At 40.0% G+C, this 288358-nt stretch overlaps 2 protein-coding genes, 1 non-coding gene and 2 pseudogenes across 3 annotated transcripts; 3 read left to right on the top strand and 2 right to left on the bottom strand.

Moving 5' to 3' along the window:
- The first annotated feature begins 9120 nt into the window (after positions 1 to 9120).
- On the top strand, positions 9121 to 9281 carry LOC118643052. Its single transcript, XR_004961938.1, has one exon. It is a non-coding gene; the product is annotated as a U1 spliceosomal RNA (small nuclear RNA).
- A 17596-nt stretch (positions 9282 to 26877) lies between these two features.
- Positions 26878 to 125706, top strand: HSD17B4 (hydroxysteroid 17-beta dehydrogenase 4). Its single transcript, XM_036280921.1, has 24 exons — positions 26878 to 27034; positions 33286 to 33339; positions 47376 to 47483; positions 49741 to 49800; positions 55999 to 56020; positions 56128 to 56174; positions 57832 to 57916; positions 58831 to 59018; positions 66276 to 66367; positions 68876 to 68900; positions 70483 to 70611; positions 73187 to 73293; positions 75228 to 75461; positions 79688 to 79739; positions 84965 to 85036; positions 86806 to 86909; positions 89745 to 89810; positions 104521 to 104590; positions 105278 to 105384; positions 106340 to 106426; positions 108817 to 108903; positions 111016 to 111154; positions 119102 to 119229; positions 125474 to 125706. The coding sequence occupies exons 1-24, from the start codon at positions 26977 to 26979 to the stop codon at positions 125561 to 125563; spliced, it is 2211 nt and encodes a 736-aa protein (XP_036136814.1). The 5' UTR covers positions 26878 to 26976; the 3' UTR covers positions 125564 to 125706.
- On the bottom strand, positions 38184 to 38765 carry LOC118642893 (annotated as a pseudogene).
- On the bottom strand, positions 53071 to 54314 carry LOC118642892 (annotated as a pseudogene).
- A 64113-nt stretch (positions 125707 to 189819) lies between the features above and the next one.
- Positions 189820 to 195128, top strand: FAM170A (family with sequence similarity 170 member A). Its single transcript, XM_036279704.1, has 6 exons — positions 189820 to 189889; positions 191624 to 191764; positions 192562 to 193229; positions 193448 to 193506; positions 194110 to 194177; positions 195046 to 195128. The coding sequence occupies exons 1-6, from the start codon at positions 189820 to 189822 to the stop codon at positions 195126 to 195128; spliced, it is 1089 nt and encodes a 362-aa protein (XP_036135597.1).
- Positions 195129 to 288358: the final 93230 nt, after the last annotated feature.

Raw genomic sequence — 288358 nt, forward strand, 5'->3', positions numbered from 1 at the left:
AGAAAAATCTTTAGGAGCTTATAATCACATATCCCTGGTGTGGCAAACTTGAAAATCCATTTTTCCTTTTATTGAGGTATCCTCGTGGTTAGTTATGTAGGCCCAGAGCCAGAAAAACACTTTTATTTTGGGGAATTTCCCAAAATGGAAACATTTTTCGGTAATATGGATTTATGTCTGTCTAGCCAAAGATGTGTTTTCCATCTAGCAATGAATGTCGGTCCCAAGTTATAGAGGACAAGTCACTCCAAGGCAGCCCGTCTGCTGAGCACTGGAAAAGGATATGTACAAGTCAGCCAGCGTTCACAGTTAAGAGAAAAACATCTGTGCTTTGGAAAATGTTCTTCAAGTACAGAGAATTGTGCTCTGTGTCCACCAAGTTTCCATTGGACCTTGATAAGATTAGCCAGCCAATGAAGAAGGCCCCTCATCTTCCTTCGTGGGGGGCTGAGGAAATGTCCTGCCCCCCGCGGCAGCTGCATGACTGTGCTTCTGCCTCACGCCAATAAGATGGCTGATCAGACACTTGGGGTTTGTTCTGAACACAAGGAAAGAATACTTGATTTTAAGAAGTACGTATTTTGATTTGCAGAATGATCTCTTCCGTACTTTAGTTTTTCCAGTTAAAAGCTTACAGATAGATGGATTAAATCATTCAAGGTATAAACACAGGGCATGGAAGCGGAAACTCTGAGCATACCTACCTAGATTGGCACCATTATCTGGGATGATTAATGTTTTGTAAGAAGCCAAGGTTACGCCCTGGCCGGTTTGGCTCAGCGGTTGGAGTGTTGGGCCTGTGGACTGAAGAGACGTGGGTTCGATTGCAGTCAAGGGCATGTACCTCAGTTGCAGTTCGGTCCAAAGCCCTGGTCAGGGTCGTGCAGGAGGCAACCTTAATCAATCTGTCTCTCTCACATAGATGTCTCTCTCTCTCTCTCTCTCTCTCTCCCCCCCCCCCCCCTTCTACTCTATCTGGAGATGGATGGAAGAATATGCTCGGGTGAGGATTTAAAAAAAAAAAGCCAAGGTTACATTTTCCTGGAAATTACTTTTATCAGCCCAGCTGAAGCTACTACGCACCCATCCTAAATGACTGTCAATATCTTTTGCTGCTAAGACTGCTGGTTTTCATTAGAGGATAAATACTTGCCAAGAGAATTATACATTTTTATAAGATATGAAATGTCCTGGAAGAGAACTTGCTGGTAATTAGATAAAAGTGCCAGCATTACTGCTATTCCCTTATCACAGTGATTTTCAATCATTTCTATCTCATGGCACACATACACTAATTACTAAAATTCTGCAGCACAGCAAAATATATTTTTTGCCAATCTGACATAAAAATAGGTATAATTTTGATTCATTCACAGCTATTGTGTTAGCTTCTGTCATTTTTATTTTATTTTTTTCTTTATTGACTTTAGAGAGAGAGGAAGGGAGAGGGAGAGAGATAGAAACATTGATTGGCTGCCTCCTGCAACCCTCCCCCCCCCGGGGATCGGGCCCACAACCTGGGCCTGGGCCCTGATCGGGAATCGAACAGGCGACCTCTTGGTGCATGGGTCGATGCTCAACCACTGAGCCACACCAGCCAGGCTACTGACATTTTTTATTTGACAATCTAAGGGAAAAGAGGTCAGTGCCCTGACTAATCAGTGATTGCATGTTTTAAAAATTCCAGTGGCCCAGTTTGAAAACCACTGCCCTATCATATGGACTTTGTGTTCTCACACTGAGGAGCCACATTTTTAGTTTGCTGAAATAGTCACTGGAGAATATGCAGTGAAACCCCCGAGTGGAAACTCTCCATAGTATTCTCAAACACCATTTGTCAGCAGTTCGGCATCTCTTCCTCCAGGAGGTTCACTGGAGGGTGGCCAGGGAAAGCCCCGTGGGGTACAGAGGATGTGTGCCCGGGCAGTCCCCAGTGTTCCCACCTCCTGGTCTGCCAGGGAACCTTCTCACCTTATCTCTAAAATTTGGATAAAATAAATTACCTCATATTCTTATTTTTAGGATGAATTAAACAAAACCTAGAGGGCTTTGAAACTTCCTGGAGACTATTCCTGTGTGAGGTATTGTTTACCTAAGCAATGAAAATAAGTCTGGAGCCTAAAATAAACAACAGACTTCTAAAGCCTGAGAGAATTTTATTAAATCCCAGTCTCCTTTAAAAACAAAACTGTTTTTTGCTTTCAATTTATAATGAGCACCTATTACATGTCCTCCAGCAAGCCGGGCCTTGGACTGCGCAGTAGCACCTTGTTCCTGTACTTGAGGCGTTTACTGACTGGGGGGCACTCTGCCGAGGTCACGGGTGAGTTGGTGCTGCATTGGCTTCCCCGGATGAGGAGGATCCCAAGAGAGGCTTTGTCAGCCTCAAATACACTTTCTAGTTTTAAAATGTTCTTTTTTTCCTGTGTGTTTTAAATTCACTAAAAGCAATGAGCTCAAAGTAGTGGCAGATTTCTTTTCAAAATCAATGGCAAGTAGTGTGTGTGTGTGTGTGTGTGTGTGTGTGTGTGTGTGGTGACCACAGGTAAAAGAAAAATGTTTAGAGCCCCCGCCCCTTTTTTTCATTCGAAATAAAAATGATTGTAAATGAAACCAGGGAAGAACACAGATTACAAACTGCACTGAGTGGAAAAATCTAAGTGAAAACAAAGAAGTAACATTTTAATTAACAATGAATATTTTAATTCTTGGGAATATTTGCAAAATAGGAACAGAAAATAATTTTTAAATCTTTTTTTTTCCCTCAGAAAGAAATTGTAAACAACTTGTGAAGCCAGATCAACTCTGGCTTTACGTCTTGTCCTCAGTGAGGTACATCTGTGTCCCCGAGGTTCCAGTCAGGGCACAGAGTACATGGTTGAACTGGTCCAGTGAGGTCGGCCCTTCCATGTTTCTTCTTCTTTTTTTTAATTCTCACCTGAGGATATTTTTCCATTTATCTTCAGATAGAGTGAGAGGGAGAGAGACATGTCAACTGCTTGCCTCCCGCACGACCCTGACCAGGGTCAGGGACTGAACTGCAACCGAGGTACATGCTCTTTATTGGATTCGAATCCACGACTCTTTGGTCCTCGGGCTGACGCTCCAGCCACTAAGCCAAACAGGCCAGGGCCCTTCCGTGTTTCTTGCCAGCCCAGCCACTGTCTGCTTGCTCACTTGTCACTCACCATCACTGCCTGAAGCTCCCTGAGTCTCGGAAAAGAACAGTTAAGTCCTGGCTGGGTGGCTCATTTTGTTGGAGCATTGCCCCTTGGACCAAAAGGTTTTGGGTTGGATTCCCAGTCAGGGCAAATACCTAGATTGTGGGTTCAATCCCTTGTCAGGATGCCTGTGGGAGGCAAAGAGTTGACGTTTCACTCTCCCCCGCCCCTTCCCCCTTTCTCTCTCTCTCTGAAAATCAATAAAAACATATCCTTGGATTAAAAATAAATAAAGAAAAGTTAACAAATAGCATGTCCTCTTGCTGGCAAAGGATTGGAAATCAGGTCCAGGAATGCAGCCTGAGGACGAAGCCCGACATAAGGTTTTGACCCTAAATGTGTTTCATCCCCAGTGACTGTCCCTGTGGCTCCAACCAAGATAGGGATCCTTTCCTTTTCATTGGGTTACATCTAGACAGCTGGTGTCCAAAGGTCTTTCTGGACACGTCACAACACTTCCTAATTCTTGTTAACTTGTGTCGAGAAATTTCTATTTTTCCTGATTACAAGAAAGTGGGCTTTTGAAGTTACAGCTTGAGTGTGTTTTATCTGTCTCTTGACAAACCATATCATTTCAACCAAGTATAATAACATAAACATGGCTGATTGTGTAAAAAACCTACCCTGTGCGCTGAACCAGTTTTGCTTTTATTAGCTGGCCAAGAAAGACGTCTGCTCTAGTCTGCATTCCGGTGGCCTTTGCCACACTCCTTTCTCCCAGACTTTAAAAGAGGCAAAGCCCTGATAGGACACTAGCCCCCATTCCCTTTCGCTTAAGAAGAAGGAAAGCTACCATCTCGGTAAGAGCCCCTGACTTCCTGGCTGCTGTCAGCACAACTTGAGTTTGGAATTCAACTGCCTAAGTTTGTCAGCCTTTTTCCAATGCTAATTTCATGACAGATGTCTGCCTGAAGCAGCTTACCTGTACTTCTTCTGTGTAGTTCTCATAATATTTAAGAAAATCTTTCCACACATATACAAAGAATCAGAGTCTTAAATTCTAAGCTGATGGGACAGCCATTATGCAAATCATCCAAGCCCAAGGAGCAGGGGAAATGAACCACTGAGCCTGGGAAGCCTGGTTTGGTCGCCTTTCCCTCGCCATTTGTGACATTTTCTGTAGGTGCACTTGCTCGACACTAAGACTGGGGTGACACCCCTGCCTGGGGGAAGCAGCATAGAAACATGCATGGGGCTAACTGAAACTGGAGAGGGTTGAAGATTCTTCTCGTCTTTAAAAAATAACTTTCATTTAAAAGTAAGTACAGACTTGTGCACCCTTCATCCACCTTTCTCCAGGTGTAGTTCACTATCAAAACCCGGAATTGATACTTATATGTGGGTACTAGACTACAGACCTTATTTAGTTTTCAAAAAGAGGGTTTGTTTGTTTTTTTTTAACATACATTTATTTGTGTGCATGTGTGTGTGTGCATAGTTCTATGTAATTTTACCCCATGTATAAGTTTGTGTGACCACCACCATAATCAAGATGCAGAACTGATCCATCACCACAAAAGAACTCTCTCCTGCCACCTACCTCTCTGCACTCACACCCCTCCCACTCAGTCCCTCTCCCATCCCTAGTAACCTGTCATCTACTCTCTATCTCCCTAGTTTTATTGTTTTGGGAATGTTACATAAATGGAGTCATAAAGTGTATAAACTTTTGAGATTGACTCTTTTCACAAAGTGCAATGCCCTTGAGGTCCATCCAGGGTGTTGCATGTATCAGTAATTCTTCCCTTTTTATTGCTGAATATTATTCCATTATGTGGATGCACTAGAGTGTGTTCAACCATTTATCCACTGAAGGATAGCTGGGTCATTTCCAGTATTTTTCCACTATGAGTAATGTCATTATGGATATTTGTGTACAGGTTTTTTTGTGTGAAGTAAGTTTCTGTTTCTCTGGAATAAATGCCCTCGGGTATGATTGCTGAACCATGTGGTAAATACTCCAAGAAACATGTTTCAGAGTGGCTATGCCATTTTACACCAACACCAGCAACGTATGAGAGAGGCCAGGTGTCCCCAGATCCTCACCAGCACTTGTCATCATCACCATGTATCCATGTTAGCTGTTCTAACAGGTGTGTAATTATAGCTCACTGTGATTTTATGTAATGAAACATCTTTTCAGGCTCTTATTATTTTACTTTTTTGTTTTAACTTTCCATTCATTTATTTTCGGTCTTTCTTTTGATCTTCCCCTACCCTCCTCTTCCTCCTCTCACTAAACTTATTGAAGTATAACACACGTATAGAAAATCCTAAGGTCACAGTTCTGGAAATTTCACACAAAGTGAACACACCTGTTAACCAGCACTCCGGTTAAAAAAAAAAAATGTTTCTATCACTCAGAAGCTCCTCACCTAAGTTATCCACTATTCTGACTTCTATCCAGCACTAGAGATTGGTTTTGCCTGTTTTTGAGCTTCATTTAAATGGAAGCATTTACTTTTACTCTTTTGTGTCTGGCTTCTTTGGCTCACGAGATCCCTCAGTTAGTCTTTTGAACCATCTCTACGAGGGGCTGCCAACTTTAGGCAATGAATCCCATGCGGACACTCTCCACCGTGTGTTGTGCAGTTAAATACAAGGGTACAAAACCTCTCTCGGCTCCCTGCATACTTGGGCCTAATGTCAGCAGCCAACCAACAGTAGTTCGGATGCCTGACAAATACCAATGCCCAAATAACATTGTGGGATAATGATGATCATGGTGCAGCTTAAGTGAATTCTGAAATATAAACTGCTAAGCCAAACTCTGACCCTTTCTTGATCCATCCTTTCAAAGGAGTAAGAGCTGCTTTAGGGATAGGTCTGGTAATGGGAAGCACATATTATCAAGAAGGGAGACTAATGATTTAGAGCAGGGATCACACTTCCCTGAGGTGTGATGAACCACCACCAGTCTCCTGGTATCTCACGAGGTGACATTCCTGAGATCACTAGGTAATGATAGAGCAAATTGCCTGACCTGCCCCCGCCCCCCAACTCCCTCCCGCCTCTCCTTACCTGTAGCAGAGCTGTTAGTTACAATTTTAGAACCTTTGTATACAAGTGAGAGTGGATCAAAGGAAACTTTGATGGAAGTTCTCACAGGTGATAAAATTGTTCTTTGGTCCAGGAAAGAGGAAGTGGTACATTTGAAATTATTTCAGTGAAGGTTAGTTCTTGCAGAGATAGAATTGCTGTCTCTGAATTGAATCATCTTCTGTATTCTTCTGAATCTTCCATCTCTTCTGCAGAGGTTTTATATTGATTGTCTTGGGATCTAGACTTTCCCATCCTGAACATGAAGTTGTCCATCATCATGAAACATTTACTGTGGGCTAACAGAGCTATTAGCTGCTTATATTGTACGGTCTGGCTCATGTACGTGGTGTGATTCTCTACAGAAGATAAACTGGCACTGAAAAGGTAAGACAATTTTTCTAGTGTCTCAGCTGGTAAGTGGCAGAGCCAGGACTTGGACCCAAGACCAACACTGAGAGCCCTACCCTCTGAGCAGCACCCCATGGCTCCAGAATGGGGGGGGTGACTTAGGTGAACCCTTAGCACCCTTCTCTGGTTCCAGATGTCCAATTGCAGAATGTTCTGTGGAGGACCAAGAAAAGTCGCTGTCAAAAAATTATCTGAAACGCCTGAGTCGTGTCTTTACTGTGGAGGCTTGTTCGAGCACATCCAAATTAGAAAGCTGACAATGGTTACAAGTAACAGCTGGCTTGTTACTGAAAGGGAAGAAATTGAGAACCTTACGATCACATCCGAAAATCAGATGATTGGGTTAAATACGTGGATGAGAGAGCCCCTTACTGGCGGTGACCTTGTCCAGGTTGCTCATTTTCTCTGACTATTGTTATTTTCATCTGTTAGGTGGAGATAATGGCACGTGAAGCGAGAGGAGTGCCTGGCACATAGTAAGTGCTGGGTTCCTGTGAGCTGCCGTCTTCATATTACTATCTCCAGCAGTGGCAGCACCAACCCGGAGAATATGGCCAAGGATGTGGAGGTGATGGGGGCTGGGGAGTGTAAAGTCAGGCCAGGTTTCTGGGCTGAGATACCTCTGCAATTAGCAGCTGCCTTTTCTAAGATAATGACAGTTGTAGAATTTTCCAGCTAGCCGGTCATTGGGCTGTTTTATGAAGAAGGAATCTGACGCACAGAGTGTATTTTTGCACCCCTATGTTCATTGCAACATTATTTACAATAGCCAGGATTTGGAAGCAGCCTAAGTGTCCATCAGTAGATGAGTGGATACAAAAGCTGTGGTACATGTACACAATGGAATACTACTTGGCCATAAAAAGGAAGGAAATTCGACCCTTTGCGACAGCATGGATGGACCTGGAAAGTACTCTGCTAAGTGAAATAAGCGAGACAGAGAAACAAAAGTACAATATGATTTCACTTATATGTGGAGTCTAATGAACAAAATAAACTAACAAGATAGAAACAGACTCACAGAGAACAGACTGACAGCTATCAGAAGGGAGGGGCTTTCGGGGCTGGGTAAAAAAGGTGAAGGGATTAAGCAAAAACAAAAAACAAAAACACAGAAAAAATCTCATAGATGCAGACAACAGCATGGTGATTACCAGAATAGAAGGGGGGTTGGGGGGGTTGGGAGAAGAAAGAAGAGGATATAGGAAGATAAATGATGATGGAAGGTGAATTGACTTGGGGTAGTGAACACATCACATAATATACAGATGATGTATTATATAATTATATACCTGAAACCTATATAATTTTATTAACCAATGTCACCCCAATAAATTAAATTTAATTTATTAATAAATAAATGGCAGTGTATTTAGAAGACTTGCTTAATTGTTGGGGCATTTTAAATCAGTTTATATTTGAGGAAGATTCAGAATTACAGCTAAATGTTCATCTTCATTTTGAAAATATTCACTAGCTCTCATGCTGTGCCTTCCTTGTCCTTTTGGGGCATAATAACCAAGAACACCAGAGCCCCACTAACAGTTTCATTCAACTAAAACCAAATTTTGTCTTACCAGTATTCTGACTCCCTCCAGCAGCGACCCTCGCACTCGCGGTGCCTGGTGAGATCATGTTCTCGGTGGAGTCCAGCTCTAGGAAAGGTGATTGGCCACTTCTTGGCATCACCCTTGTCTCTGGCTGTGGATTCGACATAAATGCTATGTACACAGTATGTCAAGCATATGGAGCCCTTCTCCTCTGTTAGCTCTTAAGGATAAGCTGAAATCGTCTCAGCCTGCTTGCCTCTGGCTCCTTTCATCTCTGTTGTGAGTTCTGTTTTTTGTTTTTTGTTTTGGTATATGCCCCTAGTGGGAACCGAACCCGAACTCTCTGGTCCACAGGCCAACACTCCAACCGCTGAGCCAAACCGGCCAGGGCGAGTCCTGTGTTTTAAATCCTAGAATTTCCAATGTGGTGACAAAGTGAGCGTAGATGAAGAGGGATGACTGACACTGGTTATGCTGCCCTGGGTTCACAGGTATTGACTCTGGCATAAGTTAATTGTTGAGTGAGAGGTTCTTTATATTAACGGATTAAATCTATACGTTGCTAGAACATACTGCCCATATGTTGGCGGTAGTTATCTGGCCTGGATTTTAGGAATTGTCCTGATTCCTAATCTTAGGTCTTGTTGTCATTACACGTGCCTGAAGTTTAGTTAAGCACATGTGTGGTAGTGGAGGCGAGTTCTCCCTCTTGGGAGCACATCCACTGCCCCCCCCCGCGTGTTGCCTCTGCCTTTCCCTCGCCTAAGCTCCAAGGCCCTTCTGCTTCTCTAACTGGGTTCCTGAGCCGACGCAGCCCAGCTGGCTCACTTCCACTACCTCTGTGACTTTCTAAATAAGCTTTCTCATAGTTTGAAAACAAGCAAACAAAAAGAATATCGATACTTACCTGGCAGGGAAGATATATGCTCACGAAGGTGGTTTTCCCAGGGTGAGGTGCACCCATCGCACTCCGGGTGTGCTGACCCCTGCAGTTTCCCCAAGTTCGGGAAACTCAGCTGCATAATTTGTAGTAGTGGAGGACTGCATTTGCACTCTCTCCTGGTTTTAAAAAAAAGATATGCATCATCCAGTACCTAAGCTCATAGGGAATTAGGACATAGAATTGTTTATGTTTTGGTCATTTACATTTGCAGCTAGACATCCGTTCTCTTTCTATTGTTAACGACATTCTAGTCGTTCCTTAGGAGTAGCACCTGTTCCCAATTATCTATCCAGGTGCTGACGTCACCAATGATGACAGTTGGGCACATGACCTGGGTCTGGCCAATGAGAGCATTTCATCCTCTTTGAGTCAGTGATTAATTCAGGGATGAATACGAAAAGCAGCCATGTAATCAGGTTCAACTATAGATGATCCTGTGACTTTTGCTTGAGACACAGGCAAAGAACCATTCTCTCTTCTCAATGGACTTGAAATTATGAGGCTGTGAACCTGGAGCTTCTGGAAGCTTCCACGAGGAGAGAGCCGGCCTGAGACAGAAACAAACTTGGAAAGCAGAGTCCAAAGATGGGGAGAAAGTGAGTCCTGAAGCTATCACAGGAGGCAGTACTTCAGCCACATCTGCAGTCAGCCTTCCCCTGGACCGCTTCATTTCCAGAGCCAATACATTTGGAGTTTTTGCTCGAACCATTGTGAGTCAAGTTTCTTTTCTTATAACGGAGAGAGTTCTGATTGATACAAGATGTTTGCTAGGTTGGTTTTGCATTCCCTGTAGAAAGTTCTTGCTCTTTTAGAGAAGGAAGAGGGAACTCAAGGAAACTCTAGTTCTAGGAAACTACGGAGTAGTGGGTACTTGGCCTGGTCAGTGGAGACAAACCAGCTAGAACTCAGAATTAAAGTCTGTCCTGAGGATGTATTGGTTTAAATTAAAGTTTACTATTTTTAAGCATTTGTGATCATTTATTTAAACTATTTTGGAAGGCTGCAAAGTGTCTTCAGGTTAAAAAAAAACAAGCTTTGTAGTTAAAGCTTGGGAAAGTGATTTTATTTTATTGAGCCTCAGTTTCCTCATCTGTAAAATGGGCATATTCAGAGTGCCTATCTCAAATGCTCGTTAAAGGCACATCAAACACTCAGAATAAGATATCTAGTATATCCTCAATAAATAGAAGCTATCACTGTTAGTAATGCTCTGAATTTTTCCTTTTTGGAAAGTGTGATGGGTCATATTATATCCCTGGGCCAGAATTAAGAGTCAAAATAATTTAAAAGAGAAGCACAAACTCTAAAAAAAAAAAAAAAAAAAAAATAGGTGTATTAAACATATCATAGGCTACCTAAGATTAGTTTGCTCACTCTTCCAAGTTGTAGGTAGAGAGAAATCTAAGCACTGGTATTGTCCTATTTCTAGTGAAGGACCAGGTTATGCAATGCTGTTTCCTGTCTCAGTTTAAGGGTATTTTAAGTTGTCAATGACGGTCCTTCTCCTGATGGAAGTAAGAGTTCAGACCGAGCTTTACTTCCTGACCTTAAAAATACTTTACTTAAAAATAAAACAAAATAATAAAAAACAGTATGACACATGTCAAAAGCGTAATTCAAACTAATGGTTGTTTAGAAGTACTATGGGCCTGGCACTATGCTAAACTTTCCGTGGGCCATCCTGTGTCTATCACAACTCCAGAAGGTAGGGACTCGTATCACCGACTTACAGACAGGAAAACTCGGGCTCAGAAAGGAAGGACTGCGGAGGGACCCACAGCTGCTGAGTGGTGGGATGACAGCCAGGCAGCCCGACCCCACAGCCTGCCCTGTTAGTCACCACACACTGCCCCTTTGCCTTGTCCTCCCGAGTCCAGCCAGGTGGGAGTCCTTACCCTCTAGCTCTCGAGCCCACTTCTGTTTACTGTAGGTCTGAGAGAATCAGGAGACCTGGTTCCCACGAGGCAGTACCCCCAGCATCGCCCAAAAGGCTGGTAGTGGGATTTTCCAGCGGCAGAACTGAATCACTTTGAGGAAAAGGGATGTCTCTTGGGAAAACTTGTTCTATTCTCATCATATATGCTTCTTGCTCTGAAAATTCGGATAAGATGTCTCATTGTGCAAGGATAATCACTCCTTCCTAATGAACCACTCAATAATTTATTTGGTTACATGTGATTAGCATGGGAACCAGATGAGGGTAAAAGTATCTACTCTTATTTATCTATTTTTAAGTACAATGCTCCAAGGGAGAAATTGAGAAGTTTACTTGAAAGAATGATTTATTTTATGTAAATTTTGTATGGATAGCATGCCATGTTCTGAGATGAATTTGAAAGTGCTAATGAGCACCTTCTACGGCCCTGACCATCCTTAAAGTTTTCCCTGTCACCATGATGGTTATTATCTGAGGACTTTGCTATTGCTATCAGATGTTGTCATTAGCTTGGTTTGTCTCCCTCTGGGATGTGTAATGTCTGTGACTGGGTGACAATAGGAATTAATGAAAGATATGAGCAGAGACTGAAGTATTATGGTCAAATACCACATAATAATGTTTCAGTAAAGAATGGACCACATATGCCCAGTTGGTGTGGCTCAGTGTTTGAGCGTTGACCCATGCACCAAGAGGTCACCGATTCGATTCCCAGTCAGGGCACATGCCCAGGTGGTAGGCCCGATCCCCAGTGGGGGGCATGCAGGAGGCGGCCAATTGATGTTCTCTCTCACTGATGTTTCTATCTCTCTCTCTCTCTCTCTCAAAAAAAAAGAAATGGACCACATATATGATGATGGTCTCATAAGATTATTATGGAGCTGAAAAACTGCTATCGCCCAGTGACATGGTAGCTGTCGTAATGTCGCAGAGAGGAATACTTGTGGGGAGTTCTGCGCTCAGTGCTGTGTTATCACAGAAGATAGCTCCATGCGTGTGGTCGCCTCTGGAGACCTGCCCTGGGACAAGGCATGGGGGGGACGATGGTGTTACTGACGGTCCTGACCCTGGGAAGACCTAGGCTAATGGGGGCACTTATGTCTTTGTTTTTAACAAAAAACTTTAAAAAGTAAAAAGAAAAATTTTAATAGTAAACAACTTATCGCAGAAGTATATAAAGAAAGAAAATAGTTTGTGTAACTCTACAATGTGTTTGTGTTTTAATCTAAGTTATCTTTAAATCTAAGTTATTTTTAAAAACTAAAAATTTTATGAAGTAAAAATGTTGCAGTAAGCTAAGCTTAGTTTATTATTGAAGAAAAGAAAAGAAAAGAAAAGAAAAGAAAAGAAAAGAAAAGAAAAGAAAAGAAAAGAAAAGAAAAGAAAGTTAATCCAGTGTAGTCCAAGGGTACAGTGCTCATAAAGTCTTCAGTGTCATACAGGAAAGTCCTGGGGCTTCCGTCACTCACCACTCACTCGTGACTCCCCACAGCCACTCCAGTGCGCACGCTCCGCTCATGGGAAGTGCCCTATACTAGCATACCATTTTTTATCCCTTATGCCAGATTCTACTGTGCCTTTTCTATGTGGAGATATGTTTAGATACACAAATACTTACCATTGTGTTACAATTGCCTACAGTGTTCAGTGCAGCAGCGTGCTGTGCAGGCTTGTATTCTAGGAGCAATAAGCTCTGCCATATGGACGGGGTGTGAAGTAGGTTTGTGTAAGTGCACTCTGTGGTGTCAGCCCAGTGACAACATCACTTAATGATGCATTTCCCAGATCATATTCCTGTCATTAAGAGACACATGCCTATATTAAGCAGACGAACATTAATGATCCTCATTATACAGCAATGACCAGGGTGTGGTTGCTGATAGTCAGAGCCAGCACACTGTATGACACCAAGGGCTTTATCTGCACTATATTCAGCATCCAAGTGAAAGTCAAAAGAGGTTGTGTTAGGAGACAATGGAGAGGTAGACATGTGTTGCTTCTTGGCTGCCCAGAATTCACTTAATTCTATTTCTGATAGCTTCCAGCATTCACTGAGAATCCATGCTAACACCCCCAATGCAGGTGGAACTAATTTCACCCCAGCTCTAAAGGTGGCATGTGATTCAGGTCGGCACAATCAAAGCTTCGTGTTCCCCCGACTGCAGGGGACTTCTGAGGTAGACCTTGATGTAGTGACTTCTCAGCCTGAGCAGAAGGCTGGCCTGCTTCTGAGAAGTTCCTGAGATTTTGGGGGTTTGACTGTAAAATCATATTGACTCGAGCAGACATACAGCCTGGAAGGAACACTGATACAATGGCAGCAATACAAGTTTGTGATGTACTGGAGGCATGTATTTGTCCACAATAAATGAGCATTGTATAACAGGGGCTATTGCTAACAGCAGGAGGGCATTAGGGAGAGGAGTCTGGGGAATTGTATCATGAGATGCTCTGGCTCTAAACCTGCTGGAGGATTCCAAGATTCAAGACATGATGTGTCTCCCAAGTTGCAATGAGCTTCCCCAAGCTTTCAAGATCGCTGTAGTACAGGACTTTATTTGTATGCTCATTCCTTTAGCCAGCTGAAAGTTTTCACTCCCAAAGGTGGAGCCATTGCTCTTTCCCCAGTCCTCTGACGTCATCTCCAGTCTCTGAGGCTTCTTGGTTATTGTTTGTATCATCTCCCATCTTTTCTCCCACCACCATGGCTAGACTAGGCTTTGCTTCTGACAGCATTTAAAAGATGTTTACATTCCATTTAGTACAATACTTGGAACTCTTTGGAGAAGAGTTCTAGAAATCTATTAAAAGAATAAGCTCTTTTGTCAGACATTTGGTAATTTATGACCACATTTTTTTCCTATCCTAGTTATGAAACTTGCTCTGTTGAATCCATCTGTATTACTAAGCATCAGCCAGGACTCAATCCCATTTCTGTCGTCACCATCATAAGTTATCTTCCATTGTGTTGACTCTGTCCCCTATTTTTTGCCTGACATGCTGCCTGCAGCATCTGACACACTCTGCTGAGGCAAACTGCCTTGCTCAGCTCTATTCACCATTCTCTTTTATCCAGACTGTGCCAACAAGGGGGAAAATCTGAAAACACCCTGTACGGTAATTAGGGATCAGGTGCAGTCACTGATGGGGCTTAGCATTTTAGATCTTCTCCAGGTGCAAAGGACTCAGGAATGATTATGGGTTATAACTGGGAGTTTCTATTTATGCCATTGAAGAAAGGTACGTTTTCCAGGCTCTAACTCTGACCTTTCCCTGCTTACTGAGCATTTACTCTCAGCCTCTGAAAGTCACACATTGGCTTTTGTATTACCTAGGTGCTCCAGTGCCATCATAAATAAATTCAAGAAGTACCTGAGCCCCAGCCCATTTGGCTCAGCAGTTAAGAGTGTCAGCCTGTGGACAAAGGGTTGCAGGTTTGATTCCAGGTCAGGGGCACATACCTAGTTTGCAGGTTTGATCCCTGGCCCTGGTTGGGGTTGTGTGGGAGGCAACCAATCAATGTGTCTTTTGATGTTTCTCTCTTTCCCTCCTTTCTTTCTACTCTTTCTAAAAATCAATGGAAAAATATCCTCTGGTGAGGATTAACAACAACAAAAAAGTCTTTGAATTGCTGAACACAGGAAGTATTCTCATACACGATACACAGTTGACACTTGAACAACTTGGATGTTAGCAGTGCCAACCCCTGCACAGCCGAAAATTTGTGGCTAGCTTTTGACCCCTCCCAAACTTAACTGCTAAATAGCCTATTATTGACTGGAAGCCTCACTGATAACATAAACTGCTTATTAACACATATTTTGTATATTATATGTGTTATATCCTGTATTCTTAAATTAAAGTAAGTTAGAGAAAAGAAAATGCTAAGAAAAGCAGTCCTGGCTGGGCAGCTCAGTTGGTTAGAGTGTCCTTCCAATATGCCAAGGTTGAGAGGGCAGGTTCAATTCCCTGTTGAGGGTATAGACAGAAATGAACCAATGAATGCATATAAAACAAGTGGAGCAATAGGTTTATTAAGAACAATCATAAGGAAGAGAAAATACATTTATAGTATTTATTGGAAAACTACATATAAGTGGACACCCACAGTTCAAATCTTAATTGCTCAACGGTCAGCTATATTTGGGCTGTGGTGGCAAATCAGAAACCAGAGACAGGCACTGGAGGGTGCCTTCAGCAATGAGACAGGAATCTACCTCTGTGTGGATCAGTATTGGGGTGTATCGCGTGGAGAAGTCAGCCTGGGAAAACAACAGGAGAAATAATCCGCTCCTAGATATATTTTCCTCATCGTTATAGAGATCTGCAGATATTGGACCTGCCTTTGGCTAGAAGAAAGTCTATGGATTGTTCAAAGGGGAAAGGGGGTAGAGAAGGTAGAAACAGCAATTTTTTTCCAGAATAGTAGAGCCTAGCTTTAAAAACGTTAAATGAGCCCTGGCCGGTTTGGCTCAGCGGTTAGAGCATCTGCCTGCGGCGGGTTCGGTTCCCGCTAAGGGCATGTACCTCGGTTGCAGTTTGTCCCCAGCCCTGGTTGGTCATGCGGGTGGCAGCCACTCGATGTGTCCCTTTCACATCGATGTTTCCCTCTCTCTCTCTCTTCCTCTCTCTCCCTCCACTCTATCTGTGCAAAAAATGGAAAAATGTCCTCGGGTGAGGATTAAAAATAAATAAATAAATAAATAAATAAATAAATAAATAAATAAATAAATACATGCATACATACATACATACATTAAATGAGGCACTTCTGTGGCTCTCTACTCCCTCTTGTGGTGAAGTGGGGTCATTGTTTTCTAACTAGTGGGGTCATTGTTTTCTAACTAGTGTACAACTTCAAGTTTCTGCCTGAGGCAGAAATCACCAAGTTGTTTAATATGAGAATGTATTTAGATTGAATGTAACAATCCAAGAAGACAAAGACATGCAGCCTTTGGACATATTTTTCAGAGAATCAATGAATTCACTTGTGAACTGTTGTAAATAAGCATATAGATCCACTATTCCTACAAACACTTTTCCCACCGAATCTTGGGCTAGTAAGGGGATTTTATGATCTGAGGAGGAAAGAAGTCCCTGGACTTTTCACCCTTCCGTTACAGCTGAGAGGAAATAATATACATTTTTCTACAAAAAATAAATAAATAAATAAAAAAGGTAGGATCTGAATACTATATTTTATTATATATGACATGATATATATATATATATATGACTGAAATTACTTTATTTATTGGGTATTTTATTCTCTATTATATATTCCACTCTGCAGCACAGAGAGGAGTGGAACAAATTACATGGTTTAACTGGGAGGCCCCTTTTATAAAAACCTGAATGGGATGGGCAGCTGTCCAAGAAAACATACTAGAAATATATTCTGTTTTTCTAGGAAAAAGGAGTTGGCACCAAATTTTAAAGTGCTGTGCATTGATGTAGTATTGTACTCATTAGGGTCAAGTGCACCCATTGTGCTGCTCAGTCATTTCTAGAACTTTGTAATTATACTGCATCAAAACAGGAAAGGATTCTTTTCAGGCAGACTCTGTGAAGGTCGTTCTTTAACTAGCCTGGCTGCTTGGGCATGGTCAAAGTAACTGTAAAGATTCGCTTCCCCTGGTGTGGTAGACAGCTTCTAAGATGGCCTTCTGTGAGGGTATTCCAAGGGAATACCAAGGGAGTAGTATGTCATCTCTCCCCTTTGAGTGTGAGGTAGAATTTTTGACCTGCTTCCAATGAATTGAATGCCGCAGAAGTGATGGGATGTTACTTCCAAGGTTAGGTTACAAAAAGGCTGGCTTTGCCCAAACTGGGAAGCAACCAAAATGTCCTTCAGGAAGTAAATGGGTAAATAAACTCTGGTACATCCAGACAATGGAATATTATTTAGTGCTAAAAAGAAGTGAGCTATCAAGCCATGAAAAGATATGGAGGGAACTTAAATGCGTATTATTAAGTAAAAGAAGCCAAATTGCGAAAGGTTACAAACTGGATGACTCCTACTACATGACAAGCTGGAAAAGACAAAACTATGGAGCCAGTAAAAAGATCAATGGTTGCTAGGGCTTAGCAGGAGGGAGGGATGAACTACACGGACCACAGGGTATTTTGAAGGCTGTGAAACTGCTCTGTATGATACTTCAATAGTGGATAGATGTCATTATACAGTGGTCTAAACCCATAAAATGTACAATACCAAGAGTGAATCCTAATATAAATTATGGACTTTGGGTGATATGACATGTCAATGTAGGTTCATGAATTATAATAAATGTACTTTGGGTGATATGTCCATGTAGGTTCATGAATTATAATAAATGTACCACTTGGGGTGGGGAATGTCAATGGTGTGGGAGGTTGTTCATGTGTGGGGCAAGGTGTATATGAGAACTCTATTTTCTGCTTAATTTTGTTGTAAAGCAAAAACTGCTCTTAAATATATATGTACATATGTACACACACAATTATAATGGTTTCCATCTTGGGTGCTTTTTTCTGCTCTCTCATTTGCCATGTTGTGAGTAGCTTTGTGGAGAGGCCATTGTGGCAAGAAACTGATGTCTCCAGGCAACAGCCGGCTGAGACGGGAGGCCTGCCAATGGCCGCAGGATACCCCCCAATGAACCTTGAGGTGACTGCAGCCGCATGCACACCTGATTCCAGCCTCATAAGGTACATTCTGAGAGACTCTGAGCTTAGGAACCCAGCTAAATCATGCCCAGATTTCCAACCCACAGGCACTGAGGTAATAGATGAATGTTTGTGATTTTAAACTGGCTAGGTTTTGTAGTCATTTGTTATGTAACAACAGATATGAAGATACCTGTTAAGCGACCTCTTACATACACATTTAAAAGAGATTCTTTAATAGTGAGAATTAGATGATAAGCGCTTAAGTCCATAGACCATACTAGGAATTCAATGAACAATTAAGCTTAAATATATCCAATCATCTATGAGTATAAAGTTGATGATCACTGTGTTGTTCTAGAGTAAACTGGCAATGCCTCCTCCTAAAGTGAAGACAATTAACTTACTGAACACCTACTGTTTACTAGGCACTTAGCATGACATCATTTAGGGGAGATCAGAGTAGGTAAGTAATTCATGCAAGTCGACATAGGTAGAAAGGGAATGAGATGAGATCGAAACCAAGGTGCCACTTTCAAGAAAAAGTAACTTGGCCCTGGCCAGTTTGGCTCAGTGGTTGGAGCACTGGTGCATGAACCAAAGGGTCTTAGGTTCGAGTTCTGATCAAGGGCACATACCTGGGTTGTAGGTTCAATTCCCCAGCCCCAGTCGGGGTTGTATGGGAGGCAACCAATCGATGTGTCTTTCTCACATCGATGTTTCTCTCTCTCCCTTTTTTTCTTCCACTCTATCTAAAAATTAATGGAAAAAATATCTTCAGATGAGGATTAACAACAAAAAAAGAAGAAAGAAAAAAAAACAACTTGTATTACTTTCCAGAACTTTTCCTGACATTTTCTGATTCTATATCTCCACTAATCCATGTTGACTAGTTAGGCCTATCCCCTGCAAACCCCAGTCAGAGTGGGATATTGATACATATTTATCTCAGCAGTTGATAGAACAAGCAGGCAAAATATCAGTAAGGATATAAAAGACTTGAATAATATGATCTAAAAATTTAACGTAAGGCCATATGTAAAACCCTGAGCCCTAAAATGCATATTATTTTTAAGTACATCTGGAATCTTTACTAAAACTGACCATATGGTCCATGAAGCCAATCTCAATATATTGAAAAGAACTGAAATCTACATATGGTCTCTGATAATAACAACATTAAGCTCAAAATCAACAATAAATAGATTATTATGAAATCTCCTTATGTTTGGTATTGAGAACTATACCTGCAAATAACTCCCATACCAAGAAAGAAAAGGATAATAGAAATCGGAAAAACATTTTAAACAGGAAAACCTCGGCGTTTTCTAGGAGTGTATGACAGGAAGAAAAGAGAAGCAGGGCTGTGGGCTGTCATGATGAGTCGTGGAGTCTAAGCAAGTCAGAAAGGAAGACAGAAAGAGCCTGTGGGTGTTGAGACGGCCATGGGAGTCATTGAAGGTCATGGCCACAGGGAAGAATTCTGCAATGAGAGTATTTGATCTGGAAAGGTCAAATATTTGCATAAGAGATTTCAGGAGTGGTAAGCATTTTGGTAATGACCATGTGGATGGTGTGACCGTGGAACAAAATGGCAATTTTTTTTTTTTACTGGATTTTTAAAAAAGTCACTGGAAGTGAGAGCACTAAGTACCTAGGAGGCAGGGTGTTGAGTGGATCATGCACATGGATTCTGAAGTCTCCCAGCAGAATAAAAGGATTTGAGGTGAGGAGTAACGCGGTAGGAAGTAAACTACATGATGAAGAAGGGGTTGTGAAAAGGAAGCTGGACGATTGAAAGCAAATGAGGTAAACAGTGGGTGGTCAGTCCCAAGTGGCTCCAGGTTAGCAGTATCAAAGCAGCAGGTGTACCAGGTAAGTCAGGGTTACTCCTAAAGCATATTTCATTGGGTACTTTTATAAACAAAAACAAAAAAATGGCAGTTGCTCATTAGGTACTGAAAATGGTTTTTATTGTTTATACAAATATTGGTTTCTTCCCACTGGGAGAAACCAGTCAAGTTCCTACTCCTTATTTGGGTTTTCTCAGCCTCACGGTGCAGTTTTACTTAGCACGCTTCTTCTTGGTATTCTCAACTTTCTCTAAGATAATTTTTTCAATACGCACGACTGCTTGTGGTTTCTCTAACAGAGAAACACACCCAGTAACTCAGGTTTGTGTCTAAAGCAGGCTTCAGAAGCTGCACAAACACTGTGTTTTCTTTAGCACAGTGCATCTGCTTATAATTGAGTTGGTTTTTTTTTTTTTTATCCTCACCCGAGGACATTTTTCCATTTTTTGTACAGATAGAGTGGGAGGGAGAGAGAGGAAGAGAGAGAGAGAGAGAAACATCGACATGAAGGGACACATCGAGTGGCTGCCACCCGCACGACCAACCAGGGCCGGGGACAAACTGCAACCGAAGTACGTGCCCTTAGCGGGAACCGAACCCGGGTCTCTCTGGACCGCAGGCCGACGCTCTAACCGCTGAGCCAAACTGGCCAGGGCAATTGAGTTGGTTTTAAGCTGCACAATATATGAGGTTTTGTGGAGCTTGAATTGTTTTAGATAGTTATTCACTTATCTAATTACACAAGTACATTTTCATGTAAAAAATATAAAACGAGCATCTCCTTGATCATTGCCATGGTCCCCAACTCATGTCCAGAACTAACCAGTTTTGGGGTGATGTGTTCTCCTGGGCTTTTCTCTATGCATTTACTTTCTTATAAGTACCATACACAGAGGGGAATATGTAGTTTTGCATATCAGATCACTTTACTTCCCTGCCATTCAAGGGCTTCCAATTTAAAAGTAGAGAATAAAATCCATACTTCCAACTGTGGCCTAAAACTCTATACAATCTGGTCCTTGCCTACCTCTTTGACCTCCTCTCATGCCAGGAGGTGTCTAGGCGTTCTTCCCACAGAGCCTTTGTACATGTTGTTTATTCTGCTTATAAAGCACTGTCCCAGTCCTTGCTTCACTGATTCTTCTCAACATTCAGGTCTCAGCTCAAATTCACCTCCTTATAAGCCTTTCCTAGTTGCCCTCTCTCAATAAGTACCTCCCTCTCCTGTCTCCACTTCCGGTCTCTTTTGAATCCCATCACTTTGTTTCAGGCAAAAGAGCCACACTACTGGGGTTTGAATCCTTACTTCACCACATGCTAGCTAATTTCTTAGCCTTTCTGAATTTCAGGTCTCTCCTCTGAAAAATGAGAATAATTACGGCATCTACTTTATAGATTCCTTTAAGTCATATGAGTTAATATGTGTAAAACCCAGAGCCCTTGCAATGATATGGAATACTTTATTTATTTGTATGTTTATCATCTTGCTTCTCTGGAATGTGAGATGTCTGTGTGCAGGCCCTTGTCTGTTCTGTTCTCAGCACAGTGCCTGACTCTTAGTGTCTGTAATAAATAAAGGTTGGATCTATGAATCCTTATATCTTACTCCCTCGCTTAGGGGTCTGTGTGCCCATGAGATAAGTTATAAAAACGCTTATACTTTTATACACTGGCCACTACTAGGTGTTCTCACATATCTTGTGCTGTTACACTAGAACGTCCTCACTTAAGGATAGGTTCTTCAACTGTAAGTGAAATGACATACAGTGAAACCAGTTTTACCGCAGGCTCATTGATGTAAACAAGCTAAGTTCCTGTGACATCTCAATGTTATAATAAAATGTTGAACGAATTCGGCCGGTGTGGCTCAGTGGTTGAGCATTGACCCATGCAGCACGAGGTCGCTGGTTCGATTCCCAGTCAGGACACATGCCCGGGTTGTGGGCCCGATCCCCAGTGGGGAGCATGCAGGAGGCGGCCTATTGATGTTCTCTCTCATCGATGTTTCTCTCTCTCTCTGTCTCCCTCTCACTTCTTCTCTCTCTCAAATCAATAAAGGAAAAAAATTTAAAAAAAATGTCGAACGAAACGATGTTATTCAAGGACCCGCTGTAAATCTCATACCTGCAAAGTAGGATCCCAACTGCAATTCTCTTGTGTATTACTCTTCCAAAGAGAACAGGAGGCATAAGGTCCATGTAGCAGCAGCCACAATCTCACGACATTTAGAAAAGCACTAGCAGCAGTTGTCACAAGCCAAGATGACATTCCCAAATTCCAGTGCAACCCAGACCTATACTGCAGCTGCCAGCCACTTGGTTTAGGGTTATCTGAGGCATGGAGAAAGGCTTCTTGTCTGAGCTTGTCGACCAGTCATGCTGTGCTAGTTGGCCATGGTCTGTGAATCTAACCTCAACTGGGGAAATCTTTTGTAAAGAGGTTAGCTGTGCTTTCACGCGCTCCCAGGAATCTTGATGAAACCCAAGGCTTTCTCCAGCAGTGCTGCAGCTACTGTTACCATGAAGGCCGTGATTCAGAGGCCTAGTGAGGGCGTGCTGCCAGAGACTTCCCTTCTCTAAAGGATGTACACACACACACACACACACACACACACACACACGGTTTTTTTTTTTTTTTTTTTCTGCATAAGGTCCAACTTGGGTCATCTTTCCAAGGCTTAGAAACAAGATAAAGGAGGAAAAGTTTCGTAAAAAATTAACTAGATCTCTATCTCTTAAACTGAGCTCGAGAAAAAGACAAGTCTAAAGTGCTTCATTCTAGAGGTGCTAACAATGGGTCTGAAGTCCATGTAGTTCAGCTGCCTGAACTACAAGTGCAATAGAGGGTTCCCTAGAGAGTTGTGGGTGATCCCAGGAAAGAAATTTTCTGTCTCTATCCAAGACTTGATCCTGACTTAGCATGAGGTCCTAGAAAGCCTGCGTTGATTCCCAGATGAATTTGTTGTTTTTCATTAAACTTGGGCCATGGTGGTTTACAAGTGCTAAACCAGACTGTGCAGTTGTAATCTCAAATCAGCTGCAGCTCAGCAACAGCTGACAGAATTTGCAGGAAGGGCAGGGAGTGAGGTTCAGAGCCTCTGCAGTTAGGAGCCACACCCAAATCATGCCCCAGGTGGTCTGATGAAGATTCCATTGTCCTTGCAGCTGGACTCCCACCACTGACACTACTGCCGCTGAATGTCACCCACTCCCACTAGAGCTGATGTCAGTGCTGCTGTCATTTATCACCAGAACGGTTTGGTATAGTTTGTCATTCCACCCCAATTCAGTGCCTTGGGAGAAGCATCTGATTGGTAGAACTTAGGTCATGTGCTATGCCTAGCTACAAGGGAGGCTAGAAAGGTATCTGATATTTTCAGTCTCTGAGGTAGGAAATAGATGGAGGTACTGTCTCCTCCAACAACTGAAAGCAGGTTCAGAGACTGAGAAGCACATAAGAGAAGAATATTGTTTCTCTGTAATATCCCTTCATGTTCTCTGAGCATCAGGGCTGAGCCATCAAGCTTAGTGTCTCCCTTAGAAGAGTGACTCCTTAGAAAAGAGAGGACACTCTTAGGAGGAGTTCTGACCAGCAGGAAAGATTAAATAGAATTCTTACTGGGAAGGGAATGGAAAAGATTAGGAGGGTGGATAATAAGGGCTATGATTGGCTGGGTTCTTCAGAACCCAACACCCCTTGTCCCCTTCATGGTCTGGGCCTGAAGAGATGAGCCAATAAAAAGGACAGAAGCACCAGATAGATTTTGACCCTGAGAAGACACTGCCATGCAGGTGACTTTGAATCCTCATGAGGTGACTGCCACAGAATGGCAATAGCTTTATTGATCTGTATGATGAGCAAGTTGAAGTTTTTATTTATGCCTGTCTCCTTTGGATCCTGGCTGGCATATATTTTTTGAACTATTATTTGAATAATTTTAAAATTCAAAATATGTTTAGACTTACATAGAAATTGCTAAAATTGTTCAGAGGGTAAGACATAATTCATAGCAGATTCTCAGAGTAAACTCACATATTGATGAAAATATGATTCAGAGGCTACATAGATTTGAGTTGAAGCTCAGTACAGGTGGGTTGAGGACCAATGAGACCCCTCAATTATGCTGAGAAAATAAACCACGAGTTTTATTTGCCACAGACTTTATCAGTAGGTGAGGGGAGAAGCAGAGGCCAGCTTGGCTTTAAGGACCACCCCTGCTCTTGCCAAACATTTCTTCTATGTTAAGGTGACATACAGGCTAGGAGAGGCAGGAGGGAGAAATCCTGAAAGACAGCATTCACTCCCAAACAGATGGAGTTATTTTATTTATTTATTTATTTTATCCTCACCCGAGGACATTTTTCCATTTTTTGTTCAGGTAGAGTGGGAGGGAGAGAGAGGAAGAGAGAGAGAGAGAGAGAGGGAAACATCGATGTGAAAGGGACACATCGAGTGGCTGCCACCCGCACAACCAACCAGGGCCGGGGACAAACTGCAACCGAGGTACGTGCCCTTAGCGGGAACCGAACCCGGGTCTCTCAGGACCGCAGGCCGACGCTCTAACCGCTGAGCCAAACCGGCCAGGGCACAGATGCAGTTATTTTTAACTGGCAAGTTTGAGTTTCCTTTTCTGCCTCTCCTCCCATGAGAACGAGGACTTGAGAGAAAGATGAGACCATTAGATAAAATAATCTACATTTCTACTGTACAGCAACACTTTTTGTAGTGTTTTAAATTACACACCTCACTGTACTTCCATGACTGTAATTCCTAAATCTGTATTGCCTCTCATTCATACTCAAGACATATTTGGACACCTGCTAGGCACTTGCATTTACCTATGCTTGTTGGCTCTGGTCTAGGACTAGCCAGCACCCAGTTGTGAGTCTGGTAAGTGGAGTATTGGCTCCCAGCAATAGCTGATAAAGCTTTAATTCTCGCTCCCGTTGTAGGTCTGTGGCTGAACGCACCTCACTGTAGGTGACAACTGGGTTGATTCTGCACTGTCAAAAATAGGAAAAATAGCCTTTTTTCTCTTTTTTTAATTAAAAACATTTTAAACATAAGAACAGGGTTATTGGGTTAAACAGGAAACATTAAAACACAAGATCGAGACAGACACCCTAACAAGGATATCTGGGCACCTGGGCCAGGTAGAGCTTGGAAAAAGGGCCAGTGCACAGTATACTAAGCTTTCTGGTGGGATCTAGTTTGAGGAAATTTGGCTCTGCTGCAGTGCCTAGCTACTTCAGCTTTCTCTGCAGGAATCAGGGGCGTGGAGACCAAAGTCTGCTGAGCTGTTACACCGGCTTACCCTTGAACCTTGGATTCCCACATGGCTGTGCCCAAAGATCACTTTTGCATTTGATTCAGGCCTGGATTTAAAATGCCTGCAGACTAGGCCTCTGGGCCTTCCTTGTGGCCAGTAAGCAAAGAAGGTGGTCATTGATCTGAAGCAAGGGTAGACTCACCTTTTCAGGGAGCAGCTGTGCGCTGGTGGCAGAGCCAGGGCCAGCATGGGACTGAGAGGAGGGCCCCATCTCCAGGCAACCGGCCCCGTTGGTTGGAGGTGGCACTGGGGCGCGGTGAGGTCCTGGCCCAAAGCTTTAGGAGTGACCTCTTTCATGTCACAAGGGCTTTCTTATCTTTGGGTCCAGTGCCCTCTGGGCTAGCCTTCCTGGGCTTCCGTGGGCACTGGAATTCAGGGGTCAAAGTCATAAGGCAGATGTACACAAATGGCTAAGAGAGCAAGTTGCTGCTGTAGGGGCCAGCTTTCAGGCAAAGGAGATTTAGTCTTAAGTTACAGAGAGATGTCTCTTGCTCTGCCTGAACACTGAAATCAAACTCTCAGAGCTCTAAGAACCACAGCTGTCTGCCAGGGAGCTCCAGCCATAGCTTCCATTCGCTTCTCAAACGCGGTTTGTCCCAAATCACAGTCGTGTTTGCTCTAAATGCTGCTCTTCTCCCACTATTCCTTCTTCTGATGAACGTCCCACCATAACCTAGACTCTCAAGCCGGAAATATAGGGGTTATTTCAGTTGCTCCTCTCTCACTTCCACATCCAATTAATCACAAAGACCTGACTCCGTTTCCAAAAATATCTTCAAATTTTTCCTCTTCCACATTTCCTCTGACTTACTTCTGACCCCCATAATTTTTCCAAGTAGGTTTCTCTCAGTTTTCCTTGTCCACCTCCAATCAGTCCTCAATAATAGCACAAAGCGATCTTTCCATGATATAAATGTGTTCCCTGGAGTAATCCTGCTTAAAATCATTCTCAGCACTAAATTAAAACATCAAAGCGCGGCCTGACTGACTCTGCTTACTTCTGTGGCCATACCCTCTCCCCTTCCCCTGCAACCTAGTCAGTATTTTCATTGTCTGTAAGGTCCTCCATTTGCAGAGTTCACTTCTTCAAGTACTTTGGAAGCCATCCCCTTTGAAAAGCTTTCCCCAGCAGGGATAAGGCCGGTTTATTTTGGCACCACTCACTAACTTGTACACATTTGTCACAAGTCTTATGCTGCACTGTTATTAAAGATTTACTGCCCTGGCCAGTTCGGCTCAGCGGTTGTGCATCGGCCTGCAGACCAGAGCATCCTGGGTTCGGTTCCCACTAGGGGCACGTGCCACACACACACACACACACACACACACATACACATAAAGATTTACCATTTGACTTTGAATAACTCTGGAGAACTTAACTGTTCATCTGTAAACTTGCGCTTAATACATGTTGAATGAATTACAGCATAGGACTATTATCAACATACGAAACCAAAAATCATTTAGAAGCACTTAACATTTTTTTGTCCCGAGATTCTATTTTGGGAGGTCAGCATTGGGGTCTGCGACTATGCATTTTTGACACTTTCCGGATGATTTTCATGCAGGAAGTCCAGGGATTACATCCTGAGAAATCTTTACCCTTTGGTAAGGATGGCATTTCTTCTCAGAGGCTGTTTTGAAGGCTACCTAAGGATATTTCTCTAGGCTAGCTTCTAAATCTAGGAGAGCTTGTTGAGTGAATGACAAAACAACAGGTGAATGAATAAACAAGGTGCCAACTCGGCCATTTCACCACACAGGTCCCAGCAGCCCCTATCACTACTTGGTGCAACAGAACTAGCCTTTCGAGCCAAGCCTCTCAGGCAGGCTCTCTCCGCGGCTGGAGGCACGCTGGACTACATTTCCCAGAGGGCCAGGGATCTCCGCGCAGGCGCACTAGGAAAACTACGGTGTCCGTCTCCTTCCCAGAAACTGGCAGGTCACTCCCACCCCGCCTCTGCCGCTGCCTGTCTTCTCCTGTCCCGCAGCAGTCTGAGCTCCTGAGGTTCTGTTTGTGTGTGTGCTTCGTTGCAGGCTGGACTCATGGCCTCTCCACTGAGATTCGACGGGCGGGTGGTATTGGTCACCGGCGCAGGGGGAGGTGAGCAAGCGAAGGCTGAAGGGCGATCCCCTCTTTCCGGGCCTGGGATTCGCGCGCAGCCGCAGCCTCGGTCCCAGCGTCGGGTGCTGCGGCCATCGGTGACGGGTGGGGGGAAGAAGCGGCTTGGGGAGCCAGGGACAGGACCCTGTGGGGCAGGGTGGGAGGACGTGGAGCAGCTGTTGTCGGGGCCCCGACTCCGGCCAACCTGGAGTTGTGGGAGCCTCCCTCGGCCCGTGTAGCGCGGGGAGAGAGGCTGCGCTGCGCTGCGGGTTGCAGAGCAAGGTAAAGGTCCTGGTAGGCGCCCGGCTCTGCGCACTAGCTGCGACTCGCCTGCCCGGAGGCTCTCTTCGGCCTCTCTCAAGTCTTTTAAAGGTTGTGAAAAAGCGACTGGGGGTGCAATCACCCCCAGAGGAGTAGAGCTATCAGTTCCTTGCCTTTGAAAAGTCAATCACTTAGTATTTCTTTTCCTCTGCCGGGTGCTTTTAGTTCTCGAGAGGCCTTCTTTGAGGAGGGCACCTAAGAGTCCTGGTTGAGTTTGTGTGCTTATCAAGCCAAGTACTCCACACTCGTCCCTACTTGACCCATGACTGCAGTTTCCCTTTGCCCCCCAAATGTTACCTGTTTCTGCAGTTATCCTTGGCCCCCAAAATGTCACTTGTTTACTGCAGTTACCTTTGGCCCCAAAAATGTTACATGGAAAAATTCCAGGAATAAACAATTCGTAAGTTTTAAATTGCGCACTGTTCTGCGTAGCTTGATGAAATCTTGAGTGGTCTCAGTGTGTTCAGTTCTGGGTGTGAATCATCCCTTTGTACAGTGTAGGTGCTTTAATGGTAAAGGTAGATCACTGACACATTTTTTTGAGAGAATTGTATAGCTTGGTTTTAAGTTGAGACAATTCTCTGTTTAACTTAGGACATTCTCTTTTAGAGACCTATCCCTTTCATCTAATGTTTTTCTTTCTTTCTTTTTTTAATTCTCACCCTAGGATATTTTTCTGTTTATCTTGAGAGAAAGTGGGAGGGAGGAAGAAAGAGGGGGAGAGAGCAAAACATCGATGGTGAGAGGGACACATAGACTGGTTGCTTCCCACAGACCCCTACCAGGGCAGGGTTGAACCACAACCAAAGTACATGCTCTTGACAGAAATCTCACTGGCAACTCTTTGTTCCACCAGCCAACGCTCTAACTGCTGAGTCAAATCGGCCAGGGCTCATCGAATGATTTTCTACTGTGTTACCATAATTTTTTGCATTCTGGTCATGAATATTTGGTTTTTCTAAAAACCCCATGTTTAGAACATGCGTTTTAGCCTTGATCTGATAAAAAGGCTTGAGTTATATTGACTAAGTTCTCTCTTATGCAGAGTGGATTAAATTTTAAAATAAATTATTTGGTGATATCTTTAGTTTATATTTTGGGTTCTTTTTAGAAGAGCCTGCTACTTGAGCCATCTCAATTTGTTATTTGTATGCTTATTTAACAATTTCAATATAAACTACCAATTAAATTTATCAACTATTTACATTTTAAAATATGTACATGTTAAAACAATTTTAACAGTATAAAACTAAGCCTTCCACCCTTGGTTGCTAGTCACACAGTTCGGTCCCCAGAGGTACACACTAATTGCCAGCCTCATATATTTTTCCTGAGATATTCTATGCTTGTAAGACTTATATAGATATCTGTTCATTTTTCGATGTGTACATTGAGTTGGAATTAAATATTTAATTGCTCCTTAATTAAGAATTAAATAGACTTCCAGTCAATATAGTGGCATAAGTAAATTCAGTACTCACCTCCTCCCACAACCACATCAAAATTACAACTAAACTGCAGACCAACCATCATTCAGAACCACCTGAAATCGAGCTGAATGGAAGTCCTACAGCTACAAAATTAAAGAAGTAGCCACATTGAAATTAGTAGGAGGTGTGGAGGCCTTTGTTCCTTTGGAGAGGCCTTCTTGGGGAGAGGGTAGGGAAGACAGCAGCCATATCTGGGACTCCAGCAACCTGGCTTACGCTGTTTGCCCCACCCTGGTGATTCCTTGAGGCCCTACCCCACCCAACTTTCTGGACCACCCAAGCTGTTTCCAGTGACTTTACCATAGGAGTGGCCTGTCTTAGCTCCTGCTTCACATTTTCCTAAAATCTCTCAAACAAGCAGTATCTGGTCTCAGCCAGCTCCATACCTCTTGTTAAGTGGCCCTAGGCCTAGCACTAGAAGCAGCCAGCCTTGGTTCAAAACGTGGCTTTGCCTGGGCACCTCCAAGCCTAGCACAAGATGCAGCCGTCTGCAGATCACTTTGTAGTTTATGCTGGGTGGCCCCGGATAAAACACAGGCAGAGGCCGACCTTGCCCCCCAGATCCAGCACACCCAGTGGACAGCTTCAGACCACATGGAAGCACCACCACCCAACCACCTTCACAAGTAACACACTCAATGAGTGGACTCAGCGGGTGCCAGAACCCTGCTGAAGTAAGTCTGGCTCTGTGTGGTAGGCCAATAGACAGCTGATCCTCCAAGGGAGCCAGAGGCCAGTGGTCATTGCAACAGCCAGTCCTTGCAGCTGATCAGCCTGAGTAAATCTCTCCCATTGATGTGCCAACAGCAATCAAGACTCAATTATAGCAGAAGGGTATACAGTCCACACTAGGGGTGTACCTCGAGGGTCCAGCTGGGGTGATCAGGGAGGCTGTACCACTGGATCCTACAGGACACCTACAATAATAGGCCATCCTCTATAATAAAGTCTAGGAGACATAGAAACACTACCTAATACCTAGAAACAAACAGGGAAGCAGCCAGATGAGGAGACAAACATGTCCCAAATGAAAGAAAAGAACAAACTCCAGGCAAAGAACTAAAAAAATGGAGATAAGCGATCAATGAGATGCAGAGTTCAAAACACTGGTTATAAGGATGCTCAAGGAACTTAGAACTTCAGGGAACTTAAAGAGAACACCAAGGAACTTAGTGAGAACATTAACAACATAAAAAAGGCCAGTCAGAGATGAAGGATACACTAACTGAAATAAAGAATAATTTACTGAGAATCAATGGTAGAGTAAGAAAAGCTGAGAAGCAAACCACCGATTTGGAATATAAGGAAGCAAAAAACACTGCACAAAGAAAAAAAGAATCCAAAACAATGAGGATAGTTTAAGGAGCCTTTGGGACAACTTCAAGTGTGCCAACATTTGCATCATGGGGGTGCCAGAGGGAGGAGAGAGCAAGAAATTGAAAACTTATTTGAAAAAATAATGACAGAAAAGTTCCCTAACTTGGTGGAGGAAACAGACATACAAGTTCAGGAAGCATAGAGTCCCAAACAAGATGAACCAACACAAAGAGGTCCACACCAAGACACATCATCATCAAAATGCCAAAGGGTAAAGACAAAGAATGTTAAAAGCAGCAGAGAAAAGCAGTTCATTACTTACAAAGGAGCTCCCATAAGACTGTCAGCTGGTTTCTCACAAGAAACTTTGCAGGCTAGAAAGGAGTGGCAAGAGATATTCAAGGTGATGCAAAACAACAACTTACAACTAAGATCCTGCAAAGCTATCATTTAGAATCAATGAACATATCAAGAGTATCCCAGACAAGAAAAAGTCAAAGGAGTTCGTCACCACCAAACCAGTACTATATGAAATCTTGAAGGGTCTTGTTGAAGGAGAAGAATGAAAATGTGAACAATAAAGTGGCAATTAATACGTATCTGCCAACAATCGAATCTACAAGCAAAATGAGCAAGCAAAACAGAAACAGACTCATAGATACAGAGAACTTTTTGTTGCTTGCCAGATGGGTGGGGGCTGGGAGGTGGGTGAAAAAGATGAAGGAATTAAAAGGTATGAATTGGTTTTTTCTTATTTTATTTATTTAGTTAGTTACAGATGTTTCTCCTTTTCCCCCTGTTGACACCTTCCTCCCAATCCTGTGCCCTCCCCCTGCCCCAGCATATGTCCATGGTTAAGCGTACATGCATATAAGTTCTGTGGTTTATCTTTCCGTCCCCCCCCCCACTCCCCTCTTCTGAGGTTTGTCAGTCTGTGCCCTACTTCTGTGCCTCTGGGTCTATTTTGTTCATCAGCTTGTTTTGTTCATTATATTCCACAAATAAGTGAGATCATGTGATATTTGTCTTTCTCTGATTGGCTTGATTCATGTAGGATAATACTCTCCAGGTCCCTCCATGTTGACTCAAAGGATAAGAGATCTTTTTTTTTTTTTTTTACAGCTGCATAGTATTCCTTTGTGTATATATACCACGGCTTTTTTATCCATTCATTTATTGATGGGCACTTGGGTTGTTTCCATATCTTAGCTATTGTAAATAGTGCTTCTTGAACATAGGGGTACATACATTCTTTTTGATTGGTGTTTCAGGCTTCTTAGGATATATTTCTAGAAGTGGGATCACTGGACCCACTTCTACCCACAAGGGCAGTTCCATTTTTAATTTTTTGATTACCATAGTGGCTGCACCAGTCTGCATTCCCACCAGCAGTGTACTAGAGTCCCCTTTTCTCCATACCCTCGTCAGCCCCTGTTGTTTGATGATTTGTTGATGGCGGCCATTCTGGCAGGTGTGAGGTAATACCTCATAGTTGTTTTAATTTGCATCTCTCTGATGATTAGTGACATTGAGCATTTTTCATATGTCTCTTAGCCATTTGTATGTCCTGTTTAGAGAGGTGTCTATTTAGCTCCTCTGCTCATTTTTAAATTGAATTCTTTGTTTTCTTTTTGTTCAAGTTGTATGAGACAAATTGGTTGTTTAACTGATGAACCTGAAAGGTAAGGGGGGAGGGAAGGTGGGATAAGATAAACCAAATAACTTCTATGTATATATGCATAACCAGTGGAGACAGACAATAGTGTGGGGAAGGCAGGAGGGGGGCGGGATTGGGGAGGAGGGGGTCAATGGGAAAAAAAAGGGGGACATGTGTAATACATTTAACAATAAAGATAAGTTAAAAAAAAAAAGAAATATTATCTGGGGAAAAAAGTTTCCATTCATCAAGAGACATAGAAGTCCTAAATATGTATTCACCTAGTAATACCAGTTCAAGTTACATAAAGTAAAAACTGATAGCGCTTTAGAGAAATTTGTGTTTTTTAAGTATTTACATTATAAAAATGTATTAAATTTAGTGATGTAAGCATCTTCCTTAAAAAACAAGAACAAAAAGAAATAAACCAAATAATTTATATTCATGTATACATTACCGATGGACACAGACAATAGTGTGGGGAAGGTAGGAGGAGGGTAGGAACAGGGAGGAGGGTGTCAATGGGGAAAAGAGGGGACATTTGTAATACTTTGAACAAAAGAGATAAATTTTAAAAATTAAAAAAAAAAAAAGAATTAAATATATGTTTGGTGATTGTGTTATCAAAGTCCAGTACAGAATATAGAAATCACTAGCTATTTGAAGCAGGAAGGGATTTAACTTAGCCATTTGTATTTTTAGTAGTTCCTCTTAGAATGCTTTGTAGAACAATACGGAACTGGTCCATTAGGAGCCACAACCTTCAAGGCTGCCATTTAAACTGCCACAGCCAGCCCAGCTGGTGTGGTTCAATGGTTTAGCATCGATCCATGCACCTGTTCGATTCCCAGTCAGGGTACATGCCCAGGTTGTGGGCCCAATCCCCAGTGGGGGGCATGCAGGAGGCGGCCAATCGGTGCTCTCTCTCATCGATATTTCTATCTCCCTCTCCCTTGCTCTCTCTGAAAAAAAAATAGTTCGTATAAAAAATAAACTAAACTACCATAACCAGCCCAAATAGTCATTGGATAGGCATGTAGAAAATGAAAGCTGCCATCCAGATTTAGGGAGCTAGATCAAGAAGTTGGCACTACATTCACTGTTTCTTAACACGTAGGAAGAAGCTTCAAGAAATCTGCTTCTTAACCAGCAGCAACAGCTAGAAGTCACAATGAGGTGGCTTCTGCTTCATTTCTATTTTCCAGATTTCATGCAAATGCATTTAATAGTGGAATTCATTTCACATCTGGCATCCTAGCAGCTGGTAGAATGGTAGGAAATCATAGGTAGAATAGGTAGAAAATACAGTTTTAAGCTTTCTAACTTCTGTAAGTAGAAGAGGTTGAGAGAACTAATGAAGACATTTAATTAATTGCTCACCAGTTACTTGAGTTGATTGGGTTGAGTGGACCAAAAAAATTATGCTAACATTTGCTCAACTTTCTGATTATTTTGTTTTTCATTAGGACTGGGCCGAACCTACGCTCTGGCTTTTGCAGAAAGAGGTGCATCAGTTGTTGGTAAGTTGATACTTCTTTTCGTTTTTAATCAGTAGCTGGTAGCTAAAATACTCCAGTCTTCACAAGCCAGCCGTGTTTGTCTTTACATCAAATAATTTGTCAAGGTCAAATTTCATTACTAATTTTTTCTTCTGCCAGTAAAAATCTTCCCTGCTCCTTGAGGCTGATATTATAAGTTATTTATTAAAGTAAACTTTTGCCCGGCTGGTGTGGCTTAGTGTTTGAGCATTGACCCATGCACCAAGAGGTCTCTGGTTTGATTCTTGGTCAGGGCACATGCCCAGGTTGTGGGCCTGATCCCCAGTGGGGGGCATGCAGGAAGCAGCCAATTGATGGTCTCTCTCATCGATGTTTCTATCTCTCTCTCCCTCTCCCTTCCTCTTTCTCTAAAATAAATAAATAAATAAATAAATAAATAAATAAATAAATAAATAAATAAAAATAAACAAAGAAAAAAAATTAAACTGCTTTTACCGAATTTGTAACTTACCAAAATTGATAAAGATTGGATGTCATTCATTGTACAAAAGGAAATGATTGCATTTGGTATATTGTGGTCTATAATTTTTTAAGATAGAAGGCTCATGCAAAATAAATCTCTTAAGTGTAAATATATTGCTAAGAGTAAAAAAATAAATGCATTTTGAGAACTGGAAGTTTAGAGTCAGGGAATCGAAAGTGTGTTTTTTTTTAAAAAATCTTTTTAATCAAAATTTTTCAAATGGAAGCTTTTTTACAATTTAAAAAATTTTTAATTGAAAGGGTAGTTGCTTGAGTTTTATTATTAGGGGTGAGTTGGGAGGTGCTGCATTGAAGAATCTCAAAGGTGGGAGGTTTTCCTAACCTAAATAGTTTGCATTGGGCTGATATACTTGGTCGCTGGTGTGGACACAGGAGCAGGTTGGTCTATCGCCAAGTCTTTGTGAGGAATAACTGACTGAGTGCTTGGTGCAGGGTAGGTAGGTAGGGTAGATGTTGTGGCCCAATATGTATCAGTATTTTTTCTGGGATAAAATTGTTGGCACGCAGTGACTTTCCAATCCCAGTTTTCCTACATCTTATTAGAGAATACATAGAGACAAATTTCCCCTAAATTGTTTATGGAGACATAAGAAATGAGTAAGCAAGTAATCAGATTTTCTACACAAAGAAGACCTAAGCAGGACATTAAATATATTCTTCTCCCTCAGTGGGGATGTGTAACTTACTTGTATGAAAAGGACATGGAAACTGGGTGTTTCTTGTTTAAGATCATAGCCCATGTCTGTTAATCCCATCTGCTTCTTGTAGCCAGGACACATTTTGACATTGTTGTATAAGGTCCTTTTTGCCAGATTTTCCTAAGAATATTTCATGTCATGGCCTAACTACATGTTACTGTTTTTTCTTTATTTTCTTAATATTGCAGTTTATTTATTAATATTTTTTCCTTATAACTTTTTATTTATTTTCCTCTCTCCTCTTTTCCACTCAATTCTGTAAATTCAAGGTCCAGGTTTTATCTTCTGTAAGTTCTAACGGACCTAGAATATTGCTTTGGGCAAAGAAGGTACTTTTTTTATTGGTTCTTTTATTGTTTGACAGGTATTTGTGTGTGTGTGTGTGTGTGTGTGTGTGTCATTTCTTTATGTTAAAAAAGTTTTTTTTTTAAATTAATTTTTGTTACAGATGTTTCTCCTTTTTCCCCCACTGATCCGCCCCCCCCCCGCCCTGTCCAGCTTTGTTGTCCATGTCCATTGTTCATGCATACATGCATATGAGTTCTGTGGTTTATCTCTCCCCCACCACTCCCTCTTCTGCAGATTGTCAGTCTGTACTCCACTTCCACATCTCTGGGACTACCCCATTCCTCAGACTGTTATGCTCATTATATTCCACAAATAAGTGAGATCGTATGAGACTTGTCTTTCTCTGTTTGGCTTGTTTCACTTAGGATGATACTTTCCAGGTCCCTCCATGTAGTCTCAAAGGATAAGAATCTTTCTTTCTTACAGCTGTGTAGTACTCCATTGTGTATATATACCACTGTTTTTTTATCCATTCGTCTACTGATGGACACTTGGGCTGTTTCCAGATGTTAGCTATTGTAAATAGTGCTGCTACAAACATGGGGGTACATATATTCTTTCGGATTGGTGTTTCAGGCTTCTTAGGGTATATTCCTAGAAGTGGGATCACTGGGTCAAATGGAAGTTAAATTTTTAATTTTCTCAGGTAACACCATATTGTTTTCCATAGTGGGTGCACCAGTCTGCATTCCCACCAGCAGTGTACTAGAGTCCCCTTTTCTCCACACCCTCGCCAACACTTGTTGTTTGATGATTTGTTGATGACAGCCATTCTGACAGATGTGAGGTGATACCTCATTGTTTTAATTTGCATCTCTCTGATGATTAGTGATGTTGAGCATTTCTTCATATGTCTCTTAGCCATTTGTATGTCCTGTTTGGAGAGGTGTCTATTTAGTTCCTCTGCCCATTTTTTAATTGGGTTCTTTGTCTTCCTTTCGTTGAGTTGTATGAGCACTCTATATATATTGGAAATTAACCCCTTATTTAATATATCATTGGCAGTTATGCTTTCCCATACAGTGGGTAGCCTTTTTGTTTTGATGATTGTATCTTTTGCTCTGCAGAAGCTTTTGAGTTTGATGTAGTCCCATGTGTTCATTTTCTCCTTTGTTTCTATTGCCTTAGCTGATGTATCAGTGAAAATTTTGCTGAGTCTGATGTCTGAAATTTATTGCCTACAGTTTCTTCTAGGATTTTTATGGATTCATGAGTCACATTTAAGTCTTTTATCTATTTTGAGTTTATTCTTGTGTAGGGTGTAAGTTGATGGTCTAGTTTAATTTTTCTGCATGTAGCCGTCCAATTTTCCCAACACCATTTATTAAAGAGGCTGTCCTTACTCCACTGTCTGCTCTTGCCACCTTTGTCAAATATTAATTGAGCATATTGCCTTGGGTCCATTTCTGGGTTCTCTGTTCTGTTCCACTGATCTATATGCCTGTTCTTGTGCCAGTACCAGGCTGTTTTGATTACGGTGGCTTTGTAGTATAACCTGAAATCTGGTAATGTGATCCCTCCAACTTTGTTGTTCTTTTTCAAGATTGCTGTGGCTATTTGAGGTCTTTTTTGGTTCCATATGAACTTTTGAAGTATTTGTTCTAATTCTGTGAAGTATGCCGTTGGTATTTTGATGGGGATTGCATTGAATCTATAGATTGCTTTAGGTAATATGGACATTTTAATGATGTTAATTCTTCCGATCCATGAACAGGGTATGTGCTTCCACTTTTTTATATCTTCCTCTATTTCTTTTTTCAATGTCCTGTAGTTTTCTGTGAATAGGTCCTTTATTTCTTTGGTTAAGTTTATTCTTAGGTATCTTAATTTTTTTGCTGCAATGGTAAATGGGATTGTTTTCTTAGTTTCTTTTTCTGTGAGTTCATCATTGGTGTATAAGAATGCCATCAATTTCTTGATGTTAATTTTGTATACTGCTACTTTTCCAAATTCATTTATTAAGTCTAATAAATTTTTGATGGAGTCTTTGGGGTTTTCTACGTATAGTATCATGTCATCTGCAAATAATGACAGTTTCACTTCCTCCTTTCCAATTTGGATCCCTTTTATTTTTTCTTCTTGATAGGTATTTTTGGAGGGCAGGAGCTAGTGTGTCTTTGAGATCGGTTTAATAAATTTCTGTTTTTCTTTGTTGCTGTGACTAAGCTATAGTTTTAGGTTATAAATTTGTTTTATGAAAAGTTTACAGCAGTTTGTTTTTGTGAGTACATATTTTCTTTTATTTGCGACCTTTGTTAAATTCTGATTAGGAGTTTTTGAGTCCTAAGAACAGGATAACAGGGGTAGTGTGTTTATTTATTTTGTCATTGCCTTAGAGATGGTATTGCAGCAGGTGCTGGTGCAAGTCCAAGAAGGTAGAAACTTTGACTCTTGGAAAAATATTTGCCTAACTTAGCTGATGTAGTTTAGTTTAGGGGAGAGGTCAAGCTATGTGAAACTTTTGGTTGTTGATTTCTACCGCGTTTCTCTGTGACCTACCTGTAAACTTTCTAGGCCACGAATGGGTTGTGCTCTTTCCTAACCACCACTACCCTCTACTTTATGCGATACCCTGTTTCTAGATTTCATCACATGGGCTAACATTTCTCCTGTTAATTTTAGTTCTGCTAAGCATTTTTTTTCACCTGAGTAAGCAAAATACAGTAAAGAGGAATAAACAAACCTAGGATGTTATGACATTAGAGTGTCTTGTTTGTGGAAAAGTGATTAATCAGAAAAATCTGTGACTAGCTCAGAGGCCAGTAAGAAGTAAGACCTTAAGAAATAGAGTGGTGCCGGGCCAGTGTGGCTCAGTGGATCGAGTGCTGTTCCGTGGATTGAGAGGTCCCAGCTCAGTTCCCGGTCAGAGTATGCAGGAGGCAGCCCATCAATGTTCTATTTTTTTCTTACTTCCTTTCTCTGATTCCGGTCAAGGTGACATACCTCGGTTGCAGTTCAGCCCCTCATTCTGGTAGTGGTCGTGCGGGAAGCAGCCAATCAATGTGTCCCTCATTTCGATCTCTCTCTCTGTCTCTCCCCCCCCCTCTCTCTCTCTTTCACCCTCCCTTTCTCCCACTCTATGTGAAGATGAATGAAAAAGTATCCATGAGTGAGAATTAAAAACAAAACAAAACTGAGTGTATTTAACCATACTCAACTGGTAACAGAGCAAATGATGTTAAGTGGAGCAATAACTCATGCTACTGTAGCATGTTTACTAAACTGGCAACAGAGAAAGCTGGTTGAAGGAAAGCAGAGGAACTTTGTCATTAAGTATTAGAACCGAGGGGCTCCATAATCATCTGGCATCCACTCAGTGTTGTACCTATGGTTAGAAATATACATGATGGAAACTCCAGGGATCTTCCTGATTTTTCATTTAAGGTCCCAATCAACTGTGGCTACAATGTAACACTTGTGCTGAATTACCCTCTGTACTAAGCAGCCATCTGCATAGGTTCCTTTGTTCAAATCTTGGATCCTTGGCGATCCTTAGAGCCACTCTATACTTCTGCCCCAATTTCTCAATTTCAGCCATTACACAGTCAGTTATAGTGTAATCAGCAAGGAATACACTTGGCATAGGGGCAGTCTGTCATTGATTGCACTTAATCCAGTTTGGCCTTAATGGAAAAGTTGATAAAGTTGGTAACAGCTAGGATGTGGTAAGGTGGGCCCAGCTGTGTGTTTTATTGGAAGAATAAGCAGGAGGGGTGTTGGGGGACTTCTCTTTCTTTGAGTGCACTGGGATGTTTCTTTTTAGGTTTTAGTCTATCCTTATCTTTAAGCCTCTGATCTCTGAGACTAAGCATTTGCTTCAATGGCCGCATACTTCCTTGTTTTCTTTTGTTTCCCCATGTCCACGCTGCATTAAGGTTTCTTGCCATTGATTTCAGTTCTATGTTAAATAAGAGCAGCAAAAGTGGGCATCTCTATCTTCTTCTCTTCGTAAGGGAAATGCTTTTAGTTTTTGCCATTGAGTATGATGTGAGCTGTAGGTTTTTCATATATGGCCAAATTATGTCGAGATCCCTCTATTCCCACATTCCTGAGCGTTTTTATTAGACATGGGTGCTGGATTTTGTCATATGCTTTTTTAGCATCTATTGATGTGATCATACAGTTTTTATCTTTCATTTTGTTTATGTGGTGTATCACATTTATTGATTTGCGACTATTATCCCAGCCTTGCATCCCTGGAATGAATCCCACTTGTCATGGTGATTAATTTTTTTGATGTATTGCTGGATCTGATTGGCTAATATTTTGTTAAGGATTTTGGCATCTATGTTCATCAGGGATATTGGTCTGTAATTTTCTTTCTTTGTAGTGTCTTTATCTGGTTTTGGAATTAGAATTATACTGGCCTCATAAAATGAGTTTGGAAGTCTTTCTTAGATTTTTTTGAATAGTTTGAGGAAAGTGGGTGTTAGTTCTTCTTTGAATATTTGGTAAAACTCCCCCATGAAGCCATCCGGGCCTGGGCTTTTGTTTGCTGGGAGTTTCTTGGTTACATATTCAATTTCCTTTGTTGGTATCGGTCTGTTCAAGTTTTCTATCTCTTCCCAGTTCAGTTTTGGGAGACTTTGTGTTTCTAGAAATTTGTCCATTTCACCTAGATTGTCCAGTTTTTTGGCATATAATTGTTCATGTTTTTTTTATCCTCACCCGAGGACATTCCTCCATCTTTTGTTCAGATAGAGTGGGAGGGAGAGAGAGGAAGAGAGAGTGAGAGAGAAACATCAATATGAAAGTGACACATCGAGTGGCTGCCTCCCGCATGACCCAATCAGGGCCAGGGACAAACTGCAATCGAGGTACGTGCCCTTAGTGGGAACTGAACCTGAGTCTCTCTGGACCATAGGCTGATGCTCTAACTGCTGGGCCAAACCCGCCAGGGCGTTTATGGTATTTTTTAATGATCCTTTGTATTTCTGTGGTGTCAGTTGTTACTTCTCCTCTTTTGTGTCAGATTTTGTTTATTTGGGTCCTCTCTTTTTGTTTTTTTGGTGAGTCTGGCGAAGGGTCCATCAATCTTGTTTATCTTTTCAAAGAACCAGCTCTTTGTTTTATTGATCTTTTGAATTGTTTTATAGTTTCTATGTTGTTTATTTCTGCTCTGACCTTTACCATTACTTTCCTTCTACTTGCTCTGGTTTTATTTTTAAATTAATTAATTAATTTTTGTTACAGATGTTTCTCCTTTTTCCCCCACTGATACCCCTCTCCCCTCCCTTCCCGCCCTGTTCACAGCTTTGTTGTCCATGTCCATTGTTCATGCATACATGCATATAAGTTCTGTGGTTTATCTCCCCCCCCCCCTCCCCGTCTTCTGGGGATTGTCAGTCTGTACCCCACTTCCCCGTCTCTGGGACTACCCCGTTCCTCAGACTGTTATGTTCATTATATTCCACAAATAAGTGAGATCATGTAATATTTGTCTTTCTCTGCTGGGCTTGTTTTGCTTAGGATAATACTCTCCAGGTCCCTCCATGTTGTCTCAAAGGATAAGAGATCTTTCTTTCTTACAGCAGCATAGTACTCCACTGTGTATATGTACCACAGCTTTTTTATCCATTCGTCTACTGATGGACCCTATTGCTGTTTCCAGATCTTAGCTATTGTAAATAGTGCTGCTATGAACATGGGGGTACATATATTCTTTCTGGTTGGTGTTTCAGACTTCTTAAGGTATATTCCTAGAAGTGGGATCATTGGGTCAAATGGCAGTTCAGTTTTTAATTTTTTGAGGTAACACCATTGCTCTGGGTTTTTATTTTTGTTTATTCTCTAGATCTTTAAGTTGTGAGGTTAGAAAGTCAATTAGAAATTTTTCTTGTTTCTTGAGGTAGGCCTTTAGTGCTATGAACTTCCCTTTCAGGACTGCTTTTGCTGCATCCCATAGATTTTGTGTTGTTGTATGTTCATTTTTATTGGTTTCCAGGAAGTTTTTAATTTTTTCCTTGATTGCCTACGTAACCCATTCATTGTATAATAACATGCTATTTAGCCTCCATGTGTTTGAATGTTTTTGTTGTAATTGATTTCTAGTTTCATGCCATTGTGATCTGAGAAGATTCTTGATATGATTTCAGTCTTCTTGAACTTGTAGAGACTTAGTTTGTGTCCTAACATGTGGTCTGTCTTTGAGAATGTCCCATGTGCACTTGAGAAGAATATGAATTCTGCAGTTTTGAAGTATAATTCTCTTTAGATATCTGTTAAATTCATTTGATCTAGTGCATCATTTAGAGTCTCTGTTTCCTTATTTATTATTTTTCTAGAGGATCTATCTAGTGATGTCAGTGGGTGTTGAAATCCCCTGCTGTGATAGTATTGCTGTTGATTTCTCCTTTGAAGTCCTCCAGAAGTCTTTTTTTTTTTTTTTTTTAGTATTTTTTTCTTTATTGATTTTTTTTTAGAGAGGAGAAAGGAGAGGGAGAGATAGAAACATTGATGAGAGAGAACATCGATTGGCTGCCTCCTACATGCCCCCCACTGGGGATTTGGCCCAGAATTGGTCATGTGCCCTGACTGTGAATCAAACCAGTGACCTCTTGGTGCATGGGTCAATGCTCAACCACTGATCTACACTGGCTGGGCTCTCCAAAAATTTTTAAATGTATGTTGGTGCTCCTATGTTAGGTGCACACACACACACACACACACCAATGTTATATCCTCCTGTTGGATAGATCCTTTTGATATTATGTAGTAGCCTCCTTTGTATCTAGTTATGGCCTTCATTTTGAAGTATATTTTATCAGATATGAGTACTACTACCCCAGCTTTTTTTTTCCTTTTCGTTTGCTTGGAAAGTTTTTTTCCATCCCTTCATTTTCAACCTATTTGTCTTTTGTTGTGAGGTGGGTCTCTTGTAAACAGTATATATATATGAGTCATGCTTTCTTATCCATTCATCTACTCTGTGCCTTTTGATTGGAGCAGTTAATCTATTTACATTATTATTACAGTATTATTACATTTAAGGTTATTATTGATATGTATATATTTATTGCCATTTTTGTTGATTAATGTTATGTTTTTGTTCCTATTTCTTCTGCTTATTACAACAGTCCTTTTAACATTTCTTGGAGTGCTGGTTTGGTAGTAATATAGTCTCTTTGCCTTATTTTTTTTTTTTTTTTTGTCTGGGATGCTCTTTATTTCACCTTCTATTTTGAATGATAGCCTTCATGGATAGTGTAGTCTTGGGTTCAGATCCTTGTTTTTTAATATCTTGATTACTTCATGCCATTCCCTTCTGGCCTGCAATGTTTCTGTTGAGAAGTCAACTGATAGCTTTATGGGGGTTCTTTTGTAGGTAACCTGTTGCTTATCTCTTGCTGCCTTTTTAGGATTCTCTCTCTTTGTCTTTCATTTTTGGCATTTTAATTACTATGTGTCTTGGTGTGGGCCTTTTTGGGTTCTTCTTAATTGGGACTCTCTGTGCTTCTTGGACTTGTATGTCTTTTCCTTCACCAAGACAGGGAAGTTTTCTGTCACTATTTCTTCAAATATATTCTCTAACCCTTGCTTATTTTCTTGTTCTTCTGGCATACCTGTTATGCAGATGTTGTTACATTTCATGTTGTCCCATAGTTCTCTTAGACTGTCTTCCTGTTTTTTTAATTTTTTTTCTTTTTGTTTTCTGATTGGGTGATTTTTTTCTACCCTGTCTTCTTCTTCTTTTTTTTAAATCCTTACCTGAGGATATTCTTCCATTTATCTTCAGATAGAGTAAGAGTGAGGGAGAGAGAGAGAGAAACATCGATGTGAGAGAGCCACATCGACTGGTTGCCTTCTGCATGACCCAAGCCAGAGCCAGGTATGAACCACAAGTGAGGTACGTGCTCTTGGCCACAGTCGAACCCGTGACTCATTGGTCTGTGGACTGAAGCTCTAACTGCTGAGCCAAACTTGCCAGGGCTCTACCCAGTCTTCTAATTCATTGATCTCGTCCTCCGCTTCCTGTTCTCTGCTGGTTATTCTTTCCTATGTGTTCTTTATTTCTGCTATGTCAATCGTCATTTCCAGTTGGTTGGTTTTCAATGTTTCTGTATCTTTACTCATGCTGTTGAGCTTCCTCATGATTATTACTTTGAACTGTCCTTCTTATATCTTGCAGAATTATCTTGTTTTTTCATTTGGGATTTGTTTCTTTGTTTCACCATTTTGGCTGTCTCAGTGTGTTTTGCAGCCAGCCAAATTTTTCCTGTGGGTGTTGGTGTTCTGCTGGTTGTGGCTTCCTCTACTGGGTTTGGATGAGTGTGGGAGGACCCATGTTAAATAGCACTGTCAAGTCTTACTTTCTGGGTAAATTTTCAAGCCAAGTAGAGGTTCAGTTATCCTCTAGCTTTTTGCCTGGGCACTATTAGTCTCAGTTATTTGATGAGCCTAGATTTGTATCCCACAGCTGAATAAAAAAATCCCTCCACTGTAAGAGGATTTCCTTGGGATGGGTCACTAGCTCCACTATCAGGCTTTGAATGTTAAAGAGCCTCAATCTGCATTTCTTTGGCCTGGCCTGGTGGTGTTGAATTCGTGTGGGAGGGGCCATTGCTTCTCCCCTGGGCTCTGGGAAGGGGCTCTTTGAGTAAAATGGCTCCTGTGCTGTGAGGGAGTGATTTAGTACAAGACTCATCCCATCCAGCTGTCCACTCTCTCCTGAGCCAGGAGCCCCGGACTCTCTCCACACAGTTCCAGTCCAGTCCACTCTCCCTCTGCCGGAGCCCAAGGTGATTGGCTCTATCTAGCTGATCTGGTGCTTTTAAAACCCCCACTTTCTCAGCAAGAAGTGCACACCACTAATCCAGCTGTCTACTGCTGTCTGTGGGCTCCTGCCCTCACATGCCTCTGCAGTTCCTACCAGGTTCAATTTGGCATCCTCTCTCCGTCCCTGGTTGTACTGGCTTTCTTCCAGCTGCTCTTCAGTTGGTTTCCCCCCATGTTTTGTCTTTATTCTAGTTTTCATTCCAGTTTGGTCCTGGGAGATGGTTGTAGCTTCCATTCACTCCACTGCCATCTCTGTTCTGATGAAATTATTCTTAACTTTGTTGTTCGTGATAGAAAACTTAATCATAATGCGGAAAAGTCATCAAGCATAGATAATGGAAATGTCTAGAAGGACATCCATGGAATGGCTACTAGTAGTTATCTTTGGGAGAGATTGGGTTAGGTCAGGTGTAAAAAGGGACTTTTTGAGTTTGCTTTTCTTAAAAACATAAAGGTAAATAATCCAAAAAATAAATAAATTTATAATATAATACCCATCTCATCTATTTTTTTTTTCTTTATTGATTTTAGAGAGAGAGGAAGGGAGAGGGAGAGAGAGGTAGAAACATCGATGAGAGAGAAAATCATTTGATTTCCTCCTGCATGCCCCCCACTGGGGATTGGGCCCACATCCTGGGCATGTGCTCTGACCAGGAATCGAACTGATGACCTCTTGATGCATGTGTCTACACTCAACCACAGAGCCACACTGGCCGGGCACCCATCTCATCTTTTTATACACTTCTTGGATTATCTAGTAGAAAGGATATCTTACATGTCAGTTCATATGAAAGTTATTTCAGTTTTGTAGAATTGGAAGCATCATTTTGCTTTGGAAATGAAAATAGTTTATAGATATATCATTGGCAATAGATTTACCTCATTTGGTTACAGATCCTTAAGTTGAATAAATTATGTGAACAAGAATATGTGTAAAGGTAGTTGTAAAGCCCTTTTCAAATAGAAAACATCATAACATTATTACTCTTGGTAATTTAGTAAAGCAATTGGAAACTGCTGTATGAACAGTTTCCCACATTGAGCTACTGCAAAAAGAAAGAACTACTTAGAGTAAATTGAAGCAGTAAAGTGTTAATGTAATGCTCTTGAATATAGAGACTTATCTTTAATAAATTTCCAGGATTCTGATACTGTTTCACTGCACATTATTGATCTTAAGTTATTTATTCAGGCTTCAGTGCTTACCTGTGTGGTTGCACTTTGACCGGTTTCCACTTGGGGGTGGTATTTGATTGCACAATTGAACAAGTCTTCACTTAAATACTGCATTTGCCAGCTTGCTTTTGAATATTCCCTTGCTTAGTTAAAAAGGGTCTTAAAAGACTTTTGGCTGAATGTCTTAAAATCTTGATTTTTTTGCTGGTTGTTTCCTTGTGATTTGCATGGAAATGAACAATTAGTAGGAATGTAGTCTTAAATCTTACCCTTTTCTTTTCTCTCTTGTGGAAAACGTAAGCCTCTTTCCATTATTTTGTGTGTTCACAGCATTCCTTTACATACAGAAAGACTGATAAGACTATATTGTTAGAAAAAAATATACCCCAGTCCACGTTTTGAAAAACAAGTTAAATAAAAACACACTGATTTAGCCAATTTTCAGTGTGGCTAGGCATTTGCTTTTTCACTGTATTATCTGTACTACCCAATCCCACTTGCAGCTCTCATTCCTGTCCAAAAAAAAAAAAGTCATACCTGGCCAGTGTGGCTCAGTTGGCTGAATGTCGTCCCATGCACCAGGAGGTCACTGGTTTGATTTCTGGTCAGGGCACACGCCAGGGGTACGCTGGCTCGATCCCTAGTAGGGGGTGTGCAGAAGGCAGCAGATGGATGTTTTTCTCTCACATTGGTGTTTCTCTGTCTCTCTCTTCTTTCCTCATTCTCTAAAATCATTGAAAACATACTTAAAAGAGCCATTCTTCAGAAGAAAATATATGTTGTTCTTTTTTTCAGGTGTGGTAATCATTAACTAATATTAAAAGACTTTAAAATTTAGTGTATGCCACCATACCATTTATTATTTAATATATTTTGTTATATTCCTAAAAATCTATGTAATAACCGTATAAAATGATCTTTTTAAAATGCAAATTAATGTTTTGTCCCTAGTTTGTTTGTTTTTTAAATTCTGGCATTGATCCATGTATCTTTTTATTAGTTTTTGCATGTTATTTCATAAATTTTGCCTTAAATTATTGTGTAAATTAGCTTTGTTATCTGTTCCTATTATTTAGTTATGTTGGCCTTTATTTACTTTATGCTAAAGTTTACTGTACATTACAGGATTCTATAAACTCTTTAAGATGTACCGTTTTTATTCTTGTACATCTAGGTGTTCCTCTGTCCTCTGTAAGTTTCCTTGCAAATAGTACATGCTCAATTAATGTTTATATTTATATAATTGGTTATGTGGTAAGTGTACTCAGTTAAATGTATAAAGATGGAGTCATAGTGTAAATTAGTGACTGAACATATATTAATTCTGTATGTAATATTGACCTTTTAACAGTTTTATTTATTTCATTGTAGATTATGGCATATACATTTTATAAAATTTATAAGTTGCTTCTCCAATAGTTTAAAATCATGCTTGTTCTTTATCACCATTCCTGTGGCTTCCTTGATCTAGAGAAGATATTTCACATTGTGTTTTTAACTTTTTTTTTTAAACTGTGGTAAGAACATTTAATATGAGGTCTACCCTCTTAACAAATCATTCATTCATTCATTCATTTACTTTCTTACTTACTTATTTATGTTTATCCTTACCTGAGGATATTTTTCCATTTTTTTGTGCAGATAGAATGGGAGGGAGAGAGAGGAAGAGAGAGAGAGAGAAATATCGACGTGAAAGGGACACATCGAGTGGCTGCCACCCACACGACCCAGCCAGGGCCGGGGACAAACTGCAACCAAGGCAGGTGCCCTTAGTGGGAACTGAACCCAGTCTCTCTGGACCGCAGGCCGACGCTCCAACCGCTGAGCCATACTGACCAGGGCTTAACAAATTTTTAAGTGTACATTAGTTCCTCCTTATTCATGGTTCCACTTTCCACAGTTTCAGTTACATGCAATCAACCAGTCTGAAACTATTAAATGGAAAAATTCCAGAAATAAACATACGTCATTGTGTGTTTAATCTTTGTGGTTTTTTTTTTTTTTTTGCTTATGATTACGTTTTATTTTTTTGAAAATATATATTTTTTCATTTAAAAAAGTCTTTATTGTTGTATTACAGATGTTCTCCCTTTTCCATCCATTGATCCCCTCCTCCCCACTCTCATCCCCTCCTGCTTTCTCCGCACTAGTCTGTGTTCATTGGTTGTACATATTTATGTATTTAATCTTAAAGTGATCTTTAGGTTTCTTCTTTTCTTTCTTTTTGCTAAAAATGGATCGAATCGTGTTCTGTTTCTTATTTTAAAAGCAAAATCATTGTCAAATTAAACATTTTCTGACAAACCTGTGTTTAAATATTTTTGCCGCTGCTTCCTCTATATTTAAAAACAAAGAGGTGTGTTTTGCATGTATATACCTCATGATGCGTTTAGTAAGATGGGGATGGGATAGGACGGAATTGGGCAGATGACCGAAGAAATACACTAATAGTTTTATTTTAACTCATACTTTGAAAGTCTAGAAATGAAATCATGTTTGTTTGTTTTTGCATTGCAGTGAATGATTTAGGAGGGGACTTCAAGGGAGTTGGTAAAAGCTCCTTAGCTGCTGATAAGGTTGTTGAAGAAATAAGAAGGAAAGGCGGAAAAGCAGTGGCCAACTATGGTATGGTATTTGAGAGAACTACACTATTTTAAAATTTTTCCTTCAACTAATACTATTGCACATGTTAATAATCATTGAGCAATTATTTCTGCAGTCCAGTATAATTATGAAATTAGATTTTATCTAAGTCAGACAAAGCTGTTTGGCTATATGTTTTATATAATGTAAAACTTTTGATGTAGATTATTTCACAAGTCTAACTTTCATTCTATTGCTTATTTAATTTCTTACTAATAAGCACATGATATAATCAGTAAATTATTGTAGATGCATATATGAATATGTTCTTGTTCTTAAAAGACCTGTTTTGTCTATAAAAGGTCTTATGTATTTCTACAGAATAACATTAAATTCTTCTTTTAAAATTGTTTAAAAATTTTTGAAGAGTAATATGGTATTAGAAGTAAAATGCCCCCTTTCTGTACCCAACCTCCATGTTCCATTGTGCACAAGTGATCATTGCTATGTGTAATTTCTTATCTTTATAAATACTTAAGAGTCAAAGTTAGGCATTAATATGAAGCCACAAGAAAAACAGCAAATACGACCTTTACATTTTATGTATTGATTCTAATAGTATTTGTAAGGAAACATCTTGCATAGATTTACTTTAAAAAGCTAGTGCTTGCTGATTTTTCTGCAAATTAAATTGTTTTTATGGGGCAGGGATTAAATTAGATGGCCAGTGACTTCATTTTGAAATGTTAGAGGAAAGGAAATAGGATATGATTTATTTTGAGTGTTTGAGGGAATATGAGACAGACATTTCAGTATCTTTCCACATTAAGGCTCAAAATGTTTTCAACCTTTTTTTTTTTTTTTTTAATTTGAGGGTTTTAAAAATCTATTTTATAAAGATAAAAATTCCAGACCCTCCCTGCGTCCCAGTTTTGATACACAGCCTGTGTCAATCAGGATTCTGTCAGGAAAACAGAAGCTCCTCCAGGTTTTCCAGGTGTGAGGGTTTTCGTACAGAGAACCGGAGGATCATATAACCATTGAAGGGCTGGGGAAGTGCATGTCGGAGACTGTCGATGTCCATCTTCGCCTGCAGCAGGTGGCAGTAGATGTGCTGTCATCTTATATCTTCTCTTGAGACTGCCTGCATCTGTAGGCTTTTCCTACGTTTTCATGCTTTAGGTGATTATCTAACTCAGTTCTATATATGTCCCAGAGAAGGGACTGTATTTCCTGGATCTTCCCCTGTGATTCCAGAGACTATAGAAAGAGGCAGTGGTGAATGTTGAGTTGACAGCTGACCATTTGACACACAATTCTGGGGATCTGAACCCTTCCTCTCAGCTGATTAGCAGAAAATAATGAAGCCATACTATTTTGTCAAGCCTTACTTTTTATGGTTAGTATTACAAAAACAGGTTTATTTTTCATATGTAGTTATTATATAGTGTTGAACATTCTTTTTCAAATTAAATATGCACCTTCTTCTCTCCCTCCCAAATTCTGATTTGTATCCTTCAGGGGAAATGTTTATGGGGCTATTAAAGTTAAATATACAGGGTGGGGCAAAAGTAGTTTTATAGTTGTTCATACGGAAGGTAATACAATAATTAAGAAATAAGAATACAAGAATAAACTCTGTGTTTCATGTACTCATAACTATAAACTTACTTTTGCCCAAGCCTGTATATTAAATAAATGAAATATTCAATTTGTTGCCTAGCCACTTTTTAAGTACTCAATAGCCACATGTGGTTAGTGTCTTCAGCATTAGTACAGAAATAGGACATTTTCATCTTCACCAAAAGTGATATTGGACAGTATTATTTTAGATTGTATTTGCAAAATATTTCTTACTTATCCCCTCTCCCCCCCCCCTTTTTATTGTAGGTGAAAGAATTATCTTAGGGGCTAATTTTTTATAACATTAGATCATCTATATTTTGATTTATTATATGCCTGCAATATAAATGTATTTTTCTTGGAAATGAATTCTGTTGAGTGAATAGTATTTGTCATATGCTTTGATCCACAGAATTTAGAAATTGTCCTGGCCAGGTTGCTCAGGTGCTTAGAGTGTTGTCCTGCTAGGCCAAGGTTGCAGGTTCGATCCTCAGTCAGGGGACATACAAGAATCTGCTGATGGATGCATAAATAAGTGAAACAACAAATTGGTGCCCCCCTCCTCCCCCTCCACCTTCCTCTCTCTGTCTCAAATCAATAAATAAAAATAAAAATAAAGAATTTAGAAACCATTTCAAGAGATATTACTGAAGTTTTGTACTAATTTCCTTTTCAGACTCAGTGGAAGCAGGAGAGAAGGTTGTGAAGACGGCACTGGATGCTTTTGGAAGAATAGGTGATGTTTCTTTGCACTTATGGCACTAACAGAGCAGCCACTACCTTCCTAATAAAATATTTTTTATTTTACTTTTATTTACTAAAAACTTCTTTTTCTTGATAATCAAGTATTTAGACTTATTTAAAAAATTGATTACGGTACATAACCTACCTTATTCCACAAAGGGCTTGAGGTGTGACACTTTTTATGTATATATGTGTTTTGTTTTATATTTTTCTGCACTTCAGTAGCTTTTAAAAACTTATAATCATTCTCTCAGTCCCCTTTTTACAATAATTTAATTATACCCCAAATACATTTATAAAATAAAAAAATAAAAACATATTTTAGCAATAGAGGACCCAGTGGAATCTTTTGGATAGTTATAATGGTTTAAATTAAAATGATTTAGTATTTTGCAAATTAATTAAGATGAATTATATACAGTTGACCCTTAAAACAATGTGGTAGTTTGGGGTGCTGACCCCCCATGCAGTTGAAAATTTATGCATAACTTTTGACTCCCCAAACACCTAACTACTAGTTGTCTATTGATAATATAAGCAATTAACATGTATTTTGTATATTATATGTATTATATACTGTATTTGTACAATGAAGTAAGCTAGAGAGAAGCACATGTTGTTAAAACCATAAGGGACAGAAAATACATTACAATACTATACCATATTTATTGATGTTGTAAGTTTGTGTCAACTGTTTACAAGATGAATTGTCTGTAAGTACCTATATTAATATTGTCTTATATGATACAGAACACTGTGTTATATGTATTATGAATACTAGACATTAAAATGAAAAGATAATGTGAAAGAAATTCATATTTGCAGGTATAAAGATTCATACATTGACAATGAAAAAGTAGCAATATGATTGATGGTGTAATCAATATGATTACTTCAAAGTAGCCTACCCTATACACACTAATGACTGGTTATAAGATTTTTATGGTATATAGTTAGATTCATGATACAGTATTGGAAACATTGTTACATTTTTCAGAAACCACTTACCTATGATGATAGGCTGATATTTAGTTTCTCCAATTAGAGAGGTCCATACTTTAAGGTAATATAATTTTTTGAAAGACAGTGTTATAAAATAGTAAGAAAACTAACACATTACTAATTTCATATTGGATATCACTCACCTTATGTGTGTGTAAGGATAGGCTGTCCACTTCTATACAAGTCTTGCACAGTGTTTTACGTGATGAATACTTAGGCCGTGACGATGACAAAAATGTCACATACAGTTCTTGCTGTATATTTGTACGCACGCACGCACACACACAAGTTTATTAACTGTGTCATGGTGGTTATTTACTGTTCATTTAGTGGAAGTGAACAAGCATGAAGGTCTTCATCCTCGTCTTTATGTTGAGTGGGCTGAGGAGGAGGAGGAAGTGGAGGGTTGGTCTTGCTGCCTCGGGTGACTGGGGTGGAAAAGGTGGAGGACTTGGAAGGAGGGGCAGGCACGCTAGTGTAACTTTATGGAAATACATGATCATTTCCGACTTTTACATTTTCATCTCTTTAAAAATGTTTCTATATGGTACCGTCCTTCTTCCACCATTTGCTTTAGTTTCAGTGCCCATATCATTGAAGGGTCTGTGTCGTAAAAGAAGTCTAAAGCAGTCTTGAGTAATTGGAACCCTTCTGCCAGATCTGTCTCATGTCGGTTTGTCTGGGCACTGCTTGTTTCACACCTTCTGCCTCACTGCCTGGCACTGATACTCATGAAGTTGTCTTCTGTTAATTCCTTTGGTGTGGTGTCTGTTAGCTCTTAAATTTCTACAAGATCCAGATCTTGAAATACCCCCCCCCCCCCGCCATACACACACCCCTTCTTTGCCATATCCACAATCTCTTTCATGCTTTCCTGGATTGGGTCTGTTGTGAATCCTGTGAAGTCCTGCACAACATTTGGACACAGTTTTCCCCAGCAGGATTGATTGTTTCGGGCCCGATAGCTTTCAGTGGCTTTTTCTGTAACAGCGATGGCATCTTCAGTGGTGTAATTCTTTCAGACTTTCATGAGGGTCTCTCTGTCAGGGTTTTCTTCGAGAGTGCTGACAATTCTTTCCATAGAATATTGTGTATAATGAGCCTTACATGTTAAGGCTTAATTGGAGACATTGTGTTAGGGAGCAAGTAGACTACCTTCATCAACTTTGACATTGAACTCATGGGGTTCTTGGTGGTGAGGGGCATTACCCAATATTCAAAGAACTTTAAAAGGCAGGCCCTTACTAGCAAGATACTTCCTAACTTCAGGGACAAAGTGTTGATGAAACCAGTCCAGAAAAAGGATTCTCATAGTCCAGGCCTTACTGTTGTACAACCACAAGGCTGGCAGCTGATGCTTATCTTTCCCTTCAGGGCATGGGATTTAGCAGCTTTATAGGTGGGGGCAGTCCTGATGCCTGACTGCATTTGCACAAAATAGTAGTTAGCTGTGCCTTCCTGCCTCAAATGATGATGCGCATTTCTCTTCCTTACTTTTGTGGCATTTGTTTTTTCCAGAATAGAGCACTGTCATTTGCATTAAAAACCTGTTCAAGCAGATATTCTTTCTTCTCTGTGATTTTCTTAATGGTATCTGGGAACCTGTCTGCTGCCTCTTGGTCAACAGAAGCTGCTTCTCGTGTTATCTTGATACATTTTAAGCCAAACCTCTTTCTAAAATTATCAGACCATCCTTTGCTGGCATTAAAGTCTCCAGCTTTGGATCCTTCATCATCCGTTGGCTCTAAGTTGTCATGTCATGAGTTTGGTTTTCCCCAAGTCACAGTAGTGTCTGTAGTCATGCCTTTCTCACAGCAGGCCTTCACCCTCATACAAGCTGCATTTTCAATACAAGATAACAAGGTGTTTTACAAACAGTGCAAAGTTTTCACGACTGCTGATGTAGCTGCAGTGACAGCTTCATGAATGTCCTTTTTTTTTTTTTTTTTTTTAGCAATGGTCCTTATGCTGGATTCATTCATCTTGAAATGTAGGCAGCCGCAGTTAGAGCTTTCAATTTATGGTACATATTAAGCAATTTAACTTAAAAAATGTTTAGATAGAATACTTTATTCAAACCCATCAGAGAAATGGGTAGGTTGGGTCTGTAACAATGCGTCATGTTTTAAAGCATGGGCCAGTAATCATATATGAGAGTATATACTGCTGCATACAAATTAACTCATCAGACCACAACTTTTCAGTGTTTAAAACAGAATAAGCTTCCCTATAAAAGCAGCACCTTTGTGAAATTTTAACTTTATTCCTCTCCTTCCTCACCCTCTCCTTTAACAGGATCCACACCCACCTCCCTATAATCCTTCTCAAGGGCAGCCATGTCCTCACAGGCCTCAGATGACTCTCCTTCCTCCATGCCCTCACCCACATACCAGTGGACAAAGGCATGCTGGGCACACCTCAGGTCAAACCTGAGGTCCAGGCGAGCCCAGGCCTCAGCAGTAGCTGTGGTGTCGCTCAGCATGCACACAGCTCGCTGTACTTTGGCCAGGTCTCCGCCTGATACCACAGTGGGGGGCTGGTAATTAATGCCAACTTTGAAGCCAGTGGGGCACCAGTCCACACACTGGATGGTACGCTTGGTCTTGATGGTGGCGATGGCAGAATTGACACATGTTTGGAGATCATGTCACTTCAGTACAACAGGCAGCAAGCCATGTATTTACCATGGTGAGGGTCACATTTCACCACCTGGTTGGCTGGCTCATAGCACACACTGGTGACCTCTGCTCCAGAGGCTGTTCCTGGTGGGCTCTCTCAGCAGAGATGACAGGGGCATATGTGGCCACAGGGAAGTGGATGCAGGGATAGGGCATCAGGTTGGTCTGGAATTCTGTCTGATCAACATTCAGGGCTCCATCAAACCTGGGGAAGCAGTGATGGAGGACACAATTGGACCTGTCACCCTATTCAGGTTAGTGTAGGTTGGGTGCCCAGTGTCTAGGTTTCTATGACAGATGTTGTAGATGGCCTCATTGTCAACCATGAAGGTACAATCAGAGTGCCCCAGCGTGGTAGGATGAGTTGTGGGGCTCAACTACAGCCGTGGAAACCTGTGGGGCTGGGTAAATGAACTCCAGCTTGGACATATTGTCACAATCACAGAAAGACATTCCATCAGCAGGAAGGAGAGCTCAGAGCCAGGTCTAGCACCACAGATGTGGAAACCAAGAAGCCCTCAAGACCTGTGCACTGGCCAGCCAGTTTCCAAACTCAGTCCAGGATGAGGTCAATGATCTCCTTGCCAGTTGTGTAGCACCACAGGCATAGTTGTTGACAGCATCTTTCTTGCCTGCAATCAGCTTAGGGTGGAAGAGCTGGCGATAGGAGCCAGTGTGAACGTCCGTCATCCATGACTGTGGGTTCCAGGGCTCCAGACACTGCCCTGGGCATATGCTGGCCAGCGCCTGTCTCACTGAAGAAGGTGTTGAAGAAGTCATCTCCCCCCACAGTGGTCTTTTCACTTGGCATCTGGCCATCGGGCTGGATGCCATGTTCCAGGCCGTAGTGCTTCCAGCAGGCATTGCTGATCTGGACACCAGCCTGGCCAGTGTGGGTGGAGACGTACTCACGTATGGTTGTGGCTTTGCGGCTGCCAAGCAGATGAGCAGACCAAAGAGAAAAGTTACTGCTTCTTAAGGTGTGACTCCTAGGCAGCTGATGTAAGAGAATTTGCTTACCTTTTTCTTATCTCGTGACCTTTTGCTGCTTCTTGGGAGCACTCCAGCATCAATAGTGGTGCTTCATATGGGTCCCATGGTGTTATTCAGGTTTATAGTATTGCACTAAAAAGTGAAAAATGCAGGAGAACCATGAGAGATCACTTTTTACTGCTGTTTGCTGAAGAGAGGCACTTCTCATGCAGAGCGATTAGCATCACATGGCATTTTAATTGGATACTTGCAACACTTGATCTCACTGCAACAGCAACAGGAGGTGGCTAGAAAATCGTTATAGTAGTACAGAATGTACTACAGTTAATTTTATGCAGTTATGTAATTGTGTATCTTTACGATTATTTGCTTTTCTCTTCTGTGAATGACAGCACGTATGGTCTGTGTTTGTGTGCATGTTTTGGTAAATTTTAACTTTTTTAATAGACTTGTATATATTTTTTGGTAATGATAAGTTGACTACTATTATTTATATATATTTTATATATTCATGCATGAAATATCTTACTTTTTCTTAAGTGTTCTTGATATTTCTAGGCTATGTGGTTTGTCTGCAAGTTTTTTTCACATTGTGGCAAATCTATAGAAGTTTCTCTAATATATTTATTGAAAAAAAAATCTATATGTAAGTGGACCTGCGCAGTTCAAAACCATGTTGTTTAAGGGTCAACTGTATAATGAAAATTTTTTTTTATGAAGCATTCCAATATATTGTTTAGTTCACTCTCCTCTAGATAATCTTTCTGGTTTAGTTCCACACAATTTTAATAAGAGATTGATTATTAAATTCTTGAGAGAAACATTTCTACAAATAAGCCCAACATGTTTACAATCTGAAAGACATTTTTTTATAATTTGAATGTACTCCCCCCTTTTAATTGTTTATTTATTTTTCTAGTCCTGTGTGGTTGAGCTGGTAAGAGACATGTTCACATGAGTGTGACAGAGGGATAGAGATCACAAAGGTGGGAAGTCATAAGGTGAAAATAGCTACATGATGGTGGTTCACCTTAAAAAGTATAATTTGTTGTCATAAGAAGAATACTATTGTGTGTTAAGACAAGACATCAGTTTCTAACTCTAATGGTTTTTTCTGGGCTTTTGACTTTTGAGTGGCAAGAAAAAATCTTAAGCTTTTAACTTTGAGTGAATGAAGTTAAACGAGGAATAGCTGGTGGTTACCACTGAATCCTAAGAACCTAAGAGATGTGCAATAGCTAATTCTATAAATAAGATGATAGAATTTCAGCAGAGGTGGAAAAATTTAGATATGTAAGTTTGAGAGCAAAGCATTGACATAATGTGGTATTTGCTGTGGTTTTGTGAATCAGATTTTTTTTTCTATAGGTATAAAATTTTGTTCTGATAGCACTCTTTACCAGTTATATATATACACTTTCCCTTGTGGGGGAAAACCGATTTGAAATGTAAGTTTTAAGCAAATGCAAATTAATATGCTTGCTGGTATTTGTGACCTGGATCTTTTTATGTTGCAGATGTTGTGATTAACAATGCTGGGTGAGTATTTCTTTTTTCATTTTTAGTGAAGTAATCTGCATGCAAAGTTTTTTTTTAAAATTGTATATTTTATCCTCTCTTAACTGATATAATATCGATTTTTTTAGAATTCTGAGGGACCGTTCCTTTAGTAGAATAAGTGATGAAGACTGGGGTAAGTTGTTTTTAATACATGTCTCTGTAGAATACACCTATCCATTTAGCCTTTTAATGTTTGATAAATTTATACATTAAAGGAAAAACTTGCTTTTATCTACTTTTGCTAATGTAAGTGATAGATAAGCTATATAACTGAAAATGAATGCTTGGAAATAAACTATTTTTCTAAACTTTTGAGAAACTTTTAAAAATTTAAATCAGTTGTCAGAAGTTACTCAGAAGGATTTTGTGCCTTTTTGTTTTTCCCCTTTTTGTCCTTGAGAAGTTGTCAGTATTTTCTAGCAGCATTAACTTTTTCTAGCAGCCTTTAGTATGCTTATCTGGCTGTGTAATTCTTATTTCAAGAGCAGGAGCAGGGTATGGAAGGGAGCCCGGGGCACTAAAAATGATGGAGAACCTAGTACTGCATGGGGAAAACCTAGATGTAATTTTGAAGCTTCTAATAAGTAGGAAAATTTTCCATTAAGAATGTCACATTGGAAAGATTCAGTTTAGATAATGAACAAATCACAGTTATGAAAAAAATACTTTTCTTTCTTTTTGCTCTTCTTTGCCCTTGCTTTCATTGGCCATCAGAACTAAAACAGTGGTGACTGAGACAGGGGCAGGCATGGTAACTGCGGTGAAGCCTATCGTTGTTTGTAGTGTGTGCTTCTAGGGAATACTGCCACAAGTTCTTTTGGGAGAAGCAAAGTATCTTTGTGACTTAAGCTAAGAAGGGCTTTCAGTTTCCTCTTTCCTTGTAAGAACTGGGGTAAGAAAGAAGCTGAGAAAGAAAAGATTTGTTGGCAGCGGGGCTTACGTTTGCACTTTCCTTTGAACTCTGGTTGGGCTGGGTGTTTCCTCCTCTGGTTTCATCCAGAGCTCACCACTCCTAACTGCCCTCCCTCCCCCACCCTTTTAAGTTCCTTTTTTCACTCGTACATTATTCTTTTAATATATAAATGAAAACATTTGATGAGGCCCCAATTTAAAACAGAGGTAAGTAAGTATGGTTAAACACTTAATAATTAAAATAATCAAATTAAATCTAAATAAATTGAGTTGAAAATGAAATCTAGAAGTTTTTGTCTATCAGAATCATTCTCCAGGTTGTCGATTCATTAGATTAACATCTCTAAAAACAGATAGGCTTCTCTGTCTTCCTCTTCTCTCCTTCCGGTCCTCTGTTTTCTACCCACACCCCGCTTCTCTCTTAACTCATTTATAAACCCTGGGAAAAATAGGGATGTAGGGATTTACTGAGCATTTTTAAACATTTCTTGACGATGAACTGTGTGGGTTATGATTATGCTTTAGCTAATGTTTATGTTTAGTCCCAACTATATATGTGAATTTTTTGAATGTTGTATTAGTGAATTTTTTTTTATAAAGTAGGCATAAATTAAAGATGGCATTGTATTTAGATATGTTCAGGGATTTCAATAATTTTATCATAAATTATAGGCAAAACAGGTATGAAAATTGATTGGTTTCATAATTGGTACAAAAGTAAAAATGTTTACTCAGAGAGTGGTGTGACATTTGTTTATTTTAATGCTAAGTATAAAATGAACATCTATTTATAAGTAAATCATTACTTATGTTGATTCTGAGACATGTCTATTGGAATTTTTGACAAAATATATAATGAAAATATTTTCTTGTTTTAGATATAATTCATAAAGTTCATTTGCGGGGCTCATTCCAAGTGACCCGGGCAGCATGGGATAACATGAAGAAACAGAAATTTGGAAGGTAGGGTTGCATATGGCTTTCAAGGGTAGATTAGAGATGTGTGTGGGTTCTTGTGTACAGGGAATGATAGTTGCTTTGACACTGAGGAAAACATCTTCAGATATGCGTAGGCTTTTTAAATGTAGTTTTGGCACATACCCTCTTATTAAATAGGTCATTTAGCAACAGGTGAGCTGAGCTGAACAGCTTTATATGTATTTTCACCTACTTTTCATTATTGATGATTTTTCTGCTATTCTGATATTTTAATAGTGCAAACATTGATGATTTAGCTGTACTTTATTCTCTAACCAAAATATCATTTTGTGTATCCGGTGGCCAGCTGGGAAGAGATGAGTGGCTGTTTCCTGCTGTTGGTACTTGTGAGACATGAGTTAGTCTTTATAAACTGTTTAGAAACTGTAAGACTCTCATGGTTGTGTCTCTGGGAGTGACTCAGAACGTGGTAGAGCTAGTAAGTGGGTGAGATTGGGTCAGAATATGAGATGACATTATTTTAATGAGGTGTTTAATGTTATCCGGAAAAGGAGAGGGTCAGAGTGGTGGGGACTAAAGATTTAGAACTGCTTTATCTAATATTACTTACTAGAACTTTAACTTATATATTGCCAATTTATTTTATGTTTATAAATATTTATTGTTGTTTTCAACAGATAGCAAATGTGCATTCTTACACATGAACTTATTTGGTTCTGATCAGGGATTCTTTTTAAAATAGTTAGATTTTGTAGTTGAAGTTTGAGAGATTACTTTTATTATTAATATTATTTTAGATATATGAATCATGGCTGTAAGAACCTAATGGCAGTATACAGAGTTGTTTTTGAAAGGTGTAATAGTACTGGAAAAAAAGACATAGTGTTGCAACATACCAAATCATAGAAAAGATGATATTGGATTGATTTTCCTTTTAGGATCATTATGACTTCATCGGCTTCAGGAATATATGGCAACTTTGGCCAGGCAAATTATAGTGCTGCAAAGCTGGGTCTTCTGGGCCTTGCAAATAGTCTTGCAATTGAAGGCAACAAAAACAACATTCATTGTAACACTATTGCCCCTATTGCTGCATCACGGTTGACTCAGACTGTTCTGCCTTCAGGTAAGTAGCTTAGATTTTCAGTACTGTTAGCCACAACAAACCTTTGTGAAATGAGTTTTGCAGAAGTATTTAATTTTCTGAATAGTTAAATTATTTTTCTTACAATTTCAAAAAGCATTACGTATGTTCATTACAGAAAATTTAGAAAAGTACAAGGGAAAGAATAAAAAATAAGCCATAATTCTACCACACTGAGATAAACTTTAATTCTTTTTCTCTGTATAGGTAGACCTACATAATTTTTTTTAATAGAGTGAGGTAATAGCATTTTTATTGTTTTATAATAATAATTTTTTAATTAATTAATTAATTAATATTCTCACCTGAGGACATTTTTCCATTTTTTGTTCAGATAGAGTGGGAGGGAGAGAGAGAGAAACATCAATGTGAAAGGGACACATTGAGTGGTTGCCACCCGCCCGACCCAACCAGGGCCGGGGACAAACTGCAACTGAAGTATGTGCCCTTAGTGGGAATCAAACCCAGGTCTCTCTAGACCACAGACCAATGCTCTAACTGCTGAGCCAAACCGGCCAGGGCTATTTTTTTATTTTTTATTTTTTTATCCTCTCCCGAGGACATTTTTCGATATTTTGTTCAGATAGAGTGGGAGGAAGAGAGAGAGAGAGACATCGAGGTGAAAGGGACACATCAAGTGGCTGCCACCCACACAACCTAATCAGTGCCAGGGACAAATTGCAACCGAGGTATGCGCCCTTAGTGGGAACCGAACCCGGGTCTCTCTGGACCGCAGGCTGACGCTCTAATGCTGAGCCAAACCAGCCAGGGCTATAATAATAAGTTTTAAAAATAATTAAGAGTATTGACTCATTGGTTGTTTAGTAGCATGTTGTTTAGTCTCTATGTATTTGTAGTTTTTCAAGTTTCTTCTTGAAACTGATTTCTAGTTTCATGCCGTTGTGTTCAGAAAAGATACTTGGTATGATTTCAGTATTTTTGAATTTATTAAGACTTGTTTTGTGACCAAGTGTAACCTATCCTGGAGAATGTTTCATGTACACTTGGAAAGACTGTGTATTGGGATGAAAGGTTCTGTATGTATCTATTAATTCCATTTGATACATGTCATTTAAGGCTAGTACTCTTATTGAGTTAGTGGTGATGAACTTCTTTAGTATTAGCTTCTCTGGGACACTCGCCTCCAATTCTGAATGAAACCTTGCCCCATAGAGTATTTATTCTTGGTTGTGAGTTTTTTCTTGTCAGCATTTAAAATATATCCTGCCTCTCCCTTCTGGCCTGCAAAGTTTCTACTGAAAAATCAGCTGATAGTCTTATGGGGTTTTCCTTGTGATAAGTCATTTTTCTCTTGCTGTCTTTAAAATTCTATTTTTAACTTTTGCCATCTTTATTATACATGTTTTAGAGTGGATCTCTTTAAGTTCATATTGTTTAGAACTCTCTGTGCTTCCTGAACCTAGATGTCTTTTTCCTTCCCTAGGTTAGGGAAGTTTTCAGTGATTATTTCTTCAAATAAATTTTCTGCCCATTTCTTTCTTTTGCCTCTTCTGGGACCCCTGTAATGTGAGTGTAAGTATGCTAGATGTTCTAGAGGTCCCTTTAACTATCTTTTTAAAGTTTTTATTTTATTGATCTTTTTTTTAGAGAGAGTAGAGAGTCTATCTCTGTCTCCCTCTCCCTTCCTCTCTCTCTAAAATCAGTAAAGAAAGAAACATCAGTGTGAAAGAGAAACATCTGTTGGTTGCCTTTCTTATGCACCCTGACCAGGGATTGAACCTGCAACCTAGGTATGTGCCCTGACTGGAAATTGAACCTGCCACCTTTTGGTGTACAGTATAATGCTCCAACCAACTGAACCACATTGGCTAGGGCTAAATGTCTTATTAAAATTTTTTTTTCTGCTTTGATTAGGTGATTTCCACTGTTATGTCTTTCAGATCACTGATCTTTCTTTTTTTTTTTTTTATCCTCACCCGAGGATATTTGCATTTATCTTTAGATAGAGTGGGAGGGAGAAAGAGAGAGAGAGAGAAACATCGAGTGGTTGCTAACCACACGACCCCAACCGGGGCCAGGGACAAACTGCAACCAAGGTATGTGCCCTTAGTGGGAACTGAACCCAAGACTCTCTGGCCCGTGGGCCAACGCTCTAACTGCTGAACCAAACTGGCCAGGGCCTGATCTTTCTTTTGTATCAACCAATCTGTTGTTAATCTCTCTAGTTTATTATTTTTATTTCAGTTGACTTTCTTTGTTTACTTCTATGAATTAAGTGGAACAGCTACTTACTCCATTCTTGAAGGAGTGGCCTTGCATAGGAGTGATCCCTGTATAGACTGTGTGTGCCAGATGGTTTGGCAGGCTGGCTGGAACTGGAGTGGGCTTAGTTCCGGGGAGTCCCAGGTTGTGCAGTGTCGGGGCCATCTTGGTGGGATGGCTGGAGCTGGAGTGGGAGTGGGTGGGTGGGTTGTCCCAGAGCGCTCTGTGCTGGGCATGCTTCGTGAGATGACTGGAGCTGGAGCAGGTGCGGTTTGGGGGTATCTTGGGGCACTGTCATGCTGGGGCTGCCTTGGTGGGATGGCTGGAGCTTCAGTGGGTGTGGACATGAGGGTCCTGGGGTGCACTGTGTTGTGATTACCTTGTCAGGATGGCTGGAGCTGGGGCGTGTACCACTGGGGCTGCCTTGGTGCTAGATATGGAGTAGGCACAGGCTGGAGGTAACCTGGGGCATGACTCACCAGTTCCATTCTGGCAGGATGGTTGGACAGGTGCAATTGGGGGGAAGGGGTCCTGGGACACTCTTCACTGGGGCTGTCTTTGGGGGATGGCTGGAGCTGGTATGGACCACAACTCCGGGAACAATGGAATGGCCTTGGCAGTCAGGATGGAGTGCCTGGACCATGCTCCTGTCCCTGCTGTTCAGGTGTATGGGTAACATAAAAACGATGCTCTTTGTTACCTCTGATCCTGGAGAGAGTTCCAGCATTCTCCACTCATTTGGCAGACACTCTAGGGTTTGTTAATAATACTTCCTTCACATATAGGTTGGGTGCCCTTTAACCTGCTGTTTTCTCTCTGTGCCCCAGGTGAGTCTGCATGCTGGCCCCTCAGTGGTATCCCTACTGTAGGTCACTGCTTTGGGGATGGGCTTCCCTCATCACCATGTCTCCGTATCTCCTTCCCTTCTGTTTGTCCCTCTATCATTTGCTGTGCAGAGGCTGCTCAGTCAGCCCTCAGTTCTTCTTCAGGAGGAATTTCTTTATATGTAGGTGTATATTCAGTGTGGTAGTGGGAAGATCTTTCTATGCCATCTTGGACCCTTATTTTTGTTTTTATTACTTTTTTATAGCTTAGAAAAAGCTAAAAATTAATTTGTCCCAGAGCGCTTCTTGTCTTCCTCTGAAATATCCACTTACAGGTTATCAAAGCAATTATTTGTTAAAAAACCAGATGTTATGAGTAATGTGTAGAGACATTTGTAGTTTCTTTTCTCTCGTTGAAATATATTTGATAAATTGAAAGTAATGTATATAACTTACAGGAAAATAAAACATAATCTTAGAATGAGTAGTCATGAACTAACTTTCCAAGCTATATTAGTTATTTATTGCTTTGTGATAAATTACTCTAAAATTTAGTGGATTAAAACAACAAACATGTTTATCTCACATAGTCTCTGGGGTCAGGAGTCTTTAGTAGCTTAGCAGGAAAGTTTTGGTTCTGGGTCTCTAATGAGGTTTTAATGACGTTTGCTGGGACTCCAGCCATTTGAAATCTTGTCTGGGTAGAGGATCCACTTCCAAGGTCACACATGCAAGGAGCTTTCACCAGAGCTAATAATTTGATAGAGACACAGCCATCAAGACAGAAGTTGCAGTATCTTTTAATTTCAGAAGAGTCCTTATTCTGTTGGTCACAGAGAGCAATCCTGGTACATTGTGGGAAGGGACTACAAAAATGAGTGAATAAGGAGATGGGGATCATTGGGGCCATCTTGAAGACTAGCTATCGTGCAACCCCCAAATCGGGCATTACTAATAACATATCTATCTTTGTTATTCTTTTGTCCCAACCCTCTTGCTTCCCCAAGATGTAATCACTTAAAGAAAATGATTGGTTTTCATTTTACCATTTTTTCCTTAAAAAAATACTAAAACATATTTACATAATAATTAAAATTTTTTCTTTTTAATTTTTTTTCTTCATTGATTTTAGAGAGAGGAAGGGAGAGAGAGAGAAACATCGATGAGAGAGAACATTGATTGGCTGCCTCCTGCATGCCCCCCACTGGGGATTTGGCCCACAACCTGGGCATGTGCCCTAACTGGGAATCAAACTTGTGACCTTCTGTGCATGGGTCGATGCTCAACCACTGAGCCATACTGGCCGGGCTAAATTAAAAAAAAAATTTTTTTTTGTTTATCTTCAGATAGACCGAGAGGGAGAGAGGGAGGAAGAGTGAGAGAGAGAGAAACATCGACGTGAGAGAGACACATCGACTGGCTGCCACCCACATGACCCCAACCCGGGCCAGGGACAAACTGCAACCCGAGGTACATGCTCTTAGCGGGAACTGAACCCGGGACTCTCTGGTCTGTGGGCCATTGTTCTAACCGCTGAGCGAAACCGGCAGGGCAATTAAAATGTTTTTAAAATTTTTTTAAAAATCCTCACCCAAGGATACTTTTTTCCATTTTATCTTCCGATAGAGTAGGAGAGAGAGAGGGAAACAAACAAACATTGATGTGAGAAAGACACATCGATTGGTTTCCTCCTGCATGACCTCCACCAGGGCTGGGAATGAACCGCAACCAAGATACATGTCCTTGACTGGAATTGAACCCATGACTCTTTGGTCCACGGGCTGATGCTCTACTGCTGAGCCAAACTGGCCGGGGCATTAATTAAAATGTTAAAAAAAAATACATGGCTAAAACCCCTTTATTTGTTTTGTTTGTTTTGATATTTATAAAATTGTAATATACTATGTTTTTTGGGGGGGTATTGCTCTTTGTTTTTTTAACACAATGTTATATTTCTGAGATTAATTTATATTCTGTATAGTTGTAGTTCACTGATTTTTATAATAGTTCTGTAATAGTCCATTATGTGAATTTATCTAATTCTAATTAATGGACATCTGGGTTTGTTTCCAGTTTCCATTTTTGTTAATTTGTCCTGGGTCACATGAATGAGGATATTTCTAGGTTGTGTACTTAGAAGTAAAATTGCAGAGTTACAAAATAAACAAATGCTAAACTCGATGTAATGCTAAATAATTTTAAAGTGGGTTAAGCCAATATAATATTCATCAGTTGTTACAGAGTTCTCACTGATCTCTGATTTGCCTGGGGTTTTTCAGGATCACCTCAGCCTCAATGATTCTCCAGAAGAATCCACAGAACTCAGACAAAGCTGTTATATTCATGGTTATGATTTTTTTTACACTGAAAAGATACAGATTAAAATCAGCAAAGGGGAAAGGCATATGAAGTGAAATTCATGAGAAGCCAGGATGGATGCCGTAGTGTTGCCAGCCAGGAAAGCTCACCTGAGCCTTGGTGTCCAGGCTTTTTATTGGAGGACAGTCATCTAAGCATACAGCTCCTGTGTGATTTACCTCAGCCACTAAGACCTCATCCCCACAGAGCAAAAATAGGCTTCTCCATAAGTCACAGTGTTAGCGTAAACAGTTTGATCAAACTGGTTCAGCATGGTCCCAGGACTCAGGAATACAAAAACACTCTCACTGGGCTGCATATTCCAAAGGCTCAGAGTACCCCTCAGGAGCTGGCCAAGGCCAGCTGAGTTGACCCTTTCCTGCACCCTGGTCCTTCCCAAAACTTGACATTGTTAGTATGTGCCAGTCTAGTGAGTATAAAATTGTATGTCATTGTGATATTACCTCCTTCAACCTGTTGTTTTTTTTTTTTTTGTTGTTGTTGTTCATAAAACTTGGTTTAGTAAGATGCTAGCTAATCTAGGAGTTTAGAATGTGTTTTGAGTATTGGAAAGCAAGGATATTTATTTACATTATTAGTGACAATATGAAAAAAATGCAAGTTAGAAATATTTTTTCTATGTGACATGTTACTTTCTTACCCCAGATAATAGATATTGAGTGGGATTTCATCAATGTGTTAATTGTTGCTTTCAGTACTATAAAGTTAGTCAACGCAAACATCTGAATACATATATACACACACACATATATCCTTTAACATCCCATTTTGCAATCACTATATAAAGCAAGTTACAGGGATGTTATGTTTCTTATAGGTTAAGAATTTGTTTTGTCATGTCATTTGAGATGGTTGGAGTCTCCCTTTGGTTTTCTCCTCATGCTTATAACAGAGTGGAGAACAGTGTACCTTTACATTGTTCGCATACTTGAGAGTTTTTAGGGGCTATGAAGTAAAAAGTATTTGGAGCTGCTCTTTATAGGGACTGTAAATGTCATCTTTGTTACTTTAGCATGTTGACATAAAATTATATTTTGTAATTTCACAATTAAAATTTGCAGTTTGATTCTTTAAAGAATATAAAGTATATTAGCAAATTGTATCTTGAACCTTGTAACAACTTGATGGAATAGTCAGGGAAAGCATTTTACTTAAAAGACATGTCCAGAGGAGCTGAGTGATGTGCTCACAGTCCTAAATTTCCTGCATGGCAGGGCTAGCAGTAAAATCCAGGTCTGCATACCCCTTGTATAGTACCTTTCTGCTCTGTTAAGTTGCTCACAGAAAGGATGCAGCGGGAAAATATTTCTTACACTTTATTACTCATCAGTAATGGTTGCAAGGTTCATTTCACATCATTATCTTACATGGTTGCAAGGTTCATTTCACATCATTATCTTGCTGACATTACAATTGTCAAGGCTGTTTTTTTTAGTTTTGTAGCTTCTGGTTAAATAGCTGGGAGAGCAACATAGTTTTGGGAAAGAATGGAATCTAAGTTTCTTATGTTATATAAAGCTTTGCTCACCAGTCTTTGCCTAGGCAGCTCTAACTTGACTTCTTGGAAAGGTACATATGATGTATTTAATATTAGAAGCTTGAAAGAGCTTTAGGAATGTCTCTGTTGGGATGGGAAAAGTTATTTGAAAGCCTTGACTGTTAGTGTAATTATGTACATCTAATTTGGTTCTTTGTATTTAAAATGTCTGAGTTGCCTATAATTTTATAAGTAAGACATTTTCAGAAAGTAAAATGATTGCTTAAATATATACATATTCTTGTATATAAACTTTTGTGTGGGTATATATTTCAGATGTTCTGGAAGCTTTGAAGCCGGAGTACGTGGCACCCCTGGTCCTTTGGCTTTGCCATGAGAGTTGTGAGGAAAATGGTGGCTTGTTTGAGGTATTCTGCATCCTGCTTTCTTTCAAAGCAATGTTTGTGTAATTAAATATATAAAACTGATTTAAAGTTAGTATTTTCCAGTTGCTAACATTTGTAAAACTCTGCATCAGCTGATTTAAAAAAAATATTATGGTTATGTTACAATTTATGAGAAAGTAACTGCAACTTTTTACTTTGTTCTTCATTTCTGATATTCTCACTAAATGAAAATTTGGCTGGCTTGGTGTGTTTAGTCAAATACAGAAAGTCACATTCGGTTTGAGAAGCTCAGTGGCAAAGCGGAAAGATGAGCCAGGCGAGATTTCGAATTCTTGTTCTGGCAATTGCTAGCTTCTGGAATTTTGTACAAATTAAACTCCCTGAGCTTTAGTTTTCTTTGGGTTTTGTTGTGGCAACCAGAAATCATACTTTTAAACTCTTAGCATAGAACCTAGTACATAATATATAGCAATCACCCCTCAATTTTAAATATCTTATCAGTATAGCAGGAATTTCGTTTGGGTGTGATAAATCAGTAAACGCAACTTACTATTTATCTTAACTTTAAATATAAACTCTTCTCTTTTTCCTTGTTGCAAAGCTTTTAATGTTTATTGTAAAAATACAAGCTGCATATAATTCCACCATCCATTGAGACCCACAGTTAAAGTACTTTTAGATCTCTTTATGCCACTTTATACATTTTTTTATTTCTCATTTAAATTTGATCTCTTTTTTTCTTTCTACCATGAACTGTTATATTTTACACCCCCTGCCACTCCTTTATTTGATCCTCTGTGGTAATAATGAACCTGTCGTATGAGGAATACTATTGTTATCGGAGAAATGGGTAGATTGCCCTTCTTCATTTCCATGGATTGCCCTTCTCTGTTGCTAGTGGGAGTGGGCTTTTTGGGGTGCCACTGTAATAAGCATTTCTGGAGGCCCTCATGGGAGGATGTAATGTGGTAGAAAGCTTTATTTGGGTGAAATTACATCCCTTGGTTTGAAAAATCCTATTTCCCTTAAACCAGTCCTGGAAGAGGTGCAGCTGGAGATTCAGCAGAGCTAGAAACAAAGCCAGAGTTTCCATTCCATGATGGAGTTAAGTCCAGCACAGCCTCAGGCTAGTTCCAGTCCATTAGTCCATTGTGTGGGGTCCACGTGGCTGTGGACAAATGCAGGGGAGCGTGCCTCCTGCAATAAGATCCAGGAGCCTAGCATTCAAGAGAGCAAGAGAGGGAACTCCTTTGTTCAGGAGTTTAAATATCGAATCTTCCCATGCTTGCAGTGGCCACATCTATTCTGGCCAGTGACCTGTTTCCAGGTGTGACTGACAGGCACGTAGCTTCCCGATGTCATTCAGACCTTACTGAGCCTGCATCTATTTGGCCTTCCCTTTACTCCTTTCTAGTTATTAATTAATAACTGGGTTAATTACAGTGATATCACTATGATATCCAAAAATATTTTTTGGTAGAAAAATAACCTGACTCGGTTTGAAGTGAATAGTATATTAGCCTGATTCATTCAAATAAAAAGCTGACAAATAAATAAAAAACAATGTATACATGTTTAAACAGAGGAATGTGCCTCTACTTTCTTAATGACAACCAATGAATGTGAATTGTGTAAAATTAGAGGTGGAAATAACTTTTACCACTCTAAATTTACAGAGGAGGAAAATTTGATAATATCAAGCTGAAAAATTTCCCTGTTTTTTTTAAATTTCAGGGAATTAAAAAGAAAACTTTTTATCTTTTAAAATTATTTAAATCTGGGAACAAAAATAATATATACTTTTTGTAGAAAGCTTCAAATATACAGGAAAATATATAGAGGGGAAAAAACCACCCATATCACTACTATTTAGAGATAACTACTATTAATATTCTTATGTATTTTCTTCTAGTCTTTTATTAAATGTGCATTTTATACTAATAATCCTTTTTATTATTACTTTTATTATTATATACTTTTAATTCTCATTGAGGATATTTATTTCCATTGATTTTTTTTTTTAGAGAGAGTGGAAAGGGTGGAGGGGAGAGAGAAAGAAACATCAATGTGAAGGAGACACGTAATCTGTTGCCTCCCACACGTGCCCTGACTGGGGCCAGGGATCGAACCTGCAACACAGGTATGTTTAGAAATTGAACCCTTTACCCTTTGGTGTGTGGGCTGATGCTCTAACCACTGAGACACACTGGAGAGGGCACTAATAGTCATTTAAAGTTTTTTGTTGTTAATTCTCACCCGAGGATATTTTTCCCGTTGATTTTTAGAGAGAGTAGAAGGGAAGGAGGAAGGATGAGAGAGAGACATGGTAAATTGGTTGCCTCTTGCATGTGCCCCAAACAGGGCTGAAGATCAAACCTGCAACCCAGGTTGTAGAGCTATATTATTTTTATCCATTGTTATCCAGTATTCTAATATTCTTAGTAAGATAGCTGCTTGTTTTTTTAATTTAAAAAATTCTATCAGTGGTTTCACATTAGAAGGTATAACTTTCTACCCTCTTTTTGGTAGGTTGGAGCAGGATGGATTGGAAAATGTAAGTCTCTTTTGCCATACATTATTTCCATATCTTTAAATCTGAATATCTAATTAGACCTGGATAAAGATCTTGTCAAATGCCTGATCATTGGATCTAGTGCACACATACTCAAACTCAAACATTGTCATACCAACAAGTATTCTAAAGCCTGGAAGCTGTCCTGCAGACCTGTGGGTTTTCAAGAATCTGCTCTATTTTGTGGGCAGTCCTTGTCGAGGATTTACCTCTTCTTACTCAGAACTGGCTATTCCTTCAGACAGCACGGTCTCTGTATTGATGTCCTCCCATGTCTCTGGCATCCCACGTGCTTGCTCTTCCTGTTACGGTGGTGGTTGGGGGGGGGGGGGCTCGTTTGAGAAGATGGGAGGAGCCACAGCAGGCAAGTTCTCCAGTTCTCTCATTTGATTCTGTTCTTCCTTGGAACACGAGAACAGTGAGGAGTCACACGGACAATTTTGTCGGACAGAAATGGAAACAAATCTGTGGGAATTATTCTCCTTCAGCCCAATAGTAAATTCACTTAACTCCAATCCTCTTTTACCCCAGCCCTTAAACCTTGTGAACTCCAACTTGGATAATTGCTTTAAGACATTTTTAAAAAACTGTAAGAATTCCTTTATCCCAGTTTATGTTTTCAGTTGGCTAGTGATATCAAAATTAATTGACTTATTTAGAAGGTTACCATTATTGGAGGGCATTGTTTTAACATACTGTAGACTATCAATATTTTCACCTGTTCTCTCTAGTTATTAAAATAAATTATATTACTCAAGCATTTTTAAGTGTCTTATGACATCATTTTAAAAAAAGGAAGGTTAGTTGTTACAGTAAAAGCTATGTCCGGGACTTGATCAACATGAAAGTGCTAGGAGCAGTCATTTCTGTCATTCCCCAAGACGGACCTTAATTGTGATCATCATCAGAGTCTGACCGTTACGTTTACTAAGGTTACTAGTGGTTATTTATTCCTTAGTCTTTTGAAGAAGAAAAGAATGTTAATTCTCCTCGTGGAATTTAAGCAGCTGTAATGGTTTTGGTGAATCTGCGCATTCTAGCTGACTTCCAGTGGAGAAGGAGGAGGGGGAGCAAAGGGAGGAATAGGGAGAGTTATTTGGGACTACCTGATGCAGGATTTGGTTGTCTGGAATTGTTGATCTGCTGTCACCACTAGTCCTTGGCTTGCTATCCTACAAATCTCTGTTCTGTTATATTGGAGTATATTCCGAGTGATCTATGGTCATGAAGTGAGTTTTTTAGCAAGATAACCCATAATTTAACTTTTTCTGATTTAGCATCTTATTCTGCTTTTAGTGGTGTGTCTGGTATAGTCAGAGGAGAAGTGTTTCCCTTCAGTTTCGATTTTTTTTTTTAATTGACCTAGTCTTAATGGGTTTGTTATTTTAGGAAAAATCCATTTTAAGGCATGTAGTAAAACTCTTTAAAAGTTAGAATCCTTTTGCTGAATTTCCTTTTTCTTAAAGTTAAAAAAAAAATTCAAGGGGCTCTTATGAATTTTACTTTACTTTCTGTCTCCACTTAAACTCTCTGCTCAATATCTTAGTTTTGTTTCTATAACCAGTACGCTGGGAGCGGAGCCTTGGAGCGATGGTAAGACAGAAGAATCAGCTCATGACTCCTGAGGCAGTGAAGGCTAACTGGAGAAAGATCTGTGACTTTGAAAATGCCAGCAAGCCTCAGAGATTTGGAGGTAAAGAGCCCCACACAGTCCAGTCCTGGTTGGGAAATCAGAGATAATCTCTTTTAATATGAATTGCTTTCTTTTTTAACTGTGGTGACTTAGACATTTGAATCATCTAGAGTACATTTTCTGCTCTAGTGTGTATTCGAACTCTTCAAATTTAAGATATGTCACTCTGACTGTTAGTTTTTCAGGTTTTTTTTTTAATAATCTTATTATTTGGGTGTGTGTATGGATAGGGGATCGTATGAGGTCAGTCATCCATTTGTGCTAATGCATCGACTCCTCATCTGATGGTTGGTTTCAGAGTCTTCCATTATCTAGCCATATCCTCCATACCTGACCTGCTTTTTCTTTATTTCCCAAAAACTTTAGTTAAGCCTTTTTTATTTAGGCTTAGCTCTTCTCTGTTTAGTGAATAGATTTTGTTTTAGCACTTCGTCTTTGCTACTGTTTCTCTGTTTTTCTAACATGCCTCTTCTTTCCTTTATTAGGACTTTTTTAGAAAAAGTCAAGCCCCAGATGTTCAGCAAAACCTCCCTAGATATTCTGGGCTACATTAATCTCTCTGTTAGCTGAAGAACTCTTACTCTAGAGCATCTAATCATTACTGCTTTTGTTTCATAATTATGTGGTTTCTTAAATGCATAGTTAGTTCCTTGGAGGCAGAGTCTGTATCTTGTATGTACCTGTTTTGTATTTGGTGCTAGCATAATGCAGAACTCATAGAAAGGGTTTAGTAAATGCTTGTTACCTTGAATTGAATCATCTTTGATATGCCTCAGGAGTAGATAACCAATAAAAGTAACATTATTTTTTCTAGTATAACTCTCATGTGCATAGAGTACATAAAATTTAAAGGACCTTTCTGGGAAAGCTCATGAATTAGGGTTATTTTACAGAAAACTCTTCCTCTTAGTAATGTAATTTTATATTTAATGTTTGATAGAAGAATATACCCGAAAAATGACTATTCTGTTTTTTCTTAATGGCACTTTGATGCCTGCTGATACACACACTGAAATTTTATTATGCTTTTCCTCAATCAGATGATAACATAATTGTTATGTCATTAATGGTAACATTTCTGTTTTCTGTATTTTTATATTTGAGATAAATTTAGTCTATCAGTAACAGTTGCCTGTCATTGAAAATGAATGAAAGGAAAAAGGAAGCAATATTAAAAACTTTCCTCTGATTTCAAAGTTCCACCTTGTTGCCTTGAAAGTATTAGACTAATATAAAGTAAAAGCTAACTAAATGAATTATATTATTATAAATGATAAGAAAAGACTAGTATTTGAAGTACATTTAGAAAATTTTACATTTTTAATAGAATTGAGACTTTGTAGAGCACCTGCCTATCCCAATTCTCATTTTATAGATGATGAACTAAACCCCAGAAAAACTAAATAACTGGTCCAAGCTTTCTCAGTGTTTGAGCCGAGTTAAGACAGGTTGCCTCTCCCTGAGCACAGGACTTCCAGCCTGTGTCAAGGTGACTTTCAGTTAAATAGCCTCCCCTCTAGGCAGCAGTCCGAATGGGGAGGTAAGGGCAGGATTCGTAGGAAGAAGCCTCTTCACTAGTGTCACCAGGAGTGGTGGATGTCCCTGGTCATCTCACATGCTGTAGTGTGGTTGTAGTTTTTCTCTTGAGAGTGGAAGTGGACCCATACCTCTAAGGTGTGTGTTAGAAAGTTCCCATAGCCTTCGGAATTGGATGGCATACGTGGCTGTTCCCGAGTCTCCTTTATTACCTGTTTAGACCCCAGAACAGCAATTTTCAACCCTGTCTGGAGTCACTGGTCATAGTGGTGGTTTTCTCTGGAGAATTTTTAGTACCATCTTTAGAGCTACTACTTGTACAGAGACTTAGGGGTAACCTTGGCACTGTTCCAGCCTGTAGAAGGGTGATGGTGGGTAGAGAAGGGATGTTAGTTGTCCCTCTGCCAGAGAGAAACTGCATGTCTGTAGACAAGGATCCCTTTTTACAGAGTTGTAAAATTGCTCAAAGACATTGCAAATCTCGGAGCCTCCTTAGGATCATGACCTGGGAAGAGTATGTTGAACAATGTCTTATTTTCCATTGAAAACACCCAGTTATCTGTGGTCTGTAAGTCTTCCACAGTATTTTCCCATAATAGCGGGACATATATTCAGTTCATGAGTGCCAGTCACGTCTGCAGCAGGCTTGCTGAATGTTATAGGAATAATTATCTAGCACGGCGATTTTCAACAAGTGTACTGTGGCAGGCACACTGGTGCGCGGCAGGAGTTTTTAAAACATGCAATGCCTTTCTATGTAGTCAGGGGTACTGACCTCTTTTCCCCTAGATTGTCACAAAGATGACAGTGGCCAACACAGAAATAGCTGTCCAGTGTGAATGAATCAAAATTATACCTATTTTTTTTGTCAGATTGGCAAAAAATATATTTTTTGGTGAGCTGCAGAATTTTAGTAATTAGCTTATTTGAGATGAAAAGGGTTGAAAGTTGCTGATCTAGCATATTGTAGCTTTCCTTAGTCACATCTTTAACAAACGCATTATTATTATTGTTGTTGTTGTTATTTTTTTTTTTTTAGAATCAATTAGCAGTATGATGGAAGTTCTAAGTAAAATAGATGCAGATGGAGGAGTTTCAACAAATCATACCAGCCATACAGCATCCTCAGAAGCCACGTCAGGATTTGTAAGTGGGGAAAAAGGCCTAAAGCTGTACCTTCTCTGGAGATCTTTTTCTTTTTTCTTTCATACAAAAACTTATTTCCAAGCTATTCATCAATCTGTTGTTAAATAGGAAAGATAAGTGACCACAAAACATTTCATAAAATATGTACTAAATATTTATACAATTTGAACACAGGCTAAAATATTAAATGTAACCTTTACTTTTTTTTATTTCTTTTTTTTTTGAGACTCGTTATTCCTCCTCCTTCAGTCACTATTTTTCTAACTGTTTAGAAAAGGCTAATTTATTTTAGTGCCTCTTCTGAATCGTTTCTTATAAGGCAAAGCATTGATAGAATGTATGTATTTTGGAAATAATTTCAGCATGGTTACAAGTAAAAAGCCTCCCATTGTGTCCAAAATTCTAATAGAATTGTGGTAATAGTTCATGTGAAGTTTGCTGATTTACAATCTCTTGTACTTAGCCTTAAAAAAACTCCAAAAACCAATACTTGTAGTGCACACACAGTAAGAAGTAAATCATTTGACACATTTGATTTTGGTATTTTGTGACTCAGGACAGACATAATGATAAAATTAACCATCTAACTTTAACCCTGAGAATATAATCAGTTTATAAGTGTGATTTTACTTTAGAATAGGGGTTGGCAAACTTTTGTGGTAAAGGGCCAGATAATAAATATTTTAGGCTTTCTAGACCACCTATTGTTTCTGTCACATACTTTTATTGATTTTTTTTTAAATTTATTTTTTCTTTATTGATTTTTAGAGAGAGAGGAAGGGGGAGGGAGAGAGAGAAAAAAACATCAATGAGAGGGAACATTGATTGGTCGCCTCCTGCATGCCCTCCCTGGGGATCAAGTCCACAACCTGGGCATGTGCCCTGACCGGGAATCAAACCAGTGACATCTTGGTGCATGGGTTGATGCTCAACCACGGAGCCACACTGGCCAGCCTTGATTTTTTTTTAATAACTCTTTTAAAATGAAGAAAAATTTTTTGGCTCTCATCCATTGTTTGGTGACTCCTGCTTTAGAATGAAAGTGATTGAAAATTGGGCATTATTCTTTTTTAAAAAACAATATGTTTTTATTGATTTGTTTTTTAGAGAGAGGAAGGGAGAGAGATAGAAACATCGATGTGAGAAACATTGATCGGCTGCCTCCTGCACTCCCCCTACTGGGGATTGAACCTGAAACCTGGGCATGTGCCCTGAATGGGAATCAAACCAGGACCTCTCAGCCCATATGATGATGCTCAATCCACTGAGCCATACCTGCCAGGCAACAAATTCGTTTTTAAAAGATTTTTATATATTGTGGAATATAATGAACATAACAGTCTGAGGAAGGGGGTAGTCCCAGAGATGCGGAAATGGGATACAGACTGACAATCCCCTAAATAGGGGGGTGGTGGGGAAGAGATAAACCACAGAACTTATATGTGTGTATGCATGAACAGTGGACATGGACAACAAACTGGGGAAAGGGCAGGGAGGGAGGAGGAGGGGGGAATCAGTGGGGGGGAAAAGGAGAAACATCTGTAACAAAAATTAATTAAAAAGTAAAATAAAATAAAAGATTTTTATTTTTACTTTTGAGTAGCTAACAGTTCCTGAATTAACAGGGTTTTCCAGCATCAAAGACGGGAAAGTTGAAAATGAGACACACTGTCCGTTAGTAAGAAGCAAGCAACACAAAGTAATTATCTGTAAATGAAGTCCTTTTCTACACATTATCTAATTGATATCTATTTTTAAAAAAATCAAATATAATGAAACAATTACAATACTTCATCAAATTCCCCAAATAATATTTTAGTTACATCTTTCAAAAACAAAAGTGGTATGTAAGCAGTGGATAGTACTGAAAAGTTAACATGTTAAAGATTAGACCAAAATGCATGCAAAAATAATTTTCTACAATTATCCCATAGGCTGGAGCTGTTGGCCATAAACTTTCATTTTCTTCTGCTTACACTGAACTGGACACGATTATGTATGCTCTTGGAGTGGGAGCATCAATCAAGGAACCAAAGGATTTGAAGTTTATTTATGAAGGAAATTCTGACTTCTCCTGTCTACCTACCTTTGGAGTTATTGTAGGTCAGAAATCTGTAATGAGTGGAGAATTAGCAGAGATTCCTGGACTTTCAATCAACTTAGGAAAGGTATGCATAAAAATAAACCTTTATTTTGATTTTTTTTTCTGTTTCTTTAAGTATAATTGGTGAATATCACATCCCATGTGTGTTTGTATGTGTGTATTAATAAAACAGTTTATAATGGTTGATTCAGGAATAAGGAGTTAGCATATTCTTTGATTTTTCTTTTTAAGAATAACAGAGAAGAGGGTTAGTTGAAAGGTAAACAAAAATAACATTGTACATAGAAAACCCTACAGGATTCACCAAAAAACTATTCGAGTTGATAAATGAATTTAGCAAAGTGGCAGGATACAAAATTAACATCCAGAAATTGATGGCATTTTATACACCAATAATGATCTCTGGTAGAGAAACTAAAAAACAATCCCTTTTATCACTGCAACAAAAATAATAAGATAAAAAGATACCTAGGAATAAACTTAACCAAGGAGGTAAAAGACCTGTACTCGGAAAACTACAGTATGTTAAAAAAGATAGAGGAAGATACACACAAGTGGAAGAATATACTGTGTTCATGGATCGGAAGGAATTAATGTAATTAAAGTATCCATACTACCCAAAGCAATCTATAGATTCAGTGCAATCCCTATTAAAATACCAATGGCATATTTCACAGATCTAGAACAAAATACTCCAAAAATTTGTGTGGAACCAAAAAAGATCACGAATAGCTGCAGCAGTCTTGAGAAAGAAGAACAAAGTTGGAGGAATCACAATACCAGATATCAAGTTATAATACAAAGCCACTGTATCAAAACAACCTGATACTGTCACAAGAACAGGCATATAGATAGATCAGTGGAACAGAACAGAAACCCAGAAATTGACGCAAGACATTATGCTCAATTAATATTTGACAGAGCTCTCAAGAGCATACAGCGGAGTAAAGGTAGTCTCTTTTTAAATGGTGGTGGGAAAATTGGACAGCTACATGCAAAAAAATGAAACTAGACCACCAAATTACACCACACACAGGAAAGAACTCAAAATGGATATAAGACTTAAATGAAAGCAATGAGACCATAAAAATCCAAGAAGAAAATGTAGGCAGCAAAATATCAGGCATCTCACATAGTCTGAATTTTCACCAGTACGTTGGTTGCCTAGGCCAAGAGAAACAAAGGAAAAAATAAATGGGACTACATCAAACTAAAAAGCTTCTCATAGTATAAGAAACCAGCATCAAAATAAAAGGGAACCTACTGTGTTAGAGAACATATTGCCAATGATACATCTGATAAGGGGTTAATTTCCAGAATATATAAAGTACTCATACAGCTCAACAAAAGGAAGACAATCCAGTTAAAAGATGGGCAGAAGATCTGAATAGACACTTCTCCAAACAGGATATACAAATGGCCAAGAGACATATGAAAAAATGCTCATCATCACTAATCATCAGAGAGATGCAAATTGAAATGAATGTGAGGTATCACCTCACACCTGCCAGAATGCCTGACATCAACCAATCATCAAATAACAAGTGCTGGCGATGGTGTGGGGAAAAGGGAACTCTAGTACGCTGCCGGTGGGAATGCAGACTGGTGCAGCCACTATGGAAAACAATATAGTATTTCCTCAAAAGATAAAAAGTGGAACTGCCATTTGACCCTGTGATCCCACTTTTAGGAAAATATCCTAAAAAGCCTGAAACACCAGTCAGAAATAATATATGCACCCCTATGTTCATAGCAGTGCCATTTACAATAGCTTGGATCTGGAAACAGCCCAAGTGCCCATCAGTGGATGAGTGGATAAAAAAGCTGTGGTACATTTACACAATGGAATGCTGTGCAGCTGTAGTAAAGAGAGATCTCTTATCCTTTGAGCTGACATGGAAGGACCTGGAGAATATTATGCTAAGTGAAATAAGCCAGTCAGAGAAAGACAAATATTACATGATCTCACTTATATGTGGAATGTAATGAACAAATTAAACTGATGAACAAAATAGATCCAGAGACATGGAAGTAGGGAACAGACTGACCAACCTCAGAGGGATGGGGGTGGGGGGTTGGGAAGAGATTAACCAAAGAACTTACATGCATATATATACAACCAATGTACACAGACAACAGTGCAGTGAAGACAGCAGGGGTATGGGAGTGAGGAGGAGGGTGTCAATGGGAAAAAAAGGAGGAACATCTATAATACTTCCAACAGTAAAGATAAAAACATGCTTTAAAAAAAGGAAAACAATCATGTTCAGTCTCATAACCCTGGCATAATGTTATTAATTATCTCTCTGCCATTTACTTGCTGTGTAGACCAAGGGTAAATAACTTCTCTAAGTTTTTTTCCTTATCTATAAAATAGATATGATAATCCTTATCTGATGATATTGGTGAAGGAACAGGTCAGGAAGTTAATTATCCAGTGGAAGAGTATTTGAGGCACAGAAAACAAGTGTAAGAGGTCCTGAGGCAGGTACATACTTGGCTTGTTTTTGGAACAGCGAGGGGGCCAGTATAGCTGTAGCGTGAGCAAGGAGGGGCCTTGTAGTCACTGTAAAGATTTTAGTTTATACTCTGATTAAGGAGTGGGGATATTAGTAGCACTTTGAATTGAGGAGTGATGTGAGCTGGCTGTATTCACTCACACGTTCATTGTTGCTACTGTGTGAAGAATAAATTTATATGGGAGCCAAGCAAGGAAGCATGGAAACCAGTTAGGAGCCTACAGTAGTAAATTAAGCAAAAGGTGGGATATGGAGGGGAAGAAAAAGGAGTCAAGAATATAGGTTTTTGGTCTGGGCCACCAGGATGATATGTACTATGTATATATATTATTTATAATTAACTATATACAACATTTAGTATGCATAGTAGTTACATATAACATTACTATGTATAATAAAATAGATATATACAGTTGCTTTAAGGTGGGGATGACTAGGTGTTGTTTTTGGACAGATTTGAGATGTCCGTTATACATTCAGGTAGAGATGTAAAGTGGGCAGTTGAACATGTGAATCTGGCTAGAGTTTGGGGGTAAGGTCTAATTGGAGTTTGTAGCATTTAAGTGATAGTTGAAGACATGAAATTATCTAGTGTGTGAGTGTTTAAGTACAGAAGACCTTGAGTTTAGGGGCCCTGCAGTGTTTAGTGGTTGAAAAGATGAGAAATTAGCAAGAGAGACTGTGAAGGAGGCTGATGAGGTCTGAGTTGTGAGGAATATCAGGAGAAGATGGTATTTGGGAAGCAAAGTGAATCAATTGTTTCAAGAAGGAAGGAGTGAACAACTGTGAGAAAGCTTTTGAGGTGGGGTTTATTTTCTTTATGGAGTAAGATTTAGATTATGAGCCCAATGATAACTGTTGAATCAGAGCTGTGAGACAGTTTCTGCAACTGACTGACTGGAGAACCCATTTACTGGAGGTTCCATTAGCCCACTGCTGTGCTGAACTTATGGGGACTTATTTTAATAGAGTATTTCATGGAGTTGGGAGGGAGGTGAGAAATGTGTGCCAGGTTGTTGTTTTAGTCACTCTTGTGGTAGTTGCTGCAAGTAGTTCTTCTGTTTGCCTAATGTAAGAGCAAACACAGCATAGGTTTCAGAATCGGCCCTCAGAGATGAAGGGAGTTGAATATCCTAAGTGGTGTTCAAAACCTGTGGCTGGGAATGCTAGCTGTCTTGGATGTGAATCCCAGTCTGCCCAGCCGTGAGTTTCCAGGCCGAGTGATACAGTGAGGCTGTTCTTCATCTGTCCTCCCAGCACAGCCCGTCCCTTAACCCTTTTTCCCCCTTCGGGTTCTGAGGAAGGCTGGGAACTAGTCTGTCCCATGGCCATAGAGTGTGGCCATCTGGATATGTGGGTCAGGTTTTGTTTTTGCTGTCCTACTGTTTGCATATTCTTGTTTCCATAGGTGGAGGTTAAGTGGCTATAAAGTTACACAGTATCCTTAGTATCTACTCTTGGTAGACAATTTACAAGATACTATATACTAAGGAAATGCTGGTATTGATAGTGCTTTTGTTTTGAACATAGTTTTGAAGGTTTTTTATGTTTTGGTTGAGTTGTTTGTATTTGGTATGTGTGACCTGAAATTTCTTTACTAGCAGTGGCTGAATCATGTGATTAAGGAGAAGCCAAACTGAGACAGGTAATTTGGGGGAAGTAGTGATGTGAGCATGTGGACAGTGAAATAATCACTTTTGATTAGCAACATCCATAGGCAGAACCCATGGAAAGGCAGTCTGCTAATAAAATTTTGCTTATCCTAACATAGATTCTTCATGGAGAGCAGTACTTGGAGTTATATAAACCATTTCCCAGAGCAGGTGAGTTCTTGATCTGATTCTATAACCACACCATTATTATTATTATTTTTTACTAACCTTTCAAACCGTGGTACTGTGTTAAATTGGCATAGTGTGACCTAAGTAAAGCACATCACAAGCTGTTTATGTGTTTTGTCAGCCATTAGAGTAAGTCAGAATTAACTAGTACCTGTTTTGGTTATCTTAAACTTTGTCCTTTAATAGCCTTATTTAACAAATTACTTCAAAATGCTAACAACTTATCTCCATTGACGTATGTGTTACTAAACTGAAAGGAGCATTTCTGTGCTTATGTTCTGCCCTTGGTGGTTGTGTGTAATCAATCAGTTATGATTCCTATTTATATGGTTCTTCCTTTTCTCAGGTATTTATGTTGGTGCTGATTTTCACAAAGCAAACCATGTTCAAAGATACAGAATTTTTCATATCTTTAAATAATCAATTTTATTTTTCTCAATAATATCTTACATGTTCAGTAAAACTTCTCTTTTTATTCTTTCACTGTAATTTGACATATTTGTCTTGTTTTGCTACTTTGATGTCAGAATATTGTCTAATTGTATACTGATCATATAAGATGGTAAAATACAAAAAGACAAGTATTCGTCATTTCACATTACGTAATGTAGAGGTCAACAAGGAGCTAGAATCCTACTTTAACTTTTTACTCAGTCGTCTTATTTTACTGAAGAAATGACGAGATTCTGACTGCTTGAGGCTGAGTAGCTTCATTTCGGTGTTGGTGTCCCTCCTGAAGTCTCACACAGCTCTTCATCCAAGGCAGCGCAGAGTGGTGACTGCTTCCTCAGGCATCTGCTAGGTATCTGCCACGTGTGAGGCACAGTGTTTGGTTTTGGATAATTTTGCAATCTGGCTGCATATCAAAGTCACCTGTTATTACATTATATTACCTGCTATTTGGAATAAAATAAGGATTCTAGATCCCAACCCTGGAGATTTTGTGTGCACATGTGCATCATGTGTATGTAGTGTGGTGATGGTAAGGTGGAGGCTGGGAAGCTCCCTGTATGTTTTTATGCATCCAGCCTAACATGGTTCCATTTGGGAACCAATGTTATAAGGGAAAAGGAAATGTGTAAGATAGGTTTCTGCCTTTAGGGATTTTAAATATGAAGAGAGAGATTAGACATATGTTAAAAAATGATTGCAACTGAAAAGTAGTTTCAATAAGAAGGTATGGAAAATACTTTTTAATTTCTTGTACCTCCTTAGCCTCAAGTTATGTTTCTCATGAATTAATTTTCTTCAGTAGTTTCTGTGCATTTTCTTTAAGTAGTATTAAAGTTTACTGTCCAGTAAAAATGAAAATTTAAAATTCAAGATATTTATGGTTTGGAACCTCTTTAAAAAAACTTCAGAAAATGAAGATTTGACTAATTACAGTATCTCCATAAAGCATACCAGTTGATGAGACATGGGACCTCAAGCATCGGGAGATTGATGTCAGTATTTCTGCATCTCTTAATAGCTCATTTGTTAGCTATAGCGGTACTATCATAGGCTGATTTACCACTCCTTGTGGTAAAAATATAAACATAATTAGATGGAGTGCAAGAAACTTAATAGCAGCACTTTATTTTGCATCATGAACTAGAACATGAACTAGAACATTTCTAGATTTTCTGGTTTCAAATGACTGATCTTTATTATGTTTCTACTTGATATCTTTCTTTTTTATACTTACTACTTTCTCAAAGATAATTTCTGTTATTAGGGCAAAACAATTCTTTATTTCATCTGGAAAGTGAGATTGATAATGTTACTAATCTTGATTTTCTGACAGGGAATATGTAACTATCAAATATTAGTTTTTGAAAATGTGTGTGTGAACAGTTAAGCATTATGCAAATGTAATTATCATGCCAAATTTCCAAATGGAACTTCATAGAGCTGTGGTTTTGATTGTTAGGGTAGATTTAACCTTTTTTCCAGAAGTACTCATATTTAAATAGATTTTACTAAAATGATAAAATAATGTGTTCCCATTATATAAAATTTGTAAATTATAGAAAAGTAAAGGAAGAAAACTATTGTCTGCAATTATTTATTCACTCATTGAATATTTATTAAATCTTGTTTTGTGCCAGGTATTCTGCTAAGGGTTTGTAACATAATCATGAAAAAGATATTACTTTTATAGAATGTAGAACCTGTCTAATGATGTATAGAGACAGTGGGCATGAGAAACATTGTGTGGCACATTGTAATGGGATAAGCATGTTTGGCACAGGAGAACATAGGAAAACCTGGAACTGAACTTGAGGGGTTGAGGACGGCTTCTTGGTAGAAATGAATTCTAACTGAGAAAACTAAATTAGGAGTTAACCATGTTAAGAGGAGATTTTATTTCAGGCAGTGGGAATACTCTGTGCAAAGTTGTGGAAGTGAGAAAGAGCATTGACCTTTAGGGGAACTGACAATTGTTCAAGCTTTGTTCAGAACAGGTTGGGGAAGGAAGCAAAATATGAGAATAGAGACGTGAAAATGGTCTGGAAAAGCCTTGAAAGTCAGGTGAAGAAGTTTGGGTTTTATTTATTCCTTTTTAAAAAAAATCTTTACCTGAGGATATTTTTACATTTATCTTCAGGCAGAGTGGGAGGGGGAGAGAGAGAGAGAGAAAAAAAAACAAAAAACATCGATGTGAAAGAGACACATAGATTGGTTGCCACCCGCCCGACCCCAACCGGGTTGGGGACTAACTGCAACCGAGGTACATGCCCTTGGCTCGAATCAAACCCTGGACTCTTTGGTCTGCAGACTGACTCTCCAACCCCTGAGCCAGACCAGTCAGGGCAGTTTGGGTTTTAGTTAAAGGCAGTGGATAACTATTGAAGACTATTATGTGGATTTTAGAAAGCATCAACTCTAGATTGTCTTTGTAATGCTTGGATTATAAGAGAATGAGATAGAAGGAAGATTTGTTAAAGACTGTTGTAATAATCTAGGTAGGGGACCATGGTTGATTGGCTAGGACTGTTGGCATGAGGATGGATGCAAGTGAAGGAATTGTTGAGATATGTAGATAGTAGGCCTGATGTTTGGACATGGAGTTGATCATCTGGGGATATCATCACCAATTCGTCAACTAATTAAAACAATTTTTTTTAATCCTCACCCAAGGATATTTTTCCATTGATTTTCAGATGGGGGGGGGGAGAGAAACATTGATGTGAGAGAGACACATTGATTGGTTGCCTCCCACATGACCCCAACCAGGGCTGGACCGAGGTTCATGGGCTTGACTAGAATCGAACCCGCAGCTCTTTGGTCTGTGGGCCAATGTTCTAACCGCCGAGCCAATCTGGCCAGGGCTTGTCAACTATTTTTTGATTGCTTGCTAAGCTGTAGGTATTCTGGTAGTGCTGTGAGTAGATGGAGTCTAGAAACAAATCTGTACTCTGCCTTCATGGAGCATATAGGTAACCTCATTGGTGGGGAGGGCAGCCACTAATAAGTAACCACACAAATAAATATATAATTGCAACTTCATGTGATAAACATTATAGATGAAACATACATGATCCTATTAGCACTTAAAATAGAAGCATTTGACATTATTGGGTTGGTAATGGAAGTGTTCTTTGAGGAACTGATAAGAAGAAAGATTTGAAAGAAAGATTTCAGCTAGGTGGAAAGTTAGGCAAAGAAGGAAAGAAAGAGCATTCCAGACACAGCCAAGGACCTGTGTCAAGGCTCTTGAGATGTGAGAAGTATGGATGAGGAGCAAAGGAAGACCAAAGTTGCTGGAGAGCCTGGTAGTGGTGGTAGGGAATAGTGTCACACAGATCACATGAGGGAATTTTTATTTATCACGAGAGGGAATTTTTATTTATCACGAGAGCCTTGGAAAGTGGGGAGAGGTGGTGGTGGTGGTGTCGGGAAGAGCAGTTAATGACATTGTCAGATTTGACTTTGGGAAAAAATCTCCTCAGACATGTATGGAGCATATTTTAAAGTTGGTCAGAGTGGATGTGCAGATTCCTAGTTAAAAGTCTATAGAAGTTCAAATGCAATGATGGTGGCTTGCACTAAGGTGGTGGTGGAGAGATGGAAAGAAGTGATTGGATCAGAGCGATTTAGGAGGTGAAAGTGACAAATCTGGATATCATCCTTGGCTTCTCTTTTACCATCTTTCACATCCAGACAGTTACCAAGATCTTTGATTCTCTCCCTTCTGTACATCTGAATCTTTCTGTTTCTGTCCACCTCCAGTTCCACTTTATTCACTCCACCATCATCTCTCATTTTCTAAGTGTCCTCTCTGCCTCCATTCTTATTCCCCTTAGGTGTATTCACCTCACTGCAGCCGGAATGCTATTCCCTATTAAAAACCCAATGACTATTCATAGACTTAAGGATGAAATAAAAACTTTTAGTATAATTCAGCTTCTCCCATTCTCTGCATACTCAAGTGTAGCCACTTACTTAGACTTTATTTTATGAGCCAAGGTGATGCTCAAATTTCTGACTTGGGTAGCTAGGTGGATAGTACCATTTATTCATATAGGGAACAGAAGAGAAAAGCAGATTTGAGAAAAAGGTGAGTCTACCCCACAGAAAGTGATGATCCATCAGAATCACCAGTAAATTATGAAGAGTCTGTAAAAGTACAGAGTGATTAGAGAGAAACATTGTCTCATTGAATCCAGTAGAGTAGAGATTTGAGAAGGAATGGGGTAAATGGGATTGTTTGTATACTTAACAGATGTTTGTTGAATGACTGAAATTGTTATTTCTTTAAAACTAATTTATCAGAATTATTATTTTCTTTAGGGAGAGATGGGGGAAGAGAGAAGAGAAACATCGATGTGAGAGAGACACATTGACTGGTTGCCACCCACACAACCCCAACCAGGGCCGGGGCCAGACTGCAACTGAGATGTGTGCCCTTAGCGGGAACCAAACCAGGAACTCTCTGGTCTGCAGGCTGATGCTCTAACCGCTGAGCCAAACCGGCCAGGGCTCAGAATTATTGATGTTTCAAACTTAGTGACTCAAGTATTCTGACTGCCTCTATTGTTGAATTATTGAGCATTATAGTGAAAATTATTTTGAACAATAATTTTTAGTTTTGCTGAACTTACAGTGGAAATTATTAAATACTGTCATGTCTTAATATAGTAACTTACCGTTTTTAACACAGTCTATTTACTCATGGTTTTAAAAACAGTCTATTTATTTATTTATTTTACTTTTCATTTTAGGAACATTAAAATCTGAAGCAATTGTTGCTGATATCCTAGATAAAGGATCCGGTTTAGTGATTCTTCTGGATGGTAACTCATTTCCAGTTCTTATAATAATAGTTTTAGATTGATAAGTTTTATGTGTAACATAGTACTTCACCAGAGAAATGATTAGTAAGTTTGTATTTGTCAGTTTGTGGGAAAGCAAGATAAGCACTCTAAAAATTTATAGACCATTTTAGAAAATGGGGGAGGAGGGGAAGAAGGATTGAGGTAAGGTTCGGGAGAGTGGGCCGTTTCAGGGGATTTGAGACGATATGACCAGAGCACAGAAGTGTGGCTGGTTTGGAGAACATAGAGGAGAAAGATACTGCTGGAGTGTGTTTTTGACAGGAAGGAGTACATAGACAGCCCTCAGTTGATAATTAGGCAATATTGTAGAAATTCTTTTCTATGTTAGCTCTTTGGAACTTGTAACACATTTGATCCCTTAATCATTCTTATAAATGGTAGTTAGGTTTCTAACTTTGCCCATTCAAGCCTGTTGAACTCATAAATCCACATTTTATTTGCAGTGGGAAAAGATATTATAGTAGTTTAATAAATGTTGAAATACTAGTAATTAAACATCGGTTATAGATACATTGCTTAAAATTTATTTCATTTTAAAGTTTAAGAATGGGAAATAGATATTTATTGTCAAAAATTTTAGAAATAAAGGACAGTGGAAAATTTGATATTGTCTGATATTTGGAAAATAGGCGTTATTGTTGTTCTAAATACATAGGTGGTTGTACTGTATATGCTATTTTGAAACTTGCTTTGTTTTTACTTAATAATATACTGAGAACATTTTGATGCTCTTAAATATTTTACTACATTTATTTTTAACTCCTACTGTTTCATCATATGCTGGTTACTCTCTTTTCCCTCTTCTTCTTTTCTTGTTTTGCTCCTCTTCTTTTTTAGATGGTCATATTTTCTTGCTATTCCAGATGTTGGTTAGTATTTGGCTGTAATTGTCCAAGTTTTCTTTTAGTCTTCTCACCATTCTACCAGATGTAATATACCACAACACAAAAGTTCTACAGTAACCTTAGCTTAATTTTTACTGTTTTCTCTTGACCTACTTCACTTATTTAATTATAGCTTGGTAATGTATAATAATGTATTAGAATTTGTAGATATAGATGAAATTAGATATCTAGTTTCTTATGTAATTAACACAAAAATTTTGTTTTGAATACAAATTACTATGGCCTTTTTTATTTTTTGTTATCATTGGATTTTTTCTTTAATGCAGTTCAAAATCATTTTTCTAATTTTCTAGAGCTGGAGATACAGATAATATTCAAACTTTCAGTAGGAAATTAGTCAGTGGAAAGAGGGACAACTATGTTACATTCATTATTTGCTCATCTGTTCACTAAATTGCTCACTTGTCATTTATTGATTATTGTAATAAATATTTATTAGGTGCCTTTTTTGTCTCAGGTACTATTCTAATAGCTGGGAATATGATGATGAGCAAAACAGCCATGATCCCGCCCTCCCGAAGCTTATACCTTCATCCTCACTTACTTTCTCTTTTACTTTCCTGGCTCTGCTCTGGCAGAATGTTTGAAAGTTTGAATGTGAGGGTGCCTGCGCTTTATTGTGGGACTGTTCGTAATGTTGCCTTCCAGAAGCTGGTAGATTAAAGTAAATGCTTTGTAACCCGAACTAAAGCATCTTAAAATTATAAAACCTTTTAGAAATTGGATTTTGTTTTTGAAAATTTTAAAGGAATTGCCAATCATATATTGATTAACTAGTTATATCTTTTGATAACTGAAAAAATTTTTTTATTTACTTTTCAGTGTATTCTTATTCTGGGAAGGAACTTATATGTTATAATCAGTTCTCCCTATTCCTTGTTGGCTCTGGAGGTGTTGGTGGAAAACGGACATCAGACAAAGTCAAGGTAGGCCATGGCTTTATAAGCAAAATATATGTATAGTTAGGGATCCTTATCTATATTTTGAATTTACCAATTTACCATATGTATAATTTCATGGAGTGGAGGCTCAGTAATTCACACTTTTTCAAATCAGAATATGTTCCTTGGATTTGAAATGCTGTATGTTTGTATATTGTAATATATAATATAAGTTACATGTAGCAAAGTCTGGCTGAGATATGTATAATGTTACTGAGATAATTGTGGGTATATTTTTACTTTCTTACACAAACTTTGTAGCACCCAAAAGTCTTTAGAAAAGCCTAACATATACATACAAGTGATTCTTATGGAAATTAAAATCTTCATTCATTAAATGACTTAAGCATTTCTAGTTATTCTTTAGTTCTCAGATTCTATTTAAAAACGTATTTTTTTCTAAAAATAATTTTGAGCTTGGATTTTACACTAATTTAACCAGGCCTTTACATCTAATTTATTTGAGGTAATAAGATTACATTGTAATAAATATTCTTCTGGAGTAAATAAAGTATTATTAAAGCAATATTGGGAGACTGCTTCTGGAATGATGGTGTGAGGAGTCCCTTTGACAGTTTCCCCAGTGAAATAATCATAACTGGTAAAAATTATGTAAGAAAAAGAAAGTTTAAAGTTTCTGGGAATTGTCCTAAGGGAATTAGCAAATGAAATATCTACTCAAGATCTATATCTTGGTAAGAACAGTGGGGATCTGTGGCATTTGAGCACAGGTCTGCCTCCTCTCCTGGTTCAGCATGATAGAAGCTTCGCTGCAGGCATTGCAGCCAGGAACCAGGGTCCCTCTGCCCTCAGCTCCCAGCGCAGGCCATGCCATCTTCCCAGGAGGAGTGGTCACTCGTTTTTGTCATTCCCCCACCAGCTTATGATGCAGAAGCTCCACTCCAGGTAAGAGTGGCTAAGAGTTATGGAGCTGTCTTCCTGTGACCCCCCCCTCCCACACACACCACTTTGTAGGGTGCAAACTCTGTTCCACCCAAGGCAGACTGGGAATACTGGGGCCTTGGTCTCTCTTGCCCCAGCTTGTTCCTAGAGTGGGGGTTTCCTGCTGAGAGAGGCAACCTGAAAGACCAGAAGTTACTGCCCTTGTCCAGCACCCTTCTTGTAAAGTGAGGATGTACCTTGGAGAACAGTGGGCCACTGTCTGTGCCCTCATCTCTGCTGCAGTGGCGCAGAGTTTTTGCCCAGTGGGCCAGGCGGGCTGAAATAATGAGAGCTCTGAAGCTGTTCTCCAGGAAACGGACTCATTTTGGAAGAGTTTTTGAAAGTTCAGAAGTAAGGGTGCTTCTAAAAATGAGGTTGCTTTAGTGATGAACAATCAAGAAGAGGCTGGTAGCTCCATGAAAACAGTAAGTTAAACTAGCCCAAGTTGAAGTTTACTAGCGAGAACCACAGAATTAGACACCTAAGTATGAACCTCATGTGTTCATAATACATCTCTAAGATTTGCTTCAAAGACCAACTACTAACTACCCATATAATTGGATCATACCTTGGAGCAATTTATGTCCCAAGGCATTGTTTAAAATAATAGAGCAATCATCTGGTAGTTGGTGGAGCCCATCGGCTGGGTGTGATGCCAAAGAGGCAGACAGTTTAACACCTTAGGGAGAGACTGTCACCAGAGCCCTGCTAAAACCACTGTCATTCCAGGGTGCACTGTCATCCCAGGTGCAGTGTGCCCGAGGTGCACCCCCTGAGGCTGCACACTGTGGGAGAAATGCGCTTCACTAAAATAGTTTAGCCAAGTCATTAGGTAAATTAACAAGTTAATAACAACAAGCCCTGAAGGGAAGGGTGATTAGTATCCAGAGCTACTATATTATATTATCTAAAATGTCCAGTTAGCAGCAGAAAATTATGACATGAAAGAAACAGGAGAATGTGACCCATAGATAAGAAAAACAAACAGAACTCTCAACAGAAATTGCCTATGAGAGAATTTAATAATAAACAGAGACTTCAGAGCAGCTCTTATATGTTCAAAGAACTAAAGAAAGCCTTGTTAAAAAAGTAAAGGAAAAGTATAATGACAGTGATTCACTAAGTAGGGAAAATCAATAAACAGAAAATATAAAGGAGAACCAAAGAAGTTTGGGAGCTCAGACTATAGTGACTGCAATGAAGAATGTACTAGAGGGGCTCAGCAGTAGACTTGACTTGGCAAAAGAAAGAATCAAAAGGTTGAAGATCTGTCTGTTCCATCTATTCATATTTCATCTATGAACATCTGTCTAAAGAACAGAGAAAAAGTGAAGGAAAAAAAAATGAAGAGCCTCAGAGAAACATGGAAAACCATCAAGAAATGGGAGGACCAGAGTGAGAGGAGAGAGGAAGGCAGAAAAAATAATTGAAAGAATAGTGACTTTAATGAAAAACATTATTCAATATATCTAAGAAATTCAGTCAACTCCAAATAGGCTATAAATGCAAAGATATCCATACTCAGTAAAGTGCCTTTAAAGATTAAATCAGTTTAGCTGTGAATTGTTTGTCTGATATTTATAGCTATCATCATCTTTTGCATTTGGAAAAGTCTTTACCTTTTTCTCCTTTGTGGCCTAGACAATGGATTTGGTTATGTAATTCCTTTCATTAAACAGGGAAATCATAATGTAGATGAAGCTAGCTGTTATGAAATTTTAAATGTCATTATCTCCTGAACATAAAATAGTAAAAAAACTTGTTATCCGACTTGTAGATTTTATTATATTAAAACATGGCTGCTTGTTAGATACCAGTTTGGGTAGAGAGAAGAACAGTTACTTTGTTAGTGTTTAACATAATGTTTTTTGATTTCAGGAAGCTATAGCCGTACCTAATAGAGGTCCTGATGCTGTACTTACAGACACCACCTCACTTAATCAGGTAAGACTGTATTTTTGAAAAGTGATAGATCCACCTGACTGCTGACACTTTTTAATTTATAACTCTTGACACCTTATAATTTTATGAGTCCAAGAGTAGTGCCTGTGTCCTTCAACATAATAATAATAATGATAATAATCAAAAGATAATATAAAATGGCTTTTCATTAGTCTATTCAAAAAGCATCAAGCTTTGTTGGTGATGGAGTGCTTGCCCTAGGGAGACTGTCATGTTTAGTAGTGAAGAATTTCATGAGAGCCTTAGAGAGCAGGATAGAAAGAATAAAAAGGCATTTTAGTCACTGTTTCCTCTTTTGGGAGAGAAAGCTGAGCTTCAGTGCTTGGAATCAGATTATATTATGCTAACTTTAGCAGACAGACAAAATAAAGCTTCTTATAAGGGGTAAGGTGATTTAATCTCTTTTGTTTGACATGAATAATTTGTTCTCTGATGGTGGATATAAAATGACCTATCAGTTAATAAATTCTGTGAGCATGTAAAGATTTATTTAAGAAACAAGAGGTAGCCCTGGCCGTTTGGCTCAGTTGACTGCAGTGCTGTTCCGTACATGAAAAGGTGGCGGGTTTGATTCCCAGTCAGGGCACATACCCAGGCTGCATTAGATCCCAGGTTGGAGCGCATTCAGGAGGCAACCGATCGATGCTTCTCTCTTTGCGTCGATGTTTCCCACCCCCTCTTCATCCTCCCTCTCTAAAAAAAAATCAATAAAAAGGCATATCCTCAAGTGAGGATTAAAAAAGAAGAAAAGAAACACAAGGTAGTCATAATGATGAGAAAAAAACTGTATTTGAGAAACTTAAAGATTATTCTCTAAAGTGTCTAGGAGACTAACCATGGAGACAGAATACACAAAGCTCTGAAGTTATGCTGTAAACGAGCGTGTAGTAACAACTAATTATTTATAAAGTTCACTACATGTTGATTCTGTTTTGATATGAGAATTTCTTCAGGATTCATGTTTGTTGGCAAATAGAAATAGAATTTTATGAGCCAGAAATAATTAAGGTGTGTGTGTGTGTGTGTGTGTGTAATTGGATGATGGAGAGAATAATACTTTAGTCGTCAGATTAGTTTTTGCTTTTAAATGTTTTTCCAATCCCTGTTTCTTAACAGTTTCTTAAGAATGCACCTATATTTATGTTCAAGAAAAGCTTCATAATGAAATTAATTTTTTAGAGCATTAAAGAACAGTAAAGGCTTCATGGTTTCGTGGTGCAGAAAAACAGCCAATGCTCAATTCTTGTGTGACTGAAATAATAAAATGTATTTGCTGTAGATAAGAAAAACTGAATAGTTTCCAAGGCTAGAATGTCTACACACAATAGTTGAGAAACTTTTCTTCTTTTACTTTTTCAGACAATTGTAACTTTGTTAGCTTTTAGCAGAGTTGACTACTTGGCTGCGTGGCAAATACTAAGTTAACAGATGCTTTTTTTTTTTTTTTTTTTTTATAAATAATGAACTCTTATCATTTGACAGATATTCCTGACCATTTTGTATCTTGTGGTCATTAGAGAATATGATGAAAGCTACATACTGTTTCTTCAAAAAACATTTTGCATAAAAGTTTGCATAAATTCCAGAGGATTTGTGGTTTTTTTAAACTGGAGCTGTGCTGTAGGAGATACAAATCAAGTAGAAGAAATGTGACCTATTGTCAAGGAGCTGAAAGGACACTCAAGACATAGATGTCTGAATAAGTAGGCCACCTATTCTAAGCAACGATTGAGTAAATACAAGGCCCTGAATTGTAGAGTAAGTGCTGTGGGCATTCAGAGAAGGGATGCTCATTAGGGAATGCAATACAGAGGGTTTGGTAGGAAAGATGGGGCTTAGCTGAACTAAAATGGTATATAGATATTCTCTCTTTCAGATATATAGGGCTTGCAGTGTGGCCAGGAAGGGGACAAGAAGTAATGATAGCAAACTAAGAGAACATGATGTGTACAAGAAGAATTAGAGTATTTACATTGGAGGTGACTGTGGATGGGCATATATTTAAGGAGAAGTGGAAATAAGAAGATTATGCCATTATAGAATAAACTTTGTGCTAGGTATTTAAACAAATAGTGTAACTTTGCAATCAGTAAAGAAACTGGCAGCCATTTTTTTTAGCTCTACTAATGTCACTTCTGAGATACTGTATTATGTTTAAGAGAATCTCTTCATTTTCATGCTGGTCTGTGATTACAAATGTACTCTATAGGTTTTTATAATAAATAGAAAATTCATCTCCAGTCATCTAGACAGAACAAAAAATAGATATGAAATGTTAGGACTTGCATTTGAGAAAATGTAAACAAATATCTGTAGCTTTCCCAGATACTTGTACTACTTATTCTAACAATTAAGATTTTGTTATCATCATTATTAAATAAAGTTATTATTGTTGTTATACTTTAATGTTATATCAATATTATTATGTTTATACTATACATTAAAATTAAATTCTTTTTTCTTCTTAGAGAGTGGAAGGGAGGCGGGGGAGGGAAGAGAGAGAGAGAGAGAGAGAGAAAGAGCGAGAAACATCAGTGTGAGAATGACACATTGATTGGTTGCTTCCTGCTTGTGCTCTGAATTGAACCTGCAACCCAGGTGTGTGCCCTTGACTGGGAATTGAACCCACAGCCCTTCTGTGTGCAGGCCAACGCTCTAACCACTAAACTACACTGGCCAGGGCTAAAATAAAATTCTTTATTAAATTATTGTATTTATTATAAATACTACCTTTTTTTGGTTTGTTTTGTTTTGAAACAATGATTCATTATTTTTCACAACTCTGTGGGTTGACTGGGTGGTCCTTCTGCTGCGGTGTTTGCTGTCCCCTATGTAGCTCTTTTCAGATAGTGGCAGGGCAGGGCCAGAAGGTCCATGATGGCTTTTTTCACAAGTCTGGGGTCTTGGTGCTGACTGTTGGCTGGGCGTCTCTAATCTTTTCCACATGGTGTCTCATCTTCCAGGGACTTGCTGTATGCCCACCAAGGTGACCTCTATTTAGATTTCTGGAGCTCTTTTCTGTGTAGCTTCTTCTTCTTCAGTACATACACATTCCAGCTGCACAGTCTCCAGAACTCTATAATCTTTTTTTTCTTTCTTTTTAAAACATTTTATTTATTTATTTTTATTACATTATTTCTCGTTTTTCCCCATTGACACCCTTCTCCTAGTCCCCCCCTTTATCTTTTGAACTCAGTGGGACTGTTCTGCTGTGTTGGCTTTCCTTTCCTGTCTGCAGTCATCAGGCAGAGCTGTGGTAATGGTAGAGTTCATCCCTTTTGTTTCTCTGATATCAGGAATCATAATCCTGCACTGCCTACTGTGCAGAGTCTAGGAACAGAATCTTCCTTCCCCCTTAAAACAGTTTTGTTGTTGTTTACAGTGGAAGAAGAAGTCCATTCCAGGAACTCCATCATGGCCAGAAATCGAAGTCCTATTCCTTTTTATATACCCTTCGTGCTTACTTTTCTCATTTATTACTATCTGGGTCCCCCCTCCCCCCGGTTTTATTACTTTCTACTTGTCCTTTGCTTTCTACTTGTTTTATATATAACAGTTAAAGAGCCTATTTTATTTTATATTTTGTCCCCTTTACAGTTTCCATATTTTTGGATGCATTAATTTTACTCTTTCAGAACATTTAACATGTACATATTCTTCCCTATCTTTGTTTTAGTCTTAGATTTGCAATTGAATATATTAATTCTTTTGCCAAAGGTTCCCCCATTATCTCCTGGTTGGATGAAGCTTCTCCTATGGTAGATTTTCCCCAGAAGGGCTCATATGTAGTATTCCTTTGGTTCCTGTGTATTCAGAACTGTTTTCCTGTACCTTAGATTCTTGAAGGGCAGCTTGGCTGGACATGAAATCTTCAGGTTATTTTTAATGGTGCTCCATTGTTGCCTTGTTTTATTTGTTGCTTTTGAGGAGTCTGATGTCACTCTGATGACCTTTCTCAAAGTTATGGATCTTTATCCTTGAGGCCGACCTAATAATTTTGCTAGGATAGGCCTCAGTGTTACTAATGCCAGGTCAGCTTTCCTATGTAGCTGGTGGGCCTTATGTATATTCAGATTTTCTTTTATTTTTAAGGATTATGATTTTATTTTATTAAAATTTTTAAAAAATTTTTTATTGTTTTTTTTTTTTTTTTTTTAGAGGGGGTAAGGGAGAGAGAGATAGAAAATTGGTGTGAGAGACACACATTGATCAGCTGCCTCCTGCACACCCCCCACCCGGGATTGAGGCTGCAGCCCGGGCGTATGCCCTGACCAGGAATTGAACCGGGACCTCTCAGTCCCTGGGAAGATGCTCAGTCCACTGATCGAGCCATACCGGCTAGGCAAGGATTATGATTTTAAATATTAGTTCTCATTCACTGTTTTGTTTTGTTTTTCTTCACGTGCTCCAATTATATGTAAACCGGGTCTTTTTCTGTCTTTCAACCATTGTCCATTTTAAGTTCTTGCTTGCTTTTCATTCTCTTGGTTTTTTTCCTCCCTTTTTTCTGTGCCTCTCTCTTAGTAAATTTGTATTCGAATATCTTTATCTTTGGGTACCTTATAATTTAGTCTTTATTTCTTATATGATTTTAATTTTTTCCTTACATTTCTTTTAAATTTAATCTTTTACCTTATTTTATAATGTTTGTTGTCCATTTATATGCTTAGTTTTTGAATTTCAGGTTCAACATGTTTGTTCCATATCCTAAAATTCTTGAGTGTTATATTATAGTTTTCTTCTGTTTGCTATTTGTTTTGGGGAACTTCCATTTATTTTATTATTACTATTATTTTTTTATCCTCACCGGAGGACATTTTTCCATTCTTTGTTCAGATAGAGCAGGAGGGAGAGAGAGGTAGAGAGGGAGAGAAACATCGACGTGAAAGGGACACATTGAGTGGTTGCCACCCACACGACCCAACCAGGGCCAGGGACAAACTGCAACCGAGGTATATGCCCTTAGCAGGAACCAAACCTGGGTCTCTCTGGACCGCAGGCTGACGCTCTAACCACTGAGCCAAACCGGCCAGGGCCATTTATTTTATTTTTATTTTTTTTATCCTCACCCGAGGACATTTTTTCATTTTTTGTTCAGATAGAGTAGGAGGGAGAGAGCGGAAGAGAGAGAGAGAGAAACATCGACATGAAAGGGACACATCGAGTGGCTGCCACCCACACAATCCAACCAGGGCCAGGGACAAACCACAGCTGTGGTACATGCCCATAGCGGAACTGAACCCTGGTCTCTCTGGACCACAGGCCAGTGCTCTAACCGCTGAGCCAAACTGGCCAGGGCCTGGGCCATTTATTTTAATGCTTTAGTTTATTTCCTCTTTTCATCTTATAGTAGCTTTGTATAGATAAAGATTATTTACCTATACATGTGCTTTGTGGGTAAGTTTGATAGTTTGGGATGGTTTATATGGTTTATAAGATTTCCTCTTCAAGGAATTCAAGATTGCCTTCTGTCAGTGTAACTAAGTGCATTTTCTTGAGAGTGAATTTTGGATTGGGGCATTGTGGGGAGGTGTTTAATTAATACAAAAATTTTTTTAGTTTTCATCTTTCAGGATCATAAATTTTCTTTTTTGCTTCTTTCTTCCTTCATTAGTCTTCAAAGGGGATGTCTTTGTTTTATTCTCTTCTTTCCCAGAAGTACCGCCTTTCTGGAACTGCCATTTGGAAGCTTGTGTACTTTTTATTCATTTCTCTATAGACAGTGCTGTAATCTTCCAGGACTCTTCTCAGTGCTTTTGTCCGTCGGGGGAACTTTCTAGAAATGATTTTTTCCTTTTCCTCCTCTCTCTTCCATGCACTGCTGTTGTACTCCCTCCCGGCCCCCGCCACTCTCTGCAGTAGCTGTGGGGGGCACTGAGAAGGTAGCTCTGCTGGAAATGGGTGCTTATTTTTCTGTTTACAGGAATTAGACGTTTTAGTGTTCTCTGTCTTCTAGTTATGTTGTAAGCTTGGGATCTGTGTAGTTTTATTTGTTCTTGTTGATCCATATGCATTTTTAAAAGATGTGAGGATTTGGGAAGTACTAATTTCTGAACGTTTTTATTTAGCATTTGGTTTAACCTAATAGTACCATTTTAAAAAATAAGAACTAATGTGCTCATGTATAGAAAATCCTCCCACTCAAATTTAATATACAAGTAAGACAATATGTAGCTATTTTTCTTAGGTTTCCTCTGTGTGTTTGTGTGTGAATTTTAGTGACTTTTATATCTAGACAGAAATGAAACAAAAGAAGCTTTTAGGTTTCATTCTAAAATATAGAGTTCCTTCAAAATAATCAGAAAATAAACCTTGACAGTATTCCTTATTATTTGCAGAATAGTTATTTTGCATTATTGAATTTAGTAAAACATCTAATCAGCAGACCTGATTCATTTTTCATGATGGATCTTTTTTGTCTTTAGTTACTCTGCCATCTCCAGGAAGCTATACTATCATTGAAATAATATGAAATTTCTTATATTCCTTTAATATTTCTTTAAAAGAGTTCTTTTTTTTTATTTTTATTTTTTTATCCTCACCCAAGGACATTTTCCCATTTTTTTGTTCAGGTAGAGTGGGAGGGAGAGGGAGGAACAGAGAGAGAGAGAGAAACATCGATGTGAAAGGAACACATTGAGTGGCTGCCACCCACACAACCGACCAGGGCCGGGGACAAACTGCAACTGAGGTGCGCGCCCTTAGCGGGAACCGAACCCAGGTCTCTCAGGACCGCAGGTCGACGCTCTAACCACTGAGCCAAACTGGCCAGGGCTAAAAGAGTTCTTTTTATTTATAGGAATGACATTTGTGGATTAAGAATACTGTCACTAATCTTAAAAACTTGGTTGTTTTATGCTGTTGCTAAAATTTTTAAAAATAATAGCTCACATTTATTGAGATATTGATATTGATCAAGGGGAATGCTTTGTAAGAGGTTTATTAACTTCTCAGTTTTTTCAATTAGAAAATTGAGGTTTAAGATGATAAAGAAATGTATCCATTAATGGCAGAGCTGGATCTGAATCCGCATCAGTCTGGTGTCAAAGCCCCATGATCTATCATGTATATTTTCTTTCATTTGTATGCAACATGATAATGTATATTTGCCTAGCATTTCATTGTTTGTAAAGGGCTTTTAAAAAATTATCATTTATGTGTTAGTAGAATTTTGGGTTTTATGTTCTTTGTAGTTTTTAAAATTTTTACTTCATGTAATTTGAAGCTTTCTTATTGGATGAATAAATAGTTTTGGTTGTAATATTCTGTTGATTAATTGACCTTTTCTCATTATTAAATGATCTTTTAAAAAAATAAAAATAGCTCAGCAGTGTGGCTCACTGGTTGAGTATCGGCCCATGCACCAAGAGGTTGCTGGTTCGATTCCCGGTCAAGGCACATGCCCAGTGAGGGGCATGCAGGAGGTGGCCAGCTGATGTTCTCTCTCATTGATGTTTCTAGCTCTCCCTCCTTCTCTCTCTAAAAATCAATAATAAAAAAAAATTATTATGTAATATTCCATCTTCTTATACAGAATCTTACTAGTCACCACTATTCAATAATTGTTTATTGGATTTAGTTATTTTTTGAAGACATTTAATGGGAAAAAAATATTGAGTCATTGAAAATGGGAATAATTTTCATAAATATCAAAAGGGGGTAATGAGGAAGGGAAAGAGCTTATTAAAAAATTGTAGAGCCCTGGTGGTTTGGCTCAGCAGTTTGAGTGTTGGCCTGTGGTCCAGAGAGACCCAGGTTTGATTCCTGCTAAGGGCTTGCACTTCGTTTGCAGTTTGTCCCCGGCCCTGGTTGGGTCATGCAGGTGGCTACCACTCAGTGTGTCCCTGTCACATCGATGTTTCTCTCTCTCTCTCTTCCTCTCTCTCCCTCCCACTCTATCTGAATAAAAAATGGAAAAGTGTTCTCGGGTGATGATAAAAAAAAAAAGTGTACAGCCCCAGCTGGGTGGCTCAGTTGGTTGGACCATCATCCCATACACCAAAAAGGTTGCAGGTTCAGTTCCTGGCCAGGGGACATACCTAGGTTGCGGATTTGATCCCTGATTGGGTGTACACCGATTGATATTTATGTCTTACATTGATGTTTCCCTCTTTCTCTCTCTCCTCTTTTCCTCTCTAAAATCAGTAAACATATCCTCTGGTGAGGATTTATAAAAAAAATTATAGAAAGCATATTAAAAGGAAATGACATTTTCCTAATATTATTTTCTATAAATAAAATGTGTTAAAAAATAATCAATAATCAAGGATAACAAAAAAACAAAAAAACAAAAAAAATTAAGAAAGTCAGGCCCTGGCCAGTTTGGCTCAGCGGTTAGAGCGTTGGCCCGTGAACCAGAGAGCCCCGGGTTTAGTTCCCACAAAGGGCAAGTACCTCGGTTGCAGTTTGTCCCCGGCCCCCGTTGGGCTTGTGTGCGTGGTGACCAGTTAGTGTGTCTCTCTCACATCGATGTTTCTCTCTCTCTCTCTTCCTCCCCCTCTCCCTCCTGCTTTATCTGAAGATAAATGCAAAAATGTCCTTGGGTGAGGATACAAAAAAAAAAGTCAGTCAGGTGTGCTGACATGCCCAGTCTTTACCCAATAGTTTTATAGTCCTGGAAAACCTAACATAGCAATTGATGAGAAAGGGAAGAAGTCTTGAGGCACATCTAAAGAAGTCAAGTTAATATACAGATACATTAAATGCTTAGCTGTTTTGTGAATTTCTTCCCTTTAGTAGTAAAAAGTACTCTCTAGTTTGAATAATGCCCAGTTTCAATGCTAGTAAGTATGGTGAGTTTTTTCTTATTGTATTTATATCTTTCTGCTAATCCTGCTTTGCCTAAGTAAAGAAGTGATGTGAAAATCTGGACTAAGCAGAAATTTAATCTTAATGGCAAGGTATCAGTGTTTTTTCTTGCAGGATGAGCTGTCGCTCAGGATTTAGTGTAGAGTGTACAAGGAGACGGAAAGTTTTTGTGAAGTTTTTGCTTTTATGTCTGTTTGTCTAGATTGTGTTACAAGCTTCAGTTTAAAACACTCCATTCTGGCATAAATTTTGCTTGGTTAGAAGAGGCTATAAACATTTACCTTATCTTCATTGTGGTTTTTTTTTTTTAATCCTCACCCAAGGATACTTTTCCATTCATCTTCAGATAGAGTGGAAGGAAGGGAGGGAGGGAGGGAGAGAGAAAGAGAAACAGAGAAACATTGATGTGAGAGAGCCACATTGACTGGTTGCCTCCCACATGACCCGGAGCAGGGTTGGGGAAGAACCGCAACCAAGATGTATGCCCTTGACCAGAACCAAACCTGAGACTCTTTGGTCTGAGGGCAGACCCTCTAATCGCTGAGCCAAACCAGTCAGGGCTCTTTGTTGTGTTCTAATGAGAGTAGTTTGATGATTTCTTTCTTTTTGTTGTTAATTAATTTATTTTTGTTACAGATGTTTCTCCCTTTTGCCCCCTTGACACCCTCCTCCCGATCCTGCCCCGCCCCCCTCTCCCCCAGCACTGCTATCTGTGTCCATTGGTTACTCATACATGCATATAAATTCTTTGGTTTATCTCTTCCCTCCCCTCCTCCCCTGCCCCCCTCTTCTGAGGTTTGTCAGTCTGTGCCCTACTACTGAGTTTCTTGGTCTGTTTTGTTCATTATATTCCACAAATAAGTGAGATCATGTGATATTTGTCTTTCTCTGATTGACTTATTTCATTTAGCATAATATTCTCCAGGTTCCTCAAAGGATAAGAGATCTTACCTTCTTAGAGCTGCATAGTATTCCATTGTGTATAAGTACCACAGCTTTTTTTATTTACTCTTCTATTCATGGACACTTGGGCTGTTTCTGGATCTTAGAAATTGTAAATAGTGCTGCTATGAACATAGGGGTACATATACTCTTTCTCATTGGTATTTCAGGCTTCTTAGGGTGTTTCTAGAAGTGGGATCACTGGGTCAAATGGCAGTTCCATTTTTAATTTGTTGGGTTAATTTCTGGGTTCTTTGTTCTGTTCCATTGATCTATATGCCTGTTCTTGTGCCAATACCAGGCTGTTTTGATTACCATGGCTTTGCTGATATCTGGTATTGTGATCCCTCCTAACTTTGTTCTTCTTTTTCAAGATGGCTGTGGCTATTTGGGGTCTTTTTTGTTTCATATAGACTTGTGGAGTATTTGTTCTAGTTGTAGTGAAATATGTCATTGGTATTTTAATGGGGATTGCACTGATCTAAAGATTGCTTTGGGTAGTATGGACATTTTAATGATACTAATTCTTCCAATCCATGAACAAGGTATATGCTTCTGTTTCTTTATATCTTCTCTTTCTTTTTTCAATGTCCTGTAGTTTTCTGAGAACAGGTCCTTTACTTCTTCAGTTAAGTTTATTCCTAGGTATCTTAGATTTTTTGCAGCAATGGTAAATGAGATTGCTTTTTTAGTTTCTCTTTCTCTAAGTTCATTATTGGTGTATAAGAATGCTGTTGACATCTTGTTAATTTTGTATCCTGCTACTTTTCCAAATTCATTCATTAAGTCTAGTAAATGTTGATGACGTCTTCAGGGTTTTCTATGTACAATATGTCATCTGCGAATAAAGACAGTTTTACTTCCTTCATTCCAATTTGGATCCCTTTTATTTTTCTTTCTTGTCTAATTGCTGTGGCTAAGACTTCCAGTACTATGTTAAATAAGAGTGGCGAGAGTGGGCATCCCTATCTTGTTCCTGTCCTTAAGGGAAATGCTTTTAATTTTTGCCTATTGAGTATGATGTGAGCTGTAGGTTTTTCATATATGGCCTTTATTATGTCGAGATATGAACCCTCTATTCCCAGATTGCTGAGCGTTTTTATCAGAAATGGGTGCTGGATTTTGTCAAATTCTTTTTCAGCATCTATTGATATTATCATGTTTTCTTTTCTTTCATTTTGTTTATGTGGTGTATCACATTTATTGATTTGCAAATATTGTACCAGCCTTGCATCCCTAGCATGAATTCCACTTGGTTGTGGTGAATAATTTTTTTAATGTGTTGCTGGATCTGATTTGCTAATATTTTGTTCAGGATTTTGGCATCTATGTTCATCAGGGATATTGGCCTATAGTTTTCTTTCTTTGTAGTGTCTTTATCTGGTTTTGGAATTAGAATTATGCTGGCCTCATAAAATGAGTTTGGAAATCTTCCTTCTTCTTGAATTTTTTGGAATAGTTTGAGGAGAATGGGTATTAGATCTTCTTTGAATGTTCAGTAAAGCTGTCCAGGCCTGGGCTTTTGTTTTCTGGGAGTTTCTTGATTACATCTTCAATTTCCTTAGTTGTTATTGGTCTGTTCAAGTTTTCTCTCTTCCCGGTGCAGTTATGGGAGACTGTGTTCCTAGAAATTTGTCCATTTTGCCTAGATTGTCCAATTTGTTGGTGAGTAATTGTTCATGGTATTTTTAAGTGATCCTTTGTATTTCTGTGGTGTCAGTTGTTACTTCTCCTCTTTTGGGTCAGATTTTGTTTATTTGAGTCCTCTCTTTTTGTTTCTTGGTGAATCTGGAAAACGGTCCATCAATATTTTTATCTTTTCAAAGAACCAGCTTTTGGTTCCATTGATCTTTTGAACTGTTTTTTGTTTTTAGTTTCTATGTCATTTATTTCTGACCTTTACTATTTCTTTTCTTCTTCTTTCTCTGGGTTTTTATTTTTGTTTACTTTACTATCTAGATCTTCAAGTTGTAGGCTTAGAAAGTCAATTAGAAATTTTTCTTGTTTCTTGAGGTAAGCCTGTAGTGTTATAAACTTCCCTCTCAGGACTGCTGTTGCTGCATCCCATAGATTTTGTGTTGTTGTGTGTTCATTTTCATTGGTTTTCATGACATTTTTAATTTCTTCCTTGATCTCCTAGATAACTCATTCATTGTTTAATAACATGTTATTTAGCCTCCATTTGTTTGAATGTTTTTGTGTGTTTTTATTGTAATTGATTTCTAGTTTCATGCCATTGTGATATGAAAAGATGCTTGATATGATTTCAGTTTTCTTGAACTTGTAGAGACTAAGTTTGTGTCCTAACATGTGGTCTATCTTTGAGAATGTCCTATGTGTACTTGAGAAGAATATGAATTCTGCAGTTTTGGAGTGTAATCCTCTGTAGATATCTATTAAACCCATTTGATCTAGTGAATCATTTAGAGTCTCTGTTTTCTTGTTAATTTTTTTTCTAGAGGATCTATCCAATGATGTCATTGGGGTGTTGAAGTCCCCTGCTATGATTGTATTGCTGTCGATTTCTCTTTTGAAGTCCTCCAGAAGTTTTTAAATGTATTTTGGTGCTCCCATGTTGGCTGCATATATGTTTACCAAGGTTATATTCTTCTACTGGATAGATCCTTTTAATATTCTGTATAGTGGCCTTCTTTGTCTCTAGTTATTATCTTCATTTTGAAGTCTATTTTATCAGATATGAGTGTTGCTACCCCAGCCTTTTTTTCTTTCATTTACTTGAAAAATGTTTTTCCATCCCTTCACTTTCAACCTACGTGAGTCTTTTGTTGTACGGTGGATCTCTTGTAAACAATGTATGTATGAGTCATGCTTTCTTATCCATTCAGCTACTCCGTGTTTTTTTGATGGGAGCATTTAATCCACTTACATTTAAGGTTATTATTGATACGTACTTATTTATTGCCACTGTTTTCATTATGGTTATATTTCTCTTCCTATTTCTTCTGCTCATTACAACAGTCTTTTTAACATTTCTTGCAGTGCTGGTTTGGGGCTAATATATTTCCTTAGCCTTTTTTTGTCTGGAAAGCTCTTTATTTGACCTTCTATTTTAAATGATAGCTTTGCTGGATAGTCTTGGATTTAGGTCCTTGATTACTTCACACCATTCCCTTCTGGCCTATACTGTTTCTGTTGAGAAGTTAGCTGATAGCCTTTTGGGAGTTTCTCTGTTAATAACCTGTTCTTTATCTCTTGCTGCTTTTAGGATTCTCTCTTTGTCTTTTATTTTGGCATTTTAATTATTATGTGTCTTGATGTGGGCCTCTTTGGGTTCTTTTTACTTGGGGCTCCCTGTGCTTTTTGAGCTTATATGCCTTTTTCCTTCACCAAGCTAGGGAACTTTTCTGTCATTATTTCTTCAAATATAATCTCTAATGCCAGCTCATTTTTTTCTTCTGGCACTTCTGTGATGCGGATGTTGTTAAATTTCATATTGTCCCACAGTTTTCTTAGGTTGTCTTCCTGTTTTTTAATTGTCTTTTCTCTTTGGTGTTCTCATTAGATGATTTTTTTCTACCCTGTTTTCTAATTCACTGATCTGGGCCTCAGCTTCCTCTACTCCATTGGTTATTCCTTCCATTGTGTTTTTTATTTCTGCTATGTCATCCTTCATTTCCAATCGGTTGGTTTTCAGTGTTTCTGTATCTTTACTCAAGCTGTTGAGCTCACTCGTGATTATTACTCTGAACTGTCCTTCTGATATCTTGCTTAATTTTATGTCATTTATTTCTTCTTCAGCAGAATTATCTTGTTCTTTCATTTGGGATTTGTTTCTTTGTTTCACCATTTTGGCTGTCTCAGTGGGTTTTGGAGCCTTCCAAATTTTCTCTGTGGGTGTTGGTGTTCTACTGGTTGTGGCTCCCTCTACTGGGTTTGGATGAATGTGGGAGGACCCATGTTAAACACCACAAATGTTATTTTCCTGGGTAAATTTTCAAGCCAATTAAAGATTCAGTTATCCTCTAGCTTTTTGCCTGGAGGCTATTCGTCTCAGTTACTTGATGAGCCTGTTTTTGTAGCCCTCAGATGAATGAAAAAAAACCCTCAGGCGTAAGAGGATTTCCAGTGGGAGGGGCACGTGCTTGCCATCAGACTCCATGTTAATAAGCCTCAATTTCCATTTCTCTGACCTCACCTGGTGGTTTGGAATTCTTTTGGGAGGGGCATTGCTTCTCCCCAGGGTTCTGGGAAGGGGTTCTTTGAGTAAAATGGCTACTGTCTTGTGAGGGAGTGCTTCGGCACACAACTTCCAGTGTCCTCCCATCCAGTTCTTTCCTGAGCCAGGATCCCTGGACTCTCTCCACACAGTTCCAGTCCAGTCTGCCGTCACTTTGCTGGAGCCCAACGTGAGTGGCTGTAGCTAATTTTTAAGACCTCTTCTTTTTTAGCGGGAAGTGTGTTCAGCTAATACAGCTCTCCACTGCTGTCCGTGGGTTCCCAGCCCGCCCTCACATGCCTCAGCAGTTTCTACCTGGCTTGACTTGGCATCCTATTTCTGTCCCTGGTTGTACAGGTTTTCTCCAGCTGCTTTTCAGTTGTTTTTTTTTCTGATATTTGTCTATATTTTAGTTGTAATTCCAGTTTGGTCCTGGGAGACGGTCTGTGTAGCTTCCATTTACTCTGCCGCCATTTTCCACTCCCCCGATGGATTTATTTTTGTGAATTTCTCCTTGTGCTGTGGCAACCAGTATTATCCTCAGATCTTATTTGACAGTCCTCCTCAACTGATTTCAGTGTCAAGTATTGCATAAAACATTTGATTTACATTTAATCTTTTCTTGTTAGAAAGTTATTTTTTTAATCAAAGCTTCAGTTAGGTATATTGTAATGCATTTCATAGACAATAACCAGCTGTATTTCCTGTTAATGTATTCTAAGAAAGCATTAGATGCTAGTTACATTTATAATTCTTTGTGCACAGGCTGCTTTGTACCGCCTCAGTGGAGACTGGAATCCGTTACACATTGATCCTAACTTTGCTAGCTTAGCAGGTGAGTTGCTAATAATACATACCAATAAAAATATCAGCTCGGGTATCTCAATAAGATGTGAAGACATTGCTACTAATGACTGGTAGTTTAAGTAACATTTAAAAAATAGCCTTCTCATAATACATTTATGCAAAGGATATGGAAAGGTAGGAAATAGTGTTTAGAGAATGGTGTACTTGAAATTGAGATGATGGTGGAAGGAAGCTCCTGCTAGTGCAAGGTCTAGGATAGGACCATGGAGTCAGTGTCTGAGTTATCGTAAAGGGCAAGACCATCAGAGGAGAGAGCAAGAAACTAAAAGCTTAGGGAAAGATTATTTACATACATGGATATTGAAATCACCATAGATAACTGCAGGGTTACAACCAAAGCTAAAGAAAATGATGCTTTATGTTCCCAGATCTCTAACATTCCTTCAAAAATTTTTTTTCTTCTTTTGTTTATTTTATCATTTTTACCTAGGAGGTATTGAATATTTTCCATGTTTCTTAAATAAAAGGTATAGTTCATTCTAATGTAATTTAAAGATATATTTTTGAGGAAAGAGTCAATGGGGAGAAAAGGGGACATCTGTAGTACTTTCAATAATTAAAAAAAAGATACATTTTTGAAATCCTGAATTAACTACTCTTGGTTTTTAAACATGAAATGTGCCCATATCTAGATAAATTCTCTCTCTCTTTTTAGGTTTTAAAAAGCCCATATTACATGGATTATGTACATTCGGATTTTCTGCCAGGCATGTTTTACAGCAGTTTGCAGATAATGATGTGTCAAGATTCAAGGCAATTAAGGTACATGTAGACTATTGCATAATTTGAACATTAGGTGTTTTATTTTTTTATTTTTAGAGAACAAAAGGAATTTTAGTGACTTCTTTTAAAATAGGTACTGTTCTGAACTAATAAACATTTTTATTACATTGACTTGGCAAGTAGCACGTTTTATTTTTGTAGCTAAAAATTCATCTGTTACACATTTATCATGGATATATAGAGTTGTAATTTTAACATATTAATTGGATTGTTGTATACATTAATTAGGAGCATACACATATTAGCATATATGCTTTAACAAAAACTTGAGATTCACCTTAAAATTTTTTTAAACTGTTTTGTAATTTGTCATAATTTAATTGAAAATGTCAAGTGGCTGCATTTGAACTCTTAATAAATTTACACCTACATCAATATGATGGTAGCATTTTGATTTTAGTTTTTATACTTTTAAGTGGATTCAGGTTTTCATCCATTACAAATTACAAAGAAAACTATCTCTGAACAATATCTTTGAATAAGTATAAGTCAAAAGATACACACTAAAAAAAATTTAATAGAGTCAAACAGCTCCCAAAGCTTATCAGTTTGTACTTCATGTAGCAGTGAAAATAACATTTTTCTGATGCCTTTGATAACAGTGATTTCCTCATGAATTTCGTTTTATTTTGACTGTTTTGGTGGTTACCTACACAGTGCTACTTAATATAATTATGTTTCTGTTTCTTGGTTTGCCAGGATTAAACACTATTTATTGACTCTGTACTTTGAAAGACAAAGAATTAGCTTATACTAACTATGTCCTTTCTCTACTTATTTTATCGTATTATTTTTATTGCTTTATAAAGGTAAATATATGTAAACCTTTTTTCTTCTTCATATGTTCTTTAACTTCCCTCCCAGTTTTTTCCATCACAGGTAGAAAAGTTCCATTGTAAAACATTTTCAACTCCAAAACTTTTTTTTTTTAAAGGCTCGTTTTGCAAAACCAGTATATCCAGGACAAACTCTACAAACTGAGATGTGGAAGGAAGGAAATAGAATCCATTTCCAAACCAAGGTATGAAAAATGTGTTTTACTCACTTTATTATATCCTAGAATTTTGTTCCATCTTCACATTTTTTTGTTATTACTATGGATATGAGACAAAAACTTAGAGTTTTTGTATATTCTGTGGTAAGTTTTATTTGGAAATAATACACCTATGTACCTTACTTTTCATTTTGTTTTATTTTCAGTAAATTGGTTCCTTCTGTGTAGCAATGACATAAGTGTTCTGAAAACTCAACCAACCATACACTTTTTGGCTTAAGCAGTCAGTCAAGTTGTTGTCAAAGTATAGTCTTCAAAAAATTAAAGACATGGTTCACAGAGAGATTTAAATGAAAACATGACAAAAAAAATGTATTTAATTCCTTACTGAGATAACCTAGCAAGCAAGATGATGAAATTGGTTCAAAAGAGAATTAGAACAACAGTGTTTAGTCCAATAGGAAAGGCATTCTAAAATTCTTTTACTGAGTTAGACAAAACTAGTTAATGTCCTAAAGAATAATAAAACCATATCCTTTATGGCTATGTTTTCTACTGGACAGAAATCCTGTGCATCTTAATCACACAAAACTCCACAAATTAACATTTTACGTCACATAGTCTAAGCCTAATTATAAATGACAAGACAAATAAAAGTGTATCTCCCTGTAGAGTTAAATACTTTTGGGTGAGGCTCTTAGCAGCGCTCCAGCAAAATAGTGTAGGAACACGCAACCATCCTTTCACTGGGAGTTTTTTAAAGATCATTTTTTTAACACAGTTGACCAGTTTGTTACTTTTTGGCCTGATCATGTACTACATAGATGGTTTATGTTCAGCAGTTTAAACACTGAACATATAATATAACATGCTATGCTATGCTATGATATAATTAATATATACTATACTATACTATACTATACTATACTATACTATACTATACTATAAACAGTAACAGCTCACAGTTATTGAGTACCTATAAGCTGGCTATACCATTATCTCTAACATGTATAACAACTTTACATTTAATATAAGAAAATCTAGGTTCAGGTCTTCTAAATAACTTCTCATGGTCACACAGAAAGTGGGATAGAAACCCAGGTCTGCCTGGCTCAAAGCGTAGATCCCCGGGCCATATCTTTTTACTATATTATGATTTCTTTCATAAATAAATAACTTTGCAGAAGTCTTCTTCCTGTGGTTGCCTTACTCCTAATTACTTCCTGCTGCTTGCAGTATCACCTTCCTGCTTAATTTATGCATACTATTTATTTCAGTTTTCAAATTCTTGATGTCTTTAGACTTCAGTTCAAACTCTGCCTTGCCCTTAGAGGCAGTCCCTTAGTTACTCTCCTCTTTCCTACCCATGCATACACACATACTAGCTTTATCTGAAATCTTGCAGTGAATGTTTGTGCCACATAATCTGGAGCCATCTTATTTTTCAGTTATTTGCGTAAATTTTATTTTTGGAGTAAGATTATGAACTCAAAGTAATGAGGACCATGACTGTGCTATAGATTTTTATTTTCCCACAATTGTAGCAATGAACAATACAGAAATAACTTCTATGGCTACAAACTCACAGGGCGGAAATACATTCAATCCAAATAGAATATGTTCTTGCGCTTTGATAAATCTAAGCACGTCTTCCTACCTTTTCAGTGTTTTTGCTATTTTTCCCCTCAGTGATTAGATGAACTTTTTCTATTAATTATATGTAAGAATCCCCCCTTCCTCCCTCCCTTCTTTTCTTCCTTCCTTCATATTGTATTTTAAGATACATCTTAAACTAATGTTCCAAATGATATGCTTGGCTTGGTTACAAGAAAGTAATTTATTAAAGTGTATTTTGTTTATAAATTGTCTTTTTGCATGCTTTCACTGTATAGAATTTGAAATAAAATGAACAAATTGAAAGATCTTTTTTCTGAAGTGTGATATGAAGATTGTTAATCCTCACCCAAGGATATTTTTCCCATTGATATTTAGCAAGTGGAAGGTAGGGGTGGACGGGGGTAGAGTGTGAGAGAGAAACATTGATGTGAGAGAGACACATCAATTGGCTGCCTCCCGCATGTACCCTAACCAGGGCTGGGGATTGAACCCTTGACCCTTCTATGTGCCGGCCGATGCTCTAACCACTGAACAACACTGGTCAGAGCTCATACATATTTTTAAAAGGACTCCAGTTGATTCTACAGTTAGGGTAATAACAATTGTATTAAATTAGTAAAGCTTCAGGTTTATTCATCTTGACATTTCATTTGTGAACTTTTTATTTAATTTGGATTTTTTTTAATAGGAAAAAATATAAATTTCTTTTAAGTGACTTTATACTGTTTCACATGAAGTTGTGTTTTCATTGGGATTATCAGAGTGAATTGTTTTATTTTTATTTTTGTACTCCTTATAAGACCCAAGAAACTGGAGACATTGTCATTTCAAATGCATATGTGGATCTTGTGCCAACATCTGGTGTTTCAGCCAAGATACCTTCTGAGGTAGGTGATAAAAACTAGTATCCAAGTAATTTCGTACTTTCTGAATTTCAGTTAGGATCACTTTCAGAATGTTCAGGCTACTTTAAAAAATTAAGAACTGTGAGAGATTTGAATCATTGAACTAAAAGACAGCTCAAAAACTACTTAGAATAAAAAGAATATTTTGACAACATACTTCTTAAAAAACTTTTTGGAGGGGATATGGGGAAGTCTTTCAAGAGAAAATAATTTTCTAGTTTTAAAATACCTAAATCAGTTGTTTAATGAGAAATATTAAGCAAACAATATTTTGGAGAAAGTCAAATGAAAATGTTAACTATCCTGAACCTTTTCTTGATTTAAAATTGCGTATAAAGTTCTGTATACAAATATAAATACAAGAGAATGTATTATATATTAAAATATCTTTTATGTGAGAGAGAAACATCAGTTGGTTGCCTCCTGCACACGCCTGACTGGGGTTTGAACCCAAAACCTAGGCATGTGCCCTGACCAGGAATTGAACCTGTGACTTTCGGTGTACGGAATGACACTCCAGCCAACTGAGCCACACCAACTGAGCCACACTGGCCAGGGCAAAACATTTTTTTTTTATTCTCTACAAACATGCTGAGGCTTTTAATCAATATATATATATTTTTAATATTGCTTATTTTTATTGTTATTATCTGTATCCTTAACAATACAGTAGTTTAATCAACAATTTTGAAGAACTAGGTATCATATTATAGCAATAATAAAAATACCTTTCATTTAAAAAATACTGGTCACAACCCATATCACACATCTTGGATTTATTTCTCTATTTGCTCATTTATTCACTCTTTCGACCAAGAGACTTGTATGGTATCACTGGGGATAAAAGCATAACTGAAATATGGTTCCTGGTTTCAAGGAGCTGACAGTGCAGAGAGGAGACAGATGTGTCGACAGATGCTGAGAAGACAAGTGCTGTGCTGGATTGATCCTCAAATCGTCTGGGGCTCTGGGAGAGGGCGGGCAGACTGGACTGGAACTGTGTGGGGACACTGAGAGTTTTTGTTGAGTCACGGCCGCATAGGATAGCGGCCATCAGCGGCCATCCTGCTCGGGGAGCCCCCTCTTGGAGCCCTGGGGATAATATGTTTATGTTCTCTGCCTCCAAAATATTAACTTTGTAATGTTGAGTTTTTCATACCTTTACCTTCTCTTAAGTGATATAAAATCTCACAAGAAGACTAAGATAAAAAAACATGAGTTTTCATTTATTTATTTTTTAATCCTCTCCTGAGGATATTTTTCCATTGATTTTTAGATAGAGTGGGGAAAAGGGAGGGTTAGTGGGTGAGAGAGACAGAAAGAGAGAGAGACATTGATTAGTTGCCTCTCGCATGACCCGGACAGAGGCTGAGGATCGAACCTGCAACCGAAGTATGTGCTTTTGCCTGGGAATTGAACCCATGACGACCCTTTGGTCCTCGGGCTGACGCTGTAATCAGCGAACCAAACCAGCCAGGGTGAACCTTATGAAGTTTTAGAGCTAGAAGGAAATTCAGTTTTCATATTATTTAGTCCCATTTTACAAATAAAAAAATAAGTCCACAGAAGTTGATTGATTTATCCAGTATCTTCCTATTGAAGTTAGTTAGGATATAGGTTGTCCAGTTCCTAATTTACTTTTTTTTTTCTCTTATCCTCACCCGAGGACATTTTTTGATATTGTTCAGATGGAGTGGGAGGGAGAGAGAGAGAGAGAAACATCGACGTGAAAGGGACACATCGAGTAGTTGCCAACCAGGGCCAGGGACACACTGCAACTGAGGTACATGCCCTTAGCGGGAACCGAACCCGGGTCTCTCGAGACTGCAGGCTGATGCTCTAACCGCTGAGCCAAACCGGCCAGGGCCTAATTTACTTTTAAACTGTTATTTCTGAATTTTGATAAAAGTAAAAACCTCTTATTAAGAAGGTTGAAGTTCTGGGTGACCCAAGTCTGGTGTAAAAAAAAATACTCGTTTGCTTTGTTTAGGTACAGATTTTGGAAAAGTCACCTTATTACATATATATTTTGTAATTATTTCCCCCTTGGCTCATTTTTACATAACTTAAAATTAAATTTTCTCTTTTTCCTAGGGTGGGAACCTTCAGAGTACCTTGATATTTAAGGAAATAGGTCGCCATCTTCAGGATGTCGGGCACGAGGTGGTAAAGAAAGTAAATGCTGTATTTGAGTGGCACATCACTAAAGATGGAAGTACTGCCGCTAAGTGGAGTAAGTCATATCCCTGACTTGATAATATTCTAAGGTAACGCTTAGTAACTAGAGATCAAGTGTCCTTGTTATAGTTAAAGCCTGTCTCTTTGATGGTAGGTAAATCCTACCCCCTTAGGCCAGTTATTTTTCAGGGGAATAACAGACCTCAGGGTACCCAAAGACACGTATGTTATTTTGATGTTTATTCTTTGATGTTTATAAGCCCAAATGTCTTATAGGATTATAAGAAGGAGGTATTAAGGAAGACAAAAATGTAATATGTATTTGGTCTCTAAAGTGTCCAATATTTTTCCAAATAATTTCATAGAGTAACACTATGTATGTAGGTGTCATCACTTTCTTTTCTTCTTTGTGTCCTTCCTTTCTTGTTTCTACGTATCTGTGATGGAATTCAGTTTTATCCCAATGGATGAGTATATTAGAAATTGAGTTATAAATGTAAAGCATAGGACTTTTGAAGATATTGGTGAAGAAGAGAAATGAGATCTATGAGTGAGAAAAGGTGCTGGGACTGTGTTTCTCATCGTTGCCAGAATAGAACTCTGAAGGAATTTATAAAGTGTACAAGTGATTCACCCTTGGCAGTTTCAATAAAGTTCCAATAACCAGCTAAGATTTTCTCCTTAGCTTGGTGATCCTTTCCTTGTAGACAATATTAGAAAATGTGCGTACATTTAAAAATTACCTTGAATCAACCTAGAAAAGGGGTTTTACTTATGTTTCCACTGGAAAAACAGGAACATTGGAATCCTGTTAACAAGTACTTATTATTGATGCCTTGTGGCTTATGTTTGTTTTGTGCTCTTCTTCAGGTGCTCATTTATCAGTTAACAGTGAAATTGGATCTTAAAACTTTGCATGAAAGGATTCACCAGCCCCTTTGGTTATCTGCTGCCTATTATTTGACTGGATTTTTAGCTGTGCAGCTATTTTTAGTTTTGTTTGTTGTTTTCTCTCTGCCTTTGTGTCACTGAGTTAAGTCAGAGTAGCTGGCAGCAGTGGAAACTCTCTGGTATCTTAGCAGGTGACTCCATGTGGGCATCTCTGTTTGCATCTCAGCACCTAATGATGTGAGATAGACGATTGAATGCTTTGAGTGAGGGAATACCTAAGGTGCCTTTTTTTAGTGCTCTTTTTTAAAAGCAGTTTTTTAAATGTTTTGCTAAACATTTTATTACCAAATATTTTATATGTTAAATTGCTATTAGTTGTCCCTGCCTTGTTTACATCTTGGTAGACTAGAACCTAGTTATAGAGAACAGGGCTAAGCTACTCAGTTTACCTTGGCTGGGCTTAAGTGTCACTGGAATTACATAAGTGACTGACCTTGAGCAAGTCTAGGAACCAAGGGGTTGGGCTTAGTGGCCTGGAAGGTGCATTCCAGCCCAAAGATCCTGAACCGTGTCCATCTTCCCTGTTCCCTCCCTCACCCTGCCATCCAAACACCACCACCAACAGATCTCCAGGCAGAATGCCTGTGTGTTGTGGGGAACAAAGGTGTCTCTGAAAACAAACCAGTCTGAATCTAGAGAGAATTAGTCAAGTTCTGGTATTAGTGCTGGGTTAGGGGTGGTTTTGGCTGTGGAGAAGAAGGAGTCGTAGCTGTGTCTTTTGAGGTTAGGCTTCTCTGAGACCTGTCCTGGTCAGCTAGGAGCCAGAGAGCTGCCTGGGTGAGAGCCAGGGTGGCCTCTGTGTCGCTGGGCTGAGATGACCTGAGAGACGCTAGAGAGCCCTTCCTTTTTTTCTGTAGGTCAAGAGTATGTGTATAACGGAGAGATGTAGGCCCTTGATCTGCATGAGAACCCAGAGAAGGGCCTCGGTGAGGTATTTTGGGGAAGGAAGCCATATCTTAGAATACTCACTTGAACCTTCTTAGTTCTACCTTTGGAGACAATGTTTTGATTGTGAAGTATTGTTTACAATGATTAAAAACATTGTGATCCATAGATAGTGCTTCCTTAAGTAGATGAGGTCAAGATAGAAGCCTGTTGTACATTCACTGTTAATACTTGTTATAAATATCAAGAATACAGCGATTTTGTCTGTGTCATCTTTATTACTCCAAAATGTAATTGAATGCCTGGTCATGTTTGAACACCTTTTTTTGATATCTTATACCTTTAGGTGTTTTACCCTTTTGAGTAAAGGTTGTCCTTTGGCTTTTTATCTTGCTAGAGATTCTTGGATTGGTTTGGAAAGGTGAAAATGGACATCAGATGGAGAAGCAATCTCTGCATTCTCTTTAAATGGAGCCTGGTGTTCATCATAGTTTTCTTACTGTATTATGATTTTTTCTAATTCTGTCTCCTCCCACTCGACCTTGGGTTAACACTGAGAAAGAGCTTCAGATTGATTTATTTCCAGCTTCTAGTATGGTCTGTAATACATAGTTGATTCTGTATGTGTTGAATAAGTGCTAAAAGCCACACAGAATGCACAGTTTTAGATAGAATCAGATGCCTGCCTTTATAAAAAAAGTACTGAAAGTGGTGCCTTTAAAAAAAACACACAATAAATTTATTGTATGGATAGTGATATATATTTTCTATTTAGTTTGAGTGAACAATTCAGGAACAATAGGATACAATGGAAACATTTTATTTTATTTTTATTTATTTTTTATCCTTACCCGAGGACACTTTTACATTCATCTTTAGAGCGAGAGGGAAAGAGGGAGGAAGAGAGAGAGAGAAATATCGACGTGAAAGAGACGCATCGACTGGCTGCCACCCACACGACCCCAACCGGGGCCAGGGACAAACTGCAACCGAGGTACATGCCCTTAGCGGGAACCTAGGTCTCTGGACCGCTGGCCGACGCTCTAACCGCTGAGCAAACCGGCCAGGGCAATGGAAACATTTTATAAGTAAGCAATATATTTTATGATATTTATTACTATTAATTCCTGAAACAAGCCAAAAGTTGCCCTTGTAAACCCTTTGGATCCCATTCTGTTCTAAGCAACAGTAAAAATTCAGAGGAAATGAACGATGACCGGAAGGCATAAGAAGATTAAAGAATCAGAGGCTTTATATGGCCTGTAGAATAGTCTGCTCCTGAAAATTAAAACACTTGCTTTTATCTGCACTTCCAGAAACTAAAAGTGCTAGAAATGGAAAGTTTTCTTTCATAACTCATTGGTGGCAAAACCTGACCTGAACTTACATGATGTACCTGATTGTCCTTTTCTTAGTCAAATATAGCAATTGTGTGTTTGTTTATAGAGTGTTGCAATATGGGAGGTCTTTCTTAATATATAATACATGTTCAATGAGCCATATTTTCTTCCTAAAATCTGAAAAATTCAGAATTCTTAAACACATCTGAGCTGAAGGAGTTTAAACAAGGAATTGGGACCTACTCATACACACAAATAATTCTGACAGAACAGAAGTGGTAAGAGACATGGGAAAGGGGCTGTTGGCTTTCTCAGATGGGAGGATTGGTTCATTCAACAAATATTTGAGTATTTGCTATATGCCAAGTTCTCTGCTAGGTTGTGGATTACAAATAAGAAAAGACAGGGTGTGTGTTTTTGGTCTACAGAAATCAGTATTAGAAGCAGTGTATTGGGAAGTTGAAAATTCTGGCATTAAGGAAACAAGGGTTGTTGCATTTCAGATTAAAAGGAAGGAACACCTGTATGTAGATGATGGCAATAATGGAGAGGAAAAGGCTTGTGTGGATCTATTGCTAAGCTTGAATTGACTGACTTGGTACTAATAATACCTGAAAAACAAGAGGAATGAGAAAAGACAACTAATGCTGAAGTGTTGAGCCTGTGTGACAGGATGTTGACTCCATTACTAGAAGTATGAAACCAGGAGAGGAGAGAGGATGTGGTGCCCGGACTGTAGCAGACTGAGATCTGGACTAGGTTGTAGGCACTGTGGGCCTGGAATTTAGGGATAAGTTCACAGCTGGAGACAGAGCTGGAAACCATATTCATGGAAATTGGAACTCAGGGCATTAATCTTGCTACTCTGCTTCATGGCATGTGGGAAGAAATGGAAGATCCTGCAAGATTATCTGCTGTTCATGGTTTGTAGAATAATGGCTCCAGTATTTCCATTTGTCTATAAATAAAGTGAGCATCTTATAATTTGACCATTTTAAATATGCAATTTGCTGTCATTGTTGGCCTAAATATTACCCCATGTTCCCAAATAAGAATTTGTTTATTGTTTGATTATATCTCATAGCTATAAAATAGCTCTTCAACCGAAACTTTTGACAAAGACAGATTTATATTCATGTAATAATGATACACTGTTTCTGAGTTAAAAATGTGTTTTGTTTTCTTTAGGATAGGTTTACGCTGGTCGGCATTGAACAGTTTGGTGGTTTTTCTCCTAAAGGAAGTTTGGTTTCCTTTTACATGTTTGTAAATCTTTTTCATTATAGGAACATAATTGGATTTTACATTTATTATATAGCAAGATTATAGAAATACTATGCATTATTGCTTAAATAATGTTTGTTAAGTAATAAAGTGAGTTGGCTTTTAAAAAATGTGAACCGTAACTAATTGTGTGTAGAGTTACATCTACCTATTTGGCCTAAATCCAAGACTGGATGTTAGAGGTCTTTGTTCTTTGCATGTTAGAAGTTGTCTATTTTGGATCTTGGAAATTTGCCAGAATGAGGAAGCCTGTGTACAGTTTGGGCAACTGCCATTGTTTTAAGCTCAGAATACAGTCATGCTTGAGGATACCATTTGATCGTGAGAACCCGCCAGCTCCTCCGCTGCTGCTCCTGCTCCAGGGGGCACACCAGTTTATCCTTCATGGTTGCTCAGCTTGGATGTCAACCAAATCTTAAGGGTGTTGGTTCCATATGTAGGATTGGAATCCAAATGAGTGTCTCGTGTGTTTATAGAAAAGACTTGAAAGATGGTCTTTGGAAAGAAGATGCTGTCCAGTGTGGGATGGGGACCTGCTTGTTCGAGAGGCACTTACAGCAGGTTACTCCCTATTCCCTTCACCATGGCTGCTTGTCCTCTGACCTGCACAGCCTGGACTGTTTGCTTATGTGCATTAACACACAGAATCTCTTAACATGGCTTTCCATTCTGCTGTGTGTATTATTCATTTTAATAATGTCTTCTTACAGTGTTTTATTTTGAAATAATTTCAGGCTTACAGAAAAGTTCCAGGAATAGTACAGAGAACATATATCTGTCCTTCACCCAATTTTTTCAAATTAACATTTTATTCCACTTTCTTTTTTATCATACATACTGTTTTTCTGAAGCATCTGAAAGTAACTTGTAGACGTGATGTCCCTTTATGCCTGAATAATGTAGTAGCATCTCCTAAGAATGCTTTCTCTTATCTGTGCATGGAATAATTATCAACATCAGGAAATCAACATGGATAAAGTATTATTTAATCTATAGACTTTATTAATATTTCATAAATTATTCCAATAATGTTTTTTATAGCAAAATGATAATAATAGTGATAATGATAGAAATGAAAGAAAAAGTAAGAACTGCTAAGGGTCCAATTTGGGATCATATATTACATTTAGTTTTTAGGTCTCTTTAGTCTCCTTAATCTGATGAATTCCTCAGTCTGTTTTTATTTTTAATGGCATTGACATATTTGGAGAGTAGAGGCCATTTATTTTATAGAATGTTCCTCAGTTTGTGTTTATTTGATGTTTCTTCATGATTATTGGGATTTATTAATTTTTGGCAGGAATAGCACAAAAGTATTGTGTCCTTGGTGTGATTTCAAAAAAAGTTTTTACTTTTATCCTAAGTATTTTGTTTGTTGTTGTCATTATTTTTATAGAGATGCTTCTTCCAGGAGCTTTTTAATCACTCATTTAACAAAAAATTACTAAGTACTTTCTGTTTAAGGAAGTATAGGGGATACAAAGACTAGACATTCTTGTTTCAGCAAAGAATTTATAATCTCAAGGGGAAAGGCATCCACAAAAATAACTTCTTTTTCCCATGGTATCCCGTTGTGATTTGTAAGGTATATATCCTAAGACTTTAGAGATCCCTAGGTTTCCAAATGCCATGTGCTGATTCAACACCTCTCCCTCCCCCATTAAACACTGTAAAGTATAACTGAAATTTTTATGGACCCTTTTAGAGCCTTAATGATTATATAAATACAGAGCTAAAGTCATTTGTAAAGCTTTTAAATAAATTGGACGGCTAAAAGAATATATATACACTCTGTTTGTTCATTTTAATTTAAGATTAGCCGTGACCTTGCAGATGTCTGTCAACTCAAGGTGGTGATAGTAGATGATTCTCCTACATGAGCCAAGTTGTAGACCATGACATGAGCCACTGCAGAATTGAAAGTTCTACTCCTTTGCCCCAAATTTCTGTATCTTGCTAAGAACCGGCCTTACCTTAGCACTCTTTCCTTTTATCAACATTCGTTTCTAGATTTCCACTGAAGAAAGTTCTATTGCTTCCTTCATGGCTGAGAAGGAACCATGTAAAACCAGGCAAGAGAGAAGCAGGTAGACAGCGAAGAACCTTCATTGCTGAGACTTGCTCCCACTCTTAGTAGTAAGATGAGTGTGGTGCAGTTTTGTCCCTGAGCAAGACTATTGTATACAGTGGGCCTTAGACATGCTGGTGAAGAATTAAATCATGAATGTTGTCCTTCATTGCCAGAGGTTTGCTTTCCTTTCTCCCTTCCTCACTCCCTCCTCCCTTTATGCCTTCTTCTCTCTTTTTCTCCCTTGCTTTATTTTAAACTATACAAATAATACACAAGAACACATTCATAATATGTGAGTTTCACTGAGAACAGAGCCTTTGCTTTTCATGCTTCACTTACCGTACCTTGTGTGTTGAGTGACACGTGCAGTAGAAGAGGTGGAGAGAGTGAAGTGTGCAGAGCAAAGAGGTTCCCTTCTTTTTGCCCTGTCCCCTCACCATGGTAACCATTCTTGTCAGATTATTCCTTTACTTTTTTAAAAATATTTTTTGTTTATTGATTTTAGAGAGAGAGGAAGGGAGAGGGAGATAGAAACATCGATGAGAGAGAACATCGACTGGCCTCCTCTTGCAGGCCCCTGACTGGGATTTGTCCCACAACCTGGGCATGTGCCCTACTGGGAATTGAACTGGCGACTCCTTGGTGCATGGGTTGATGCTCAACCGCTGAGCCACACTGGCCGGGCAGTCAAATTATTCTTTTGTGTAGTTGGCAGTACTCTGTTCTGCTAGAGAGTTAGAGTGACTTAATTTTATCTTTGGAGCAAGGCTTGGCTAAGCAGAATGTAGTTTAAGCACTCCGGGTTTTTCTTATCTGTGTGTAGCTCTTCCTTTACCCTAAACTGGGAGTTAGTTCCCTGTGCACTCTCAGGGAGCGTGATGTGACTTACCGCCTTCACTGCAGCCGCAGAACTCGCCTTCAGGAGGCGGAAGCTGGTGACCGGCCGCAATCATATGTGAGATCATTAAAGTTTTCTCAAGTGTAATGATGGCATAAAGCTCTATATATGTTATATAGAAAGCAATGAAGGTACATTTTTAATAGTTTTTCTAGTTACCCAGCCTGTTTCTGGGACACTGAATTCTTCTGTCAGAATGCAACTGTTTTAAAATTCAGCTTCCTCCTTTGTTGACTTAGAGTAGTTGAACCTAAAGCCTTGACCATATAACATCATATCCACCAACTTAACTTCCTTATATTATTCTGCATTGATTCACATTTAACATGTGTCTGTTGTGTGAACTTCTTCAGTGAGGAAATTGATTTGACTATGTTGAAGAACTTCTTTATAAAAAGGACATCTCAAAAAATAAAGGCTTAATATTATTTTTCTGAATCACAGGTAATATATAAGATAGAATAAGCAGCACATTAACTTGGAAACTGTAAAAATGCCTGCATTTTAGTTAACTTATTTTACTCTCATATTGTGAAGAAAATATGACACACATGGTTTTCTTATTTTTCCCAGCTATTGACCTAAAAAATGGCAATGGAAACGTGTATCAAGGCCCCGCGAAAGGCTCTGCTGATGTAACGGTCACACTCTCGGATGAAGATTTCATCAATGTGGTCCTGGGCAAGCTGGATCCTCAGAAGGTAACATTCTTAAAATGTTCATTTCTTCATGTTCATTGCTTTTTGTTTGGCAATTGCAGTTTTTAGCTGACTTCTGAATTCTGACTTATAAGACAGAGCCCTTACGGCTCTGAGGAGGACACAGCAGTGCCCCTGTCTGAGCTGACAGATCATGAATGTTTCCAGTGGAGTTTCAGTGGACGCTCTTTAAAACTGAGTTTTTGGTGGAATTCTTTAGCCTGTGAACAATATAAAACCCACATCTAGACTTTTTATTATACTATGTCATTAATTCGAAGGTTAAAAAACCCTATGATATTAGTAGGTATTTAATAAAATTATACATTCATTTCTGGTGTGTAAGATTAAGAACCTGTCTTACTCATCATGGAAAACCGTAAGCAGAAGGATGGAGGATAACAGCCACAGTCTTCCTGAAGGTGGACCTTTAGAGACAGAATTTTCAGTGGAAAATCACAATTAAGACAAGAGTGCCCTTTGTGACTATGACGGGTTAATATTGTTTTGAAACTTTTGGCCAATCTACAAACACAAAATTAAAGTAACCGATGTAGCACTTAGAATGGAATAAAAAAAAGTTGTTATTTTCAAATCATGATTATGTAGCTAGAAATCCCAAAAGAATCGATGGATTGGTTTTTAGACTAGAGTAGTTCAGGGAAGTGGTAAAATGACAATAATTATTTAAAAATGGCTTTCACATAGCAGCAAAACCAACTAGAAGATATAATTGGAAAAAAATTGTTTATAATTACAACCTAAACTAAAAAATACTAATGACCGCCCTAATAAGAAAAGTACAGTGCTTATTTGAAGAAAACTATACAACCTTACAAGGACCAGAGCAATTTGAATAAAGTGGAAAATGTTTGGTTTTCCTGGATAGAAAGACTAAAAAGAATTGTAAAGTAGTACAGTACAAAATATGTTCTTTGTCATCAGATAAATCTGAGTTTGAATCTTAGCCCTGCCACTTACTCTCTCAACCTCAATTTTCTTCTCGGTAAAATGAGTAGTGACAACAACCCCAAAGCATTGTTAGGATAACTGAGTGCAGTCATGTACGTGAGGGGCTTGGTAGGGGCTTGGTTAGTGCTTGGTGTTGCGTGTGTCCTCAGCTGATCCCCTCCCAGGCATTCACTGAGTGCTCACTCATGTTCGGGTTCTAGGGGCAGCTGAGCAAGACAGAGCCCGGCTGTGCGGAGCTTAGTTTTAGAAGTTAACGGAAAAGAAACATAATTTCTAGTATAAAGAAAAATAAGTCAGGGTAGCGGGTTAGAGTAATGGTCGGCAAACTCTCTGTCCAGGGTCACACTTTAAATGTTTCAGGTTTGGGGCCCGATGGTCTTTGTTGTGCACACTCAGTCCTGCCATTGTAGTCAAAGCAGCCATAGATAATGTGTGAACAAATGGGTGTGGCTGTATTCTGGTAACACTTCAGTTACACAAATAGGCAGCGGACCAGTGCTGGCCCACGGCGGCAGTGTGCCCACCCTGGATTGGCGGACAGGACAGCGGAACTGTCTGAGATAGGATTGTCAGTCCTGATGGAGGCCTGAGCAGAGTGACAGGCGAGCCACAGGCTCAGGAAACAGCTGCAGAGGCTTGTTCGGGGAGTAGGTCACGCACGACCAGTGCTGCAACCGTGGGGAGGCACTGACAGAATGGGCAGTGGGGAGAGTGGGAGGAGGTGAGGTGGGTGGGTAGGCAAGGCGGGATCACACAGGACCTTGCAGGACTCGGTAGGGAGTTCAGGTCTGTGTGTGATAGGAAGCCACTGAGCTGAGTGGAAAATGGACTTTAGGGGGAGAGAATGGGTACCTAAGAGTTCTTTTTTTAGCCTTGGCCGGTTTTGCTCAGCGGTTAGAGCGTCAGCCCGAGGACCAGAGAGTCCCAGGTTCGGTTCCCGCTAAGGGCATCTACCTCAGTTGCAGTTTGTCCCCGGCCCTGGTTGGGGTCGTGCGGGTCGTGGCCAGTCGATGTGTCTCTCTCACATTGATGTTTCTCTCTCTCTTCCTCCCTCTCTCCCTCTCTCTCTATCTGAAGATAAATGCAAAAATGTCCTTTGGTGAGGATTAAAAAAAAAAAGAGTGTTTTGTTTTTTTAGATATGTTATACTTGAAATGTCTGTATATAAAGATTAAATGTAGGATTAAGCTACTAGACTAATTTATGTAATTTCTAGGAATACCAGACCTGTGGGGTGAATGGAATTCAGTGAATGACACGGGGCAGTTGCTTAGGAAATGGGTTTGCTTTGTGGCATTCCATACACCTAAGTCAGCACCGTACAGAATGGAGTCAAGCGTAAAAAATAAAAGCAGAAGCAAACACTTGATGAGAACCTAGATATTTATTATTCTTAATGATCATCCTTAGAGAAATGCTAATTAATATCAGAGGTTTTCTAAACTCATTTGATTCTCTTACCTTCTCTCTAACCTCAGTGCTATTTATCATCACTATCAATGCACCGTTGGCCCTCTATACCCAGGTTTCACACCCATGGAATCGGAGTCCTGACTATATTTATTTGAAAAAATCTCACATATAAGTCCACCTGCACAGTTAAAACCCATGCCATTCAAGGGCTAGCTGTATTTTATTTAACTCAGTACATTCAAATATTTCAGCATGTAATCAATATTAAAGATAATAATGGAATATTTTATATCCTTTTTTAAAATACGAAGTCTTTACAATGCAGTGGATGTTTTATACTTGCAGTACCTCTCAGCCGGGACTGTCCATATGTCTAGTGCTCAGTAGCCACATGTGCTAGTGGCGACGTTATTGCGCAGCACAGGTTTGAACAGTCTGTCTTGACTTTGCTCTTCTGCCCCCTCTTACCTGATTTCTGCATCTGATGCTGTTCTTGTGAAGGTCACTGTTGACTACTGATTTCCTAGTTCCAAAGAATATTGCTCTATGTCATACTCAACTTTTCAGGAGTATTCATCTCAGTTAATGGCCAATTTCTTGAAATAATTTTACCCATTGGCTTTCATGATGCTCTATTCTCTCCTGTTTTGCTTTCTTCACCTTTGACTATTCCTTATCTCCTTCGGTGACTTCTATCCCAACATTAAATTTTGTTTTTTCTCAGGGCTCATTTTCACAGCTCTTTTCTTTGGTCCATGGGCCAATGCTCTAACCGTTGAGCCAAACCAGCCAGTTCACAGCTCTTTTCTGAAGAACACCTTCCTTAAGGGAGTTCATCCATCCTATGGTATTTAAAGTGGTCTTTGTGTTGACAACTCAGATTTAAATGTCTCTCAGTTTTCTTCTCTGAGTTCCATAGTGAAATAACCAGCTTTCTACTTGACCTCTGCGGTAGGAAATCTCACTGGCATCGCAAACTTACTTGTCCAGTATAGAACTCACGATTTAGTTTTCTCTGTAGTCTTTTTCTTTTCAGGAAATAGCAGCAGCATCCCTTTACCCAACCAATATGCTCAGTAATACAAGACTTGTCTTGGCTTCCTTCTATACCTCTGTATCCTTTCTGTACTTAATCCCACCTGATCTTTCTCCAAAATATTTCTTCAGTTCATTCCCTCCTCTGTATCACTGGTGATCTCACCATCATCCCAGCCTCCATCGTCTCTCATCTGGCTGCCTGACTGGTCTTGCTGCTTCCAGTCTTGAAGTATTGTTTACATTTTATTTTTTGACTCTCCTCCTATAATATTCATTCCGTGAGAACAGGGAGAGATGTCTATTTTCTAGCCAGAATATTGCCTAGTATACTGTAGTCATTTAGTTAATACTTGAGTAGATTAAAGCCATAGAAATAAGGAACATAAGCTCAACAGCAGTGTTTAGGCTATGCAGAAATGAAAAACTCTGCATGTCAGCCCTGGCCGGTTTGGCTCAGCGGTTGGAGAGTCAGCCTGCGGTACAGGGAGACCCGGGTTCGGTTCCTGCTAAGGGCACGCACCTTGGTTGCAGTTTGTCTCCGGCCCTGGTTGGTCGTGCGGGTGGCAGCCACTCGATGTGTCCCTTCACGCCGATGTTTCTCTCTCTGTCTTTTCCTCTCTCTCCCTCCCGCTCTCTCTGAACAAAAAATGGAAAAATGTCCTCGGGTGAGGAAAAAAAACCAAAAAACTCTGCATGTCAGACTCCATAAGTTATTACCATAAACCTGGGGAAAGTAAAGATGATGATGATACACAGTTTATTGGCGTCAGTAACCTCTAAAACATTCTGGAAAGCACGAAGACCTCAATAGAAAAAAACGGGCAAATAATATAAACCAGTAATTAGTGAAAAAAATAGAAATGACTAATATACATAAGAAAAACTATTGATTTTTTTCCAGGATCTAAAATGCAAATTAAAGCATGCCATTTTGATTCAGATTTTCAAAAATTAAGAAAATAGTGTTTGTCAAGGTTGGGTGTGAGAATTCACCTGTAGCTGGAAGGAACTGTAGTTTAGTACAATTGTCTTTCCTAAAAGCACTGTGGCAGAGGCTCGGTGACGTCCTTTGTTTATGGCGAATCACAGTCTCAATACTTCTTGCATCACACTCCAAAAGAAATACCAAATGATTTTGTTATTAAGTAGTTAGGTCCAAGCAAGAGCAGTTTTTCATGTTGCAGTTTTTTATATTGGACCAATTTTTTAAAAGTCCTCAGCATCCCTGTGGGCTTGCCGTGATGCCCTCGTGCTCCGTAGCGTTGGGCTGGAAACTGGCAGTGTGGACATCTGGTCAGGAACCTTATGTGTGAGAAATGTCACGATTCGTCATTCTTCTTCAAGGGATCTATTCTAAGAAAATAGTCAAACAAGAACAAAGATTTATGTACACAATTCTTCTGCTTAATAACAGCCATCAAATATTGGTGTGTTTACTTCAGGGAATTAGGTGTTATTATTTTAGGTGTGAGTCCCTCTGAGACCTCAGCACCTGGCAAGCAGGCCAGTCAGTACTGAGGCCTCTGCAGCAGCCGGAGGCCATCGTCCCTGTAAGTGCACAGTGAAAGCAGTCTGAGCTGGAAATCCCAGCGTCCAGTTTGAAAGGCTAGCACTTGATCCTCACTGAATGAGTCCCCCCTTATTATTTCTGGGATGAAAAGTTTAAGTAGTTTTTGCTTTTCCTCCAGCTGATGAGGATTGGCTTCCGAGATTAAGTTGCTACTAGTTAATAAGCAGGAGACGTTGTTGAGCAAAGAACACCTGAGTTCAGGACTTGGCCTCACTTCTTGCTGGCTCTGGCCTTGGGCAGGGGTAAGCTGTCTGAGCTTCAGTTTTCTCATCTGTTAGTGGGGGTGACGATTGCTGTTGTGCCCACTTCAAGTGATGCTCTGCTTCTCAAGTGAGATTCTATTTGTAGGTCTGCTTTGTTATGTTACATATACATGGCTATTACTATTTTATGATGTAGCTAAAAATCTAGGGACTTTTTAATTTTACATTATTTTCTCAGTAAGTTATAAAAACGGATTTATTATTTTTATTTTACTGGTAGAGAACTTGACTCCTAGGAGGAACTTAAGCAACTGGTACAAGTTCCTTTTGTCAGATCAGAGACAGAGGTGGTTCAAGAGCTCTTAGTGCTTAACATGACAGCCTTTTGTTTGGTAATAATGAGCTTTCTGTGTCTTTCCACATGTCAGACACTAAGCTATGCACTTTACACACTCTGTACTTAACTCACACCGCAGCGCTGTGTTATTTAGGTACTGTTGTCCTGCCCTTCTCGCCGCGGAGGCTGGAGCTCAGAGAGCTTATGGAATTTGCCCAAGCTCGGCTGTCAGTGGCAGAGCCTAGATTTTACCCACACATTCTAATGCTGTAGCCCAGACTCTATTCACTACTTTGTTACACTGTCTTACTTTATCATTATATGGCTTTCTATTTCACGAAGATGTAATAACTATTTTTAATCCACTTTTAAAAGTTCTGAACTTAATATTTTCATTGTTAAGAATACAATAAAGCCTTTTATTTATATGGTCTCAAATTCATGTTTAAGGACATAGACTAAAACGGAAGCATATGTTGAAGCAGAACTCCCAGATCTGTCGGTTCAGATAAATTATTTTCTGGTTTTCTAAAATGCACAGGAGTCTGTTTTCTTAGCTGTCTAAAAATATCTGTAATTATTAAACTATCATTGCTAGATAAAAGTTGTCAAGAGTAACTCAAGTGTACTACGTCTAAACAATGATCTTTTAAAAATACAAATAAACTGTGACATGATAAAGTTTGGTGCTCTTTCCCTCTCTCTCCCTCCCAGGCATTCTTTAGTGGCAGACTGAAGGCCAGAGGGAACATCATGCTGAGCCAGAAGCTTCAGATGGTTTTCAAAAACTATGCCAAGCTCTGAAGGACGAGCTGCATTGTTAATAAAAATGGAAGAATACTCTCTCCACCCAAATACGCGGAAGTGATTCAGCAAAAATGTTCAAAACCGACATCAGGAGAAATCGCTTAACTTTCAAATTTCAGCTAACTTTTCAGATTTTCATTTTCTACTAATTTTTCATGTTATTATTTTTACAAGAAACTGTAAAATAGCATGTAATTTTTCTTCTTAGATCTTATCTTCCTAATAAAAATTTTTCATTGAAATCTACTCTCCTTAAAATTGTGATAACATTTGTAAATTGAAAGGAAAATTAAATTAGTAAAGGCTACTTTGATGATGTCTTCTGCACTTTTTGTTATTTTCTGTTCTCTAATTTATTGAAACCCCAGTTTTAACAAGAATTTTCATATAGGTAGGTACTCATTTTTCAGACTTTGCTATAGTAGGTAGGATTCTGCTTTAAGGCAAGAGAAAGGTTTTTGTGTTCCCAAATAGTTTTCTTTCTTCCTCTCTCCCCCTTTTGTTAGAAATTCTTTACTTTCATCTAATGCTTGTAAGTCTACCGACTATATAGCTTTATTACATAGTTGGTAAACTTAAATCATAAGATGATCACTAGCAGGTACTGTCATATTATCGTTTTCCCCAACATTTAGCTCAGATGATGTATGCTGAGAAAATGCTCTTTCGATGGCTTGCTGCCAAGGTAATGGGAAAGTGCATGGATGCTTAGGAAGAGAGGAAGTTTCCATCATGGAGCACCTTGGAGGAGAGTATGTGTGGGTGGGTGAGTTCTCGGGGAAGCCAGCTTTGAGATGGAGATACTGGGAAGTGTTCTTGGGATCCATCAAGACCCAGAGGGCAGGGTGGGGGAAGCAGAAGAGGCAGGGCTAGGCAGAGGAGAGGTTACGCTGTGGGGCAAGTACCACCAGCCTTCTTCAGGTACTTCAAGGAGCTCAGAAGCGGGGATGGCCTTGAGGTTTGTCCTGAGGTAACTAGTCATTGATTATGGCCTGCCCTGTAAAGGGGCCATGACCTTGGACGAAATAGAGCAATTCCTGGAGTATGCTTATAGTCAGTTGATTATCTTCCCAGCAGCTAGAACGATATGTCTTCAGTCCAGAATAGGGCTTCTGGGAGGACGCAGCACAGTGTTTTGGCTCAGGGAACAAGACTGAGGAAATCAGAGTTTAGGGATCAAAAGAGAAGGTCTCCGAAATTTAGAATTTTAGTGTTTGGCACAGTGCTGGAACATACTACAGCACCTCAGGATGTTGATTTAATGAATGAGCAGGATATGCAGAAGGAATAGAAGAAAAGTTATGTATTTGACAACTAGGCCTTAATCTTAGGAACTTTGTATGGTATCTTAAAACTAACTTTAATTCAAAGTGATCCATTGTGATGCCGCATGACTTAAAAGAACAGTGGCAGTCTTTATTTTTTTAATCTCCACCTGAGGATATTTTTCTATTTATCTTCAGATAGAGTGGGAGGGAGGGAGAGAGAGGGAGAGAGGGAAACATTGATGTGAGAGAGAGAGACATTGATTGGCTGACTCCTGCACAACCCGAACCAGAGCTGGGGTCAAATTACAACCGAGGTATGTGCCCTTGACTGGAATCGAACCCACGACTCTTTGGTCCAAGGGCCGACACTCTAACCGCTGAGCCAGACCAGCCAGGGCAACAGTGGCAGTCTTTAAATGTTGATTTTTTATAGTAGCTATTATCCCTGTTGAGCTTGAAAAAGCTTATTGTCCTTCCCGATAGAAATAGCATGTTAAAATTAATCATATACCACCACACATTAATAAATGTGTTGAATATATACCTTAGAAGTTTAAAACCTGTTAAGAAAGGGATGTTTTAATTATCTTGCTGACCTATCTGTCAGTTTTAAAGGTCAGAGAGACACTGGTATCCAGATTCAGCAGCAGTTTTTTATTAGTCCTCTGCTCCTTGACCTTGCTATAATAGTTAGTTATTGAATGCACCCACCTCCTTCATCCGTCACTCCCCTTTTATCCTCTGATGATAACTGTGTTAACTTCCCAGTGAGCTTACGGGTTCATCTCTCTTATCTCTTTTGTAATTTTCTCTCTAGCTATTTTTTCTGGATTTTTTAAATCAAGATTTTAGCCTTCTCTTTTTAGGAGATGTTTTCTTCCTGGATCATTCAATCTACTTGTATCTTCAGCCATTATTGTAAGTGCTGGTAACTCCCAATCTGTGTCTTTAGCTTTGATCTTTCTGTAATTCCCAGTTCCATCCACAGTCCCAAAGCATCACGGGACTGCTGTCACATAGTCACTGCGGATACACGTGTGTCCGAAGTGAACATGTGCTCTTCCTCGCCTCCCTGACATCTGCGTCTGTTCCTGGCTTTTGTCTTAGTTAAACTAGAACATTGCTTTTTGCCTGAACTAAAAAACCAGTCATTTTGACTTTCCTCTTCCTCACACCCCATATTTAATTCTTCACCAACTTATGTCTCTTCTACTTCCTGAATATTTATGGATTTTATTCTCTGATACCACTACTTAAGTTTACTCGATAGCTCATTTTAACAGCTTTCCAGTGGTCCCTCCAGTCTGTTACCGTCCACCCTCACCACCCATCAAAGAGGCCTTCCGAACATGTGACTTCCCACCCGAGAACCTGTGATGGTCATGTTTTTGTCAGACTTGTTTCCATGGCTCAAGGCTGCATCGGTTGGGATTCTCTCAGTTGTAAGGAATAAAACCATTTCAGGTCGGCGTGACAGAACTTACCGACAGCCGAAGGGTAGGACTGGCTTTGAAACGGGGTGATCCAGCAGTTCAGTGGTACCGACGCCCCATCCCTTGCTGTCCCGCTGCCTACTGCGTCCTCCAGCTCCGTGTGGTCTCTGAAAGCTCCCGGTAAACTCATCCTTACGCCTCCCGGGTGTCACCTGTGCGAAGCTGTTCTTAACCAGCACGAGTAGGACAATCTCTGACTTCTCACAGAAATTTGTATTTTATTTTTTGTTAATCCTCACCCAAGCATATTTTCCCATTGACTTTTAGATAGAGCGGGAGGCAGGGAAAGAGAGAAAGAGAGAAACATTGATGTGAGAAACACATTGATTGGTTGCCTCCCACAGGACCCTGACCAGGGCTGCTGATCGAACCTGCAACCGGGTATGTGCCCTTGACTGGGAATTCCTGTTGTGGTTATAAGAAGGTAGACAAAAGGTACAGCTTCCCAGCCCCCCCCTCCCCCCCAAAAAAAACCAACAGAAGGGAAAGCACTGGGTTCTCTCAGAAGCCCCACTGAAGTTCTCACCTGGTCTCACCAGCTGTGATGGGTTAAAAGCCAATTCCTGAACCATCACTATAGCTAGAGATATTAAATATACTGACTGGCCTTCATCTGCCGGGGCCCTTACATGTAGCCAAGGATAAAGTGTTGGGGAGCCCAAGACTTCCCCCAGTTTTGGTGGTTTGCTGGGAGGACTCAGCAGATAGTCATACTCAAGACTATGACTTATTACAGGAAAACAACAAAGCAAAATCAGAAAAGGGAAAAGGGCACGGAGTGAATGTCCAGAGATCAGGCGGAAGCTTTTGAGAGTTCTCTCCCCATGGACTTACACAGGACATGCTTAATTCCCCAGCAGCAGACTGGCAGTAGGTACGTGTCTACCAAGACTCAGCATCCAAAGCTTTAATGATCACATAGGCTTCTGCCAGAGCCTGGATCAAAATTCTGGGCTCCTCGAAGGAAAGCAGATGTTTAATATAAACCACGTTGTTTGTACAGTTTGGGCACAGGGAGCCCCTCTTATCAGTGAGGGAACAGTGGAAACTTCCTGAAATCTAAGTTCCCAGATGCCAGCCAAGGGCCAGCCTTGCAAGCAAACCTTTCTAAGGACAGCGGTCAGGCTGCCGTGTTCACTCTTTTCCTTGCTCACAGGATCCCCTGCACCTAAATCACAGGGCCCGAGAGAGAATCAGGTGTGATATACTGGGGAGTTTAGAGTTCTGGGAGCCAAATCAGAAATATCTACTCCTGAGCTCTCTTAAACTATTTTTTTTTTTTTTTACCTCATCACCTGGTAAACTCTGCATCCATAAGCCTCCCAAGTGTGTCACCTGTGCGAAGCTGTTCTTAACCAACACGAGTAGAACAATCTCTGACTTCTCACAGAAATTTGTATTTTATTTTTTTGTTAATCCTCACCCAAGCATATTTTTCCATTGACTTTTAGATAGAGTGGGAGGCAGAGAAAGAGAGAAACATTGATGTGAGAAACACATTGATTGGTTGCCTCCCACAGGACCCTGACCAGGGCTGGGGATCGAACCTGCAACCAGGTATGTGCCCTTGACCGGGAATTGAACCCACAACCCTCGGTCCGAGGACTGACGCTGGTAACCACAGCCAAACCCACCGTGGCAGAACTTTCTATTTCAAAACAAATAATCTGAGAGAGCTGATTTTTATATTGGAGATAAATAGATATGTGTAATAATCTAATAATAATACTACCCTGACATTAACTTTGTCTTTTAGGCCAACAAATATTGTAGCAAAACTAAATGATAATCCAATTCCATTGAAAATTTGGAAGGTGAGAAGCCTCAAAAGCTGAAAGTGATGGAAAGTGATTTTCTGAAGAGCAGAAGATTTTAGGTCAGTGTGGACTAAGGTATTTAAGAGGAGAGAGAAAGAAAATAACCCATTTAAAAACCCATAAATAGGCAAAAGAGCAAAATCGCATGCTTTGGTAAAAAGTGAATCTAGGTTTAAATCACATGTATATGCAATATATTGGCAGAAGTTGCCTAGTAAGTGACATCTAGATATCAGGGTTAATTAGCGTAGCTTAAAAAGGAACAGAAACCCTGGCGGTGAAATGTCGAGGCACTGAAATTCAGAGCTCTGTATAGCCTCGTCCAGAACCCATCTTTTAAGAAGCTTGGTTGAATAACTTTTGAGTCCATAGCTGACAAGAATAAAAAAAGAGAGAGGTGGAAGGAACCGTATGTTGTTGGGGACAGTGGCTGGGGAAGTTTTTCAAGGTGGTGTGGAAGAAGACAGAAATTAAACCAGAAAACACAGACTAAAGGTATTATTTCAAGTGTGAATCATGTGAAGGAGGTTGAACATCTCCTTATTCCTCAATCTCCTTTGAAGCTCCAGAGTAAAGAACAAGGACTGGTTAAATAGGACTCAATAAACATTTTCTGTAAAGGACCCCATAGGAAATACTTGGGCTTTGCAGTCCACATGCAGTCTCTGTTGCATACTCATTTTTTAAATAGCTTTTTCAAAAATGTAAAAACCTGTACCAAAACAGGCCAGGGCTGGACTTGGCCTACAGGGTGGGACCTGGACATAGGTGTTGAGGGCACTGGTTTGGAAAACAAAATTTTGAAGTATCATTTAAAAAATATATTTTTTAATTGAGTTTTTAGAGAGAGAGGAAGGGAGAGAGAGATAGAAACATCAATGTCAGAGAGAAACATCGGGAATGGAACCAGGATCCCTCAGTCCATGGAGCTACACTGCCTGGGCTGATGTGTCCTTTTTTTTTTTTACTCCTCACCCCAAGGATATTTTTCCTGATTTTTCAGATAGAGTGGGAGGGAGGGGGAGAGAGAGAAACATCGATGTGAGAGAGACACATTCATTGGCTGCCTCCCGCACGACTCCAACCAGGGCCAGCATCCATTGCAGCCGAGGTACGTGCCCCGACTGGAATTGAACTCACGACCGTTTGGTCCGTGGGCCGACGCTTCTAACCACTGAGCAAACCGTCCAGGGCTGAAGTGTCATTTTTGTTTGCTTCAAATAATTATGAAAGTATGAATCCACATGACTTCTGGTAGCATGAAAGGCTCTCTCCCACTTCCACATCCGGGCACCCCCCAGCCCACACATGCCTCTGTGGAAACAAGTGCCCTGGGCAGACACAGCGGCCCCGACAGCGACAAGTTTGCACACCAGAACTCAGATGTCCCCTTTTCATCCCCATCAGCATTCGTGAACCACTACCCTCTACTGAAGACTGGTGCAGACACTTCACTTCTGAATTGTTTTCTGCGACTAAAGCTTTTAGGAAGTGGACTTATTGGGTGAAAGGGTTAGAGCAGCTCTATGACACCCTTGACAGCCTCGCGGTCCCGTTTATGCTCAGCACCCCGCTTTGGGAGGTGAGGCAAGGAGGGCGAGCGTCGGTATCAGGAATGGAGTTCTGTCACCAAAAAACAGAAGTGACGGCCTTATTATGTATGTCGGTGCCTGCTGACTGCAGCAGTGCTTTCGTTCTGCTGCTGGTGAATTTGTATCACCGAGCAAGAAAAGCAGTGGAAGCGACGGGCTGAGGTCCCCGATTCAGAGGAGGTGGCCGTGGGTGTCAGTCCCACGAGAAGTGTGCAGGCTTCCGTGCGTGCAGATGATGGACCAGGAGGAGCAGGCCCGGTTCTGACTGGGGATGGGCACGTCGTCAGTGCACACAGTCCTGGTCACAGGATACCACAAGAATATGGGTACTTCAGTCCAAAGTGAGCCACTGCCTTTGCCCATTTCCCAACAGACAGCACCTGGAGAGTAAGAGTATATAACCTTAGAGTCCAGATTGGGAGATTAGAGAGAGGGGTGTTTGGTACCGCGCCCTTCTGGCCCACTATCCGCTAGAAACATAGGCCTCTCTTATTTTTTCTCTGCCTGGTCAAGAACACTCAATTTTATTGACCTGTGGAGGTGACTTAGGACAAACGGGAACAAACCGTTTCCCCTACTCTTCACCTTTCAGCTTACTCTGGGAGCTGCTCTAGAAATACGGCTTTTGTTGCATGTCACCATATTGATTCCCAGATGACAATTTCCAAGATCTCCTCCAATGGACAGTTCAGTATTTACTGAACTCCTATTGTGTATGGCGTATTGAAGATTTAGATGTAAGGGAGAGAAGATAGGTCACTTTAAGCAGCTTACTACACTAAATGAGTGAATCTAGTTTTATTGTTACTTCTTAAGGATTGCTATTGTTTAAAGAACTTAGCAGGTGTTCATGGTTTCTGAAGTTTGATTTAAACTGCATTTTAAAAGAAAATATTTTTCTTTTTGTTAATTCTTACCCAAGGATATTTTTTCAGTGATTTTTTAGATAGAGTGGAGGGAGGGAGGGAGAGAGAGAAAAACATCAATTTGAGAGAGACACATCAATTGGTTGCCTCCTGCACAACCCCGACTGGGGCCAAGATAGAACGTGCATCCAGGCATGTGCCCTTGACTGGGAATCAAATCCACGACACTCCGGTCCGTGGTCTGATGCTCTAACTACTGAGACAAACCAGTCAGAGCACATTTAAATTTTTTTTAATTAAAAAAATGGAATTGCCATTAGATCCAGTGATCCCCCTTCTAGGAATATATGCTAAAAAGCCTGAAATACCAATCACAAAGAATATATGTACCCCCATGTTCATAGCAGCACGATTTACAATAGCTAAGATCTGGAAACAGCCCAAGTGTCCATCAGTAGACGAATGGATAAAAAAGCAGTGGTACATATATACTATGGAGTACTATGCAGCTGTAAGAAAGAAAGATCTCTTATCCTTTGAGACGACATGAAGGGACCTGGAGAGTATTACCCTAAGCGAAACAAGCCAAGCAGAGAAAGACAAATATCACATATTCTCACTTATTTGTGGAATATAATGAGCATAACAGTCTGAGGAACAGGGTAGACCCAGAGATGTGGAAGTAGAGTACAGACTTACAACCCTCAGAAGAGGGGTGTGTGTGGGCAGTATAAATCACAGAACTTATATGCATGTATGCATAACCAATGGACATGGACAACAAAGCTGGAGACAGGGGGTGGGGAGGAGGATGTCAATGGGGGAAAAAGGAGAAACATCTGTAACAAAAATAATAAAAATAAAAATAAATAAAAAAATTTAATTCAATTTTTTAACTTAAAATAAAATGTTTATTCAGTTTTCATACCCCCTCTCCCCCACACCATACCCTCCACCTTTGGCAGTCATCAATCAGCTCTCTGTATCTATGAGCTTGGTCTACAATATTTTTAATTAAATAGAGAAGTAACTTTTCTCATGAGTTATTTAAGAAATATGTATTTTACCACATGTGAATTGTCAGTTCTATTCTTTAGAGTTGACAATTAAAAATAAAACACCAGATGGCAATGAAACTCCAAGTGAGTTGTCCCAGGTCATGCTGGGATAGGTCTGACTCAGACCAGGGGACTAGGTCTCCAACTCCTAGTTCACATTTTTTTTTATCCTCACCCGAGGATATTTTTCCATTTTTTGTACAGATAGAGTGGGAGGGAGAGAGAGGAAGGGAGAGAGAGAAACATCGACCTGAAGGGACACATCGAGTGGCTGCCACCCGCACGACCAACCAGGGCCGGGGACAAACTGCAACCGAAGTACGTGCCCTTAGCGGGAACCGAACCCGGGTCTCTCCGGACCGCAGGCCGACGCTCTAACCGCTGAGCCAAACTGGCCAGGGCCTAGTTCACATTTAATCTACTATGCTTCTAAACAGTACTTCTAAATATATCTTTCCATCCTTACCTTTTAAGGATACTATGATTTGCCTTAACTAGACTCCTTAATTAAGGTGAATGGGGCTCTGAAAAGTGCATTTGTTTAAGGCTAGCAGTATTTCTATAACTTTGGAATTATAGAAAATGTTAAATTAAAAGTGAAATAGGAGAAGGCTGGGTATTGTGTAACTACTTGGACCAGAAAAGCTCCTTTATCTTTGATGTTTTTATTTATTTTTTAATCCTCACCTGAGGACATTTTCCCATTAATCTTTAGATAGAGTGGAAGGGAGGGAGAGAGAGGGGGAGAGAAACATAGATATGAGAGAGACACATCAATTGGTTGCTTCCCACATGACCTTGACTGGGAATTGAGCCCATGACCCTTTCATTCATGAGCTGACACTCTAACCGCTGAGCCAAACCAGCCAGGGCATCTTTAATGTTTTTAATTCTGACTGTCCTTGTAGTTAAAAATGTGCCCTTACCTGATGCCCTTATGTATTACATTTCACATTTCCTTTCGCCAAGTGCCTTGTTGACAACAGCTCAGGGACTCATCTCCAGACCTCCACCCCTCCTCCAATTTCCAGACAACACGATACTCTTTGTATTTTTTTTTTTCTAATAAAATCATAGTTGACAAAGTCAAATTCTCTCTTGAATTTAATTAGGTTTATCCTAAAATGATTATAAAAGAATAATACTTAGACACCTAAAACATGGTCTGTTAACTCCAATTTCTACACAGTAGCTCATCTTTATCTTTTTGTATATTTTGAAAGTGAAATTATTACTTATAAACATATTGAATTGCTATAGAACAATGACTTTATTATTCAGCCATTTAAAATAAGTCACAGGTTTCATTTCTCCAAATTAAGTTAATTAAAATGTTTAGCTGATTATCATTTAATAAATTCAGTGAGAATTAGTTTAATCACTTATTCATTAATTAGACTAACAAAAAGTATTTAAAGTCTCATATCTTTTGTAACAGCATTGGGTTTTCTAAACTATGCACTTTAATTCAACTCAATTGAAATTCAGTTCAAGACACAGGAAAGCAATGGAAAACTATAGACTTTCCGATAGTCAAATGGGCATGTTTTCCTACTTAATTTCACTTTTCTATGTCAGATAATTAATTTTATCATATTTTATGCTAAGGATACATAAGAAAGTTACGTGATGCAATAATACATTGACATTGTTGATTGGCATAGTTGAAATAGAGATGATTCATCGCTGAAACAGATTAACTAATGTCTCAACTCAACACGTACAGGTACAGCTCCCCACTTTTGTGAGCAACCTTACATACCCAGGCTGATTTTTGTTCCTTTTCTGAATTGAAACAGCTGCCCCTATGAAGAGGAAGAGAATGGTTGCCTTGACTGAAAACCCAAGTCCATACCCTGCTGGGAACCTCTCATGCGAACTGGACACGTCATTCTCCAGGCCGGTTTCCCAGCTGTTAACAGCTTGGACTAGGTTATCCCAGAAGGTCTTTTAGTCTCAAGATTTTAGGTGTCTATGAACATTAAAGTTCTAACCTTGCTGTGAAATCAAGTATTTTACTTTATCAAGTAAGGATTATATAGTATAGATATGTCTAATGAAAAGCCAGTGATGACAATGGAGAACATGGTATAATTAAGATGTCAGCAGTCTTCGTGGGGTAAAGGTGGTAGAAGCCCAAGTTCTCAGTGAAGCCCTGTTGGTGTGTGTGTATATATATATATATATATATATATATATATATATAATTTTTTTATTGATTTTTTTTAGAGAAGGAGAGAGAGAGAAACATTGATGTGAGAGAGAAACATTGATCAGCTGCCTCCTGCATACCCGCTACTGGGGACTGAGCCTGCAACACTGAGCCACATCGGCTGGATCTCTCATTTAATATTTAAGTCAACAGTCCCCATCTGCTTACAGTAAGAAATCCAGTGTCCTAAGCAACATGTCTATGTATCCTTGGAGGGCTTGTGATGGCTTTCTAATCACCTTTTGATATTATTTTCTGGTTCTGTTGAATGATCAGTTTCTCATCTCACCTTATTCAACTGTTCTCTTAATATGCGTTGAATCTAAATGTGGAATAGCATTCACTTTTGTTGATATGTTCCCCAAAGCATGCACTCAAGGTAATTATGTGTCCTAGACAATTACTAAATTTTAGGATTAACATAGAAGTTATACATCACAGTCTGAGCCCAGCTTTGTGGAATGTCCTAGACACTCCAGTTCTTAGAACTGCCTTGGCCATTGTCACCATTGAAAAGTTCCAAACAGGCTGACACCTGAAACCTCCCACCTAACCTCCCATGCCTCCAGAGCTCCAGACTCCTCCTCCTCTATTACACACGACTGACCGTTCCACTCTATTTCTTTATTTTTTAAATTAATTGAATTTTTTTGTTACAGATGTTTCTTCTTTTTCCACCATTGACACCCTCCTCTGCCTCCCTCCCCACCCTGTCCCCAGCTTTGTTGTCCATGTCTATTGGTCATGCATATATGCATATAACTTCTGTAGTTTATCCCCATCCACACCCCCCACTTCTAGGGATTGTCAGTCTGCAACCCACTTCCACGTCTCTGGGACTACCCTGTCCTTCAGACTGTTATGTTCATTATATTCCACAAATACGTGAGATCATATGATACTTGTCTTTCTATGTTTGGCTTGTTTCACTTAGGATAATACTTTCCAGGTCCCTCCATGTTGTCTCAAAGGATAAGAGATCTTTCTTTCTTACAGCTGCATAGTACTTCATTGTATATATGTACCACTGCTTTTTTATCCATTTGCTGATGGAACTTTGGGCTGTTTCCAGATCTTAGCTATTGTAAATAGTGCTTCTATGAACATGGGGTACATATATCCTTTTTGATTGGTGTTTCAGGCTTCTTAGGGTATATTCCTACAAGTGGGATCACTGGATCAAATGGCAATTCAACTTTTAATTTTTTGAGGTAACACTATATTGTTTTCCATAGTGGCTGCACCAGTCTGCATTCCCACCAGCAGTGTACTAGAGTCCCCTTTTCTCCACACCCTTGCCAACACTTGTTGTTTGATGATTTGTTGATGGCGGCCATTTTGACAGGTGTGAGGTGATACCTCATTGTTTTTTAAATTTTTATCTTTCTGATAATTAGTGATGTTGAGCATTTCTTCATATGTCTCTTAGCTATTTGTATGTCCTGTTTGGAGAGGTGTCTAATCACTTCCTACTTTCCCATGTGGATCCCTTTTATTTTTTCTTCCTGTCTGATTGCTGTGTCTAAGACTTCCAGGACTATGTTAAATAAGAGAGGCGAAAGTGGACATCCTTGTCTTGATCCTGTTCTTAAGGAAGATGCTTTTAGTTTTTGCCCATTGAGTATGATGTTGGCCGTATGTCTTTCATATATGGCCTTTATTATGTCAAAAGATGATCTCTCTATTCCCAGATTGCTGAGCGTTTTTATCAGAAATGGGTGCTGGATTTTGTCAAATACTTTTTTAGCGTCTATTGATGTGATCATATGATTTTTATCTTTCACTTGGTTTATGTGGTATATCACACTTATTGATTTGTGAATATTGTACCAGCCTTGCATCCCTGGAATGAATCCCACTTGGTCATGCTGAATAATGTTTTTGATATATTGCTAGATTCGATTTGCTAGTATTTTGTTCAGGATTTTGGCATCTATGTTCATCAGGGATATTGGCCTGTAGTTTTCTTTCTTTGTAGTGTCTTTTTCTGGTTTTGGAATTAGAATTATGCTGGCCTCATAAGATGAGTTTGGAAATCTTTCTCCTTGAATTTTTTGAAATAGGTTGAGGAGCATGGGTGTTAGTTCTTTGAATATTCGGTAAAATTCCCCAGGGAAGCCATTCGGGTCTGGGTCTTTGTTTGCTGGAAGAGTCTTGATTACATCTTCAATTTCTTTTTTTGTTATTGGTCTGTTCAAGTTTTCTATTTCTTCCCAGTTCAGTTTTGGGAGACTATGTGTTTTTAGAATTTTTTTCATTTTGCTTAGAATGTCAAATTTGTTGCCATATAATTGTTCATGATATTTGTTAACAATCCTTTGTATTTTTGTGGTGTCAGTTATTATTACTCCTCTTTCATATCTGATTTTGAGGTTCTCTCTCTTTGTTTCTTGGTGAGTCTAGCAAAGGGTCCATCAATCTTGTTTATCATTTTAGAGAAGCAGTTCTTTGTTTCATTGATCCTTTGAATTGTTTTTTTGGTCTGCATGTAATTTATTTCTTCTCTGATCTTTACTATTTTCTTTCTTCTACTTGCTCTGGAATTTTCTTTCTTTCTTTCTTTCTTTCTTTCTTTCTTTCTTTCTTTCTTTCTTTCTTTCTTTCTTTCTTTCTTTCTTTCTCTCTTTCTCTCTTTCTTTCTTTTTTTGCTTTCTTGTTCTTTAAGTTGTGAGGTTAGATAGTCTATCAGATTCTTGTTTTTCATGCCCTTGATTACTTCATGCAATTCCCTTCTGGCTTGTAGTGTTTCTGTTGAGAAGTCAGCTGACAGCCTTATGGGGTTTCCTTTGTAGGTAACCTGTTGCTTATCTTTTGCTGACATTAGGATTCTCTCTGTCTTTAATTTTTGGCATTTTAATTATGTGTCTTAGTGTGGACCTGTTTGGGTTCTTCTTACTTGGGGCTCTCTGTGCTTCTTGAACCTGAATGCCTTCTTCCTTCATCAAGTTAGGAAAGTTTACTGTCACTATTTCTTCAAATATATTCCCTAACCCTTCCCATTTTCTCCTTCTTTGAGGACTCCTATGATGCAAATATTATTATGTTTCCAGTTGTCCCACAGTTCTCTTAAGCTATTTTCCTGTTTTTTAATTGTTTTTTCCTTTTGGTTTTTTGATTGGTTAATTTTTTCTACCTTGTCTTCCAATTCACTGATCTGATCTTAAGCTTCCTCTACTCTGCTGGTTAGTCCTTCCAATGTGTTCTTTATTTCTGCTATGTCATTCTTCATTTCCTCTTGGTTGTTTTTCAATGTTTCTATATCTTTACTCATGGTGATGATGTCCTTACTCATGCTGTTGAGCTTCCTCAAGATCACTGCTCTGAACTCTACCTCTGATAATTTGCTTAACTGCATTTTATTTATCTCATCTTCGATAGAGTTCTCTTCTTCTTTCATTTGGGATTTGTTTCTTTGTTTCACCATTTTGGCTATCTCAGTGGGTTTTGGAGCCCGCCAAATTTTCCCTGTGGGTGTTGATGTTCTGCTGTTTGTGGCTCCCTCTACTGAGTTTGGATGAGCCTGGGTGGGCCCACATTAAACACCACTGTCAAGTCTTACTTTCCTGGGTAGATTTGAAAGCCCAGGAAGGGTTCAGTTATTCTCTAGCTTTTTGCCTGGAGGCTATTAGTCTCAGTTACTCAGGGCCTTGGACTTTAGCCCTGGTGTTCTGCACAAGAGGATTTCTAGAGGGTGGGACAGATGCTGGTTGTTAATGTGCCTCAATTTGTATTTCTTTGCCTCACCTGGAAAAGGCTGAATATCTGCGGGGGGGGGGGGGGGGGGGGATCTGCTTTTTTTCCCCTCAGTTCTGGGATGGAGCAAGCCGGCCACTGTCCTTTGTGGCTGCGACTCAGCAAGAACTCTGAGTGGCCTCCAAATCCCGAGTCTCCCCACAGAGTTCCAGACCTGTCCACCCTCCCTCTGCCAGAGCCCCAGGTGAATGGCTGTGGCTAGTTTAGTGCTCTGTCCTGCTCTGGGCTGTGGAGTGGGCTTGGGAGTTTAACCCTGAGGGTGCTGCTCACAGCTCAGACCACTGCTGTCTGTGGGCTCCCAGCCCACCACCCTCTTGTGCTCTGCAGATCCTACCGGTGTCCCTGGTTATACGGTCCTCTTCCGCTGCTTTTCTGTTGCTTTTTTCCGAAGATTTGTCTTTATTTTAGTTGTAATTCCCGTTTGGTCCTGGGAGATCATCTGTGTAGCTTCCATTCACTCCGCCGCCATTTTACCTCTCCCCGTTGCGCTCTGTTTCTCAAGCAGGCCTCTGGGGGCCTCTACTCCCAGCCAACGGGTCTCAGTGTATATGGCTAAGGAAAAAGGTGTTTCTCCCTAAGAGGAATTTGCCTCTAGCTTACATGTATTTTTTCCTTCTGGGCCAAGTAGGATGGTAAGGTAGGAAGAAGTGAGCAGGAAGACTCCGAGATAGCTTGGGAAAGGATGCCAGGTATGGGAGCCAGTGTCCCAGTGCCCACCACCTGCAGCGCCCTGTGCCAGGGGTTTAACAAGTATCAGCCCAGCTAATCATCACAACACGCCTGTGAGGTAGATAATATCATTGGCCCTGGTGTAAAGATGAGGAAACAGGTGTGGGGAGGTTAAATAACTCCCTCAAAATCATATCACTATTAAGTAGCAGATTGGGGATTTGGGTACAAGCAATCTTTGTGCTCAATCACTGTAGAATGCTTTATGCACTATGCTGGGGCCGCACGTACATTATTACATTTTATTTCTGTGAGTTATATGCATTTTTCATCATTTTTCCCAAAGAGGATTCCCAAAGTCACAGAGCTGGATGTATTGGTGCCTGGAGTCTAACCCAGCTCATTTAACTCCTAAGTCCATGCGGCATGTTGCCTTGACGGGTTTTCCTTTTAAAATATTAATGTACTTTTACTTGGGTTTATCAGCAGAATTTTTTATATAGTGGTTCCATTAAAAATGTGCAAGGTTTTATAATAAACATCACAGAATTGATGCCGAAGGACATTAATTTTATTTTACTTTTTAACTTTTTATTGAAGGACATTTATTGTAAAAGTTTACAGTGTGAGCAACAGAAAGGAAAACAGAGTGCATCAAAGAAGATGAAAGAAAACAGTTTCAGACAGTCAAAGTACCACTGGGCAAGAACACACCCTCTCGGGATGTGAGGTACTCGTATGTTCTATCTTTGGAATTCCAAACCCATGGATTCTGGTAAGATACGTCCTCCGACGTACATCAATTTTTCAAAAATAAACTAACTGGCAAGTATGAAAAAAACACCTTGTCATTTATGTTAATGTTTGCAATAAAAATACCTGACTTTTCATTGTCTTTTGAGATTACGGGGCCCACAGAAACATTTAACACATAAAAATTGCAGAAAGAGTGATAGGGATGTCTGTTTTTTGTTGTTGTTGTTTTTTGTTTTTTTTGGGGGGGGTGTCTGTTTTTAAAGAGTAGGCTAACAGAGAAATTAAGAAAATGTAGAATCAAAAGAAGCGATAGCATCTTACATATTTGTCCCACTGGATCCTTGAATTCCCACTGGACGCTCGGCAAGTGGCCGTCAGTTTTTGCTCAGCTCTCTGATGACAGAGACTTCCATCTTTCCTAAGGCAGAGAGGGACTTCCTCAGGTAAATGGGCTGCGCCATGTGTTAGACAATTTAGTGGAATGATGAAGTATGTTTCCTCGTATGATCTGTTGATTTTGGTTTTGGCTTAATGAAGCAGGAGAGATTAAATTTCTCCTGGTCTGTAATGCTGCTTCAAATCCTTTTTATTTATTTATTTTAAATCCTCACCCAAGGATATTGTATCCTTTATTTTTAGACAGAATGGGGGGTGGGGGAGAGAGAGAGAGAAATATCCATGTGAGAGAGACACATCAATTGTTGCCTCCCGCACTACCCTGACCAGGGCCGGGGATTGAACCACAACTGAGGTACATGCCCTTGACTGGAATCGAACCTGTGACTCTTTGATCTGAGGGCCGATGCTCCAACCGCTTGGCCCAACCAGCCAGGGCTCAAGTTCTTTTTAAAGGGAGGGAATATGGTCCGATGGGAACGATATTGGACTTGGAATCAGGACACTGTTCTCCACTTCCCAGAATGGCAGGTCTGAGGGCCAGTGTGTGATGCCTGGGAAGCCTTCTCCTGGATATTCTTTGGCTCATCTCAATGGGTTGAGTCAAGTGTTCAATAAAAATGAAAATGAAAGTTTTAATAACACTGCCTTATAGTTGTGTGTTCTATAATTCATTACGTTCGTGCAGGCAATATTCTAAATGTAGACAGATGATGTAGAAGTCAGTGATTCAGATACTTTGCTTAATTATACAGGAATTGTCAAGACCTGGAGTACTTTTGGGCCAGAGTTGTCTGTGTGGGGTGAGGGGTGGTTCTGGTTGTCAAAGATTTGATGCCGGCAGTGGGAACACGTGCCTCCGTCGACCTGCAGCCACGCCAGATCTTTCTCGTGCGTAGGAGATGCTCACAAATTCCCTCCCTAAAGCTGCTTGTCCTCAGCTCCCACGGAACTTCCCCAGCACACTGGCTGGTGGCTGCTGGCTGTAGGATCCCATCTGGCTCTGCTCGCCCTTCCCAGCGGGAGACTATTTCTCAGCTGATGGTGAGGGGCCTGCTCTTATGGGGCAGATTTATGAGACTCGACCACCTCTTATCACTGGTGGCTTCGTTTTCTCGACACTATGCTCTGCTTTGGGGATGGGATTCACCTAATACCAAATCATTTCCTAATAATGCCCCAGTTTTCTAAACTTCTGAGACACTATGACTATGTCTTACACTGGTGGTCCTCAAAATATTGTCTCTGGACCAGAAATATCAGCATCTCCTAGTAATTTGTTAGAGAGGCAAGTTTTTGGGCCCCACTCCAGGCCTACTGAATTCTGAATCTCTGGGGGTAGGTCCGGCAATCTGTGTTTTAACAACCACTCCCGGGGATTCTGATGCCCATTACTGTTTGGATGCCCTGATTGGACTGTTTGCTTGCCCTCTGTGCAGGCAGACTAGGCCACTTCTCCTCCTCCCGTCCTAGACCTAGACAAAAGTTCCTGTCTGTGGTCAGCTTTCAGTGCATCTACTAGGGTGTTGCTAAAATCCATCAAAAGGATCACTCTTGTTTCCACATATGAATAGTCTAGGTTAGCCTGGCTGGTGTGGTTCAGTGGTTAAACGTCGACCCAGGCACCAAGAGGTTGCCGGTTCGATTCCCGGTCAGGGCATATGCCCAGGTTGTGGGCCTGACCCCCAGTGTGGGGAAGGGGCATGCAGGAGGCGGCCAATCGATGTTCTCTTTCATCGATGTTTCTATCTCTTTCTCCCTCTCCCTTCCTCTCTTTCTAACATCAATAAAGAAAAAATAATAGTCTAGGTTAGGAAAGATGACCATAGGAGCGCAATGAGCCTCATAGTCTGTTGCTATGATTTACAGACACCCATCCTGATCTGAATGAACCAGGCGCTGTGCTGCCATGCCAAATAACACACAGTTCTTTTAAAAACAAAAGAAATACCACTGGGGTGACGGCGGCGTGGTGGAGGGGCTCAAGGGATGGGAAGCCAATTAGGATAACACCCACTCCATACTCAGGATAACTTTGCTTTGTGTTGTTCTTTTCTCCTCTTCTCTTTCCTGATAGTTCTGTTTTTCTTTCTTCCTACAGGAGCAGGTGAGTAGTTTGACAATGTTACTAGCTCATAAAAAGAAGAGAACATTGCCTTATTTATAGACTTTGGGCGTTAGTGTCCAGAGGCTTAAATGTAAGGCTGAGGGAGGTCTTCATGACTGCTACTTAATTTCCTCAGGAATAACTAAGTGGGAGCTACAATACATCTTTGTTTAGCAGCTATGGTTTTCATTAAATTTAATTAAGACTCCCAGAAGCTTTAAATTTAGGGCAACTTCAAAATGCAGGTGGCTTCTGTTAAGTGTAATTATATTCCCTTTATAGCTGCCATGGTTTTGGAAAGCTGGCCTGTCAGACTTAAAATCTTTAACAAGCTCACCAAGTGCTTTGGTTTCAAGAGAGTTTATTTCCCAACACAGCCTGCCCGCCCTCTTTTCACCCTCCTCGCCTCCTCCCCCTCCCCCCCCCCTGTTCCTTCCTCCTTCCCTCCCTTATTGCTCCCTTTTTGCAGAAGGTCAAGGCTAACATGAAGTTGACAAAAGTTGTCCAGCTATGCTTAGAACCTGACTCATGAGTTGAGGTCAACATTTCAGAGGTCAGTTTCCTCAGGATTCTAGGTCAGTCTGGTTGACCACTCGGGCAGGTTGCTGTCCTTGAGTTCAGTAGATTGTGTCCAAAGAAGCACACGGCCAGTCACGAGGCCGAGGCCGGCAGAGGAGAACAAAGGTTTGGCTGCCGAATGGGAGGACACCTGTGTGTGGAGCTCCCCTTGCCTTCTGTGTGCTTCTCTCTCCTTCGAATGAAGTACATCCTTCTTACTCCCAGACTTGGAAAGGAACTTGCACACATTTGTTGTGAAGGTTGAACAACGGTTTTGCAGAAAGCCTTTTGATGTAACCATCAGTGTTTCCCAAAAGACAAACTGAATTATAATAAGTCATTTGTTTAAGATCAGTTTTCTGAACCTTCACCTGCAAAATTGAGGTGGAAGAGGAGAAAGAGGAATTATTAAAGTAGAGTGTGCAAAGCTAATTCTTTGGGTCCTAAGATTTTTTTTTTTTAATTCTCACATGAGGATATTTTTTCAAATATCTTCAGATAGAGTGGGAAGGGAGAGAGAGAGAAAGAGAAACATCGATGTGAGAGAGACACATTGACTGGTTGCCTCCCGCATGACCCCGGCCAGGGCCAGGGACGAACTGCAACTGAGGTATGTGCCCTTAGCTGGAATTGAACCCGAAACTCTTTGGTCTGCAAGCTGACGCTCTAACCACTGAGCAAAACCGGCAAGGGCCTAAGGTTTTCTTATAGGAAGAGTTCCTTGTCAGAGAGCCCACCGCAATCACATTTTGTGTAATTGTGCTGAGGTTTGTATCAGCATTTTGTTCACTTGGCTAAGAGCATCATAGATCATTGCAAAGATAATGAAAGAAGGTTGTCAGGAGTTTGAGGAAGTCCAGGTTTTTTCCCTACTTCTGATATCAACTACACTTCCCTGGGTCTGAACACAGATTATATAGGTCAATTCATTTTCTTTGGAAGTAAACACTTTTTTTTTTTTTTACAAAGTTCAAGCAGATTCCTGTGCTACTCACGTACATTTTATTTGATTCCAGCTGTAACTCAGTGCACATTTAATGACGTGCGTAATTGTTATGATCTGTGATCATTGGGGATAAATGTCAAGAGATTGAATATACCATTTTAATTAGTGTTATTTTTAATACAGTTGAACAAATCCAATGTAAGTTTTGTTTCCTTTTCATAGTTGTTCAGTATCTGGGATGCCACTGTTCTCAGCATCACTACAATCCATTTTTCAATAGTATCAGTTTTCCTGGTATCCATATAAAATAAAAACATTTGTCTCCAATTCATGATTGAATATGGACTGGAGGTCAGGTGATATCAAGGAACTTTTTTAAGGGTAGAAATGGTGTTTTGGTTATTTAGGAAAATGTCCGAATATTCACTGAATTAGGTTGGGTTGAAGCGATATGATAGTTGATTATGCTCTTCTTTCTACTTTTGTGCATTTTTGAACATTTTCATGATAAAAGTTAGCCCCCCAGACATGGGCACCCTGTAATGCAAAGCTCCTACATCTGCCCCGCCCTTCTGTCAGGTGTCAGCCACGGCCCTCGTTAGAGATGGCTGTTAACTCCTGGTTCACCCTGTTCAGGAATCTGCTCTGTCTTGATACCCTTTTCTACAACACCCCGAATTCCTGGACACAACAGGTTGAGGTAAAAGGCCCTACTGTGGCCTCAGACCTAAGACATGTTTTTTGAGTTTTGTTTACCAGAAGCCCCTCATTAAGGGGAATCACTGGATGTTTGTGTGATCTACCACCGTCTGCCCAGTTTAAAAAGATAAGCAAGGTAGCTGGGGAGATGCTCGGGCTGTTCCCCAGCTCTTGCAGCAATCAGAAACAGGCCCACCTGTCCGAATAGGCCCAGGAGCCTCGCCTCTGGATGGATGGCACTGGGTGGGTCAGGCTGAGAGGTGGAAAGGAGAGGGGGCGCTGTCTGCATTTGGGTGGGTAAGTTGGGATACTCACGCTGGGGAAGGAGGGCTGCAGTCCCAAGGCTGCGTTTATGGGGTGCCACTGTCCTCTAGCTCGTGCCTCCCACCTGCCACATTCCCTCCATTTTCCAAAAGTGGTTCTTAAATGCTCCTTACAAATTTCTCCTCCATCTAGCTGATGGCTAAAATATTTGTAAGGGGAGAAGACATTTCAATCTAGAATCAGTGATAAAATGCATGAAAGTAAACACGGGTTGAGATGAAGCATTTTAATTTATTTGCCCTAAAGTATAATCAATCAACCAGTGTTAAGTGGCGCTAGGAGAGCTTTCCGTAGTGAGAGGCGAAGAGGTGGTGAGGAAGGTGTCTGCAAAGCAGACGAGGCTGCTCCTGACACTCGGGTCTGCGTGTGGACGACCAGAGCCTTCCCCCTCTTGTGGCCCTCAGGCCTGGGCAGGGAAGACCCCGAGGAGAACCTCGAGGTGCGCTTTTTAAGCAAGACATCCCCCTGTTATATGTGGCGGCTGGAAATCAATTTCACTGCTCTGCGGTATGAAGCTTCCCTCTCTCCAAATGTGGCAGGGGAAGAGGCCTGAGAGCTTCAGAGAAGGCAAACGTCACGGAGGGAGCCAGATCTAGAGACCGGGATGCACTTTGGACACATGTTCTTCATGCACTTAGATGCTGGCATGGCCACCACATTTGGGATATTGCAACAACTGCATTTTTTTCTCTGACTCTGTTGAATAGCTACTGGGGCTGCACAAGTGACACAGGCGAGCTATGATTCCTAATGCAAGATGTTTCCACTTGTACCTTTAAATGCTTGCTCTTTGCCACACATTAATTATAATTATTCATATGCATTGGCATTGTCTTACATCACTGTTAGTTGTGAGAAGATAAGCCAGAAAGGATGTTTGTTTTGTTTTGTTTTTAGTAACGATTACCTGTGACTGCTCCCTGAACTTTCTCATGTACAGCATTAGCCCTAAGGTAATCAGTGCATAATTTTGCTCCACGACCAGAATTGCAGTGCCTTGTGCAGACCTCCTGTGTGCCAGGGACTCTAACAGAACCTAGACTGTATTTTCAGTGCATTTGCAAATGGCTTGGAATGAGGAGGAATAAATTAACACGACTGTAAGGGATGTGAATTTCAGCCACGTTAACGCCTCTCCTGACCTTGTGCTGTCTCTCATGCAGTTATTAGCTCTCTGAATTGCTCACAAGCTATTAAAGTATTTGCAATAGTGGAAGCTAATATGAGATACTTCCCCTCCCTGTGAGATTGGAGATGTTGTGCAGGGATTTACTGGATTGCTCATGAATGTGGAATCCTTACAAGGGCTTGTTCTTTAGAGGAATCTTGACCTGGTGAGCAGTTTTCATCTGCCTTCAGAAAATGGGCTAAATGTTTTCCTCATCAGGCCCTTATAGGAGTTAGAAGATATATAACAATAATGCCACGATACTGAGACAAGGGACACCGACAGTCTAGTGGCGGAGCAGAGGGAGTCTGGAAAATTCGGAAAATCTAGGCAAGGGAGCAGGGTCCAGAATCCAGGCCAGAGATTCCGCAGGCGTGACTTTACCAAGTGATTATGCAATCCACAATCTCTAGAGCTGGTGCAGGCTGCAAACGAATACTTGAAGGTTTTAGCAGTTTTCTAATCTTTTTAATCTTTGAAATTGATATGTGTTGAAAAAACTGAATGTGTTTCCAGAGGTTAATGCACAGGGATTTATGCAGTGGTCTTCAGATTCTGGTCACTGAATCAGCAGCATCAGCACCCTCCAGGTACTTGTTAGAAATGCAGATTCTTGGGTCCAGATCGGATTGACTGAATCAGCAGTCTGTTTTAACACGTTTCCACGGGATTCGGATGCATGCTGAAATGGGAAAGCCTCTGTCTCCGTGCCTTCAGGGGACCCCAGCAATGGGAACGTGGGGTTTCCAGAACTCTTGGTGAGGTGGTGAAGATTATGGTTTGGTGTGTAACCTCTCGGTTAGTGAATAAGTGAATAGGAGGTTAAGTTTTGGTGGTTAAAGTTGGCTACAGATCCAACAACAAAATTTATTTTTTTCTATAAATCCGGGAGATATTTTCCCTCTTCGGTATAAAATATTCGTGAATTTAATTACTGACTTAAAAAGAAAAAGGAAAAAGGGTGCTTCTGGGCAACAAGAAGACACATAGCTGACTCAAGGTTAAGCTGACAATATGAAAATTACTGTGCCCAAAAGGGAACATATTTGATGACATTAAATGAAATTTTATCCAAATGAAAGCATGTAAAAATTAAATAGGGATGAATGATTACCATGAAATTGTTGAATTTCATTCAGTAAAGGCGATATTCATTTGCAGAAATTATATTTTAAACCAGCTGAGAGGCAACATCAGTAGGGGAAAAGAGTCATGGGAGTTTTAGTCATTTAGCCTTGGATCAGTTATGTAAAAGGTCCACAAAGAGAATTAAATGGTATAAAATAAAAATGTGAAGCCCCTCTTGCAAATCATTGTGTGCATGTAAAGTTGTTCTTCAGATTAAGCTTAATTCATTTGGGAATGTAGGGAATTCAAACTGGAGTATGGAATTTTATGAATATTTTCCTTATCAATGTAATTAGAATTTATTCAGTGGCTACTGTGTGGACAGAAGAGTAAGAGTGTTCTCTCTCTTTCTCCAAGTAACAGGAAGAATCAGCCACATTCACAGGAAGGTTAGTAAACTTAAAAAAAATTATTTTCTTTATTGATTTTAGAGAGAAAGGAAGGGAGAGGGAGAGAGAGATAGAAACATCGATGAGAGAGAACATGGATTGGCTGCCTCCTGCATGCTCCCCACTGGGGATCGTGCCTGTAACCTGGGCATGTGCCCTGACCGGGAATTGAACCGGTGACTCTTGGTGCATGGGTCAGTGCTTAACCACTGAGCCACACCAGCCAGGCAGGTTAGTAAACTTTTGATCACAGAGTTACACCAAAATAAAAAGAATACAAAATTAAAACCAAACAAACTTCACCTCAAGCCTTTTGAAAATGAGCCCGTTTATAGGCATGAAGGAGAAACAATATACAAAACAACAACAAATCACCTTGGGGATGTCTTAACTTTGGGATATGGGGCTCTTAATTTTCTAAAACTACCCCTTCCCCTTGTATGGGTAGTATATACTAAGCTATTCATTTCGTATTGAGTACCGTTTTGGCTGAATAACTTCCCTATTAGACTATCTTGAGATGGTAAAGACTAAAATTGTTGTTTAGAATCCTGGATATAATATTAGACATTGACTTAAAAGAAGGATTTCTCAATCCCTCAAATGTCCACGATATGACTTACTCTTCCCATTACATGTTGTAGAAGTAAATTGTGAATCAGAATTCCATGTATCATTTTACAAACAATAGTATTTTGAATCTTTTAAATAAAATATGTACTTTCTGCTACTAGATATCTAGAAAGAAATGGAATGATATATCTTTCTTGGAGCCCTAGTGAGGATTATTTTATGTTAATATTCTTTTTAATAAATGAAGCTTCAGAGTAAAAGTCCATTCAGCAACACCTGTTGGGAAACAAATTATAAGCACAAACCATAATCATAAATGTAATTAAAAAACAAGGCTACCTGTTAACTTAGAGCTGTTTTATAACTTTGTAGGATATAAACTCTTCCTAGAAGGCTGGAGATATATATATGTATACATATATAATTTAACTTGGCAGAAGTACCTCTTTCCATAGCAGGCCAACCAAAGTGTTTGTAATTTATTGCATGGAAAGAAAACATGTATTATACTTAAGCAGTGAGAATATAAGAGATTAAGATGTTGGAAGGCAGGAGGTAGAAATAAACATTAAAATGAGGGGAGGAGGCCCTGGCCGGTTTGGCTCAGCGGTTGGAGTGTCGGCCTGCGGTACAGAGAGACCCGGGTTCGGTTCCCGCTAAGGGCACGTACCTCGGTTGCAGTTTGTCCCGGCCCTGGTTGGTCGTGCGGGTGGCAGCCACTCGATGTGTCCCTTCACATCGATGTTTCTCTCTCTCTCTCTCTCTCTCTCTCTCTCTCTCCCTCCTGCTCTATCTGAACAAAAAAATGTCCTCGGGTGAGGATTAAAAAAAAATAAATAAAATGAGGGGAGGAGGATCTAATGTTTCAACTCTAAGCCAAGTGTTTCTGTACATGATATCATATAATCTTTAAGACAGTGCTTCAAGGGTAATATCCCCATTTTACAGATGAAGTACAGAGGGGTCAAGAATAGCCTCAAGATCCTGGACTAAAAGTAGGAATTTATTATAAAAATTTTAGCCAAACCCCACATTTTTGGTGTTGGGAATGGTAAGATCCAGGCAGTGCCAGAGTCTGATGGAGTAAATAGCTGATAAAATCATATGCAAGTTCACCTGCACCTTTCCCAGTTTACTGCTCCAACCTCTGCCTCCATACTGCCAGGGCTATTAGATTAAAGCCTCAGGGGAACGCCCCCTTTCAATGCCGCTTCTCCCTGATTTTACAGGTAAAATCTTGGCCAAGGGAATTGCGCAAAGGTGGTGGATAAAAGTCCAGTATCCAGAATATATAAGTAGCTCTTACAACTCAACAATAGAGAGACAAATAGACCAATTGAAAAGTGGGCAAAAAATTTAAGTAGATGTTTTTTCAAAGAAGATATGCAAATGCCAATAAGCACTTGAAAAAAATGCTCCATATCATTAGTTATTAGGGAAATGCAAATCAAAACCACAATGAGGTACCTCTTCGTACCTGCTAGGATGTGAAGAAATTGATATTCATTCATTTTGCAGATGGGAATGTAAAATGGTGGATATCACTGTGGAAAAGCTTGAAAGTTTCTCAAAAAGTTAAACACGGATTTATCACAAGACCCAACCATTTAACTCCTAGGTATATACTCAGAAGAACTAAAAACATGTCCACAAAAAAAAAAAAAAAAAAAAGTGTGCATGATTGTTCATAGCCCTAAAGCAGAAACTCAAATGTCTATCAACTAATGAATGGATGAGAAAAATATGGTATAGCCATGCAATGGGACATTATTCCATCATGGAAAGGGAAAGGCACTAATATATGCTACAATGTGTATGAGCCCTGAAAACATTATGCTTAGTGAAAGAAGCCAAACCCAAAGACCAGATATTGCATGATTCCATTTATATGAACTACCCAGGATAGGACATCCATGGAGACAGACAGCAGGCCAGTGGTTTCCAGAAGCTGGGGGGAAGGAGGGAATGGGCCATGATGACAGAGGGTAATGAAACCCTTCTGGAGTTAGTGAATCTAGATGTGACTATAATAAAAGCCACCGAATTGTACACTTTAAAAAGGCGAGTTTGATGGTATGTGAATTTTATGCCAATAAAAAACAGTATCTCACTAAAAACAGAAAGCTGAATAAAACCAAAAGCTTTTTCTGACTGGATAGAGGAAATAGACAAACTAAACAAAAGTAATGAGGAAAGCAAGACTACTCTGCTGAAAGGAAGAACATTTTACCCTTCGCGGCAGCATGGACGAACCCAGAGAGCATTGTGCTAAGTGAAATAAGCCTGTCAGGGAGAGACAAATACCATATGATTTCACTCCTATGTGGAAGTTAATGAACAAATTGAACTACCAAGCAAAAGAGAGACAGACTCACAGATAGAGAGCCGGCAGACAGCTCTGGTAGGGGTGGGGGTGGGTGGGGTGGAGGAATTGAGCCAAAAAGAAAAAGAGAGAACTCATGGACATGGACAAGAACGTGGTGATTGCAGGGGGCGAGGGGGAGTGGAGGCAGAAGAGGACATAGAGGGGACACATGGTGATGGAAAAAATAAAATAAAATATTTTAAAAAGCGATAAGGAAAAAGAGATGATAAAATTAAAAACAAATACAGGAAGAAAATGACCAGATACATACAGATAAACAGGAATGTAAAATATATTAAAGGAATACCACAGCATCCCACAATAACATGAAGTTGATTTCTTGGGATTGACAAAGTATTCTGCCCCCACTTAGAAATGGCCATGGGCTCAACTTTCTATCTTTTCTGGGAAAGCCATTGTGGGGGTGTGCAGCTGGAGTTGGGGCAACAGCAGGCAGCCTGGAAGAGGCCTCAGAGGGAGCAGGGGCCCATCTAGCTCCCACCTGCAGCACCGAGCAACCAACTCACTGAGACATTCCTGGAACTGCTGCCACTGACCTAGAGGTTTCCATTGGCCGTGGGTCCTAGAATTATCTACATTGAAGCCAAACTGTCCAGTTACCACAAGGTGGCAGTGCGTTGCAGCTAACTGGGATACATCTGAACCACGGAACTCCAGCTCTTGGCTCCAGGTTGTAGAGGTTCGTCAAGGACTTTTCATTAACCTAAACATTAAACATCGCTTCATGAAAATGGCTGATTTTTTTTTGGTTTGCATTCTGTTTATCCAATTATGTGTTTTACTCTACTACGATGAACTATATGCAAATAAACTAAAACTTAGATGAAATGGATACATTTCTTGAAAAATATAAAATGGCAAAACTAGCACCAATATAGAAAACTGGATTGGAACCATAAATATTAAATAAATTGTACTGGCATGTAACAAATTCCCCAACCTGGAACCCCAGGCTCAGATAATTTTACAGGTAAATTCTACCAAACTTTAAGAAACAGTTGATTTCTAACTCATACTAGACATTTCGAACAAGGGAAGAGATTAAAAACTGCCTGGCTCGTTTTATGGATATAAAATAGCAAGATTCAGAACGTGTACTTGGGCGCACCTCTCTGCCAAGATGTGTGGCTCCCTCAGCACCAGCCAGACCTTGGAACCTGGATGATGTTCATTGTGCCCAAATATGTGCCACAGGGTGCCAGGTCCTCCTGTTCCTTCTTTCCACTACTTACCCAGCAGACAAGCTCTATACTCTGGACTGAAGACGTTGGGTGGTGGGTGGAGAATGAATTGGTGGAAACTGAGGTACAGAGAAGGGGAGTGCACCTCTGAAGGTGAGGCTGGGAACTACCGAGTGTCAGAACAGGAAGTGACCACAGAGACCGAGAATTCAGGACATCGCAGGGTCTCCTCTCTCAGACCAGGCTGAGTGAATGTCCTCTTCCCTGAGGTGAGGCTGTAACTGCCTGGTGACCAGGCCCTCCTAGGACAGCTAGGTCAGAAAATCTTTCCTTGGGCGTAGTTGAAATCTGCTTTCCTGGGGCATTCTCTGGGACTATGATCCGCTCAGAGCTGCTAAACTACGAAGGTGAACAGCAACCTGGTGGGAAGAAACTGGGACCTGAGCTGTGGGGTGCTGGCTATCACATGCTGGGGACTTGAAGCAGAGGAAGACTGACCAAGACAGTGAAGGGTCTCGACGGGGGAGCCAGTGACAGCTGGGTCAGCACAGGACGTGAGGATGTGCTGGGAAATCCCATATTAACCAGGAACTTCTGTTATCCTGATGTCATTTCTTTATCAGTCCATATGTAGGGATTTCTGCAAGAAAGACTGTATCTAGAAACTAATTTATTCAAGAGTATATACACAGTCTGTGGAGACCAGTTTAAAATGTAAATAAAGCCCTGGCCGGTTTGGCTTAGCGGTTAGAGCGTCGGCCTGCGGTCCAGAGAGACCCGGGTTTGGTTCCCGCTAAGGGCATGTATCTTGGTTGCAGTTTGTCCCCGGTCCTGGTTGGTCTTGCAGGTGGCAGCCACTCGATGTGTCCCTTTCACGTCGATGTTTCTCTCTCTCTCTTCCTCCCACTCTATCTGAACAAAAAATAGAGAAATGTCCTCGGGTGAGTGAGAATAAAAAAAAAAATTTTTTTTTAATGTAAATAAAGGACATAAAGGATCATCTGAATAAGTAAAAAGACATTCCATGCTCCTGGGTGAGATGACTTAATATAATGAAGGTGGCGATTCTTCCTGAATGATCTATAATTTCAACCCAATCCCAATAAAAATTCCATTTGGACTTTTTTATGCACTTGATAGCTCTACTAATAGAATTTATTCAGAATAATGGAAGTCCACAATAGGAAGCCAATCTCTTTTGGAAAAAAAATTGTGGTAAACACATAAAATGCGATTACTCTTTTAAACAAAATTTTTAGTGTTCAGTACAGTATTGTTAACTATAAGCACAATGTTCTACTGCAGATCTCTAAACTTTTTCACAGTAAGCCAACCTTGAAAAAGAAGACGACATGGGATAACAGTCCCTGGCAGATATTAAAACATACTACAAAGCCTTAGTAATAAGAAGTGTCATATTGGTGCAAGAATAGACAAATAGATCAATGAAACAGAATAGAGAGCTCAAGAACAGACTCATATATTGATTAAAAATTAATATAAAATAAAGGTGGCATTACAAGTCAATGAGGAAAAAAGGGTTGTGCAGTAGATGCTATTGGAAAAACAGGTTTGTTATATGGAGAAACATAAGACTGATCTTGTCATAATACCACATTCAAAGGTGGATTTCAGAAATTAAAGATCTAAATGTGAAAGTTAAACCTACACACTTGTTAGAAGAAAATGTAGGAAAATGTATTTGTGACCTTAAGGTTGTGAAGGATTTGTTAAATATAATTTCAAATGTAAAATCCATAAGAAAAATAAAGCTGATTTTGATTATATCTGGGCCATGTTATTACAAAGATTAGAATATTAATACACTAGAAATAACATGGCTGTTGCCAACAAGGGACTAATATCTAGAAGACACAGAGAACTACGGCAAACAAACAAGAAAAAGGTACAAACCGGAATGGAAAATGGCAAAGTATAGGAAAAGAAAATGTACAGAACACATGCAAAATTTTACAAGAATATATGCAAAGAAAAGAATTAAGTGTTTTCAAATAAAGAACCGTTAGGGAAAAAGCAGATGAAAAGGAAAACGTTAAAATGGGGAGGAGGAAATCAGTTGTTGCCTATGAAGAGGGCTCTCCCTGGGGATTTGAACACCATGTATGTGGGTTAAACACAGGAGTTAATGAATAAATAAATAAGAGAGGAGTCTGTGTGGACCAATGAGCTTAGTCCCACAAACTGAGCATAATTACCTCAGTCTTTTCCACAGGAGACCCACAAAGAAAAAACAAAAAACAAAAAAACAGTTGAAGCTATCTCTCTTTCAAACGTCAAGCCCACTCTCCATCCCAGGGTTATTCCTTGAGACCAGGTGAACATCTTCCTTTCAGGTAAGTAGGTGACCTCAGAGGCTGTCTTTTTTTTTTTTCCTTTCTTTCTTTTTATTGAATTTATTAGGGTGACACTGGTTAACAAAATTACACGGGTTTTAGGTGCACAACTCCACAACCCGTCATCAGTCCACTGTATCGTGTGTCTTGATTACCTGATGTATGGACACCTGGCATAGAGTATAGCCCCAAATGCTAGTTCCCTATCCCTATTTTAATATTTTCTTTTTCATCTGCTTTCCCCCTAAGAGTCACTGATTTGAAACATTTAAAAATCCCTTACTGTTGGGTTCATTCTATTTTCTCTATTTCTTTGGCAGCGTGGCCAGGCTAGTCCTTGACCATAGGCCTGTCTGTGAGCATCCCTCTTCCTGAACTCAGGGTTGTTACCACAGCCACTGCACCCCATGACTCTTGGGGAATTACTGCCCCACCCTTCATCCCTGCTTGGGCATCTGTCTCATAGTGCCTGCTGCTGAAACCCTTTCTCCTCATCTTCTCCTTGTGGTTTCTCAGCCCCCCAGAAGAATGCAGATACCTGTTGGATTTCATTTTGTTAAATTCGGCCTCAACTTTGCTAGCAAAGGAATCCCGCCAGGCTTGTATCATTGTGTAGAGTTTCGTTGGCCCTTGTGGGCTGAGTAAGGACAGTTTGGTGGGTGTTCCAGATAGACAGGCAGAGCCTCAGTCAGCACGAGGAAAACCTTTACGAACCAGAAGGGTCATAACGTGGGACACATTTTCATGCAAGACAGTGACTCTCCTGTCACCAGAGGTGTTCGAAGTGTGGCTCCTGGATCAAGGTGAGGGTGGGGGAGCCAGGTCTCAGCCCTCCTGTCCCGTTGGAATCACCTGGGGAATTCTATTGTTATAGCCCAGTGCCATTGACCTAAACTCCCAGAGGCCTTCACGACAACCAAAGGGGTTGTCAGTTTACTCATTTACTGAACAACATTCTTCACTAACTAATCCCTAAATAATCGCTAACCCTGGGGTAATAACTAACCCTTGAGTAATCCTGGGGTTGGCACCAGGGATAATCTATTGAAAACATCTTGACCTTTGAGATGTCTGGGAAACTGAGTAACAGGTAATTAACTAACTGCTAAATTCCGCTTCTGTAACATGCTTGCTTACACGTAGCACCCCCCTTACAAAATCCTATAAAAAGGAGCCATTTTAGCTCTCCGGGGCTGCAGTTACTCCTGTGTGGGACATACTGCAGGTGCCTGCGGACTTAGCTCAATAAACTCCTTTTATTAAACCCCATCTCGGCGTCTGAGTTTGGTCGATCTCCTGGGTTACAACACTATTCACCTCCCAGTGCGCCCCCTTTCCCTCAGGTATTCTTATCTCACTGGTTTGGTGTGGGACTTGACATCACTTTGTATTTTTAAAGCTCCCCAAGTGATTGCAATGTTCCCCAAGGTTGAGGGAGGCTTTTGTAGAAACAAATGAAAGCCCAGGTTAGGAAAGTTGGGTCTTACAATGTCAAGTTCTTTTACCCCTGAAATGGTATTATTTTAACTTTCTATTTGCTACAGAGCTGGTGCTGAGGTGCTCTTTGACGCTGACCCCCTTTCCTCCCCATGTTTTCTTTAACTAGGTTCTCCCCCGTGTCCACCTGGAGCATCTCTGCAGAAGGAAGCGGCTGCGGCGCCTGTGGCTCTGCCTCCTGGCACCTGCCCCACCCCTCCCGGGGTCCACGCCTGGAGTGTGCGCTCACCCCGCACGCAGGAGCGCGCAGCACGTTCACCAAGGGGGCGATCTTCTGTGGAATTGACTACTTAAATAGCAGCACAAGATGGAAGAAAACACATTTAACAGTGGAAAGGCCATCAACAGAAGCCGTAAGTGTAAATTTCCTTTTTTTTGCGTCCATATGTTGAACTAGTTTAGAAAACCCTAGATTCTTGTTAGCTTAGACAATTGGAAAACACATTAAGGAATGTTTCCAAGAGCCTCCATCTAAGGCGAGTCTGTGTTTATGTGGATCATTTTAAATTCACATTTTGGGGGTGGGGGACATACAGATAATCCTCACACAGAACAGAGGTGCCAGGCTTCCCTGCGTGTCTTCAGCAGTGTGCTGAGGTCCAGTTCCCAGCAGACTTCCAGGAAAAAAACATGACCATGGTTGCCTGCGTGGGTGAGGAAATGCAGTTTTGGCTGAGCTCCAGTTGACACCCAAAGATTTTACTTTAGAAACCTGGTCCCCACCAGGGCTAGGGATGGATCAGTGCTTGGGCTCCAGGAAGTTCTTAGTAGTTCTGAGCTCCCTTAGGAATCATTTGCATGACTAAGAATGAGGCTTAAGAACTTCCTAACCAAGAATGGGCCTGTGGCCTGGTGGGGGTTGACGATGTTGGCCTGACCAGTGTAATCACCTTCCTTGAAGGTTCTGGGAGCCCTTCCCCAGTGGAGGGTGCAGGCGCCACCCTGGAGAAATGCAGACTATTACAACTAGGAGGAACTGTGGTGTCTTGGCCCACTGCCAGTGAGAGGTCCTCAGACCAGCGCAGCTACCTAGCCTCTGGGTCCTGGCTGCCTGGAACGTTTGGTTAAATTTGAAAAACGACCAAACAAGAGCACACACATACATTAGCTCTTATTGCATACGGCTCTCAGAAATCGTGTTAACAGATGTGATGGTCATGGGTTTTATTAATTATACACTTTTGAGCTATTTTAAATCAGTTAAAGTTGCACCAGGCCCATTTAATGAATAAAAAAGATTGTGAGTATGAATAGAGCCTTGGTATATACCTTCGCCTGTTATCGAAGCAAAATGCCAGGTTTCTATGTCAGTCACTGATCTTTTCCAGCTTTCGTTGTCATTGGTTCAAGCAGTCCTCTGATTTATGTATTTTCATGTTACCTGCTCTTGAAAACAATGTGGGTACCTTTGGACTGTGGTGGTCGTAGGGCTGCTCTGCCTCAGTCCTTGTATCTTTGGTGTGTTCTCTGTCACCTCAAGGCTGACCATGAAGACCATTATTTCCCAAACTCTGTTGTTCCCCGGCTTCTCATGAGTTTAGCCAGTGAAGGCGCTGGTGAAAGACTGGAGGGAGGGAGGTAGTGGGAAGCGAGGAGGGAGACACCAGGGTATTTCTCCTTCTCCTTCTCTGCCTTGGGCTGATTCTCTAACAGCAATTGAATTTATCCCATGACTCCAACTCCCATTTTGCAGGCCCACCGTGGTTCTAGCCTTTGTTGGCTGATGGACTCTCCTGAGCTCCAGAAATTCTGCTTCCTCTTTGTTCTGCAGCCGAGAGGTGGTATTGGCTTCCTGCTGGTCCTAATATCTGGGTTACCACATCATCCCATTGCCTCTAGTTTCTCTATTGCCTAAGTAACTCATTCTGTGCATTAAATCCCCTCTGTTATAAATACTTGCAGTGGTGCATAATCCCACCCCCTCATTTTATTTTTTTTTTAAAGGAATTTGAAGTCCAGAGAGATTAAAGTGTGCTTCCTAAGGCTAGCTGGAAGTTAGACTTCTAGCATTTCAATCACTGACAATGCAGTCAAGAATTCAGAAGTAGTTTCTTTAATGTGAGTAGTATAAAAAAATCTTTGCACTGATACTCATGTAGTAGACCCTCTAAAGCAGACCTGTCTTACATTCCATCTTGAATTAATTTTTAAAATATATTTTTATTGATTTTAGAGAGAGAGAAAAGAAGGGAGAGGAAGAGAGAGAAACATCCATTGGCTGCCTCCTATACACCCCCTACTGGGGACTGAGCCCCCAACCCGGCACATACCCTGACTGGGAATCAAACCAGTGACCTCTCAGTGCAAGAGACAATGCTCAACCAACTGAGCCACATCAGCTAAAGCTTCATTTTGAGTTAATTTTTTATATGGTGTAAGATAGTAGTCTAGGTTTATTCTTTTACATGTGACTTGTCTAGTTCTCTCAACACCATTTATTGAAGATATTGTCCTTTTCCCATTGCATATTCTTGCCTCCTTTGCCATACATTAATTGACCATATGTGTGTGGATTTATTTTAGTGCTCTGTTCTATTCCATTGATCTATGTGTTTGTTTTGATGCCAATACCATACAGTTTTGATTATGATAGCTTTGCAATATAGTTTGAAACCAGAGAGTGGGATGCCTCTGGCTTTGTTCTTTTTGAGGTTTTTTTGTGCTTTCATAAAAATTTTAGGATTGTTCTATTTATGTGAAAAATCCCATTGGAATTTTGACAGAGATTGTACTGAATCTGTATTTGCTTTGGATAATATGGACACTTTAATAATATTAATTCTTCCAATTTATGAGCACTAAATATATTTTTATTTGTGTTTTCTTCCATTTCTTTTGCAAATGTCTTATAATTCATATAGGTGTTTCACTTCCTTGGTTAAATTTATTTCTAGTTATTTTATTCTTATTGATGCCATTGTAAATGGAAGTGATTTCTTAATTTATCTTTTGGATAGTTTGTTGTTAGTGTATAATAACACAACAGATTATTTTGTGTTGATTTCTACCTGCAACTTTACTGAATTTGTTTATTAGTTCTAAAATCTTCTGATGGAGTCTTTAGGGTTTTCTATGTATAAAATCATGTTGTCTGCAAATAGAGTTTTACTTCTTTCTTTCCAGTCTGGATGCTTTTTATTTCTTTTTATTGTCTAATTGCTGTGGCTAGGCCTTCTAATACTATATTGAATAAAAGTAACAAGAGTGGGTATATTTGTCTTGTTCCTGATTTTAGAGGAAAAGCTTTCAGGTTTTCAATATTGAGTATAATGTTAGCTGTCAGCTTGTCATACACAGCCTTTATTATGTTGAAGTATGTTTTGTCCATACCCACTTTTTTGAGAGTTTATCATAATTGGATGTTGAATTTTGTCAAAGGCTTTCTTTTGCATCTATTGGAATGATCATATAATTTTTATCCTTTATTTTGTTAATGGATTTAATTCATTTCACATGGATTGATTTATGGGTGTTGAACCATCCTTGCATCCCTGGAATAAATCACTTGATCATGATGTATGATCCTTTTAATGTGTATTCAATTTGCTAATATTTGTTAAGTTTTTTTGCATCAGTTTTCATCAGGGATATTGGCTTGTAATTTTCTTTTTCTGTGGTGTCCTTATCTGGTTTTGGTGTCAGGGTAATATTGGCCCTGTAAAATGAGTTAGGAGAGTTCCCTTCTCTTCAGGTCTGGGAAAAGTTTGTTAAGAACTGGTATTAAATCTTTTTTTAATGTTTGGTAGAATTCACCAGTCAAGCTGTCTGGTCCTGGACTTTTGTTTGTTGGGAAGATTTTGATTACTAATTCAATCTCCTTACCAGTAATTGGTCTGTTCAGATTTTCTATAGCTTCATAATTCAGTTTTGGAAGATTGTTTGTGTCTAGGAATTTATTAATTTCTTCTAGGTTGTTCAATTTTTTGGCATATAATTGTTCATAATAGTCTCTTATGATCCTTAGTATTTCTGTGGTTTCAGTTGTAACTTTTATTTCATTTCTGGTTTTATTTATTTGAGCTCTTGGTGAGTCTAGCTGAAAGTCTGTCAATTTTGTTTATCTTTTTAAAGAATCAGCTCTTAATCTCATTGATTTTGTTTTTTAATTTTGAGAGAAAGACAGACAGACATTGATTTGTTGTTCCACTTATTTATACATTCATTGATTGCTTTTTTATGTGCCCTGACTGGAGATCAAATCTGCAACCTTGATGTATCAGATGACACTTTAACCAACTGAGGCATCTGGCCAGGGCTCATTGATCTTTTCTATTGTCTTTATAGTCTCAATTATTTATTTCTGCTCTAATCTTCATTAATTTCTTCCTTGTATTAACTTTGAACTTAATTTGTTCTTTTTTTCTGAGCTTCTTGAATTGTAAATTTACATTGTTTATTTGAGATTTTTCTTGTTTCTTGAGGTAGCCCTGTATCACTATGAACTTCCCTCTTAGAAGTGCTTTTGCTGCATCCCACAAACTTTGGTGTGTTGTATTTTCAATTTTATTTTTCAAGAGGTATATTTTGATTTCCCCTTTGATTTATTCATTGACCTGTTGGTTATTCAGTAACATGTTGTTTAATTTCTACATATTTGTGAGTTTTCCAGTTTCTTCTTATAATTGATTTCTAGTTTCATACTACTGTGGTTGGAAAATACACTTGTATGATTTCAGTCTTCTTAAATTTATTGAAACTTGTTTGGTGGCCTAACATATGATCTATCCTGGAGAGCATTCCATTTGCACTTGAGAAGAATGTGTATTCCACTCCTTTTGTATGGAATGTTCTTTATATAGCTATTAAATTCCTCATTTAAGGTCAATGTTTCCTACCTGATTTTCTGTCTGCCTGACCTATCTACTGATGTAAGTGGGGTATTAAAGTCCCCTACTATTATGGTATTGTTATCAATTTCTTTCTTTAGGCCTGTTAATATTTGCTTTATATATTTAGGAGTTCAAATCAGATTTTCAAGTAAGAAAATATGAAGACCCTTTTTGCTCAATTCTACTCATTCCTCATTTGCTTTTTATCTTTACCCTTCCAATAATCCTCTTGTACTCCTTACTGTGACTCAGTGTCTGCTTAGTGGATGTCTTAACTGACAGTGATTTTTTGACCCCTCCCTACAGTTTTACTTGAGATTGATGAATGGTATTCAACCTCCAGCATCTCAGCACTGTCCCTGTATTTCCAACAGAACAGAGCACTATCAGTTGATTCTATTATTCTTTTAGGAAATTTTACTGACTTCTTTTCTTAGGCCAGAAATATGTCAGTCACATAACTATAGCAGCCACAGGGGAGGTGGGAAAATATTGTTTGTCTATTTTTAGATGAATATATTACAGTCCTAAAAATTGAGTTATGCTACTGAGAAAGAAGGAAAGAATGGGCATTTTGTAGGTAAACAATAGTTTCTATCCCACTTTATTTTTATTTATGAAAAAATGTTGAGTTCCTGAATGCAGAATGCCAATTGATAGTACAGATGGTAATCAGGCATAAGGAAGAGACACCTGACCATCGGCCCTTTGGTGTAATTTGGGGAGAGATTTCTACCGTTGGAAATGGGAGGAAAGAATAAAAGATGAGGCTCTATTAGGAAATATGTCCTATAATTGGAATCTTCTGGTCTAAGCTAGAATCCTTACTTAACAGCTAAGGCAATTGAGGCCTAGAGAAATTAAGCTTTCTTACTTCAAGTATTTATTGAGTTACCTAGAAGTATATATTGAAGTACTTGGGATTCATTAATGAACCAAACAGAGTTCTCTGTCCTCAGTAGATTAAGGCCCTATGGTAGAATGGGGACTGGAATTCAGGTACTTTAAGTGCCCATTGCTATATTGCTCAGGGACAAAAGGACAGTAGCTTTAAGGTTACTTGAAATTCAAGTAAGGTAAATATTATGATTGAAAAGCATCAGAGGATTGTCTGGTTGCTTTGAGAGGTATTGGGAGATTCTGAAGCAATCACCTTGCCCTGTGAATCTGATTGATTTACAGGTCAAATGATATGTGCTGAGTAACTCCAATTTTCCAACTCCCAAAACTTGTCTATTTTAAAAATTTCCTCTTAGGTTTTTTTCCCCCTACATTATAAATGGGAGGGAGCTAGAACAGACAGTAAGTCTCATCTCTCCTTCCAAATAATGCTTGGCATCTGGTTCTTTAGGGCTTTGCTTTAAGTTGGCACGTTATTTTTGAACAAAACATGAAAAGAAGGTAAAGAGAGCCAAATGTTTATAACAAAAAGTGTTGTTTTTTTTACATTCATTTTTTGAAAAGATCTCTTTTGTAATGATGTTACCATTAATTAAAACACTTTGGAATGTCTCCTATCCTAGTGATCTCAGAATCACTTCATAAGTCACACAAGAAATTTGGTGTCATTCCTTTATAAAAATACCATTTCTTGGAAGGACCACTTACCTTATTTTCCAGATCTGGCTCTGAAGACCTTTGCCTATTCTCACCATGGAGGAGGTTTAAATGTCCATGTCACAAACTAAAGGCAATTTTTACAAAGATGCTAAAATATTTTGAGTAATGACAGTATTGTTGAAGTAAGGTCACATAATCCTATACTCCCAAGGTGTCTTCTTGGAAAAAGTATAACTGTTTTGGCAGCTTTCCTACCATCTACTCCATGAATAGTTCAAATACATGAGCAGGCATCCTTCTTTATCCAAATCTAAGCAAATATTTTGGATGTGAACTTTTTGAATAAGGACAGCCTAGATCCCATTATTTTAAGTGGAAAAAATTGTAAAGGATTTTGAGCCCACCCCAAAACACAGAACAGTTTCCTCCCAAATCACTAAGTCAATCTTACATAGCTATAAAACACAGTAAATTTTTCTGGAACCACATTTTCAAATATAGTTACATTAAAAAAAAATCATAGACGTGGCAAACTTTGCCTTTCACAAGTTTATTTCTCCTCATGCATCTCCTCACTTCTCCCCTTTTTACTAACAGATGGGCTTTTCTACCACTGTTGACCTGCGTCCTTCACAGGTCCTTCCACGGTTCTGCTGCTTCAGCAGCATTTTCTTAGTCCTGTGAGGGAGGTGACAGCAACAGTACCCAGCACTCTTGGTCAGAGTGCATAAACCCCAAACCTATCTTGAGAACAGCCAAGAGGGGACTTTTTACTAAGTACTTTGTGCCACACAAATGTTTTCTCTGGAATGTATATGCAGATTCACTGATGCGATTTTTTATTCAAATAGCGAATTTTACGTAAATACTCTTATAAGTTATTAAAGCATATGTTCTGATGGAAAGTGTTTAACAAGTGAGGAAAGCTGTGTAACATAGCTTGTGTATCTACTTATCTAATATACGATAACTGATGACCAATTTATTAGCATATCAGATATGTTTCACTTTAGAAAAATTTCAATATTTCTTTGGAATTAATATTTAAAGTTCTTGCTTTGGCATCTTGAAAGAATTGCCTAAGTGGCATTTGACACATAGTTCTATAACTTTTTTTTTTGACTGATAGTCTTGTTTTTGCCCAGAATGCTTTTTATTAGATGAAGGGAGAAATGTCCGTGGAGGTCAACTGATCTCCCAAAGCTGACTTGTGCAATTATCTTTAACTTAGTGTAATTTATTAGATAAGCTGTTTTTCAGATTTGTATTTCTTAAAACAACATCCTGGGAATTAATAGATGTGGCTAAAAATGTTTCAGTGTAAAATAACTATGGGGGACATATGTCCCTTTTTGGGAGATTGATAACCTATAAGGACATATTTATGACTCTGAGAAGTCGTGTGGATAAAACAAAGCAAAACAAAACAAAAAATTCTAATTAACTCTGTCCTATTAGTATGTTCCATTTTTAAAAATGAAACACCTATTAATATCCTGCAGAACATCAGTTTGGAAGACATTCCATTAAACCAAGTCTTTATTTCTGTCACAGATTGAAGAGCCTGTTCTAGAATTTTATGGAGCCCAGAATTGATCCATAATTGTGCATTGCATTTCACAGCTCTTAAAAATATCCCAAAGAAGTTAATTCTAATGCTAAACATCAGAATTTGGCAAGGACCAAATGATGTAGAATTTGGCAAAATGTTATGCTATAATAATTAAAAGTTTTTTTCCATGTTAAGCACAGATCACTTTCAGAAAAGGCAGAAAAGTATTTGTTTAGAATTCTAATAAAAATTAAATAACATATAATTATAGTTTACCAAAAGTGTATTTCAAATTTTGAATAATTTCTCTAGGGATATTATATGAATGTACTATTTGATCCATTACTTCAAAATAGTATTTATTGGATTCCAAAATGGCGACAGAGTGAATGGAAGCTACATAGACCATCACCCATGACCAAACTGGAATTCCAACTAAAATAAAGACAAATTGTTGGGAAAAAGCAACGGGAAAGCAGCTTGCGAGGATCATATGACCAGGGACACTGAATAGATCCTGGTAGGGTTGTAGAAGTGCGAGAGTAGGCTGGGAGCCCACAGATAGCATTGGTCTTAGCTGTGAGCAGCACTCTGAGTTAAACTCCCAAGCCTGCTCAACAGTGAGAGAGCCAGAACAGAGCACTAAAATAGCCACAGCCACTCAACTTGGGCTCCAGCAGAGGGAGGGCAGACTGGACTGGAATAGTGTGGGGACACTCGGGATTTGGAGGGTGCTCAGAGCTTTTGCTGAGTTGCGGCCATGCAAGATGGTGGTTATCTTATTCCTTCCCAGGGCTCTGGGGAGAGGCAGTGACCCCTCCTGTGGAAATTTAGCCCCACCTAAGTGGGTCATTGAAATGAAAATTGAGGCTCATTAACAACCAGCATATGCCCCACAATCGGGAAATCCCCTTACTCTGAACACTTGAGGGAGTTTTTCATTCAACTGAGAAAAGGCTCTTCAAGTAACTGAGACTAATAGCCTCCAGGCAAAAAAGCTAGAGGATAACTGAACCATTCCTGGGCTTGCAAATCTGCCCAGGAAAGTAAGACTTGACAGTGGTGGTTAACGTGGGTCCTCCCATGCTCATTCAAACCCAGTAGAGGGAGCCACAAACAGCAGAACACCAACACCCACAAAAAAAATTTGGCAGGCTCCAAAACCCACTGAGATAGCCAAAACAGTGAAACAAAGAAACAAATCCCAAATGAAAGAACAAGAGAACTCTATCGAAGATGAGATCAATGAAATGCAGCTAAGCAAGTTAACAGAGCTAGAATTCAGAGCCATGATTTTGAGGAAACTCAACAGCATGAGTAAGGACATCATCACCATGAGTAAAGACATAGAAACATTAAAAATCAACCAAATGGAAATGAAGAACCACCAAGAAGAAATGAAGAATGACATAGCAGAAATAAAGAACACATTGGAAGGACTAACCAGCAGAGTAGAGGAGGCTGAGGACCAGATCAGTGAATTAGAAGACGGGGTAGAAAAAATCAACCAATCAGAAAACCAAAAGGAAAGCACAGGAAGACAACTTAGGAGAACTGTGGGACAACTGGAAATGTAATAATATTTGCATCATAGGACTACTCGAAGAAGAAGAAAATGAGCAAGGGTTAGAGAATATATTTGAAGAAATAGTGACAGAAAACTTCCCTAATTTTGTAAAGGAAGAAGGCATTCAAGTTCATGAAGCACAGAGAGCCCCAAGTAAGAAGAACCCAAACAGACCCACACCAAGACACATAGTAATTAAAATTCCAAAAATTAAAGACAAAGAGAGAATCCCAAAAGCAGCAAGAGATGAGCAACAGATTACCTACAAAGGAACACCCCATAAGGCTCTCAGCTGACTTCTCAACAGAAACACTAGAGGCCAGAAGGGAATGGCATGAAGTAATCAAGGTCATGAAGAACAAGGATCTAAATCCAAGACTACTCTACCCAGCAAGGCTATCATTCAAAATAGAAGGGCAAATAAAGAGTTTCCCAGACAAAAAAAAAAAAAAAGGCTAAGGGAATACATTAGCACAAAATCAGCACTGCAAGAAGTGTTAAAAGGACTGCTGTAATTAGTAGAAGAAATAGAAAGAAAAATATAACCACATAACAAAAATGGCAATAAATAAGTACATATCAACAATCCCCTTAAATGTAAATGGATTGAATGCTCCGATAAAAAGATACAGAGTAGCCCTGGCCAGTTTGGCTCAGTGGTTAGAGCGCTGGCCTGTGATTCAGAGAGACCCAGGTTTGGTTCCTGCTGAGGGCATGTATCTCGGTTCTGATTTGTCCCCGGCCCTGGTTAGGTTGTGTGGGTGGCAGCTGTTCGAGGTGTCCCTTTCACATCAATGTTTCTCTCTCTGTCTCTCCCTCGCACTCTACCTGAACAAAGAATGGAGGGGTGTCCTCAGGTGAGGATAAAAAAAAAAATTAAAAATAAATAAATAAATAAGACACAGAGTAGCTGATTAGATAAGAAAACATGACTCATCTATATGTTGTTTACAAGAGACCCACCTCGCAACAAAACACGCACATAGGTTGAAAGTAAAGGGATGGAAAAAATTCTTCCAAGCAAATGGAAAGGAAAAAAAAGCTGGGGTAGTAATACTCATATCTGATAAGATGGATTTCAAATGAAGGCCGTAACTAGAGACAAAGAAGGCCACTACATAATATTGAAAGGATCTATTCAACAGGAAGATATAACCTTGGTAAACATATATGCACCCGACAAAGGAGCACCAAAATATATTAAAAATCTGGAGGACTTCAAAGGAGAAATTGACAGCAATACAATCATAGCAGGGGACTTTAACACCCCGCTGACATCACTGGATAGATCCTCTAGACAAAAAATTAACAAGGAAACAGAGACTCTAAATGAAGCACTAGACCAAATGGATTTAATAGATATCTACAGAGAATTACACCCCAAAATTACAGAATTTACATTCTTCTCAAGTGCACATGGAGCATTCTCAAAGATAGACCATATGTTAGCACACAAACTAAGTCTCTACAAGTTCAAGAAGATTGAAATCATATCAAGCATCTTCTCAGATCACAATGCCATTAAACTAGAAATCAATTGCAACAAGAACACGCAAAGACATTTGAAAACATGGAGGCTAAATAGCATGTTATTAAGCAATGAATGGCCTACTGGGGAGATAAAGAAAGACATTAAAAACTTCCTGGAAACCAATGAAAATGAACACACAACAACACAAAATCTATAGGATGCAGTGAAAGCAGTTCTGAGAGGGAAGTTCATAGCACTACAGGCCTACTTCAAGAAATAAGAAAAATTTCTAATAGAATATCTAACCTCACAAGAAAAGGCACTAGAAAGCAAACAAAAAGAAAACCCCAGAGCAAGTAGAAGGAAGGAAATAGTAAAGATCAGAGCAGAAATAAATGACATAGAGACCAAAAAACAATTCAAAGGATCAATGAAAGAGTTATTTTTTTGAAAAGGTAAAAAAGATTGATGGATCCTTAGCTAGACTCACCAAGAAACACAGAGAACCCAAATACGTAAAATCAGAAATGAAAGAGAAGTAACAACTGACACCATAGAAATACAAAAGATCATTTACAAATACTATGAACAATTATATGGCAACAAATTCGACAATCTAAGCAAAATGGACAAATTTCTAGAAACACATAGTCTCCCAAAACTGGACCAGGAAGAGATAGAAAACTTGGGCAGACCAATAACAACTCAGAAAATTAAAAAGGTAATCAAAACCCTCCCAGCAAACAAAAGCCAAGGCCCAGATGGCTTCACGAGGAAGTTTCACTGAACATTCAAAGAAGAACTAACACCCATGCTCCTCAAACTATTTCAAAAAATTCAAGAAGAAAGAAGACTCCAAACTTGTTTTACGAGGCAAGCATAATTCTATTGCCAAAACCAGAAAAAGACACCTCAAAGAAAGCAAACTATAGGTTAATATCCCTGATGAACATAGATGCCAAAATCCTGAACAAAATATTAGCAAGTCGGATCTAGCAATACATCAAAAAAAATTATTCACCTTGACGAAGTGGGAGTCATCCCAGTGATGCAAGGTTGGTACAGTTACTCACAAATCAATAAATGTGATAAACCACAGAAACAAAGTGAAAGATAAACATCACATGATCATATCAATAGATGCTGAAAAAGCATTTGACAAAATCCAGCATCCATTTCTGATAAAAATGCTCAGCAATGTGGGAATAGAGGGATCATATCTCAACATAATATGAAAGACCTACAGCCAACATCATACTCAATGAGCAAAAATTAAAAGCATTTCCCTTAAGAACAGGAACAAGACAAGGATGCCCATTTTTGCCACTCTTATCTAACATTGTACTGGAAGTCTTAGCCACAGGAATCAGACATAAAGAAAAAATAAAAGGGATCCAAATTCGAAAAGAGGAAGTGAAATCGTCAATATTTGCAGATGACATGATATTATACATAGAAAACCCTAAAGACTCCATCAAAAATCTACTAGACTTAATAAATTAATTTGGCAAAGTAGCAAGATACAAAATTAACACCAAGAAATTGATGGCATTCTTATACACCAATGATGAACTCACAGAAAGAGAAACTAAGAAAACAATCCCATATACCATCGTGACAAAAAAAACTTAAGATACCTAGAAACAAACTTAACCAAAGAAATAAAGGACCTATTTGCAGAAAACTACAGGACATTGAAAAAAGACATAGGGGAAGATATAAAAAAGTGGAAGCAAATACCTTGTTCATGGATTGGAAGAATTAACATCATTAAAATGTCCATACTACCCAAAGCAATCTATAGATTCAATGCAATCCCCATCAAAATAACAACGACTTACTTCACAGAACTAGAACAAATACTTCAAAAGTTCATATAAAACCAAAAAAGATCCCGAATAGCCAAAGCGATCCTGAAAAGAAGGACAAAATAGGTGGAATCATAATACTGGATATCAGGTTATACTACAAAGCTACTGTAATCAAAATAGCTTGGTACTGGCACAAGAACAGGCATATTGACCAGTGGAACAAAACAGAAAACTCAGAAATGGACCCAAGACACTATGCTTAATTAATATTTGATAAAGCTGGCAAGAGCATACAGTGGAGTAAAGACAGCCTCTGTAATAAATGGTGCTGGGAAAATTGGATAGCTACATGCAAAAACAATGAAATTAGACCATCAACTTACACCATACAGAAGAATAAACTCAAAATGGATAAAAGACTTAAATGTGACCCATGAATCCATAAAAATCCTAGAAGAAAATGTAGGCAACAAAATTTCAGACATATGCAGCAGAATTTTCACTGATACATCACCTAAGGCAACAGAAACAAAGGAAAAAAATAAACACATGGGACTACATCAAACTCAAAAGCTTCTGCACAGCAAAAGATACAATCATCAAAATGGAAAGGCAACCCACTGTATGGGAGAGCATAATTGCCAATGATATATCAGATAAGGGGTTAATTTCCAAAATATATAGAGTACTCATACAACTCAACAAATAGAAGACAAAGAACCCAATTAAAAAATGGGCAGTGGAGCTACATAGACACCTCTGCAAACAGGTGTTATAAGCCAAGAGACATATGAAGAAATGGTCAACATCACTTATCATCAGAGAGATACCAATTAAAACAACGAGGTATTACCTCACATCTGTCAGAATGACGGCTGTCAACAAATCATCAAACAACAAGTGTTGGCGAGGGTTTGGAGTAAAGGGGACTCTAGTACACTACTGGTGGGAATACAGACTGGTGCAGCCACTATGGAAAACACTATGGTGTTACCTCAAAAACTTAAAAACATTGAATTGCCATTTGACCCAGTGATCCCACTTTTAGGAATATAAGAAGCCTGAAACACCAATCGAAAGAATATATGTACCCCCATGTTAATAGCAGTACTATTTACAATAGCTAAGATCTGGAAACAGCCCAAGGGTCCATCAGTAGACCAATGGATAAAAAAGCTGTGGTATATATACACAATGGAGTACTATGCAGCTGTAAGGAAGAAAGATCTCTTATCCTTTGAGACGACATGGAGGGACCTGGAGAGTATTATCCTAAGTGAAACAAACCAAGCAGAGAAAGACTAATATCACATGATCTCACTTATTTGTGGAATATAATGAACATAACAGTCTGAGGAATGGGTAGACCCAGAGATGTGGAAGTAGAGTACAGGCTGACAACCCTCAGAAGGGGGGGGTGGGAAGAGATAAACCACAGAACTTATATGCATGTATGCATAACCGATGGACACGGACAACAAAGCTGGTGTCGGGTGTGGGGGGAGGGGAGGAGGGTGATAAGGGTAAAAAAGGAGAAACATCTGTAATTAAACATCTGTATTAAAAATAAATTAATAATAATAAAAAACAATTAGGTTCCAAAAAAAAAAAAATACATAGGGAAATGCAAATTCAAATCACAATGTGATGACATCACACATGTATAAAAATGGCTAAAACAAAAACAACCCTGATAATACCAAATGTTGCTGAGGATGTAGCACAATTAGACATCTTAAGCATCACTGGCAGGAATACAAAATGGTATAGCCACTATTGAAAACTGTCTCTTTCTTATTAAGTTAGTTATTATTGGGTTACAACATGACCCTATAATCTCTCTTGCAGGTGTTTACTCAGGGGAAATAGAAGCATGAAAACATGTTTACATAAAAACCTGATTTGTGGAATATAATGAACAAAAAAAGCTGATGAACAAAATAGACCTAGAGACACAGAAAGGAGTAAGGTTCAGACTGACAAACCTTAGAGGAGGGAGGTGGGGGGCATGGATGACATAAACCAAAGAACTTTTATGCATGTATGCATAACCAATGGACATCAGCAACAATGCTTGCAGGGTGGGGGGTGGGTTAGGGAGGAGGGTGTTTGGGGGTGAAAAAGGAGAAACATCTGTAACAAAAATAAATTAATTAATTAAAAACAAAAAAACAAAATAATAATATTTACTGCTGCAATGAAGAGGGAGAGATATTTGCGGCAATAATATTAGTGTTATTTTACATTAAATGTAGCTAATCTCGAATTGGTTATTGCCAGAGTCAAGTCAGTATATCAGGAACAGATGGAATGGAAATGAAGACTAAAGACAGCCGTGGGAGCTGGTCTCCCCTTCTGGACTTTCCGTACTGCATCATTCCTCCTCTGCGTCCCCGCTGTCCCCCAGCCTACCGTGCTGATCTCCCCATCTATGTGGATTGAAATATTATCCTAAGCTTAACTTTTATAGCAGATGTCACCTCCTCTCTGAAGTCTTTTCCGATCTTCTCGCCTGTTATTTCTCTCTGTCTCTAGACCCACAGCACTGGGGAGCTAACTGGTGTCTCGTGGCATTGACACTCTGCCTTGATTATGGTATCTGTAATCTTGTACGACCCTATTGTGCAACCCACACCCCAGCTCTTGTACTTAGCTAACATGTAGCGGGTATCTAATATTTATGATTGAATAGTGTAAAACAAAACAAAAACAAAAACCAAACTACTTCCTGTAGGTACTCTCATACCAAGAGCAATTGATAAAAACAAAATGGGCATCTGAGGACAGGCCCCCTAAGTGTTTAGTGTTGGTGTTCGTATTAATGGTCTCACCAGGACACCGCTTTGTACCCGAAGAAAAACTTAAAATGTAATTTCATCATTGCATCTCTAAGAGGTAACACTAATTTTTTTTTTTTAATCCTCACCAGAGGATGCTTTTCTATTTTATCTTCAGAAAGAGCGGGAGGGGAAGGGAGAGAGAGAGAGAGAAACATCAACTGATTGCCTCCTGCACGACCCTGAACAGGGCTGGGGACCAAAGTGCAACTGAGCTACGTGCCCTTGATTGGCATCGAACCCACAACTCTTTGGTCCTTGGGCCAATGCCCTAACTGCTGAACCAAACTGGCCAAGGCAAGGTAACACTAATTTAACCAATAGAATATTTTTTTAATATTTCTGTTTCCTGGACTTTTGTTATTAGTGGATTATTATTTTAGGGTGCGTAAATTTTTGGCAACCTGCTGGATTAAACAAATAAACACAATGTAAGGGTGCCATGAAATGAAAACATTTATAAAGTCTGTTAACTCTTGACTTTGAGCAATTGACTACTTACTTTAAGTTCAAAGGTAATTCATGGAATTCTATGTAATAGTAACTTACATTTGTCTAATGATTGAAGGTTTATAGGGCACTTTGATCTGTAGCATTCATTCAATCAACGAGTCAATTAACACATTAATTCTTTGAGCCTGTTATATAATAAATATTAGCGAGCATGATTTGGGGATTCCTAAAATAAATAAGGTGAAGGTCCGGCCGGTGTGGCTCAGTGGTTGAGTGTCAGCCCATGCTCCAAGAGGTCGCAGGTTCAATTCCTGGTCAGGGCACATGCCCAGATTGTAGACCCAGTCCCCAGTGGGGGTCATGCAGGAGGCGGCTGGTCGATGTTCTCTATCATCGATGTTTCTATCTCTCTCTCTCTCTCTCATTTCCTCTCTCTCTAAGATCGATAAAGGAAAAAAAAATCTATTAAAAACTAATAATAAGGCAAAAATTTTTAGTCTGGTGGGAAGTGGACTAAAATGTTGTCATTGAAGTTGTTTGTACCCTGTGGGGACGCAAGGTGGGAGTGGGCTGTTGTCACTAAGGGAGGGGAAAGTGGACAGACAGGAGAGCATTCATAGAGGAGGGGCTCCCTGAGTGAAGTTTTTTATCTGATTCTTATTAGAATCACTATTGTCCATAGTTTACAGTTGGGGACCCGACTCAGAGAGCTGAAGCATCTTCTCTGAGGTTACCCTGCTCTTAGGATTTCAAAAGTGAATTGTCCTACTCCACAGCATGTCCTCTGCGAGCCACGCGGGTCCTGGGCTGTGAATCTCATATTCTAGCAGAGCAGAGAAGGTAAGGCCAGAGAATCTGAAATGGAGGATTATGTTGATTCAAAACGAGCCTGGTTCCCAGAGTAACAAGAAAAACAACTTGATTGAAACCTTTATTCATCCACAAAAGAAGAGAGAAAGCCAAACCCAAAGGCAGGGTTTAGAGCTGGAGACAATGGCTTTGCTAAAATTTACAGGCCTGTGAGATTTCTCAGTTGCAAAGGATATTAAGGAAAGTCATTTGAAAAATATTTAAATTACTTTGACATCATTTCCCCTAGGCAATGTGGAAACTCACTTTTTGGACGTTGGGCTTCTATTAACATGAAACATCGGAGGAAATGAGATTTAAAAGGATGACCTACTTCTGCTGCTGTCACCACCCACAGCTCTAATTTAATTTCTTTCTTCTTCTGTTCACTAAAAGCCACTAGGTTTTCTCATGGGAAGGATGCTTCCTTTCAGTCATGTTTTGGTGCGTGTGGCCACTTTTCACTACGCTGGTGGCATATGGATTTGCAAAGTTCCTTGAGATCCCCATGTGCATTTAAGATGACAGGGCAAGGTCACCTCAGTACTGGCATGTACTTTCTTTGTTCTCTGAAAGAACACTTCAGGTCAGACAGTATAATGCAGCATCATGCAAAGGTTTCTTTTATCAGCTAAAACTGCCCAGAAACTGGGATGGGAGAGGATTTGGTCTTTTTCTTTGCCTCTGCATGTCATATAATCACATGAAAATTATGAGCTGGAGTGGTATATTTTATAGATTTTTTTTTTTTTTATCCTCACCTGAGGACATTCCTCCACTTTTTGTTCAGATAGAGTGGGAGAGGGAGAGAGAGAGAGAAACATTGACATGAAGGGACACATCGAGTGGCTGCCACCCGCACGACCAACCAGGGCCGGGGACAAACTGCAACCGAGGTACGCGCCCTTAGCGGGAACCGAACTCGGGTCTCTCGGGACCGCAGGCCGACGCTCCAACCGCTGAGCCAAACCGGCCAGGGCTATAGATTTTTTAAACTTGTGATATCACAATGTTAGCAAGAAAACCACGTGCCCCAAGTAGCATCCCTGGTGCTCAAGCCCATGATAACTAACCCAGACTTGATACCTGACCTTATTGCATTTTCAACCAGAAATGTAATCTTAATCTACCAGTCTGCAATTTTCTGGTCAACACCAATAAAGTCATCTGTCACATGGGCCCTCTCCAACCCCAGTCTTCATGATAAAACCCTCGCTGGCCCCTTCCCCCAAAATGATGTCCTGGCCTAAAGATAATCCTTTCTTTTCTTTTGATAATAGCTCCCCTGCCCCACCCTTCTTCCTACAAAAACCTTCCATTCTGTTGTTGTTGTTCAGATAGAGTGGGAGGGAGAGAGAGAGAAACATTGACATGAAGGGACACATCGAGTGGCTGCCACCCGCACGACCAACCAGGGCCGGGGACAAACTACAACCGAGGTACATGCCCTTAGCAGGAACCGAACCCGGGTCGCTCTGTACCGCAGGCCGACGCTCCAACCACTGAGCCAAAACGGCCAGGGCTATAGATTTTTTAAACTTGTGATATCACAATGTTAGCAAGAAAACCACGTGCCCCAAGTAGCATCCCTGGTGCTCAAGCCCATGATAACTAACCCAGACTTGATACCTGACCTTATTGCATTTTCAACCAGAAATGTAATCTTAATCTACCAGTCTGCAATTTTCTGGTCAACACCAATAAAGTCATCTGTCACATGGGCCCTCTCCAACCCCAGTCTTCATGATAAAACCCTCGCTGGCCCCTTCCCCCAAAATGATGATGTCCTGGCCTAAAGATAATCCTTTCTTTTCTTTTGATAATAGCTCCCCTGCCCCACCCTTCTTCCTACAAAAACCTTCCATTCTGTTTTTGTTGTTGTTGTTGTTCAGATAGAGTGGGAGGGAGAGAGAGAGAAACATTGATGTGAAAGGGACACATCTAGTGGTTGCCACCCGCATGACCCAACCAGGGCCGGGGACAAACTGCAACCGACGTACATGCCCTTAGTGGGAAGCGAACCCAGGTCTCTCTGGACCACAGGCCGACACTCTAACCGCTGAGCCAAACTGGCCAGGGCAAAACCTTCCATTCTGTAAAAGCCCATGGAGTGCCCTCCTGTAACAACAGTTCAGGAAGCAGGCATTTTAATTACCGGAAAACAAAGTTCCATTATGCCAATAAACTAGACAGCCCTTATTTTTTATGATCCTTGGTAAGTTAAAAAATGTTTCCAATAATCTCTTTTTGGCCTTCATGAGAACCCCGAGGAGAGGCATTGGAGATCTTATTTGCAAGTTTTTTTACACTGAGGCCCAGACAGATGCAGGCTAAACTCTAGCTACTTTTAACTTTTTTTTTTTTGTTCTCTTTGGGACTAGTGTTGCATAGTTCTGTTAAAAGATGAACTGAGGCATATTAACATTTTGAGTTTACTTGAATAAAAATCTATGTGAATTGGGAATTACCTAATGAGAAGTGGCTAGGAGTTCCATCCACAGGAACCAAGGGAAAGATTTTATAAGACATGGAAGCAAAGCAAGGGGATTACCTGATTGGCTGGAGCTTAAGTAAGCATTTGCATTATTTGGGAAAGTCGAGTTGGCTGTTTGTGATTGGTTGTCCTTAGGTTTTGGTTTCTTAACCCTAGGCATTTACAGGCTTAGGTTTTGGTTTGCTTGCGTAGAATGCTAAGGTATTAGAACCACCTCAGTCTGATGGCCTCCGTGTGTAATTGGTTTACTGGTTCTTTATATTTTATTGCTTCTTTACTGAGAAATTCTTGCATGGATACACACTGTCCCCTGACCTTGACCTGCTGTTTCTCAAATGTGTGACTGGTGCAAGGGACCCTGACAAGGAAAATGGATGATTCAGGACCAGCCCATCTCACATGTAAGAAAAGTAACACAAATGGTACATCCCGGTGGTACAATAGTCTGAATTCCTTTAATATATGAAGAGCGGCGCATAATTAAATTCTCAGAATCAAGACTCCCATTTCTTTCACTGGGGGCACCCGCGTCAGAAGACAAAGAGTCTGGATACACACAGCCCACTAGGGATCCTCATTATAACACTGTGTGCAGATTAAATTGTACAGAAGAACAGAAGGCGGTGATATTACCAATGTCAGCTCATTTTCTCAGGCCACACTGGCCTGGAGTTTTGAAAGGGGTCATACAAATGAATAACTGTAGTTTTAGATTTTTATCCTTGTGGCTGTCATGAACCCTCGTGTCCTCCCACCCACCCCAAGCGGGGTCCCTCCTGCTTGTGTTCCGGGTGCTGTCCAGCTCCATCCACCACCTGTGGGCTTCATGATGTGTTTCCTCCTCCCTGCTCCGGCTCCCCTGTGGGCAGGCTCGTTGCCTTCGGAGGGGAACAGATTATACTCTCAGTGGGCAGCCTCTTCTGGTACGTCCTTGCCTCTGCCTCTGATTCCTTTCTTGAGTTCTTGATGTGAGCCAAGCAGAAATGGGGCAATGCTGTCTTCCCCATTTGGGGATATGTGTGGATCTCAGAGCAGGGCAGGCTGGTTAGTACATGTTCTCTTTGTTTTAGGTAATGCATAGCTCTCTCTTTTTAGCCCCGAGACATGAATCCACAAGGGGACATAGGCCATGGGCAAAGCTGCAGAATACAAAACACGATATTAGGACCATTGCTTTGTCCTCCCCTGGTTTCTCATGAAAAAACTTACAAGTATTTTCTGGAAGATTAATACCAATTAGCTACCAGAGGGGCCCAGAATTCCAGCATTAAATACAACCTAGACTCAAGGTTAGGGTATCTAGAATATCAATATTTTGTGCTCAGTGTGGGACTGATATTTTTCCTTTTCATTTTTTTTTCTTTCTTGTATTCTTGACTTATTTCTTTGAGTTTTTTAAATCCTTAGCTCATGAAGTGGAAACTGCTTCGAAAGGCAAAGCGCCTCAGGTCAGCTCTCCCTCTGACTAACGGGAAGGAAATGACGAAGCCCACGGGAGTGGAGTTATGTGTTTCCAGTCAGAAGAGGAGCATCCTGCTTTGCCCTGGAGGTGAGGGACACCAAACCAGCTTGGAACGGCTCCTATTCCCAGTGCTGAGAGATAAGGAATCTGGAACTCGGGGATGCACGTACAGAACAAAACAGATCTAAACTGGCATCTAAAAGTGATGTTTACAATTAACCTAGGGAGGCCAAGTGTACTGGGTTTGGTTTGTGGGCAGCAAATACCTGGGTGCGCTGCCGGGGAGGGAGGTGACGTGACCTGCTCCGACTGGGCCTCCTGGGAATGCTCTCAGGAGTCCTCCTCTCCTCAAACCATCCTGAGCCCACGTGTTTTCTTCTCTCTCTTATCGAAACCTCGAAGAGGACCAGATGCCACCTGCCAGTTTGAACTCTGTAGGAAGGTGTTTCTCAACCAGGTAGCATTTAAAAGGCAGCATGAGGCAGGGGAACAAACAACCAATGAACCACAGTAATCTAGGGGTCAGAGAACCAGCATTCTTCTTTTCTATGACTGTGCCACTGGATCCCTCCTCCAGCTCCCTTACCGGCTCTCGTCTTCCACTTCCTTCCGTCACTTTTCTTTCTAAACCAGCTTGATCTCCATTATCCCTCTTTCTCCAAAGTTCTAAGCATAGGACTGTGGAAAAGGTTCTCCCACCCAAGTTTCTTCAGAGTCCAGTGCAGAGTTTCTAGTTGTGGGGGCAGATGTCCCCCTTAAATTTATGGAGCACCTCCTAGGTACCAGGTGCAAGTCACTGTGCAAGGCCCCTTTAGCCTTGATGATGATGATGATGATGACCACAAACACATTGTCCGTGCTCCGTGCCGGACACTGTTCTACTCAGTTTACCTATATTCACTCATTTAAATCTTCGTCCAAACGCAGTGAAGTTAGTACTATTACCATCTTCATTTTGAAGATGACTCTCTGAGCCATAAAGTATAAACATATAAACAACCAAACCCAAGGTCCAAAGGCTGATCTCAGCTATTCCTAAACCACAACAGGACAATTACCTGGCCCTGGCCGGTTTGGCTCAGCGGTTAGAGCATCGGCCTGCGGTCCGGAGAGACCCGGGTTCGGTTCCCGCTAGGCATGTACCTTGGTTGCAGTTTGTCCCCGGCCCTGGTTGGTTGTGCGGGTGGCAGCCACTCGATGTGTCGCTTTCACGTCGATGTTTCTCTCTCTCTCTCTCTCCCTCCCACTCTATCTGAACGAAATATCGAAAAATGTCCTCGGGTGAGGATAAAAAAAAAACAAAAAACAAGGAGGACAATTACCTGCCCTTGACAGATGAGAGAGTCTGCATTCTAGCAGGCGAAGGAAAACTGCCCGTAGTCACAGTCAGTCGGTAGCACCCCTGGAACTCAAACTTAGCCCGAGTTTTTCCCTCTGCGGCTTTGCCTTCTCAGAGGCATCTCTGCTTTGTCATAAACCTCAGAGCGGGGCGCTTTTAATGGAAGGAAAGTTTGCCAAATGAAAAGCGGATTAATGAGCTATTTGGGATGCTTTCCAGTAAATAATCTCTTTCAGGATTCTTTTCTCCCCCACAAAATGCTAAAGCCGCAACAGTAACAATCACCTCAGCCTGGCGTGGCAGTGTGGGTGTGAACTCTCTTAATTGTATTGCTCAGGGCAGACACCGGAGCCCGGAAATCTCTCCTTTAGGTCAGAAATGGGAGGTATCCGATGTTGCCATTCCCCATCAGCCTCCTCTTGCCCTTTCCTGTCTTAGCCATGTCTGGGAACACGATTGCTTTAGGAGAGTAACAGAGCTTAAAATGGGCTCAACATGAAACAATATCAGAAATGTCAACGTCAACCTGCTTCCCAAGTAGATGAGACTTAGAGCGTCATTTGAACGTGACTAACTGAGACCTGAGGAGAGCCCGTCATTTTTACAGTAGAGCATCCAGATACTCCCTGGGGATTTTCAAATGTCCTTTGTGAACCTGAGAGGCCAGGAGAGAAATGTGATTATCTTTACGTGATGTGTGACTGAACTTGAAGCCAGGTGGCCACAGTGACATTCAAGAAGAACATGGGCGTCTACTCATGCCAGTGGTCGAGGGTCCGAGCGACATGGAGACAAGCAGGTCTCAGCCCCTCTCTCTAAGAGTTGGCGATCTATGAAGGGGAATGAGGTCAGCTGCACTGATGTGTGCTCTGAGGCAATGCCATTCGCCACCTGTCTGCCACAGACCAGGCAGGATGGGGGTGTTATCCCCATTTCCAGGGAAGGAAAGTGAAGTTCAGAATAGGATGTCCTGCCCACAGCTCTTTATTAAATCGACTTAGGTGGTTCTAATGACAGCCCGGTAGTCTTTCCCCTACATTTTATTATTCAGTCAGCAGGATACCATTGACATTTAATGGCATAACTTATTAGGCATCCCTTCATGGGATGTAAAGGTTTATGTAATTAGCTCACCGAGTTCCACAGTGTTTTGAGAAGATGATTTTGCCTTGGGGTATTTTGAGAAGTCCTCGGCAAATCAAACCATTTTCAGCTTTTTAAAAGGAATGCGCCCAACAGAGAGCTTCACCCATTCCTTAAGCTTTTATGTTTGTGGGGTGAGGCTGATGGATGGTCTTTAGGTGAGGGGTAGAAGAGGGTGGGATATCATTTCTTGGTAGTAAGTAATGGTTTTGAATTTTGACTTGGCTACTTCAAGGTGGCTGCATTCCCTCGGCTGGAGTTAACGGTTTGATGTGGCCAACAGAAAACCAGTCTTAGGAGAAGTGCGCATGAAGGGGGAAGAACCCTACTCCACTTTGCCTTGGCTAGACCTTAGTTGGAATACTGTGTTCAGTTCTGGGGGCTGTATGCTAAGACAAATAAAAGCAGCGAGGGCACGTTCAGGAGAGAACTGGATGGTGATGGCGAGATGAAGCCCGGCCGTTTACAGGAAGAGGGCTGTGTAGCCGAAGCAAAGGCTTGAAGGGCTGAGAGAACAGTCTTCAAATATTAGGAGTTTCTTACGGAAGAGGAATGTAGATTTGTTCTTTGTGGTCCCAAGGGACAGAACTAGAAACAACAGACTCTGAGAGAATAGATTTGTCCTTACAAGGAAGAATTTCCTGTTATATTTGCCCAAATATGTAGAGTTTGGTTGTGTGTGTATCTGTTTACGAAAGTGGTGGAGTCCCAGACCCTGGAAGTATGGAAACATGGGTCTAGTAACTTCCTGGTAGAGGCTGGAGAGGAAACCCAACAGTACCACAGGGATCGGATTTCAGAAGCGTCAAAGTCTTTCCCAGCTGTGAACATCTCAGCAGCTGCTGGACTGTCCTTTCAGGCTTTACCTCCACCTTGGTCACCAGGGTCGGGGTATGCTTTTGGGGGACGGCTGGATTACAGGAGATGGAAGCATCCACAGAGACAGAGCAGTTACTCGGACCATTTCAGTTAGGTCTGCCATTTTTATGTTGCCTTTCCTTTGTACTCCCATGCTCGCCTTGGACTGTGGCACCCGGAGGCCCGCAGTTGTCACTGCATAACTCATTATCCACGACTTAGCACCCCATGGCACAGCCATTGTGTTCTCACAGATGTTACCTGACAGTGATGTTGTCACGTCTCACATCGGGTCGTCGATGGGCTGCAATAGAAAGACAGTGGAACTTGGCTCTGCATGTATGAACTCTAACTTGAGGTTTGTAAAACCTGTGGCTGCCTCCTCTCTCCAGGGGTCAATAGAACTTGAATTCTTGCCCTGGCCGGTTTGGCTCAGCGGTTAGAGCGTCAGCCTGCGGTCCACAGAGACCCGGGTTCGGTTCTCGCTAAGGGCATGTACCTTGGCTGCAGTTTGTCCCCGGCCCTGGTTGGGTCATGTGGGTGGCGGCCACTCGATGTGTCCCTTTCACATCGATGTTTCTCTCTCTTCCTCTCTCTCCTTCCCGCTCTGTCTGAGTAAAAAATGGAAAAATGTCCTCGGGTGAGGATAAAAAAAAAAGGACTTGAATTCTTTTCCACATTTCAATGAGAGGAACTTTCAGGATACCAGAGAGAGAGAGAGAGAGAGAGAGAGAGAGAGAGAGAGAGAACCATTCAAAAGGTTTCATATACAATTAAAAGTAGCCTTAAAAATGACCCATTTGCTATTGCTCCCAGCTCTTCTAGGGTAGGAATCTTCAACTGTTTTGAGCCTCTAACCTCTTTTTAAGGACTGAAAGTGATTGATAGAAGGTTTTTGCTCATGTCTTGTAGCTGAACTTGTGTAGAGCCAACCAGTAAATATTCCAGCGAAAGGGGTGGGGGTTTGCCCATTCGCTGCTTTCCTCAGGGAGGACTCTGTGGGCTCACAGTGCACCTGATCTTCAGTGACCCGGGAGCAGGTTTCTCGGTCATTCTTTAAACAGCAGGGAGGTATGATTTATAGAGAATGAAGCATTGCAAGCATGGTGTTTGAGGCCCTTCCCCTCCTCATTGTGGATATACGGCCAATCTTTTGGAAGAGACACTGAGACCTTGGTCAGAGCCTGTTAATCTCATTTACTTCTACAAATTGATGTCAGAGGTGTTGGGTTCATGGAGCTTTCCAAAGCTGTACCAAAGGGGTTTAGAGGAAAATGCAGCTCAGTTCAGACTCTTCCTAGGCACCAGGAAGCATCCGAGCCTGCTGTAATTTGTGTGTTCCTGCCTACAATTATATACAGCAGCCAAGTCCCTGATGGGAAGGTGTCCCATGCAGTTGTGGGTTTTACTCCAACCCCTGGGCTCTTTTATAATTAAAGTTTGATTGCTCTGTAGTTATTTGAGCTCCATGAGTCTCGACTCAGTTTGTCAACATTATTAATTTGCAAGGGATGTGTATGTCTTATGATCCTGATATGATGTTTCACACAGGGAAACCGTCTCAAGAATATCTGGTCTGTTTCAAATATATAAGGAAGTTAAATATTTATTTTTGTTACTTTCTTACCCCCATCCCCCAATAACCCCCTCTCTACCAAATACCATTTCTTCTTTGCTCTATCTTTACCTCTCCTGCCTTATTAAAACTTCTCAGCCCATTTTCTGCTAGTTCTTGCTAAAAAAGTGGCTGATCATGATTTAAGTTAAGGTATCAGTTCTCATGAGGTTATTTGTATTTTAATAAAAATCTATGAAGGTTAAATATTCCAGGTACTGAATCTCTAAGGTTAAATTTAAATTTTTTTTTTTCCTTTATTGATTTTAGAGAGAGAGGAAGGGAGAGGGAGAGAGAGAGAGAAACGTCGATTGGCCGCCTCCTGCATGCCCCCCACTGGGGATCAGGCCCACAGCTTGGGCTTGTGCCCTGACTGGGAATCTAACCGGTGACCTCTTGGTGCATGGGTTGATGCTCAACCACTGAGCCACACTGGCTGGACTCTGAGGTTAAATTTTAGGCAGTGGAGACATATTTTAGGTGGAGATGAAGGGAGCTGGGTGGATCACACAGGGAACAGGACAAGCAGAGCGCTCACTTGGACTAATGTCGAGATGGCATGTGTGTGCTGGCGCCAGGAACATGAACGAGGCCCAGGGAGAAAGCAAATCCAGTACTGTGGCAATTTATTTATTTAAGCTTTTTGTGGGGGAGGGGTAGAGGAGCAAGTTGGGGGTTCATACTAAGTGCAAGGAGCTGTGGAAAATCAGAGATAAGGATGCATGGCCTTTCCTTTCCAAGGGTTCATACCCTGTGTTGTGGGGACACAGGTGTTAATAGACAGGCCTCAACACAGAATATGAAAAGAAATGTGGGATTCATTCTCACTGGGGATTCTCAAAGGCTCCTTATAGACAGTGGAATTTTTTTTAGAGGAAGCGAGAGAGAGAGTGAGTGAGAGAGAGAAACACCGATATGAGAGAGAAACCTGGATCAGCTGCCTCCCACACGCATCCTGACCAGGGACGGAATCTGCAACCTTTTTGGTGCATGGATGATGCTCTAACCATGGAGCCACCTGGCCAGGGTGAAAGTGGGATTTTAGTTGAACATAAAAACCAGTTGTACTTTGAAAATTTGTACTTTTGAAAGAAATGACTCGAGTAAGGGCTTGTGCTTTGTTTGAGGGAGGGAGGTTTGTCCTGCTTGAGTAGATCCTAGAAGGTGAGTGTTGTGCTGTAGCCTGGAAAACTCCATCGAGACTTTATCCCTGCAGAGCTTTGCATGCTTAGGTGACTATTTAACACTGTATTCTGTGCATATTGGGAAGCCATTTAAAAATTGAGCAGGGAAATAATATTCTTTAAGAGAATAACTATGACTAGGATGGATTAAAGGTAGGGAGAGACATACTCATTTGTTCATAATTAGGGGAAGAGTGGAAGATTGCCTGTAATTCATTTGATGTGCATTGTTTCTGCAGGAGCAAAATAAACAAGCATATCTTAATGTAGAAATCCTCTTCCTATATATGAGTTCTTTTTTATGATGGAGCAAATACTTCACAGCCAAGTTATATTTAAAGTAACAAGAGCAAAAGCTATTTGGAATAAATGTTTCAGAACCATTTATTACTTTGCACAGACCTATGAGCAAATAGGATTGAGCTAAAGCGTTTACTGTAGTGTAGCATGTGGTTCTGCAGGGACTGCCACACTATTATATATATTTTTATCTTGGTTCAACTCTAGCTGTTGGTTGCCACTATTACTCAAAGACTGGTGTGTCAACAAGATAATCAAAATAACAAAATAGGAGTCAAGAGTTTTTCTGCCTGTTTCTTGAAGTCTTAGGAAGATTGTTTCCTTTGTATTCCCTATATTCAGAATATAAAAGCCTCCCAGACATCTAATCTTTGGTAGGTTAAACATTTCAAAAGGCAGGGAAATTATTTTGCAGTTGCTTTTCAGTTTAAGGCAAGTGTTTTATGGGCTTCCAACCCTCCCTCCTGAATCCATTTATGAAAAAAAGAAAAGAAATGCCATATAATCCCAGCTACATTGTCCTGGTGTAAAAATCCCAACGTAGCATGGCGGGAAAAGTTCTGAGTTGTGATTGAAGAGATCCAAATTCTAGCCTTAGTTTTGTGGATGCGCAGCTCGATGGTTTTGTCACGTCTTATGTTTAATAGGGAGGATTAGGATTTTTCTACATGGTCTCTGTGCTGTTTCTTAGTACTTTCCATATTATTTTCGCTTATGGAGTCTAGAAAATGGGGAGACACATAATAAGATTGTGGTCAACAATTTTGGGTGGAGGTGATGTCTGTTACTTTTGAGCCAGAACATTTGATGCCCGTGTGTGACCCTCCAGAATTCTCTCTCTCTGTGGTGATGACTGACAGTTTTTCAGGTGGGGGTGGCTTTGTCAACCTGGGTCCAAAAATGAGGACAATGAGAAAGCAGAACTCCAAGCCAGCCACAACAGGCATGTACAAGGAGCAGTTTCTGTTGTTTTAAGCCATTGAGATTTGGGGAGATAATTTTTTACAATAACATAATTAAGCTTATTCTTGATTGATATTGTCCCTAAAGGGTATAACTGTGATGAATGGGGGAAGGCCCCAGAGATATAGAAGATCTTTCTTTTCTTAAATTAAAAATTTACTGAGTTTTCTATAAATAGATGTCAGAGCTGCTTGGAGGGGAAGCAAGTTTCCTACATTGGAAATATTGAAGTATGGTTGGGCAGCCTCTGGAAGGGGAGCTGGAGAAATTAAAGGTAGTTGTGTGATACAACAGGAAATACATATTTGGTCTTCAACCCTTTTCTGATACAGAGTTTCTAAAACTCTTGGAATTTCCTAAATAATGAGAGAGATAAAGGTTTCTTTGTTACATTAATGAGGTGAGTTTTGGAAAGCAACTAAGGATGGGGTGGAGCCAACCTTGTGGGTAGAGGGCTGGGACTTTCAGCCCACCCCCCACCTCCAGAGAGGGGAGAGGGGCGGGAAGTTGAATCAGTTCCCAATGGCCAATGGCCAATCATGCCTATGTCAGGAAGCTCCCAAACAACCCCCAAAGGAGGGTTTTCAAAGAGTTTCCAGGTTGGCAAACACAGGGAGAGTGGTGTGCTCAGAGAGCATGGAGGGCTTCATCTTTTCCCAATTCCTTGCTCTGTGTAACTCTTCCATCTGTCAGTTCCTGAGTTATGACCTTATTTAAGAAACCTGTAATCAAGTAAATAAAACGTTTCTCTGAGTTCTGTGAGCCACTTTGTGTGAGCAAATTAATCACACCCAAGGTAGGAGTTGTTGGAAACTCCAGTCTATATAGCAGGTCAGTCAAAAGCTGACAACCTGGACTTGTGACTGGCATCTGAAGTGTGTGTGTGTGTGTGTGTGTGTGTGTGTGTGTGTGTGTGTGAGAGTCTTGTAGGACTGAGTGCTTAACCTATGGTATCTGATGCTATCTCTGGGTAGATAGTGTTAGAATTGAATTGAATTATAGGACATCCAGCTGGTTTCTGAGAATTATTTCATGTGGGGACCCCCTGTACCTTGCCCTCCAACCTGTCTCACACACATATTGGAATTGGTACTTGAATCTTAAATTGGATTAGAGAACATCAAGGTCCATTCTTGTTTAAAACTATTTATTTTTGCAGCTCCTGAGAGTGACTATTACACCTCATATTTGTGCATCAGGTGTGGTTTATGAAGTGTTTTCTCCAGTGTTAACTTGCTGTCGTGGAGAGCAAGAGGTATTATCTACTGTGCCTTCCATGGAGACTTGCACAGGTGCTAAGAAATCATTGTTTGGAGAAGGATGCTAATTCCTAACCTGAATTCCGTAGCTATTCTGATAGGTGTATAGTGATATCTCATTGTGGTTTTCATAAGTGTTTTCCTACTGACTAATGATATTAAACATCACTTTATGCCATGCTTATTTGCCATCTGTTATCCTCTTCGGTGAAACATCTCCATGTTTTTTTTGTTTGTTTGTTTGTTTTTTGCCATTTTCTACTGGGATTGTTTATCTATTTACTGGTGAGTTTGAGAGTTCTTTATGGACATTGGATACGTGGTTTGCAAACATTTTCTCCTGGTCTGTAGTTTGTTTTCTCATACTCTTAGTAACATAGTAAATGGTATTAATTTTGATGAAGTCTGGCTTATTTATTTTTCCTTTCATGGATCTTTTCTCTCTTGGATTATTGCAATAGGCCCACTGTTTTCTCTGCTTCTTCCCTTGCCTCCCAATAGTCTTTTCTCAACAAAGAAATGAGTGATCTTTTAAACTATAATTTTTCACTCAAACCTCTCCAAGCTTTCCACGTCACTCAGAATAAAAGCCAGAACCTTAACAACAATCTACATGGCCCCTCATGGTCTCCATGACCTCATCTCTTACCACTCTCCCTGTCTTGGCTTTGGCCACACTGGTGTCCTTTGCGATATTCAGACAGGCCAAGCAACACCTGATCCAGGACTCCAGCCTCTTCTTTTCGCCTGGAAAATAGACTCTTGACTCTAAGCTTCCTTATTGCCCTTAGGTCTTCCTGAAACAGGGCCTTCTTAGTGAAGACCCCCCATTTAACATGGAAATAGCCCTGTTTCCTATAGCCCCAAATTCAGGTTTTTGCTCTGTTTTTCTGCATGGTATTTGTCAATGTCTAACCTACTACATACATCATTTATTTTTAAAAATTGTCTGTTTTCTCCTCTAGAATGAAGCTCCTTGAGAAAAAATGTTTTTATCTATTTTGTTCATAAATTTTCAATTACAGGGTCTAGAGAGCCTGGCACATTGTAGGGATTCAATAAGTATTTGCAGAATAAAGAATGAATGAAGAAATGAAACAATGACTAAAGTATATCTCATCCCAGCTTAGACCTGCTGAGATAAACCCCACGGATCCTAGTTTGGGGAACCTGACCTGGTGCTACTGAAATCATCTTTCCTTTCTGAAGAGGGGTTCATTTCTTCTGGAAATCCGGGGTATAAGAAAAATGAATTAAGAATCATTTGCCTTGGAATGATGGAAGTAGAATTTCTAATAAAATTTCAACTCCTAATGAAGTAGTGATTGTCAGTGGTTACTAAATGCTATTTGTTGAAAGGCTGATGGGGGGCATTTTGGAGGAGGGATCAAGCTGACAGCACCTGAAATCACTGATAAATCTTAACATCATTAAAAATGGGACAACTTTATGAGCTTCTTGCTGTGATGTTATAGGAAGGTACATAGCACCCCTTATAAAATAATCTTGCAATAATAAGAAATTGAATCTCACTTTAATAAATTCTCTAGACTTAATTACATGCTTATAAGAAAATACAGGTGATAAGGGAATATCTTAAATGACATCACAGGAATACAATCAACCATTTCAAAACTGCAAAATCCTACAGGATAAACAACTTAGTTTCAACAAATAAATGGCAAAAACGGGGGGAGGTGCTTCTAAACTAAAAGATACATAAATTGATGGCAACATATGGTCCTTGTTTGAATCTTGAAATCAATGAAGGTATAAAAAAGACATTTTAACACAGTTGGAGGAAATTGAGTATGGCTTGGTTATTAAGTGCTATGAGGGAATTATGACTAAATACGTTGGGTAAGATAATAATATCGCTGTTTGGTTAAAAAAACGTGTTGTGTCTGTTGAAGATAAATACTGCATTTAAGGAGAAATGATATAAAGCCTGATATCTGCTTCAAAATCTTCATCCCCTAAGACATGTACACTAAAAGCAATAAATATAAAATGGAAAAGTATGATGTGCTTGTGTGTGTGTGTGTGTGTGTGTGTGTGTGTGTGTAGAAAAAGAATGACAGGTTGTTGACCATTGTTGAAAATGGGTGATGGGTGCATGAAGCTGCGTTCCCATTTTATAATTCTCTTTACTTTGTGTTTGAACATTTCTGTCACAAAAGGTTTTTAGAAATCTTCCTTGCCCCTTCTTTTCTAGGGATTCTCCAAGAAACGGGAAGGTAACCTGCCCAGCAGATCCTCGCGAGGCTGCCTTTGCTCTGCCTTCGCTCTCCTCTGCCCGGATGCGTGCATCCTGCGGTGCCCTAATAGATCTCGACCCTCCGTGGTCCACTGGGTGATTGTAATGTTCGCAGTGACTTCTGGGAGTTGACCTCATCCCTGCTCACCAGTCTTCCCACTGGGTCATGGCCACTGCCTCAAAATGAGGTGTCTCTAATTTTAGATTGGAATCAGGAGGATCCAGATGGTTCGCTACTTATAACTGGTATAAACTTCAGCCCACAAGCCGAGGTGTGCGAATAAAAATTTTTTTTATAACTCCACTTAAGTTTGGGTTTTAAGCCTTGATCCTGCAGGTGTCCTGTTTGGATTGCCACCCAATCCTGTTTGGAGATCACATAGGGCCCCGGTCTTGAGGGTGGGATGAGAGCGTGGTCACTGTGTACTGGAGCACACAGCTGTCATTTCGATGCCCATCAGCTTGGGCGGCCCTGTGCCATGGGTGGGACAGGTTGCCAAGATTCTCCGGCATGCACAGCACAGCCCTCTCCTCCTGGAGGTTTTGCCACCCCCACCCCTCAAGCCCCACTTGAGAAGCCATGATCCCTGCACATTTCTCTCTGACTTAATTAGCACCTCTCAACACTACGAGGGTAAGAAGGGAAGAGCTAATTTAAAAAACCCTGCTTCTGTTTCTGCTCAAGCAGCCTCCTTCTACGGAGTTTGGGATTTTAGAAACAAAGGCAAGGACCATCAGCATGCCCTCACTACTTCCAGCTGCGCCCCTCCATCAGCCGGTAAACAGTCTGCTACCCCTTGATGCGGAAGGGGAGGGGTGAAAATTAAGGGAAAAAAGAAAAACAAATGAAACAGGAACAGATGAACACCTCAGAATATCCTACCACACTAGAAAAAGGCAGGAGTTGAATTCATGGGAGAGGTTCCTTTGGGAAAAACAGAATTGTTCTTGAAAGTGGGGTCTGTGCAATGGCAGAGACTGTTGGACCTCGGCCCACAGAATGCTCCGATGTCATCACTGAGGTCAGAGAATTCTGCTGTGGGCCTGGCAACACTTGAACCCTAACAGGCCTGTGCTGTCGTGAGCTCTGGGCAGTCCTGCGGGTTCTCTGGGGGTCTGAGTTCTTCAGCCACTTAGGAGACTCAGCTATTTCTATTTGTACTCAATCATTTCGGTGGACTTCCTGAGAACCAAGAAGGGCCAACCTGTAGGGAAAAGGAGGAGCTGGACACCCTCTAAGGGACTCTTTTAGCTGGTACTATGAAACAACGACAAAAGAGGAAACATTTGGAAAATACAGAGTCCGAGGAAACTGGCGAGAGGGGAGGAGGTATGTGCTGGGCATCCTGTCTGAGGCACCAGTGGCGGCCAGCCCGAGCCTTCCTAGGAAGCTGGGACTGAGGACAGTGCGTCACCTCTGAAGTAGGAAGGGGAGAGACCTGGTATCGGCTCATGCTGCCACGTCCATCCCGAGGTCCCTTGGTGTGAGACCAGATGCCCGTGGCAGAGGAGAGTCAGCCCTGCCGGTCAGAACACACCTCTCCGGGGGCTGCTCGGGCCTGGAGCTACATGGAAGGGTAGCGGGCTGGTTTCCGCAATCACACGCTCAGAGGTGCAGTTCTTCCCAGTTCCTGTTCTCTCTGTGGTCTTACCCTGGGGCCACTGGGCGGGGTGTAAAGGCGGCTGCTAGAGATCCATGGGTTGCCCTGTGCATTTTACCAAAGAGCAAAGAGAAGCTCAATGAGTTAAATCCTGTTGGAAAAGATCTTATGAATGGAAATGCCTGTTTGAAAGGAGATCATCTGTGTAGGGATGGCATCATATTGAAAGCAGGGAGATTTTATTCCTTCAGCAGGAAGAATTTACCAGTTGACCCATGGATGTTTGTGAATCCACAGGGGTGGGCTTCCCAGAGGTCGGGGGGAGGGAAGGGCCTTCCAGAGACTCAGACCAAGTGGGTGAGAGAGAAATGTTGCCAGGGCCTCGCAGGGAGCGCTGAGACCATGCTGACTTCCCAGGCCACATGGTGACTGCGCGCGTTAAGTGTAAACCAGTAGCTGCCCTGAGAAAGGGAGGGGTAGGGGTCACATATAGGAGGTGGGGCAGAATGGAGCCTGCTCCAGAGATCCAGCTCCAGGCTTCTGCCCTAAATTGGAGCCCAGCAGCTTCCATGGGGCCCAGGGTCCTGAAGACGATAGGATGAGCCCTGGGAATGGAGGCCTGAGCAGAAGGCAGATCTTCAGATAGCAGCCAGGATAATTTTGTCATTGTGTATGTGTGGTGGGAGCTGCAGGTAGAATGGGCATAGAGTGCTCATTGGATGTGTAGTTTGTGTGGTAAGATTCCTATCATCACGCCTGGACCTGGTGTCACTCAATACGTGTGAGAGGGTATACGGAATTCCTGTGAAGTGAGTTCCACGAGACAGTCATTTATACGTGCACACAAATTTAACTGGTGTCCTGTGTTTTTGTTTGCTAAATCTGGTAACCCTAATATGCTTACTACTAGCTGACACATTATATACTTCCTGTATTTCTGTTCAGTGTCTGTCTTCCCTTACTAGAATGTTTAGCAATATTAGAGCCTAGGATAGTGGAATAGTGCCGGATACATAGCAATTGCTCATTGAATATTGTAAATGAGTGAGTGAATCAGTGAATATACACCATAAATACAAACCATACCATATGATCAGGTTACATGTCACACGCTCCTGAGTTGTGAACACAAACCACGCACGCAGACGCTCCATAAGCATACAGACATTTCTACCCTACTCACCAACCCCACACTTATCAAAGGCTTTGCTGGTACACGTCACTCTCACACTTCTGACATAGTCCTCGCCACCACTCAGGCCTACATCCTAACAAGACACTAACAAAGAAATTGTTGATTATAACTAGATACTGGAGTAACCACTGAGAAACAGAGTCTAAGCCATGTGTATTCACTGCACCTGAACATAAGACAGCCACTCAATAAACATCTGTTGGACAGATGAATGATTCACAAACATGTCCAAATGACCATATCTCTGAGGCTTTCATACTTTCCTCAGGAATCTCAAAGTCACAAGAGGATGTCCTTCAGCTTAGATCAACTGAAGTGGCCAAAGGCTATGGCCCAGGGGTAGGGGAGGCCTCCTCTGCCTCTGAATACGTCTCCTGTGTTTCTTCTCCACGCAAGCTCATCCAAGGTGGTAAGGGGTGGGGCTCCTTGGGTGCATGGCAGGAGGTGCACAGAGACAAGCTTGAGGCTCAGAGGAAACCCAGGGCAATCGGAGGTGACTGGGGCTCTTTGTAGAAGCCTGGGAGGATGGCAGAGCTGTCAGGAGAGATTGGATCTGATGAGCTCACTGTGGGAGAGTGAGGGCCATGGTGCAACCACAGTGGGGAAATTAGGGAGCAGGGCTCATAAAGGTCTTGGTTTGAGGTTTAGGACAGAGGGACCAGATTTGGCACCTTCAGAGGAGTGTGTCAGCTTTGCCTTTGCCGCTGCCTCCAGGGAGGCACAGAGCTCCCCAGCACAAGCCTTCAGCATGGGAGCGAGGCCCTCAGCTAGGCCCTCACACCTCACATGTACAACCACATTCCATGCAAGTCCATGCTTAGCACATGCAGAGAACCCAAACGCATGACCCACAGTGCCATTCTCCTACACCACAGCCCACATTCCACAAACAACACAGCAGTGATATCACAAACTCACACCCCTCTCGTAGCACACACCCAAGAAACATCCCACATCCCACAGTCCTCATCACTCTCCTCCCCACCTCCATGTACGGACACTCCTCCAATATCCCTACACATACAAGTGAGAAGCCCACAGATAACATTAGATATACTATCCCATAATATGAAAAACAGACACCAAGGTCATCACAGCTACGTCACACCATAGTCCCTCTCTGCTAGGTCCCACATATTCATATGAGTTCCCCCGCGTGCCAGCATGTCCCATGCATGTTTTCATGTTTCTGATTTCCTTTCCTAGGCATCCGGAGATTACATGGAGACAGTCCCCAGCCTAGATGCACCCTAGACCAGGTTCAGGAACAAGAGGAGACTCCTCCCCTCCCACCACATGTATCCTTAACGCCCTCTTCATCCTATAAGACCTGTGTGACCTCTCAGTATACAAACAAAGAGGAAAGGGGCATGAAAATATTCTATATGCAGGTACAAGTGAAAAAGGGTGTGGCTGTCTCCTGGGAGGAAACCTCAGAGTCACTAAAAAAGAAGCCGAGGATGGAAGAAGTGAACCTTCCCGAGTACGTGCAGGTAGGTACACCCCCCTCTGACGTGTCCACCAGAAACCTCCTGTTTGACAGTGAGCACAGCGGGGAGGTGAAAGAGCACGAGGAGAGAGCAGAGGCAGAGGGCCTGCTGAGATTGTCTGCAGTTGAGGAGAGACCCAGAGCCAGGACACCTGACTGGCTGGTGACTATGGAGACTGGCTTCAGGTGCATGGCCTGCTGCCGGGTCTTCCCCACCTTGGAGGCCCTCAAGGAGCATGTGCAGTTTGGGGTCAGGGAGGGCTTCAGCTGCCACGTCTTTCACCTCACCATGGCTCAGCTGAGAAGCGGTGTGAATTCAGAGAGCATCCCAGAGAAGAAGGAGGAGGAGGAGGAGGAGGAGAGGGAGGAGAAGGAGGAGAAGGAGGAGAAGGAGGAGAAGGAGAAGGATAAAGAGAAGCAAGAAGAAAAAGAGGAGGAGGAGCAGCCCACAGGGTAAGACCTTGCCTCTTGACCAGGCATTTAATACAGTCTTGTCTGTAAGTAGGCATTTATCCTGAGCCTTCCGGTTCCTGCAGGACGTTCTGAGAATTTCTAAGGGCTAACAGAGCACCTTTTTTCTTTCACTGTTTTGTTTCCACACAGCAACTGAGATTCCCGGGCCAGAAGATCCTTGAAGACGGTGTGGCCTCCTCCTGGGAGAGGTAAGGCCTGAGGCGGGCAGTCTTCTGAGCTACATCATGAAGGCCCAGAGGAATCTCAGGGAACGGCTGCAGGGTGCACGGGGCTACCTGGTGCCTCGGGAGCTGCATCACCTGTGGCATATCCGACGCCTCCAGGGAATTGACTTCCATTTTCTTATCGTGGAGAATTTTGACAGGAGTTCTCCCGGAGTCTCCACAATTGACCTCTAGAAGGAAATACTGCCCACAGCCCTCTAGGCAACAGAGCTCAGCACAGCCCCAAGGGCCAGGATTGGTCTGGAGAAAGGACAGGGGGCTTAGCAGCACTAGAGGCTTAAGGGCTGAGAGCCTTTGGCCTGAGCTGAGATCTCGCGATGGCCTGTGGACATAGACCCATGAGAGAAAGTGGAACGGGTAGATGGAAATACATGAAAATGAGGTCGGTCATAAGAGATCTGGAATGTTCTAGAACCTTTGATTTTGCCGCAGTTGATTTGGAAACATACTCATTGTGTATGCGTGGCCTCTGAGCTTTAAGACAAAGTGAAGGGTAACTCTGACCAGCAGAGCCCAGGTCGCTTCTTGTCTTTTCCTCTTCGGCCACTTTTGTGTTCTCACGCCCAGGGAGAAGACAGGACCATGGAGACAGCAGCAGACAGAATGCCGGTGGTATGAAGGAAGACGAAGGGCCAGTATTCAGTCTAACACAGAAACATCATGTGCAATAAAGGCTGTTTTCCAAAAATTTCCTGGACATATTCTTTAAAAAATTTACTTTTAAATTTTTATAGTTTAATATTTTATTTTTAATGACAGTTTACATTCAATATTGTTTTGTATTACTTTCAGGTGTAACAGCGTAGTGGTTAGACAATCATATACTTTACAAAATGGTTCCCCCCAATATTTCAAGTACCCACCTGGCACTCTACCTAGTGGATATATTCTTCAATTAAATTTATCTGGCTATCCCATCTATCTATCATCTATCTATCCATCCACCATCTACATCTGCCTCTCTAGTGGTTTGTGAATGAGGTTTCCCATAGGCACCAAAGATATCCACCATCCTTTTCCAGAAGCAATAGTATCCAGTCCCTTAGGCTTGATTAGGCTTCTGTGTGACGATTTCCAAGGCTGGACACCACATTCCACATGGACCGTGACAAGCTACACTAGTTCAGAGGAAGCAGGAAAGTAGCAGGTGCTGTGGAAACCATGTCTAACGGGCCCTGGTTGAAAGCCCTGAGAGGGGACACTTCAGAGGTCTGGAGGGTGGTCTGCGTGTCTCCCTTGGTCTGGCCTGGACAAGGCTCTGTTAGTTGTGGCTTCACACAGGAACTCCAGGACAGAGGAGACACCTCTCCGTCTTGCAGTTGCCCATGGAATAGGTTCCTCCCGAGAGGGTGGCACTCTGTTAACCACTCAAATGGAAGCCATCTGACCACAGTCAGGAATTGGGGGAGGAGATCACTGTGTTAGGAGTTGGAGCTGATGAGCTTCCATAGTCCTTGTTCTGACATTAATATTTTAACTTCTAAATTATTTCTCTTATTCTAGCTTCTCAAGTTCTTGACTTTGTCACCTCTGAACTTCAGCCTCTCACCACTTCTACCACCCACTGGGATGAAAGGCAGATCTAGGAGGCGCTGAAGACTCCTTTTGAGGCATGAGGCTGTCCACGGTTCCGAAGGTGAGGGGCAAGTACTGTGTCTTCCTAACCTGAAGGGGGCCAAAGCCAGGCCTTGGAAGGACTGATAGAATTAGAAGGAAATCACCTGAAGTTCAGAGATTTTTATCAATTTATCCCGTGGATTGCCCCCCCGGCCCCCCCCCCCCCAGATGTGTAGGGAGGTTTCTATGGGGCTTTATTGAGTCAACAATGGTTCCAGTGCTCTGGTGTTGTCATTATTACTCTGGGGCTTCCTAACTGGCTTCATGCTGCCCAGCCTCTCCATCAGGGATGTCATTGGTATGTGCACATCTCTTGCTCAAGATGCTTAGTGCCTCCTGTAACCGTCATTCCAAAGAGTTCAGAATCTGAGGTGTATGCCTTTCACACCCACTCTCTGACCACCTCTGCATGCTCTGTAATCTTTTTTTTTACCCTCACCTGAGGACACTTTTTCCATTTTTGTTCAGATAGAGTGGGAGGGAGAGTGAGGAAGAGAGAGAGAGAGAGAGAGAGAGAGAGAGAGAGAGAGAGAGAGGTGAAAGGTACACATCGAGTGGTTGCCACCTGCACAACCCAACCAGGGCTGGGGACAAACTGCAACCGAGATATGTATCCTTAGTGGGAACCGAACCTGGGTCTCTCTGGACTGCAGGCTGATGCTCTAACTGCTGAACCAAACTGGTCAGGGCTGCTCTGAAATCTTCATCGCTGTTCCTTTTCACCAGCTGTGGGGTCTACCAGAAATATCTCTTTCCTCCTCTTTTCTTAGGTCAACATCATTTCCTCTCCCGTCCTGGGAATGTTTTTTTACTTTCCCTGATGGCTTCAAACACCTAGGGTTTATTCCACATACATCGGTAGACTATTGGTTATAAAATGAGGGTTCTCATTTCTGTTCCTGCTGGGTAGAGACTTCCTTGTGAAGCATGGAGGGGCATACCACGAGGGCCTCTAGGGAGGCTTCAGGGTGTCACAGGAAGGTCACATTATCTCACGAGAGAACCGCATTGACCATGGAGTGGGGGAATAGAGGCCTTCGGCTGGAGTGCGTTTCTAAGGTGACCGCACACGTCTGTCACACCAGAGCCTCTCAGTGGGGCCACTGACAAACACATTTTGACTAAGACTTTGAATCTCTGCTCAGAGTAAGGTATTTCAGAGTAGTTTAAAGCCATACTGAAGCTCATCGTTAAACTGTTGGTTAGGATTCTAGTGAAGTAGATGTAACTAAATGCCCCTCCCTGAAATCAGTTCAAATGAACTAGAACAGAAAATTAAAATCTATGGGTGTTTCTCACACATAGGGACTGGCCACAACCCTTGCCACACAGACCATCAGGGAGGTGCAGCCTGGTGTTACCCTCCTGACTTACACCCACTCGCTCTCTGAATATCCCGTGTCCGAGTTTGGGAGTAGTGGCTGGAGTCCGTGGTCTGGTGCAGGCTGGACAGTGTCTAGATACTGATTCTGCTGCGGAACACAATTTCCCTTGTCCCTGGACACACTGATCTCTCCCCCTCAAAACTCCCCCGCCCTTTCTTACCTCCCAGTGCAGGAAATGCTTTTTACAATCAAGGTGAGATTATTTTTTCCACATAAATCTTTCTTGTTCTACTGTGGGCTTCTGCTTTTCACATTCCAAAGCCAAGGATTTTTCTTCTTTCTCCCTGTTCTGTGCTGGGTCTTTATCTTCCTAATGCAGTGAACTTGAGTCCCAAGCTGACAAGTTGAGGACAAAAAATCTAGAAGCAAAGAGAAATAATAATAAATATTCCAGGTAATTTTTAATACTATGCAGTTATATATTTTTAAAATTAAGGAGTAATAAAGAAATGTTCTCTTCATTAAAAACTCAAATGATATTAAAGTAAAGCAAAAGTCCCTTTTTTATAATACTCCAACCCCATTCCCAAGCCTATTTCTTCCTGCAGAGATGTTTACTATTAGCTGTTTGATTTCAAGACCTTTAGTTCATGCATTTACATACATAGGTGTTTTATATATGATATCTAACTTTATAGAGAATTTTGATTTATAAATTATATCATATCTATTCTAAAATTAACTTCTTTGGAGACCATTTAATGTCTTTACTATAGATGTTCAATACAAATCTTTAATATATAGCCATCCCATTTTTAAGGGAAGTGTAATTTATTCTAGTGACAAAATTATAATATAATTATCTATTCTTTTATTAATGGATATTTTGAGAAAGAGTGCCTCTTTCCCCTGCAGTTGTTTTGTGAACTTCCCCGTTAACCAGAATGCATTTCTTCTATATATTTACCAAGAGTCATTAATGTTCAATAACACATTTTAAATGCTCTCCAGTTTTCCTCTGGATTATTGGCATCTTAAACTCTGTACTTCAATTTTCCCTCAATATCTAGAATTTTGTCATGGTAATTTCTCCACTTCAGGTCAAGTAACTACATGGCACTGAGTTGAATTGTGGCTCATGAATTAGTGCAAAATGTTAGTCTTTGAGTCAGAACAGCCCCTTGACTAAGTGACTCAACCTGTCTGAGCTTCAGCTTCCTTCTGTGTAACCAAGAAGCATGGAGTAGCCGACCTTTAAAAGGCTGTGTTTCTTAGAGTCACTCTCATGTATTGATCTGCTATTTGAGAAGAGAGTCTTCTCTCATGAAGTAAGAGCTCCATATAGTTAACGTATTGAGCCGGTTTTGTTTCTAACCTTGAGTTGGGCACCATTTAATTGGTCATACTGTTAGGTATATTTACTTTTATTTTTTATCCTTAACAGAGGACATTTTTTCATTTTTTGTTCAGATAGAGTGGGAGGGAGAGAGAGGAAGAGAGAGAGAGAAACATCAATGTGAAAGGGACACATTGAGTGGCCGCCACCTGCACGACCCAATCAGGGCCGGGGACAAACTGCAACCGAGGTACGTGCCCTTAGCGGGAACCAAACCCCAGTCTCTCTGGACCACAGACCAGCGATCTAACTGCTGAACCAAACCGGCCAGGGCGGTATATTTACTTTTACACATGCTTAGCTCTAAATCCTTTAGATAGCTCTTGTTACTATTTTAAGTAATGCATTATTTTTTTCTTATTTTCTCTTACATTTTCTAATTTATTATTGCTAGTGTAGAGGCACTTGATTGATTTTAAAATTTGTTGATCTTGTTGTTCATTGGTTTTGATGAACTATGTTAGTAGTTCCTACTAGATTGTGTGTGAATTTTTGGGGGCTTCCTAGATAATGATGATATTAACTGTAAATAATATGTTCTGTGGATAAATTTAGTTCATTATAATACATTTCATAGATAGTTTTAAAACACATAATTACCTTTTGTATACCTTTTAAAAAATTTCTCCCCTCCCCAGAGATAACCAACATCAAAGATTTGCAAATATTCAGTTCATAATTTAGTTTCTTGCATATATTTACATATATACACCCATAAGCAATATGTAGAATTGATTAAAATATTTACATAATTGTTATAATAATCTAATATCTTGCATGTTATTTCCTTTCTTTTTTTGATAGTTTCCTTTGCTGTGCAAAAACTTTTTAGTTAGATGTAGTTCCGTTTGTTTCTTTTCTCCTATTCCCTTGCCTGAGGTGATACATCAAAAAATATATATATATTGCTATGAGAAATGTCACATCTTATCTTCTTGCAATCAATATTGTATTTTCAAGATTTATCCATGTCAATTCATGTAGATCTATGTCTTTCATTTTTAAGTCTTTGGTATTATTCCATCTTATGCATATAGCACCGTTTATTTTTCATTCAAGCATTATTGGACAGTTGGATTGTTTCCATTCCTTCTTTAGCATGAACAGCATTTCCTAGAGCACCCCTGGAGATTTCTCCCGACAGTCAAGAGGGCCAGGCTGTCCGAAGGGTTGCTACTGGCCTTGAGCCCCCTGCCAACAGGTCACCTCCAGCCAATAATTTGAAGCACAGGTGAAATACAAAGTCCCCCAAATGGGAAGATCTAAGGAGCTTCCCAGAAGGTAGGTTAGTGCTGGGCATCCTGTTGGGACCCCAGGGGAGTTTGGGCTGGCCAAGCTTCTCTGCTATAGTCCCAGCCACCTCAAGAAAAATGTGTAGGAAAGAAGAATCCAAAAACTGTGAGTAGACACAGAGAGAGATGTTGGGGGCCAAAACCGTTATTGAAGTCACCGAGTGGACTGGGGGGTACAGAGAATTTAGATAGCCAGGCGTCGCCATCTGAGAACTTCTCCCTAAATGATGTTCATAATTACGGTGATGCCAGGAACACACGGCTGTCTTGGGCCACACTGTAACAGAATGCTGCTGCTGTTTCAGTATCTCTCCTTATTCATACACTCTTTGGTGACTGCCTTTGGAGCTCCACTGATGTGAATGATCAGACACGAATGACTGGTCTTGCTAGGCAGTGTTAGTCCACAGTTTGAGGGTGGTGAAGGCGGCCAAACTAAGCTCAGAAAGGAAAGATGGCGTTAAAGAGAAGGTCTGAGTTGAGGGTGCTTCCCCAAGTCTTGATGAATGAAATCTAGCTCTAGTGCCTCAAGCATTTCCTGAAGTCCTGCTTGTTTATAAGGTTGGACAGTGGGGCTAGGTTCATCCAGTGAAGGACAGTGTACCCCAGTTATCTTATTGCTTGCTCACACATGTCCACCTCTGACATACACTCTGCAAGGGTGACTTTCTCCTGAAACAACTTTCCACCTGCTACTGCCAGGTCATGAGCATTTACCTCCACTCTCCAATATCCCCCAAATATGCTATTTCAGGGAATTAATAATTTGATGATCATGCTTCTCAACACATCCTCAGCAACTTCTGATAAATTCTTTCCACTTTATTCCATAGTCTTCACACATCAATAATCCATCTAATTTTGTAGCTTCAGAATAACCCATTAGGAATCCCCTCTCTCGGCAAATCTTTCTTATCTTTTAAGATCCTATTCTTGTCTCTCTACCATCCTGACCCCCTTTTTATTTCCCTATTTTAGTAATTTTTCAATCTCCTTCTCTATTTTTCTCACAAACATTTAAAGTTTATTCCTCACAATTTAGAAAATGTTTATCAAAAAGTAATAACCTCACAGGTGTTCTTGCAATTCTGGAAGCTTCCCTGTCTGGCAACCCAGAAAAGCAAGCCCATGGAGACTTGCAGTTGAATTTCCAACTCTTCAAAGAACAAAGCTCATACCAGAAATGCCTCCCAGCAAATCAGAGTGGACAGCTGCCTAAATGGAGCTTTGGATTCACACCCAAGTAAGGTGATTTAGGTAAAAGGCATGGGGTAAGTATGTTTTAAAAGCCACATGAAAAGGGGAAAAAAATTTGAAAGAAAATTCCACATAAAAACACTTTAGGCAATGGTTCTGTTTTTCAAACTATGAAGAATATCTGCTACACACTGTAAAGGTTCCTGGTTTTTAATCTGTACCAATGGGTGTGTGTGTGTGTGTGTGTGTGTGTGTGTGTGTGTATGTGCTGTGTGTGTGTGTGTGTGTTTAAGCTCGTGGTACATTGGAGGTGGGGACAAAGTTGAAAGAGCACTGTGAGCTCCAGATACGTATCCAGACGAGTTCAACAGTCGACCCTTGCGGTCTGCACCAGTTGCGTCAGGCCTGACAGGTCCCAGCGGTTTCTGCATGCTTTCTGGAGCAACCTGTTGAGTGCAGAAGCTTGGGTTCCATTGTAGGTTTCTTCGGCAACTTTCCACTGTAAAATGTCCTGACCTAATCACAGTGCTGCCCGGAATCTGACCTGAACACTCTGCTGTTCTGAGCCCCCAGAACTCTCCTCTTGTCATTTCTGGGGAATATTTTCCCTAGTCTCGTGGCCAAGTTCTTCCCTCTTAGAGGCACTCGACATTTTCCCTCAAGACTGTGAAGCCCCTTGGGTTTTTTTTTTTCACAGTAAATTTTGGCTTCTTAAACCTAGAGTCAGAATCATTAGCAATAGAAAAACTAATTTACCTTTTTTGAAGGGTCATGAGAATTTAGCCTTTAATTCTCTCTAAGAAGGAAGAGAAATATGATAATAAAATTGGCTAACAATTACTGAGAAAGCATCATGAGCCAAGCACTCTTCTAAGCATTTGTATGGACTATTTAATTAGTCTGTAGAATGACTCTATGAGGCAGATACCATTATCTTATCATTGGATGAACCCTGTTGGCTCTAAGTCAATGTGGGCACAACCCCTGGAACCTTCTGGGAACTTTGTTATTCTGCAGCCTTGGGTTAAGCTGGGGGCAGATGACACTAACCTGGAGAATATGAGAGTGGATGAGGAGTTTATTCATACCTGAGGTAACTGTACACTGTAGTCATATCAGGTACTAAGAAATTCCAAGATCAATAAGGTGCACCTGGCCCAAATAAACACCTCTCTAGATTGTTCTATGTGCTGAAAATCTCTGGCCCCAGGGGAGTTCTGAGCTGGTTCTGTCTGCTCCCACCAAGTGCAGGTGCAGGGACTCCCCATGATCCCCACCATTACCCTCTAGGTGTCTGAGTCATCTCACAACTCAAAGGCCTATGAATGTTCTGGCGTAGTGGACACAGGATAAGTTGGACGGGCCCCCTGGGTCCTGCTCTTGCTGGGGAGTCGTAGGGGAAGTGCTGGCTGATGGAGACTCATGTTGGCAGGGGGACCAGCAGAGCAACCTCAGGGTGCTTGCTCTGCACTTGTGTGTGTTCCCTTCCAGTAGATTCTCTTGTCCAGCCACTTCCAATCTCCCTCCAGCTGGAAGAACCCTTTCATCACCAGAGTAGGATGTTTGCCTCATTCTCCTTCATCATATCCTTCCCCAATATATGGTCACTGTGTGTTGTTCCCACCCTACAGAATTCTTTTCCCTCACTTTATCTCTGTTCTATTCTCCCTCTCCCAAATGGCCTGCTGACTCAGTGGGTATAGATCCAAAGACAGCAAGAAATACCAGCAATTCCAACATCATAACACAGACATATCAGGAAAACTCCAAAACATCACTCCTGCCATATTAAAGAAAGTTACACAAACAGTATATTAGATGTCTCAGTGTCAAAACTCAAATGATGTAGAAATGGAATAAAACAATTTTTTTCTTGACACCTTCCCCAATTTATTCCAATCCTCCATTAATGTGATTAACCACTTGATGTGTAAACTCTCAGACATTTCTCTATGCACACACACCCCTATTTTTTCACATAGGTCACCTCCAACATCCTGTGATTCTATGGTTCACTTTCCCTCACTGAATCACCCACTGATCAAGCCGTCCTCGTTATGGGGAAATATTTTCAGTAGCTAGCAGCTAATGTCTGCTGAGTGCATACTCTGTGTTACACACTCCTCTAATGGCTTTACATACAATTATCATATATAATTTCATAGCATACCCATGGAATAGGTAGAGCTATAAACCCCATGGGACAGATGAGCGCAGAGAAAGTACAGATAAATACCCAGAGGCCAAGTGACTTGCCCCAGATATTAGAGCAAGTCAAAATCCTTGCCTTTAATCCCTCTGCTTTGTTACCTCCATCTGGGAGACTTGATGACTTTGCCACTAAAACCTTTAAATATCATGGTACATTTTTACATCTCTCAAACTAGCATGGGTTGCTATATGGGCTAACTACACTACTATTTTTAAAAACCCTTATGCAGCTGGGTGAAAGTAAGCCAGGGACTACAAGATTCAAGATTTCCTACCAACTTTTAAAAATAGCTTCTTGAATTCAATTTATGTAATATCAAGTCTAGGATGTAGTCCAAATAGTAACAGAAAAATAAAAATATGTAGGAAATAAAGTTGACAACTACTGGGAGTGTAGCATTATCGGGGCCCAGGCAGATACCTACAGAAAACTTGCTCCTTCTATCCTAGGCTTTTGGAAGAGCTCCACCAACTGCCAAGGTCCCTGGAGCAGTTGTTTGGCTCCCTTCTTTGTACGGAAGCATTCCCAATGTGATAGAATCATAAAGAGGCCTTAACTTTGGTTTACAGTTCTACGTTCTTGATGCAATAATATTTTCAGAGTGTGGGAGGATATCCAGCTATGAAAATATCCTTGGAGAGACTTGCTTATTAAGTTTGGCTTTTTCAATCTTCCTAATACTTTTTCACTAAACACTAGGCGGTTCTCTTTATTTTTCAGGTTCATGTTGTTCTTCCTTTGTCTAATACACTTGCAGATAGTTTTTGATGACTGATTAAGATTGGAAAAAATGAACATCTCTTTAAATAAAAAAGAAGATAGTGACAATGACAAGTACAAAAAGCCCTAAAATTCTGGATACACTTCATCATTGCCAATTAATTGGAATGGAAAGTTCATGCTCATTATTCAGGGTGTGTAAGTAGAAGTCATGGATTCTCTGGGGCATCTCTGAGATTCTTATGAGTCTCCATCATTCTGATGTGTCAGATTGACCAATACATTATGGAAGGTTTAGTTAAATTTGAATGTCATAAAAATAACGAATACATATTTAATATAAGTATATCCCAAATATTGTATAGAATTTACCTATACTAAAAATAATAATTTTTTATTGACATCAAATTCAAATTTTACTGGGTGTTCTGTGTTTTTATTTTATTGACTAAATCTGACAACCCTACTGATGAACCATGGTGATGAGCCTACTGGCTCTTGGACTGTCACAAGTTGCTGGCAGAGATTTGGGTAGAATGTGGAGTCCTTTATAGATGTAGCTCAGAAGCCAGGGCCAATTATCGACTGCAAATACTTCCTTTGATTTCCCTGAGGTGGGGTGAACCTTCCTCTTATGTCCTTTTAGTAAGTCTGGAAACCCATATTCAAGGGGGAGCCCCAAAGTCAGTCTCATCCTCACAACCATGTTTCCAATTCACAATGAAATCTTCCTGGAATTAGCTGCACGTGACTGACAAGAGGTAAGGGAGGTTTGTGAAACTGGGGTTAACGTAGCTTTTACCCTTTATGGGTAAGTTTTGTTGTCCTGGGAGATTGAACAGGAGCAATATGAAAGATTCCGGGTCCTCAGATAGACAGAAAGAGTGTTGTTATCCTCCTGGGTGGGACCAGGCTTTAGTGGGCCACAGAATAAAGATCTGGTCTTAGAAAGACAGCCCCAAGCTTGGATGTTTTTGGGGACCAGGTAAAGGCCCGAGTTTCAAGTTTACCTTTTATGGCTTGTGGAGACAACAGTGAACTAACTACACATAGTTCGCACAAGGGAAATCATGGAGGAGACCTTGGCTTCATCTACTGTGAAGGCTTTTGTATTTGATTTTTATCCAGATTGTGTTTCTAAGGTGGAGCTTGTTTACAGCTATGGAGGTCCAGAAAATTCTCTGATGTACTCTTTGGACCTTCACGCTGAGGCTATAGAAATGCTGTAAATTTCTAACAAGGGATTTTTGCAGGTCTCAAAGACTTGGAGCTGCTCCATGGAGTGGGCAGAGGGACTTGCCATTCTGTGGCCTGTGAGAGCATTGTGGAAGGGAGCTGCTGTGCCTGGCTCAGAGGGTTTTATATGTGGTAGGAGAAGACTGGTTGTATTTAGGTAACACTGGTATTACTAGAGCTAAAGGGAACATATGATCTGAAGTGGGGATGTCTGGAATGGGAAGGATGTTGCTGGAATTTCACAAATGCTATAAGTCAGAGGGTATCACCAGAAGTACTGGGTTGTATTTTTGGGTTGCAGGTAAGAGTGAGGGATGGAATAGGGATTGACCTCATACAACTGGCCAGCTTCACATCCATCCACCCACCCAATAGGAATTTATTGAGTTACTATCATGTGTCAGGTACCATTTTAGGTTTTGAGATAACAATAGTGAAGAAAAAAAATGTCTCAGTCTTTAAGGAATTTATAGTTCAATCAGAGAGCCTGATAAATAAGTAGGCAATCATGAGATAGAAAATAAGTAATCTGATAGGGGAAGTAGGGTTTCTGTGGGTGCAAACAGGAGGGTCAATTAATTAAACCCAGTAGGGGATGGGAGACCCAAGGGGACTTCTTTAAGGAAGAGATATTGGAGATCTGTGGGATGAGGAGAAAATGTCCAGGACCTTTCCAGGCCAAGATGGAGGGAAGGAGAAAGTTTCAGGCAGAGTCTGTACAGAATCCTTAAGATGAAGAGAACAGTGTATGTTTTCATATGGCTGGGGTGTCACATCTGGGGGAGGGGTGACAGGAGCTGTGGCTGGAAAGGCAGGCAGAGCTCTGTAGGCCGCGTTAACAAGTTTAAACTTGGTTCTTTCAGTGGGGATTCACCAAGGTATTAATTGGAGGATTTCATCAGATGTGTGTTAAGAAAAGTCACGTAGGTATGAAAGCGTATGGGGCGAATTTAACTGGGCATCGATATGTACAGTCAGCTCAACATCTGTGTGAGGACTAGTGTCACTCATGGGACTGTATAGGTCACTGGAATCAAGTTGGGGCAGGGAGTGGTTTTATTTTTTCTTCTTTCTCTCTTTTGATGTGACGGTCGGCCAGAGGGTGCTATGCTGTAGTTAGTGCCGTTAAGAGCAACATGAAACCAATGAACTCTCCCAAGAATCTGCAAGGCAGATCTTTCTTTGTATTATCTTAAATGGCCTCAGGACCTAAAAGGGCCATCACGATAAAAAAAGGGGTCTGGCATATGTAACACCAGAATGGAAATAACAGCTGATGGGGGGGGTGGGGAGGGAATTTGAGGAATTCTGGGCAGGTGCTAGAAGTGTACACCAGTGAAAGGTTTTTCCAAAGCACAGCATTGTAACTCCTTGCCTTCCTTACCTTCTCCTTGTCCTGACCCCCAAATTCATAGGAATGAAAGGGTGTTCTGGAGAAGTGTGGTCAATTTCCTTTTTTTGGAAACTTCCAATACAATTAATAGCTTCTTTCTTTCTCATGAGAAACAGATTAAATTAACAGCCATGATGATTAAATGAGTTGTACCACCTGAGGAGATGCGTGCGTAGATTGTCAGAGATGGAGAACATGCACGGCTTGTAAATGTCTGCAAAGAAACCCCTCCGGTCCGAACCGGTGCCAGACGCACAGGCAGTGCTGCTCACTGAGAACCGGGAGGGCCGTGCCTTCTGCGCTCACTTCAGAAGAGACGATGCAGTCATGATTGGAGCTTGCTGCAGGCAACCATTTTTGCTTCCGAAGAAGTTTTTAAAAAAGTAAAACATCTCTCTTTCCTTAAAACTTGTTGCTGAATACCTCATTTCTCCAAGACCCTCTCCTACAACAAAGTGTATGGGCATGTGTGTGTGAGATCCATACATGCTCAGACATTTTAGGAAGTAAACTTAAAATCAGAAAGATGAGCCTGGCCAGTATGGCTCAGTGGTTGAACATCGACCCATGCACCAAGAGGTGGCTGGTTTGATTCCTGGTCAGGGCACATGCCCAGGTTGTGGGACCAATCCCCAGTGGGGGTCATGTAGGAGGTGGCCAATTCATTTTCTCTCTCATTGATGTTTCTGTCTCTCTCTCCCTCTCCCTTCCTCTTTCTCTCTCAAATCAATAAAGAAAAAATAAATAAAGAAAAATCAGAAAGATGAATTCAGTGTGTCTCTGTGAATTAAGTTCAGTGCATGTTGATGTATAGACTGGTCTAAATCTCTTGGTATCCTAAAATGTTCACCCTCATATTTATTTTAAAAGAAGACAACTTAGGTCTGGCTCAGGGAAGGGAGCTACTCTTGAAGCTTCTTCTTCTTTTTTTAATCCTCACCCGAGGACATTTTTTTGTTTTTTGTTCAGATAGAGTGGGAGGGAGAGAGAGGAAGAGAGAGAGAGAGAAATATCGATGTGAAAGGGACACATCGAGTGGTTGCCACCCGCACGACCCAACCAGGGCCAGGGACAAACTGCAACCAAGGTACATGCCCTTAGCGGGAACCAAACCCGGGTCTCTCTGGACTGCAGGCTGACACTCTAACCTCTGAGCCAAACCGGCCAGGGCCCTATGTCAACCTTTAGATGAACAATTATATCAAAGTGCAAGAAGGAGGCCTCGTCATGGCAGACACCCTCCCCTCCCCTGCTGCTCATAACCTTGTGGTCTGAAAGTAACTCCCCAAGCAGGGATTAAGCTGCTTCTCTCCTTTATTAGTCACGTGGTACCATTGATAAGTTCCAAACAGCTACTGTTTGTAGTGCTCTGTTGCTTCCCATTTCTGAGTGTGTTCCACTTTTGATCCTGGAAATGTCAGTTTTAACAGACTACCAATCACTATGAAATGTCACTACAACGAAACATCAGTATCATCATGGAGTTTGTTTACTGGGATTTGGTCTTCATGGCTAATTCTTGGACTGCCTTCCTAGTTCGTGTGGCTTATTTGGACTCATATTTCTTTGGTCTGTCGATCACTTGAAAGCTTTCGTCTAGAAATGAAGCTGGAAAAACAACACAGAAGGCTTTTCTTCCATGAGAGTCCCTTCCTTTGATGCGAACAATGGAAACTGGGCAGTAATAGCATTAAGGAACTTAAAGTTTGAAGGTTTGAAGAATGATTTGCAGAATCAGGAGTAAAAAGGGACTAATACAGGTCCATGTGAAATGTTCCTTTTGCCCCCAAAATAGATGAAAACAGATTTGAATTTTAGGTTTATTATAGAAAATGGTTATACTTTAGCTCTTTGCCATTGTGATACTCTGATGTTCATTGAAAATCTGTTAAAGTTGTAACTGGGGATCTTAGAATTAAATTACCACTGGGTGAAATGTAGAATGTGAAGAGGGGAAATACATGGCAGACGGGAAGGGCTGTGGAAAAGAAACCCCATCCAGGACCGGGTGATTTGCATGGAAGTCAGACAGGAAAGGAGAGAGAGCAGAGCTGGTTTTGTAACTCATGGAGCACACAGCTCTTTGAAAGCTGACCACAGAGGGGTGCAAAGTGCTAAATAAGAGCATCTCCTGAAGTCCCCACTGCAGGAAGGGCCTCCAGGGTGGGAACTGTGTCCATTTTTGGTACACAGGCTGGGATTTCAAAAGTCGAAGATAAATGTCTCTCTCTGAAAGTGGTGGACTGTGATGTTTTTTAGACAGAATTTCCAGAGCTGATTATATATTCATGCTCAGGAAACAACATCTGTCAATCTAAGGTCCTTTGACAGCAATGGGAGGCAGAAAGACCATGTACTTTGGAATCTGAGAGACCTGGGTTGGTGTCTTAATCCCTCTGAGCACAATTTTCTCATCTGTAAATTGGTGATAACACGATTTTTGCGAACGTTAAACGAGATCATGGACGTTGGGCACTCAGTGTGGTACCTGGCAAACAGGAACTGTTCAGTTAATGGGAATCTTCAAATGATAGCGAGTCATGCATCTCAGGCTTTTGTTGGGAGAAATTTCTCACTATCTATACTCAGGCAAGATCACTTGTCAAACACTGAGTTTGCTTAAGCTACTGGGCTTCTATCGGCAACTTGTTCTGTGCCCCTCGCATGTCTCTGAGACCCCACCTTTCTGTGCACACAGCAGGTTTCTAGTTGCAGGTATTTGCCATTTTCCAGCCTAAGATCTTCTGAAGCTGCAGAAGTCTTCTGTGCTAGGGAGGAAGTGAGGGGAATGAATGGCTCCCCAGGAGCCGCCCTCAACCAGTGAATGGTGAGTGTGGCTACATAATGCTCCAGCCCTGTTGCCCTTCAGAGAGGATAATTGTGTTTCCTAGTTTCTCTATGGTCTGGCTCCAGCTGCCCACACTATTCCCCTGCTAATAGCATACCCTTTATTGCTGCCTTCTGTTCCCTGTCCAACTTTCTAACTTTCCTATTGGGGTTTCTTCCATTTCTCAAATTAAGTATTTGAACTGAACTGTTAGTACTGGGTTTGATTCTGGGAGAGTCCCTCTGAAATCATTTTCTTGAGAAAAAAGTTGTCAAGTGGCTTTTTATCGGAAGATATTAGATATTGGAAAAACTAAAATTTTCTTTATGGCGAACTTACATTTCCCTACGGACATTATTTGGCTATAGTATTATTTAAATAATTATGTGATGTGGAAGTTACGCAAAAAGCATAAGGATACTACTGATTTCTAGTTAAATGTATTCACTTTAAGTTGCTAAGAGTAGGCATCAGTTATCTGAAATACTTAGGGAAAAATAATCTAAGATAAACAGTTGATTTAAGGATAATTATAACATCATTTGCAAGAGTCAAGTCCTACTGAATTCAGTTGTCTGCACACAAAAGTGGTTGGTGTCATAGGAATACTAGATCAAGTTGATGGCTAGTGCTCAAGTTTAAAATAACTCAATGAGGGGACAGGTGGTCATTCATTCTTTTATATGTTGGTTACTAAAAATGAGTAAGAAAGAGTGCTTCTCTCCACTCTTCTCACTTGTTCTCTTATTTGAAGAATATAAGAAGAAAAAAATGGAAACAAAGTGTAAGCTTTTTCTTAAGGGAAGGTACCTTATAGATATTCTTAAAGACAACTTTAATTGGGAAATTGTAACTGCATAATTTATAGGAGTAGCTTGATTTTGAATTTGGAGCCCACTTCTCAGAGGACATGGATAGAGGCAAGAGGAAGGGATTAAACAGGACAGGAAGGTTAAGACCATAGCTGGAACCCATGTCTAGTCACAGCTTATCATTTAAAAACTGCTTTAATGCTTTATCATAAATATCGAAGTCAGGCCCAAAGCACCTAAAATTTATAATAAATGTTGATAATATGATGTGATCATCATGAGACCTGTTCACATTCTTTCTGGTGCAGATGAAACCCAAATTCATGTCTCCTCAGCTCTTTATCTATTTTCATGCATTCATCATATATTTAATTTGGGAGATCTATTCCATCTGTGTGTTGGGTTGGCATGAGGTAAGAAGTCTCCCTCTTTTATTGGTGATGCCTACTCACAGCTTGACAAAACACAACTTGGACTGCACATTCGATGTTTTAGCTCTACCTACCAGGATGGTTTGTAAATAGTATCAGTGGCTGTAGTTTCCATTTTTTTTCCCCCAGCAGTTGATTCATTTTTTTAAAATAGAATATTCTGTAGAACTCCAAAGTAGAAAATATATTATGAAAATACGATTCAACAGAGAGATATTTGAAAATATTGTGTGAACATATGCTTTGTGTATGTGCAATCTTCTTTTTCCATATAGCAGTCTGTATGCTGTAAGGACACTGCAGTTATCTATCCAGAAACCCAAGGGAGGTACAGTAGGGAATTCCATTTTAAAGTGGAATCACCAACAATATCTACTGCTTGTATTTCTTATCCCAAACATCAAAGCCAGACAAGAAGCATACAAAACTTCTAATAAGTACTAAAAGATGTACAATTCAGTAATATTAAGACATTACCTGTTTTAAATTAATTTGTTATTAAACAGTTGACTGATATGTGATAAGACTGTGTTCCAGGTAGATGAACCTGCATCTCGCATAGCATATAAATGGAAGGGACACATTATTGAGTTATTGGTAAGGGGAAAAAGAGTTCTATAAATCTTATAGAAGGTATAGTTTACTGTGATAAGCTTAAAGGATATGTGCTTAGCAATTATACCAACAGACATCAGTCTGGAAAATGTTCAAAGAACATGGGTTCTTCATTTTCCTCAGTTCTACCTATCTGGGATTCTATCTAGTTGCATGAAATCCAGATTGTGGTCTCATTTAACTCTTTTTTTTTTTTTTATCCTCACCTGAGGACATTTTTTTTGCATTTATCTTCAGATAGAGCAGGAGGGAGAGAGGGGGGAAGAGAGAGAGAGAGAAACATCGACATGAAGAGAGATACATCGACTGGTTGCCACCCACACGACCCCAACTGGGGCCAAACTGCAACTGAGGTACGTGCCCTTAGTGGGAACCGAACCCGGGACTCTCCAGTCCGTGGGCTGACGCTTTAACTGCTGAGCCAAACCAGCCAGGCTTATTTAACTCTTTATAATCTAAACTTGTCACCCTGAAAATTCAGCATAATTCCCCAATATGATTACAAAATCTGCCATTAACTAACCAGCCCTTCTAACCTGGCTTTAAGTTTCTCTTGTACCTTTAGCGTCATCTTGCTACCTTGCCCTTGGGTTCCATAATGGGTCCAGGTGTTGCACATGCCCAATATGGATTGCCTTAGGATGCTGGCCTTGGCAAATCTTTCACATATGTGGGATTACACATCTTTAAAAATGAGAGGAAGCCAGATACTGGTCTTTAGTTAATAACATATTTAAAGGAAGGTCATTTTTATGCACAGATTTGGTAGAAGCTTTATACTGAACTTTGCAGACAAGAATGAGTTAACCAGACCATATTTTGGAAGAGGGTTCACCCAAATGTGTTAAAATCTGATATATAACACATGTGAGCAAGTGCTTTCTAGTATATTCCCACAGTGTTAAAATATACATTAAAAAAAAAAATTGGACCACGTTCTTTGTATGTAACACCTGAAACAACAGGATTTTAGGGCTTCCAGGAACATAGCTCAAAACAAAATCCTGAAACGAGGTTCCTGATTTGGAAAACTTGGATTATTGCCATTTTACAAATGGAGAAAAAGCCAAACAAACTAAAAAAAAAAAAAAGACAAGTTAGAGGGATTCAGCTGACTTAGGCATGAGTACATGGTAGCTGCTGGCACACCTGAGAAGCAGAGTCGGGCTGTGCTGAAGTCCAGGAATCTAATAAACTCAACTTCCAGTAAGTGCAGTGCAGCACTGAAGTTCCAGACGAGAGCTATATTATTGAGTTTGGTATAAAATAAAATTCATTTTATTCAAGTGGGAACTATTAGTTGCTAAAAAATAATAGTGGGATATAATTCCCTATTAGTTTCTCCAACATCTGATGGCTTAGCAATGATGGAACATTAAAGTGTAAATCTGTGTGGAGGAATAATCGTTAGGCTATGAGGACAGAAGCAGCACTAGGTAGGAACTGCAGGCCACTGGTTCAGGTTATGAAGTCATCCATAATCATCTTCCCCGGAGCCATCTTGTTGTGCTGAATATTAAACCTTAACCGACTTGGTTTGTAGGTTGTCAAGTGTCTGTAGGAAAAAAAGAGTCGTTTGTTTTTCCCTAAATTGATGCTAAAGCACATTCCCAATAGATTATCATTTTAAGTGACCATCATTTGAAGAAATCCTTTTTCTCCAAGAGTACAATTCAGAACAGTCTTCTCTAGACTGATGGTGTGGGTGGCTTTTTGCATTCAATTTCATCCTCATAGGATTTAAAAAAACAACAACTTTCCTCCCACCTTTAGCACAGAGAGTTAGGGGGAGTCCAGACAAAATGCTTGTCTTGGAAATGCAAGATTTGTATAGTGGAGGAAGACATGGGGGTGAGGATTCACTAAAACCATTTAGTTTTCTCATTCAGAAGATAAATTCAGGTTTTCCCAATGGATGAGAAAGGATCTGGAAAGGGAAGACAAGGCCAAGAGTAGAAGTAAGTCCATGTGAGGGGTCTCTTTTCATCTTTATTGATTTTCAAGTATGTGGTTTATGAGTTTTGGAGAGCATGTGTGAACATATGCTTTGTCTATGTGCAATCTTCTTTTTCCTTTCACTGACAATCCCTGGAATAGATAGGGTGGGATTAGGGTCAGTGATGGTTAGTGGATATGAATCAACAAAGAAGCAGATCTCAAAAAATAGTTCCATTAAAGAACTTTAATAACTAATTAATAATTGCATGAGAAGATAGGGCATGTTTCGAGCAATGCATACAAAGAAAACATTTTATTTGAAAAATATGCTATCTTGCCCCAGCTGGTGTGGCTTAATGGTTGAGCATCGATCCATGCACAAAGAGGTTGCCAGTTTGATTCCCAGTGAGGACACATGCCCAGGTTGTGGGCCAAGTCCCCAGTGTGGGGCATGCAGGAGGTGGCCAGTTGATGTTCTCTCTCATCAATGTTTCTATCTCTCTCTCCCTCTCCCTTCCTCTTCTTATCTAAAATCAAAAAAGAAATAAAGAAAATTATGCTATCTCTAGAACATATGCTTGCACCCACTGGAATAATTCTGGGAATAAAAATGGAATTTGCAGTTAGTTGGGTTGTTATAAAGATTCTACTGCTTTGTTCCTGAAAGGACTTTCTACCCCCCATTTTTCTTCTTGATAAAAATATTTATAGCCTTTCTAGAGTAGATGACCTACCCTACAATGACCTAGAATTCTCTATTCCAATAGATGAAATTAATGGGTAGCTGAAGAACCTCCCAGTGGAACAGGACTGGACCTCACCGTGAATAACCCAGTGTTAATTTTATTTAATGGAGGGTATTGGGTAAATGTCCCTGTTTCTGGGTCAGATGTTGTTTAACAACCTGAGCTAGTGGCAACAGAGTCTTGCTGTGTCACTTGAGAAAGAATGTATTGACTAACATCACTCTTTCTGGTGGCTGTCTTCTAGTCAGTTGCCACAGCTGAGAGAACAGGCACCTCCCACTAAGTTGTTCAGGTGACAGATGCTTCTTGCATGGAAGCTCTGAGTTAACTACCTTTCTAGAGATTCCTTTCCAGCTCCAGCTGGGATTACAGAAGCCATTCAGCTAATGAACACTGACTGGACCAGCTGTTTCATCCAGAACACAGTGAGGCCCTTCAACTCATCTATAGCTTGGTACAATTTGTCTGCACAGGTGCTGCAGGTGGAAAGCTATTAAATTTTCATTTATGCTGGCATTTCACTAGAGGCATTTGAGCCTCCAAGAACTGGAAAGGGTTGTTGCTCTTAAATGATGGGATTCAAAGAAAGTTCAAATCTTATGGAGAAAAGCAGGAACATATCGGCAATGACCCGGTTTGTCCCTGATGTGTCCTTGGTTTCAGAAATCACGGTGTCTCATCCTCCTGTGCCCCTCCAGATGCTGCTGTGCCAGATTCATTAACCGATTAGCCCTCCTTTTCATGTTCATGTCAAACATTCCTAATATCTAGTTGCACTGCTGTGTGGCTGACTTGGACTTATTTTGAATTTGCTAGTTGACTGCAGTATACTCCTCAAGGCTTGCCTGAAGCTATAGTTCTGTGATGTGATGTGAAGAAAACTAATGAGAAGTGAACCTAAAGAACAGATCAAGACATGAATAGATGATTTTTCTCCACCCAAACATACGTAGAAGAGAAGGCAGATAGGCTAAATACACCCTAGTGGGACATACAGGTCTAAAGTGAGTGGGAAAGGAAGACAAATATGGAAATCCTTTAGCCCTCATTTTAGAGACTGGGGGTACGGGACACCTTTACATTCCTGTTAATTCATTTAAGTAATTATTTCATTCTCACATCTGAATGTGTCTAAATACAAGTCCAAGTTAAATGCAATGGAACTTTTGGACTCCTGATGTTATTATAGGAGGCCCACACCTGCTTTGTGAGACAGATCTTTTAGCATTTTTACATTTATATTTAATTTTTAAAATTTTTTCAATTGCGGTTTACATTCAATATTATTTTGTATCAGTTTCTGGTGTACAGTACAGTGGTTAGATAATCACATACTTTACAAGGTGTTCCCCTCAATATTCCCAGTGTCCACCTGGCATCACACATAGTTATTACAATATTACTGATTATATTTCCTATGCTGTACTTTACATCCCTATGACTGTCTTGTAACTACCAATCTGTACTTCTCAATCCCTTCACCTTTTTCACCTATTCCTCTAACCCCTTTCCTTCTGGCATCCATTAGTCTGTTCTCTGTATGAGATGGGTCATTTAATCTATTCTGTGTTTCTATTAGAAGGGAGAGTAAGACAGCTACATGTCTTAGAGGATCTGTGAAATGTCCATGCATTGCGCTGTGATATTTCTTCTCCTTTTTCTCTCCCTACCCTCTTCCTCTTTCTGAGAACACACAGAAGAAGGCAGAAATTGCCTCGCCTCCTTTTATCTTCAATTTTGTTTTTAATCCTCTCCTGAGAATATTTTTATTTATCATCAGACAGACTGGGGCGGGGGGAGAAAAAGGGAGAGGAACATGGATTCGAGAGAGACACATAGATTGGTTGCCACCTGCACAGCCCCAACCAGGGCCAGGGTTGAACCGCAACTGAGGCATGTGCCCTTGGTCACAATCGAACCCGGGACTCCTCGGTCCACAGGCCGACGCTCTAACTGCTAAGCCAAACCAGCCAGGGCTATCTTCAATTTTTAAAATTAATTATTTTATTACAGATCTCCCTTCTCTTTCCCTACTGACACCCTCCTCTCTGCTCCCAACCCTCCTGCCCCGTCCTTCATTGACATTTTAAAAACACCATTTGCCCCGCTCTGTGCTAAGGATGTAGCCATCATTACCTCATTTAATGTCCTCAACAAGCAGCGGAAGTAAGTATTATCAGCACCACTTTACAGACAGGAAACTGAGGCTCAGAGAGGTCCAGAAATTCATGTCAGGTTACGTAACTAATCAGTGATACAGCTGAGTCTCAGGTTTATATCTCATTACAAAACCAGCCCCACCCCATGTGACCGGTCTGCTTAACACTGAGTCTGCATTTTCTTTTAAAAACTTTGAAGAAAAAGACAGCAAGTCCTTAATTTGGGTTAAAAAGGAATTTCATAGACCTGAATCTCAAAATACTTTTAGACTAATGAGATAACACAAAGTCCAGGCCTTTTCAGAATTGGAATAGTTGCTGTTCCCATAATCTTGTCTCTGGTTCATCAAATTTAAGTTGATTATGTCTCAATAAAAAAGGCCAGTAAAACATAAAGCTGGACAATTTAACGTCATCTTTTGAGACTTGGTGGTCAGTAATGTTTTATTTTCCTCTATTGCTATGGCAGAAGGGCAAAGATAGCTCTGATTACAAAAATTGTGGTTTTATATTCTACACAGGAAGTGCATTAAGCCCTAGTGACCTCCATTTAAGAGAAACGTGATTGGCAAGTCACAAACAGTGAGGACTGTTAGCCGTCTCAGGGAGAAAATGCAGTTGTCTAGGAGCGTGTAGGAAGGTCAAATGCTGGGAGACAAGGGCTGTTGGGTCTCATGGATGCCTGTTGTGAAGTAGATCGTCACGCAAGTAGGGATTTGTCTAACTGCCAGACACTGACACGACTATCTCTAGGAAACGGAATGTGGGTTTTGTGATATGAATGTTCGGCGAGGCCAAGAGGAGTTTCAGTAACAAGAACATGGGTCAATTACATTTTGCCCACATGGACAGGTCTTTGCTCTGGAGCTTGGCGTATCTTTGGACACAGTACTTCCTCCTGTGTGTGCTCCGGGCATTGTGGGCAGGTGTTCCATCGCCACTGTGCTGCCAGGGGATTAAGGGCTGCTTGCTACAGGAGTTCGTTGGCACCCCTTGTGCCTTTTTGTGCTGTTCTCACCCTCCATGCCTTTATCTGCTTCCTTCACAGCTCTCCCCAGGCACTGCTGGGCTGTACCCTCGAGCACCACTGTGGACTTGGGAGCTTTGCATCTGCTCTTCAAGTTGGTGGTTTCAAGGGTTGAAAATGTATATGCTTAACCCTTGCCAAAAGTTTAAATCGGCACAGTCTTTTACCTTTGTAGCTAAAAATTATTTCCAGTTTTTTTCCAGCTTACATTGTTGTTTTCTCTTATTTGTTGTGAATGTACTATGAATGCTCAGTTCATGTAAGTATCAAAGTTGGTATGTCCTTATTCATTGTTAGTTTTATGTTATTCACTATCCATTGATTTTTAAATTTCTTTAAGCATTCTGAATGGTGGTTCTGGCCATGCCAAGCAAATCTGAGGTCCTCAGAGCCCTTGAAGCAGGGAAGACGGGAAAAAAATCAGAATCTTTGCTTTTTCAGAGGAAGTGGGGCCAGAACCTCCAGTTGTCTTAAGTGTGTAAAATTATTGTGATCCTAAACCACAATATTATTCCAGCGCCCATGAGGCAACTTTGTGTGTTTCAGAAGGAGATGCTTAATTTTTCTCTATATTATATTTAGTGTCTGATAAACAATCCCTAGTACCTATACATTTGTGCTGTTCGTCATCTAAAGACTTCATCCTCTTACACTGTGCCAGCTGAGCTTGATCTACCTTGTTATCATAAGTAGTTTGGTGTCTGTTATAAGTTGCATTGCAAATAATGTATGAGAATCATCGGGTCCACTAAAATACTTTTGGCCTGAAATATTTCACTTACCCTATACATCTCAACCAGCCCCTCTAAGCTTGCTTTCCTGTTTCCATGGATTTTCCTTCCAAGTCGAAGTTCTTATGATCAGTCCTGCCATAGAAGGTGCACTCAGAATTCACCGTGCTCTGATCTCAGATTCTCATGTCTCCCAAACAAAGTGGGACGATATTAAGAGGAAATTTGTTAAGTCCTTATGGCTAGTGTCTCATGAGACTCACTCGGCATGTGGGCCAACATGCTTTCATGATTCTCATAGTCTTGGTCTTTAAATTTTAAAAAATTGTGGTAAAATATAACATGAAATTGACCATTTTAATCATTTTATAAAATGGTACAGAGTTCAGTGGCATGCACATTATGTAACCATCACCACTATTACTTTCCAGAAATTTTTTAATCTTAAAAAATGAAAATTCTTTACCCATTAAACAATCACTCCTCTTTCCTCTCTCCCCTAACCCCTGGCACTACCATTCTACTTTCTGTCTCTATGAATTTGACTGTTCTAGCTATCTTATCTAAGTGGAATCATACCATATTTGTCCTTTTGTGACTGGCTTATTTCACTTATTGTAATGCCTTTAAGAGTCATCCATGCTGTAGCATGTGTCAGACCCCCTTATTTTTTAAGGCTGCATAATATTTCACTGTGTATTTATACTACATTTTGTTTAACCATTCATCCATCAGTGCACTCTTGGGTTGCTTTCACCTTTTGGCTGTTGTGAATAATGCTGCTATGAACACGGGTGGACAATTATATTTTCAAGCCCTTGCTTTCAGTTCTTTTGGGTCTATATCCAGAAGTGAAATTGTTGGATCATATGGTAATTCTATTTTTAATTTTTTGAGGAATTGCTATGTTTTCCATAGTAGTTCCACTACTTTACACTCCCACCAGCAGTGCACAAGAGTTCCAATTTCCCCACATCTTTACCATCACTTATTTCCTCTCTCTTTTTTATAATAACCATTCTAATGAATATGAAGTGGTGTGTCATTGTGGTTTTCATTTGTATTTCCCTAATGATTAGTGTTGTAAAGCATCTTTTCATGTGCTTATTGGCTATTTGTGCATTTTTTTTTTGGAGAAATTCTTATTTAGGTCCTTTGCCCATTTTTTTAAATTGAGTTGTTTGGCTTTTTGGTGTTGAGTTGTAGGAGTTCTTTACATACCCTTTATATTAACCCCTTATCAAATGTATAATTTGCAAATATTTTCTTCCATTCTATTGGTAGCCTCTTCTTGATGCTAGCATCTTTTGACACACGGAAGTTTTAAATTTTGATCTAAACTATTTTTTTTTCTTTTGCTGATTCTGTAGCCTTTGCCTTTTAATATTAAATCTCTTCATGGTAGCTTTATTCTGACAGAATAATCTTGGTTGTTTTAAAACTTCCTATTAGAGACCTTTAATTAACCTCACTGCTAAACATGCTTTTCACTCCCACAGACACTGATGTCCAGCACTGAGTGCTGCTCTGTATGGAGCGTCTGAGAGCAAGCTGTGGGGCTGAGGAGTCTCACCTCCTCGTGCTAATTCCTACTTATGCTTTCCTGAAACTGAAGTTCTGTTCCAAACAACAGCATTTTACTTGGTTTGCTCGATAGCTTCAGAATCCTACCTTCCTTCCATCTATTTACTCACTATTCATTAGTGCTTATATTTTCTATTTGTTCAGTTAGTTTTATCTCTGTTGGTCTCATCTGAATGAGCATACTAAATACCCTAATTTATGTCAGGGTTTTTAATTTCCTTTTCTTTTATATAAAAAAAGCATTGAAGCCCTTTTTTTAAACATAAGCTGAAGTGGGTGCTCCGTAGGCTGATAAGAGCGGCAGCCGCTGTTTGGAGCAGGGGATGAAGAGGTTCAGTTTGCTGCTTTCCCTCCTCCGGCTCCTTGAAGCTTTGCCTCTGAACCTACATGGAGGCTTTGTGGAGTCTACTCAGGACAGAAAAGCATGCTGATAGGGCGGGAACTGAGGCACGTCCATTTATTCCCCCTTCCCCAATCCTGCTTACATCAAAGCAATTCAGCTTTTGTATGGTAAATGTATTTAGGAGTCCATGTAACATTCAATTCAAACAACAGGGTTCTCTGCCCGAACTAGCTGTTCAAAGATTTCCAATCTAGTTTACTGACCAAAACAATAACCCACATGGAGCTGAGGACTTACAGCCATGCTAGACCTCTTGTGACACCTCAATGTGGATGGTGACCCAGTTTATTGATGAGCACTTCATGTAGGGAAAATTCAAAGTTAGAGGAGAGTTGCCAGGTAAGGAGGCCAGTGACTGAAACACCGGAAACTTAACTTTATCCCCAGATATTTTAAACTAGAAGGGAACTGAGACATCACTAGCTGGGAGACAGCAAATGCTGTTTAGTTTGCATAGCATTTTAAAAATTAGTTGATAGCATTAAAAAATTGGAAATATGAATATAAAAATCCTGATTCTAGGTTTTCTTGAAAATATCAGAAAGAGATTCAGTGCAATCCCCATCAAAATACCAATGACATATTTCACAGAACTAGAACAAATACTCCAAAAATTTATATGGAACCAAAAACGACCCTGAATAGCCACAGCAATCTTGAAAAAAAAAAAAAAAAAAAAAAAAAAGGACAAAGTAGGAGGAATCACATTACCAAATATTAGGTTATACTACAAAGCCACTGTAATCAAAATAGCCTGGTACTAGCACAAGAATAGGCAGATAGATCAATAGAACAGAACAGAGAACCCAGAAATGGACCCAAGACAATATGCTCAATTAATATTTAACAAAGGTGGCAAAAGCATACAGTGGAGTCAAGACAGTGTCTTCAATAAATGGTGTTGGGATAATTGGACAGCTACTTGCAAAAAAAAAAAAAATGAAGCTAGACCACCAACTTACACCATACACAAGAATAAACTCAAAATGGATAAAAGACTTAAATGTGACTCCTGAATTCATAAAAATTCTAGAAGAAAATGTAGGCAACAAAATTTTGAACATCATATGCAGCAGAATTTTCACTGATACAACACCTAAGGCAAGAGAAACAAAGGAAAAAATGAACACATGGGACTACATCAAACTAAAAAGCTTCTGCACAGCAAAAGAAACAACCATCAAAATGGAAAGGTAACCCAATATATGGGAGACCATAATTGGCAATGATGCATCTGATAAGGGATTAATTTCCAAAATATGTAGAGTACTTATACAACTCAACAAAAGGAAGACAAAGGGCCCAATTAAAAAATGGGCAGAGGACCTAAATAGACACCTCACCAAATAGGACATATAAATGGCCAAGAGACATATGAAAAAATGCTCAATGTCACTAATCATCAGAGAGATGCAAATTAAAACAACTATGAGGTATCACCTCACACCTGTCAGAATGGTTGCCATCAACAAATTATCAAACAAGTGTTGGAGAGGGTGTGGAGAAAAGGGGACTCTAGTACACTGCTGGTGAAAATGCAGATTGGTGCAGCCACTGTGGAAAACACTATGGTGTTACCTCAAAAAATTAAAAGTTGAACTTCCATTTGACCCAGTGATCCCAATTCTAGGAATATACCCTAAGAAACCTGAAACACCAATTGGAAAGAATATATGTACTCCTATGTTCATAGCAGCACTATTTACAATAGCTAAGATCTGGAAACAGTCCAAGTGTTCATCAGTAGATGAGTGGATAAAAAAGCTGTGGTACATGTACACAATGGAGTACCATGCAGCTGTAAGAAAGAAAGATTTCTTATCCTTTGAGATGACATGGAGGGAACTGGAGAGTATTATCCTAAGTGAAACAAGCCAAGCAGAAAAAGACAAATATCACTTATTTGTGGAATATAATGAACTAAACAAACTGATGAACAAAATTGACCCAGAGACATAGAGGTAGGGTACAGACTGACAAAACTCAGAAGAGGGAGTGTTGGGGGGGGGGGAGATAAATCACAGAACTTATATGCATGTATACATAACCAATGGACATAGACAACAAAGCTAGGGATGGGGCGGGGGGGATGGGGAGAAAGGTGTCAATGGAGGAAAAGGAGAAACATCTGTAACAAAAACAAATAAATAAAAATAATTAAAAAAAAAGAAGATATCAGAAGGTCTGACAACACCAGGTCCATGGTCCTATAGGGCAGTGATGAATCACCATACATATATATGTGTATATATATATTATATATATATGTATAATATATATATTAAAATTGTGATAGAAACACATGAAATTAAATTTAGCATCTTGATCATTTTTAAGTGTACACTACAGTAGTGTTAAGTATATTCACCTTGTTGAGCAATACATTTCTAGAACATTTTCGTCTTGTAAAACTGAAATTCTATACCACCCATGTGACAGGATTTCTCTCTCGTTGAGGCTGCACAATAATTCATTGTATGCATATACTACTTTTTCTTTATCCTTTCAACTGTTAATGGATATTTATGGGTTGCTTCTCTTCCTAGTTATCATGTAGAATGCTGCTATGAACATGGGTGTGCAAATATCTCTTCAAGATCTTGCTTTGAATTCTTTTGGATATATGCCCAGAAGTGGGGTTGCTGGGTCATATGGTAATTTCATCTTTTGAGGAACCGCTGTAATGTTTTTCATAAGGGTTGCACCATTTTACATTTCCACCAAGAGCACACAAAGGTTCCAGTTTCTCCGCATCCTTGCTGACACTTGTTATTTTCCATTCTTTTGATATTTGCCAATCTAATGAGTATGAGATTATATCTTATTGTAGTTGTGGTTTGCATTTCTCTTAGTTTAGTGTTATTGAGCTCCTTTTTATGCTTGTTGGCCATTTGTATATTTTTGTTGGAGAATTGTCTATTCAAGTCCTTTAAAAAAATTTTGTTGTTTGTTTCTCTATTGTTGAGCTGTAGAAATTCCTTAGTCTAGATAGTAACCCTACATCAGATATATAATTTTCAAATACTTTCTCCTACTCCGAAGGTTGCTTTTTCACTCTGTTGATAGTTTCCTTTGCTTCACAGATGTTTTCAAGTTTGATGTTGTCCAATTTGTCTATTTTTGCAAGTTTTGTTTTTGGTGTCATATTCGAAAAATCATCGCCAAATCCTATGTCCTGAAGCTCTCCCCGTATGTTTCTTCTAACAGTTTTAGAATTTTATATGTTTTTATAAACAGATGAAATATAAAATTAATTGGGAGATGAGATATAGTTTATGATTAAAAAGAAACAATACTATTTCAAAAATTTATAAAATAATTCTATTTTAGTGTGATTATTTCTTATACAAAGATAACATAACCTTGGAATATAGTGTTAACTATTCAAACTGTGATATGCATAGTGACTTAAAACTTCTTACAAATTCAGCAAATTACCTAATTTAGTAAATTGCATCAGCTATTAGAATGATTCTTTAGTCATTCTTGTAAAAGTTAAAGTTGGATCTTATAATTTAATATAGAAGTCATTTTTATGGTACCCATCCACATATATTCTGGAGGAAGGATGTGGTTGTGGGAATCCTGATAAAGGGTTGTATTTTGTACACTTTTTTTAAATCCTTACAAAGGATATTTTTCCAATTATCTTCAGATAGAGTGGGGGGGAAGGATAGAGAGAGAGAGGGAGAGATTAACATCTATATGAGAGGGACACAGGGACTAGTTGCCTCCTGTTCAACCCTGACCAGGGCCGGGGACGAACCTCAACCAAGGTACATGCCCTTGACCAGAATCGAATCTGCAACTCATTGGTCCATGGCTGATGCTCTAACTGCTGAGCCAAACTGGCCAGGGCTATTTTGTACACTTTTAAACAAACTTTTGTAGCATAATGTTTACTTGTGTAATTTAAAATCAAGTTCACTTTTGGGTATGTGGTAATGTATTTGTGAAAACCAGTTTTTCACTTTAAGATTTTATAACTATGTTCAATAAATATATTTTATTTTAATGCCAAAAGCCTCTATTTTGCATTTATATTTGCCTTCATATGCCTACTTCACAGTCTTAAGAATCAAGTCTCCTTCTGTGTGTTCGGTTTTAATATTCTATGTAGTCATACGACTGCTTTAAACTAGCTTTAGCACTAAAGGATATTTTGAATCTTCTTTCAATGCTGTCACCTCTTTGCCATAATACATACTTTAAAAAATTTTTCTCTACTGCTTCTGTAACTGGACTTTTTTTTTGCCCACTAAACAGTAAGGAAGAAGACTGATAAAGCATTGTTTTTATTTTTTTCTTGTTTTTATTTCTTTTTTTCTATTTTTTAATTTATTTTTTAAATTTAATTAATTTATTTTTGTTACAGATGTTTCTCCTTTTTTCCCCACTGATACCCCTCCCCCACCCTCCCTGCCCTGTCCCGAGCTTTGTTGTCCATGTCCATTGTTAATGCATACATGCATATTGTTTTTAAAGTATTGTTTTTCTTCACCTCTGCTTTGGCCCACACTGTTCTCTCAGCTCTGATTATTATTATTATTAATTTTTTATCCTCACCCGAGGACATTTTTCCATTTTTTGTTCAGACATAGTAGGAGGGAGAGAGAAGGGGAGAGAGAGAGAAACATAGATGTGAAAGGGTCACATCGAGTGGCTGCCTCCTGCATGACCCAACCAGGGCCAGGGACAAGCTGCAACCGAGGTACCTGCCCTTAGCAGGAACCGAACCCGGGCCTCTCTGGACCACAGGCCGATGCTCTAACCGCTGAGCAAAACCGGCCAGGGCTCTGATTATTATTCATAACTTTGTTCATGGCTGTTTTACATTTTCTCCAACTTTCTTTTGCTATTCTTTTTGACATGTGCCATTAGCCTTTGCAAATACTTAAGTTCTTCAGGAACAATGAAATCATTCTTCTGCCTACCTTGTTCACAGCCTACTCCAGGTTTCCAAGCAGTTAGAACATGTGTGGTATGGCGTGCTCATTCTTCCTCTGTGCACAGTGTGGTGACATGCTGTGACAGAACTCTGTCCCCTAGAGTTTGTTGGGTAGGGCATGCTGACCAGGCAGGTGACGCTGTTTAAAAAATGAATATGTCACCAATGTGAGGTCATTGGTGGCTTGAGAGATTTCTCCCACTGTTTTATTTTATGCCCTTAGAACACATGAGTTCCAGGAAGAACTTTATCCCAATGGATAAACACCTGTTAAAAAGATAACGATGATAACAACACTAAATAATTATAAAGTAGCAAAGCATTAGTCTACTGTCCACTCCTCCTATGCCTATCTTCCCAACACACTGGGGTTTGGCTTATTGCAGTGCTGGGTCAAAACGTGCCTTTTCCTGAGACCCTAATTCTGGATACAAGGGTAGCTCTGGGCCCCACAGTCACTCTTAATCAGAGGCTGTTCTTAAACATCTTGGGGTTATGTATTCCACCGAGAATCTAGTGAAAGACATGAGCTCTCTCTAGGGGAAATAAACTCAAGCACATAGGATATTTTAGAAATCATTTCAGGGTCCTTTAAGAATGACTAACCTTTGTTGTTTGATTACAATGCTAAGGGCTATGAGAGACGTGTTACCTGAGTCATCTCAATCCTTACAATGACCCAATGAGCCAGAGTCTATATTACACAATTCTATAAGATGAGAAAGTGGAGGCACAGAGATTCTGTAGCTAGGTTACACAGAAAGTAAGCAGAGGAGCTGGGACTAGCACCTAGGCAATGTGATGCCGGAGCTGAAGACCCTTGGATCCCAGTTTGAGAACCCTTGCTTTTTAGAATTTGATCTGATTCTAGGCTGAATTATAATCTGAAGAAGCATCAGGAGTATTGGACAATTATGAGCGCTTTGAGTTACCAGGGGACTCAATAGTGTGGTACACAAACAGCTCTGACATCACCTGCGAATGTGCTAGAAATACAAAATCTCAGATCTCACTCAAGCACTACAGAATTTTAATAAGATCTTCCAAGAGATTCATATGCATATTATAGTTTGAGAAGGATTAGCTTAGATCAGTCAGAATCAGCAACTTTGACAGTCTTTGAAAATATTCTGAGCTTAAAATTAATTTTTTGGTAACTTTTGATAACATTGATGATGGTTCCTAGTGATATGATGCTCAATGATGATGTGGGGGGGGGGTGGTGGTATAGAATTAGACAGAGTCAGCGCTATGAATATATGTGAGAACAACATATTGGCATCCAGTAGGTGCTCCTGCTCTGAATTAACTGTAAGGTCTATTTAGAATGCTCCTTTAAAATGACAGCATTCTAGAACTGAGAAATAAATTTATGAAGATGCCATTCTCACTTGTTAACTGCATGCCTTCCAGCAGCACAGGGGGATTCTGGGTAGTGCTAGGAAAGCTTTAATCTCTCCTGCGCATTTCCCACCAGGCACCGTTGTCATGGTAGGTCTTCAAGAACAAGTGGGGCTGTTCATACCTGATGAGCAGGTATCCTTTGAGTTGATTGCCTACTGTGCCCATTCCTGATACCCTTGCTTAATAACTTGGCTTCTGACCTCAAATTTTGGCTACTCTCCTAGATCCCCACTTAACTTTGGTGCCATTGCCTCCCTTGGACTGAATTCTCTCTTGAATTGTTACCGTCTTTAATTAGGTTTTGCAAGTGACCCCTTTCTTGTTTTTGAACTATAGTAAATTGAATTTCCCATGGTTAAAGGATGGCATATCCCTAAACTGGGGCTTTTTTTTTTTTTTAACCAAGCAATAGTCCTTTACATTCAGATCTCTCCTCCTGTAGGATGCTCTTTTGTCATTGAAAGCAGTCATTATGATTAATTCACAGCCTCACAGGAGAGAACCTTTTAAAATCTCTTCGGGTGCCTTCTGGAATATAAGATCATTGTGTGGAATAGTTGGATCAAATGAGTTAAATGCCCTCACAGATTTGCTTTTTCTGTGAGACTTGAAACCAGCAAAGATTTTGTAGTTAACGGAATAGGTTCTGGGATAGATACTGGATTTCGGTGACGATGAGAGGAGGGAGTGTTATTTGAATGTTAAGAGAGCTATGTGTGCTTTTCTATCTGAGCAGAACACATGAATCTATTTAGAAATGTAACCATCAGCCAAAATGAAGTCTTTTAAAACAAGCAAAATAGGCACTTCTAATAATTTTGATTTCTGTATCAAGAGTGCTCTATGAAAGTGGTGCTAAAAATTCACTTCTTAAAAAGAAACTTATTTCATTATATTTTAAATATGGCACAACTTCTTCAAGTGATAGGCTATAGAGGACACCATGTTTCAGAATGTTTAGTATGGGAATCTACATTTGAGTTAACTAAACACACCCACATAAGATCAAAATTAGACATGAATATGGTATGATTATCACTGAAGTTGGTATTTAGCATGAGAATAGTATTGCTCAAGATGCAAGAAAATGCACGTCCTTGACATTAGACAAACAGATATACATTAATATGTGGGTCCTACTATGAGAATTTTGCTTTTCCTTCAATTACTTAATTGAAACAAATAATGATCGAAAGAGTAAGCAATATGTAAACTCTTCAGATGGGGGAATATTTCAGTGCGAGATGTGGATACACTAAGGTGTCTTGATGTGTAGATTAATTTTCCATTAATTAATCATTGTCCAAAAATTAGAGCAAACAGTCACTTGAAATAGGAATAGAACAACTACTGTAAACCTTGAAAATGTCAATGTACCAACCACTTTGAAAAGTTTGTTCAATGGAAGATATTAAATTGCAAGTTTACTTACAGTACCTGGGAATGTTTTTTCATTGGGAAATAGCTTACATGATTAAAATAAACTAAATTAATGCATACTCTGCTTAGTCCCAAAGAAGAGTCAAATCACCATAAATATCACTTTCCTAAAACCTAGGACGATGCAAGGTTGCCTATGGAAACAAAGTGGGACCATCTATTTGTCACCTGCTGACATTCCACTAGTGATCACCACGATCACTCAGATTTCTATAAGCAGTATTCTCCCACAAAGGGACAAAAGTCTAGACTGTAGTTCAACATTTCTTGGCAGTCTTGAAAAAATGTAGCAATCAGAAAAGTTGTCAGGTACCTTAATGAAAGCTCCCTGGGGGAGTCTTCTGCATGTGCAAATTATCCTCACTGGTATCACTTAGGAGGAAAGGTTAGAGTGAATTAGCACTTAGACTATTAACTAAGAAGGAAGAGATCTTGCCAGTGAATCAAATAAAGTGTTTATTTATTTTATATTTTTAATCCTCATCCGAAGATATTTTTTTTCTTTTATCTTCAGATAGAGTGGGAGGTGGGGATGGGGGAGAGAGACATCGATGTGAGAGAGACACATTGACTGGCTGCCTCCTGCACGACCCTGACCAGGGCTGGGGACCAAACCCGCAGCTCTTTGGTCTGCAGGCCGATGCGCCAACTGCTGAGCCAAACCAGCCAGGGCAATAAAGTTTTTATTTAATTTATTTCTGTTTTGGCTTGTACCTCAGACCATAGGCAGCACCCACATTGCCAGGGAGATCCTTTTATTGATCCCTCTAGATCACCGAAGCCTCCATTTACATTTTGAAGGGTCTGAAAAATACTGATTATGTTTGTGCAAGTATTTTGAGGTGCTTTGTAGCAAATGCCACAAAAATATTTATGCTGGTGGCATTCTGAAGGGAATGTCATGAAAATAAACTATCTCTGATATTTCTCATACTGATCTGTCAGCAGCCTTGAAATGGAGAAAAATGAGGTTTGAAAGGAAGAAATGGGAGAAGTTGGAGAAGGTGATTGGGGACCAGGATCAAGGGAAACATAAACTATCAACAAGTCAGAGAAAGAGAAGGGCAGTAACATTTTAACAGAAGAGAGTCTGAGAAAGGAAGTTAGAGAAACAAAGATAAATGGACAAAAAAGTAATACTTGTTGTCATTTTAAAATCAGGATTCAAACTTTTTAAAAAGTATTTTTCTTTTCAAGCTAATCTCTGTAAGTACTTCGTGTGTGCTTGGCACTGTACTAAAGGCTTTATTTTTTATGTTATGACATTTTATCATTATGACCCTGTGAGGAAGCAGTGAAGCTAATAAATGGTGTTTAAATGGGTTAGCTCCAGGGCTTGCTTGCTGGGGTGGATTCCCTGAAGTGCCTCTGTTTGCTCTGTGCTTTTGTGCATAGTGACCTTTCCGTACCCCGGTTATTCCATCTGTAAAATGGTGACGATATTTTATATATATATATATATACACACACACACAATCTCATAAGATTATGGTGAGGGTTAGTAGGTGAATATATGTAAAGTATTAGAATAGAATCTGCATATGGAAGAACTCAATAAAGGTTGGCCATTGTTATTATTATTATTATTTTTTTATCCTCACCCGAGGATATTTTTCCATTTTTTGTACAGATAGAGTGGGAGGGAGAGAGAGAGAGAGAAACATCGACGTGAAGGGACACATCGAGTGGCTGCCACCCGCACGACCAACCAGGGCCGGGGACAAACTGCAACCGAAGTACGTGCCCTTAGCGGGAACCGAACCTGGGTCTCTCCGGACCACAGGCCGATGCTCTAACCGCTGAGCCAAACCGGCCAGGGCTAAAATTTCTTAAATAGCACTGTGCTATTGAGTAGATTAAATGAAAGGTGCGTGAAAGTGCTCAGAAAAATATAAATCATGTGGAGTATAATACCATACCTGTTCTATTGAGATCTCCAAAGTTGGAGGTCAAACAGTGTTTTGAACAATTTTTTTAAACCAATCTATGCATGGCTACTCTTGAAGTCAATGCTGCTGTCATTTCACTATATAACTTTATCCACAGAAAATTGCCTTGGGAACTCCACAGGGCATACACGACTGAGTTCTGAATTGATTGTTGACTTGACCCTTTGGATTGGGAATGCCCCAACCATTCATCTGGCCCAATGCCTAGTCATTTGGCCACTTGCTGTCTTGGATGCTGTACCCCTACTATTCTGAGGTTAAAAATCAAATAGAACAGAATGAAAATTTATCCTGACTAGGTTAAAAGCTGAACCTGTTTGCCACTTCCGATATTTAGTGAAAATCAATCTGTGCTCTCCTTTCAGAACTAAAATGCGGTTTTGAAATATTTAATTTTCAATATTGTCTTTCTGTTTCATGTTTGAATTCTTATGCCTTCACATACCCCTGGTGGGATGTTGGTCACTATATATATATATATATATATATATATATATATTCTCTGGCCTTTAATTTCCTCATCGCAAAATTGGGGAAATATTAATATTTAATCCAATGAGCTGTTATGAGGATGACTGTAATGTGTTTAGAAGAGTTCCTGGAAAATAAAGGCATATAATGTTTGTTAGCTGCTTTTATTAGTATTATTATCATTATTTGTTATTATTATTTTTTATCCTTACCTGAGGACATTTTTGTATTTATCTTCAGATAGAGTGGGAGGGAGAGAGGGGGGGAGAGAGAGAGAGAAAAACATTGATGTGAGAGGGACACATCAAGTGGCTGCCACCCACATGACCCCAACAGGGGCTGGGGAAAACTGCAACCCAGGTATGTGCCCTTAGCGGGAACCAAACCTGGGACTCTCTGGTCCGAGGGCTGACATTTTAACTACTGAGCCAAACCAGCCAGAGCTATTATCATTATTTGTTCAGATAAAGATCTGCAGCTTTACTTTCTGTGTGTTTAAATGTAGTGGCCCTTTCTAGTGCTCTAGCATTCCCTATGAAATAGGAGGCTCTGAGGATCATTCCGATGTTCTGCTGAGAAATACACTTAAACCCTTTGCCCGCTAAGGAGCCTCTGACACCACCATGGTGCATGGACTTTCTAAAGCTGATTTTCTAAATAGAAAATGGATAGCCCTGTCCATAACTGATTTATAAACACTTTGAAAATGTCAAGTACCCTGGAAAGGAATAATGATTTTGATGCTCATGCTGCCTATTTATGAAGGTGGTTTCCCCCTCAAAGAGCATGAAGGGGCTTGTGTTCTTATTCCATATACTTCCCACATACCCTGTGTAACAGATCTCTGTCACATAGACTTAAATAAAAGAATGCAAGCATAGGGCAGTGAAATAAAGTCTGTCTCCATGTTTTGATGTGACTGCTAACGTGTTAAGCCTCACTCTCTCTCCTCCCCTGTAGCCCCACTTCTAGGCAAACTGGTGAGAAAGTCAAGCCACACCTGACCTGCCTGTGCACCGGAGCCCTCATGCCAGCCTCCCCTCTAAGTACCATAAAAACCCCATGCCAGCCTCCCTTCCCTGCTCTTGCAAGCCATTTTCAGACCAGCTTGAGAGGACTGCCTTGTCCGCAGAAAGTCTCATTATGTAAGTAATAAAATTTTTCATGCTTTCTTACAGTGTGTCATGAGTCTTGATATGCCAACCAAAAAAAAAAAAAAAAAAAAAAAGCGGTGGTCCAACCTATTTTTTCAGAGTGGTGACAACACATAGATGTTGGCTTGAACTGAACATTTCAAGTTCAAGTTCAAAGTTTCCTTGGAGAAATGGCTGAGCTCAGGTCTAGGGCAAAGAAAACACAAAGGAAGTCTAGGATATTTTGTCATGTCCTAATGCAAGAAAGTGCTTGAAGATAAATGGGGGTCATGTCAAAAGAGTAACAGAAGTCAGGATGAAGGAGCTTCCACTTACCACAAGGGGACAACTTGAGCATTGAAAAGAATAATGATGGTAATGGATTATATCACATTGAATATAAATCCATAATAATCCAGAGAGGAAAAGAGGGGAAAAAGGAGAGAGGGAGAGAGAATAAATAACCGGGGAAAGCTCTTCTTTATAGAAGACTATTCATTAATAAATGTGGAACATTTTATTTATTTTTTAAATTTAATTAATTAATTAATTTTTGTTACAGATGTTTCTCCTTTTCCCCCCACTGATTCCCCCCTCCTCCTCCCTCCCTGCCCTGTCCCCAGCTTTGTTGTCCATGTTCATGGTTCATGCCTACATGCATATAAGTTCTGTGCTTTATCTCTCCACCACCCCCTCTTCTGGGGATTGTCAGTCTGTACCTCAATTCCACATCTCTGGGACTACCCCATTCATTTTGCAGCCAAATGTGATCCCAGCAAAGATCATCAAAGGACACTAACACTTTTGAGTGAAACATTGTTGATGTAACAGGGTATTCACATGGACTCAAAGTATTATCCCATGGATTATGTGTTTTCAATGCCAAGGAAATGAACCTTTATAATGTATATGTGATACTGTGGAAGTTACACAACATCATCTATGTACTAAGTAGTACTTTTGCCAAAATATTTAACTTGAATCTAATGGTGAAGAAAAATTAAATACAGAATATGGGACATAAGATAGGATAACTGTCCTGAATTTTTCAATGTTTTGAAAACAACAACAAAAACAAAAAGCAGAGTGCTCTTCTGGAAGAGATTAAAGATATTAAGAGACATAACCCAAAGCAACTTTGATTTGGTCCTATATTGCAAAAGTAAAATAATTTTAAAAGACAAAATTGGTCAGTGGAGGAAATTTGAATGTGAATACATGAAAGTGATACTGTCATTATCTAGGACAACACTATTACTCTCAGCAGATGTGTGATGTTTAGGGAAGAAGTGTCATGGTGTCTATAATTTATTTTTTAGTGTTTCAGCAAACAACTATATATATTCTTATGTAAAAGAAGAAGATTAGCCCATATATAGAAAGAAAAGGAGGGAGGAAAAAGAAAATGTTAATATTTTGAGGAATCTAGGTAAATGGTATTTATCGTTTTCTTCTTTCAACTGTTTTGTAGGTTTAACAAATTTTTAAACAAAAAATCAAGGTTAAAGGCCCCAAACAAACAGCAATAAAACAACAATAAAGACGACAAAGAAACTTCAGAGGAGCGCTGATACCACCCGAAATCCTGTGTTACTTCCTCTGAAAGCGTAATAGACTTGAACAGAATGTACTATTTGTACCTGGAAATTATTCTTAATGCATAAAAGGAATAGCAATGATTATTATGTCAAAAGACCTACTGCACAGCAACACATGTTCATGAATCAATGTTATCTTCCTCCGTCTCCGGCACCTATTTGAATTACACTGCCCTGAAAGCAGAGTAAATATGTGCTCTCAGCCAACAAGGACAAATGGACAGCTGATGTGGAAATCAAAAGATTTATGGTTGCTGCAGGTCTCCTTATTGTGGTACCTCATTAATACCAGATTTGATTTGAGAGCGTCATGCTTGAACTGCAAACAAACCCTGACTTGTGTGATTAGAGATTCGCTGGCAAGACTCACCTGTGATTAACATCTCTTTGCTCAAATGAGAACAAGTACTTGAGGATGACATGTCTGACTTGTTCCGCTTGTCGTTTTTACGTCTGAAAACAGAAGTAATTCCTCGTCCTGCTCCTATGCCCTGAGAAGTCATTGGCATACTCATTATCTTTTAAGAGGCTGGAACAATGTATCCTATTAATACTGTGGTCAAATGAATACATACCCAGCTCTCTCTGACTTTGTAATGCCTTTCTTCAACGTGTTATGGCGTTGCCCTTTGCCAAATCTTTTTCCATTTCTGTAACTTTTTATTTTTATTTTATTTTATTTTTTTTTTTTATCCTCACCAGAGGACATTTTTTTTCCATTTTTTGTTCAGGTAGAGTGGGAGGGAGAGAGAGGAACAGAGAGAGAGAGAAACATCGATGTGAAAGGAACACATCGAGTGGCTGCCACCCACACAACTGACCAGGGCCGGGGACAAACTGCAACCGAGGTACATGCCCTTAGCGGGAACCGAACCCAGGTCTCTCAGGACCGCAGGCCGACGCTCTAACCGCTGAGCCAAACCGGCCAGGGCTAACTTTTTATTTTTAAAGATAGCAACTAATTTTTCATTTCTCCTGCTGAAAGACTTTCTGTATGAAGAGGGATTGCTAGTCAGTGTATTATTATGAACTCAGAGTAAAACACAACTATAAAAGAATTTCCCAGCATTACATATCCCATCCTCGGCCCACGTGAGATACAACCATTACAGTTATATTCCATGTTGGTTCCCATCTGTAACGTAGCATTTTTTGAACTCTCTTGGATTTTAGTCTTTATTTGACCACAAATCATTTCTCCATGGTAGAGAACACAGCTTGCTCTACATACAAACGGAAACCTATAAGCCAGCTTAATGAACTCAGGGAATGGAAGCAATGTGAGTTTTGGTAAAAGAGAAACATATATAAAAAAATGAGTAGGCTTAAGGTATAAAATTTTTTTCTTCCTTTCCACAATATACTCTCTGGAAGAAAGTCCCTATGTGCAGTCCACACCTAAGGAGTGGGAAGTGATATACCTTCAGGGCACAGTACCTACACAGGTTACTTGGTAGTTTTTATTTTATCCCAATTATTATTCATCATTGTTTATCACTATGGATGTACAAATATTTATTTTATACTTTGGATTATAATTCAATACTACTTAGTTTGCTTTGTTTCTCAACTTTTTCCAGCTTGGCTATTGGGAGATTTTCAGATGACTTCTGTTTCCCTTTGACATATACTCATAGTTGTGGTTGGTTTGTTTTTTAGCACTTTATTACTTTCTGGAGACACAGACACTCCCAGCTTATTTCATGCAGGGATGGATGAAAGTTCATATGGAAAATAATACAATAATTCATAAATAATAAAAGAATAAACTCTGCATACCCACAACTGTAAACTTACTTTTGCCCACCCCGTGTACTTCCTGCTCCAGTCCAAGAACCATCTATTTCTCCAAGGAGCTCTTGTTTCTCTTATTGAAGTTCAAAATCTGGGTGCTAAGTGTGCTTGTTACTATTAGTGTGTCATAAAAAAAAGTGAATACATATATACTTTTTTATTATAAACATGTCCCAAATATTGCATGGGACATGCTTATATTAAATAATATGCATTATTTATCTGAATTCCAAATTTAACTTGGCATTCTGTATATTTGCTAAATTTGGCAACCCTACCAAGAGCAGATCTTACAAGCTGCTAAGGCAGTTTCAAGAATCTGGTCATGTCCTCCAGAGTCCAAAGACAAAACAAGACCCCTGATGAATAGTCATCAAAGTGTTTTCCTGCTCTCCCCGGGGAACAAATTGGTCTTCCTCTCTGTGTCCAAGGGTGGCAGAAATAAACCCTTTTGTGAATACAGTTACCCTATTAGTTGATGAACATTTCTTTGCCACGATCAACTTTATTTTTGTGAAATGGTCTGGAGAATAGGAGTGGGAGGACACACAGTAGTTTCTGTTGCAAAGATACCAAGCCAAAAGAGCTGGGTTTTTGATGAAGATCCACCACAGCTAGTGTTGTGACTTCTCCTAATGTGCTTACCCTTTATATATATTATTCTTCAATATATTATGAGCATCACGTGTCTCACAGAATTTTAGTTGCTATGAAATGAGGTCATTTACGTGAAAGCACACCATAAATATGAATTTTTATGGAGTTAGAAGCTAAAACTAAGATCGCACTCAGAAGTATTTATAAACTTAGGGCTAATTTTGTCATTCAATAATTTTCTAGGTATTTATCCATTTTATCTACCTTTAAAAACACATTAGTGTAATAGTATTGTACTATTCCTTCATGGCTGATATTATGATTGTCTACCTAAAAGAACTAATGGGATCCAATGAGAAGCTATTAGAACCAATATGATAGTTTAGCAAAGTTGTTGGATAAATCAACTAACAAAAAAATCAATTTATCTGTATCAGCAATAATCAATAAAAAAACTCCAGAAAAATAATATTCCATTCATAATTGCAATAATAATATAAAGTATTCAAGAGTTAAAGTAACCTCAACTATGTAAGACCTTTATGGAGAAACTTGCCAAATTATACTTTTCAAAAAGATAAAATCACGCCTTTCCTGCAAATACAAAATGAACATGTGTCAAAGATTTTAAAATTCTTAATTAAGGAGGGAATGACTAAGATGTTATGGTCAATTCAAAGAGCACTTAAGAAGCCAGAGATTTATAGGCAATTTAATAGAGAAATATTTGGATAAGATTGCTGAATTAGTTATAAAATGAATGTCCCATAGAACACAAATCGTTAGAGTTATCTGTTTCATCAGACACAAACTTATTTGCATTTACTGGACCAAATTCTACAAGTTAATATATAACCTCAGTAAGTCTAAGACCTTTTATTAATAGTCAACAATGAGAGAAACTGAGTACCTCCCGTGTAATCCTTTTGTGGCCCTCTGCCCACCCTGTGATATTGAAAGGGTGTGTTACCACATTTTGGGTCTTATTTCCAAGTTTCAAATAATTTTCTGGACACACTTTAAAATTCTAGTAAAGGACATAAAAGATGATCTGAATAAATGGAGTGATATTTCATGCTCTCGAATAGGATGAATTCACATTACAGAAATATAGATGTTCTTCAGTATATAAAGGCAATGCAATTTCAATCAAAATTCCAGTTATTTTAAAGAAACTACTAGACTTGCAGTAAAATTTATAGAGAGGAATAAAAGTCCATGGCTGTCTGTTGCTTAACGAGAAGTCATAAAGATGGAGAGCTTGCCCTGTCAGATAGTAAGATGTACTACGGGCTGGAGTTACAGAGGTAATGTGCTATTGGTGTAAGATCAGATAAACAGGTTAAGTGGAAGAAAATAACGCACTGAGAAAGAAACTAATGTATCCTCGGGAATTTAATAAACGCTAAAGGAATGATCACAAATCAATGAAAACTGTTTAGTTGAAGATTATTTTGGGGAAAATTGGCTCACTATATGGAGAAAAATTAAACTGGATTTCTATCCAACCCCACCTAAGGAGTGGCCTCCAGATCTAAGTTGGAAAGGAAAAAATATACAGCTGATAGAAGAAAATGTATACAATAATTTTTATAATCTAGGAATGGGAAATACTTCAAATATTTCAAAAGGAACAACAAAGCAGAAGATTGATAAATATAATTATATAAAAATTATAATTTTCACCCTGGCTGGTCTGGCTCAGCTATTCGAGCATCGGCCCATGAACCAAAGGGTCATATGTTTGATTCCTGATCAAGGACACATATCCAGGCTGCAGGTTCAATCCCCGGCCCTGGTTGGGGTCGTGTGGGAGGCAACCAATTGATGTGTCTCTCTCTCACATCAATGTTTCTCTCTCTCCCTCACTCCTACTCTTTCTAAAAAAAAAAAAAAAATTAATGGAAAAATATCCTTGGGTGAGAAATTAAAACCTTCATTCATGAAGAATTCTATGGGCCAAATTAATAGATGACTAAATGGGAGGAGGTATTTCCAACGTATAAAACTGGCAAGGGATTAATAATTAGCAAGGAATTTCTGTACTTCTGTACATTGACAAGTCAGTTACTGTAGTAGGAAAACAAGTAAAGAATATGAACAAATAATTTACAGAAAAGAAATATATCAAAACCAACAAGCACCCGAAGGCATGATAAGATAATAATCAAAGAAATCCAGGTTAAATTAACAATATTAAAAAGGTGAAACTAGAAAACTGGATAATGCTGAGTGCTGTCAGGGAAGAAGGTATGCAGGAAGTTTTTGGAGGAGTAGATTTATACAGCAATTTTAAGGACCAATCTAGCATGCTGCAGGCAAATTAAGACCTGGCAATTTTGCTCCTGAGAATTTCTCCCAAAGAAAATTTCAAACATGCTTATAGTATGAAAATTATAAAGATATTATATTGCAAGGTTGCTTAAAATAGTGGGAGTTGGTGGAAGTTTGGGTGAATAGGCAAGACTTGGAGAAAACATACTTCAGGTTACTATGCAGCTTTCAAAGGAACACATTTGATGTATACATAGAAATAAAACTGGATCTTAAAAAGATAGTGCTTAGTCCAAAAAAGAGAAACAGAATAAGATTGGTAAAGATTTTCATAGTTTAAAACAAATGCCAACAAAATCACACATCACTTTTTTTTTTATCCTCACCCGAGGACATTTTTGCATAGAACGAGAGGGAGAGGGAGAGAGAGAAAGAGAGAGAGAGAGAGAAAGAGAGAGAAACATCGATGTGAGAGAGACACATCAACTGGTTGCCACCCACATAACCCCAACCGGGGGTGGGGGGCTGGGGACAAACTGCAACCGAGATACGTGCCCTTAGCGGAAACCGAACCTGGGTCTCTCTGGACCGTGGGCCAACTCTCTAACCACTGAACCAAAGCGGCCAGGGCCATCACATTTTTAAATTAAAAAAATTTTTTTCTTTATTGACTTTAGAGAGAGAGGAAAGGAGAGGGAGAGAGAGACAGAAACATCTATGAGAGAGAACATCTACTGGCCACCTCCTGCCTGCCCTGCACTGGGGATTTGGGCCACAATCTGGGCATGTGCCCTGGACAATTGAACTGGCAACCTCTTGGTGCATGGGTCTACACTCAGCCACTGAGCCACACCAGCCGGGCACATCACATTTTTTAGCACTTCAAAATAAAAAGGAATAAATACAACAGAATGGGTACTTTGGAGATGGGTATAAAATGGAATAAATAAATATTAAAACTAGAGGCTCTCATCTGGATTGATGATAATAATGTGCCCTGAGAAGTATTAATTCAGCCCCGTATATCTGATGAACAACAACAACAAACAACCATGCACTGGAGGAATGGAAGTAGGCATTGCTGTTGAAGAGATACGCCTTGCTTACTCCTTGCATCTGTCTAAATTTACCACCATGATTGCCTTGTCGGGGTATGATCCGAATGGGATGCTGCTGTGGGCTGACTTCGGGTTTTCACATGCTCTGAGGTCAGAGACCAGCAAGGAAAACCCAGAAAAGGAACTCAGGCACCATCAATACAGTTTGGGTCTCTACTCTTTTGCATATTGTTAAAATGCTGCAAAAACTCTAGATATTGTCTTTGCTAGCACGTACCCCTCCCTGTCCCCGGGGGTTGTGTAGTAAATCATTTTCAAGTAACCACTTCTGTTCCCTAATTTTCAGTACGCAAATCACATTGATAAAATATCCTCAGCTGGAGGCCCTATCATGCTTCTTTTGCCAAAGATGAGAAAACAGAGGCTGGGAGGGACCAAGTAACTTTCAAAATGCCACATATCTGGGACATGACGGAAACAGAACTGATCCGGTCTTCTGGCTCCAAACTCTTTATTACTTATCTAATGCTTCAGGCTGCTTTAATGTAAAGAAATCTCCAGTCCTAACTGAATTTCAAATAATTGAAGAAAAAAAATTCATGAACTTCTTGTAGACATTTCTATTGCTATTTATGCACAAATTAACTAGGCATTTATCGGTGAAGAGTCAGTAGGTATGAAAAACGGAAAGGTAATTTTCAGGTGGAAGTCTGAGAAGCAGTGATAAATAATATAATTCTCTGGCCACTGACTACTGCTTGGAAACCCTAATGCCTCTTATAACAGTTTTAAAAATTTCAAGGAATTTCAACTTGTCCAAATGCATTAGACTATAAATTACAAATATTTGATAGTTTCATCCCAGGTGCAGTTTCCAAAAAAGGAATATTTATGGTGTTAAACTTCTCAAAATTAGAAAAAATTTTAGGTGTGTATGTCATTCAATTTTGCAAAATAACAGAAACTGAATATAATAGAGCTTAAACACTGAAGACAACGCAACAAGAATGTGCTGTAAGTGGCCTGTGGGCTTTCCCCACATGTCTTGTACAAGTTGAGACTACCATCACCTCTCTCCTGAACCACACAGTGTCCAAAACTCTGAATGCTCATTTGCCCCACGACAATCAAAACGATGTGAACATTTCAGATTTCTCCTGTACACCCATACACATTTATTTTCAGAATGAAGATGTAAATATTGTCTGGTCTAGCCCCATTTACCTTTCAAATCTTATTCACAATGCACCTCTCCAACCTCAACCTTAATCTAGAGTACCTACATGATCCTTCCACCCCCTCAAACTTGCTTTGTTCCCTCTCATCTCAGACCCACAGCTAATGGAATGCCCTGGGATGTTCTTCTACTGCCTTCATTTGTTTAACTCTTATTCCTTCTGGTCAGAAATCATTTTCTGAAGAAGTCGTTTGGATTCCCGGTTCAGGTTGGGTCCTGTTGATATAAGGTTCTCAGAGAACCAGATTTCCTTTGGATCACTTGTGTAGTTTGTAATTATACATTCATAAATGGGATGATTTACTTAATTTTTGTCTTGTTTTCCCCAACAAACTACCGATGCCACAAGAATTGGTTCCTTAACACGTTATTTGATTCCTCCCCCTGCATCTAGCACTGCACTGTTGCTTGTTGGTCATTTTTTTTGGACTCTTTTGTACTTTTGTACCCTTTGCTGTGCTCACAGTGCCAGAGCCCAGAAATGGACTTTCCTAGCCATCCTACTTTGTCACCAGACACAAATATATGGCCCCTGCAGTGACCTCCAGCCTTTCCGAGGCAGAGACTGAAGGAGTCGTCTCCAGTTCCTGGAATCACCGGTGCCAGCTGTGGTGTTGTGCCTGGTGGTAGCCCTGGTGCTGGCAGTGTCTTGTGTTTTATTTTGGAGGTTGTTCCCGAAAGAATGGTCATCAAGCCTGCTTTGGTAGCTTTCCCAGAGCTTCTGAGACTTACATCCTTTAATAAAGTATTTATTTTGCTTTAATAAGCTAGAATAGTTTCTTTGGTTTGCAACTAAGAACCTTGAAATGAATAATGGAATCTCTTTGCTACCAGCACAAATTGGATGTTCTGATGTCTGTGCTGTTCTATGAAGTTATTGTAAAAGCGACTTAAATTATAGAAATAATCTGGGAGTTGTCTAGAGGCTTGTTATGGCCCAGTATATTTTAATCATAGGAGGCTATGAAAATGCTCCTGGATTCATGGAAATATATGCATTGCCTTCCTAATATCTATTGCATAAAATATTCTGACAAGTAGTTTGGATACTGTGTGACCAGTTTCAGAATAATTCAGCTCTTAACACTTCCTGTTTGTTGTTTTATTGTACATTGCTAAGCTGAAAGGAAAATATTTGATGCTTTATTGTCAGGAGTTATAAGTACTTCATCCATGGTTCTATGCTGAAAGAAGATATTTCAAATTAAACAGATAATTTGAAAAAACAAACAAACAAAACAAAACCCAACAACGATTCATCTAAGCTGTGATTCTGTGACTGTATCTATCTTATAAGAAGAGAGCAATCACGACTACGTATTTTTCTGGTAACAAACTTTGGAATCTTGGATGAAAGGACTGGAAGAGCATGAAGTTCAATATAGCTTGCTTTTGATTAAAAGTGTTAACTGGGGTAATAGGAGCCGTAACCTAAGAGTTTATTTGGCTTTTCCTTGAACCACCTACCCCCGGAGCCGCCACGCACTCACATAGCAGAGGCTTTCGAGCTCAAATGTCACTGAGACACAACATAGTTGCTAAAAAGTGGTGGGGATTATGAAGGACCAAAGCGTGCATGCTGCTAAAAGAAAGAAAAACTGAGGCATATTAAAATTCTTAAGAGTTTATGTGAGCAAAAATGGATTTGAATCAGGCAGTGTGCCAAACCAGAAGTGCTTCGGGATACTCCACCGACAGGATCTTGAGGAAAGGCGTTTATAGAGAAAAAGTAGAAGCAAACTAAGGACATGATTGATTGGATACAGATCCACATTTCTCTTCTTGTAAATGGAGTCGTTACAAGAACAGAAATGTTGCTTTGCATTCCTCAAAGAACTGGATTACAACCTGAATGATACTGAGGTTGATTCATCCACTCAAATACATTATCTTCATTTTGCTTCTTTATATCAGGAAGATTTTCAACTAAGATGGAAATAAAAAGATTCCTATGTTCTAGACTTACAGTTGTTTGTCTTTGGACCCCCCCCCCCACACACACACACACACACACATAGTTTCATTTAGCTTAGGGTAGAAAATCTAAAAGAAAAAGTTTCTATCAGGCTCTGAATACCAACTTCTAATTTGGCCAACTTCTGACCACAGAGCCACTTAAAAAAATCCTTTCCAATGTCTTGTCAGGTTTCAGGTGTGACAAACATAAGTATTCCTGGCAGTACTGAATAGCCCCATGGATGAAAGAGGCATCCCCAAAGACTATGCAAAAAGTACTACCCTTCCAAGATTCAGAGCCACTTCCAAAGATAACCGAAGAAAGAAAGACTTGAACAATTTCTCTAAGAGTCAGTAAGACCCTAGTCACAAAATGAAGTTATCATCTTCCTTTCCAAATTCAGATGGGAAGATAAAACAGTTGTAAGAATTAGACCTTTGTTTGTTTGTTTTATCCTCCCCCAAGCCCCCTTAGAATTAGACCTTTGAATTGTGACTTTTGAATTTTCTTTCAGGTTCCCACTGGTCAGGTACACATTTCTGTCTGGTCATATTTTGGGGGCCACCAACCTGATGTGCCAAGTTCTCAGGACACAAAGTAAGAGAAATTGGAAGGCAATCACTATGCATGGGAGAGAAAGGATCAATGATCAATGACAAACGGTTACAAGTCACAATTGAAAGGTCTAATTCTAAGGGGAACTGAAGGGGGGGAGGGGCAGGGGAGCAGAGATAAACCAACTAACCAAACAACAACAAAACCCCAAAGGTCTAATTCTTACAACTGTTTAACCTGCCAGTCTGAATTTGGAAAGGAAGAAAACATGAAAATTTACTTTCCTGTCTTAACCAGGCACCACAGGTAGAGATCTAGGTCAGCTGACTGGTAAAATTTCTCACATTTGCTGGCTTCTGCGGGGTTCCCCGGACCCCATCTGCAGGCTCGGGGGCAAGTGGGGTGTCCCAGAAGGTCAGAAGGTCTCATCCTAGTCACCAGAAACTGTAGGGGAGGAAAAATAATGTTCCTTCTGTCCTTTATGTTAAGTGCATGGCTAAACTCTCTTTTCTCTAGGGCACCTTGTAAATGGGTAAGCTTGTCTAGGTTGAAAGTTCTCCACTTCGGCCACTGTAATCCACGATTACCTTTGACGAGGTTGACCTATGCATACTGGACTCAGTTCAGTTCCTAGGTCAGACACTGTTCGGTTCCTAAGTCAGATTCCCTTTGGCTGGGGACCGAGTCCAGTTAAGTCGGACTCAGTTGGGTTCTTAAGTCAGATCCCATTTGGATGGGGACCCAGTCCAGTTTTTACGTTGGACCCAGTTGGGTTTCTAAGTGGAACCCAGTTCAACTCAGCGGCTTTTCAAGCCCAGTACGCAAGAAGATATGCTCAAATAAAGTCTGAAAACACAGAGCGAAACGACGGATCTGAGATCCACTCACCCGCCCCCGCCGGCCGCGGTGAGACAGCAAGAGCTCCAGGAGCTCATCAGGTACTAACCTGGACCCCAGCCTTCCCCTTTCCCGTTTTTCTGGAGGACCCCAAGGAAAAATTTTTACTAAGTTTCGTGCCACTGTTGATGCCTCTGCTTCTGTTGTGGAGCAGCTCGGATCATCTCTCCAGGACGTAGAAAACGTGTCCTGCAGCCGCTGTCCGCGGGCCTGCTGAGCCTGCAGCGCTGTCCGGTTACTCAGTGAGCTTGGCTCTTTGCGGCCTGTTTCCGAGCCAGGGCTGTGAGTTCTTTACCATCTTTCCTGTGAATCTCACATGCTGACTCCTCTAGCCAGCAGGAAACACTCATTTTTTGTGTGACCTGCTCCATATTTTTAGTGGTGGTAGTAGTGGAATCTACTGCAGGAGTAATTCCTTCTTAGTTCCTTTTTTTTTTTTTTTTTTCGGTGCTCGCCTCTAGCGAGAAGGAACCCAGGACTCTCTGGTCCGCAGGCCATACGCTCCAACCGCTGAGCCAAATCGACCAGGGCCTTAGTTCCCTTTTTTAAAGGCTAACTCCCCGTCCCCCATCAGAGGCTGGTTTGGATAAATTGAGCTCTAGGAGAGTCTTTCTTGCTTTCTTTTTTTTTTTTTTATCCTCACCCAAGGACATTTTTCCATTTTTTGTTCAGGTAGAGTTGGGGGGGGGGGAGGGGAGGAACAGAGAGAGAGAGAGAGAAACATCGATGCGAAAGGGACACATCGAGTGGCTGCCACCCGCACAACCGACCAGGGCTGGGGACAAACTGTAACCGAGGTACATGCCCTTAGCGGGAACCGAACCCGGGTTTCTCAGGACCGCAGGCCGATGCTCTAACCCCTGAGCCAAACCAGCCAGGGCGAGTCTTTCTTGCTTTCTGATGCGCAGGCCCTGAAGCCCTCTGACCCCCGGAGAGGCCAGTGTGTAGGAGTGGCTCTTTTAGTAAGTGAACCAATCGATCACCCAATACTATCTCCATCTCAGCAGGATCTTCTTGTCTGCAGCGCACCAGTAAGACTTAAGATCACGGTGTACTGCATACAGGGACAGCCCAGTCTGACAGAATATTGTTAACATATTGTTAACACTTAAAGGGTTTTATTAAGCAATGTCAATGGGGAAATAAATTACTTAGTGGCAGAAGCCAACTTGAATATTCTCTATGCATAATACATTTTTAAGTAACTTCTTTTACTTCCCAATGAGAACATTCATGCAGTTCATAAAAATTATCCATACAGAAGGACTACTGATGCGTGCTCTGGCTCCTTTTGTTCTGATAATAAAGACGCGCACAAGCTGCTATGCAGCTTTCTTTTCCAGTGTGAAGTGTTTTCAAGAAAAGAGAACGAGATGAACTGTGGTGTGTAAAGAATGGTCACTGGAGTGAAGGGTACCACGGAGCCACTGTAGTCGCCGAGTTCAGGAAGAACAGAGTCGGGGTCCTGGTAAAGCACTGTATTCACCCCCAACCGTGGAAAGACATGTACCACCCAACAGCTAGGATCTGTCTCTCACACCAGGATAAAATACTTTGGTCTTCAGATCATGGGAAAAAGGGGGCTTTGCTTATCCTCAGGGGCCTCTCTTTCTAAAGCTGGAAAGGCCATAAGACAAATGCTAGTTTTTCTAACCTCTGTCCCCTTCGGAGCATAGGGCTGAGAGTTGTTTTGTTTTGAATCATGATAAAATATGACAACTTATGGTTTCTCAGCCACTTTGTCATTTATGATGCTCAACATTTTCCAACTTCTGGTTCTTTATCATGGTGAACCTGACTGATGAGCTTGCCTTCTGAAAGTGCCAGCGATAGATTGCAAATGGCTGTGTTTCACTATATTTTTGATAGCTTTTTTGACTTCAAAAATGACATTTATCATAAATGTCTGTTGTGCCTGTTGAAACATCTTTATTATTTTATAAGGAAAAAATCTGAGGCTTGACTGATTTTTATCATTATACTTTTATGGTTATGATAGCAGAAGTATTAGATGACTGGCTGTAGTTTATAAATTTAAGTGTTTTTTAACCTCCTTGTTTATATACATGGGTTTTTATCATGTGATGGTTTCTTTTGGTCTTTTTGATATGCCTACTTCGGTAGACTACATCCCAGTTATTCAAACACAAATCTGGGTATTTCTGTGAAGGGAATTTTCAGGTGTAATTGAAATCCTTACTCAGTTGGTTTTAACTATGGAGATGATCCTGCATAATCTAGGACCTGATTAAAGAGTTTGTTCATTAAATTCCACATATGAGTAAAATCCTATGGTATGTTTCTCCCTCTGACTGGCTTATTTCACTTAGCATAATATTCTCCAGATTCATCCATGCTGTCACAAAGGATAAAATTTTCTTCCTTTTTACATCTGAGTAGTATTCCATTGTGTAAATGTACCATAGCTGTTTTATTGACTCATCTACTGATGGACACTTGGGCTGCTCCCAAATCTTGGCTATTGTAAACAATGCTGCAATGAACACAGGGGTGCATATATTCTTCTGAATTAGTGTTTTGGGTTTCTTTGGATAAATTCCCAGAAGTGGAATTGTTGGGTCATAAATCTTGTTTTTTTGATAATAGGCATTCTGACAGGTGTGAGGTGATATCTCATTGTGGTTTTGATTTGCATTTCCTGTCCATTGGTGAGGTTGATCACTTTTTCATGTACCAGTTGGACATTTTCATATATTCTCTGGGAAAGAAAAAGTCTATTCGGGTCCTCTGAACATTTTTAAATCAGATGATGATGATGATGATGATTGTGCCATTGAGTTGTATAAGTTTCTTAGATATTTTGGATCTTGACCTCTTATTAGATACATAACTTGCAAATATTTTCTCCCATTCCTTAGGTTGGCTTTTCATTTTATGAATGGTATTTTTTGATGTGCAGAAATTTTTTAGTTTGATGTAGTCCTTCTCTTTAGTTTTGCTTTTGCTACACATACTTTTGGTGTTTTATCCAAAAAATTATTTCCAAGACTAATGTCAAGGAGCTTACCCTCTATGCTTTTTTCTAGGAGTTTTACATTTTTAGGTATTACAATTAAGTCCTTAATTCATTTCTAGTTAATTTTTGTGAGTGGTGCAAGATAGTGATCTATTTTCATTCTTTCTATGTGAATATTGTTTTCTAAGTATCATTTATTGAAGAGATCATCTTTATTCCAATGAGTGAGTATTCTTGGCTCCCTTGTCAAATATTAGTTCACCCTATGTGGTGATTTATTTCTGGACTTTAAATTATGTTACATTGGTCTATGGGTCAGAGTGCAGGCCATTACCATAGGTTTTGATTATTATAGCTTTGTAGCATGGCTTGAAATCAGAAAGTGTGATGCCTCTACCTTTTTCTTTCTCAAGATTGCTTTGGCTATTCCAGAGTATTTGTGGTTCTATATAAACTTTAGAATTGTTTTTTTCTATTTTTGTAAAAAATGTCATTGGAATCTTGTTAGGGATTACATTGAATCTGTACATGGCTTTGGGTAGTATGGACTTTTTAACAATATTAATTCTTCTGATCCATTAGCATAAAATATTTTCCCACTTATTTGTGCCTACTTCAGATTCTTTCATCAGTATTGTATCATTCTCAGTGTTCAGATCTTTCACCTCCTTGGATAAATTTGGGCAAGGCCACTGTCCATACCCTGAGGTCAGGGGAGTTACTGCTGGTTGCTGGTTGGGCTTCACGGTTGAGTGGACCTGCTGGCTGGCTGCTAGGTGGGTTCCCTGGTCAGACAGGGCTGTTGGCTGTGTTCTGCTGTCAAGTAGGGCTACTAGCTTGGCTCTGCAATCACCTCTGATTGGGTAGGATCATAAGCTGTGCTTCCTGGCAGGTTAGTGCTACTGGCTGGAATCTGTATTTAGGTGGGGCTACAGGCAGGGTATTGAATTGATACAGGGCTTCAGGCTATGCTGTGTGATCAGGTGGGACCACAGATTGTGCCCTGAAGTTGGCAGGGCCGCAGCCTAGGCCTACTATTGAGTAGCCCATTAGCTGTATTCACTGTTATGATGTGTTATGATAATTTGTGGAATGAGACTGTAAAAGTATCCTGTTTCTTACCAAATTTATCCCCTTACTCCTAATAGCCTAGACTAATTCATTGATTGGTCGTCCCTAAATAAATTATCATGATAGTTGCATGTAATTTTCTAATTGGATCTTTTCAGATTTATTAGTCAGCATCATATAGTTAGAAAGATCTATTTGTGTATTCTGTTTATGTATTTATAAATCATTTATTTATTACCAATATGGGTTCATGGATCATAGTTTTATTCAATGTGTTATAGTCCTTATTTATTTATTTTGAGGCGCAAATGGTCTCTGACCTGTTCAGTGGGCAATCCTTTGAGCTGGTTTGATGTGTCCTTTTGACATGTTCTCATTTTTTTTTTCAATTTTGGTTTATTTTTAGCAGTTTCCTACTTTCTGGCACAATATGTTCAGATTCATCTTGTACCTTCCCTGTTCTAGCCCTGGAATCTGCCATGTCTCCAAGGACACCTGATTCATTTTAATAAAGAATGATATTTAGATAAAGACATGGGTGTCAGGTGTGCTAATTTCTCCTGGGGTGTAATTGCTTTTGGGCTTCTGGGCCCTTTCAGTGGACAGAGCTGGGGAACATAAATTTAAATGGATAAGGTCATACCTTGTTTTATCTTGCTTCACTTTATGGTGCTTCACTAATGTGTTGTTTACAAATTTAAGGCAAGACTCATCACCAGCAAAATGATTAGGACTTGATTTATTGCGATGCTTACTTTAATACAGTGATCTGGAACAAAACCTGCAATATCTGGAGGTGTCCCTGTATTTCTTAAACCTGAATCCTCAGTCTCATTTTAAAATCCAGCCACACTGAAATGTGTAAAGCATATCTTGAGCTTGATGACATTTGTTTCTTTATTGTGTCACATAGACCTTCAAGTAGTTGTATTTCAGTGCATAGTTCTACTTCCTCACTTATTAGCTTTTAATTTCGCAGGTCTTTTTAGCCTTCCAGGATACAGTGAAAGTTTTAAGTTCTATCTTCAGGGTAGATTCTCAAAGACTTTCCTGGTCCTCCTGATATATGACTTAAAGTCCCAGATTACACTGTTTCTCCCCTAGGCATTGATTTTCCTTTCAGAGCCACTTAAGTTAATAAATGTATAACTGATAAATAGTATACAACAGATCCTAACACTTGAGGGAAGATTTTTGGGATTGGTGGAACAAATGATAGTGGACGATGTTTTCATCATTTGAATTCCTTTTCAAAAGTCTAGTGCAAGTAGACTTATCTAATGAGTTTATCTTGTAATTTAGTTTAACACCAGCCTTCTCCAGACAAATTCTTGTGTGTTACACAGCCAGAGATGGACATAATGTAGCCTCAAATCCTAATCTGAACTGTTGCCTCCTTGGTTGGTTAAACTACATTTGAAAATATTTTCAAAACTTTGCAAAGAATGACAGACAACATGTCACTGACAATTATTTTAGCTATAGGGTTAAAATGCTTTTGCAAGAAGAATAAAAGCCATTAGGGTCAAGCATCAGAGCAGCTGGTAGTTTTGATTCAGCTTGAATTTTCCCCCTTACTTTACATATGATGGGAGAAATCTAATGCTGTGCACAGGAACACGTTTTACATGGGAAATTCTTTTTGGTACTTCTAAACCCCGGGAAAACATAGTCCTATTTTTATTTATTTTACTTGGATCTATAATAGGGGAAAAAATCATATAATTTATAATTGTAAATGTTTCTTCTTCTTTGTCTTATGCAACAAATTAATTGACTCTTAAATATTTTCTTTCACAACTTACTTCTCTTTAGCTGCTAGATCCAAACCATATATGGGAAATTCAGAAATGACCAGAAAACAGACCCCAAAAGAAGTCTTGCTTGTCTTGTATTGTCCTTTCTGTTCATCCCCAATCCACTTTTATCAGGAAAGAATCATGAGAGCTTAATAATAGCAACTAAAGATATGTAAAGAGTTGTGAAACTACTTGTGTCTAAAGGAAGTTTAAAATTGATTTTATTTTTTAAGTTTGCAAATTATTATAATAATTATGATTTGATGAAACCAAAGAACAAGGATTTGTTCAATAGGAGAAAGAAATGCTTTGAGTAAGTAAATGTATCAAATATTTGTCTTTAATATATCAAATATAAATATATAAATGTACATATGTATATGTAAACACATAAATGTATATAAATGTAAATATACACACACACAAACACACAAATATATCTCTCTTAGAATTCATTGTCACAGTATAGTCATGAGTACATAAGACGTTATTTTTTTTGGTGGCTATTTTATATCAAAAACAACTTTTTATGTAGGAGATTCGCTATCAGAGGTGGTTTCTAAGATTCCAGAGTACATTTCTAAATCATTGTATAACATGATAACATATCAGCATGTCTACCAGACGAGGATCTCCTTAAGGACAAGGATCCCTTAATTCTAATAGGCTCCCAGTAAATGAATTTGGTAAGTTTTCATTTGGAAAAGAATATGTAAGGATTAAAAATGAAAGAGCCGTGAACTTCAGATGCAGTGGCAGAGAATGGATTGTTTCTGTGGAACTAAGACCCCGAAGACCTAATCAGGCCTTCCTGGTGGCAGTGACAGCATGACTTACCCCAGTGCTCCAGGGACGGAGGTGTAGCTGAACATGTCAAAGTGGCTTATCTCAGACAAATATGGGAATAGCAGAGCCTCACGCCAGTTTTTGAAAGTCAATTTCTTTCTTTGTAAAGAAGGAAATGAAACCATATCACTTTAGCCATTTTCTGGAACATGCAGGAGGCCTATGTGGCGTTGCTCTCCTGTCTAGTCCCAGAGACACACAACGTGGCTCCCCAAAATACCCAGCTTCCTCCAAGGCTGATTATGGCCGGCAGCCCAGGGGGCAGTGATGTGAAGAATAACCCTCATATTTCATCTTCAAAGCTGAGGGTGGAATGTAAAGATATTCAAGGGAAAGCTGCAGGTGGAAATGCAGACCCTCTGGGGAGGAAAATCACAGGTTATCAGCCCAATTACAGTTAGCTTCTATCATAACTACAAGTACTCCAAACATTGAGCAGGGATTCTATAAAGGCTCCAAATGAGTATAAAGATATTGAAAAATCCACATCTGTGTGATTTGATCATAAGTCTAAAAGGAAATTATGTGTTACTCCTTCATATGTGTGTGTGTGTGTGTGTGTATATATATATGTGTGTATATATATATATAAACTTTTTTTTTTTTTTACCAAGAGAAATATTAAGTTGGCCTGAGGGTAAGAACTATGGGAATTCTGCTCCTTGGAGACAGTAGAACAGTAAATTTTTTTAAATGTATTAAAAGCTATAATGGATATACGCTATTTTTGCTTATCAGCATTCATTCCCCATCTACTAGAAAAAGTACCCCAATTTTCTCGTGGGAAACTAGATTCCTTGTCTCTGGCCAAGTGTCCAGGTGGGGCTCAGTAGCATGAAGAATGTGACCCTGATTTCCCAGGATGGAATGTTTAGTTCAGGGAAAGATACCTAACCAAAGTGGGCCAATCAAAGTGAATTCTTTGGGTTCTTAGTTGAGCTTTCTAAAAGAGAAGCTCTCTATTTTCTGCTAGACTTGAACATGAAAGGTACAGATTATCTACCTTCCCTCTTTGTGGAACCTGAAAATAAGCCATCACATTAGGGGACAAGCAGAGAAGGAGGGAGCTTGGTTATACTGACAAATTTGAGCCCTGAGCTCAGGTCACATATGAATTTTTAACCTATGTGATCCAATAAATACCCTTATTCACAAAGCAGCATGAGTAAGGTGCCTATGATGCAACAAAAGGTGATTTAACTAACATGGCAAATGAATGAAAACCAGGCTCCTATTCTCACGCTCCATTGAACACAGTAAAATGTCTATATGGAAAAACTAAAAGAAAAATGATCAGGGTACTATGCCTCAGAAACGGAAATGTTCACACAAGTATATGATTGTATTAAATATTGCTGCTTGCAAAAATGAAACTAAAGCACCCAAAGAGGGTGTTGACACAAGCATTTCTGGACTATTGCTCTTGCAAAATGAGTTCAATAAAAGGTAATGTTAGTTATTATTTTTTTAAATTGAACATGAGGAAAGTCTTATTTACTACCTCCTTCTTTCATTTCTTCTTCTTCTTCCAAGATCCTTTGTAAAGTAATTGGTTATGGTTTAATTTCCCTAAACCGTGGAAAGCTAAATAACTGTCTGCAGGCAGCATGCTCTCATGGTATAGTTTTTGGGTTTAAAGCTTTACTTGGAGCAAATCCTATATGAAATAAGAAATGTGAAAAATATTTTTTGAGAATAAGAATGTTTTGAGTATATTCTCCCTCTTGAATCAAATTAACTGTATATAGAATTCTAGATTGAAAATAAGTTCCTCTCATAATTTTGGAGACATCACTCCATTATCTTCCAGCTTTTAGTAAGGCTTCCAAGACATATTAATGCCATTCTTTTTTTTTTTTTTTTATCCTCACCCGAGGACATTTTTCCATTTTTTTGTACAGATAGAGTGGGAGGGAGAGAGAGGAAGAGATAGAGAGAGAAACATTGACGTGAAGGGATACATCGAGTGGCTGCCACCGCACGACCAACCAGGGCCGGGGACAAACTGCAACCGAGGTACGTGCCCTTAGCGGGAACCGAACCCGGGTCTCTCCGGACCGCAGGTCGACGCTCCAACCGCTGAGCCAAACAGGCCAGGGCTTAATGCCATTCTTATACCCAATTCTTGACATCTGACCTGTAATCCAACACCCATCCTTCATCATTCATAGTGACAAAGACCAAATTTCAGCCAGGTTCTTCTGAGTCTTCTTTTGGACTAGGCCTCATCCTTGGGCTCTGCCATTGCCCCTTTTGGTCCAATTTTAGTAGAACTGCTGGGTGAGCAGTTTAGTGAAAATCACTCAAACTTGATATCTGATAAAGTTCTTCATCTTTCTACTTTGGTATCTGACCACACTTGATATCTGACTAAATTCTTTATCCCCCACCCTTGATATCTGATCACTTTGGCCTGCTTTTAGCAATAGCCCTATAATGTTGGTTTAGCCAGAATCCCTCGTTACTCTTGATGTTTCCTCCTAGTAATTTTCAACCCACTGAACCTCCCCCTGCCCCCTGTTTCTTAGCTATAAATTTCCACTTTTACTTGTGTTTGGATTTGAACCCAATCTTTGTCCCCTACTACAAAACCCATTGTAATAGTCTCCCTGAATAAACTCTGCCTTATAGTCTTTAACAAGTGTCAGAATAATTTTTTCTTTAACAATAGACATTCTCTTAATTCCTCATTTTCAACACAATACCTTACTCTCCCTGCTGAGTCCAGTGTCTCCAAGTCCCAAGTCTTTCTGGACTCAATTTCTCCAGAGAGTATCTTCTCCTCCTCCTCCTCCTCCTCCTCCTCCTCCTCCTCCTCCTCCTCCTCCCTTCTTCCTCATCCTCCTCCCCCCTCTCCCCTCCTCCCCTTTCCTCCCCTCCCCCCTCCTTCTTCTTCTGTGTTTAATTTATCTTTATTGTTGAAAGTATTATAGATTTCCCCCATTGATCCCCTTCTCCCTGGTCCTGCCCCCACCTTTGTCTTCACCACACTACTGTCTGTGTCCATTGGTTATGCATATGTACATATAAGCTCTTTGGTTTATCTTTTCCTGCCTCCTCTTTCTTCTTCCCTCTAAAGTTTGTCAGTTTGTTCCCTGCTTCCATGTCTCTGGATCTATTTTGTTCATCAGTTTATTTTGTTCATTAGAGTCCACATATACTTGAGATCATGTGATACTTGTCTTTCTCTGATTGGCTTATTTCACTCAGCATAGTGTTCTCCAGGTTCTGTTTATGCTGTCTCAAAGGGTAAGAGATACTTCTTTTTTATAGCTGCATAGTATTCCATTATGTAAATGTACCACAGCTTTTTTACCCACTCATCTACTGATGAGCACTTGGGCTGTTTCCAGATCTTAGCTATTGTAAACAGCACTACTATGAACATAGGGGTGCATGTATTCTTTCTGATTGGTGTTTCAGGGTCCTTAGGATGTATTTCTAGCAATGGGATCACTGGGTCAAATGGCAGTTTCATTTTTTAAATTTTCTGAGGATACTTCATGAAATGGGAAGGAGAACTCACCTGTGTTTAATGAATCATTTACAGTCTCATTCTTGTCTCTGTCTCCCAAGGTACCTGGTGCCTACATGTCCTGAGGGCTTTCCAGGGTTCTAAAGGCTCTCTCAGTTTACTTATGTTTAGCATCCTTTTTTGCAGGTTTTAGCTTTATTCTTGCAAGTCATTCACCACTTCCCATTCCACTGTCCATTTATGTTTTAATGAAAACGTCGTTTGCCATTGTCTCTTTTTCCATTTTCTTTGTCCTTTAATGGGTTTATAATGTTTTTTATTCTTTGATGTTATGCTAAAGATATTTCAGGAAATAAATTCATGCATTCAAACCACCATTTTATGTGGAAACTCCTATTTGCTATTTTAAAATAACTTTTTGCATATATCTATCTTCACACAATCCACTGATGATGTAGACTGTGGTTGACATCTACTGGATCTCTAGTACCCCAAACACTGACCTCAGATGATAGCCTTATGGGGATTCCTTTGTAGGTAACCTGTTGCTTATCTCTTGCTGATTTTAGGATTCTCTCCTTGTCTTTAATTTTTAACATTTTAATTATTATGTGTCTTGATGTGGACCTGTTTGGGTTCTTCTTACTTGGGGCTCTCTGTGCTTCTTGAACTTGAATGCCTTCTTCCTTTACCAAGTTAGGAAAGTTTTCTGTGACTATTCTTCAAATATATTCTCTAACCTTTGCCCATTTTCTTCTTCTTCAGGGACTCTTATGATGGGATGTTATTACGTTTTCAGTTGTCCCATGGTTCTCTTAAGCTGTCTTCCTGTTTTTTCCTTTTGGTTTTCTGATTGGTTGATTTTTTCTACCCTGTCTTCGAATTCACTGATCCAGTCCACAGCTTCCTCTACTCTGCTGGTTAGTCCTTCCAATGTGTTCTTTATTTCTGCTATGTCATTCTTTATTTCCACTTGGTTGGTTTTCAGTGTTTCTATATCTTTACTCATGGTGTTGATGTCCTTACTCATGCTATTGAGCCTCCTCAAGATCATGGCTCTGAACTCTACCTGTGATAACTTGCTTAACTGCATTTCATTTATCTCATCTTTGATAGAGTTCTATTGTTCTTTAGTTGACCTAGGGAGGGGCTGCTGCTTTTCCCCACAATTCTGGGAAGGAGCAAGCTGGCCACTGTCTTGTGTGGCCAGGAAGGAACAAGCTGGCCACTGTCCTTTGTGGCCATGACTCAGAAAAAACTCTGAGCGCCCTCCAAATCCCGGGTGTCCCCACAGAGTTCCAGTCCAGTCTGCCCTCCCTCTACCAGAGCCCCAGGTGAGTGGCTGTAACCAAATCAGTGCTCTGTTCCGGCCCTCTGTGCTGTGGAGCAGGCTTGGTCTTTTAACCATGAGGACGCTGCTCACAGCTCAGACTGCTGCTGTCCGTGGGCTCCCAGCCCATCACCCTCTTGTGCCTCTGTAGATCTTACCAGTGTCCCTGGTTATATGGTTCTGTCCTGCTGCTTTTTTGTTGCTTTTTTTTGATGATTTGTCTTTATTTTAGTCGTAATTTCCATTTGGTCATGGGAGATTGTCTGTGTAGCTTCCATTCACTCTGCCGCCATTTTTTCTCTCCTTAAAACTTCTATTCTCAAATCTTAAAAGCAAATGATAATTTGATAGCAATAGGATAACAATAAAGAGAGAGCACAAGGTGGATTTTTTTTTTTTTGCCAAATAGATTAATGTTTGTGTTCAGAAACTGGGAAAATTTTCCTGTGACTGAGGTGAAACTGAAGACTTTCATAAGAGGGTTGGATTTATGGGAAGCCTTGATAAGTGGAGAGACTTAAGCGTATTTAAATTCTAGACTGATGTGTCAAAGACTGTTATGTGTCCATGAAATCCAATTTCCTAATCCACTTATTTCCTGTTCTGGGCACATGGCTAGATTGTATTTCTGGGTTAGATGAGGGCACAAAGAGTTGGTAGAACTGATGCACCCCATACCCTCCTGTCCCTTAAAACTCCTGTCATGTGATACTCTGTTTTCCCTACCTTTCCTTGACTGTGATCAGTCTTCACACTCCCATTCCTGTCCAACTTGTCTATAAATCTCCATGTTCTACTGTCCTTCCTTAACGAGACTTGCGGTTGCCTGCTGTCTCCTGGCTTCCTCACCTTATTGCCCTTAGGACATGGCCTGACAAAATGGACTTGGAAGTGGTAGCAAACTATCCAGTCATCCAGGAGGTGCTTAGCATGTGGGATCTCCAGCATGGAACTAGAGATAAGAATTGATTTTCACTTTGAACATTTTTCTGGATTTTGAATTCGTGCACTCCCTGACACAGGTGGTTTACACTGGCTTTGAAATGCATCATTTGATTGCATCTGTTTGCTGAGCCAATTTTGAGCTGTCCTCTGGAAGGAAATTCCACGCCTACAAATCCTAAGTTTGTTAGCATCCAACCACAGCATGGACCAGTGCAGATTTTGAAACTGTAGAAACACCTTGGCTGCAGGGGGTTGTACCCTTGGTAAGACTGACCACACACTGTGGACATCTGAGTGCCATAGGCAATGAGACCCTCATGGTTAGTGGCAGCTGTAAAGTAAATCTGACCTTTGTGATGGGCATGAACTACTTGATGGAATAAATGCCAAAGCACAGGCAATGGTAGGTGATGCCCAACACACAGGCTCTACCTGTTCCCTGTGTTTGGTAATGAGGGCACTGGGAGAGTAAGATTGGTTTGGTTCTTCCATATTGCCTACTCTATTTTAGCAAGTCAACTGTGCAGAGCTCTTTTTTTTTTTTTTTTATCCTCACCCGAGGACATTTTTCCATTCTTTGCTCAGATAGAGTGGGAGGGAGAGAGAGGAACGGAGAGAGAGAGAGAAACATCGATGTGAAAGGAACACATCGAGTGGCTGCCACCGGCACGACCGACCAGGGCCGGGGACAAACTGCAACCAAGGTACGCGCCCTTAGCGGGAACCGAACCCGGGTCTCTCAGGACCGCAGGCCGACGCTCTAACCGCTGAGCCAAACCGGCCAGGGCTGTGCAGAGCTCTTAATTCAGTTAATTGTTTTCTTATTAATTAGCTCCAGATATTAACTTTTCTTTCCCCCCAATCATGATGGAAATTTTAATCTGTCTTTTCTATTTGTACAGGTGAGAAGAATCACACCATGGATTATGTTTTCAATCCACTGTGCACAGGCTACCTCCACTGACAAGGAAACCCAAGGGCTGCAGAGTTGCAGGATAAAAAAACTAAAAAACCCAAGGGTCTTTTTAATATTGCATGAGCACATATGGGATTTTCTGCTTTAGCATCTTATGAGAATGAGGGTGATCATATTGATTTGAAGGAAACTATACTATAGGAATGATTTTGCCAGAATTCATTGAACTCATCTTCTGTTACCCAGGGACTGTTTTACTCCAGATGCTTGGAATTAATTCCACATTCAAACCTGTTTTCTAGAGAAAGAAAGATAGGTTTCTTGTTAAATTTTTAAAGGGCAGAAGGTGAGGAAGTTTCTTAATTTATTTTCTTGGAGAAAACAAAATGTAGCAAGGCAGCGTTATAATCCCTTTTAAGGATTTATTGAAATGTCAAACTCTCGGGGACTGAAGCTATATGAGGAAAATGAATAAACAGCAGATTAGCATTTAGACAAGATTCTTTTATTGTTGGACTATAGAAAATAATGACGAATAGAATTAATTTGGAATTTGGCAGGAATTTGAATAGAGGAGGGAAAGCATGCAAATAATTGAGTAAATTTGAATCTTGTAGGAACTTTTATTGGAATAAATTATGGAACAGGATGATGACAACAATTCTTTTGGAGGCTCTAAGTACAAAAAACAAGAAGGTAAAAAATTTAGCCCTGGCTGGTGTGGCTCAGTTGGTTGGGCATCGTTCCCTGCACCCAGGGGTTGCTGGGTCGATGCTTGGTAGGGGGCATGCAGGAGGCAGGCAGCACATCGATGTTCTGCTCTCACATTGATGTTTCTCCTTCTCTCTCCTCTCCCTTCTTCTTTCTCTAAAAATCAATAAAAATATTTTAAAAAGAATTTTATACATATTTAATAGTTTTCTGGAATTAAAAAAGGGGCAGGTTTCTTTTTCTTTTAAAATCAGGACTTTTTAAAACACCAGCGTAATTGAAAACTAAAATGTATTATTAGTAGTAACCATTGAAAACCACACTTTGTTGGAGAGTACTTCCAGACTAGAGGTAAAGTGATTTTAAACCCTGTCTGCCCAATTTCAGTCAAGAATAGAAAAGGAATGATCCTATAATTAGTTATTTGGACTCTTTGGAGTGCTTTAGATAAAGAAAGTGTACATTATTTTTAATAGAAAATTTTCTTCTAGATAAGGACCTATTCAGATAATTCAATTACTATCGTTTATTGAACATAAATTGTGGACATTTCAGCTACTTTCTCCACTCTCATTTAGATATAATTAGAACTAGATGGTCTGTTTAAATGTATATATGCAAAAGTACTTATATTTAATGAAGAAAGTTAACAATAGCCTACATTAGGAAGCCATTGATTCTAGTGATGAAGACTCTAAATTGTGCCATAACTCAACCAGAGCATACAACCAAATGGAGTTAATTTCATTTATTTTCCTTCCTCTTGGTATGGCCTTTTAGGGCATGTTAGTCAAGTTCTTTCATTATGTGTCTTGAGATGCCTGAGTCTATTATTATTTCAGTATAGAAAATAGCAGTTCAGCCCTGGCCGATTTGGCTCAGTGGTTAGAGCGTCGGCCTGCGGTCCAGGGAGACAGGGTTCGGTTCCCGCTGGGGACACGTACCTCGGTTGCAGTTTGTCCCCGGCCCTGGTCGGTTGTGCGGGTGGCAACCACTCGATGTGTCCCTTTCACATCGATGTTTCTCTCTCTCTCTCTCTCTCTCTCTCTCTCCCCCCCCCTCCCACTCTAACTGAGCAAAATATGGAAAAATGTCCTCGGGTGAAGATAAAAAAAAAAAGAAAAGAAAATAGCGGTTCATTTTTCTTTCCCAGGCACTCTATCTAGTAGAAGAGTTTGGAGAGAAGGAAAGAGGGGCTCTGCTGAGCACTGTCAAGAGTAAAAGGCCAAAGAACTTCTGTGGGGACAGTGTGCCTGTAAGAGAGCAGCAACAACCCTGGCCAGGGGGCTCAGTTGGTTGGAGCAGTGGTCTCACACACCAAAAGGTGGTTCGATCCCCGGGTGGAACACGTGCAGGAAGCAACCAATTGATGTTTTTCTTTCACATCGATGTTTCTCTCTCTCGCTGTCCCTTCCTTTCTTTAAAAACCAATAAAAGATTTTTTAAAAGGTTAAAAAAAAAAAAAAAAAAAAAAAGAAAGGAAAAGTGAGAGCAGTAATAGAAACAAAACTATTGCTTCCCAGAAAGTTATTTAGAGAAGTCCTGGTCTTAAGAATATGGCCCTATTTTTGCATTCCTCACTCTCCTCTCTTTTTAGTGTATTTGAGTGGTCACCTGTGATGAGGATATTTTTGCTCTATTTCCAGAGAGAGAGAGAGAGAGAGAGAGAGAGAGAGAGAGAGAGAGAGAGAGGAGAGAGAGGAGGGGGAGAGAGAGAGGAGAGAGAGAGAGGGGGAGAGAGAGAGAGAGAGAGGAGAGAGAGAGGGAGAGAGAGAGAGAGAGGGAGAGAGAGAGAGAGAGAGAGAGAGAGAGAGAGAGAGAGAGAGAGAGAGAAAGGCTGGGATCACTGGAGCCTGAGCTACAGCTGTGGGTGTGGTTAACTGAGAGCCATCATGGATCGTCTGATGGCAGTGGCCCCAATTCCTTAAGAAGAAAATTGCTTAAGAGGACAGGCTGGGATGTCTGCACGCAGATCTCGCACAATCTTACAACCCTAAACAAGAGCATGAATGACCAGAGAACCGCTGTGTGCCTAAAGCCGAGAGGTGACGGCAGGTGCAGCTTTCTCCTTTTCTTTTCTTCTGTCCCTGCCTCCTGCCTTCCTGGCTCTCTCTCTTTCCCTCCATTCCCTTTTCTAACTTTCCTTTCTGCACGTCTTTTTCCTCAACCAAATGGCTGTTTTGTGATATAGATTTAATTTACTATAAATATGTAACGAAACTTGCCTTTTATTAAGCCAGCTCTCTCCAGTGTATTTGTCATTGTGGTAATAGTCAGAAGTGAATCAGGGAGAAAAAAAAAGAGATCCTCCAAATCCATTCATCTCATCACCTAATCTGACACTGCAGTTCTATATCCCTTGAGTGGAATTACATTATTTAAGCATAATAACAGTTATTAGAATTTATAGATCTCCTAAAGCTACAAATAGAGCTGAACACCTATCCCATTAGTGTGTATCTTTCAGCATAAAAAATGCCTTTTGAATTAGGACATTTCAAGGCTCAATGATTTTTCTTGAGCATATTTGAACATGAAGTAACTCTATCTTTTGCATGTATGTTAGATTATTTATGTGTTGAGTGTAAAATTGGGAACATATTTTATTTCTTTGAGTATATTCCACAGCACAAAACAATTAAAAAGGTTTGAAAGGCTAACAGAATTCTTTCTTCTATGATCCAAAAGAAATTGTTTGTATGTGTATTGCTACTAAATACTGGCTAAGCCTCAGATGATTTATCATGAATGATCTAATGATTCACCCTCGAGCATGAAGCACCTCCCTTTGTAAGGGATGTTTTGATGTTATAATGGAATGTCCTTTATCCATTCACAGAATCCCTATCATATTAGTGTAGCCACTTAACATTGTGTCTATTTTCTCCCTGGCATCTATGTCTCCATATATTGTGGGAGAATCTCTGATTATGAGTAGTCTTGGTGGAGGCAGTCAGTGTCCACCTCTTGATATGGAAATGTTAAGAGTTAGGTCCTTTCTTCCCTGACCCTGGTAATACTGCATGGTTGTGACCTATACTCAGCGGACTGGATGCTTCTGCAAGGATTTTAAATTTTGAATGAGTACAGAAGGGACATCTGGGATTCCTTCACAGAAATGGCAGTGGCGGCCCTGGCCGATTTGGCTCAGTGGTTAGAGTGTTGGCCTGCGGTACAGAGAGACCCGGGTTCGGTTCCCGCTAAGGACACGTACCTCGGTTGCAGTTTGTCTCCGGCTCTGGTTGGTCGTGCGGGTGGCAGCCACTCGATGTGTCCCTTTCACGTTGATGTTCCTCTCTCTCCCTCCCACTCTATCCGAACAAAAAATGGAAAAATGTCCTCGGGTGAGGATAAAAAAAAAAAAAAAAAGAAATGGCAGTGGCGGAGTGTCCAGTGGTGGTCTCCTGGCAGATTATTACTGCTGAAAATGATCATTGTGCTCTCAGTTTCTTGTTTTCTTCAGAGATATTTATTTCTAAGCCTGACCATTACGTTTTTGGCAATTGTGTGGGTTGTCCACACTTTGCTAATCATTTTATTTTGGTAAAAAAAATCTGATTTAGCATCTGTGGTAGATAGAAATACCGGCCTCAGTTCTTAACCTCTTCTATATTCAAACTTCTTGCCATGTGACTTTGCAGTTCTTCCCATTGGCGTATACTTCCTCATGCCTTAGTTTGGCCTTGACCCTGAATTCGCTTTATCCAGTGGAGAGGGCAGGAGGTATAATGTGTCATTCCTATGTCTAGACTTTAGAAGGCATCTCATATCTACCTGTCTTCTTGTGCTTTTGCTATTGCCATGAGAAGGCTTCCCTGGGTACCTTCTGCTCCACCAACTGTGCCTCAGAATGAATACATATGGAATAGACAGACCTCAGCCCAACCTGCACTGAGGAGCAAAGTCCAGCTTGGCCCAGGACGTCAAACAGCATCACTTAGACAAACCCAGCCTCGATTAGTTGAGTAAAAAAAACCACAGATGTGTGAGTGGGTCCAGCTGAGATTACCAGAACTAAATGTCTAATGCTAACCTGCCGATTTCTAAGAAATACCTGATTTTTGTTTTATGCCACTGAGATTTCATGTTTGTGTTTTGCAACTCACAATAGCTAACTGATACATATCTATTATATGCACTTGAAAGCATTCCAATTGATGGAATATATCAGTGTCAATAATATGAAGGAAGTGTGTGTGTGTGACTATGTGATTGATCCTATCTTTAATTCTGAGGGGTAAATTGTATCCAGCTTTAGCAATCACACTTTCCTGTTCTCTTTTCTGTTGATTGCTTGAAATAAGCACATAACTTATTCTTTACACCAATGAGATCTCTGGAAAGTCATGTGTGTAAAAGTTTTTTTTCTCCCCTTTTTTTTCTTTTTTTATCCTCACCCGAGGACATTTTTCTATTTTTTGTTCAGATAGAGTGAGAGGGAGAGAGAGGAAGAGAGAGAGAGAGAGAGAGAGAGAGAGAGAAAGAGAGAGAGAGAGAGAGAGAGAGAAACATCGACGTGAAGGGACACATCGAGTGGCTGCCACCCGAACGACCAACCAGGGCCGGGGACAAACTGCAACCGAGGTACGTGCCCTTAGTGGGAACCGAACCCGGTTCTTTCTGGACCGCAGGCCGACGCTCTAACTGCTGAGCCAAATCGGCCAGGGCCCCCTTTCTTAATATAAGGGGATACTTTGGAAGAGATGTTCTTTTCTTTTTTCTTCATGCCTGGAGCCGAGGCCTCTGTCTATGTCCATGGGGAACACTTGAAAACAGAACAGAAGGAATGATCTCTGTGCATGATGTCAACGAATCACTCCATTAGCCAACTCTGGACTGTCCTACCTCGGAGCTTTGTATCATTAGAGAAAATACATTTTATTTTGCTATTGTATAAGTTCAGCACGCTAACTGATTGCACCTCTGGAGCTCCATGCATTTTACTTTAAGCTGGTTGGGTTGGGTTTTATTTTACTTACCATTAAAAGTATCTTGACCAATATGGGTGTGGTATGTGTGTAGGAACATGAGGAGAATGAAATGCTGGAGAAGTTTGGGTGAAAAGAAGAAAATAGTTCAGTCTCTCATGAAACTGAAGTGCTAAGTGGTATGTAAGCTGAGGTCAGGTGGAAAATAGTTCATATCCACCTGGCTTTTGCTTTGTACCTCCAGCCACAGCTCTGTTTGCTCTATGTGGATCACTAGCAAATGACAACAGACATGCCTTTATTGTTGACACCTTTTGCAGAGTATCCATATCTAGAACACTGACTCATAAAACACTTACCCTGCCTTTTACTTTTGGAAAGAAGTGAACATTTAGCAGGTCAAATTGGCTCCATATCTCATCTGTAATCAGATAGTATGTATTTAGACACAACTTTGACTCCATTGTGATTTACAGGCTGTATCCCAGACCAATGAAATCAGAATCTCTGTGGTTGGGCACCAAATGTGTGTATTTTTAAAGCTTCCCAAATAAATTCCATTATGCAGCCAATGTTGAGAACCATTTTTTAAACCTCTGTTCTTCCGTGAGTGAATCAAATCCCAAACCAAATATGTGGACAAGGGAGAAAAAAGGCATAGGAAAGTAAAGACTGTGGAGGTATCCATTATCTGTTGCTATATAAAAAAATTACCCCATAGTTTAGCAGCTTAGAACAACAATAACCCTTGTTTTTCCCAATTCTATGGATCAAGAAAATGGGACAAGCTTAGCGGAGTGGTATTGGCTAAGGGTGTTTCATGCAGTTGTAGTCAAGTTGTTGGCCAAGGCCGCAGGCATCGGAAGGCTCTGGAAAATCTATTTCCAAGATGGTTCACTCACATGGCTGTGGCTAGGAGGTCTCAATTCCTTGCTGGCTGTTGGCTGGAGGTATCAATCCCTTGCCAAGTGGTTTTCTCTCTACAGCTGCAAGAGTGACCTCAAAACATGACAGCTGACTTTCCCCAAAGCGACTCATTCAAGAAAGAGCAAGTGGAAACTCTGATGTCTTTCATGACCTAGCCTCTGAAGTCACATGCTATCATTTCCACAGTATCCTATTGGTTCTACAGGTCAGCCCTATTTAATGTGAGAGGGAACTGCAAAGATCTTAATACTAGGAGTTTGGAATCATTGGGGCTATCTTGACTACCACAATGGGATAAAAATGAATAACTTGTCCTCGTTTCAAGTGTGGATGCCTCATAGGCTAATGATGGAAACCCAGCCTTGAGGAGCCTTCGTCAGAATAAAATACTCTATAGAGCAGCCCTATCATTTCTTAAATAGCAGATGGCTGGTCAAGCCTTTGGGTTATCTTAAAGGACATTATTTAAAAGCACAATTCCCTTTAGGGAAGTCCAACTCTGCTAATGCTTGAATTAAGTTTGTTCAGATTCAGATCATCTGGAACTAGCAGCTGATGCTTAGTAAGCAAATAAATGACATTACCTTCATTAGTACTGATTCTTCTGAAAATGAGACAACTTATAACTGCCATTTGTGTATAACTATAAAAAAAGCCTTCTAACATTAAGAAACAGAACAGTCTGAATTATTTGAAATTGGGTATTCTCCCTTACCTTTTGCCATTTTTGGGTGTGCAAAAACAAGGGTCTTCAAGCAATCTTTAGCTTTCTTTTCTATAATTTTCACCTCCAGAGTCATTTACTCTGTCCCAACCAGTTACCATCTATACATGGATGTTGCCAAATTTCTATTTTTAGTCCAGATTTCTCCTACCAAACATCAGATGTACATAGCCACCTGTCTATTTGACATCTCTTTTTTTTTTCTTTCTCTCATTTCCTATTTTACTAGTAAATATAACACTTACTAAAATTTTAAATGTCAGATTGGCATGCCTGTTTTCAGATGCAGTCTTGTCTATTCTCAATTTAGTTTTTATGAAGTAGCACAAGATAATTGCCCACAAAAGCTCTCTCAATTATCAGGCTGTTTCTCCAATGAATATATTATATATTTAAGTACACACTCACTTCAGTAATTTCATGATTGCTTTTATTTTTGTCTAATTTTCAGCTTATTATTTCTTTTTAAAAATTAATTTTATTGTTGAGAGTATGCCATCTACTCTTGAATAACTAATGGGAATCCCAATTTTATTTGTCCAAAACCAAAATTTTAAAAATGTAAAACATTGAATGTTTTAGGTTTATTGCTATAATTGACATATAACATTGTGGGAATTTAATGTTTACAATGTGAGGATTTGATAAACATATATATTATAACATGTTTACCACAATAAGGTTAGTTAATATACCCTTCGTCTCACATAATTACAGTGGTCTCATTTTTATCTATGTTTTTGGCTGTTGTGTTGAGAACATTAAAGCTCTACTCTCATAGCAACTTTCAAGTGCATAATATAGCATCGTTAACTGCAGTTACCATGCTGTACATCAGATCCCTGGAACTCATTCATCTTATAATTGAAAATTTGCACCAACATGTTTGACCAACACCTTCCCATTGCCCCCACCTCTCAACCTCTGGCAACAGTCTACTCTCTGTTCTTAGGAGTTCAGTGTTTTTAGATTCCACTTATAAGTAATATTATACAGTATTTGTCTTTCACTGACTTATTTCACTTAGCATAATGCCCTCAAGGTCAAGTTACATTGTTGCAAATGGTAGGATTCTTTTTTATGGTTTTATAATATACTATTGCATATATATATATATATATATATATATATATATATCTCACTTTTTTTTTTTTTTTGTTAATCCTCACCCTAGGATATTTTTCCATTAATTTTTATCCAATGATTTTTAGAGAGAGTGGGAGGAGGGAGGGAAGGAGGAGAGGGGGAGAGAGAGAGAGAGAGAGAGAGAGAGAGAGAGAAAGGGAGAAAGATCAGTGTGAGAGAGACACATCGATTGGTTGCTTCCCACACCCACCCTGACCTCGGGCTGGGGATCAAACCTGCCATCCAGGTACGTGCCCTTGTCTGGAAACCGAACCCACAACTCTTCGGTGCACAGGCTGACACTCTATCCATGGAGCCACACTGGCCAGGGCTATATCACATTTTTTTCATTCATCTGTTGACAGACACGTAGGTTGTTTCCATGTCTTGCTTATTGTGGATAATACTGCAGTGAACGTGGGAGTGCAGATATCTCTTCAAGATAGTGATTTCATCTCCTTTGAATATATGCCAAACAGTGGGAATGCTGAATCATATGGTAGTTTCATTTTTAATATTTTAAGGAATTTCCATACTGTAAAACCAAACTCAAAATTTTGTTCTCTACATTTGTCCTCTGTTTTCTTTTTCTTGGTATCTGGCAATTCCATTCTTCCAGTTGATCAGGCGAAAATTTGGAGTCATCCTTGAATCTCCCTCTCATACCTCCATTGCGGCAATCTATCCATACACTTCCTGGTTCCTCCTTAAAGCATTTCTTGCATCAAACTATTTCTCACTACCTCCACTATTACTATGCTGGTTGGAGGTTCCTCATGTATTGTCTAGAACTTCAGTAGCATCTTAACTCATCTCTCTGCTCTAACCCTATCCTTATAACCCATTTTCCACGGAGCATTAAAAAATGGAAGACACGCCCTGGCCGGTTTGGCTCAGCGGTTGGAGCGTCGGCCTGCGGTACAGAGAGACCCGGGTTCGGTTCCCGCTAAGGGCACGTACCTCGGTCGCAGTTTGTCCCTGGCCCTGGTTGGTCGTGCGGGTGGCAGCCACTCGATGTGTCCCTTCACATCGATGTTTCTCTCTCTCTCTCTTCCTCTCTCTCCCTCCCGCTCTATCTGAACAAAAAATGTAAAAATGTCCTCGGGTGAGGATTAAAAAAAATGGAAGACAGACGTCATTTCTCTTTTCAAAATCTTCAGCTGGTTTCACATTTCTAAAACTTTTACTCTGCCTATGATGTCCAACATGATTGGCTCCCCGTTCTTCTTCCACTCCTGAGACCTCCTGCCCTCATCTTCTACCATCTCCCCTCACACTATTCTATTACTCCACTCCACTCCACCACAATGGCTTCTTTGCTATTCGTTGCACAACAAGCATAATCATTCACCCTAAGGGCCTTTATACTGCCTCTTCCCCCATCTAGAATTTTCTTCCCCCATCTAGAATTTTCTTCCCCATGTATCTTCGTAGTTTACTTTCTTCCTTCTTTTAGAGCTCACCTTAAGCATCTTTCTAACTAGGAGATCTTTTGTAACCTCTACATGTACAGAGTGTTTTATTCAACCTCATCTATCTCCTTTACTATTATTATTAAAACACTTACTATGATTTGACATACATTTACTAATTTTACTGTGACAACCCTAGTGTAATGTAAAGCTCCATCAGGACAGGACTATTACCAGTGGTGTTTTCTGCTGTATCTGCAGAGATTAAAACCAGTCCTGGCACATAGTAGGTGCTCAATAAATATATTTTGTATTGAATTAGATTATATTTATCTGTGACGTCTCCTAAAATTTCATGTTAATATTTAAGACTGCCTTATGGATAGCAACATTTAAGTAAAATCCCACTTGTGACAAATATATTAAAAAATTTTTTTCTTTACTGATTTTAGGGATATTGAAAGGGAGAGGGAGAGAAAGACAGAAACATCGATGAGAGAGACTGGCTACCTCCTGCATGTCCCCCACTGGGGATTTGGCCCACAACCTGGGCATGTGTCCTAACTGGGAATCAAACTGGAAATCTCTTAGTGCATGGGTTGATGCTCAATCACTGAGCCACACCAGCAGGGCAAACTTGTGACAAATATTAAAGAAGCAATGTTACAGAAAATAAGCATCTCTTTAATATCCTCATCATTTAAAAAATTATCAAATTGAATCCAATTTACCTAGGGTTGATGAACAAAATTATAAATTTAAATGATGAAATATAATAGCATGTTTAAGTTGAAGAACATTATACAAATAAATAAACTTTTAACAATCTAAAAATAGACTTATCCTAACAGACCCCAAAATAGAAGCAAGCATAGTGTAAGTCAGAAAGGTTTATTTAACAACAATTGGTTTCTATTAACAATTGCATAGGAAGTATAATTAATTTTTTGCTTTAAAAAGAAGTAGGCACAAGTTAGTTTAGAAGCATATAAAGAAGTTTGACTATTTAAATGAAAAAATATACAAAAGTTCAACTTTGTATTTGAACCCAATGTTGCTAAAATATACTAACCTATTGTTAAGCCTGAAAGACAAGCAAACTGACAGAATTTTAATTATTATTATTATTTTTTTGGTACGTTTCTCTAGCAGGAACCAAATCCAGGACTCTCTGGTCTGCAGGATGATGCTCCAACTGCTGAGCCAAACCGGCCAAGGCATGATTTTAAGTTTCAGAATTATGATTTTAGCATTAGATTTTTGTCTTTTTAAAAATCAAGGATGAAGATAGCAAAATAAAGAAAAATTGTGAGTGATACTGGATTCATATCAAATATGCTTATATTCAGACTAAAAATGCTATGAAATGCAAATTTTATGGCAATTAAGATTACCATATTCAGAAAACAACATATCCTGAGATTATAGCCTTCATATTTTAGCACTTGGACATGTAATACATTTCGAGTATATAATCATGATATTGTCAGGTTTTTATGCATTAAAAGGAAGCCTTTATCTATTCTATTATTTACAGTTCCAACTATCCAATAGTCATTTCCATCTTCCCATAGGGAAAGCAATATCTGTTCCTTTGACTTGGTGATCAGCATTTGATGATTTATCATTTCTTTGTGCTTTTTGAGGCCCACAGCGAACTGCAAAAGCCATACTTTCAGTAGAAACAACTGGAATAAATGATGAGGAGCAGGATGACATGCCAAGTAACAAATTATAAAACTAGAGTAGGATTTTAAGGGCCTATCTTCAGTGTAGGAGTGGATTTTCCTTCAGTGTCTAAGAGAGCCCCATTCTAATCTTCAAGGTGGAATTGTTTGGCTTGTTTTCTCTTGGTATTTGGATGGGAAAATAGAGTGAGTCAGACTTTCAATTAAATAGCAGAGTTCTTGTGGGATGGGTCTAGTGCTCTGCGTGGGGAGGTGTTTTTATTCTCTGCTCTGGCTTTTTTTGGATGAGTTAGGCTGGAGTGTGTCCCTTAGTTCTCATTCTATAAACAGAATGCAATCTCTCATTTACAGAGCTCTGCTGATGCTATAAACACTTTCAAGAAGTTATTGAAATAATGACTGGAAACTTTGAAGGATTGTCCTTTACTTTCAGATCTGTGTTGACTGCTGCCTGGTCTGGCTCACTACCAGTAACCATGTAGTTTGAAAAAGAACAATGTTTTAAACACGAGCACCATGAAAAGAATTGGCTCCAAAAATCAAGTTGGAGTTTTTCTTGCCCCCCAAATACTGGGAATTCTTGGCAAAGTAGGTCCATGAATGAAAGCTGTCTATAGCAAAGGCAGTTTGAAACTGGCCGAAATGACATTTAAACAGCCCATCTAGTAAGTCAGAAATTAAACCTGACTCAACAATTTAAAACTTAAGTGTTTTTTTCCCCCTACATTAGGACTAAAGAGACTCAAAGTCATTACAGCAATTCATAGCCACCCCTACCCCCTCTCTCCAACTATAGCTCAGGGCTGCAGGCTGAACCCTTGGGTGATGCTGGGTTATGATAACTAATTGCTTTTGAGACACTTCAGGAATCTGTAACTCTGTTTAAAATCTAATTCAGTCACTAGTTAGGTTGCATCAGGCAAAATGACTTAGTCATCGGGAGCCTTATTTCTTCATCTCTAAAATGGGCTTTTCTCTCTCATAGAATTGTAAGATTGAGTTTAATATGTGAAGCACCTACTACTCTGAGTGGTTGTTGGTAAGAAAACCTCACACTGAGTGAGTTAATATTGGCTATTCTCATAAATTTCAGGAACTTTTATTCCTAAAATTACTTTTTTACTTGTTTTTATCTCTCTTGTTTTTTTTTTTTAATCCTCACCCGAGGACATTTTTCCATTTTTTGTTCAGATAGAGTGGGAGGGAGAGAGAGAGAGAGAGAGAGAGAGAGAGACATCAATGTGAAAGGGATACATCGAGTGGCTGCCACCTGCGCAATCAAACCAGGGCTGGGGACAAACTGCAACCGAGTTATGTGCCCTTGGCGGGAACCGAACCTGGGTCTCTCTGGACCGCAGGCCGACGCTCTAACCGGCCAGGACATCCCTTGTTTTCTTTCACTAATTTCCTTAAAGGCTATGCCTTCTTTGTCTGGTTTTTTTTCTTTCTGATTTTCTACTAATTGCTCAGTGAATTATGCCAAGTTTTGATAGCTAAGACAAAAGCTTATGTAAGTTTAAAAGTTTATATACACTGTGCTGTGAATGGTTTTGTGTAAACAGGCTGAAGGCTGAGCCCTTCCTACCTTGGTAGGTTGTTGATGATTGTAAAAGGGAAGATGTCGGTAGTTCTCAACCCTGAGGCCTGTGAAAATCACCTGCCTGGGCTCCATCCCGGAAGGTTCTGATTTAGTGGATCCGTGGGTCCCTGTCTTCAGGGGTTTTAAAAGCTCTCCAGGTGCTCATATGTAAGGAAGATTGAGACTCACTGGGCTGTTGAGGGGAAACTGGTTTTCTGCAGAGTAACTCTTAGCATGGCATAAATCTCTGTGTTTTCCTTAGAGATTGAAGGGCAGTCCCCAGCTTTTGGGAGAAAGCCTAATTTATTTCTTTTTTGTTGCTTAGGTTTAGTTCAACCCACACACTGGGGATTTCAAATTCAACACTGACTTTTAAGAAATTTTTTTTCCCCCTTTTACTTTATATGTTATGGCTCATAAGTGAGAGGCTTCTACCTCAAATGTGAGTTAATTGGATTCGTTCACAGTTAATTATAGTACTATGGGCCAAACTGAGGAAACCTATACACATGAACCCCAGTCAGTGTGGGCACTAGTTTGGCATCCTTTTTCTGTCTCTCTAATGCTACCTAAACTACATCATTTTAGAAGTACATGCTGTTGCATTGCTTTTGCTCTGGATAGTGAGTTTTACTCCATGCACAGGTGATATCACATTTAGTGATGGGTGAATCTCCAGATGATGAGAACATGTGAACTTCCTACGGGGGTGGGGGGCACTCCTAGTTGCAGCCCAAGTCATGCCTTCCTGACTGTCCCATATCAGTCCATCTCTGCCTCTCCACCTTGTTCATGTTGCCTGGCCTTCCTCCTCCATCTGGCTATGCGAGAGGAGGCCTTCTTCAAGGAAAAACTTAAATGCCATCTCCTCTGTGATCCTGACCCATCTCTGACCAGCCCAGCCTGGGTGAGGCCTCCTCCTCCGCAGTCCTGTGTCCACCTACGTGGCCCACAGTTACTGGGAGCTGTTGTTTATACTTTTTTGTGCCTGCATCTTGTCTTCACCACTAACCTCAAACTGTTACAGGTTTAGGAACATCCCTGTTGGCCTCAGAAATAAGGTCTTATGCTTTAGTTAAGTACTCCCTCCATGTGTGATGGCGGTGAAGTGGAAATGCCGTTTGAGAAAAGAGGGAGGGTGTGGGCGGGATTTACCCCAGAGAAGGTAGAACTTGAACAGGGATTCAGGACTGGATAGAATTCGGGTTGTTGGAGGAAAGAGTCTCTACAAAGTGTTATTTTTATCAGATTTGAACAATCTGTATGTATGTATGTAAAAATATGTACACACACATACGTATTTGTGAAGCCATCTGCGTTCCTAGACCTTAATACTCTTCAGAATCTGTCTTGATATATATTGTTATATATAAAAATGATACCTTATATATGCCAATTTTTCAATGTTTAGTCTCTAGGATGAGGGCAAAACATACCTCTTTGAGCCTTACTTAAAGCAAAGGAATAAATAAATACTTTTTTCTGATTTGTACACTCTCAACTGAAGGAAGCCCTAAAGGATTTTCACTGTCACTTTTCAATAACATAATTCAGGAACAAGGTGTCATCTAATAACCTTATGTTTTTTTTGTTTTTGTTTTTTAAATCCTCACCCGAGGATATTTTTCATTTATCTTCAGATAGAGTGGGAGGGAGGGAAGGGAAGAGAGAGAGAGAGAGAAACATTGATGTGACAGAGTCACATCGACTGGTTGCCTCTTGCATGACCCTGACCAGGGCTGGGGACCGAATCACAACTGAGGTATGTGCCCTTGACCGAAATCAACCTCGAGACTCTTTGCTCCTCGAGGCAAAGCTCTAACTGCTGAGCCACACTGGCCAGGATGTGTTGCTGTTTTAAAGTTTGTAGCTCCACCCCCTCCTTCATGTGCATTTTGAACTAGCTGTCAGGAATACTGCATTGAACTTGAGAGTACCAGGGAGCTTACTCACTTTAACGTCTGTCCAGTACTACACGTGAAAGTAAAACCTTTTAAAATTAACTGGGTATCCGAGATGCTGACCCTGGTCAGCATCCGCAGCTTGGTTCCGTGAGATGAATGACTGGACTCGGGTGCTACAAGAGAAAGAGTAAAATCAGCCGGTAACCAGGTTTCGGCTGTTAAGACATTTATGTCAGACAGTGACAAGGCTACCAAGCTATTTTCTTGTGCCCATTGGATTTGGGACACTAGATTTTTCTGTCCAGCAAGACATTTATTTATTCAAAATTTAAAGCTTAATTTCATGTTGAGTGCTTTTTAAGTAGACACAACTCTTTTCCTCCCCTCTGAGGACTACACAGCTTTCTTTACAAGGTGTACAGCCTTGCAGCAGGCCTTCCTCCTAGATCCCCTGTGCTTTTGTATTTACAGCAAATTCTGTGTGGTCAATGACTTTTCATAAGAAGTTCAGGTAAATTGCAGTACAGCAGAGGTTTTACTGATGAGACTGATGTATTATTAAGACTGCTTCAGTCATCCTTTCTGAATAGTGAGATAAAAGTCAGAAATAATATAATAATGTCCCTCATCAACAACCTTGATGAAAAAAAATAAAGCTTGGAAAATTTACACACCTCAATTTTGGGGGGTAGGCAAGGTAGAGTCATTTATTTTAAGTCTCATTCCAGTTTTTACTAAAAAAATGAGGATCTTCTGAATATCAGCCGTATATGATGAGACTTTATTTCATGTGCAACACGGAGCTGAAGGTGGTGTCTTTCAAAGTCACACGCAGCAGATTTTTTAGTATACTTATACTTTTATACTTTCTGATTTTGGCATGGGGATACTCATGGATACCATGCCAAGTATCTGAATTTTTAATGTGCAAATGTTTACTACCCAGGTTACTTTTTAAAACTTAAATGGTAGAATTATTAATGGTGGGTTTATAGGAAATAGGATAGGCAATGAGGGAATAAGTTTGGGGGTGAGGTGGGGCTCTTATAAATAGTCCTCGACCAGTATTAACTACTTGCTCTGCCTATTTCTAAAATCAACAATATTTAAAATATATATCTCAAAGCCCTGTTCAGTGAACTTATTAATTTATGTTTGTTGTGAATCATTTCTATGTTTTATTGTGTTTCTGACTACTTAAAATGATTTAAAAACGTAAAGCACATTTTGGGAAATATAAAAATAGAAGCAGAAGGAGTTGAAACATTCAGGGATACATCAGTAAATTGACATTTAAGAAATGACACTGCACAGTGCATGTTACATAGAGAGAAGCAGAGGATAATTAGAGTGAGGCCCAAAGGGCTTTCCTGAGTCTGTGGACGAGGTTCACACACTGGGACTGGAGTGGACATGGATACGGTGGCTGTAGAAGGCAGGAGGCCAGCCTCACACCGGACTTTGGCCAGTGAGGGAGGCAGCTGGAGAGTGTGTGGCACTCCATGGCATTTCCCATCCAAGTCTTTCCATTTGCAAGGGACAGAAAATCAATTCAAATGGATTTAATTATAAAGAATTTATTGATTTACAAACTGGCTTCATTTAAAAAATAATTGGCTTACATAATTAGAAATTCAGAGATGGCCTCTCTGAGTCTAGGTACAAAAGTAAGTGTATCAGGAGTCTTTCTCCACCTCTTGGCTCTGGTTTCCTCGGCAGGTCGCTCTCCCCAGAAGCGTCTGAGCTGTCTTCTCCCTGTTTAGCAATTCTGATGGGAAGAGAGCACCTTTTCTAAGGGTTCCCACATGTCTCTGGACTGACTCCTATGGATTCAACTGGATTCATTATTCCTCTGTGCACTAAACACCGTCGTCAGGAGACACAGGTGATCTGACCTCACAGGCTGGAATTGTGTGCTCATTTTTAGAGTTTAGGATGGAGTCAATCCCACCAACCCAGATCACCAGGAATGAGGGTGTGGGGTGGGGAAAGGAGTTTCCCCAAAATACAACTGGGAGCTGATAACAGAACAATGGGCTATGAATAGGAGGGCAAATAAAACTAAGCTGAAGTACACACACCCGAGAGGTCTCCTGAATCTGGGTACAGGTGGTATCAGGGCGGAGAATGGCTCCTAAGTGCGTGAGGGCTTCAGGAACAATGTAAAACAGGCGTTGATGTCACTAGAGGAGAATGAAATGAATGCTGTTCAGGAACTTATAATGCTTACGGTTATTAAGAGAATGAATGGCTCAAAGAACTTAGTTTCATGGAGATGTCTCAAATAATTAGAAAAATCTGTAGAAAGATTGATCAAACTAAAGGATTTTCCAAGGTTTCTAGGAGACACTTTTAGGTCCAAATTCTTCATTCTTAACAAGAGTGGGTGTTTTTGTGAAAAACGAAAACATTCTGCGGAACATTTGTTTTTTCGTCAGTAAAATTGCAGGGCACACACAAGTGGCTTTATTTTTCTAACAAAACACCGCTTGCTTGTCCGGAATCTCTTAATTTGTCTGCTGAGAAACACGTGTTGTTACCAAATCTTTTTAATGTGAACTATAGACACACCCTTACACTTTTCAAGGATTGGCTTGATTAATATTTCAAAGTTAAATACTGTTTGTAAGATTACTCTAGCTTTATTTCCTAAATGGTTAAAAAATGGAGTTTTATACCAAGATAGAGAGGATATTTAATGCACAGATGTTGGATTTTTAATAGTCTTTGTTTAATTTTATAAATAACTTTGTTTAAAAATTCAACATACATGTCAGAAAATTCAATGCACCTGAATACAATTCAGAAATAATTTACTGACTATAGATGCTGCAGAGAATAAAAGCACCCTTTGTGCTTCCAAGTGATTTGAAATTTACCATAAGGAAAATTTTTGTATTTTAAAATCATGATTATAATATGTAATAGTGTTATACATAATAGTATAATACATAATAGTCATGCATGATTATAATACATAATAAAATACATAAGAGTGATAAAAATAAATATTCAGAAGAAGAGGAGAACATTTGGTTGGGGGAACGGAAAGTGGGAATACTTTGTGAAGGAAGTGGTACTTCACATGTATATCCCCAAAAATCAAGATTTGTTTTTTAACAAGTAAGATTGTTTAGCAAAAACATTTTTTTAAATTTATTTTTTCTTTTTTTGTTAATTCTTACATGGATATTTTTTCATTAATTTTTAGATAGACTGGAAGTGAGGGAAGTGGGGGGGGGAGACAGAGACAGAGAGAGAGAGAGAAACATCAATGTGAGAGAGACACATAAATCAGTTTCCTCCTGAATGACCTGGACCAGGGCCGGGGACTGAACCTGCAACTGAAGTACGTGCCCTTGACCGGGAATTGAACCTGAGACTCTTTGGTCTGTGGGCCAAGGCTCTAACTGCTGATCCAAACTGGCCGGGGCTAGCAAAAACTTTCTCTATTATTTCTATTAGAGTGAGTAATGTGGAAACAAGACATGCATTACAGTCTAAGAATAGGATGGAGACCATAAAGAGAAGAGGTAAGAGATGAGACTGCAGAGGAAGACTGAAAGGATACACAGTGATTCACGATCTAGAGTCTCTGTTGGGCTACAGATTTAGAAATGGGGATTGTGGGAGAAGGTAGTGAAAAATAAAATGCCTGCGGTGTTGAGCCTGGTGGCATGGGAGGCAGCTGGTGCCATGCATAGAAACAGACTCGTGGAGAGGAATTGCCAAGCTACTGTGAGAAGATAAAGATGTGCTAAGTTTGGGATGGAATGAATTTTGAGTGGCTGGGGACCACCCAAGTAGTTGGGTCTGTAATTGAAGAGTAAGGTTTAGATTAGAGAAAGACTTTTGCATTTTTCTGCCTGGAAGTGATAGTTGAAGGCTCAAGGAGAATGGATGAGATTATACAATGGGGAAAAGTTTAAGGATAGAGAATTGGAAACTTGGAAGAACAAGGAGCGAGTGGTGATCTGTAGATCGGTGGAGTTGAATTTTCCCATACCTTGTCTCTGACCCTGTCACCAATTCCTCCTACATGTGTTTACTGTCAGAATTTACCAGCTTTTTCTCCCACCCCTTTGTGGCTTCAGCTTGTCTTAGAAGTGTGGAAGAGGTTCCTGCTTGGCCAGATCTTTCATCAGATTCAGGCTCTTGGCACCCAGATTGGTGGTAACTTGATTCATTTTTTCGCTTTGTATTTCAGGAATCTCGCCCACTCTGACTTAGATACATACCTCTTCTTAACTTGTAACTTGAGCTATGAGCCAGAGTCAGTGCAGCAAACAGATAGCAAATTCAAAGGGGTAAATAAAAAAAAAAAAGAAATTTAATGAAGGGGCAATTTGCAATGGTGTCAGTAGGCTTAAGGGAACCGACAAAAATGAGGAAGCATTCTTTGGTGAAACATGCTAATGCTGGACCTGAAGGAGGGTGGTAGCTGTGAGAAGATGGGGAGAGTTGCTGCCCTGGGAGAGGGTTCATGTGATGGAAACATCACCTTGGGCTGAAGAAAATAGCCACTGCCAGGCTTCTGCTCACGAGGAACAGATGCAGGGGGGCAAATTCCCTGACCGCTCCCTTCTCCCACCCTCATCTCCTGTCAGTACCAGCCATTGGCAAGCCAATGTAGAAGCCAGAGGTCAAAGGAGCCCATGTGATACCACCAGTAGAGGTCAGCCTTTTGAGAAAATAAAGCAGGGTAGAGAGAGGTGAGAGTATGTCTGGAGCAGCAGAAGGGAATACCCACCATGTGTGACTTCCTGGCTTCTGATAAGAATGCGTTAACTTTACTCTTGTGCCACTCAGACTCTGGCCTCTTCTTGCTTTTTATGATCTCTGATAGGTAAGAATGAGTGTTCCCTGGGCACTGCTCTTCCTCCTCTGTCTAAGCTGTGGAGTGTTAAAAGAATTTGAAGGGAAAATGCAGAAGGAGGTGAAAAAGACAGGAAGAGATGCATAAATAGAATGCTTTTTTTTAATGTCTCTGCACGGAAAGCTGATGCTGTATATGACTCAAATTTTGGCTGTTAAGTGTGATTAAGAATTTCATTCCTGAAAATTACTCAAAAAAAGCAACATTATATGTCTACAAAAAGACATACAAAAATATTCTTAGAAGCTTTATTCATAATAACCAAAAACTGGCAGCAGAGCAAATGTTCATAAACAGGAAAACGGATAAACAATTTGTGATAATGTATCTATGAAACAGAATATTGTTCAGCAGTAAAAGGAAATAAACTACTGATAAAAGCAACAAACTGGATGAATCTAAAAAATAATAAACTGAGCAAAAGAAGTAGGACAGAAAGAGGCGTAAGTATGATTCCATATATGTGAAGTTCACGGGCCAAAACGAATCTGTGGTGATAAAATCAGATTGGTTGTTGCGTCTCTGTGGGTAAGACAATAGACTAGAAAAGGGCATGAAGAAACTTACAGGAATGATGGAATTGTTCTCTTGATTGAAGTGGAGATTAAATTGGCTTGTAAAATTGTCAGAACTCATTAAGCTGTATACTTAAATACAATTCATTGTCTGTAAACTGTAACTTAATTTTTAAGAAAGCTCCAAACTGTACAGTCTGGATAGGAAGTTTAATGGGCAAGAAGGACTTACATTTTCCTATGGCCGAAATCCCACAGAAAGGGTACACTCCCAGGATGACGGGGTAGGTGTTCCTCTGCAGTGCAGGTGGAAGCACAGGCTGGTGATTCTGGTGCCCAGCGATCATCCAGTCCACCTGGTTCCCGTTGCGCTGACACAACACTCACCTGACAATATTTTCATTGTCGCAGTTGTTTCTCCATGTAGATGTTCTTGTTGCAGAGAAAGGAGGCCGATGAGTAGAGATTACAAGGCTTGTAGGTTTCCAGCTACTTGACAAATCGATATCATGCTTAATACCTTGGTGAGCATCAATGGATCCTCCTTAGGAAAATCGCCTTTAGTTGACCTATCATCCTGATCCTGAAGTATCTCTGGGACAAGTGGCCACCTATGGAGGCCCTACCTGGAGTTCCACAGAGCTCTTTAGAAAACAAAACAAAACACACAAAATAACAGTTCTCTACCAGCTCAACAGCTTTGTGAAACAGAAGATCGTTTGTGGTATACACACACCTGCTCATATCTTCAATCCCTTTGACAGGGTCCATCCCGGTTGTGATGCTGATTTTAAATTCAAGGAGGATCCAGAGCAGGTAAGGGGCTGTGGGGATGGAGAAGGCTGCCTTTCAATTTTAAATGTATCACATTTTGACAGTAAGTGCCCTTTTCTCTGGTAGTGGGTTAACGGCATAATGTTTTTGTTGTTTGCTGACATCTCTCTATAACCGGTGCCCACTACATTCGCAGAAAGAAAGAGATGCTGTGAAAGTGATGATGGTTAATGGAAAGACAGGGACATTGTTTTGATTAGGGGAATAAGAATAGAGAAAGCAATAACATAAAAACTACATCAGGGAGGCAGAGGGTCACTCTTTTCCATTTACTTTCCAAACTGTAATTTAAAAAATTCCCTTAGAAGATCTAAAGAGAAATTAGTTTATTATTGCTTTCAGATAACCTGGTAGTTTACCATTAAATGAACAGAAAATAAGAACAGTATGGACATCAATAAAAGCTAGGTTTGGGGAAAATTGCTTTGTGCAGAAAGGAAATTCTGTAATTTATCCCAGACTCAACTCACCAGATTCATAGCACAATGTAGTCCCTGTGCATTACATACCATTCTGTGCAACTGAATTTATGAGATCTTTTCTTTTGTCTGTTAAGATTAATCATGCAGCTCAGACAGTATTTTAGTCTTAGAGCTGACAGATTATATATAAAAAAGCATAACAGCCCTGGCCGGTTTGGCTCAGCGATAGAGCATTGGCCTGCGAACCAATGAGTCTCAGGTTTGATTCCGGCCAAGGGCACATGCCTTGGTTGTGGTTCATCCCCGGCCCTGGTTCGGGTTGTGCGGGAGGCAACCAGTTGATGTGTCTCTGTTGTGTTGATGTTTCTCTCTCTCCCTTCCATTCTCTTCCTCTCTTTCCCTCCCAGTCTATTTGAAGATAAATACAAAAATATCCTTTGGTGAGGATTAAAAAAAAAAAAAAAGAAAGCATAACATATTTACAAATATACAATATGTAATTCTACCTGTTGTAATAGGGGAAAAAACATTTAATGTATATATTTAAAATGTGTTTTATTTTTTATTTTAGAGAGAGTGGAAGAGAAGGGAAGGGGAAAGAGAGGAGAACAGACAGAGGGGAGATATGTGAGAACATAATATTGATCGGCTGCCTCCTGCACACACCCCACTGGGGATCAGACGTGCAACCTGGGCCTGAGCCCTGCCTGGGATTGAACCAGGACCTTTGGGTACACTAGACACTGCTCAACCAACTGAGCTACAGTGGCCAGCGTGAATATTATGTTAAAGATGTTCTATGGGAGACCTTTTGAATATAATAGACACAGACAGAAGCTCCTCTGAGTAAAGGCTATTTTATGATGATATAAATTATATATATGTGGATTATAAAAGTGTTCTTTTCAAATTTCATGAAAAATTTGGAAAACATTGAATAAAACACCCTAACTCTAATATCCAGAGATAAGTGTAAGTGCTGCTAATATTTTAGTGAATTGTCTATTTTTTTTCTGTTTAAAAATCTCTTTCCATTTAACATTATATGGTGGCATTGTCAAATATATTAAATATAATTCAAAAACCTTATTTTTAATAATGATACCTAAGATCCCGAGATGATGTCATCAATGTTATGACAAAGGATGTTCCTGCCATCAGTCCCCCACATAAGAAGACCAATTCACAACTATGTACAAACCTGATTGTGAAGTCCTGGAAGCCAGGGGTGAAGATTCAGCACCCTCGGGCCACAGTGACAGAGAAGGACCACAGAGACAGAAAGGACTACAGAGACAGAGAAGGACCACAGAGACAGAAAGGGCTACAGAGACAGAGAAGGACCACAGAGACAGGAAGGACCACAGAGACAGGGAAGGACCACAGAGACATGAAGGACCACAGAGACAGGGAAGGACCACAGAGACAGAGAAGGGCCACAGAGACAGAGAAGGGCCACAGTGACAGAGAAGGACCACAGAGACAGAAAGGGCTACAGAGACAGAGAAGGACCACAGAGACATGAAGGACCACAGAGACAGGGAAGGACCACAGAGACAGAGAAGGGCCACAGAGACAGAGAAGGGCCACAGTGACAGAGAAGGACCACAGAGACAGAGAAGGACCACAGAGACAGGGAAGGACCACAGAGACAGGGAAGGACCACAGAGACAGGGAAGGACCACAGAGACAGAGAAGGACCACAGAGACAGTGAAGGACCACAGAGACAGTGAAGGGCCACAGAGACAGTGAAGGGCCACAGAGACAGGAAGGACCACAGAGACAGAAAGGACCACAGAGACAGAGAAGGGCCACAGAGACAGTGAAGGGCCACAGAGACAGGAAGGACCACAGAGACAGAGAAGGGCCACAGAGACAGTGAAGGGCCACAGAGACAGGAAGGACCACAGAGACAGAGAAGGGCCACAGAGACAGAGAAGGACCACAGAGACAGGAAGGGCCACAGAGACAGGAAGGACCACAGAAACAGAGAAGGGCCACAGAGACAGAGAAGGACCACAGAGACAGGAAGGGCCACAGAGACAGAGAAGGGCCACAGAGACAGAGAAGGACCACAGAGACAGGGAAGGACCACAGAGACAGAAAGGACCACAGAGACAGAGAAGGGCCACAGAGACAGAAAGGACCACAGAGACAGAAAGGACCACAGAGACAGAGAAGGGCCACAGAGACAGGGAAGGACCACAGAGACAGGGAAGGACCACAGAGACAGAGAAGGGCCACAGAGACAGTGAAGGGCCACAGAGACAGGAAGGACCACAGAGACAGAGAAGGGCCACAGAGACAGTGAAGGGCCACAGAGACAGGAAGGACCACAGAGACAGAGAAGGGCCACAGAGACAGAGAAGGACCACAGAGACAGGAAGGGCCACAGAGACAGGAAGGACCACAGAAACAGAGAAGGGCCACAGAGACAGAGAAGGACCACAGAGACAGGAAGGGCCACAGAGACAGAGAAGGGCCACAGAGACAGAGAAGGACCACAGAGACAGGGAAGGACCACAGAGACAGAAAGGACCACAGAGACAGAGAAGGGCCACAGAGACAGAAAGGACCACAGAGACAGAAAGGACCACAGAGACAGAGAAGGGCCACAGAGACAGAGAAGGACCACAGAGACAGGGAAGGACCACAGAGACAGGGAAGGACCACAGAGACAGAGAAGGGCCACAGAGACAGAGAAGGACCACAGAGACAGAAAGGACCACAGAGACAGGAAGGGCCACAGAGACAGGAAGGACCACAGAGACAGAAAGGGCCACAGAGACAGAAAGGGCCACAGAGACAGAAAGGACCTCAGAGACAGAAAGGACCTCAGAGACAGAGAAGGGCCACAGAGACAGGAAGGGCCACAGAGACAGGAAGGACCACAGAGACAGAGAAGGGCCACAGAGACAGAGAAGGACCACAGAGACAGGAAGGACCACAGAGACAGAGAAGGGCCACAGAGACAGAGAAGGGCCACAGAGACAGAGAAGGTCCACAGAGACAGAAAGGACCACAGAGACAGGGAAGGGCCACAGAGACAGGAAGGGCCACAGAGACAGGAAGGGCCACAGAGACAGAAAGGGCCACAGAGACAGAAAGGGCCACAGAGACAGAAAGGACCTCAGAGACAGAGAAGGGCCACAGAGACAGGAAGGGCCACAGAGACAGGAAGGACCACAGAAACAGAGAAGGGCCACAGAGACAGAGAAGGACCACAGAGACAGGAAGGACCACAGAGACAGGAAGGACCACAGAGACAGAGAAGGGCCACAGAGACAGAGAAGGTCCACAGAGACAGAAAGGACCACATCAGAAGGGGAAGTATTGCTGACACTGTGACCACATTGCCCCTTCGCATCCGCACATTGCCACAGCGCTTGACCTGCCGTTTGTCCAATGGGAACAGAGAGCCCAAGGTGGATATCCAGCTTCCCGGGGTCGAGGTGCGCTTCCCAGGAGGCTCACTCTGGCCCTGCCTCATAAGCATCACTGGGGGAACTCAAGGGGGTTCAATCACTGGGGATCAGATAGAGACAAAGACGGAATTGCATGGGTGTGTCCCTGGGGCTGAGGTCCAGCTAGTGACCCTGCCCATCTGCAGAGCCAAGTCAGCAGCCCCTGAGGCCAGGTTGCCAGATCTGGGTCCCTAGTCAGTGGGTTGTGCAGGCTGTGCGGGCTGTTATACCACCCCACCCAGAGATACATACAGAGATTTATATATGAAACCATCTATTACAGTTGTTTGCAACAGTGAGAATCTGAAAAAAAAAAATGTACCCTCCTGAAAAGAAGAAGAGGCCCTGGCTGGTTTGGCTCAGTGGTTAGAGCATCACTCTCAGACTGAAGGGTCTTGGGTTCGATTCCCTCATAAGCATCACTGGGGGAACTCAAGGGGGTTCAATCACTGGGGATGTGTCTGGATTGAGGGTTCGATCCTGACTGGGTCCCATTTGGGATTGTGTGGGAGGCAAACCAATCAATGTGTCTCTCACATTGATAGTTCTCTCTCTTTTCATCCCTACCTTCCTCTCTATATAAAAGTCAATGGAGACCTGACTGGTTCGGCTCAGCAGCCTGCGGACCAGAGAGTCCCGGGTTCAGTTCCTGCTAGGGGCACATACCAAAATAATAATAATAATAAAACAAGTCAATGGAAAAATACCCTCAGATGAAGATTAACAAAAAAAGAGGAAGAAAGTAAAAAAAAAAAAAAAGAAAAAAACCCTGCAATATAGTTAAATAGGCAGTTATTTGGTATTTTTTCCAGCTTTATTTACATATAATATTGTGTGAGTTTAAGGCATAAACATGATGACTTGCAATACATATGTATTGTGAAATGATCACCACAATAAGGTTCGTTAACACATTCATCATCTCAGCTACAGTTTTTTTTGGTGTGTGCTAGGAACTTTTAAAATTTCTCTCTTAGCATCTTTATTTCCTGTAAGTCTTATCTTTTCTTTTATTGTTCTATTTCTTTCTCTTTTAAAAAAACTTAAAAAGACATTTGAACTTGTCTCCTATTTCACTAATTTGCTATTTTTATGGTCTCCAATTTTATCTTTTTTGATTCATGCAGTTTTAAATTTTCTACTAAATATTTTCATTTGTGTGCAGTTTTACATGATTTCAGATATATGTGTATTTTATAATGTGTATCTGATCTAGATTAATAGACAAAATGTTCTCTTAAAGTGTGTTGAAAACTCAGGTTAAACTATTTTCACCATATATTATCTGCCTGGAAGAGTTTCTCTGCATGTTTTGTTTGGCAGCAGCGGTTAGGAGCACGGAGTTCACCAGAAGCGGGGACATCATGCAGCTCAGATGCCCCCTCAGTGTAGCCCTAAGGCCAAGAAGTCCTTCCACAGATTCTCATATGCTCTGGTTATGTCATTCAGCTCAACTGCTTCACCTCTCCTTGTAGGGGTGGTGGTGTGGTTATCCCGGTGTCTCAGTCACTCACCCCAGGGCTTATCCATCTTCTCTCACAAGGTCGTTAGAGAGGACATGGTTCAGCCCCTCTTCCATAGCCCTGTCTCTGATATAGCTCATAGGAATTCTAGCTGAAGGTCCAGAAACTTTTGACATGTTGATGGCATCCTTCTGTAGTTTCCATTCCAAATGCTTTATTTTGCTATTTCACTTTGTAGTTGGAGGGGGTTAGGTAATGTCAAATTCTTGATCATAATTACATTGGGAATTATGTTTCAATGTATGAATTTGGGGGGGGGTTCATAAACATTCAGTTGATTGCAGAACTCACCTGCTCATACTGGAACATCTAAAAAATAGCAGCAACAAAAACCTGATCAGTTTTGGGCTATGTCAGATTATGATTATTTTTAGCTGTTAATTTTCTAAGTATCTAACATAATGTAAATTTAGAAGTAGTTTGAAATGAGAGCAATATTACTATATCATGTTTACCTTATTTATGTACGTGACTATCATTGAGTCAATTAAATTATTTTTAATTTGTTTATTTATTTCTATGGGAAGTCTTTCAAATTCATCAACATTAAATGATGTTTACTTATAGGTTTAACACATTTATTGAAAAGAAGACAATAGTGTGAGATTGAGAATGTTTGGTCATGGTGCATCTAAGGATAAATACATTTTCTTCCTGATCAATGTAATGATAGCATTTCTACGTTCAAGTGTTTTCCTTGTTATAGCCAAATGATTGTGGGAAATTTACACACAGGGATCCCAATTTGTTATCTGAGATATAGAGAGTTGCTCAGTGTTTTAAACCAGTAAGGCAGCTACTCTTTAAACAGACTACTTCTTGGACATGAGTGAAATGTCTGCCAGAGTTTCTGGGTGTTTGTGTGGGGTGTCATTGAACTAATTGCCCAGACCCATGTCCTGACTACTGGGGTTGGTCTGGAAATCAGGGAGGGGGACATAAATAATATTTTTTGTTAACTAACACTTACCCTTTATTAGGGCCGAGGCCATCTTGCAGCTGTTTCCAGGGTATTACGTTTTGTCTCTTCTACTTATTGCTTTGTTTGTTTGTATATTTTGCCAAATGTTCTAAAACTTACCCACATAGATTGTAGATAAACCAGAAAATAGAGATTGCCAAAAAGAAAATGGCCAAAAATGTATGCACCTAGATATATCTACTGGAGCAAATATACACATGTTTACACGTTCTTTTTTTACCAGTGTGAGGTCATACTCAAAATATTATTTTGTGCCTGGCAGGTGTGGCTCAGTGGTTGAGCGTCAACCCATGCACCAAGAGGTCAATTCCTGGTCAGGGCACATGCCCAGGTTGTGGGCCCAATCCCCAGTGGGGGGCATGTAGGAGGCGGCCAATCAATGTTCTCTCTCATCGACATTTCTATCTCTGTCTCTTCCTCACCTTTCCTCTCTCTAAAATCAATAAAGAAAACAAAATATTTTCAAAATACTATTTGTGATCTACTTTAACTTATTAATGTATGAAATGCAACTGATCTTTTTAAACTTTGTAACAAGCATTTATTTCTTCATCAAATAAATATTTAATCAGCATGTATTGTACAATAAAGGCCATTCCAGGTACTAGAAGATATTGCTAAAGAAGACACAGTGTTGGCCTGAAATATTTTATATTCAAGGGGGAGGAAATACAATTAGACCACTAACCACAATGTAACATATTAAAAACTAGAATAAAAGTGGAAAACAGGTAAGATGTTTTTTCAAACAAGGGTACATGTACTTCTAGAGATTTGTGAAGGATTTTCCAGGAACACTTGGGCACTCAGATTACTTTAAGGCAATTCAATTCCAGCTCCTCAACTCTCGTTTGTACTTTATCCCAGTTCATTCAGCTCGTCTGCCTGAAAGTGGTATGAGTGTGGTCAAGGTGTGTGGGTGGGGTCTCTGATCTGCACCTTTCCCAATAGCTTTTTCTTCTACTAGAGAGAAAGGCAAACCTCTCGCCCACTGCAGTCCCATAGCAAGCAGTGCATAGGACTGGGTGCATGAACCTCTAGGCTTCCAAGCAAAGGGAAAATTTGAAATCTTGGTATTGGTGTTGAAAGAATGAGTAAAGATAACATCCCCTTAAAGGGACAATAGTTTCATCTAAGAAAAACCATTCTGAACAAACTGGCCATTCAGGAAAAAATTCTTTCACCACTTAGAATTCCACAGAAGTAACAATTATTTATTACTAGACTCTTATGCTTTTATTTCAGAGTCGAATAGAGTGATTCATGAAAGATGTTTAAACATAAAGATTATTATGTTGGAATGAAATTCTGTTGATGTTGAACGAAATACAAGTCAAAGAGAAAGAGGAATAATTCAAAACTTCCAACTGTTAAAAAAAGTGTTCCTTTAGCCCTGGCTGGTTTGGCTCGTTGGTTAGCTCATCTGTTCGCTGACCAATGAGTCTCGGGTTCGATTCCGGTCAAGGGCACATACCTCAGTTGCGGTTTGGTCCCTGTTTGGGTTGTGCAAGAGGCAGCCAGTCTATGTGACTCTCTCATGTTGATGTTTCTCTGTCTCTCTCTCTTCCCTTCCCACTCTATCTGGAGATAAAAAGAAAAAATATCCTCTAGAGAGGATTAAAAAAAAAAGGTGTTCATTTATTCTTTAAATGGATAATTATGATCAAATTGCAATAGTATATAGATTCCATTGGATATATTTTAAAGACTAATGCAATCATACATGTTTAATGTCAATATAATACACAGGACATTTCATCCTTCATAATTACTCAATTTTATAAGGAAAATAGATGTCATCTTAAAAATGTGAGGGCACACATAATTTTTCTAAATTCTCTTGGTTTGTATGTTAAAAAAAGTATAGCAGTGTAGTAGCTACGTGAATAGCTTCTGAAGGCAGAAAAAAATGGAGTTGAGCTCTGGATCTATTAATACCGAGTTCTATGACCTCAAGCAAGTTGCTTAATCTTTCTAAGCTTCAGTTTCTTCATCAGTAAATAAGTTGATAGGACCTGTTCATGAAGTGGCCAGGAAATTAAATGTTTAACTGGAATGAGTTTGTTCTATCACAAGATAATCAAAGAGAATCACATTATTGTATTACATATCTGGCTAGATGCCCAGGGTCATTTCCTTTATCTTTAAAAATATTTTTGATGGTGTTGCTGGTATAAAGCAGAGGATTATTTCCCCCAGGAGTTTACATAAGAATTTTAGAAGAATAACGCTGTTTGGAAAATCTATGTGGGTCTTTAGTATGTCAAGGCTGCTACTGAGGTCTTCAAATTTCAAACCCACAGCAGCACAAGGAATTTCTATACCTCTTTTGCCAAGAATATGCTCAAGTTTCTTTTGATTTGTTTTTCAAAGTTTTGACCCATAATGTTTAGATCTCAAGGTATTCAGTCATTTCATTTGCCTCAAGAAAAGTCATACCATACCCAAGCCTGCTGTGTTGGAGATGAGCGTTGAGCCCTTCCACTTGCTAAAAGGTCGTCCTTATCTTCTTTCTCCATCTCAGAGAAGGCACACCAGGAATGAGGCTCATGTTCCTCTTCAGTGCAACACTGTCAGCATCTCTCCCTCCTAAAGGAACATCTAGCTTACCCTTCCATGAGTCTACATTTAGCTTACTCTTCCATGAGTCTACATTCCCCCCAAATCTTGAGGTTTCCTTCAGGGTTCCAGATTTAGACACAAAAATTTGGCTATCTCATCTCTAAGGGGGTTCTTGCGGAAAAGAGTTAGCACAGCAGACTCAGGACTGCTATTCTTAGAAAAGCCAGTTTGCAGGGCCGGCTATTAGCTGGTGTTTGGGAACTTGGATTTCTGCAGTGCTCCCACCATTCCCTAACTCATCAAAGAGTTGGTCACTTTGCCTAATCAGTTTGTGCAAACATATAGTTTATGTGGGATACCTGTTTTACTTCTGGAAGTCTGAAATTTTGGCAGAGGCAGAAGGTGTCCTTGTGACCAGTCCTCAGTAAAATCCTTGGTCACTGAGTCTCTCATGAGCTTCGCTAGTAGACCGCACTGTACATGTGTGGTCACAGCTTGATGCTGGAGGAAGTAAGCACTGTGTGACTTCACTCAGAAGGAACTCTTGGAAGCTTGTACCTGGTTTCCTTTGGACTTCACCACATGTGCTTTATCCCTTTGCTGATTTTGTCTGCATCTTTTTGCTTTAATAGATATTAGGCATGAATACTATTGTAGGCTAGTCCTGTGAGACTTCCAAGAGAATCAGTGAAGCAGGGTGTGGTCATGGGGACCTCCTAGGCAAAAGGAGGCATAGGAAAAGTAACATTGTAATATTTCATAAAATTTCTAAACTGGCAACAACAGTAAAGCCAAGACACAAATTACTGTTTTAATGAATTTTAGAAATATAAATGAAATACTAAGGATCATGAAACTAAAGGAAGGCTTTCCAAAGGAAGTGACCCTTGGTAGCTTTGTGAGTCCAAATGGGTAGTTGTTAGCTGTGGTTAGGAAAGGTTCCCAGATGAGGAAACCCTCGAGTGCAGGTTGATACCTTTTCAGAGATGACCTCTCTTTCTGTGCATTAATGGAACCCCAGGGCCATGTCTATGGGATTCCAGTTAAATCCCAAATCCTGCTTTTTCTGTAGAGCCCACCCAGGTGGAAAGATAATGCATGAATACCTTTCTTTTTCTAAAAGAAAAAAACCGGTTGGTTTTTCTCTTTGTTGTTATTGCAGTTATTTTCTGTTTTTAATATTTTCTGAGAACCCTGTGTGTGTGTGTGTGCGCACACACACACACGTGTGCATGCCTCAAAGTTTCAGGAATGGGCAGTTAGAGAAATCCAATGAATGAATAAATAAAAACAAAAAATCATAAAGACAGTCTGGGGCATTGTTGAATCTGTGTTGGGCTTTGCTAACAAGCACATCAGACGTTAAAAAAATACTACCAACCAGAACCAAAAGCAAGTGATTGAGTGTATGGGAAACTTATCAAATTGCATTTTATCTCTTAGTCTCATTGGATGCATTGTTATTGCATATTAAGTTTTCACCTGTGTGTTGATATAAAATATTCAGCTTCAAGCTGGCAAAGTATGGACAAAATAAATAAGTCTGCCCTTAGAAAGCAGCCTAGTTTTGTTTTGTTTTTCTGTTATTTTTAGGAAGCGTTGGTTTGTTCTCAAGTGACTGTTTCTTGAAAAACCTGCATTTGTATTTCAAAACAACCACTAAAACCCAAAACAAATCGAACAAATAAATATACAGACCCTGGCACAAAATATTATTGTTTAGATGTCAGTCACAGACAGAGGTTTTCTGAGATAGTAAAAGCCAATGTCAGAAATTACTCAGTGTGCAGGGAAAATGAGCCTGAGTTAAAAAACATTTTTTTAAAAGGGATAAAAGTTTGACATACTTTAGTTTAAAAAAATGTGCAATGTAGTCGTATTTACAAACAACTAACTTCATCATATTTGTCCTACAAAAATCATTTTAGTTACTGATGTCCTTGGCATATTCTACAAATTCTTGCTGCTGAATCCTCAGTGCTAACAGACCCCCAGGCTTCGCTCTCATTTAGGGCCATGTGTGAAGTGCCTCTCTTGGGCCTCATATCATTCTTGCAGATTTAATTTTATTGCAACAAACACATACTCTCATGTTCCTTCTTCCTTACCTTTTCATTTGCAGCTGAACTTTGCAGAAAAAATTTTGAACTCAGGGTCTTCCTTCTATGCAAAATAAAATGGGGAGCGGCTTATAATACCTCTCGAAGACTTTGCAGAAGGAAGAAGTATCATATACCGACATGTTATGCAATTGTTTTTAGATGTGTTTGTTGTCATTGCTTTTGTTTGCTTATTTGTTTGTGTGTG

The sequence above is a fragment of the Molossus molossus genome, unplaced genomic scaffold (genome assembly GCF_014108415.1).
Source record: "Molossus molossus isolate mMolMol1 unplaced genomic scaffold, mMolMol1.p scaffold_m16_p_3, whole genome shotgun sequence".
NCBI classification, from domain to species: Eukaryota; Metazoa; Chordata; class Mammalia; order Chiroptera; family Molossidae; genus Molossus; species Molossus molossus.

Excerpts from the sequence above, each read along its gene's own strand:
- HSD17B4 (XM_036280921.1), top strand. The coding sequence starts at position 26,977 with ATGGCCTCTCCACTGAGATTCGACGGGCGGGTGGTATTGGTCACCGGC. Across the intron at positions 57,917-58,830 it reads AAGAAACAGAAATTTGGAAG|GATCATTATGACTTCATCGG; the intron begins GTAGGGTTGCAT and ends TTTTCCTTTTAG. Across the intron at positions 111,155-119,101 it reads AAGTACTGCCGCTAAGTGGA|CTATTGACCTAAAAAATGGC; the intron begins GTAAGTCATATC and ends TATTTTTCCCAG.
- FAM170A (XM_036279704.1), top strand. The coding sequence starts at position 189,820 with ATGAAACAACGACAAAAGAGGAAACATTTGGAAAATACAGAGTCCGAG. Across the intron at positions 189,890-191,623 it reads AACTGGCGAGAGGGGAGGAG|GAATCTCAAAGTCACAAGAG; the intron begins GTATGTGCTGGG and ends TACTTTCCTCAG. Across the intron at positions 194,178-195,045 it reads TGAAGGAAGACGAAGGGCCA|CTTCTCAAGTTCTTGACTTT; the intron begins GTATTCAGTCTA and ends CTCTTATTCTAG.